This window comes from Phyllostomus discolor, chromosome 14 (genome assembly GCF_004126475.2).
Source record: "Phyllostomus discolor isolate MPI-MPIP mPhyDis1 chromosome 14, mPhyDis1.pri.v3, whole genome shotgun sequence".
Taxonomy (NCBI): domain Eukaryota; kingdom Metazoa; phylum Chordata; class Mammalia; order Chiroptera; family Phyllostomidae; genus Phyllostomus; species Phyllostomus discolor.
In genome coordinates this window covers 2158475-2445825 of record NC_040916.2, presented here as the reverse complement: position 1 = coordinate 2445825, position 287351 = coordinate 2158475, and the positions used below count along the sequence as shown (strand labels likewise).

Below are 287351 nucleotides of genomic sequence, written 5' to 3'. Positions count from 1 at the left end.
TTAAATAATTTTTGTTAACTTTTTTTATTTTAATCTTTGTTCAAGTACAGTTTTCTCCCTTTTACTCCAATTCCAGCCCACCCACCCAACCCTCCCCACTTCCCTCCCATTACCACCCTCCCCCTAGTTTTTGTCCATGTGTCCTTTAAATTTGTTCCTGTAAACCCTACCCATTCTCCCCTGAAATTCCCTCTTCTCTCCCCTCTGGTCACTGTCAGCTTGTCCTCTATTTCAGTGACTTTGGTTATATTTTGCTTGTTTCTTTGTTTTGTTGTTTAGGTTCTTGTTAAAGGTGAGATTATATGGTATTTTTCTTTCACTGCCTGGCTTATTTCCCTTAGCATAATGCTTTCCAGCTCTATCCGTGCTGTTGCAAAGGGCAGGAGCTCCTTCTTTCTTTCTGCTGCAAAGAATCCCATTGTGTAAATGTACCATAGTTTTTTGATGCATTCATTTACTGATGGGCATCTTGGTTGCTTCCAGCACCTAGCTATTGTAAATTGTGCTGCTATGAACATTGGGGTGCAAAGGTTCTTTTGTATTGGTGTTTTAGTGTTCTTAGGATAGAGTCCCAGCAGTGGAATTGCCGGGTCAAAAGGCAGATCCATTTTTAGTTTTCTGAGGAAGTTCCATACTGCTTTCCATAATGATTGTACCAGTCTGCAGTCCCACCAACAGTGCACTAGGGTCCCCTTTTCTCCACAACCTCACCAATACTTGTAGTTTGTTGCTTTGTTTATGATGGCCATTCTGACTGGTGTGAAGTGGTATCTCATTGTGGTTTTAATTTGCATCTCTCTGATAGCTAGAAATATTGAACATTGTTTCATGTGTCTTTGGATCTTCTGTATGTCCTCCTTGGAGAAGTGTCTGTTCAAGTCCTTTGCCCATTTTCTAATTGGGTTGCTTGTCTTCTTAGAGTGGAGTCGTGTAAGTTCTTTATATATTTTGGATATTAAACCCTTGTCTGAGGTATCATTGGCAAATATGTTTTCCCATACAGTTGGTTCTCTTTTTACTTTGATACTGTTTTCTTTAACTGTGCAAAAGCTTTTTATTTTGATGAGATCCCATTTGTTTATTCTTTCCGTTACGTCCCTTGCTCTATGGGACATGTCAGTAAAAAAGTTTCTGCGTGAAATATCTGAGATTTCCCTACCTACGTTCTCTTCTAGGACTTTAATGGTGTCATGCTTTATATTTAAGTCTTTTAACCACCTTGAATTTATTTTTGTATAAGGTGTAAGTTGGTGCTCAAATTTCATTTTTTTGCATGTAGCTGTCCAGTTCTCCCAACACCATTTGTTGAAGAGGCTATTTTTATTCCATTTTATGTTGCTGCTTCCTTTGTCAAGTATTAATTGACTGTATAGACTTGGGTTTATTTCTGGGCTCTCTGTTCTGTTCCATTGGTCCATGTGCCTGTTTTTATGCCAGTACCAGGTTGTTTTGATTACAGTGGCCTTGTAGTATAGTTTAGTGTCAGGTATTGTGATCCCTCCTACTTTACTCTTCTTTCTCAATATTGCAGCAGCTATTCGGGTTCGTTTATGCTCCCATATAAATTTTTGAAGTGTTTGTTCTATGTCTGTGAAATAAGCCATTGGTACTTTAATAGGTATTGCACTGAATGTGTAAATTGCTTTGGGTAGTATGAACAAGTTGATGATATTAATTCTTCCAGTCCATGAACACGGTATATGTTTCCATTTGTTCGTGTCTTCCTTGATTTCTTTCCTCAGTGTTATGTAGTTTTCTGAATACAGGTCTTTTACCTCTTTGGTTAGGTTTATTCCAAGGTATTTTATTTTTCTTTTTGCTATTTCAAATGGGATTTTTTCCCTGATCTCTGCTTCTGCTGTTTCATTGTTGGTGTACAGAAATGCCTTTGATTTCTGGATATTGACTTTGTACCCCGCTGTTTTGCCAAATTCATTTATTAGGTCAAGCAGTTTTTTGGTGGAGTCTACAGGATTTTCTATGTACACTATCATGTCATCTGCCAACAGTGACAGTTTTGTTTCCTCCTTTCAGATCTGGGTGCCTTTTATTTCTTTTTCTTGTCTGATCACTGTGGCTAAAACTTCCAGTACTATATTGAATAGAAGTGGTGAAAGTGGACAGCCTTGTCTTGTTCCTGATCTTAGTGGAAAAGATTTTAGTTTTTGCCCATTGAGTATGATGTTGGCTGTAGGTCTCTCATATATGGCCCTTATTATGTTGAGGAATGCTCCCTCTATTCCCACTTTGCTGAGTGTTTTTATCATAAATGGGCACTGTACCTTATCAAATGCTTTTTCTGCATCTATTGATATGATCATGTGGTTTTTGTCTTTGCTTTTGTTTATGTGATGTATTACATTTACTGGTTTGCAAATATTGTACCATCCTTGCATCCCTGGGATGAATCCCACTCGGTCATGGTGTATGATCTTTCTAATGTATTGTTGGATGCGGTTTGCCAGTATTTTGTTGAGGATTTTAGCATCAATGTTCATCAGTGATGTTGGCCTGAAGTTTTCTTTCTTTGTTGTGTCTTTATCTGGTTTTGGAATTAGGATGATGTTGGCCTCATAAAAAGAGTTTGGGAATCTTCCATCTTTTTGGATTTTTTTAAATAGTCTGCGAAGGATAAGGGTTAGCTCTTTCTTAATTGCTTTGTAGAATTCTCCTGTGAAACCAGCTGGTCCAGGTCTTTTGTGTGTTGGGAGTATTTTGATTACTGCTTCAATTTCTTTTGCTGTTATTGGTTTGTTCAGGCTTGCTGCTTCTTTTTCATTGAGTTTTGGGAGATTATATTTTTTTAGAAATTTGTCCATTTCATCTAGGTTTTCAAATTTTTGGCATACAGTTCTTCATAGTAATTTCTTACAATGCTTTGTATTTCTGTGATAGCTGTTGTAATCTCTCCTCTTTCATTTCTGATTGTGTTTATTTGGGTTTTCTTACTTTTTTCTTGATGAGTCTGCTTAAAAACTTGTGGATTTTGTCCATCTTTTCAAAGAACCAGCTCTTGGATTCATTGATCCTTAGAATTGTGCTCTTAGTCTCTATGTCATTTAATTCTGCTCTGATCTTGGTTATTTCCTTCCTTCTACTTGCTCTGGGCTGTCTTTGTTGTTGTTCCTCGAGTTCTTGTAGATGTAGGGTTGGCTGTTTGTTTGAAATGTTTCTAACTTTTTTAGGTGGGTCTGTATCGCTATGAACTTCCCTCTCAGGACTGCCTGGGCTGTGTCCCATAAGTTTGGGGTTGTTGTGAGTTCGTTTTCATTTGTTTCCAGAAACCTTTTGATTTCTTCCCTAATATCATCTTGACGCATTCATTGTTTAATAGCATGCTATTTAATCTCCATGATTTTGAGTGTTTTCGGGTTTTTTCCTTGGGGTTGGTTTCTAGCTTCAGTCCCTTGTGATCCGAGAAAATGCTTGGTATGATTTCAATTTTTTTTAATTGTTGAGGCTTGTTTTGTGTCCTATCATGTGGTCTATCTTTGAAAATGTTCTGTGTACATTTGAAAAGAATGTGTATTTAGCTTCTTTGGGATGGAGGGCTCTGTATATATCAGTAAAGCCCGTTTCCTCAAGGGTATTGTTCAATGCCATAATATCTTTGTTGATATTTTGTTTAGAAGATCTGTCCATTTTTTATAGCGGGGTGTTAAAATCCCCCACAATAACTGTGCCACTGTCCATATCTTTCTTGAAGTCCTCTAAGATTTTCTTTATGTATTTGGGTGCTCCTATGTTGGGTGCATTTACAATATTTATGTCTTCTTGGTGGATGCTTCCCTTGAGTATTATGAAATGACCTTTTTTTATTTTTTTTAAAGACTTTATTTATTTTTATTTATTTTTAGAGAGGGAAGGGAGGGAGAGAGGGAGGGAGAGATAGAGAGAAAGAGAGAGAGAGAGAGAAACATCAATGTGCGGTTGCTGGGGGTTATGGCCTGCAACCCAGGAATGTACCCTGGCTGGGAATCGAACCTGGGACACTTTGGTTCCCAGCCTGCGCTCAATCCACTGAGCTATGCCAGCCAGGGCTTATGAAATGACCTTCTGGGTCTCTCTTTATGGCCCTTTTTTGGAAGTCTATTTTGTCTGATATGGGTATTGCTACCCTGGCTTTTTTTTTTTCCTGTCCATTTGCTTGGAAAATTTGTTTCCAGCCCTTCACTTTCAACCTGTGCAGATCTTTTATCCTGAGGTGGGTCTCTTGTAGGCAGCATATGTATGGGTCATGTTTTCTTATCCAATCAGCTATTCTATGTCTTTTGATTGGAGCATTTAATCCATTTACATTTAAGGTTATTATTGATAGGTACTTATTCATTGCCTTTTATGTATGTGTGTTCCTCTCTCTCTCTCTCTTTTCCTTTCTTTCCTTCAAGCAGTCTCTTTAGCATCTCTTGCAGAGCTGGTTTGGTGGAGGTATATTCTTTTAGACTTCTTTTGTCTGAGAAGCTTCTTATTTGGCCTTCTATCTTGATTGAGAGCCTTGCTGGGTAAAGTAGCCTTGGTTGCAGACCTCTGGTTCTCATTACTTGAAATATTTCTTGCCATTCTCTTCTGGCTTGGAGTGTTTCCATTGAGAAGTCAGCTGTTAGCCTTCTTGGGGCTCCCTTGTATGTTACTTCCTGTTTTTCCCTTGCTGTCTTTAATATTCTCTCTTTGTCTTCAAATTTTGCCATTTTAATTGTGATGTGTCTTGAGGTGGGCCTCTTTGGGTTCCTCTTGATTGGAAATCTCTGTGTTTCCTGGATTTGTGTGACTTTTTCTCTCATCAAATTAGGGAAGTTTTCCATCATTACTTTTTCAAATAGGGTTTCTATCCCTTGCTCTTTTTCTTCTCCTTCTGGTATCCCTATTATATGGATATTATTACGTTTCATATTGTCTTGCATTTCTCTTAATCCCTCTTCATTCTTTCTGAGCCTCTTTTCCTTTCTTGCTCTTTCTGGGTGTTTTCCTCTACTTTGTCCTCTAGGTCACTGATCCGATCTTCTGCTTCATTGATCCTGCTTTTCATTCCTTCTACTGTGTTCTTCAGTTCAGAAATTGTAATCTTCATTTTCTCCTGGCCCTTTTTGAGAGTTTCTATTTCCTTTTTCATGTTGATGTAGTTTTCAGTGAGTTCATTGTAGCTTCCCTGTAGTTTCTGGTAGCTCATTGTGAGCTCATTGAGCTTCCTAACGATCATTGTTTTGAATTCAATATCTGATAGTTGAATTGCCTCCATTTCATTTAGCATTCTTTCTGAGGCTTCCTCCTTTCCTTTCATTTGGGGATTGTTTCTTTGTCTTCCCATTTTTTGTGAGACTCTTCTTGTTTGCCTCAGTTTCTTAAATTGATCTGTTCTGGCTCCCTGGGTTTGTGGTGTGAACTTCTGTAGTAGAATAGCAGTGAGTTTCAGTGGTGCAGTTTCCATGATCTCCCAAGCTCACTGGTCTTGGGCTGTCATTTAAGTTGGCTTTGTGTTTGTCTTTGGGTTTGGATTGTTGTTGGGTCTTTCTTTGGTGGTTCCTTCCCACCAGCGGGTTAAATGAGGGTCACTCTGTCCACCACCTCCTGTATTTTGTTGTGCTGGTGAGGGCAGGTTGTGTTGAATCTGGTTCTTCTGTGTGTAAAAGGTTTTAAGGATTCTCTCTTGCTTTTGGTCAGTTGTTTGTATTGGGTACTGTCTCTACTGTTTAGTTGTATTTCCAGATAGGTCCTGGATTGAGGTTTGTGTGGTTACCACTCCCTCCTTCACCTTCTTCTGTTGTTATCTGTTAATGGTTCCTTTGTTGTTGGGTTTCCTCTTCCAGTGGGTATCCTGGTGGTCACAGCTTCCACCTACTCTTTTTTGTGATCAGTTGGAGGGGGAGGCAAAATGGTTTAAGACAGCAAGATAGTATTCTATGATATTTACAGTAGCAGCCAGTAGAGAAGAGACAGGAGCTCCTTTGACTATGTATAGTGTTAACTGTGATCTTCCACCCAGCTAGCTGATTTTTAGAAAGGATGGAAAGAAGATAAGACTCTTGTTGGGGAAGGAAGGATTGTGAGTTGGATCTAGAAAGCAGTGAGGTTGTGGGAGGTCAGATTCTAAGGTAGGGTGAGAGTAAAAGGTAGTAAATAGATGTAGTGTGTGAGAGAATATAGTTAACCACGACAGTAATAAAATTAAGGAAACTGTGAAGTGGGCTTAGTTCTGGGGGTGGGGGGGTGTTGTGAAGTAATTACAACTTCATGGAACAGCAATTATTTACAGTTATATTAGGTCAACAATCATATGACAGAATCTACGAGATCTAGGTAACAAGAATAGGGCGTACAGAACCTTGAGTAGTGTGCTAATGGGACACAGGTGAGTTAAAGAACAGTAGATTAGCAATACACTATGAAAGAGATATCAGGGGAAAGCTGTCAGGTCATATAATATAACCAGCCTAGCAAAGCAGACTATACAAAAAGAAGAGGGATACAAAAATACTATTTTAAAAAAAGATGTAAGAATACTGGCAAAAATAATAATAATACAAATATGCAATAACTTGCAGGTTCTCTGTAATAGCAGAGTGAAGTTTGTCTCAGTGTCCCAGCTGTTGTGATGCCCCTTCTTTGGGGTCAACTTTGGTCTTTTCACAGATCCAGGGTTTTGTCTCACTTGTAGGTATTTAAAAAAAAAATTTAAAAAGGCAGACAAAGGAAGGAAGAAGAGATAAAATTGGAGGAAAGAAATGAGGAAGGAATAAAACAAGAAAGCAGGAAAGAGAGGAAAAAGAAATTAAAAGAGAATAAAAATAATAAAAATTTAAAAATTAAGAATTGTTAAAAAAAAAATAGAATCAATTTAAAAAGTCTCTTGGTTTCAAAGTGGCCAAACCGGTTTTTCTGCTCTTGCTGGCTGCCGCAGACTGAGGGGTGATTGGTATGGCTTTTCTCCCTTGGTCAGTGGTGCGCACTGTCTGGGAAGCTAATGTGGCTCCTCAGCCCTGCGCCCTGGGTGTGGGAATCAGGCCTTTCCCCAGGGTTACTGCTGTGGACTGGGGTGCGGGGCTGCTCTCCCCATGTGCCCGTGCCTGTGTGCCCTTGGCTGGGTGGCAGGGAGGCTGGAGCAATTGATCACTTTAGGAGAATTCCCCAAACCGTGTCTGTCTATTCACTCCTTGCTCTTGAGAAATTCCTCCTGTTCAAGCCTGCTGCTCCACACAGTGACATGGCTTCTCCTGCAGCCAGACTTTCCAGCCAGACCAGTGACTGTGGGGATCAGGGCCCACTGTGTGACCCAGCCCCTCTGATGTCCACAGTCTCCAAAGGTGCTCACAGCCCTTGTGTGTTTGCTAGCACCTGGATTCCTCCCAGTGGCACTCAGACCCTGTTTGGTTGGGGAGGGAGCGGTTGTCCCAGCTCTCTCCCAAGGACTCTGTGGCAAACCCAGCAGTGGGCACTGGGCCTGGGGCTGCAGCCCCCGGACCACACGCTGGTCCCTGGGACCCTACCTTGTTGCAGTACTCTTCTTAGGGTCTGGCTTTTCAGATCGGCCACAATCCTTGGTCCCTTATTTTCACAAATGCTGAAGTATGTTGGTTTCTTGCTTCTCTACTCCATAGATTGGTCAGGATTTTCTCCCCTGAGGAGAGGGAAGCCGAATCTGCTCCTTCCTACTCTGATGCCATCTTAGATCCTCCTAAATTAAATAAATTTTTTTTTAAAAGAAAGTACTGTATATATTTTTCTCAACCCAAGACCTCATGAGAAAGGCACTTAGAAGCTTGTGGTCAAGATGGTAGCATAGGTAAATGCTGTACTTAGAACTTCCCACAACATGAAAATTACAACTAAACTACAAAACAGCCATCATTCAGAACCACCTGTAATCTGATTGAACCAAAGTCCTACAACTAAGGATACACGAAGAAGCCATGTGATGAATGGTAGAAGGGGCAAAGACACTGTACAAATGGGTTCCACACCCAGACCACACCAGAGAACCACCCTACCACCTCCACAAATGACATACCCAAAGGGCAGACTCAGCAGGGACCAGAGCCCTACTAAAGTGAATCCTGCTCCCTAGGGTTGGCTCCTGCACAATATTGTAGTCACAGCCAATCAACCTAATGGTCAATCCCTCCAAGTACATGCCAAGAACAGCGAAGGCTCAACTGCAATAGGAAGGCAAACACAACTCACACAAGAGATACACCTGGAGCTGCTGGTTCAGGTAACCAAAGAGACAGTGCCACTGGGCCCCACAGGATACCTACTACATAAGGCCACTCTACCAAGATTGGGAGAAATAGCAGATATACCTAATATATAGAAACAAACACAGAGACGCTGCCAGTGTGTGGAGACAATTAAACATGTCCCAAATGAAAGAACAGAATAACCACCCCCCAAAAAAGAACTAAAAAAATGGAGACAAGCAATCTACCAGATACAGAGTTCAAAACACTGGTTATAAGGATGTTAATGATCTCAGTGAGAACTTAAATAAAGAGATAGAACACATAAAAATGGAGATAGAAAATATAAAAAAGAACAGTTAGAAATGAAGCATACAGTCACCAAAATAAAGAATACATGAGATGGAATCAACAGTAGATTAGATGAAACAGAGAGTCAAATCAGGAGTTTGGAAAATAAGAAAGCAGAAAACACCAAATCAAAACAGCAATAAGAAAAAAGAATAAAAAAATGAGAATAGTTTAAGGGGCCTCTGGGACAGCATCAAGCATTCTAACATTTGCATCGCAAGGATACCAGAAACAGAAGAGGGAGGTCAAGGGATTGAAAACCTATTTGAAGAAATAATGAAGGAAAATTTCCCTAACCTGGTGAAGGAAATAGACATACAGGTCCAAGCAGTACAGAGAATCCCAAACAAGATGAACCTAAAGAGGCCCACACCAAGACACATGATCATTAAAATGCAAAATGTTAAAAGCAAAGACAGAATCTTAAAAGCAGCAAGGGGAAAGCAGTCAATTACCTACAAGGAAGCTTCCATTAAGGCTGTCAGGTGATTTCTCAACAAAAACTTTGCAGGCCAGAAGGGATTAGCATGAAATATTCAAAGTAATGAAAACCAAAGACTTACAACCAAAAGTACTCTACCCAGCAAAGTTATAATTTAGAATGGAAGAAGAGATAAAGAGCTTCCCAGACAAGAAAAAGCTAAAGGAGTTCATCACCACCAAATCAGTATTACAAGAATTGTTAAAGGGTCTTCTTTAAGAAGAAAAAAATTAAAAATATGAATAATAAAATGGCATTAAATACATAGCTATCAACAATTGCTTTAAATGCAAATGGATTAAATGCTCTAGTCAAAAGATATGCAGTGACTTAATGAATAAAACAAGATGTTTATAGATGTTGTCTACAAGTGATTTATGTTAGATAGAAAAACAGACAAAGTAAAGTGATGGAAAAAGCTACTTCATAAAAATGGAAACAAAACAAAACAAAAGTCTAGAGAAACAATACTTATACCAGACAAAATAGACTTTGAAATAAAGGCTGTAACAGGAGACAAAGAAGGATCCCCCTATGAAAAGAGCGAGAGAGAGAAAGAGAGAATGAGAGATCCCTGCAACTCCACCTCTGCATAATTATATTAAGAAACCCAAAACATTAAATTGAAAAAATATATACATCCATATGCTTATTGCAGCATTATTTACAATAGCCAAGATATGGAGCAATCTAAGTGTACATCAATAAATGAGTGGGTTAAGAATAAGTGGTACACATATACATTGAAATATGATTCAGCCATAAAAATGAATAAAGTCTTGCCATCTGCAACAACATGGATGGACCTAGAGGGTTGTTATGCTGAGTGAAATAAGTCAGAGAAAGAGAAATGCCAGATGATTTCACTTATATGTAGAATCTAAAAAACAAATGAAGCAGGACAGAAACAGATTCATGATAAAGAGAACATTTTGATGGTTGCCAGATGGGAGAGGGGTTGGGGGTCTGGGTGAGAAAGGTGAAGGGATTTAGAAGTACAAATTGATAGTTACAGATAGTCACAAGGATGTAAAGTACAACATAGGGAGTAATATATGCTGTCAGATGGCTACTGGATTTATGGGGGTGATCACTTTGCAAGTTATATAAATGTTTAATCATGGGGCTATACACCTGAAAGTAATATAGTATATGTCAATTTTAATTGAAAAATTAAAATGTGGAAACCACCTGGAACAAACAACTGAGCAACAGCCAGAGACAAGCATATAACTTCAGGCATACAGAACCAGCTTCAGCACAACTGGTCTGGTAAGAAATGCAGTGGAAACTTGAGAGGGCTGACTGGGCACCCATGGGCAGCATTGTGGGGATGGATAATTAAGCAGCTGGTTGGATCCCCTGAAGAAGATTGGGGTCTAAACCCTAAGCTAGGAGTCCCATCCTAGAACACCAGAGCCCAAGAAGTACACAGATAACAATCAGTGGGAAAAGCAGCAGGGTTGCTCTCTGCCAGAGACAGATGGTTGGAGATGCAAGGGCTGTTTAAAGGGCCAACACACAAATTTTCATTTGTAGCCACTTACCTGGGACTCAGACAAAGGCAAGGACAGAATGGTTTGGAGACACCTGAGGAGAGACTGGGGACAGAAGCCTTGGGGAGAGAACTGAGAGAGTAGCCGCAGGGATCCTGGTGCCGGGTCATCCTCTAGATGGCAGCAGCCTTTGTGCTCAGGCAGACCACTCACCTCTGAGCAGCAGTAGCCTGAGGGGAAGCAATAATCCTGACCCCAGGAGGGTTTCTGCCCTGGCCCTTTGGTGCTTAAGCCTGACTGCTGAGTCCTAGTGACCAGTTAAACAACCAAAGAAGACAGCCAGACACTAGATCACTGGCAAAGGAGGGGCAGAGTGGATTAGTAGTCTTCAAGAGAGACTTGAAGAGAGAGGCTTTGAGAGAGGCCTTGACAGAGGCTTTGGAGAGAGAACTGAGAAAGTAGCTGCCTGGATCCGAAGCTGAGCCAATCCCCATATGCAGCAATCATCCTGCTCAGGCAGACCCTTGTCAAGGGTCACTCCCCTCCAAGCAGCAGCTACCTGAGGTGAAACAATAGCCCCTACCACAAGAGGGATTCAGCCCCTCCCTACAGTGTTTAAACCTGACTATTGAGTGCAGAGGAACCCTATTAACAATTGAAAGAGACAGCCAGTGATAGCATATCATTGGAAGTATCAAACAGGCTACCTAAGATCAGATGAGGTCAACATCTGACATCGCCAGAGGCAGATCCAGAAAGAAAAAAAACAGTGGTAAATACAAGAGACTACCAATACAAAAGCCACTGAGGTCTTCATGATTTGCAATATTTCCTTTCCTGTGTATAACATTCATTTCTTGTCCAGAGAATTTGTATATAATGAGTCACTAGATTTTATACTATAGTGTATTTCAATCCACATATTTTGCCCCTCCCTTCTCTTAGCCCATCTTACCTTCCCCTTTCCTTGCAATACTCTCATTTCAAATTTGGTTTTCTCTCTAGCTACAACTTGTTTCCATCCCATACTCTGACTATTTCTCCCTTGTCCAGACTCTCAAAATGAATTCTCTTGTCAAGGGTCATTTCACATCCTTTTGCCCAGCTATTAAAATAGCCATGTTCTCTCTACAGCTGTAATAAACTTTGCTAGTTGATTGTGGATAAGGTAGTTATTGTTGCATTTTTTTCAATATTACTTCTAGAGCTTCACTAATTCTGTATTTCAACTAACAAATTTTACTGGACCCCCTCTTACTCTTTTTTTTTTTTGGACTCAAATTTTAATTAAGCCTTCTTAGCCTATTTCTTCTTTCTTTTTCTTTTTTGTCTTTTTTTTATTTCTCTCTCATCCTGCCCTTTTATTTTTTTATTCATTTACATCCTAAATTTTCATTTTTCCCTCACTTAGTCTAGTTTTTGTTCCCCACTCTTAGTATTTTCTCTCTCTCTACCATTACAAAATAACTTCCCATTCCTCTAAACATCTCTTAGACTTTTCTTTGTTTCTTTTTTCCCTCTTATCCCGATACCACCTATATTAATTTTAGCTCATTTGTTGTTGATAGTACTCTGGTGGATCTTTCTCTCAAATTTGGCTCCTATATTTTTATTAATATTTAATATTTTAAGTATTTTTATTGTTTATGCTATTACAGTTTTCCCAATTTTCCCCCTTTATCCACCCTCTGCCCTGCCCCCCAGCCCTCTAGCATTCCCCATTCTTAGTTCATGTCCATGGGTCATAAATATAAGTTCTTTGGCTTCTTCATTTCCTATACTGTTCTTAACCTCCCCTGGTCTATTTTCTACCTACCATTTGCTACTTATTCCCTGTAACTTTCCTCCTTCTCTCCCCCTCTTACTCCCCCACTGAAAATCTACCATGTGATCTCCATTTCTGTTATTTTTTTCCTGTTCTAGTTGTTTTCTTAGTTTATTTTTGTTTTTTAGGTTCAGTTGTTGATAGGTGTGAGTTTGTTGTTATTTTATTTTTCATAGTTTTGATCGTCTTTTTCTTAGATAAGTCCCTTCAACATTTCATAAAATAATGACTTGGTGATGATGAACTCCTTTAACTTGACCTTATCTGGGAAGCACTTTATCTGCCCTTCCATTCTAAATGAAAGCTTTGCTGGATAGAGTAATCTTGGATGTAGGTCCTTGCTTTTCATGACTTTGAATACTTCTTTCCAGCCCCTTCTTACTTTTAAGGTTGCTTTTGAGAAATCAGTTAATAGCCTTATGGCTACCCCTTTATAGGTAACTCTCTCCTTTCCTCTTGCTTCTTTTAGGATTCTCTCTTTATATTTAATCTTGGGTAACTTAATGATAATGTGCCTTGGTGTGTTCCTCTTTGGGTCCAATTTCTTTGGGACTCTCTGGGCTTCTGGGACTTCCTGGAAGTCTATTTCCTTTGCCAGATTGAGGAAGTTTTCCTGCATTATGTTTTCAAATAAGTTTTTAATTTTTTGCTGTTGTTCTTCTCCTTCTGGCACCCCTGTAATTCAGACATTAGAAAATTTCAGGTTGTCCCAGAGGTTTGTAAGACTCTTCAATTTTTTGAATTCTTGTTTCTCATTTTGTTCCAGTTGGATGTTTATTTTTTCCTTTTGTTCCAAATCATTGCTTTGACTCTTAGTCTCCTTCCTGTCATTGTTGGTTCCCTGAATACTTTGCTTTATTTCAGTTTGAGTATCTTTCATTTGTTTTATCATTTTCCAACCAAGCTCAATCAGATCTATGAGCATTTTAATTACCAGGGCTTTAAATTCTCTATCAGATAGGTTGGCTATCTCCTCATCGCTTAGTTCTCTTTCTGAGGTTTTGCTCTGTTCTTTCATTTGGTCCATATTTCTTTGACTTGGCACACCTGATAAGTTGTAAGGGAACAGGGCCTTAGGTACCCACCAGGGCAGGACAACCCTCTTTGTTGTTCGGCCTGTGGGGGAGGGGCCAGAGAGGAAACAGAGCAACTTGCCTGCTTATCTCTAGCGCACGTGCCAATAGACTCTTATATGAGACTGGGAGTTTCTCCCACCACAGCAACTACCGTAGTCCACAGTCAGCTCTGAGTCTCAGTTTCACCTTCAGCCAAACCCGCCACCTTGCCATAGTTTTTCTGAGTCTGCCTGTGTGGTCCGCTGACTTACCGGTCTGATTGTTCTGGTTGATTTTTTTCTTTAATTCCTTGGTTGTCAGAGTTCCACGCAGTCTGATTTTCTGGTGCTTTTGGTTGTTTATTGATTTCAGATGGGTTGTTATCTTCCTTTTGGTTGTGCGAGGAAACAAAGGGTTTCTACCTACACCTACATCTTGGCCTGAACTCCTAATTATTTAATATTTTTCTTTCCTTTTTCTTTCTCTCTCTCGCTTTATTTTATTTTATACTATTTTAATTTCTGTTTAAACCTAATATTATATCCTTCCTTTCTCACACTCATTCTACACACTTCATTCCCTTTCTTTATTCATGAGGTAAACTTTACCATTTCTCCTTTCATTGTTCCAACTACCAACTCTTATCAGTGCTCCTCCATCTACCCTCTGAAAATCATTTCTCTTTCAGTAGGTCATCTCATATCCACTTTCTTTGCTTATAATAGTCTTAATCTCATTACACCCTTATTAATACTGGTTCATTGGCTATTGATAGTAGTTGTGGGGGGAGTTATATTTGCAGGTGTGGGTTTGCTTCTTGGGCTCTGTGGTTTTTGTTCAGGCAGTGCCTGAACAACAGCACAAAAGATGTGGTGGGCAAAGTGACCTTCAGTCAACCAGTGGCAGGGAAGGACCCAAAAAAAGAATGACCCCAAAACAACCACTACCCAATTACATCCAGAAAACCAGCATAACAGGCATAAAGGACATCCCAAGAACATCAAAGTCAGGTGATCAAGGAGACTGCACCACTGTATCTCACAGGCCTCCCACCATAGAAGTTCACACCACAAAGTCAGAAACTCAAAACAGATCAATTTAAGATACATAATGAAACAAGAAGAGTCCCACACACAATAGGAAGACAAAGAAACAAGCCCAAATCTAGAGGAAAGGAGGAACCCTCAGAAAGAATGCTAAATGAAATAGAAGCAATTCAACTATCAGATATTGAGTTCAAAACAATGGTTATAAGGAAGCTCAAGGAACTCAATGTGAACTACCAAAAATTATAAGGAAATTATGAGGAACTTAATGCAAACTATATCAGCATAAAAAAAGGACACGGAAACAATCAACAAGGGCCAAGAAGAAATGAAGAATACAATTTCTGAATTAAAGAACACAGTAGAAGGAATCAAAAGCAGACTCAATGAAGCAGAGGATAAAATCAGTGAGCTGGAGGACAAAGTAGAAAAAACCTCCCAAAAAGATCAAGGAAAAGAAAAAAGACTGAAAAAGAATGAAGAGGGGTTAAGGGAAATGCAGTATAACATGAGACAGAAAAATATCCATACAATAGGTATACCAGAAGGAGAAGAAGAGGAGCAGGGGATAGAAAACCTGTTTGAAAAATTAATGATGAAAAACTTCCCTAATTTGATGAGAAAAGAAGCCACACAAGTCCAGGAAGCAGAGAGAGTCCCAATCAAGAGGAATCCAAAGAGGCCCAGTGCAAGACCCATCATAATTAAAATGGAGAAATTTAAAGACAAAGAGACAATATTCAAGGCAGCAAGGGAAAAACAGGAAGTAACATACAAGGGAACCCCAATAAGACTATCAACTGACTTCTCAGTGGAAATGCTCCAAGTGAGAAGGAAATGGCAAGAAATATTCCAAGTAATGAAAAACAAAGTCCTGCAACCAACACTACTCTATCCAGCAAAGCACTCATTTAAAGTAGAAGACCAAATAAGGAGCTTCCCAGACAAAAGAAGCCTCAAAGAATACACCTCCACCAAACCAGCACTGCAAGATATGCTAAAGGGGCTGCTTTAAGAAGAGGAAGAAAAACAGTGAGAGAGAAAGGAACAATGGTACGAAAGGAGTAATCTTAAATGTAAATGGATTAAATGCTCCAATAAAAAGAGATACGGTTGCTGAATGGATAAGAAAACATGACCCACACATATGCTGCCTACAAGAGACCCACCTCAGAACAAAAGTCCTACACAGACTGAAAGTGAAGGGTCAAAAAGAAATATTCCAAGCAAACAGACAAGAAAAAAAAAAGCTGTGGTAGCAATACTTATATCTGAAAAAATAGACTTCGAAACAAATTCCATAAAAAGAGACCCAGAAGGACACTTCATAATACTCAAGGGAAGAATCCATCAAAAAGACATAAATATTATAAATATATATGCACCCAAAATAGGAGCACCCAAATACATAAGGAAAATTTTGGAAGACTTCAAGAAGGATGTAGACAGCCACAGTTACACTAGAGGATTTTAACACACCACTGTCAACAATGGATAGATCTTCCAAACAAAATGTCAACAAGGACAATGCATCATTGAACAATGCCCCAGATGCAATGGACTTAGCTGATATATATTTTGAAACTTTCATCCCAAAGAAGCAAAATACACATTATTTTCAAATGCACATGGAACATTTTCAAAGGTAGACCACATGGTAGGGTGCAAAACAAGCCTCAAAAATTCAAAAAAATTACAATCATAGAAAGAATCTTCTCAGACCAAAAGGGCCTGAAACCTGAAATCAACCCGATGGGAAAAGAAACTCAAAAACAGTCAAATTTGTGAGATTGAACAGCACGCTATTAAACAATGAATGGGTTAATAATGACATCAAAAAAGAAATCAAAAAGTTTCTGGAAACAAATGATAATGAACTCACAACAGTCCAAAACTTATGGGACACAGTGAAGGCAGTCCTGAGAGGGAAGTTCATAGCCACACAGGCCTACCTAAAAAAGATAGAAACATTTCAAATAAACAACCTAACCCTACATCTTCAAGAACTAGAGGAACAACAACAAAGACAGCCCAGAACAAGTAGAAGGAAGGAAATAACAAGGACCAGAGCAGAATTAAGCAACATTGAGACTAAAGAAACAATTCTAAAGATCAATAAATCCAGGAGCTGGTTCTTTGAAAAGATGGACAAAATCGACAAGTCTTTAAGCAGAATCATCAAGAAAAAAAGAAGCTCTGGCTGGCATAGCTCAGTGGATTGAGCGCGGGCTGGGAACCAAAGTGTCCCAGGTTCAATTCCCAGTCAGGGTACATGCCTGGGTTGCAGGCCATGACCCCTCAGCAACTGCACATTGATGTTTCTCTCTCTCTTTCTCCCTCCCTTACCTCTCTGAAAATGAATAAATAAATAAATAAAATCTTTTAAATAAAAAAAGAAAGAAAAAAAGAGAGCACAAATAAACATAATCAGAAACAAAAGAGGAGAAATGACAATAGACACCAGAGAAATACAAAGAACTATAAGAAAGTACTATGAAGAACTATACACCAAGAAATCTGAAAACCTGGGATAAAGAGACACATTTCTAGAAAAATATAATCTTTTAAAACTCAGTGAAGAAGCAGAAAGCCTGAACAGACCAATAACAGCTGACAAACTTGAAGCAGTAATCAAAAAACTCTGAGCACACAAAAGTCCTAGACTGGATAGTTTCACAGGAGAATTTACAAAACATTTAAAGAAGAGCTAACCCCTATCCTTCACAGATTATTCCAAAACAATCCAAGAGGGAAGACTCCCAAACTCTTTTTATGAAGCCAGTATCATCCTAATCCCAAAACCAAATAAAGACACAACAAAGAAAGAAAACTACAGGCCAATATCATTGATGAACATAGACACTAAAATCCTCAACAAATATTGGCAAACTGCATCCAACAACACATTGAAAAGATCATACACCATGATCAAGTGGGATTCATCCTAGGGATGCAAGGATGGTACAATATTCACAAACCAATAAATGTAATACATCACATAAACAAAAGGAATTACAAAAATCACATGATCATATAAATAGATGTGGAAAAAGCATTTGATAAAATACAGTACCCATTTATGATAAAAACACTTTGCAGAGGGAGCATTCTCAACATAATAAAGACCCTATATGAGAGACCTACAGCCAGCATCATACTCAATGGGCAAAAACTTAGAGCTTTTGCTCTAAGATCAGGAACAATACAAGGATGTCCACTTTCACCACTATTATTAAACATAGTATTGGAAGTCCTACCCACAGTAATTAGACAACAAAAACAACTAAAAGGCATCCAAATTGGAAAGAAGAAAGCAAAACTGTCATTGTTTTCAAATGATATGATAGTGCACATAAAAACCCTACAGACTCCACCAAAAAACTACTCAATCTAATAAGTGAATTGGGCAAAACAGCAGGATACAAAGTCAATATGCATAAATTAAAGGCATTTTTGTTCACCAACAATGAAATATCAGAAACAGAAATCAGGAGAAAAAAAAACCCATTTTATATAGCAATGAGAAAAGTAAAATACCTTGTAATAAACCTAACCAAGGAGGTAAAAGAACAGCACTCAGAAAACTACACAACACTGAAGAAAGAAATTAAGGAAGACACAAAAATAAATGGAAGCATATACCATGTTCATGGACTGGAAGAATTAACATCAAAATGTCTATAGTACCCAAAGCAACTTATAGATTCAATGCAAACCCTATTAAAATACCAATGACATATTTAACAGATATAGAATACTTCAAAAATTTATATGGGATCACAAACGATGCTGAACAGCTGCAGCAATTTTGAGAAAGAACAAAGTAGGTGGGATTGCCATAACTGACATCCAACTATATTACAAGGCCACGGTAATCAAAACAGCCTGGTACTGGCATAAGAACAGACACATAGATAAATAGAACAGAATGGAGAGCCCAGAAATAAGCCCAAGTCTCTATGGTCGATTAATATTCAACGAAAGGGTCAGAAACATAACATGGACTCCAAATAACCTCTTCAACAAATGGTGTTGGGAGATCTGGACAGCTACATGCAAGAAAACAAAACTCGCACCAACTTATACCATGCACAAAAATAAACTCAAGATGGATAAAAGACTTAAATATAAGTCATGACACCAAAAAAGTCCTAAAGGAGACGATAGGCAGGAAAAACTCAGATATTCCATGTAGCAATATTTTCACTGATATGTCCACTAGAGCAAGGGACATAAAGGAAAGAATAAAGAAATGGGACTTCATCATAATAAAAAATCTTCTGCATGGCTAAAGAAAACATTAGCAAAATGCAAAGGGAACCAACTGTATGGGAAAATATATTTGCCAATGATACCTTAGACAAGGGTTTAATCTCCAAAATATATAAAGAACTTACACAACTCCACTCTAAGAAGACAAGCAATCCAATTAAAAAATGGGCAAAGGACTTAAACAGACACTTCTCCAAGGAGGACATACAGAGGATCCAGAGACACATGAAAAGATGCTCAGCATCACTAGCCATCAGAGAGATGCAAATTAAAACCACAATGAAATACCACTTCACACAGGTAAGAATCATAACAAATCATAAGTGCTGGCAGGGTTGTGGAGCAAAGGGAACCCTAGTGCACTGTTGGTGGGAATGCAAACTGATGCAGTTTCTGTTAAAACAGTATGGAATTTCCTCCAGAAACTAGAAATGGAATTGCTTTTTGACCCAGCAATTCCACTGCTGGGTTTATACCCTAAGAATCCTGAAACACTAATTCAAAATAACCTATGCACCCCAATGTTCATAGAAACACAATTTACAATAGTCAAGTGCTGGAAGTAGCCTGGGTGTCCATCGGTAAATGAGTGGATCAATAAACCATGGTACATTTACACAATGGAATTCTATGCAGCAGAAAGAATGAAGGAGCTCTTACTCTTTGTAATAACATGGGTGGAACTGGAAGGTATTATGCTAAGTGAAGTAAGCCAAGCAGTGAAAGACAAATACCATGTGATCGCACATATAAGTGGAACCTAATTAACAAAACTGGCAAGCAAAATATAGCCAGAAACATTAAAATTGACAACAAAATGACAGTAACCAAAGGGTAAGGGAGAGGGAAATAATGTGGGAAGGAAGGGAAAGGGATGTAAATGAACGTGAATGAGGGACCCATGGACACAGCCAAGGTGGGGTAGGATTGAGGATGGAAGGTGGGCATGGGTAGTATGGGGGAAAGTGGTGGTGGGAAAAATAGAGACAACTGTATTAGAACATCAATTTTTAAAAAGTAATAAAAGAGAAAAAGAAAAATGTATTAAAAATAAATTAAAATTTTTAAAAAGAAAAGAAAAAGGACTTTGCACCTCAGTTGCACTGGTCAAAATTCACATTGAGCCATTGTTACTCACAAAGACCAACTCCAATGTTTAACTTTGAGTGAAGATTATGGTACAGTTACTGACATAGAAGCCTCTGAAGAAGATTCTTCTTTGTTAAATCCTTATTTGAGCCCAGGATAGTGATTTGAAGCTGAAATTGAGGTATCGCCTGATTATCATTTGACACATGTCAAATTACTGAGCTTAGAATAACATTTTGCAAGTGATAGGAAATGTGGCAAATCTCAATGACTGTTGTCCTCTATCAGTCCACTTCAGGGACCCCATACAGCCTACACTATTATGTTGGCCTTATCATTAGCTTGCAGTGAATGAGGAGCCACAATAATAGGTGAGGTTATTATTCATTATTTTTTTTAAATAAACACCAATCCTCCAGCCCTCTTGTCTGTGACACACTGCTCCTATGTGAAGTTTATGACTAAATTTTTATGTGGTGGAACTATTGAGGTCCCAAGGAACACCTCACCCTTTTGGTTAAGAGGAAAGTCTTTCCTGAATGGAAGGTCATGCTCTGGTAAAGGAAGTGAAAAGTTGTGAATTTATTATTGTGCCATATTGGCCTAATGAAAGATACCCATGGATGAGGCAAATAGGGAACAGGGATGCAAGTGGGACAGCTGGTACCTGTGGTCAGGCTTCACAGCTCATGTAGGGAGTCTATGTTGATAAACTTGTTGTTTTTTTTTTATTGAGTGAGTCAGCAAATTGTTTTACAACCAAATGCAAAAAATGTATGTTGTTGATTAAATAAGAAAATGTTTTGAAAGTTTTTAAGTGCTAGTCAATTTGCAAAAAATGTATGTTGTTGATTAAATAAGAAAATGTTTTGAAAGTTTTTAAATGCTAGTCAATTTGCTTGAATAGTTGCATAATGTAATATGTGGATCTTTCAGCAAAGCTAACACCACCATACAGAATCATACAATTAATTTTTAAATATACCAAATGAATAAAAATTATAAAGAATAATAATAAACCTCAATGTAATCAGCACCTAGTTTAACAAATAAAAATTACCTTCCTTAAAATTTGTAGAGTATACTTGCTGACTTCAACAAAATATAGCCAAAGTTCCTGTGACCACTCTTTGACAGTTTTCCCTACACCCAGATGTAACAACTACCCTGAATTTGGTGCTTACCATTCCAATGCATTCTTTTTATACTTTTACTGTGATTGATTGTGATGCATGTTTTTAAATTTTAAAGTAGTATGTTATACATATTCCCTCATAACTTTCTTTTGCACAATATTATGTTTAAAAATTCACCATGTTTGTTCATGGTGCTTTAGTTTGTTTTCTTTTGGCAGCTGGAGGGAATACAAACTTTACTGAGTTTATCCCCAGGGTGAAAATAATGTCTACAAAATCAAATGTTTATTACTGTAACTTTTGCATCACAATTAAAACCCAAACAGGTTTTTAAAAACAGTGAACTCAATCAAAACCTATTACTTCAGAATCAATAGCTTCTTTGAAGCCACAGTAACACTAACATATGGCTGACTCAAATGCAGAAATTTGGTTAGTTGGAAAGCTAATTAAACTTTCAACTTGATCAAGCAGAGTTAGAAAAAGACAAAATTGTGTTTTTCACAGAGATATACTCCACTGGAATCACCAACACTGGACAGCTGTTAGAGTATTTAGAGGCCTGCGATAATAAGAAATCCTGGCATCCTTTGGAAAGTTTTCTGTTGTTCTTTCTTCCAAGAGATTTGTGGATGTGTGGAATGACACCACCACCACCAGCAATTGAAGCCTTGATGAGAGATTCCAATTCTTCATCTCCACAAAAAGCAAGTAGCAAATGAGGACAGGTAATACACTTTACCTTTAAGTCTTTTGATGTATGTCATGCCAATTAAAGTACCTCTATGATGACGCACTCTAGAATGGCTGCTCTGTAAACAGCAGCGGTGGCGCCTACGTGTCCCTGACTGGTCGTCCTAGATTTCAGGTGCTGATGAATACGGCCCACCAGAAAATGCAAATCAACTCTCTGGGAGTGGGGAAACCACCTTTGTCTTAGCCCTTCCAGAGTCTTTCTCAGACTTACCACCAGCATTTCAAATTCTGTGGAGGCTCAAACAAGCAAGGCAGAGAAAGGACTAGTCAGTTACACACCCAGCAAAATCCCACTGTCTATTCTGATGCACCATGATGCAAACTGCCTCTAATTTGTTTTCACTGCTGTATAATATCTCTCTATATGAATAAACTACAATTGTGGATATTTGAGTTTTTTCCTTTGTTTTGCTTTCTTTATATAAAAAAAGGCTGAAATGCATGTCTCCTTGAGCACATATCCAAAGAGATTTTTAGTCCCTCTGCCTAAAAGCAGAATTACACCGTTGTCAAGTGAAGGCTTCATCAAGGGTACCAGATATTATGAAATAATTTTCCAACTGATTTAAGTAATTGTCACTACTGTTGCCTCACCAGCCAGCACCAGATAGTGTCAGACTTCCACTTTTGCCAATCTACTTCATGAGAAATTAGCTCTTACTGTGGTTTTAATTTGTATTTCTCTGATTTTTTATTAGTTTACTGGGAATTTGGTTTTCCTTTCCTGTGAATTACCTGTCAACTCTTCGACCCAGTTTTTAATTGAGTTATTTGTCTTTTCAATTTTAATTTATGGAAGATCTACATATATTTACTCTTTATTATAATACAAGTATATATTACAAATATCTTCTCCCAATCTATGATGAAACTTTACTTTTTTCAGGGAATTTTTTAGATAAACAAAAAATATTTTACTTTAATGTAGTTAAATTTACCAATATTATCCTTTACAGTTTGTCTTTTTTGTGTCTTCAAACAAGGTGGAAAGTGGTGTAGCTACAGTATACTATCATTTGTGTGAAAGGTAGTTGGGGAAGAAGATAAATTATATTTTGTATACATATGAAGAAAATTTGAAAGAATGTAAAGAAACTATTAACTATAGCTATTTGGGGTAGAGGGTAGTGGTGCAGGGTTTGTGCAGGGGCAGAACTAAGTGGACAACCTAGGAACAAATAAATAAATCTAGTTACAACCTAGTAACTAGATTACAATTTAGGAACAAATAAATGAAGTCAGAAGCAAAACTTTCTTTTCAACAAATGGGCAGGGTGAGTACTGTCCTGCTAGAAATTTCTCTCACCAGTTGTTGCAAAATGATATTTACTTGGAGCAAGTCTGGAAAGTTTTGGGATTTTTTTTAGATTTTATTTATTTATTTTTAGAGCGAAAATGGAGGGAGGGAGAGAGAGAGAGAGAAACATCATTGTGCGGTTGCTGGGGGTCATGGCCTGCAACCCAGGTATGTACCCTGACTGGGAATTGAACCTGTGACACTTTGGTTCAGAGGCCGCACTCAATCCACTGAGCTACACCAGCCAGGAGTTTTTTGGATTTTATTGCCAGGATTAGAGTAAAAGTCCTGCCAGTTATTTTTGTGGTCTCAGGATACCATGAAAGGATTCCCTTACATTTCCAGTGGGTCTGAAATTCAAGGAAAATGTGGATTGGTTGTTGATCCCAATGTCTAAGGAAAAACAGAGATTAATAGCAATAAGCTGTTTAAATGGATAGGCTTGATATTTCTTTATTGTGATAGGCATGGTTCTAAAACAGGGGCTTTATTAATAGCTTGACTTCATTAGACCTGTTGACCCCAAGAAGGTCTCCTTGTGATTAATTGGGCCCATATTTATAGTCAGAGCCTAGCAAACATTGTTTACAGGAAGCCACTCACACAATCTGCATTTCAGGGGAAAGCCACAAACTGGGCTACTAAGCCTCCTGCATTGTGATCCTGCAGTTTGAACCAACCCTTATAAAAGAGCTCCTGGAATTATTATTTCTATCAATGGGCTGAGATGAGTCCCCTCTGACTAAAGCTGTGCAGCTATATCCACATTTGCATCTTTACTGACCAAAGTGACTCCATAATGACCACCAGGACATATGATTCCAACCAAGCAGGACAGTGCAATTTGGACATCAAACTGCAAATTTGAATTCTTCATTTGTATAAAAATGGACCAGTCAGAGACCAAGGCAAGTCCTTTCTCTTCATAAGTGAGCCTCTTCCATTGTCTTGAGGGAGCTTACATTTAGTTGCCACTGCAGGCTACATCTCCCTATTTTGCAAACTGTTCATCTGAATAAAGTCTCTCTTTTTATTACACCCCAGGTTAGGGATTTGTGTTGGTGGCAGCAACCTTTTATTGACAGACCCACCTATCCAGTCAGGCCTATGAATGTATTGCCCTTAACATCTTATAGTAATTTAACACATTATCCATCATATAGATGTTTCACCAATGCATAATCATTAGTGACCAGGCATCTCTTAGGACTACCCATTCATATTTCATGGGACAAGGATCCTAGCTTCCTGTTTGTTATAACACTCATGTTCATTAAAATTATGGAGAGAACATCTGGCCACTGTACTTTGGATAAATAAACTGGCACGACCCTTGGCCACTTTGATTTTTTTAAGTTCTATGTTGATGAGATAGATGCACTAAGATAATATAAAATAACACCATAATAGCCTCCAAGAATTATGAATGTAGGATCTGATTTTGGAGAAGAGCAGTGTTTGATAGAATCACCAGAGTAATAGTCAGTCGATAAAGAACCAAAACACCTGTGGATAATTGCCACAGCCATGGCTGTGTTATTAACCAAACTAACCATTTTTTAAACAACCATAACAGAAAGGAAGAAAAAACTTGAGAAATATTCATTTGTCCACAAGTGAGAAACTCCTGTTTTTACAATTAATAAAGTACCCAAAGCATGGCCACAGTCCATCTACAGTTAATTTTGAAATAAGTAATCACTCTAGTGAAGCAATGTATGCAACTTATGCAAAATACATGGAAACAATGAGACTCAGCTATCTCACCATGAGCATAGACCACGAAACCAGAGATGAATTTTCATTTCTCTCAGCTATCTCATTTTTACTTTTTTTTTAATTTCAAGGTAACTTTGCAAAGGAAAAATACACTTCTCCTGTGTGTTCCTCCTTTACTCTCACACTACTACCACATTCACAGTACTTCACTTCTGACACCAGACATGTGAGTTTTCCACAAGCCAAGCAAGTCTTCTTGATACCAGCTGGTGTCCTACAATTCAATTCAGCTTTGATACTACCTACCTAACGATTGCATCAGATCCCACAGATCAAAGTCTCAGTCCCACAAGACTGCCTTCACTTTAGACATCAATCACAAGTCCCCAGGTTGTCACCTGTACTTCTAACCAAATCGCTAAGAAATCACTATAAATTGGGGTTTCCTTGATCCTTTCTCGGGTTCAGTAATTTGCTAGAATAGCTCACAGAACTCATGGAAATACTTATGTTTGCCAGTTTATTATATAATAAAGGGTATCATAAAGGATACACATAAATAAACAGATGAAGAAGAACACAGGGTGAAGTCCAGGAGGATCTCAAGCACAGGAGCTTCTGTCCCAATGGAATTGGGGTGCTCTATCCTCCCCATATGTGGAGATATTCACCAACCCAGAAACTCTCTGAATCCAATGCTATTGGGATTTTTATGATCAATTACTAACTCCATTTCAAGGCTTTTCTGGAAAATAGCACAGGGAGGCTGAAAATGTCAAACTTCTAATCATGGCTTGGTCTTTTTGTGACCAGCCCCCCCATCTAGGAGCCCACCAAGAATTGCTTTATTAGAACAAAAGACTTTCCTATCACCCAGAAAGTTCCAAAGGATTTAGGAATCTTGTGTCACAAACCAGGGTTAAAGACCAAACATTAGTACAAAAGATGCAGCTAGTTGAAATTACAAAGTTTTCAGGAGTTCTGTGCCATCAACTGGGGAAGAAACTATACATATATCTTTCCAGATGGTATCCAGTCATGTTTCCATGTTTTTCATATTTCACATTTTTCATGTTTTTCATATTTGAAAAACAGAGACATTTATTGAAGAAGATACAAGATACAAGAAACACTGTACGTAGGGCAATGATGTCTCAGTCCCTTTCAAAGTAGGCTGGGGACCTCACACAGTTCTCCCAATCGCCATCAGCAGCTCTGTCATATTTTCCTGAATCTCATTGAAGATTTGAAATCTCTTCCCTTTCAAAGGTGATTTTACTTTTAGGGAAATCCAGAAGTCACATGATGCCAAGTCAGGGCTGTAGAAGGGCTGAGTCACCTGGGTGATTTGATGTTTCACCAAAAAACTCTGCATGAGACATGATGCATGAGCAGGTGCATTGTCATGATGAAGCTGCCAGCCACTAGTTGCCCATATCTGTGGCCTTCTGAATCATCCAGATAGTTTCCACCAAGGAATGTTTAAGCTTAACACAAAATTTGATGCAGACTCGTTGCTCTACTCACTCAGTCATTTTGAATGCAATGGCCACACAGTACACATCTCACTCAGTGGTGTCTACTGCCTCCACAGACTAGTACAGTGAAGTTATCATTGTTCATGCATGTGCATTCCAGTCTACTCTCCTTGGAAGCCAGGTTACATCAAAGTCATGCAAACCATTCTCATTATATTAACAATGGCTGAACTTTTTCCAGACAGGCCTCATATATTTCACAACTTCATTTTTTATTCTATTTTAATTTTTAAATCATTTTTTTATTTTCAATTACAGTTGACCTACATTATTACATTAATTTAAGGTGTACACCCCAGTGATTAGACATTACATAACTTAATAAGTGATCTCATATGGATGAGTATTGCACTCGTCTTACACCACACATAATCATTAGACTATTATTGACTATATTTCCTATGCTGACATTTACATCCCTAAGACTATCCTGTAATAGTCAATTTAAATTTCTTAATCCTTTCTCCTTTTCTTGCCCATTCCCCCAACCCCCATGCCATTTGACAATGGTCAAAACATCTATGATTCTGTTTCTGTTCTGCTTCTTTGTTTATTTTTGTTTTTATGTTCAATTGTTAATAGACATGCAATTATTCCACTTTATTGTTCATATTTTTACCATCTTCTCCTTAAAGAAGACCCTTCAACATTTCATATCATACTGCTTTAGCATTTTCTTGTCTGGGAAGCTCTTTATCAGTCCTTATATTCTAAACCATAGTTTTGCTGGGTAAAGTAATCTTGGTTTTCATCACTTTGAAGGTCCTTGTGTGGGACTTGAATCCCATACTCCTCAGGGGAGTCCTCTGAAGCTGATATATCACTCCTGATTTTTATCCACCACACATGAGTGTTAGACCACCCCATTTTGCACCTCTGCCCTTCCTACCAGTCTTGATGTGGTTTCTTATTTAATTCCCTAGTTGTAGGGCTTCCATTCAGCTCAGTTTCTTGTACTTCTGAATGATGGTTGTTCTGTAGTTTAGTTGTCATTTTGATGTGGTTGTAAGAGGAGATGAGTGCTGTGCCACCATCTTGACCAGAAGTACTTCACAACTTTAGTATGATAGTTATATTATTTGATAGCCAAACAATGTTTTAAGTGATATTTATTTAAACTTTTCATACTCTGACCTATAAAACGAATCTTATCAAGTATTTTATAAAAAACTACATTGACTGGACTTCTGGCCAAGATGGAGACATAGGTAGACACACTGTGCCCCCTCACACAACCAAAAGAAGGACCACAACAAATTTAAAAACAACAAACAACCAGAACGAACAGAAAATTGAACTGTATAGAAGTCCAACATCCAAGGAGTCAAAAAAGAAATATTCATCCATACTGGTAGGAGAGGCAGAGATAGGCAGCTAGGTGGCAAGGACTCTCAACAGGGCAGCAACTAACAGACCAGACAAAGTGGTGGCTGGTGGACTGGGCGATGCACATAAACCAAGAGGAACAATTGGGGAGTGAGATAAACTGCGCAACCCAGGGTTCCAGTATGCAGGAAAAAAACCTCAAAGCCTCTGACTGAAAATACATATGGAGGTTGAGGTGGTGGAAGAAACTCCCAGCCTCACAGGAGAGTTCGTTGGATAGACCCAAAGGGTCCTAGAATGTTCACAAACCCACCCACCCAGGAATCAGCACCAGAAGGGCCCAATTTGATTGTGGATAGCAGGGGAAGTGACTGAAAGACAGCAGAGAGTGGAGCAAGTGGCATTGTTCCCTCTCAGACCCCTCCTCCACATACAGCATCACAACACAGCAACATGGGTTGCCCTGCCCTAGTGAACACCTAAGACTCTGCTCCTTACTACATCACAGGCATGTCACAGACAAAAAAAAAGTAGCCCAAATGAAAGAACAAATCAAAGCTCCAAAAAAAAAAAAATACAGCTAAGTAATGAAGAGATAGCCAACCTATCAGATGCACAGTTCAAAACACTGGTAATCATGATGCTGAAAGAATTGGTTGAACATGTTCACCAATTAGAGGAAAAAAGTGAAAGCTATGCAAAGTGAAATAAAGGGAAATATACAGGGAACCAACAGTGACAGGAAGGAAACTGGGACTCAAATCAACAGTTTGGAGCAGAAGGAAGAAATAAACATTCAACCAGAACAAAATGAAGAAACAAGAATTCAAAAAAATGAGAAGCTTAGGAACCTCCAGGACAACTTTAAACATTCCAACATCCAAATCATAAGGGTGCCAGAAGAAGAAGAAGAGCAAGAAATTGAAAACTTATTTGAACAAATAATGAACTTCCCCAATCTGGCAAAGGAAATAGACTTCCAGGAAGTCCAGGAAGCTTAGAGAGTCCCAGAGAAGCTAGACCCAACAAGGAACACACCAAGACAGATCTTAATTACATTATCCAAGATTAAAGATAAGGAGAGAATCTTCAAAGCAGCAAGAGAAAAGGAGACAGTTACCTACAAAGGAGTTCCCATTAGACTGTCAGCTGATTTCTCAAAAGAAACTTTACAGGCAAGAAGGGGCTGGAAAGAAGTATTCCAAGTCATGAAAGGCAAGGACCTACATCCAAGATTGCTCTATCCAGCAAAGCTTTCATTTAGAATGGAAGGGCAGATAAAGTGCCTTCCAGATAAAGTCAAATTGAAGGAGTTCATCATCACCAAGTCATTATTATATGAAATGTTAAAGAGACTTATCTAAAAAAAGAAGAAGATCAAAAATATAAACAGTAAAATGACAACACACTCACAGCTATTAACAACATAATCTAAAAAAAATGCAAAAACAAAAAAAACTGAGAAAACAACTAGAACAGGAACAGAAGAATCACAGAAATTAAGTGTGGAGGATGGTGAAGGCTGGCATCATACAGACAGAACCCACAGCAGTTAAGAAGGAGGTAGTTAAATATTTAACCACAAGCTTCAGCTGAATATTGCTATAAATTTTTCAGAAGAAATATTTATCATTTAAATAGCCTAGGAATGGAGCAATTATGCCTGCAGTTTTTCCCTGAGTCTGTAAAATGTCCTTGAGCTTTATCTAACCAACCCTTATAAAATAAACTCGGAAACCATGTTCAGGGTCATTGTCTCTCCATCAGAGGACGATGTCCCACCTGGTCCCCACTTTTCCTTAAACCATCTGTGTCTGTGTCTTTCTTAATCTCCTGTTGCCCCCCATCAGGGACCTCCTTCCCACACAGGTCACAGCAATTAAGATTACATGGAGGGTTATCAGCAGGGGAGTGGGAGGGGGAGAGGAGGAAAGGGTACAGAGAATACATAGCATAAATGGTAGGTAGAAAACAGACAGGGGAGGTTAAGAATAGTATAGGACATGTAGAAGCCAAAGAACTTACATGTACGACCCATGGACATGCACTAAAGGGGGGGATTTGTGCAGGGCAGAGGGGAATAAATAGGGGGAAATGGGACAACTGCAATAGCATAATCGATAAAATATATTTTTAAAAAGAAAGAAAAAGAAAATACATTCATTGATTTTATTATCTTACTGTGAATGCTATGCAGAAGAAATATGCTAATATGTAGACAAGAATATAGAGGTTAAAAACACACATTTTAATTCATTTAAAAGTTGCCAAAGGTTTATTCACTAATGAATTCAATATTATATTACTCCAAAGGCAATTAAGAAACTTAGAAAATATATTTAATTAATATTCAGAGGCAATGCAATAACTTAATATTGAGAAATTACAAGAAAAAAAGTAACACCTTAAAACTTTACACAGATAGTATAAATGGATTAACTCTGCATGTCCACAAAATGCAATATTGCCTAAGGTTTACATAAAAGGAACAATTTATACAGCTACCACTCCTTAAAATTAAGACTCAATGTGGTTGCATATATCGATGTTTAGATTTATATGCTTTTAAATAATAGGTAGGTATTTGAACTACAAGATAAGTATAAAGCATTTAGAAAGTTCCATATAATCTACTTTTTAATAAAACATAAATACAATGTTTTGAATTAATTAATGTACCATGTTTGCATTTTTTTCAGGTTGTAACAAACATAAGAAAAAGAGGTAGCCATAACTTAACCCCAAATTCACAAAATAATTTTATTACAAAGTTCATTTTGTTGGAAGTGCAAATAAAATTGAATTTAAATTTAGTTTTCTTGTTTTTATTTTAATAAGTAATATAAAATTTTCAAAGGCTTGGTACAAAAGAATTTCTTCCAGGCTTTTAAAATTATAACTAATTTTTTTCATCATTTTTACCTTTTACAAAAGAATTTTATAAAAAGAATTAGGACAGAGTCTCTTGCATTTATTTGTAATCAAATTTAGATAGATTCCCCCCACCCCACCTTGGGAGTCTTTGAGATCCCTAGAGATTTGTATAAGCCAGTGACCATCTTGTGCTGGCCTCCTTTCTCCATTTGAAAAGCAGTTCCTGTCTTGCTTCTGGGAGCTGGTACCCACTGAATATCTGCCATGAGATGCCAAAATATCATGGAACTCAAACTGCAAATCAAAAACTGGGTGTTTATCTGAACCACAAAGTATAAAATTAAATGTTTTACATTAATTCATTATAAATCAGAAGTAAAATATACAAGCCTGGGCCTGAGCAGGTATGGAATGTACAAGTAAGTGGCCACCAAGCAGGTGTCATGGTACCTGCTCCAAATGCTCTTCCATCTCTTTACTTACTCCACATCTACAGCCTCATAGTGAGCTCCCCATGAACAATCACTGGAGAAAGAGAAGGTATTGGCCTCTATCTGCACACTATGCTAGCTCCAAACAGAAGAGAATCCCTTCTCTGCTACAGCTCCACTCAGTGGTAGCTTCAAAGTCAGAAAATCTCTCCAGTGGGCAAAATTTCAACCTGTATATCTAGGTATCCACTTTTTTTGGAAGGAGGTAGATTGAAGTGTGTGCCTACATGAATGAAGCAGCATCTCACAGTTTGGCCACCTGATCAGACACTTCAAAGAAAAACAATTTAAAGATGAGTAAAAAGGAAGTCTAGGAAAGCATATTGTGAAATTGTCAGAGTGTGGAGGTATTTGTGTTCCATGTAAATGTCCTTTAAAATACTGAAGTTCCCTAAGCTCAGGGTTCCTCAGCTGTGACACAAACCTACTGTATGCAGAGCATCCACCTGGGCTTCTCTGCATCATCCAATAAGACTTGGAGGAAAAAGGAATCAAGGCAAACATGAAGCTCTTGCTGGGCCATGAGTAACAAAGTTCTTTGTCTCTGAACCAGGAGTCTTGTGTCTTCTGTCAGCATCCATGAAACAGTGACAAGCAAACTTCTCAGCTTGTAATTGGGACAAAATCACAGATTCTTCACAGATGTTGACAGTTTTGGCAATAAGGATAAATGCTGACAGAAATATGGTCTCTGGAAGAGGAAAGGACAAGGGCCTTTTGTGGTCCAGATTGAGAGATATAGAGACTCCTTGGGATCCAGTAGTAAATGCTCTCATCCAAGTGATAGGCAAAAGCTACAGAATGAAGTTCCCCAATATTCTACTTGTAAATTGAAGCAAGCTGTCTAAATAGTGTTGTTTGTTATTCATTTTCCTGAGTGGAAGGAGGAAAGGATATTACTGTGCCAATGCAAAAACATCCCCACAGCACTATAGGAGACCATCCTGTGTGGCATGGGCCCAGACAGGACCCACTCCCACAGATCGGTTCTCCCATGGAGAATAAGGTCTGCATTGTACCTAGGCTGCTTTGAGACTTGCTTTTTGCTAAAACTCCCTCACCCTGAATTGAGGCAGCAAACATTTATTGCATATCTTTAAAGTAACTTCCTAAAATCCATGCTAAATCTTCCAAAGATGACTATAACCAGTTCAACCACGGTTTCCTTTGCATTTTCAAATATCCTTCTTCTGTGATGTGATTAGCAGCATCCTCTCCTTTGTTTTCTGTAAAATGTAACCACCTAAAGTGAACCTGAGCACAGTAAATGAAGACCATCATGTAATGTGCTCAGAAAATAAAAGCTTGTCAAGGCAAGGGTTGGGGTGCACTTCTCTTGAGAGAGTGGCTGAGGCACTCCAAGTCACTCTCTCCTTGAGAGAGTAACTGTGACATCCTTTTTCCTCCACAGTACTTGGTAGTCCATGTGAATCTGTCTTGTCTCATCCATAATGCCGCAGACCCCATGAGCCATCATAGCACCAGCAATAAGACATAAAGTAGTGGTCATTTAGTCGACATGTTCCCAATTCTAAAAGTAATGGTGTCAGTACTGAGGAAATATAGCTTTGGGTAGACTAAAACCAGAAGTTTGTTTACTTTAGATTGGGCAACCACCAGTCACATGATACTGAAAGCAAGTGCAAAGCCTTGTTTATTGGCACATAGACACACTCAAGATGCTGGTTAAGTCATTGCCTTCTGCTCCAGAGAGAAACACTGTCTTTATCTTCCAAGGTGATTCTAAGCTGAACTACTTTGTATTGGTTGTTTCTAGAAAATGTCTGTGAGGTAACATTAATCTAATATTTGAATGACAACAGCCTGATAACTGAAGATCAAGTGGCAAGCATTCCAGGCAGAGAACCAACACCTAATGCAAAGACCCTTCATTGAAAAGGAGCATGGCATGTCCCAGAAAAAGATAAAAGGACTGAATGTAGGGGTTAACAAAAATAAAGGAATCAAGATAATACCTGTTTTTTAGCAAGTAGGTGGATGGTGATACTATTTAATGAAACATGATCACCAGAAAAGAAGCAGATTTGGGCAGAGAATCAGTTCTGTTTGGCCACATTACATTTGAAATGTTTCATAGATGTCTTTGTGAAGACAGCAACCAGGCACCTAGATTTATGAATCTAGTTTTGGGAAGAAGTCAAGACAAGCAATAGAAATTTGAGAGTACTTGGCATATAACTAACATTTATTGGGTGTTTATTATGTGCCAGTGACCATCTAAACAGATTATGAATATTTTCTTATATTCTGAACATCCATATAGGATTGGCACTGTGTTATCTTCATTTTAAAGATAAAGAAACAGAGAAAATGTCTCCAAGGGTCACTTAGCTACTGGAGGTAAAGCCAGAAGAAAAACCCTGACATCCTGACTTCAGAGCTCAAGCTCATTACCACTATGCTATGCTAGCTGGTAAATGATATTATTTTAAAAAGGCCATGGGACAAGATGAAATCATCCAGGGACAGTGCATAAAGAGAAAAGGGCACTGGAGTATTGCAGCATTTACTAATGTCCCTTCAGAATTTATAATTCTGTCTCGTTCTGTACTAACAAGACAAAATACTAATTTATTGATTTGTTTGTTTTTAGGGTTTTTTTATTTTATTTATTTCTTTTCAGAGAGAGGGGAGGGAGGGAGAAAAGGGGAGAAACATTGATGTGTGAGAGAACATCAATCAGTTTCCTCTTGCATTCCCCACAACTGGGAACCTGTCCAGCAACCCAGACATGTGCCCTGACAGGGAATCAAACCAGTGACTTTCTGGTTCACAGGCCAGTGCTCAATTCACTGAGCCACACCAGCCAGTGATTAATTTATTAATTTGATCTGCCTCATCAGGAATGGGCCTGTACAAATGCCAAAACCAAGTTCCCAAACTAGATCTACCAGTTGTTATACATTAATAAAGAAGCATTCTTATTTATAATTGCTCTCTTATCTGTATGGCTGGTTTGAGTCCATCCCCAAACATTATTTCCCTTTGATTAATTAATAAAAATAGAATGTCCAGATCAGTAGTGACCTTCCAAGTAGTTAACACTCTGTGGATCCTACCTGAAGTACCCAGCTGGCTTTCCTGGGCATCTCTTTAGACACAGTATATGTCATACCAGGAATTCTGGAATGAAGGTTTTCCATGTGGTTTGCTGAAAAATCAAGGATAAATAATATTCCAAACTGAAAATGCTTAACTCAGAATTTTCCTCAAACAGTACATACTGTTTCAGCAGCTATTGCTATAAGTTTTGGCAAAGCAAAGACTCTGCTCTCAAGAAAAACCATGGCAGCTAAGGAGTTATGTGTACCAGATATGGGCTCTGTGGTCTAAACATGAGGGAGTTCCACAAAGCACCCCCTTTTTCAGTTTTGAATAGTAGGTGTATATATCAGCACATTACATGCTCCACTTCTTCTCCTTCTCTCTTTTTATTTTTATTTTTTTAATTTTTTACATTACTTTACTTTTGTTCAATTACAGTTGTCTGCATTTCCCCACCACTACTCCCCCCACCCCAGCCAAACCCACCTCCCTCCCTTGCTTCTACCCTCCCCCTTGGTTTTGTCCCGGTGTTCTTTATAGTAGTTCCTGAAAACCCTTCTCCCCACTGTCCCCTAAGCACCCCGCCCCCACCTCTGGCTATTGTTAGATTGTTCTTAATTTCAATGTCTCTAGTTATATTTTGTTTGCTTTTTTCTTTTGTTGATTATGTTCCAGTTAAAGGTGAGATCATATGGTATTTGTTCCTCACTGCCTGGTTTATTTCACTTAGCACAGTGCTCTCCAGTTCCATCCCTGATGTCACAAAAGGTGGAAGCTTCTTCTCTCTCTGTGCTGTGTAGAATTCCATTGTGTAAATATACCATACTTTTTGATCTACTCATTTACTGATGGACACTTAGGTTGCTTCCAGCACTTGGCTATTGTAAATTGTGCTGCTATGAACATTGGGATGCATAGGGTTTTTTGGATTGGTGTTTCAGGGTTCTTAGGGTATAATACCAGCAGTGGCATTGCTTGGTCAAAGGGCAGTTCCATTTTTAGTTTTCTGAGGAAATTCCATGCTGTTTTCCACAGCAGCTGCACCAGTTTGCATTCCCACCAACAGTGCACTAGGGTTCCCTTTTCTCCACACCCTCTCCAACACTTGTTTGTTCATTTGTTTGTTCAATCAGATGACCATTCTGATTGGTGTGAAGTGATATTTCATTGCGGTTTTAATTTGCATTTTTCTGACAGCCAGTGTTACTGAGCATCTTTTCCTATGCCTCTTGAGCCTCTGTATGTCCTTCTTGGAGAAGTTTCTGTTCAAGTCTTTTGCCCATTTTTTAATTGTTTTATTTTGTCTTCCTGGAGTGGAGTTGTGAATTCTTTATATATTTTGGAGATCAAACCCTTGTCCGAAGTATCATTGGCAAATATGTTTTCCCATACAGTTGGTTCTCTTTTCATTTTAATGCTGTTTTTTTTATCCAGGCAGAAGCTTTTTAATTTGATGAGGTCCCATTTGTTTATTCTTTCCTTTATGTCCCTTGCTTTAGGGGACATATCCGTGAAGATGTTGCTGCATGGAATGTCTGAGATTTTCCTGCCAATGTTTTCCGCTAGGACTTTTATGGTGTCATGCTTATATTTAAAACTTTTATCTATCTTGAGTTTATTTGGGGGCATGGTATAAATTGGCATGAGTTTTATTTTTTTGCATGTAGCTGTCCAGATCTCCCAACACCATTTGTTGAGGAGGCTATTTTTACTCCATCTTATGTTTCTTCCCCCTTTGTCAAATATTCATTGACCATAGAGACTTGGGTTTATTTCTGGGCTCTCTGTTCTGTTTCATTTGTCTAGGTGTCTGTTCCTATACCAGTACCAGGCTGTTTTGATTACAGTGGCCTTACACTACAGTTTTATATCAAATATTGTGATCTCTCCTGCTTTGTTCTTCTTTCTCAAAATTGGTGTTTGTTCTATATCTGTGAAATATGTCATTGGCACTTTAATAGGGATTGCATTGAATCTATAAACCATTTTGGGTAGTATGGCCATTCTGATTATGTTAATTCTTCCAGTCCTTGAGCATGGTATATGCTTCCATTTGTTTGTGTGTTCCTTAATTTCTTTTTTCAGTGTTGTATAGTTTTCTGAGTACAGGTCTTTTACCTCCTTTGTTAGGTTTATTCCTAGGTACTTTATTTTTATTGTTACTATATCAAGTGGAATTTTTTCCTGATTTCTGCTTCTGATATTTCATTGTTGATATACAAAAATGCCTTTGATTTCTGAGTATCCCACTATTGTATCCCACTATTTTTCCAAATTCATGTTATTAGGTTATGCATGTTATTAGGTTGAGTTTTTCCAAATTCATGTTAGTAGTAGTTTTTTGGTGGAGTCTATAAGATTTTCTATGTACACTATCATGTTATTTGCAATGACAGTTTACTTTCACCTTTCCAATTTGGATGCCTTTCATTTCTTTTTCTCGTCTGATTGCTGTGATGGGACTTCCAGTACTATGTTGAATAGGAGTGGTGAAAGTGGGCATCCTTGTCTTGTTCCTGATCTTAGTGGGAAAGCTCTAAGTTTTTGTCCATTGAGTGTGATGTTGGTTGCAGGTCTCTCATATAGGGCCTCTATTATGTTGAGGAATTCTTCCTCTATTCCCACTTTGCTAAATGTTTTTATCATAAATGGGTGCTGTACCTTATCAAATGCTTTTTCTGCACATATTGATATGATCATGTGATTTTTGTCTTTTGTTTTGTTTATGTTGTATATTATGTTTATTGACTTGCAAATATTGTACCATCATTGCATCCCTGGGATGAATCCAACTTGATCATGGTGTATGATCTTTTCAATGTGTTGCTGGATGCGGTTTGCCAATATTTTGTTGAGTATTTTAGCTTCTATATTCATCAGTGATATTGACCTGAAGTTTTCTTTCTTTGTTGTCTTTATCTGGTTTTGGGATTAGGATGATGCTGGCTTCATAAAAAGAGTTTGGGAGTCTTCCATCTTCTTGAATTTTTTGTAATAATCTATGAAGGACAGGGGTTCCTTAAATTTTTTGTAAAATTCTCCTGTGAAACTGCATGGTCCAGGGCTTTTGTGTGTCAGAAGCTTTTTGATTACTGTTTCAATTTCATCAGGTGTTATTGGTTTGTTCAGACTTTCTGCTTCTTCTTCATTCAGTTTTGGAAAATTATATTTTTCTAGAAATTTGTCCATTTCTTTTTTTTTAAGATTTTATTTATTTATTTGTTATTTATTTATTTACTTCCTTCCTTATTTATTTTTAGAGAAAGAGGAAGAGAAGGAGAGAGGAAGAGAAACATCAATGTGCGGTTGCCTCTCGTGTGCCCCCGCCAGGGACCTGGCCTGCAACCCAGGCATGTGCCCTGACTGGGAATCGAACCAGTGACCCTCTGCTTCTTAGTCCGGTGCTCAATCCACTTAGCTGTACCAGCAAGGGCAGAAATTTGTCCATTTCACCTAGGTTTTCAAATTGCTTGGCATATAGTTCTTCATAGTAATTTCTTACAATCCTTTGTACTTTTGTGGTATCAGTTGTAACTCTCTTCTTTCATTTCCGGTTGTGTTTATTTGGGTCCTCTCTCTCTTTTTCTTGATGAGTCTGCTTAAATTATCAATTTTCTTCATCTTTTCAAAGAAGCAGCTCCTGGATTCATTGATCCTTAAATTGTGCTTTTAGTCTCTATGTCATTTAGTTCTACTCTGATCTTGGTTATTTCCTTCCTTCTACTTGCTCTGGATTGTTTTTATTGTTGTTCCTCAAGTTATTTTAGGTGCAGGGTTAGATGGTTTATTTGAAATGTTTCTATCTTTTTTAAGTAGGCCGGTATCCCTATGAACTTCCCTCTCAGGACTACCTTTGCTGAGTCCCATAAATTGTGGATTGTTGTGAGTTCATTTTCACTTGTTTCCAAAAACTTCTTTATTTCTTCCCTAATCTCATTCTTGACTCATTCATTGTTTAATAACATGCTATTCGATCTTCATTAGTTTGAGTGTTTTGAGTTTTTTTTTCCTTGAGGTCAGTTTCTAGTTTCAGTCCCTTGTGGTCAGAGAAAATACTTGATATAATTTCAATTTTCTTGAATTTGTTGAGACTTGTTTTGTGTCCTATCATGTGGTCTATTTTTGAAACTGTTCCATGTGCATTTGAAAAGAATGTGTATTTTGCTTCTTTTGAATGGAGAGCTTTATATATCTCAGTTATATAGTCCATTTCATCTAAAGCATTGTTCAATGTCCACAATATCTTTGTTGATATTTTATTTGGAAGATCTGTCCATTTTTGACAGTGGGGTGTTAAAATCTCCTACTGTAATTGTGTTGCTGTCAATATCTTTCTTAAAGTCCTCCAAGATTTTCTTTATGTATTTGGGTGCTCCTATGTTGGGGGCATATATATTTACTAGATTTGTGTCTTTTTGATGGATTCTTCCCTTGAGTATTATTAAGTGACCTTCTGGGACTCTTTTTATGGATCTTTTTTTGTCCAATATGAGTATTGCTACTCTGGTTCTTTTTTTCCTGTCCATTTGTTTGGAATATTTGTTTCCAGTCCTTCATTTTCAGTCTGTGTAGGTATTTTGTTCTGAGGTGGGTCTCTTGTAGGCAGCATATGTGTGGGTCATGTTTTCTTATCCATTCGCTATTCTGTGTCTTTGGATTGGGGCATTTAATTCATGTATGTTTAAGGTTATTATTGATAGGTATTTATTCATTGCCATTTTTCATACCTGTGTTCCTCTCTTTTTCACTGTTTTTCTTCCTCTTCTTAAAGCAAGCCCTCTAACATCTCTTGCAGTGCTGGTTTGGAGCAGGTATATTCTTTAAGGTTTCTTTTGTCTGGAAAGCTTCTTATTTGGCCTTCTACTTTAATTGAGTGCCTTGCTGGATAGAGTAGTCTCAGTTGCAGAACTTTGTTTTTCCTGCAAAGGAAAACAAAGTCCTTTGTTTTTCATTACTTGGAATATTTCTTGCCATTCCCTTCTGATTCGGAGTGTATCCATTGAGAAGTCAGCTGATAGTCTTATTGGGGCTCCCTTGTATGTTACTTTCTGTTTTTCCCTTGCTGCCTTTAAGGTTCTCTCTTTGTGTTGGAGTTTTGACATTTTAATTATGATGGGTCTTGTGGTGGGCCTCTTTGAATTCCTCTTGATTGGGACTCTCTGTGTTTTCTGGATTTGTGTGACTTTTTCTCCCATCATATTAGGGAAGTTTTCCATCATTACTTTTTCAAACTGGTTTTCTAACCCTTGCTCTTCTTCTTCTCCTTCTTATCCCTATTGTACAGATATTATTATGTTTCATGTTGTCCTGCATTTCCCTTAACCCTTCTTCATTATTTCTGAGTCTCTTTTCCTTTTCTTGCTCATTCTGGGTGTTTTTTCTACCTTGTCCTCCAGCTTGCTGTTCTGATCCTCTGCTTCATTGAACCTGCTTTTGATTCCTTCTCCTATGTTCCCCAGTTCAGAAATTGTATTCTTTATTTCCTCTTGGCTCTTGTTGACAGTTTCCTTCTATTTCCTTTTTCATGTTGATATAGCTTTCAGTGAGTTTATTTTACTTTCCCTGAAAGTTTCCCTGTAGTTTTTGGTAATTCTCTGTGAGCTAATTGAGCTTCCTTATTGCTTTGAACTCAATATCTGATAGTTGGCTTGCTTCTATTTCATTTAGCATTCTTTCTGAGGCTTCCTCCTTTCCTTTCATTTGGGGATTGTTTCTTTGTCTTCCCATTGTTTTTGAGACTCTTCTTATTAGCCTCTGCTTCTTCAATTGATCTGTTCTGACTCCTGCATTTATGGTGTGAACTTTGATGGTAGACCTGTGAGATTCAGTGATACAGTCTCCTTGATCTGAGTTTGCTGGTCTTGGGCTGTCATTTACGTTGCCTCTCTGTATGTCTTTGGGTTTTGATTGCTTGTTGGGTCTTTCTTTGGCGGGTCCTTCCCTCCAACTGGTTAACTGAGGGTCACTCTGTCCACCACCTCTTGTATTCTGTTGTGCAGGTGTTGGCAGGTTGTGTTGAAGCTGGTTCTTATATGTGTACAAGGTTTTGAATATTCTTTCTTGCTCTTGTTCAGCTGTTTGTTCTGGGTAATTTCCCCGCTATTTAGTTGTATTTCCAGATAGGTCCTAGGTTGAGTTAGTGTGGCTTCCACTCCCTCCTTCACCTTCTTCTGTTGTTATCTGTTGATGGTTCCTTTGTTGGTGGGTTTCCTTTTCCAGTGGGTATCCTAGTGGTCACAGCTTCCACCTACTCTTTTTTGTGATCAGTTGGAGGGGGAAGGAAAAATGGTTTAAGACAGTGGGAGTGTATTCTATGATATTTAAAGTGCCAACCCATAGAGAAGAGATAGGAGATCCTTTGGATATGTATAGTGTTAACCTTGATATTTCACCCAACTTGACACTTTTTAGAAAGGGTGGAAAGAAGATAGGACTCTTGTTGGGGAGGGAAAGATTGTGAGTTGGATCTAGAAAGCAATGAGCTTATGGGAGGTCAGATTATGATGTAAAGTGAGAATAAAGGATGGAAAATAGGTGTAGTGTATGAGAGAATAGAGTGAGCCACAAAAGTAATAAAGTTCAGGAAACAGTGAAGTGGGCTAAGGTATGGGAGGGGTGCTGTGTAGTATTTACAATTGTATGGAATGGCAATTATTTACAATAATAATGGAGCAACAACCATATGACAGAATTTATGTGATCCGGATAACAAGAATAGGAAGTACAGGACCTAAAGTAGTGTGCTAATGGAACACAAGTGAAGTGAAAGATGGTAAATTAAAAATACACAACAAAAGAGAGAACAAGGGAAACCAGTCAAACCATGCAATTTAACAAGCCAAGTGAAGAAGACTAAACAGAGAGAAGAGAAATACAAAAATAATAATAAAGGAAAAGATGTAAGAATGATGAAAAATAACAATACAAATATACAATAATTTGCAAGTTCTCTGGAGTACCAAAGTGAGATTTGTCTCATTGTCTCAGTTATTGGGATGACCCCTCTTTGGGTCCAGCTCTGGTCTTTTCACAGCTCCAGGTTTTATTGTCTCACTTGTGGGAATTAAAAAAGAAGAAGGAGGAGGAGGAGAAGGAGAAGAGGAGGAGGAGGAAGGGGAGGGGAGGAGAAGAAAAAGAGGAAGAAAGGAAGGAAGGAGAGATAAAAAGGGAAAGAAAGGAAGAAAGAAGGAATAGAAAAAGAAGGAAAGAAAGGAAGGAGTTAAAAGAAAAAAAATTACTTAAAAAAAAAGCCTCCTGCTGGCTTCAAACCGGCCAAGCCAGTTCTGCTGGTCTTCCTGTCTGCATCAAGCTGAGGGAGAATTGGTTTCATTTTTCTCCCTTCCTGAGTTGCACTCCCCTCGCCTCTAGCCCAGTTCCTCAGTTTGCTGCCAGGCCCCCAGTGCCCTTCTGTACCCAGCCTAGGCCTTCAGTCCACCAGTTGTGCTGTCCTTGAGGTGCACCATTTAGGGGCAATTCAAACACCACCTTCTCGTTCTTTGCTGTCCTAGATGCTAGGGACTCTCACAGTCCCTTCAGGCCAGTTCAACACCCCCATTGAGTTAAATCTTTCTGGGGATTGCTGACTCCCTGAGCCCTGCAGTTCTCCTCTGCAGGGACGTCTCCACCTTCTTCTTAGAGAGCCAGTGGTCCTGCAGGGCACAGGTGCTGCTGCACCTCCTCTGCTGCTTGCCCTGGGGCACAGGGGTGGGTGTGTGGTGCCTCTGGGTGGAAATGTTGGGTGCACTCCCTCCCGGTGCTGCAGGCATGAGCACTCAGCCTCCGATACTGGGGCAGGATGGGCAGCTGCCAGTCCTGCAGGTTCAGGTGTACACCCTCCCAGGGCTTTGAGTGTGAGTGCAGGGCTTTCAGTGCCACCATTGGAGCACCATGCACTGGGCAGGGGTAGGCACACAGGAACCCAGGGTGGCTGCTGCAGGATAATTCCCCAAACAGCCACTGACTGAATGCCTCTTTTTTCACTTTTTCTTTTTGAAAAATTCCTCCTGTTCAAGTCTGCCATATAAAGGCCTGGCTTTTCACACAGCCCAACTCTCCAACCATACAGGGAACTATCTGGGTCAGGGTCTGTCACAGCCCGACTCTCAACTCTCCCCAACCGGTATCCAGTCTCAATGGGTGCACACAGCCCCTGTATGTTTCCCACTTCGTCCTTATTCCCCACCCTGCAACTTCAAGCACCCAGGTCTCTCCCAGTGCTGCTCAAACCTTGTTTGGCAGGAGAGGGAGCCGTTGACCCAGCTCTCTCTCAAAACCCTGCAGCAGACCCAGGGAGCACTGGGCCTGGGGCTGTGGCCACCCTGGTCCCCGGGCTGGACCCAGTCCCCATGCTAATGAGGACCCAAGGACCTTATTGTCCTGAAGCACTCTACTTACCGTCTGATTTTTCAGTGTCCTCTACAATTTCGGGTCTCCAATCTTCATATATGCTGGAATACTGTTGTCTGTTCACTCTGTTCCCCAGAAGATCGGTTACGCATTTCATCCACGTGCGGCGGGAAGTGGACTCTGCTCCCACCTATCTCGCCGCCATCTTCAATCCTCTGATCTTTTAAAAATTTTTTGACAAACCTATTTTTTAAGATTATTTATTTATTTCTAGAGAGGGGGGAAGCAAGGGAGAAAGAGAGGGAGAGAAACATTAACATGTGGTTGCCCTTCACACACTCCCTACTGAGGACCTGGCCCAGGCATGTGCCCTGACTGGGAATCAAAGCGGTGACACTTTGGTTTGCAGGCCAGCACTCAATCCACTGAGCCATGCCAGCCAGGGCTCTCTTTTTATTTTAAAAACAAGGTATTTATTTATAACTTTTATTTTAGTTGCCATCACTGCGCCTTAATCAAATAACACTCTCTCAGTTCTCCAGGAAACCTATTGACAAATTCCTAAGGTCCAATGATTGTGACACTCACTTCTTTTTTTGATATGTTGGATTTTATTTTAAAAAGTTGTACAAATGACATATGTGCATGAGTTAAAAAACACAAAGAAAATGTAGGATGTTTAAAAAGAAACGCAAAAGAAATGTGAGGCATAAAACAAAACAATTGCATTCTGTGAATCCAAGTCAAAAGATATTTTGCTTACTAAAAAAGTGTTATCCAAGTTTGTCAAGAAGTCTTTTGATTAGGAATACAGCACAAGACTTTTCTGAAACTATTCATTAACAGATCAAACTCAGTCACTGAATACAGGCTGGATCATTACATTATCTTACCAGCTACAAGCAGGTTATTAAATGTATGTGAATATGATGCAGTGTCTGTGAAGTATTACAATAAATACATTCTTTATTAGTCATTTAATCAAGTTAGCAGTGGATATTAACATTTCAACTTTCCATAGAGAAACCCCATCTCCATTACTTTTTGCCCTAGTGATTTTCAATGAAGGTTTTTTAACATTTAGAAGAGAGAACACAAAAATATTTGAAATGTTGTGTTAAAACACTAAATGCTGCATTTTGCTTTATGTTTTTACTAGAAAAGTCTGTATACCAAGGATGGGCTGTGTTACAGACACTTAAAGGACAATGGGTGTGGTCACATAAGAATTTATTTTACAGAGTTTTTGAAAAGGATCAAATCTTCACATGCCCACATTTTTTCTTTTGTTTCAAGCACTGTTCTGGAAAGAAGGAACCAAAGAGTGTTGGGTGCCACTGATGAAGGTACAGGGCCCTTATTCACTAGGAGTCTGGCGGCCTCTGGCGGCCTCTGACCACATGTCTGCCTCTATGCTGGCTTTCCAACAATGCCAAATTTAATACTTTTCCCTTTTTTTAATTTTATTGTTTTTATTGAGGTATAATTAACATTTAATATTATATTAGTTTCAGATTTACAACATAATGATTCAAAATTTGTATATATTACAAAATGATCACCACCATAAGTCTAGTTACCATCCATTACCATTCAGCTACAAAACTGCTTTTCTTGTGATGAGAGCTTTTAAGATCTACTCTTTTCCCTCTTATGTTTAAATAATTAAGCAGAGTTACAGCTAAAACAATTTACTTTGTTTACTTTCTTGTATTTCTGAGGTTGAAATGTTTCCTTTGATGCTTTTGAAGGGATTTGACAACATGGTTCATCTTGAGGCACATCAAGAGCTACTGCTTTGACTAGCTTACATCTTTCATCTCAGAAGCTCCAAAAACTTAATGAGACATTCTTGTGCAGGGTCAGAGAGAATACTATAGCAGATGGGCGGGGCTGAGTCCTGGCTCTCCATTCACTAGCTGTGCAACCTTGAGCAAATTACTCCCCCAACCTAAGTCTCATCTGCCTCAGATGTAAATTGAGACAATAACAATATCACATCTCATAGGACTACTACCCTCACAACACACAGGGACATTCTGGCTAAGTAAACAAAAATTAATTCATTCTTATTTAGAAATTTGGGGCTGTGAGGTATTTTTCATACTTCACAAGTATATGCCCATACATAAAAGTTTTGAAATTTTTCAGAAATAAAATGTAACTGATAAACTCATGTAAACAGGACAAACCTAGCAACATATTCACACATGCAGTTTGAATTTTACTTGAATCCACTCAAAGAAATGCTCCCTATTTCAGTCCTTTGTTATTACACTTTCATTTTCAAAGATTTGCTTTAACAAAAGTAGTACTCATAGTTCTAAAAGTGGTTTTTTCACTGTCCTGCTTTTCTTCAGCTTCTTCAGATCCTGCTTCTGATTCAGGAGGAGAGTAAAACTGGCCATCAGAAAGATCACCAGGTATAAATGCCACTCTCTCTGAAGCATCCTAAACTATCAGGAGTCTTTTTTCTGCCTCTTAAGGTAACACTTGGAAATCCAGGAACCACGTCTGGATCCAGACAAGGATGAAATGAATAGCAAAATCCCCGAGAGGATCACTTTTGCCAATAGAAAGGTACTGGTTACTGCTGTCGTCTACCCTATTGCCCACCAATGGTGCAGTCTGTCTACAGCACTAACAAGTATTAACACTTTGAATCAAAAAACTGTATGTGTATATGTATATGATGTATATGTATATGTATACGTGTATGTGAAGACATCATACTGCACCACCTCCTTCTCTAATGTATTCTCAATGCCTCCAGAGTTAAATGTAGATAACATTTAACTCTGTTATCCACAGAATGTTACCAATAAGAGGTCAACTGTGATAAACAGAAAGTCCTTCTGACATCAGATATACTTTTTCCCCCTTCCTTCATGGGATTCAATTCTAGCCATAAATTGTGTAGGGTTGATGGAATGGATGTCATGCAAAGAAGCCTGAGAGCTCTGGCTCCCTATGAAAGCGCTCTCCAAGTCTTGTGGCAGTGAGTTCATTTTGGAGGGGAGTCAAAGTAGCCTTTCTCCAACTTCACCATCTCTAGAGAAGAGATTTCATTGCATTGTTCTGGGCAACTGCTCCAGTCTGGCCCAGGAATAGCAACTCCATGGTCACACCCGGGGGATCCTCAGGGGCCCTCCCTTGCAGAGGAGCAGCCTTGGCAGGGGGCACCCAAGGATGGATCCCTGCAGGCAATGCACCATCCACCACCTTGGCACACTTCTAGCAATTATGAAGAGCTTTCTGATCAAAATGAAAACCTTGAGGTTTTGTGCCTCATCCTTTCAAGCAGTTTTTCCATGGAGCTAAAATGACATTTTTTTAAGGAAACCTTCCTTGATGGCCCCTCTCAGTTAGGTTCATATTATAAGGTTCCCATAGCCCCCATACTCCTTCATTACATTCATCACATTTGAAATTATGTGATCAGTATCTGTGAGCAAAAACTGCATCTGTATTATTCATTGCCTTATTACCATATTTCTATCGTAGTTTCTGGCACATAGAAGGTGCTCGATAAATATTTGTTGAATCATTAAATGGGTGGAAAACACTAGACACAGATAAGGCAGATTCCAGAAACATCAACTACATGATACTGAACATGATTATGATGCTGAACAACGTATCATATGATAATGATATGACAACTTTGGCAAAGAACTTGAGGTGGTATTTCTAAATTATTGATACATAATAATTTACTTTTGTTCTATACCCATAGCAAATAAAGTAAGTATTGAAGTAGAGCAAGCCACCTCTGAAACTCTATAAACTTAGTAAAACCTCTGAATTTCTTCTGTTCTATTGATCATGTAGGCAATTTATGGCCAATAATAATTTTTATTGGGATGGGATTCCTTTAATTTCTGTGGCCTTTAGTAATAAAGTCTCGCTAGCTTGGCCCTTACTTAGTACCATTAAAATGTCTTATTGGATCACTTAAGAGGCCCACTGATGTACTTTTGCAACTCTTACATAAGGCCATCTCACAACATATTTGAGTTTCGTAAATGACAAATTGATACAGATGGTGCAATCCTGTAACATGAGCAACTATGAATTTACCAAGCTATTTACTACATTCATGAAATTTAGATCTTTTAACAGTTTTCTCTCTTAGATCAAGTATCTTATAAGTAAGGCATGTTTGGGCCTCTCAAACTGTCTTAGGAAAGCAAAACTCCTTGCAGGGCCTTACTACTCAGAGAACAGAAGCAGCAGCAGCACCTGGTGCTGTGCACTGAATGTGTCCCCCCAAAACTCTTATGTTAAAGTTCTAACTCCCAGTGTGATGATTTTGGAATGGGGTCTTGAGAGGTAATTAGGTTTAGATGAGGTCATGAGTGTGGAGACCTCTTATGAGCAGAAAAAAAGAGACCAGAACTCTTGCTCCCTCTGCTATGTGATGATACAAGAAGAAGACTGTTGTCTGCAAGACAGGAAGAGGATTCTCACAGGAACCCAACCTGCTAGCACCCTGATCTCAAGACTTTCAGCCTTAACAACTGTGAGAAAATGAATTTCTGTTATTTAAGCCACAAGTCTGTGGTATGTTGAATCAAAACCTGCATTTTTATAAGATCTTCAAGTGATTTTCATACTTGCTATATGGCACAATTAAGGTTTGGGAAGCCCTATTTTGAGGACCTATGTCAAAATAGAATAGAAACTACCTAAACACTCAATCCCAGAACACAGGTTCCCTGGTGTCAAGTTCCTCAGCACACTCACAACCGGAAGTACTGCACTGCTGACCAGTCCTTAAAAATGAAACCTTCAGGGTCAGCTTTCCCTGCTTCCTTGTTAACAAGATTTCATCCTTGAGGCTAGAAGTACCATGTTAAGATGTAATAAGTAAACAGGCAGAAGACAAGCAATCCTTTGACAACAGGTAAGTGCTTTTTCCAGCTTTATTGAGGTATAACTGACCAACAAAATGTTATATATTTAAAGTACACAACATAAAGACTTGACACATGTGTACTTTGTGATATGATTAGCGCGATCAGGTTTACAGATCTATCACCTCACATAGTTACCTTTGTGTGCATTTGATGAACACACTCAAGGGCTACAATCTTAGCAAATTTCAAGTAGACAACAGTATTTTAACCAGTCACCATGCTTATTCATCTCATAATGGAAAGCTTATATCCTTCAATAACAGTTCTTTATTGTAAAAACTATCCCCATCATTCACATATCAGAAAGAAGCTTTAAGAAGAACCGAAAAGGGATGAAAATCACAACTAAGTTAAACCATGTATCTCTTGACACAGTGAAGTCCACTCATGCAAATTTCCAGCTGTCAGTGTTGATGGGCCACCAGACCCTCCTCTTCCTCTTCAGTGGGCTTTAACATATTTCCAAGCTCATCAGTGACACACTTTTAAAGGACCCAGGAAAAAGAGCATACAATTTCACTTTTGTTTTCTGAATCACAAGTGCCTATGCTATCACTTTTATTACTAGAACTATATCTAGAACTAAGTAAGGTTATGCTTGGTTTTAGTTTAGTTTTGCTTTTTAGTTGACTTTTCTTTCAGTTTTATTGAGAGACCTTTGCCATAGAGCACTGTATAACTTTAAGGTATACAGCATAATGAACTGATCTACATATATTGTGAAATGTTGCCACAATAAGTTCATTTAATATACATCATCTCATACAAGGAAAAAAGAGAAAAATGTATTTTTTCTGTGATAAGAATTTTTTGGATCTATTCTCAGCAATTTTCAAATATCTTATACAGCAGTGTTAACTACAATAATCAGTGTGTACATTACACCCCCAGTACTTACCTAACTGAAAGTTTGTACCTTTTAACTAGACTTCATTTTTTAAGAGCAGCTTTGGGTTCACAGCAAGATTGAGCAGAAGACAGTTTCACATGCATTTTGCTGCGCTCACACACATACAACCACCCATATTATAAACACCCCCCACCAGAGTGGTATATTTCTTACAATTGATGAACCTACATTGACATGTCATTATCACCCAAAGGCCATACCTCACATTAGGTTGTACATTAGGTATATTATTTGTGTCTGGACAAATTTATAATAACATGATCTGCAATAATAGTATCATAGGGAATAGTTTTGCTACCCTAAAAATCCCCCCAAAATTCGTACTTTCACTTTTAACTGCCTATTTACCCTGGGTAAAGCAGCAGCGTGGGCTAACTGTTCCCAAAAGCAAGCAGAAGGGACAGTATGCAAATGAAGATCTCATACTCTTAACTTTTTTCAACCAAAGTGGTCCAGTGTCCCTTATGTGATATCAGAGAATACAGATGTCTCTTTTTGAGTGGAGACATCAAATAGTTTGCCTACCAACCTCAATGCAGCCGCCAAGTGCTGGCTTAAGTCTGTCTCTTGCCAATGGTGCTTACCACCTCTAGAAAATAGTTTACCCACTTGGGTTGCTTACAACAGGTAACAAAATAGTAACATTTTCCAGTTTTACTAGTCAAAATCCCATGAAGGGTCTTCTAGGACTTATTTTACATATCTTTTTATCCAAATGCATAGCACACAATTTCTAGATTAAATGAGAGAAGCCAATGCCTTGTCCAGGTTTCACAACTATAACCAGTACCTTATCCCACTTTTCCATACTTAGCCTTTGTTATGAGCTGCTAAACTACGTCTGCCTTGCCCTTTCTAACAGGAAATGGACCCTATTCTCAGCCTACAGAGAAACCAGAAAGTTGGACAGGGATGGTGGCTCCTCAAGATCTTTCCATTCTATGGCTAGTTGTGTAGCATCTTCCAGGACCATTTGTGCACTAATGCTGTGATGTTTTTCAAAAGACTGACTTCCTTCTACCCTAGCCTTCCCAGCAATTGGGAAAGTATTTCCATCACTTGCTTAAACTAACAGATCAAAAGCCAGGGGCTACTTTAAGCAGCTAGTTTTCAGTTCTTTAGAAACCATGAAACTTACTTAACAAAATTTTAGTAAGGATTCTCTAAGAATTGGGTCTAAAGGTTCTATCTCCTCACTCATACCCTCAAATTTGAGCTCCCCCTTGGCAGCTTTTCAAAGGCAAAGACTAGAAATTACACAGGGGTAGCAATGTAAGTCAGTCCCAGACAATCCACCAAGCTGAGTACCTATCTTCAATGCTATGTGTAGTATTTCCATGGAAAACCCTTCCTTCAGCTAAAAGTTACAAATATCTTTTGTTACGTGGCAAGTGGCTACGATTATCTTTTTCTTTCAGCAAACCCTGAGAAGAAATATGATCCCATAAATCAAGTATTGAAATCTGGCCTTAAATCTGTTCATTCCTGGGCCCAGCATGAGAGGAAGAGATCTGTGAGGTTAAAACAGACCCCTCAAAAGTCCACAAAGGTTGACTCAGTGAGGGCAAGAACATATACCACCCAAAGCACTTTAATGCCAGAAACGTCCTAGGCACTGAATAAAGAAAGACTCACTACTCTAAAAAGAGTTATTATATTTGTCCATTAAGAGAAAGATCATTTGAGAGTCATGCTAGAAATTTGGTCACAATAACTCAAAGGTTGGCTTGTAGTGAAATTATAAAGAGCCATGGAAATGGGGGCTATAGTTTCAAGGGAAGTTTTTTGTTTTCATATGAGAAAGATTTGAATGCAATTTTAAAGCAAGAAGTATATGATCCCTTTTACATGTCCCTATTTATATTGTTAGGTTTTTTAAAATTCATTATTCATTCAAAAAAATGTTTACTGAGCACCAACTGTATGTAAGGAACTGGTATAGATGCTAGGAATACTTAGGTAAACAAAGCAAATAAATCCTCTCCTCTCAAGGAAATTGTGTTATTCCCTCTTGATTCTTAACTTCCACAAATTTCTTGAAGGCACCCTGAGGTCCTTATAATCCAGCTAGAGCTCCTCTGTGTTCCACCTGTGAACATGCCACACAGGCTTACATTAGGTTATTTGGTCTGTCACCTCTTATAGGCTGGATCTTACTCCAGGACAAGGACCTTGTCTCTTGTCCTTATATCCTCAAAGCCTGGCAAAGCATGAGGTGGGAAGAGGAAGACTGAATCTAGTAAATAGGTCAACTCTCCACAGGAAAGTTTACATTTGCTTGTTTGTTTTAACCTTAGAAGGCTGTTTATGTGCTAAGCATTTTGCTCAAAGTCACAGAGAAGCTTGGGTCTGGGTAGAGCTGAAAGAAGGGCCCTCCACACTTGATCATTTTAATGCTTTATTACAAGTACAATGCCAACTTAATATTTTCATTTTAAATAAGTGACTACTGTGAGACCTTCTTTTGTGCAGTGCCTGAAAGACTGGAGAGGTAATGGTAGAAATAAGATGTTATGAAATTAGACATATACTTCAGGTAACTTTTTTAAAGATTTTATTTACTTACTTTTAGAGAGGAAGGGAGTGAGAGAGGGAGAGAAACATCAAAGTGCAGTTACCTCTCATGCACACCCCTACCAGGGACCTGGCCTGCAACCCACCAGCCAGAGCTACACCAGCCAGAGCTACTTCAGGTAATTTTCTTAATGAAATGTGATGAGCTGTCACTACTGACTAAAATCAATTAAGTTTCTGAAATTCTTATGAATCTTTCTTTTCTCCTTATACTGATAATCCCCTACCCCCACACCCCAAGGCTAAGTGAATCCTCAGTTCCCACATTTGTCTCCTCTCAGAATAATTTCTTGTTCCTACATCTAAGGGACAATGGAGCAATGATGCACTCACACTGCCCCCTCCTGGCCCACCTACTCACTATCAAGGAGCACATATAACCACTCTTGCAAGATCCTCTGCTCCCACTTCTGCAAAAAAAGAAAAACAAGAAAATGGCCCCACAAAAGTCAAATGTCTTTATTTTATATAAAAAGAAAGTTTGTACAGTTTTAGTTCCTATGTTTAAGAAAAAAATCCCTAAAATTGCCATAATGTTTAGATTCACTGCAAACTATAAAAACAAGCTTTTTATATATTAAAAAAAATTTACATTTTACAATTTTCTACATGCATGCACAAGGTCTCAGTTCTGTAAACCACCCCCCTCCCAAAAAAAAAAGAGAAAAGAAAAATGTCTAAATCCAACAGTAGAAAATTCTACATTTACAATCTCACTTGGAAGGGACTCAAAAAGCCCACTTCCTTTTGCACACAGAGAACAAATCACAACAAACACACACCAGGACCAAGTCCATCAGCAGATGCTGCCCGTGGAGAGGACAGAAAAATGAGAAGACAGACTGACAGACACTACAGAGGGCTGGAGAATTCATCTGGGCCTAACAGAGAAGCACAAACTATGGGAAATGGATGTTTGATATGAGTAGGTCAGGGATCCCAATGTCTCCTCACAGGGTTTACAACAGGAATAATGAGGTGGGGGTGGGGAAGTGAGAAATTAAGGGCTGAAATGGGGGGAGTGGAATATGAGAGACAAAAGGGAAATAAGCAAGAATAAACATAACACAAAGAATAGATTACAGAAAGGACCAATGGGGATAGCCACAGAGTGGCGAGGTAGGTATAGGACTGAGACACAGCGTCCTGGTAAAAAGCAACGGAGGACAAGTGTTCCAAAGTGATGAAAAGAAAAGGCTAGTGGGGCTGCACTAGGGTGCCACACAGTCAGAGAGACAGAGAACGCTGGAAAGACCTGGCCACACAGCCACAGTATCCCCTACAGTGACAAGGGAAAAGGGTAAGGGCAGGGGACTATGGCAACAGGTGGGCACCCCCACAGGGAAGAATGAGAATCTGGAGAATGATGGAACAGGGAAAGTGAAGGACACTGCTCAGAGAGACTGTCAGCTGCATGTCCCACAGCAGTTCACAGCATGAAGACACCTTCCATACAGGAGAAGCAAAGGACAAACACAGCCATACACTTGACAATTCATCCCAATATTTTAAAAAATAATAATAATAAAGAAGACAGAGATACCACAGTTCTGATGCAAAGGACCAAAAGACTCCATTCTTAGTCACGGCCCTTAGTGCTTCGAGTTGGTGGGAGAAGGGCAGGGTAGGGAGGGGGGATTCTTTTTGTTTTAGGAAAAAGGAACAAAAACATCACAGTGATTAAAAACATGGCAGGTTCTCAAAATAAATACTCCTGTGCCCCTAACCTAGGGCAGCAACAAAGATTCCCAAATAGTACCCCTCTCCAATTCAGTCCTCAAACCACACCATATCCCATTCCTGCCCACAAAGGCAATGACCCCAATCACCATCCAGGCCCCATTTTCCAGGATAGTGAGGTATTTAGAAATGTGACCCAGAGGGGCTTCTCCAAAACCAGGTCTCTAAAGAAAAGATACCTTCCCAGTACCTCCAGGAGAGGATGTATTTCTCTCAGGTCTATCCAAAACCCACAGCCCCAGGCTGAGGTGGACCTCCAGGCCCTGCATAAGTCAGCCCCCAAAACCAACCCTCTGGGAATAAGGTAAGCACTGGCTGAAGAGCCCTTCTCTAGTAAGTGGCGGGTGGACAAATGTGCTTTTTCAGAAAGAATAGCAGAAGAAATGCCAATCACTAGGCTCCACCAAGCCCAGGACTGCCACAACACAGAGAGGAAGCCTCCCAGCTGAGACATCAATGGGGATCTTAATCTAGGGTACACTCTACAAGGCAACAACCAATGAGCTTTCCAGGGAAAAGATGGACCTACAGGGAGCATCATGAGTTATTTAGAGGACAGACCCTGGGTACACACCAGCCCAGTCACTAGAATGGTCTACTACATGGATCCTGGATGGAGGTATTTGGATACTTCCTAGTTCTATTCCCCTTGGCTAAAACTACATGATTTAAAGGCTCAGATTTACACTAAATACATGTATTAAGAGGGCCAGCTAATTGTGCTCAAAATGAGATGGAAATTCTCGAGAATTCAGATTGAGTGAAAAGACTATTAAAGGTAAATGGAGTAAAGGGCTAAGTACCCACAAAAGGCAGCAATCCTGGTCCTTCACCTCAACACAGAGGGAGACCAGAGCCCAGAGAACCAGGCAGAGAGAGGAGGGGACCCTGGCAGCCAAGGAAAAGAGACCCCTGAGACAAAGAGGTGGACTTAAGGCAGGGGATGAAGAGGAACTGCTGCCTCCCCCTAAAAAAGAGATGAGGCATCAGGTCTCTGGAGCTGAACAAAGAGACAGCAAGACTGAGGGTAGCTGTGAGAGAAAGAAAAATGTTTGCCTAAGACCATTGGTGTTGGGTTGGGGTCCACAAAACACTAATTCTGTACAGGAGTCTACATGCCATCCTTCCCTGGAAAGAGGAACCTGCCCCACTAAGGTGGGAATGAAGGTGAGAGCAGGTTCAGAGGGCAAGGATCAGTGATGTTCCCAGGGGCAGGGTCTCTCCTGCCCTTCCCTCAAGGGCTGCCTAGGAAAGAGCCATAGGAAGAAAGGACTCAGGAAAGGAGGTCACAGACGGTTTCTGCCTCAGTTTACCCATGGTCACACATGACCATACAAGTCTAAAACAGAAGGTGGAGATTTCAGAGTAAAGAAGGGATATCCCCCTGCTCTGAATATGAGTGGCTGGGTGTGGGAGGCTCTAACAACTGGAAGCAAATAACCCTGACAAGGGACTCCTAACTCTGGGGCTGTGTGGGAAGACACAGGCATATCCTTGACTCAAGAACTCAGGGTCTGTTACAGGTGGAGTGAGTAGCAGAAGGCGTAAATCACCTGCCATCTGGAGGTTTCAGGAAACTGCTGCCCTGAAGGAATTTGGCACTGTGGTTCTCTGGAGACATGTCTGTGTCCTCCAGAGACACCCTGTCAGGAGCCACTAGAGAGAAGGGCCACAAGAACCTGGGTTTGAGAGTGGGGGCTCAGGAAAGCCCTGTGCACTTTCAAAAAAAGACCATCATCCAGGGAGAGGAGAGGGAGAGAGGCAATGGATCCTACAGGGCCTAGAAAGATACAAAAGAGAGGAGGGCAGAGGAGATAGAATTTCCCAGGTACTGCTGGTAGCAGGATGGTCTCTCCAGGTTCCCATGAGGTGAATGAGGAAGAGACAGGGTACAGGTAAGTTAATTCAAGTAAAAAAAAAAGGGGGGGCAAGAGGGATAAGGGCTGCGGGAAGGAAGCTGAGCCTGAGCACCAAGCCCTCCCCACCACCCTATGAGCTCCCCCACCACCCAGCCTCCCACTGCTGTTACATAGTCACACCGAGGTCTCAGACTGCAGCCTCATAACAAACTTGTGCGACTTCGGGTCCACGAACTCCTCGGAGAGTTTAAAGAAGGGAACCTTCCTGGTGCTGACCACCAGGCTGAAGTCCTGGCGCTTTAAAAGGAAAATAATGCCATCCTTAAGCCCATTGGTCACCGGCTCCTCGCTCACTAGTGTCCACTGTTTGGCCAGCCAGCGTTCCTTGTGGTACTGGATGGTGGGTCCGGCCTCCAGGTACCGCTCTAGGAAGGCCTGCCGAGGGGAGAAGGAGCTGTTTTAGAAGCTCTCCCACCCACCCTCCATCCTGCATCCCCTGGAGGCACAGCTTCCAAAGCTAAACAACATGCCCCCAGCTCACTCTGCACATGATCTTAGAATGTCAGAGCAGGAAGAAGCCTGAGATCATCTGCTTCAGACCCTTGCTTTATAAATGAGGAGGTAGGAACCCACAGAAGTGATATGGCTCAACAGGGTCAGGAGTGGAACTCGGCTCTCCTGACTTCCTCATCCTCAGCTCTTTCCCCTGTACCATGCGATGACCTGGGCAAACCCTCCCACATTCCCCCTTCCTCTCCATCCAGGTGGCATGGTTAATGACAAGCAGGTGTGCACCAACAGAAAGTTGGAAGTGTCATGATTAAAATGCAACATCTTTAGTCATTCATTCACCAAGGATGGCTCAGGAGAAACAAGTCCAGGAAGTGGACAGTAGAGTTGAGGGATGAGTAATGGCTCAAAGAGAACAAAAAAGGTCTGGTGGAGGTAAAGGGGTGAATGGGATTTTGGATCTGGAAATTCCAGAGCTCTTCTGCAGATGGGAAATAGTTCTCAGCCATTCTCAAAATGGTCCCAAAGCTCCCCCTTCTCCTCACTGCTAAGAACTTTACCCCACGCAGAGATGGAGTGGATGGAGTAGAAATGAGAGAAAAGACTATAAGGAGGTAGAGATGAGAGAGACTGAAAGAGAGAGAGAAAGATGGAGAGTAAGGAAAGAAGTGAGAGAATATGGGAAAAGAGAAGTGGAAAAAAAGAGGGCCAGAATTAGAGAAAGAGGAACAATGCTAAAGGTGGCGCAGCCCTACCTTAGGCGTCATGTCGTGTGTAATGCAAAACTCCAGGTGCTGCAGGATGCTCTCCATGGTATGGTAAGGCTGCTGCTTGGTGGTCCGGAGGTACTTCTGCATGGCACGGGCCATGGATGCAAAGATGGCCTGGGCTGCCTCCCGGGGGTCCATCACCTCCCTGGGGTTCTTCTGCTCCTCTTCCTGCAGCCGCTTAATGTGAGTGAAGGCCTCCTCCACTGCCACCACAAGCCTGGGGGACAGGAGGGGTCTGGACCAGACACATACCTCTCATCTTTCCCTCCCCCCAAGCTCCAGCCCTCCAGTAGCAAGAACAAGGTCAGGCCTTTGTGCTCTTGAGGAAGTATTAGGAGAGGATAGGAGCATTTCCTGCAGTGGGGACAGAAAACAGCTGTAGAGCTCAGTGAACCAGCCCAGCCCAGGGACTCAAAGAGGACAGTCTAGTGTCAAACCCAGAGAGACAACTAGGAACTGTGCTATGGAAAAGACCAGCAAACCCTAAGAAAAGCCTTCTTAAATAAGTCACTCAAAACACACTTCATCGGGGCAGGGGAAATGAATAGATACAACCACATCAAAATGACAGATTTCCATTCAACCACAACAGCATGGGCAGCATTAATGAACATCTGTTGGGGCTGGGGCAGAATGCAAGGAATTTGCTAGAAATCAAGAAGAAAAAAAGGAAAAACACTACAGAAAAATGGGCAAAAGAGATGAACAAACAATTCACAAGAGACCAAAAAGGCTAAAAAATATATGAATAAGTCACTTACTAGTAATTTGAAAGATATTTAAAATGTTAATAAGATACTACTTATCTAGTAAAATGGAAAAAATCAGGAATATGACTATAATCCAAACATTGGTTAAGATTTATAAATAGTCCATGAACTACTCTGCAGAGACAGGATGCAAAAAGCTGGATGTGTAGGCAACATCAGTGAATCTCAGAAACACAGTGTTAAGAGGGAAAGAAGAGAAATAAGCTAATTTACATCAAAAGCATAAAGACACACAAACCAACACCAGTATTCACAAGCCTTTCAAGTAGCTTAGAAAGGGATTCTGGCCTATGTGAATGTGTGCATCTGTGTACATCAATAGTTTCCCTGTTTATTCTTTTGCTTCACCTAACCTTCTTGGTCAAGTTTTTTTTCAAATGATCCTATTGTCTCAGGTGAACCAAGGGAAAAAAGTTTTCTTCTGCTTATAACCCAGGTAATAGGAAGGAAAGGGTCCCTATAGACCAAGAATGGTGGTGGTCATGGAGAAGATCTGAAGACCTTAGGCAGGGCAGAAAGTAAGAGAGCAGGGGACATCTTTGGTTTCCTTCCCAGGGGAGCCACTTCTAAGACAATTGGAAACATGCTGGAATGTTGCAGATGAGGTTGGTGATCTTTGATCTGCTGAACACACCAGGCTTGTGGAAGGACAGGCTAAGGGCTACCCTCTTCCTTTGGGACCTGGATATCCACATGAGATAAGGGACCTGAGATCTTCTGCTCCTCCCCTTGGAAATCCTGACAGACTCATGTGGGACCAGCAGCAGTAGACACCAAGGAAGGTTATGCAGGCTCTACTTAAATTTGCATAATAATGTGAATAGGAAAAAGGGAGCAGTGAGGACAGCCTTTAAGAGTTTACCAAGATATGGCGCTGGACCTTCTTTTTTTGCAGGTAAAAATGTACCATCTGCCGAGCAAGATTTCAAGATCTGCTGGTAGGTCTCATCAGCTTCAGTCCCTGCTGCTGCAGGGGAGACTCCTCCTTTCATTGGGTCCCTGGCCCACTGTGGTAGGCAAAATTCAAAGACGCCCCCATCCACCCCTGCCAGGTTCTCACTCCCTGATGATTCAATAACCATGGCACACTTTCAGGATATAATTAAAGTACCAAATCAGTTGACTTTAAAATACGGAATTGTCATGGTGGGCCTGATCTTACTATGTGAGCCCTCTCAAAGCAGTTTTCCCCAGCTGATGGCAGAAGTCAGAGACCTGTTCCTGATGGCCTCAAGAAAAAAGTGAACCGCACGTTGTGAATTGCCTACAGGGCCAGGTGATGAGGTTCTGCCAGCAACCAGTGAGCCTAGAAAACAACCCAGGCTCAAATTTCAGCCCCTATGACCTGAATGGAGGTCTAGTAAACCCCAGCTGACACAGGGACTGTGACTTGTTTTGGCAGCAACAGAACATGAATACATTTGCCCACCCTTAACACTGATTGCTCATCCGTCTATTTCCAACAGTTACAAAAGCCAGATTGTCTTCCTCTCCTGAGCCTATGCACACCCACCACTCTCCAGGAACCCACCTGGCCCTCCGCTTGCGCACCCTCCGCTCATGCTCTGCCTCCTCATAGTAGTACTCATTGTGGCTGTTGTCCCGCCTCCGGGCCGCTGCAGCAATCACAGCCCGGGACTGGCCTGTGGAGTTGCTGGTGCTGTTTTCTGCACAGGAGCAGGAGAGAGAGGGGATGGGCACTTTGGAGCATGGCCTTGGTTCTCACTCCAGGAAGTCTGGAGACAGCAATCTGACACGTCCTGAGGAAGTTGTGCCCACCCCCAGCAATACCTCCTGTTCCCAACCCTCACGACCACGGCTGGGAGAGACCCACAAAAAACAGTAAGGTGACACTGGAGGGCAGAAGCTCTGCACATGTTTCTCGCCAGTACAGGAAGTTCTGGAGCTCAGAGAGCCAAGGGCTTAGGACCAGGGCTGATGAGCAGATGGAGAGGAGCCAGACTGGGAGGATACACCATGGAATAACGGGACAGCAGGTAGGATCAGCACCTAAGACCAACCACCTGGAGTCAAGGGAAAGGACAGGACAGAAGATGCTGGAACAAGGGCTGAGGAAAGGAGAAAGCAAGGGTAGGAGTGTGCGAGAAAAACAAGGAGGAGGTAATTTGGAATCCTGCTTGGGAAGAGACCAGGAGGGCTGAGGAGCAGGGCCGCTCACCCTCTCCGAGGGAATACACCTTGAAGCCAGACACTTTCTTGGCCAGGACGGACTTGGGCAGGTTGAGAAGGGCGGGGTTGTAGACAGGGAAGTCATGGTAATACTTCTCCAGGATCCACACTGCCACTCGCTGGATGCTGTGGGGGAGACACCGAAGGGGGAGGGAGGAAGGACAGACAAGGAGCACAGGGAAAGGGATACATCAGGGCAGGTTGGCAGGGCAGGGAAGGACACAGGACAAGGACAAGCTGCTTCCAAGAAGCCTGGCTCAAAGCCTGGGGTTACTTACCAGGCTCCCAAGCCTTTCCCAGGGCTGGGCCTCCTAGTCCTTCCCTGCCATGCCATAGCCCAGTGGATAAAGGGCACTGGACCTGGGTCCCCAGCCAAGGGTTACTAATCCCTTTCAAGATTCCCCCCAGGATTCCCTATAGGAGTAGAAAGTGCTACTGATACTCTGTATGGTATGTATGATATGGGAGCATCCTGCCCACAAGTCTGGGTGTGGGGATAGGGCTGAAGAGCTCCCCCCATCATTTTTTGCTCTGGGGGTCCCCCCTCTGGCCAGCCTGTCTCAGTGACCACTCACCCTGTGCTCAAAAGAGGCTGTGCCTCCAAGAAAGAAATAGAAAAGTGATTCCCAAAAGCCTGTTTGTGCCACAACTTGCGCCTCTTTAGCCAATCCCCCTCTAAGATCTCTAACTGTTCATTTGCTCACTACCACCACATCATGCCGATCCAGATCCTGGGCATCAAGCAGCAAACACTGCTGGGTACTCCTTCCCACACAGCCCTCCTTGCCCATCATTTCAAGCCCCACCATTGCACCCCCGGCCCTGTGGTACCCCAGCCTCCTTCCCATGCCTGTTTGTCTGTCCCAGGTGGTCATACCTGAGATGGCCCACATTGTAGAAGCGGCTGGCCCCATCAGTGGAGCGCACAACCTTGAGTGTGAACTGAGGCTGCAGTTGGCGCAACTCCAGCAGGACCACTGCCAGGTAGTGTACAAAGAGCAGAGCATCCACCAGCGACACGGCAAACTGCACCACACCCTGGTAGCTGCGTTCCCGGGCATCCAGGATGCGCACACCGTAGAAGAGCCAGTAGGAGACGACAAGCAGGAAGACGAGCACCATGAGCAGGGCACGCAGCACGAAGACACGGGGCAGTGAGGCCTTGGGACGGCGGAAGAACAGGGCCCAGCTGCCCAGCAGCAAGATAAGAAGCTTGAAGGCCACAGAGATGAAGAGGCCCTCGCAGGCTGTCCCGCAGGGCTCCAACTCCTCCCGCCACAGCAGAGGGGGCAGCAGCAAGAAAGCCAGTGGTGTGAGGAAGGAGAGCAGCGCCAGCGTAGTACCAGCAGCCACCCCCAGGTGACGGGAGCAGTCCAGGGGGACACTGTCCTCCATGTCCTTGGTGATTCGCGTGAGGTCATCGTGGGAGATGCTGTGTTCTGAAGTACCTGTTACCACAGTGGTCGTTTCCCCCCAGTTGTCATCCTACAGCAATGAGAGTGAGGAGAACAGGAGAAAGGACAAGGGGAGGAAGACACAGAGGAAAGCATGAGAGAGGAGAACAAGAAAGACACAAGGATAATCAGCCAGTATGAAGCCATCAATGAACAGCCTGAGCTCCAGGCTGGCTTCTGTAGGAACAGGACATCTGACATTGAGGAGCTTTATGCCGGTGAGAATAACCCACAAAACCTGCACATACACAGATGACCCTCAGAGCAGAGGGTACAAGACAGATGCTGAGGGAGATGCTCGGGCAGTGACTGGTACTTAAGTTAACACTCATCAGGCAAAGCAAGTAGGAGACCTGCAATACCAGAGTAAGCAAGAAATACCTATTCTCCAGGCACTGAGAGCCACTGGAGGTTTCTGACAAAGGGAGTAATGTGACAAAAGCAGCACAGTGAAGAGAAAGGGACACCAAGGGGAACAGAGCAGGGAAGGTGAGTGATTATTGCAGAGTGTAGGAGATGTGTGGGAGACGTTGTGCAGACTAGTACCACTCTGATTCTGTGGTCTGCCCAGCCAGCTCTGCTGGGCCATCTACATGCCCACAGCACAGGCAAGGCTGTAGGCAAGGAGTGGACAGGCTGATGTGCCCAGATGCCCTTCTGAATGTGGTCCTCTCAGGCTATTTCTCTAAAGAGGCTAGATACCATCCCACAGAGGAGCCACAAGACCACCAATGGCCATCAGCATCCATACTCTTCACTCCTGGACAACCTGGGGATATGCAGTCATATTCTATACCCAGGGGATTCAGGTTACAGGACTGAGACATGGGATGAGGCATGTTGGAGACTTCCTGGCAGAGTCTATAAGTAGGAGGTTGAGGAAGCTCCTCTCCCAAACACAAGAGTCTGACCTGAAGACAGAAAGTGGAGGCACTGACCAGTTTCAGCTCAAAGAACAGGGTCTACTCTTCAGATTAGTGTGACCCCAAACATATCGCCTACCCTTTCTAATGATCAAGGCTTGGCCATGCCTCCCAACAGAAAGTGAGCCTATCACATCTCGGGGTCACTTTAAGAACTCAGGAGGCCAAGTTGCAGGGAGAAGATAGGATTGTGAAAGAGGAAAAATGAACACTTCCCTCGGGTACTGATCTGTCCCTACGACCAGGAATTCCCAACATTAGTCACAAAGGGTTCTTGTGAGGAAAAAAGAGCTGGGAGTCTCCAGCCCCCTAAGATGCACCCTGAGAAGAAAGAGGAGGGACGAGACATAGGGTCAACCTAGGGTCAACCTTAGCTCTGCCCTATTTTTAGCACTGTGTTCTGCCTACCAACCTCCCTACTAGGCGAGCACAGCGGGCAACAGAGGTTAAAGCAGGTGCATTCTTGCCCTGGAGAACTCTCTTCCAGCCCCATCTCCATCTCCCAGCCTCACTTCTCCTCCCTCCCCTTTCTCCACTGACTCCTCCCACACATATTTACCCATTTACCCAACAGCCAAGCAATGCTATTCTATAGGCTGACACCAGAGGGTGCCACAGTGCCCTTGCCTTACAGCAAGGGCCACAATGCTTACGGCTTCAAGAAAAATCAGGGCTGCCCATATCCCCAGGCCTCACATAGCACCTGCCCTCCTAATCTAGCTTCCCAGGAGCCTGGCTGACCAGCATTGGTCAGAGGAACCAGGGAATTCCCACTACACAGCCTAGATCATCCCCACCTCTCTGAAGATGAGGATGAAAGAGGCTGTTGCTCCCAAAGAGATTTCAATTAAAATTCCCTGAATTCTCTTGAAGTAGGGTCTGACCCTAGGACAGATACAACAGGTCCTTTCAGATCTGGACCAGCCTCCCAGGCCATTCCCCTCTCTGCACCTCATCCCCCTGATGCTCACCCGCTCATCCCCTCGAGTGGACTCATTGTCCAGCAGGGGCTCCCCTGGAGCCTGGATTGTCACCGATTTATCCCCACGATTCCCATCTCGGCTCTTAGAGCGGTGTCGGTCCCGTCGGTCCCTGCAGCAGGAGGCGAGGGGAACAGGCAGAGAAGGTCAACAGGAGAACCTGGGTCTTCTCAGAAGACACACCCACCCACTTCCCCCACATGTACCCACCTCTGGAGCACTCCCAACCTCCCTCTGCCACCTGTGTCACCTGTGCTTTCGGGAGCTGCGGGAGTGGCCCGATTTGTAGGAATAGCCCGAGTACTGGGATTCAGTGTCCATGGCGTCTGAACGCCGTGCCTTGTAGCGCTCCAGGGCCACAGGCTGGGGCCTTTGCGGGGGCCCCACAGCCACCTCCTTCAGCACCGGCTTCTTCAGGCCGAGGGGCACCTTTAGGAAATCAACCGTCACCCTGAGGGACTCTATTTTGCTGGACAGGTGGGCTTCTCTCAGAGAAAATCAAGCGACGCCCCTAGGGAGAGAAAGCAGCTGGTTAGGGGTAGCTGAGTTCCTGGGGAGGATGGGGGGGGGTGGAGTCAGTAGAAAGGAAAATCATCCCCAAATGGAAGCTTCAGCAAGCTGAGGGGAGTCCAGCCACTGCCTGAGACTATAACACCCAGGTTCCTTCTCTATCCAAGGGGCCCAGTTCCTCCTGCCCTGCATCCTGGAAAGGGACCCCGAGACTGTGCCAAGAGCTCAGTGTGGAAGGATGACAGCAAAGGCTTCCCAGAGTGACACGACTGGAGGAGAGAACCAGGGCAATGCTTTCTTTCCTATTCTCAGCCAGGGAAACTGAGGCTCAGGGAGTGCAGTGCTGGCCAGGTTGACAGTCTGGACAAATGGAGACCCAGACAGCAGGAAGCCATCCCAGGCCTCACCTTCACCCTACAGTCATGTCCCACTCCCACCCCACAGCTTCTGAGTGTGTCTACAGGGGGGGCTGCCTGTAACTGTTCTCTTGGCACCATCTCCCCAACATCTACGCCAAACATATCCATAGTTACTAGCCAGGTAGGTCAGCTGTTCCCCTGGAGGTTGAGTGTGTGTGTTTGTGCATGTATGTATTAGGGGGTGGGGTGAGGGATGGCAAATAGTGGGGACTGCGTGAGAAGGAAAGTAGAACCCATTGTTCAAATGCCTAACATCCTGAAATAAGCAAGATGGTGAGTTTATCTGGATATTTGTGTGCTGAGGGGCAGCATCTTTCATCTACACTTTTACCTTCTAATTCTACAGAGGAAATGACCTCTCCCTCCCCCCTCCTCCCCAACTGTCACCCAAATTCTGCTCATTCTTCAGAGCTGACTCTCAGCCCTTCTCAGAAGTCCACCCCGCAGGGTAGACTTCTAGCATCCAATAGTCTACTCTAGCATCCAATAGTCTATCTTCCCCTCTGACCCTAACCCCACCAATCATCATCATGCACTGAGTATTTATGTTTGATCTTTACTCACTGAGTCATCAACTGTTCCTTGGGCACCCACTATGAACTGTGTGCCCTGGGTATCCACTAGGGAAACAGGCTCTGAATTCATAGTCTAGTAGGGCAGCTGTACTCTGAGCAAGTAAACAGATGAGCATAACTAACCATACAATTGATGAAAGGCGAAGACCAGGAAACTATCAGAGACAACGCCAGGGACTGGGGCTACTTTAAACTGGGTGGCTCTGGAAAAGTCCTTCTGAGAAAATGACACCTTACAGCTTAAAGGAGATCAGGAGTTAACTATGCAAAGTGGAAGGGAAGCCCAAGGAGCAGAGAGACTCACACATGGGAAGGCCAAAGGCAGGGACGAGCTCAGTGTATTTTAAGAACCTTAAAGTGGAACTGAGGAAGGGAGAGGACAGTAGAAGTGGGAGCTAAAGAAGCCAGGTTATCTATCACAGGATCCGTGGGCCCAGGAGAAAGCTTGGGTTTTATTTTAAGCAATACAAAGGCTACAAAGGGCTTTAGCTATGGAGACGTGGACTGGAAAGAGGGAAAAGTAGAAATAGGGATACCAGTAAGGAAGCTACTGCAGTCGTGCAGTCCTGAATGGGGCAGAGCAGCAAAGGAGGTAAGAAAGTCATATTTGAGACATATGTTGGTGGTAGGATCCACAGGACCTAAGGAGGACTGGTTGCAAGGAAGCAGAGGGCCCAGACCTCTGGCATGAGCGAATGAGTTGATGGCAGTGCCATTAGAAAGCAGGGAAGACTGTGGAGGAAGCAAGTTTGGCAGGAAAGATGATGATTTCCATTTCCAGCATGCTGAGTTCATAACCTTAGAGGCATTTGAGTAGGCAACTGGTGTCAGAGGAGCTGGACTCAGTAGCTGGAGATGCAAGGTCATGAGAATGAATGGAATCACCAAGGGAATTAAATAAGAGGTCCTTGAGAACCCCGGTGTCCAGAGCAAAAGGAGCAGGCAAAGGACTGAGAAGGTGAGGTCAGAGGAGTAGGCTCTCATGCAGTCAAGGGCTCAGAGCTTTTCAAAGTAGGAATGAAATCTGCCAGGTCAAGTGCTGCTGAGAGGTTGATTACCTTAAAAACTAAAATGAGTTTGCTTTGTTTAGTTGTAACTTTTTCCCAATGAAACTAACCCATCTAATAAGGAGTATAACAGTATCCACCACTCACCTGCCCATGGGCACAGAGCAAGGAACTGACACCCATGCAGTAAACAAATAAATAGGCTTCTGACTCTCAGGGAAACGGCAATGAATGCAGGGAGATGGGAATCGATACTAAATCCATTTATTTATCCTCCTAACCAAATTCTCTGGAGGTGCTTCATGATCTAGTGATGTTTGTCATATCCCCATGTCACAGCAAATGTGTGACAGAGACATAACACCGTAACCCAACCACAGCCCTCTCTGAAAACCTCTGCCACAAGTAGGGCCCTTGCTGGTCACTCTGTGTGCAGTTTCCATCTTGGGAACCTGCCTCCTAAGAACCCATTCTACTGGCTTAGTCTTCAATATACAGGGTGGGGCAAAAATGGGATTATGGTTGTGAGTACGTGAAACAGAGTTTATTCTCATATAATTATTTAATAATGATTGTATTTTTTCCATACAAACAACTGTAAACCTACTTTTGCCCCACCGCGTAGTTCAGACATCTCCCTTGCATCTCTCTTCCTGTGGCTCAGACTGTTCTTTCTAGTCCTCCTCCTAAAAATTGAATTTCACCAGGAGGTTCAAAGAGAGCAAGTGGATGACAGACCAATAGCAGTGGGAACATTAAGGGGGAAAAGACTGCCATTGGACTGGGAGAGACACCAGAACCCAGACTCTCCATCTCCTCAGCCACATCCAAGTTCTCACATCTGACAGAGCCATCGGCAATAAGAAACTGGGATCTGCACGCAAGGATCTGTATTCAAAACCTAGCTCTCCCACTGACTAGCTCTGTGACCACGGGCAAATTACTTCTCTGTGCTTTGTAGTTCAGTAGTATCATCAGCAAAACCGGGGAAATAATGAGACACACTTGATGGAGTTGCTATGAGGATCCTGGGGGTGAAAGAAGCGCTTTCAGAAACTGCTCAGCTAGTAATTAGCTAAGCAATTAATATGCTCCGGCTCCAGGATCCCTCATACTCCAATCCCCACACACTTCCTCTGAGACTTAGAAAAGAGGTAGTATAAATAAATCCTGGTGTTAGTGTGACTAAATAAAGAAGTCATACATACACAGACACACACATACACACACACCTCTTACCAAAACCACCACTTCAAACACACCCAGAGGGAAGCTTAGGCCATTGTGTTTCCCCTACAGATAAATTTCAAACCAGACAAAGGTGCCAGTACCCCCCCAACCCCCACCCCCCACCCCCCACCTCCCGCCAGCCCTTTGTTCGGAGCTGCTCAGCCTAGGGCCCTACCTTTCTCCCAGCTACTTTAATTAAAGAGTCAACCAAAACCCTGCTCCCCAGGCCTGCTTCTCCCACCACTACTAACCCAACTCAGGATACCCAAAAAGCACCAAAGCATGCTCCTCCTTCCCCTGCCAAACAGGAGGCCAAATAATAACCCAATTTCAGAGACCAATTTCTGTCCCCTCAAGTACCCCTGGAAACTAATCCCAGGACTGGAGAGGCTGGGAGGAGGGATGGTGGGTGAGCAAACAAAAGGGCAGAAGTTCCCCTGGTATAATCAGTTTTAGGAATGAGAGGTTTGGAGGGTCTCCAGGGTGGGCAGCGTTCCCAGGAAAGAGAGTGGGGGCAGGGATCACTGGATGAGATCAACAAGTGGAAATGAAGGGAAGCGAGACTTGGTGTAGGGCAGGGAGGGCCTTGGTTGGGGCCAGGGAAGGGGGCGTTGGCAGGCTGTGAAAGGGAATGTGTCCCATTACTTTTCACCTTGCTCCTAGCCCCAAGGCACACAAACACCCTCACTCAGTCCTATGCTCAAACCAACCATGGATTATCTGGGGTTAAAAGGAGACCATAGAGGAGGGAGGGAGCGAGTCTGTCACAAAAAGGAGACCCTTCTCCCCTCCAAAGGCCTTTCAGAAATAAAATTAAAGGCATGTGTCTCAGTATCATCCCAAGGGGCTTGGGGGGAGGGATGGGGGGGATGTGGGGGCTTTTGTCCTGGTTACCCTGCTTCTCCCACATTGATCGCCATGGCAACCAAAGCCCCCTGTTGCCTAGGTGATGGCAGCCAGGTCCAAGAACCCAGACCCAGTATCCAAAGCAAGGAAGGTTATGGAGATGGGGTGGGAAGGGGGGGGTGTTAGGGACAACGCATGAGAGAATGGGGTTTCTCCTCTGGCGGCCCCAGCTTTTGTCTGAGCTCTGGGATCAGGTTTCTTCAGGAAACAATTGGAGGCCTCTGGAAAAAATATACTCAGAACCTGGCAACAGGCAGAAGAATCAAGGCCCTAGGAGGAGGGGGTGCGGGGGTGTTAGCCAAAATGCAGACCAAGGCTAGACCCTTCCCCATTGCCCCACTTGGAGGAGCAGTTCAGATGAACAAGGGCTTGGACACAGATGCTGCCACCCCAATGTGGGGCACGTGCTGAGGACTGATGCCCAGGAGGCAGGCAGCTAGCTGTGTTTACCACCCCACTGCCCAGGCCCAGCTTCTTCAGGTCTGGAGTGGGAAAAGGAGGCAGGACAGAGGTGAGGATGGGGCTGGGGAAGGCACTGTAGGAGCCAGACAAGAAGAGATGAGGAGAGGAGGGGACAGGACACAAACATGTACCTAAAAAGGGTGTTGACTGTTTCTCATCTACACTGAGCACAGGGCTGCACTGCAGCAGAGGTGTTTGAGTTGGTTTGAGAGTAGACTTCCAGCTGGAGGGGGAAAGAGGATGAAAAAGAGGATAAGAAGCCACAAGTATTCTTCTGACAGTGCCAGTCTCTGACAGGATCACTTTATTTTTTTAATATTTTATTTATTTATTTTTAGAGAAAGGCGAAGGAATGGAGAAAGAGAGGGAGAGAAACATCAATGTGTGGTTACCTCTCACACACCCCCTACTGGGGGCCTGGCCGACAACACCGGCATGTGCCCTGACTGGGAATCCATCCAGCAGCCTTTTGGTTCCCAAGCCAGCACTCAACCCACTGAGCCACACCAGCCAGGGCAAGAGGACCACTTTCAATAAGCAGCCTTCCTCTCCTCAGGTGGGTACAACAGGAGGGTGATCCTGCATGGATGCAGAAGGATGGCTGTAACCACCTCTTCAGACCCCTCCTGGAGTAATGAGATCTTACCCAGTAAAGGTCTCTGCCTCCACACAACAGCCTAGGTCTTTATATGTGCCCTGCACCCCCTTCTTCACTGCAACCCGTGGGTGGTGTGGACATGTGGGCACCCCACCCCCAGGGCACCCTAAACTTCCCCCACCATAGCCCCAATGTCCAAGGACATCAATATGAGCTACACCCCATGTACTGGATGACCACCCTCCCAGGTGGCACCAGGAGCCCCACCTGCCAGCCAGCGTCCCAGGAGATAGATGTCTGTCCAGAGAGAAAACACCTTGCCAAGTCATCAGTCCAGAGTGAGGCAGAGCAGAGACTCCAAGCCATACCTATCCCTCTTCAGACCCCTGGTTTTTTCTCTTTCCCACGTTTCTGAGTCTCATTGGTGTGCTCAATCCAGGCCACCCTGTCAGACACCAGCAGGGGTAGAAATGTACAATGTGGGGAAGGGGGATGAAGGCGGGGGGAGCAGCCCCTAAAATGGCTCCCACGGAAGACAAAGAGGCTCCAAAACCTGACTATTTCCATGTCATTCCACAGCTACCCCTTCGATCCCTTCCTGTAGGAGAAGGTAGTAGACTGACCCACCCAGTTCTCAGCAGGTTCCAGCACTAAGCTAGTACAACCCTGGGTTTTACAGAGCAAAAGCTGGGGACCAGAGAAAGAAGGTGGCGAGACCATGGTCAGGACATCTGAGCTGTCCTCCTTTGGCTTCCATTGTTAGAAAGCCCTCACGGACACTGTGACTTTGAGCTGTGCCAGAGTGAGACCCATTTCTTTCACAAGACTCCCTCTGGTTCTGGACTAGCCCAGACTGTAAGGCAAGGAAGGATAGAGGAGAATTCACTAATTCCTACCCCACCCCCTCTCCTCACCAGTAACAAAGGGACAGAGAGACTAGACAGGGCAAAGCTAAGACAACTGAGATCAAAGAACTCCTTCTCCTCAAAGAGGTGGTCTTTGCCCCTACCGTCCACTACTCCTGACTAAGGGTCCTGATGTCCCTTCATTCATTCCCATCCAGCCTCAGGCCATGGACAAGCCATCCATCCCACGAGGCCCCTGCTGGGTTTTCTCTACCACAAGAACTCAGGCACAGAGTGGGCCAGAACCAGCCCCAGATCCTCAGTCCTGTACCCTGAAAAAGGCCCCAGTGTCCCTGGGTGACGGTGCTGTCCAAGAGACCAGAGAGAACAGCTAGATCTCAGTGGGCTGCAGGGGAGGAAATAGCTGGACCAGGATGCTGAGGAGCTGGCACCAAGTGCTCTGCCCCAGCCCTGCTCACCAGGCACTCTCACAGGACCGCCCCAGACATGAGCTCACCATCCTTACAGCCCCAGGGCAGAGGGCAGAAACCTCACAGGGCTGAGTAGCAAGGCAGAGGCTATGCTTGTGTCACCCAGGTGTCTCTGCTTCCACAGCAGCTGTTTACCACCAGACCCCAGTGCAAGGAGCAACAGAGGCCCACAGACTGGGCTCCTGGCCAGGATACCTGAGATTGCATTCTAACTGAACAGGAGTTGGGGAATCCAGAGCCAAGGCCTCTCCACCTTAAGGAATTTCCTTATTCTCCCTCTGTCTAAGGCAAGGGTAAGAATGGGGCCCCTCCAATTCCACAGACACACTTTAACACAGACACACAGGTATGCCCACAGGAGTATTCCCCCTCTGAAACCTCAAAGGGCTCCTGCCTGCCCCACCCAGCTCCATCTACCCTGACCGGATAGGTTCTGTAGAGACCTGCTCTGCTTTCTCTGGCACCTCCACCCCAACCCCAATTCTCAAAAGTTTCTGCCCCCTAGAACACCACACACAAGCACACACAAGTATGTGCATACTCACACACACCTGAGCCCTCCACTCCCTAGCCTTCCCAGTCAGTCTGGAAGGAACATGGGCAGGGAGAGGAGTGTGAAGTAGAAAGGGTGAGTAATCCCTCTGGCATATGTCCCAGGTGGAGGCTAAGCTAGTGAGAAGGTAACCAGGGCTTCTAGATACCTGGAAGTCCTGTTTAATTTTCACCAATGGGCAGGTCTCACAATTCCCACACACCAGGCTCCAAACTGCTTCCTCCCTCAGCTGGGGTACAAAGAACTGGCCTGTACCTGCCCACTAGGTAAGCTATGGAAGAGCCAAGAAGGAAAATAGGTTAACTCCAAGTTGTCTACAGGAACAGAAGATAGACAATGGAAGGTTTAAGTGTCTGGATTTGGAGGGTACCCATCCTTACCCCTGCCTTAGACAGAGGGAGATTAGGCCAACCTCCTGTGCAGATTATGCTCATCCTCAGAGAAAACAAAAACGCCTCTCTCTTTTTATAAGACACTTGGTAGGCCCCAGTTGTCACTAACCCCAAGAGGCCCTGCCTCACAGCAGAAGGAGGTAAAAGATGCTATTTGTGAGAGGCAGTCAGCCACCCTTAGGCTTGCATATGGATGGAGACAGCAGTGATGTGAGGCTGCTGTGATGTGGGGCCACTGGCGATGAAGGCAGTTTTATATGGGAAGAGCAGGAAGGTGGGCCCACAGATGTGAGACAGTGTGACTGGGGGTACAGGTGGCACACCTGAGCTTCCCCATTCTGAAAACCTTCTCCTCCCACCTTAGCCAGTTCTTATCTAAGAAAACCAAGCCAGGTGAAAGGCCCCAAAACCAAGCAACCTCCACCATCTTGACAAAGCCATCACCTGAGGTCTTTCACTCTTTCTAAAGAGTCCAACGTCTCCCACCCCTTGCATGTGCTACCTCCATTCTTGGGTAAAGCAGGTGATTAAAAAGAAGACAAAACCAAGTGTCTCTGTTCACACTTGGTTGTTTTTTAGGTTAATGGATTCATACCTCAGGTCAGCACCTATTCCTGTCGAACTCCCACTTACCCTGAAATGCCAGAGTCCCCCTCCCCATACTCATGCACAAATTCATCATCTGTCTTCTGACCAGGGTGGAGGAACCAGGAGCTCTCTGATGAAAGCAACAGTCTAAAGGACATCATTAGGAGGTTGCTGAGAAACTCTATAGGCAATGAGGGCCAGGCCCCTCCTGATCACAAACAATGCCCATGGGCTATGGTGGCTGGAGGCTCCATGTGTGCAGTGGCCCAGCAGAGAGCAGGAGGAGGCCAGCCCCAGGAGATGTTCTGCCCAGGTGGCAGCCATGTGACGACCTTGTTCCTCCAGGACACTCCAAGTCAGGGATAGACTTCTCTACTCCTCAGGCTGGTGACTGGACTCAAGTGTGCTTTACAGGAGACAGGGGAATTACTCAAGTTCAAGATTCAAGTCAATAATGAGCAAAGTCAGACCTAAATGGAATGAGAGTAATGAAAAATGGAAAGAGCACTTTTGGAAACAGAAAAGCAATGAAGTTAGATAGACCTCACACAGCTTCTTAGGAGTTATGTAATCTTAAATGAGTTGCTCACCTTCTCTAAACTTCAGTTTTCACATCTGTAAAATGGGGATAATAGTGTTTACTTTAGAAGGTTAAGAGTTTTCAACAAAATTATGTATAAAGAATATCACAGAATCAGGCACATAATAGATGCTCAATAAAATGTTGGTTCTGTCCTTTAGAGGATGAACAGCCAATCCCCTCACCTTCCTGTTCCCATATCCTCATTGTGAGAAGAAAAAACCCACCCAGAATTTGAGGAATCACCTTTGGCTACAGTGTTTGCCCCAGCCCCCAAATGACAGCCTCTCTCTGAGACTAATCCAGGCACTGCCTAAGAGGGCAGCCAAAACCTGTCGGCTTCTCTCTGCCTCTTTTCCCAGGGGGTCCTGGGTCCCCAGCCTCTCTCTTCCCCTCCCTCCTAGCACTTACAGTGAGTCAGGACCTGTGCTTCAAACACCTCCCACTCTCCTACAGGCACGAAGCCCAACTCTGTGTGGAATTACAGGGGAAGGGCCTGCCCCACCCCAGCCCCCAGTTTCTTCCCACTCTCGTCTCTCACTGCCCCTTCCTGATTACCAGGATATCCTCAGCTATGCTGATTTCAAGCCTGCTTCTCCCAAACCCATTCCCGACAGTCACATCTGTAATTAACCTTGCCGGGGGCACTGGACAAGCACAGCAGCACCTGACTTCCAAAGACCACCTGTCCCCAAGGTAGGCCTCTGTTTCCTACTCTGTACTATGCAGGGTAGAGGAAAGGGATGGAAAGATTCTCCCTGATGCACCTCATTTCTCTCCAGATCAAAAAAAAATAAGATGACAGGGGAAAAAATAAGATGACAGAACACTAGAACACTACCCAAGTCAGGTCACCAAGTCAGAATTTTAGAAGGGGCGTGTGCTGCTGGGGAGCAGGCATGGGTGGCATTTATTCCCAGGCCTCTCACATCTACCCCCCAGCAGCACAAGGTTACACATGTGGAGAAGGTAAGAAGTTTCAGGTCAATTCAGAGAGAAGGGAAGTTGACACCTAGTAAAACAGGAAGATGGTAAACCAAAGGGATGAGGGTTGATGCATACAGGAGGGAGCTGCCCGAGAAAGAGGAAAGAATGAGTTTAAAAGTCCTGTCCCAGCCCTGGCTGGCATAGCTCAGTGGATTGAGCGCGGGCTGCGAAGCAAAGTGTCGCAGGTTCGATTCCCAGTCAGGGCACATGCCTGGGTTGCAGGCCATGACCCCCAGCAATCGCACATTGATGTTTCTCTCTCTCTCTCTTTTTCCCTCCCTTCCCTCTCTAAAAATAAATAAATAAAATCTTAAAAAAAAAAGTCCCATCCCATCCAGACCCTGAGAAGAGGCAGTAACATCCCAGCCTCTCCTCTTCCTATTTCCACCATCCCTACCAACCACATAGGACTTAGTTATAGGCATACTTCAGGATCCAATAATATCAAGCTGTGTACAGTCCACCAACACCCCTGACCTGGCTCAGCCTCTCCTTGCAGTGCTCTCCTTGGTCTCCTCACTGTCTGCCTAACTCGTCCTTTAAATGCAGCTGAGGGCAATCCATACTGTGGAATACGATTCTGCCATTAAAAGGAATGAAATCTGATACCTGCTAAATGAACCTTGAAAATACTACAGTTAGTAAGGGAAGCCAGACACAAAAGGTCACACACTGGATAATTCCATTTATATGAAATATCCAGAATAGGTAAATCCATAGAGACAGAATGCAGATCGAAGGTGGAAAACAGGGAGGAACTGCTCAATGAGCACTGGTTTCCTTTAGAGGTAGGAAAACGATTTTAGACAGAGGCCATAGCTGCACAATACTGAATATAGTAAACCCTACTGTTCACCTTTAAATAGTTAATTTTATGTTATGTAAATTTCATCTCAACTTAAAAAAAAAAGCCAGCTCAGAAAACATCTCCTCTATGTACCTTCCCGGACACCCACCCCAGGACCAGCATTCTTGCTCTATGCTCCGGTGGCTTCCGGAACCCACCTCCACACAGCATTCACTAGGCTAAGTAAGGCAACATGTTTACACATGTCTCCGCTGTGAAAGCGTGCTTCATTCACCCCTCCATTCCTTGTGCTTCACATAACACCTGGCAGATAGTGCCCAACAAACCAAAGCCTAGCTCTCCTCCCCAGCCCAGAACTCTCTCCACAGCAATCCTCAAGCAGAACCCAAGCCACAGCTGCTACCATTTACTACTGAGTGCTTCCCATGTGCCAGGCACTGTGTGATGCACTCTCTACTTATGACTTCATTGAGTACTCATAAACCTAAGAGGCAGGGCCTATTTTTAACTACATTATACAGGGGAGGCTTCCAAAGTTATCTATTTTTCTCTGAGGTCACAGAACTAGGAAGTCACAAAAACAGAATATAAGAGCAGCTGAAACCCAGGGAAGGAGGCCACTGGAGGGACCTGAAATTCCTCGAGAAAGGCCCTATCTGCGGTTGGAGGATGGCATCTTAAGACACCTAAGAAGCTGAGAAACGAGGTTCTTAAACCTGAACGTCACACCACTATTAAGTCCTAAGTCCAGCCAACTGTTAGACTCTTCCCTTTGACCTCACAGTGTGGGGAGCTGTTGAAGGAGGAATGAGCTAGGGAGATAACTGGAGTCCCTAAAACTCAGAGGAAATGAGGGGAGTTCTAGAGTTCTTCCCTCCAAAGCTTCTGTTAACCAAGTTCACACCCCTTCTAACTGGAAGGACCTCTTTGAAACCAGATGAGCAGATAAGTCTGTCTTGCTCTCCATCCAGGGAAGGGGGCACTTCCTCAGACCTCCAAGGAACAGAAGGCATAGACAGGCGGCACAATAGAGGCTTGCCCCTGAAGAATTAGAGGAAACAGAAGCAGGAGCAAGACAATGGGGAAGGAGGGGCCCGTGTGGCCACTGGGTCCAGTCTGGAAGTACTTGTAGAGATGGCACTTCCTATGTCTGGCCATAATTCCTCCTCCTTGGAAGAGTACCCCACCAGTATGCACACATGCAGTGAGAATGCACAGAGCAAGCAAGGTGCCAAACATCCAGAGCACACTGTCCTAGATGCAACCACACACTGGCCTCCGGAGTCCTACCCACCTGACAGGTGTCAGATTTGACAGAATAATGCATTTTTTAAATCCTGTCTTTTCCTATTCTGTCCCTACTCCCAAACCCAACATTTTCTAATTGCCACCGTTCTTATCCCGGGGTCTTAGGAAATGGTGGGGAGCCTGAGGACTAAAGAGGGAACATTCCAATTACCTGTGTCCATTAGGGACTCTAACATTCCAATCCTATTCCCCAGAGACCCTAATGGCCAATCACAGTCTCAGCTCCTAAAACTGGGTGTGTCGACCTGACTTCTAGGAGCAAGAGGAAAATGACTGAGAGAGTGAGATGGGCAAACAAGGCGAGCATTTGAAAGGAGAAGGCCACCCCCTTCCCTTCACTCCAAAATAGAAAAGACAAGAGAGAGAAGGGAAAGCAGGTGGCTGCTGCTTCTTTTGGAAGAGATACATTCACTTCCCAGGCAATATGACTTCCCATTGTGCTATCATGGTGATGGGACATGGGTACCTGCCCCTTCCCCAACTTGGGCATCTGCCCTCTTGCAGTTCAACCCTTATTCCTCACCCTCAGACCTTGCCCCAGACCACAGATCCCCATCCAATCATGCTTCTTGCCAGTGAAACAGGAAACTGTATGACAAACCACACACACACTTTCATAAACTCCTGAAGACCACCCATCCCTGGCTTCCCCAGAGCTCCCAAGATACCTTCTCAACCCCATGGAGGGAAACCCAAGTTGTTCAGCACCAGGTCTCATCCCTCAGCATGTATGCTCCTTCCTCTTGCCTCCATCCATTCCAAACTCCAAGACTCCTCAGGAACTGTCATATCCTGGAGGCAAGCAGTGTTAGTGGGTTCTGAAGCAGAAACTTCAAGATGGCTTTCCAAAAGAACTACAGCCTGCATCGGTGGGGATGGGAGGTAGCGCATATTTGGGCTAGAAAGCCAAGAATGTAGCCTCTGCAAGCACAAGAACCCAACCTATGATTCGGGGGAGGGGGATGATCCCTCTTATTCTTCTTCTGGACTCCTCCAATCCCTGATTTCCCTAGGGCTACAACCAACACCCCTTTTCCCTATTCCTCCCAACATTCATCCTTTTCTAGAAAAACCCACTGCCCAAAACAGGCCTCTCATAAGACAGCCCACTTACTCTCACCTATATAAGCCTGAGATACTTAAGGCAGTACCCTTGAACCCAAGCAGGGACATCCAAGAAGCCTCAGAATCTTCCAGACAGCCCTCCCTTTAGGCTTTCTGCCAGGAAAATCTGCCTGCAGAAGCAAGAGATAAGTACCCCCAACACACACACCACCTAAGGCAGACACATACTAGTACTTATCCGTCCACAAAGGTTACATACAAGAGAGCAGACTCACTCATATTGCTTCCCAGTACACAGGTGCACACACACCTATTTGGGTATACCCCATTCTGCTCTTACACACCCACATTCCTCAGTCCTATACACTTCTTTCCCTCCTTCACACACAAACACACGTGTTTTCCCTAGAGTGTACATGTAAATCCATGTCCAAACACACAGCAGATCCGTGGTCAGTGGTTCCCTGGGTGCACACACACTCAGGCACAGAAAAACACACCTCCAAACCCACCTGCAGGACACAGAAAACAAAGAATAGTGCACACTGGTCCTCCACCAATCCTTTAAAACTCTCTATTGCAGAGCCCACAGCTTCCCAAACAGATAAACAGGAATGGGGAAAGGGATGATGGGGCTTGTCCCCTGGGCCTGCATACCCAGTGCCCTGGTCTCCAGCCCGCTAGCCCCATCCTCGAGCTGCACACACACACCCCCTCTACTCTCCTCGGCAGGCTCCCCAGACTCCACTTTACACCGTAAACCATCCCTGCCCCAGCCCTCCCCACACTCTAGAGATGTGAATGCACCCTGAGCACCTTCACTTCCAATACCTGCAGACCCCATCCTTAACACTGCCTCTCCCCCCACCTCCAACACACACTCCCATTCTCTGGCTTTAACAGGCTCCCCCCGGATCATTAAAGCCCCCGCCCGACCCTGGGACCTGGAAAGTCCCGGGCTTTCCACGCACGGCTCCACCCCTCCCCACGCGCCCCTTCCCCTCCCAAAGTTGCAGTGGGGGAGCGGACCGGAAGGGGGTTGCCCCGTGTTCCCCTTCCCCCCTAAACCGCCCCGGTCGCTCGGAACCGGGCACCCCCTGGCTCCTTGCATGATTGTCCTCCTTTTCTTTTTTCTTTCTTTCTTTCTTTTTTTTTTTTTTTTTTTTTGCGAACTTTGCCCGCCCCCCACCCCGCGACCCAGAACTCACCCGCCGCTGTGACCTGCCCAGTGGACTCGGCGGGCGCCCTGGTCGGCTCCGCGCCTTTGTATCCGCAGCGCCCCGGGTCGCTCCGAACTCCGCGTTCCCAGCCCGACAGTGCGGACAGACGGGTGTGGAGGGGGCTCCGGAGCCTGGTCACCCCCTCTTCGTCCCAGGCCGCTGCCTCTGCCCCCTCAAGGCCCGGGGGCAGGGGGGCCGGGGGCAATGGGGGACGCTCAGGCACCCATGGCGGAACCATGTATCTAGGAATCGGGGATTAGGAATCAGATCGAGAGCCGGCGGCAGAGGGGGAGGGGACAAGGCGTGGGATGCAGGGGGCGGGGAGCTCGCTCCCGGTGCCGCCTCCCGGCTGTTCCTGCCGTCGCCGCCCTCCCGCCGCCGTGTCCATTGTCTGCGGCCCAGCTCTTCCCGGAGTCACCGCTCCTCCAACCTCTGCCTCCAGAAGCCTGCGGCCTTCAACGTCCCGACTCCGAGGCGGGACAGCGACCCCGGCCCCTAACGAAGGCCTGAGGATTCCTTGACTCCTGGCCATGGCTCAGCCCAGAGCCCCTCCTGCAGCTGCTTTCCTCGACCCACTGCCGGAGATCGAGCCCCGAAATCCCTAGGGATGGCCGTGTTCAATTTTTCAGGGCCACGGATCCGGCTACACTAAATTCAATGGAATCTGGGACGTGGAAAGCCACCCCGGGCCTCGAGAAGGGAGAGTCATCCCTGATGTTAATTAGTGGCGAGAGACAGTCCCCCTTTCCCAAGCATACGGGGATTTCCCTGACACCAACTCCACCATATTCCCCCAGCTTCCAAAAATAATTTAATTACACTGTTTTCTAGCTGCGAGCGGCGACCGCCCAGTCAGTCCGCTCCCTCATTAACGCTATTTCCTCCCTTCTGGTTTGAGCACTGGGATTAATTACAAAGGGAACCCTGCCTTGGGCGATGCGGGGTGGGGAGAAGACGATTGCGCCTGGAATTTGGTTGGCGGAGGTGAAGGGCTCTTCTCCCAGGAAACCTCCAGGAGTAAAAATGTTTTGGCCTGTTGGGTCTCTAACCCTAAGCAGGTAGGGCTCTCAGCCCCAGGGGTGTCAGATACCTTCGAGTTAGGTGAATGTACGACACAGAGATTACAGAGTATGTAAAAATATCCGCCATAATTGGGGCATTTCTGCCTCCAAGAAACCTGTTGGGGTTTGTGAAGTGGTGCAGATAGACTGAACCCATCAAGAGTTGCCCCCACCATAAAAGTTTAGGCTGTGGGAATCCGTGTTTCCCTTGGAGGAAATGGAAGCAAAGTATGATTATTGTTATCATAGTATTATTGCTGTGCAACCTGGCACTTACCTAGGAATAGTGATACTTTAAAAGGACCTCCACACACTTCTTCCTGGGCAGAGCAAGGCCGTCTCAACACCTCAGCATCCTCCAGCTCCCAATCCTTATATCTTTTCTCCCACCCCTGAGATTAAGAAGTCCCAGGGAAGGAAGACCAGCCTGTGTTCCTCGCTGGTTTGAGGAATTTCTTTTTGGCTCCTTCCTGATGATTTTGGGTGTTTCCTGAAGTCCAATCTAGTCCTTTCCTGCTTCCATTCTAACCTGACTATAGATGAGGACAGAGCCATCTTCATCTGCATTGTGACCTTTCAAAGATGGAGAACCTTTAGAACGCGTCCCTTCTCCTTTGTCTGAACCCTTGCCTCTCCTCATCCCTCCTTCCCACATCCTGGGTCGGGAACCGCAGTCTGCATGGAATATATGCAGAATCATTTCAGGTACCCAGGTTCCTGCCTGTATCCAGGCTTGTTTGCTTGGTGTCTATTACTGCACCGGGAACTGGGCTGTACTGGGGATCCTGGCAATGACCACAACCAGGAGTATGAGAGACAATGATTAGGAGAGCTGGGGAAGAGTAAAGGAAGATGATAAGGAGGCCTTTGGGTGTTCCTAGCCCTGTCCCAGTGCTGGGCAGCAAGTATGTAATTTGATGCAGTGTTAGGCTGCCATGGCCCTGACTGACAATCCAGGAGGTTAGCGTGCACAATGTTCACACAATGCTAGCCTATGTCACAGACCTCAACAAGACCCAAAGAATTGTAAACAGAGTTTCTGACGCCAGAATTACATAATTCTGTAGATTTGTCCCACATAAAGCTCAAAAACTAAGTCAAGATGTCAAAAGATATCAAGCATCAAGCTGGAATAACCTGGTCTCTCCTTTTTCTTCTCTGAAGTTGAGATTGGAAACATTCAACTATATCTCCATAAACAAAAACACTGGATTACAAAAGAGAGGTCTAAAATGAATCTGATTGGTGTGGTGTGTTCCATGCAGCAATTCTCTGGATTGCTTTCTACCCTCAATACCAGGATGCAAACCCACCTGTACCTTATACATTCTTAATTCACAGGGTGGGAAAATAGAGACTCAAAGCAGAGGCTCTTATGTCCCAGGGCCCAAGGGACCTAGCCTAATTCTTCAGAAAGGAGGTAGGCACTGAGGTGACTTCTAACCAGGATTTTCTCAAGGGGGCCTGCCTACAGTTGACAGAGGGAAGTTAGGAGCTTGAAAAACAACAGAGTAGAACAGATTGAACTTTGAATGTATAGCTCCTAGCTTTGAGGATGTGTGCCATTTTCTTAATTCCTTCAAGCCTTAATTCCTGTATATAAAATGAAACTAATAAGGTAACAGAAGGAAATCCCTCCACGTAGCCATGGTACCCCAGTCAATTCCCACTGAAACTTTCCCTCTCTGTTCCATGTCTAGGGGATTCCTAGTGCTTTCAGGAATTTTACTCAAGGAAGGAGGCTCCTAGCCAATAATCAGTACCTGTAGTAAAAGGTTTTCCAACTCCCTACCAACTCATGGGCCTGACTCCTCAGAGATGGAACAGGCAGACCAGAGGCTGCCCTGAAAGGCTGTCTCCTGGGAAAGATGCAAAGGGCTCAAAGAGCGGCAATGGACACTCTCCAGAGGAAGGTCTTAGCTACAGAGAAGTGCCTGCTCCCTGTGTAGATTAAGCTGTTCCTAGAAGTCAGGCCGAAAACATACAGCAAAAGTTAGGTCTTCTACTCTGGTGAAAACCACTGCTGAGAAAGGGGAATCCTTATTGCCTTGCTCAAGCATAGACAGTTTTCACCCTAGCAGAACGGCCATCAAAGTTTTTCATTGTGAGTCACTAGGAATTTCAACCACTCCCATGTACAAGTAATGCCGGTAATGTACCCACATCCCAGGCCAGAACCACCATCTTCTGGCAGCCTGAAGATAAAACCAGGGACAGTTCCATCTCTCATGATAATTAGAGCTCTTTCCCTAGCACCCACTTTCTTAGAAAGACTACTTTCAATACTTATAAATCCAGTTTGTACTTTGGAACAACTGGATTTTGTTTCACTTTTAATAAAAAGAAATAAAATAACAAAACAAACAAACAAAAAAACCCCTAACTGGTTATGAACTCTACGATGTCATCAGGTTGTTGTGAGGTGTTTCTCACATAAGCTCCTAATATCTTGAGAAGGGGACCAAGTCTCATTCATTTCTACATCACTGGCCCATGCAAGTCACTAAGTATTTATTTACTTCCCTTTTAACTTCCTTGTCTTTCTCCATCCCTCCCCTATCCCAAAACGTTACCACTCCCTATTCATCTAAACGTTATCAAGTATGAGCTTCCTCAAATGACATCCCATTATCATCAATCTAAAAAGATACCTACAAGTAAAGTAAACCAGTGGTTCCCCATCCTGACTGCACATTCTAATCATCTGGGAAGCTCTGAAAATGTACCCATGCCCAGGACACATCCCAAACTAATTAAACAGAAATTTCCGAGGTCCGGCCCAGCTATCGGCATTTTTCTTTAAGTTACCTTAGTGATTCTAGTGTGAGAACCAGTAAGTCAAACTATTTCTGATTTCTTTCCCTTTTTCTTGGCAAAATAAGTGTCCCCCCAACTCCCTTGCCTCCAGGTTTGCATTAACTACTATCTTTCCCCACTTCCATTATTGTCCCTAATCTCTCCTATATCTAACTTTGACCTCTTCACCCCTTTCACCTAGCAGGTGTAATAAAATACCTCTATCCAGTATGCAGCTTCCTCTTGCTTCAAACCTCTCTTTCCTTTTCTTCTCATTCAACCTTCTTAAAAGAGTAGATTCCTCACCACCATCCTTCACTTCTCAACTCCTTCCAACCTAGCTATCCCCTCAATATCATTTCTCCTCCTAACTTCAAATATTGATATTTCTCGGAATTCAGCCTTTGGCCCCTTTGCTCCTCATCCTACATGGTCTCCCAAAGTAATGTCATTCTCTCCCATGGCTTTATTCAGTACTTATTTATTAATGCTCCTAAATTTAGATCTCTCTTCTGAGCATCAGACTCATATTTCCAACTTCTTACTGGACATTTTAACTTGGCTATTCTCTGGGTACTCCAAATGTAATAGGTTCAAAGGGAATGTATTATCTTCCCTTCACCTCCACTCAATCCCCTTAGCTTACTCAGACCTTTTTCACTTCCAAACTTGCATCATTCCCTTCCAATCTATCTTCCTTTTCTGAAGGAAAAATCACTATCACTCCCTTGCCTGAAACAATTCAATGCTCCCCTCTGTCTGCTAAATGAAGCCAAAACTTCTTGACATTGGGTGAAAGGACAGTCAGTAGCTGACTACTTTCCCCCTTCAGCCTCATCTCCTGTTTCTATCAGTGCATTCAAAGTCCAAACATTCAATGCACATCCATTCAAATTATGCTCATTCAAACTATGCTCGTCTACTGCTTGTTCTGCCAATTTGGAGTTCTATTACTGCCTCTGCTTTCACCTGGTATTTCCTTTGCCTAAAATGTCATCCTCTTCCTTCTCTGCCTAGAAAGTTCTGTTCATCCTTTAAGATTCAGTTGTGGTCTCCTCTTTGATCCCCTAACTTTTTCAAGCTAAGTTAGATGCCCTCTTCTATGGAGAGCCTTTTTCGTGCTCCCAGAGCTCTGCATTTTTAATAATATTGTATGGTAATTTCCTATTTACATCTCTGCCTGCCCAGTTGGTCTGTGAGCTTCTGAAATGGAAGGAACAGTAGTTTATTTATATTTCTACAGCCAGAACTTAGCTAAGTGAATGGCATGCAAAGTAAATGTTTGTCTAGTGAAACAGAAGAGAGGAGAAGAGACTGAGAGGAGATGCACTGTGGAATATCTGATATTAAAGGAATCTGCTTGTAAATAATAAAACAGTAACATTTTGAGACTGGAAGAGATCTTTCTCTACATTACAGATGAGAAAACAAGTGTAGAGCAGGTAGGTAGTGCATTGCCCAAAAACCATACAGCTAAAAACCAGCGGCAGCACCCAAACTAGAACCTAGGTCTCCTGACTTCATGTTCAGTAGTTTATCGGCTGCACCATGTTAATGGAGCACTTACTGTTCCACTTAAATTAAAAGTATAGAGCAGTGGCCCTTAGCTTTTGGTGGACTATTGCTTTCTTTGAGACTCTGATGAAAACTATAGGCTCCCTCCATAAAAATGCATATGAGAATTTCACAGCCATTTTCAGCGGTCACAGGATGCTGGTGACTGAGTGAGGGATGAAGACTCTAGAAATGGAGAGTCTAGTAAGAAAGCTGATGCAAAAGTTGAGAGAGAGAGAGAGAGAGAGAGAACATGTAGGACCTAAGACAAGGGGGATAAGAAAGAAAGTTCAAATTCAAAAGGTGACCTGCAGATGGTAGAGGTGAGAAACAAGGAGGTATATAAGATGACTCAAAGTCTTCTGGCATAGATCTTAAGGAGTGTGGTGATGCCACATGTAGAATTACAGCTACTGAAGAAGAGTAAGTTTGAAGGGTAAATCATGGGTTTGAATAGACAGGTGTCTTCGATGTCTGCAGGCCATCAGGGTAAAGATGTTTACAGAAAACTGGCAATATCACAAGCACCTTCCACATTTTCTCCTGCCACTCTTCCTCAGATCATCTTGACAATTTAGTCCTTGCTCCAAACGCATATTTCCTGCCTTCATCTCCTTTGTTCATTCCACTCCCTCTGTAAAATGTACATTCCATTCACCATCATCCTTACTGAAAATATTCCAAGGTCCCAGTCAAATCATATTTTCTCTGATAAGCCATTCCTAGCACTACCTATTGCCCTAATCTCTCCCTTCTCTGAAATCTCAATTTTTTCTCAGAACCTCTCTTACCATATTTTACATTTTCAATTTCAGTTATGTTATTTTTTTAAAGGCATAAAGAGAGGGGAAGAAATCAAGATAGATGGTACAAATAGATACCAAATAGCAAGATGGAAATTTTAAACCTGACTATATCAAAAATCACATTGAATGTAACTGGTCTAAACACCCCAATTAAAAGGCAGAGTTTGTCAAATTGCAGTATAAAAGCAGTATATAACTATACAAGAAATGCCTTTAAATATAAAGACATGAATTTAACCTATTCATGGTTATATTTAACTATATATTTATAAAAAGAAAGGGGAAAATATGTATCATGCTAACACCGATCAAAATACAGTAGAAATGGCTATATTGATACTAACTGAAGTAAATTTCAACTGCTAATAAAGTAATTGGAGTAATACTTTAAGAGTATTACCAGGAATAAAGAAGCTCATTTTATAATGGCAAAGAAGTCAATTCATCAAAAAGACATATCAGAGATTAAAAGTACAAAATCAGCCCTGACTCACCGATTGGGCATTGGCTCGGTTCACAAATGCAGAGTTCGCCAGTTTGATTCCCAGTCAGAGTACACGCCATGTTGAGGGGTTGGTCCCTGGTTGGGGCATGTGCAAGAGGCAACCAATTGATATTCCTCTCACACATCAATGTTTTTCTCCCTCTCTTTCTGCCTCTCTTCCCCTCTCTCTAAAAATAAATAAATAAAATACTTTTATTTTTAACGTACATGAATCAAAAACTAAAAGAGATGTGAGTAGAAATTGACAAACCACAATTATAATCAGAAATGTCAATCCCTTCCTCTCAGTAATTGATAGAACAAGTAGACAAAAAATCGGTAAAAATAAAAAGGACTAGACCAAAGCTATGAACTAGCTTGATTTAATTGACATTTGTAGAACATGCCACTCAGCAGCAGAATGCACATTCTTTTCAAGTGCCCATGGAATATTTACCAAGATAGGCCATATCTTGGACCATAAAAGAAATCTAGATAAATTTAAAAGAAGTCAGATCATACACAATATATTCTCTGACCAAAATGCTATTAAATTATATGTCAATAATAGAAAGATATCTGGGAAATCCCCAAACAATTGGAAACTAAGTAACACAATTCTAAATAATTCATGGGTAAAGAAAGAAATCAAAGGAAAAATTTAAATTTTTGAACTGAGTGAAAATAGAAACACAACATGATAAAATTAGGGGGATGTAGCTAAAGCAGTACTGAAAGGGAAACTTGTGGCTCTAACAGCTTACATTAGAAAAGGGAGAAAGTCTCGAGTTGATGACATTATCTTCTACCTTTCAAAATTAGAGAAAAACATAAATGAAATCCAAAGTCAGATGAAGAAAGGAAATAAAGATCAAGCAGAAATCAATAAAATAGAAAACAGAAAATCAACAGAAAAAATCAGTTAAACCAAAAGCTGGTTCTCTGAAACAATAGGTAAAAATAGATAAATCTAGCCAGACTGATAGAAAGAAAGAAAGAAAGAAAAAAAGAAAGAAAGAAAGAAAGAAAGAAAGAAAGAAAGAAAGAAAGGGAGAAAGAAAACACCAATGACTAGTATCAGGAATGGGAGAGGCAACATCACTACAGATTCTACAGATATCAAAAAGATAATAAAAGAATATTATGAAAGGCTTTATGCCAATAAATTTGACACATTAGATGAGTGTAAAAATCCCTTGAAAGTAACAAAGTATCAAACTCATTCAAAAATAAATAGATCTTTTGAATCCCTCTACAGCTATTAAAGAAATTGAACTGTAGTTAAAAACCCTCCCACAAAGAAAATACTAGGTCTGAATGTCTTTATTGGTGAATTTTACCAAACATTTGCAAAAGAACTAATGCCAGTTTTACACAAAGTCTTCCAGAAAACTGAAGCATTGGGAATACTTCCCAATTCATTATATGAACCCTACATTACTCTGACACCAGAGTGAAACAAAGACATCACAAGAAAACTACAGACCAATATCCCAAATGAACATAGATGCAAAAATCCTTAACAAAAATCTTACTAAATCAAATATTAACATTATATAAAAAGGATAATACATCATGACCAAAAATGCAAGGTGGTTTTACTATTTAAAACACTGAAAGCATTTTAGAAGATTTTTAAAAAACAAAAATAAACAACATATGATTATCCTACTATCAAAAACATTTAACAAAAATCCAATACTGGTTTCTGATTAAAAAACAAAACAAAACACCTCTCAACACATTTGAAATAGGAGGGAACTTCCTCAACCTGATAAAATGCATCTACAAAAAATTATGGAAAACATCATGTGTAATAGTGAAAGGTTGAATACTTTCCTCTTAAGATCAGGAACGAGGCACGGATATCTGCTCTCACAACTTTATTCAACATTATAATAGAGGTTTTACCCAGTGCAATATAAAGCAAGAAAATGAAATAATGGCATCCAGATTAGAAGAAAAAGAAATAATATCGTCTTTATTCAGACATTATCTACATAGAATATTCAATGAAATCTATGAAAAAGTTACTAGAACTAAAAACTGAGTTTATCAAGGTTTCAGAATACAGGATCAATGTGCAAAAAATAACTATACTTTTACATACTCACTGCATTCGTTCCCTAGTTCTGCTGTAACAAACTATCACAAACTGGAGTGACTTAAATCAGCAGAAATTGATTCCCTCATAATTCTGGAGACTAGAAGTTGATAGTAAGGTATGTGCAGGGCCATGTTTTCTTGTAAGGATATAGAGAGGAACCCTTCGTTGCTTCTTTCAGTTTATGGTGTTTCCTGCCAATCTGTGACTGCCTTGGCTTATAAATGCATCACTTCAATCTCTACCTCCATTGTCAAATGGCAGTCTTTTTCCCCTCATTATCTTTCCTGTCTGTTTGCCTGTGTCCAAATTTCCTTCTTCTAACAAGGACACCAATCATAGATTTAGGGCCCATCCTACCACAGTATAAACTCATCTTAACTAAATCTTAACTAATTATATCTACAGAGACCCAATTTTAAATAAGATCACATTCACAGGTACTGTGGGTTGGGACTTCAAAATATCTTTTTTAAAAATATATATTTCATTGATTATGCTATTACAGTTGTCCCATTTCCCCCCCTTTATTCTCCTCTTCACTGCACACCCCCTCCCACCCACATTCCCCCCCTTTAGTTCACGTCCATGTGTCATACATATAAGTTCTTTGGCTTCTACATTTCCCATACTATTCTTATCCTCCCCTGTCTATTTTCTACCTACCATTTATGCTTCTTATTCCCCGTACCTTTTCTCCCATTGTTCCGATAACCCTCCATGTGATCTCCATTTCTGTGGTTCTGGTCCTGTTCTAGTTGTTTGTGTAGTTTGCTTTTGTTTTTGTTTTAGGTGTGGTTGTTAATAACTGTGAGTGCTGTCATTTTACTGTTCATATTTTTTATCTTCTTTTTCTTAGATAAATCCCTTTAACATTTCATATAATAAGGGCTTGGTGATGGTGAATTCCTTTAACTTGACCTTATTGAGAGGCATTTTATCTGCCCTTCCATTCCAAATGAAAGCTTTGCTGGATAGAGCAATCTTGGATGTAGGTCCTTCCCTTTCATGACTTGGAATACTTCTTTCCAGTCCCTTCTTGCCTGCAAGGTCTCTTTTGAAAAATCAGCTGACAGTCTGATGGGAACTCCTTTGTAAGTAACTGTCTTCTTTTCTCTTGCTGCTTCTAAGATTCTCTCCTTATTTTTAATCTTGGCTAATGTAATTATGATGTGCCTTTGTGTGTTCCTCCTTGGGTCCAACTTCTCTGGGACTCTCTGAGCTTCCTGAACTTCCTGGAAGTCTATTTCCTTTGCCAGATTGGGAAAGTTCTCCTTCATTATGTTTTCAAATAAGTTTTCAATTTCTTTGTCTTCCTCTTCTCTTTCTGGTACCCCTATGATTCGAATTTTGGAACATTTAAAGATGTCCCGGAGGTTTCTAAGCCTGTCCTCACTTTTTTGAATTCTTATTTCTTCATTCTGTTCTGGTTAAATGTTTCCTTCTTCCTTCTGATCTACACCATTGATTTGAGACCCAGTTTCCTTCCTGTCACTGTTGGTTCCCTGTAGATTTTTCTTTATTTTACATAATGCAATTTTCATTGCTGCCTGGGTCTTTTTTTGTGCTGTTGAAGTACCCAGTGAATTCCTGGAGCACCCTGATAACCAGTGTTTCGAACTGTGTATCTGATAGGTTGGCTAGCTCTTTGTCACTTAGTTGTATTTTTTCTGGAGCTTTGAACTTTTCTTTCCTTTGGGCCTTTTTTCTTTTTGTCGTGGCATGACCGCTATGTAGTAAGGGGCGGAGTCTTAGGTGTTCACCAGGGCGGGCAACCCGTGTTGCTGTGTTGTGATGCTATATGTGGGGGAGGGATCCGAGAAAGGACAGTGCTGCTTGCTCCAGTCTCAGCTGGTTTTCAGTCACTTACCCCTGCTATCCACCAGCAAATTGGACCCTTCTGGTGCTGATTCCTAGGTGGGTGGGTTTGTGTACATTCTAGGACCCTGTGGGTCTCTCCAACAAACTCTCCTGTGAGGCTGAAGTTTCTCCCACTGCTGCCTCAACCCCCACAGGTGTTCTCAGTCAGAGGTTTTGAGACTTTATTTCCCTGTGCTGAAACCCTGGGTTGTGGGCTCTATCTTGCTCCCCAGTTGTTCCTCCTGGTTTATCTGCATGTATATGTGGGACTGCCCAGTCCACAAGGCATGCTGGGAGTCCTTTCTACCTGGCCTCCCGTCTCCACCCCTCCTACCAGTCTGGATGAATGTTTCTTCTTTAACTCCCTGGTTGTCAGGCTTCCATACAGTTTGATTTTCTGTCAGTTCTGGGTCTGTTTGTTTGTTTTTAATTTGTTGTTGTCCTTGTTTTAGTTGTGTGAGGAGGCACAGTGTATCTACCTACACTTCCATCTTGGCTGGCATTTTTTATTTTTAAATTTTTTGTTGTCCTTCTTTTGGTTGTATGAGAATGCAAAGTGTAACAACCTATGCCTCCATCTTGGCCAGAGTCAAATGATTTTTAACAAATGTGCTAGGGCAATGTGGTAGACACAAGATAGTCTTTTTAATATAGGACAATTAGATACCTATGTGCCAAAATAACAAGAAGAATATCATTCTATGCTTTGCATCAAACATAGAAATTAACTCTTAATTGATCATAAAACTAAATGTAAATCATGAAACTTCCAGAACAAAACAAAGGAGAACATTTTTGTGACCTTTGAGTTAGATGAAGATTTTCTTAGCTCTGACACTAAAAACATGATCCATAAAAGATATATAATCTTAATTGGACTTTACCAAAATTAATAATTTCTGATTTCAAAAAATACTTTAAAGAGGTAAAATGACAAGTCATACTCTCGGGGGAAATGCTTACAAATAACATATTTGATAAAGAACTTGTACCCGTGTTATATAAATAGCTCTCAAAACTAAAAAATAGAAACAAGAAAGAAAGGAAAAGAAAAGGAAAGGAAAATAAATAATATGTAAACATATTGCAAATGAAGAAATAAGAGTGTTATTTCAATAAATAAAAGACAGATTGTTCATACATGGTATTGGGATAATTGGGTAACCACTTGAAAAAAAGTAAAACTAAGTTTCTATCTCATTTTTTTATCAAATGACATGCAAATAGATAAAAGTCCAAAGGTAAACAATAAGAACAACAAAATAATAATAAGTATTGCAGTGTAATAATAAGAAAGTAATGTAGTGTTTTGTTCTGTTTTGTTTTGGTTTGGTTTTTTCATTTGTGAACTTGGAGCAGGGAAAGCCAAGGCCTAAAGACCAGAAGCCATAGAAAAAAATTATAAATTTGAGGAAATAGAAATGTTCTGCATAGCAAAAGAGTTATTGTCCATATATTGTGGACGCTACAATCTTGTAATTTTAGAGATCCTACAATCAATTGCAAAATTCCCAACCATCAAAGAAAATAGGAAAAGAATGCCTATGACTTTACACCTACCTGAACAGCAAAATTTAAAAATTAGATAATATTAAGTGCTAGTGAGGTGGTAGGAAATAGAGATCTTCATGAGTAGCTGGGATGGGTATAAATTGATGTTTTGTAGGGCAATTTAGATGTTCTTAGTAAAACAGAATATGTGTATTATAGACTATAATCCACTTGCCTTTTTAGGAATACATTGCAAAAATAACCTTGAAAATGATACATAAAATGACATATTCAAGGATACTCATCATAGCAAAGAACTGCAGAAAATCTTACATGACATATACATGGTGAAATGAAGATATGGTATATATGTAGATAAAACTGAACTAGTTCACCACATACTGTGTTTTAAATTCAACCTCATATATTAAAACAGAATAGAATCTTAAAACACAATGTTTAGTAAGAAAAAAAGAAAAAGAAACATAGTGAGATGTATATCACAATATTGTCCTGAAATGTAAAACACGCAAAATAATGTCAATCATTGTTACATATATGTGTAAATAAATAAATGAAAGAGAGATTCAAAGATGTACACTAACTAAATGAGTAAATGCCTCTGGGAGGGGTGGCAAAGAAATCAAGGTCAGGGATGGGAAAAGAAAAAGCAACAAAAGGGAAGTATGGACCAATTATTTAATGTGCCACATTAAATAATTTAATTAATCACAGCAGCTGAATTTTGTGAAGAACAAAAACATTTTTGTTTTAATTAAAATAAACTACATTTTTAAAAAGAAAAATTACTGCATAAAGTTAAAAAAATAAATAAATAAAACAATAGGCCAAAGATGTGAATAGGTAATTTACAGAAGAAATACAAACATCTAGTAACTGTATATTATTATCAACTTAAAATATAAGAAAAATTCTTATTAAAGAAAAATCTGTTATTTCTTTTACCCATCAAATTAGAGAAAATTTTAAAAGAATGCTGATACTTATTGCTATAAGTATCAGAAGGGTGTATAGAAATGTGTAGCTGGAAATAGTGTATATTGATAAAGAGTTTTTCGAGGGCAATTTGGAAGTGCCTATCAAAATTTAAAATGTACATTCTCTTTAATCCAAAAATTGTTTAATGAATTTATCTTCCAAAAATGCTCACATAGTATACAGATATGTATGCATAAAATTGCGTGCACTGTTAGTAACAAAAGATTGGAATTTATTTTTTATTTTTTAAAATTATATTTTACTGATTATGCTATTATAGTTGTCCTGATTTTTCCCCCTCTGCCTGCTCCATCCAGGAGCTCCCACCCCCTCAGGCAATCCATCCACATTTGTTCATGTCCATGGGTCATGCATGTAAGTTCTTTGGCTACTCCATTTCCTATACTGTACTTTAGATCACCATGGCTATTCTGTAACTACATATTTGTACTTCTTAATCCCTTCACCCATTCTCCCATAACCCCCCTCCCATCTGGCAACCATCCAAATGCTCCCTGTATCCATGATTCTGACCCTGTTCTTCTTGTTTGCTTAGTTTGTTTTTTAGATTTAATTGTTGTTAGATATGTATTTATTGGCATTTTATTGTTCATAGTTTTGATCTCGTTTTTCTTAAATAAGGCCCTTTAACATTTCATACAATAATGGTTTGGTGATGATGAACTCCTTTAGTTTTTTCTTGTCTTAGAAGCTCTTTATCTGCCCTTTGATCCTGAATGATAGCTTTGCTGAGTGCAGCAATCTTGGCTGTAGGTCCCTCCCTGCTTTTCATGACTTTGAATATTTCTTGCCAATCTGTTCTAGCCTGCAAAGTTTCTCTTGAGAAATCAGCTGACAGTCTTATGGAAACTCCCCTGTAGGTAACTAACTTTTTTTCTCTTGCTGCTTTTAAGATTCTCTCTTTATCTTTAATCTTTGGCTTTTTATTTATGACATGTCTTGGTGTGGGCCTCTTTGCAATGTCTTGTTTGGGACTCTTTGTACTTCCTGGGCTTGCATATCTATTTCCTTCACCAAATTAGGGAAGTTTTCTTTCATTATTTTTTTTCAAATAGATTTCCAATTTCTTGCTCTTATTCTTCTCTTTCTGGCACCCCTATGATGCAAATGTTGAACTGCTTGAGTTTGTCCCAAAGGCTGCTTATATTATCCTCATTTGGGGGGATTCTTTTTTCTTCTTGTTGTTATGATTGGTTGTTTTTTGCTTCCTTATGTTCCAAGTCATTGATTTGATTCTTGGCTTCATCCATTCTACTGTTGTTTTCCTGTAAATTGTTCTTTATTTCAATTAGTGTATCCTTCATCTCTGACTGGATCTTTTTTAGGCTGTTGAGGTCCTCACTAAGTTTCTTCAGCATCCTTATAACCATTGTTTTGAGCTCTGCATCTGATAGATTGCTTATCTCCATTTCATTTAGCTCTTTTTCTGGAGTTTTGACCTGTTCTTTCATTTGGACCATGTTTCTTTGTCTCCTCATTTTTACAGCCTACTTTGTTTCTGATATTACGTAGAGCTGCTTTTGACTCTGTCTTGGTAGTGTGGCCTAATGTAGCAGGTGTCCTTGAGGGTCCAGTGGCATAGCATCCCTTATCACTCAAGCCGGGTACTCAAGGTGTACCATTTATGTGAATTGAGTACACTCTCCTCTTGTAGTTGAGGCTTGATCACTATTGGCAGGTCAATGGGAGAGATTTACCCAGGCCAATCAGCTGCAAAAATTGGCTGTGACCAATGACCACCAATCTTTTCCCTCCGTGGAGTATCAGCTGTGCAGGGGCAAGGTGGTAGTGCTCTGACATGGTCTGTAGCTGCCTACTGGGTATGCAGGCTCTGAGATTTCCCCAGATGGGGAAGGGAAAGGTCAGTCCCCCACCTGTTTTGCCTGGGGACACCCTGACTGAGCTATAAAGCAATCGGAAATGGCTGCTACTTGTGCTGGGCTTGGAGATTCGCAGGCAAAGCCAAGCTGTGAATCTAAGCTGGCTGCTGTTAGTGCTGGGCCTGGGTGTCACTGAAGCCAGCTGTTGCTTGTTTGAGATGATTTAGGAAGGTGTGAAGCATGAGCCAACACCAGCCATTCATACAGAAAAGCAGCTTGGGTGGGTTCGTAAGTTGGGTGGGTGGGAATCTCTGGGGATCTCCAATGCAGGTCAAACAATGTTAGCCAGGTTGGGAGTTTTAGATATGGCACCAGCTTACCAGCTCTGTGGCTCTGTGGCTCTGTAGAGGAAGGTTCAGAAAAGGGCAATGGCCTCTGCTCACCTTGATGCCAGACACTTCAGTTTCTCCCTGTATAGCACTGGTGCCTTTCAAGCTGCTACCCCATTGCTGGAGCTCAGAGGGAGTGCTTCTGTATAGGGGAGTCTGTGTGTGGGTTCTTTAGGAGGAACTGCTTGGGGCTCCAGAAGTTTCTTCCACCTACTCTATCCCCACTTGGTTTTGCAGACAGAAGTTGTGGGGACTTATCTTCCTGGCCCTGTAACCCTGGGCTAGGGGGCCTGGTGTGGCGCTTGTGCTCCTTGCTCCTAAGATAACCCTCTTGAATTTTAATCCACCACATTCTGCATCTGCATCCTTCTTACCAGTGTGGATGGATGTGGTTTCTTTAATTCCATATTTGACAGACTTCATTCAACTTGATTTCTGACAGTTCTAAGGGACAGTTATTCTATATTTTAATTGTACTTTTGATGTGGTTGTGCAGGAAGCGATCCATGACTGCCTATGCCACCATCTTGACTAGAAGTCAAGATTGGAATTAATTTAAATGTCCATCAGCAGGAGAGTGGTTATACATAGGTCCTATGCAGAAGTTTAAAAAGTGAAGTTAGTCCACATGTAAAGATATAAAAAGATGTTTATAGTGTATTGTTAAAGGAGTATTACATGTAAGGTAAAAAAAAGTCTAATAGTAAATATGCAATATAATTTTAATTTTAAATGCATGCACCTATATATTTGTATAGATTTATAAAACCTAAAGTCTGGAAGGATATAGACCAAGTGGTTAATATGGATTTCTTTTGGGGAAGAATGTGTAATTCATACTTACACAATTGGTATGTAGGGGTCATACATTTACTTTTATGTTTATGTACTGTAGTATTATTTGAATTTGTTACAATAGGCATATATTACTTTGGTAATTTTTTAAACTTTTTAAAAATTAGTATCTTATGGCTCACAGTGAAGTGAAAAGATAAGACACAGCTTTACAGGAGAGATAATGTATGAGAACCCCACCTGAAATGTCAAATGGATTGGAATATATGAACAAATCTGTATTCTCAAGGTGAATAGTAAAAGGTAGATGTTGGGACAACTCAACAAATTGAAGTGGAAAGTAATAAAAGCAGTAATGATCCTCTAATAATCACCATTTACTGAGCTTTGTTATATGCTAGCATTGGACTAGTGTATTGGACTAGTATTGGACTAGTGGGCCTTACATGTTGTCTTTGATGAGGACACAGATGTTCAGAGATTTTAGTAACTCACCCCAGGTCACACTGAAATTCATTAATGATTTCAGTACAATTCATCAGGAGGAGGGCAATCATAGAGATATGCATAGAAAGTTAAGGGGGCCAGGAGGAGCCAAGTTTAGGGGCATAGGAGGGCATACAAAGTCAGGAGGTGTCCTGGAGGAGAGGATATCTGCATTGTCTTGAAGGATGAGTAGGACTTATCTAGGTGAAGTAAGAGGAGGAATTCCAAGAGCACAGGCACAGAAATAGGGGACAATGGGGACTGTGCATGAGAGTTGAATTCTGTTGAATGTTAAAGCACAGTTTGGCAAAGGATGGAAGGTGGGGCTGGACAGACTGGCAGGAGTTGCCTTGTAAAGGAAATTTCATGCCATATTGAAGAATTTGGATTTTATTCTGGAAAAAACAGGGGGCCAATAAAAGGACTTCAGTATGGAACTGTCCTGATTGGTTGTACATTTTGGGTGGGTCACTCTGATGGCAGTCTAGATGGTGGATTTAAGGGAAGTTAGCCAGAAGGCAGGGAGATCAGATCAGGACTGCAATAGTGACAGTGAAGGAATGCAGGAGTGTTACAGGTAGAAATATAGAAACCGTTCCAAGTCACATTTAGAACACGAAATAAATAGATGTTGATGATGGACTGGAGGTAAGAGTGAGGGAAAGAAAAGTGTGATATCGTCAGGGCAATTTTATGCTGACAATGCCATGTATTCATTTGAGGAACACCAAGGGAAAAAGTAGGGTTGAGGGAGGAGGAAATGAGGAGTGCAGCTTAGGGTATGTGGAAATTCCTGGGAAAGTCCTAGTAGAGAGGTCCTGTCCTATCTACAAACCCAGGAAGCCAACTTCCTTCTGGAGACCTCCACGAGAAAGAACAGTTCTCATTCAATTTATCCTCATTACGTCACCACTACTGCCACCAGCTATAATTTCGCACAAAGTTTCTCCTATATGGCCTCTTTTGGAATGTGGCCCCACTGTTTATTCAGGCCCTTAAGTCAGAAACCTGAGAGTTCTTTTCTAGCACGCCACATTTAATTATCAAACCTTATTGAATCTACCATTTAAACAGCCTTCCTAAATCTGTCCTTTTTCTCTATTCCCACTGCCACTGCCTAAATACAGACACTTATCCTCTCTCCCATGACCTTGCAATGACTTCCTAAAACTTTCTCCTATGCAGATCTTCACTTGTCTATCTTCAGAATTGCCCTTAAAATGATTTTTCTCACATGTGAATCTGATCTACCCTACTGAAGAACATCTACTTGTTTCCTATCACTATGTGGCAAAGTACAAGCCTCCCAGCATAACATACACTTCCTCTCCTGACCTGGCCCATGCTTACTTTTCCAGGCCATTCTCCATCACTTTCCTGTCCCACCAGCCCCTTGCATTTTATGTCCTAACAGTATCAAACTGCTTATAGTGTGCTCTTGTTCACCATGTCTCTTAAGGCCTCCATGCCTTCATCCCTATAGTGCCTTCTACCTGGAATGTCACACTCTTAGGTAGGGTTCCCTGGGAAACAGATTCTTGAACTCTGAGGTTATATGCAGGAGAATGCTCTTAGGCATGCTCCTGGGAACACCTGTTAAGTGTGTGGAAGCTGGATTAAACACAGAGAGAAGCTGAAATGCAGTGCAATTACAGCAGAGGACTCTGGTAATCTCAAAGGGGATCTCAAGCTGAGATGGTCCACTGTGAGCCCACAGCTGCAGCTGAGGAAGTGAGTGTTCCAGTCCAGTGAAGGAGCAAATTTGTGAAGGGGGCTCTTGACAGCACACCACAGAATTCTCCACAAGCACCTTTGCAGACCTGGAAAACCCCTATTGATCTTCAAAGCACAACTTGGGTTTTATCTGCTCCCTCCCTCATCAACATCCCCTCTAAGTTAATCTTTCTGTCCTTGAATCACTTCTATTCCATGTGTGTGCTATTCACTGTCAAAAACTTAATGTGTTTACATGCCTGTGTCCCCACTCTACCTCCCCAGAAGATGATCAGAAGAGCCTGGATCTGTATCTCAGAACCTAGAACAGTGCCTGGCACACACTGGCTATTCAATGAATGTGTAGGAAATTGAATAAAATGGGATTGACTAATGAAGGAGACAGCTACAAGGCTATGATAAAAGGGATGATGGAAGCAAAGAGGCTCTGATCTCAGGGCCCTCCATTTCCTCTCACTTCACTTGGGTACCAAGGTCCTTCTGGGGAGGTCTAAAAGTCCCAGGTGAGAGCAAAGCAAGGCTCTGAGCTTAGAATATCCAACGTGGGGCAGAAGCCAACAAAAGACTGTCACGTATAAATAGCCCTGTGGCTGATGGAGCCAGAAGACAGAAGTAAAACCTAGAGAAAAGGAAAGGGCTTCTAGGGGAAGAAGAAATGAAACAGGGTCCAGCCTGACAGCTGTCACTCAGATTCCTATGTAAAAAAGGGCACACACTCTGGCCAAGTGGCTCAGGTGGTTGGAGCATTGTCCCATGCAACAAAAGTTTATAGGTTTGATCCTGGCCAGGGCACATACCTAGTTTGCGGATTCGATCCCTGGTTGGCTGTGTATGGGAGGCAACCAATCTATGTTTCTCTCTCACATAGATATCTCTCTTTCTCTTTCTCTCTCTCTAACCCCCTTCCTCTCTCTCTCTAAAATTAATAAAAACATATCCTCATTTGATTTTTTTAAAAGGACACAAAAACAACACATTGATGTACACATACACAGAAACCATAGAAGCAGGCAAACACCTCCAGAGACAGAATACACATACTATACACACATACACACAAAACAAATTAAATGAATAAAGGCAGGGGGAAAATCAATCTGAAAATTATAGACCATTAATATATGTAAATGAACACCTATGAATTCTGGTCTCTATTTATCCCTAGTCAGTAATCAACTCTCATTCACCTTAAAGAATTTTGGATGGCAGGTTCCCCCACATCTTTTTCATTCTGTGTACCCTGTCTGGTCTGTTTTCAGATTCTTAGCAGCTCCCAGCCAAAAAGAGGGGAAGAGTGAGAAAGTCTCTGAGTGTGGCCAGTAGGTGGCAGTGTTCAACAAGCATTACTCAGACCAGGCTTAGGGGAGGGAATGGAGGAGGAGTGAGGATCAGAGGTCAATAAACCAACACAATTTTCTGATCACATCCCTGACCCAGCTCTCCCTCTTTTTCTGTTTTTTTTTTTCATCACACCTCTTCTCAGTTGCAGTGTGTCTCCTCAGCTGCAGTGTGTCTGTCTTCAGTTTAGCAAATTTCATAGTTTGGTTTTTTCTAACTTTCTAGAGAACACTGAACTAAGGTATCTTCCTCTCTGATGTTCCCATAGTCTCTTGTCTCCTATTCTATCTTGGTTTCCAAGGTGGTTGGGACCTATAACTTTTCTGTTGGACTTGTGACTGATGCTCAGCACTCCACATAAGGGATCTGATTCCAGGGCCACCACCTCTCAGGGGTTGCATACATCCTCACTGGCACACAACTGGTATGATGGAGCAGAGGCTGGATGTCAGGCCCCTTCACTGCCCTGGCTTAGCTACTTTGTACAGTGCACAAGCTGTACAACAGTAGAGGTTGGCCCCACTACTTACTGCCCCTGAACTAGCGCGTGGTGAACACTTACTACACTGAGCACCACGAGGGTGAAATCATTTAATCCTCTTAACACCCTGTGAAACAGGTCTTATTATTTTCCTCAGTTTACAGATGAGGAAGCTGAGTCCTAGGAAGGCATGTGGTTTGCTCATTTTGGCACAAAGAGGAAAGGTGAATATGGAGCCTAGATGCACACAGGTACTTTGGCTGCCAGGTATGCACTCTCTCATCCCTTTAGCCCAATATTGCTGTTGTGGCTGCTGCTGCTGCTGCCCACGCTGCTGGCCACCAGCCACACTGACTCCCTTCTCCACATTCCCTCTATGCTTGTATTCTTCTCTCCCAAAACCAGCAGTCAAGGACTGTGACCCTTCTATCAGCTTCTTTCTCCAGCTCACAATCTTCACACAGTAGGATTTCAAGAGCTCAGAAAAGGACACAGGAAAGAGGCAGAAAGATGAAGGAAGGGATCATAAAAGAGGCCTTCCACATAAAGAGAAGGCAAAGAAGGCAGACACTGGACTGGGGATAGAGAAGAAAGGAGGCTGGGCAAACCGAGGAAGAGGGCACTGGTAAGGCCTCCATTGTGTGGGCACAAAGGGGCCATCTGCCTGGCAGCCTACACAAAGTGTGTGTGTGGGTGGGGAGGAGTGGCTAAGAGTCCTTCCTCCCCCTCCTTATCAAACCCCAGGGGCCCTGCTGTCTGTTCTGACACTGGGGGGTGGGGTTTGCTGAGAAAGAGGGCAGAGGGGAGCAATTATGACAGACAGGACTGGAGGGTTAGGGCCTATGGTAACTAGGGATGGAATAGGACATGGACAGCTGGAAGTGGTATGGCCTGATGAGAAGAGATTGGAGGAAGAAGGGGAGGGTGAGGTGCCAGAGCCCCCATGGTCTGGGGCCCCAAACTGCCCCTCTCTCACTCACCCTACTGGCACACTTGCTGGGTTTTGGAGGATATGAAATGAGGATCCCAAGATGGCATGCTCTTCTAGCCTTCCCTTCCTCCCTCCTCTGTGTCTGTTAGCCCTGGAGTTCTCACTTTCCCTTCATCCCTCAGCCTCAGGACTCCATCTCCCCAACAGTCTCCACTCCCAGTGTCCTGTCCCTTCCTCCTCTCACTCCCACCTCCTTCCTTGCCTGTCTTTCGGAGCCCAGTAATAGCGAGGCCAATTGATTATCTGAAGAAATTTGGAGCTAGCAGTAGAACAGCTGCAGCTGTCCCTTGAAACCACCCCCAGGTCATCAGGGATCCCTGAAGAGGTTGCCCAGTAACCCCTTCTGCCTTCCAGCCTGGCAAAGTGAAAAGTGAGGGGGGCAGGGAGCTTGAGGCTGTGGCTGCTGTGCAGGGGAAGCAAAAGCACTCAGGGCCAGAAGTGGAAGACCCAGGTTCTAGTCCCATTCCACCATCATGTGTGAGACAGCAGCATTGTGGACAGTAATAACCTGCCTTTAAAACAAAGGTGTCAGATTCATTGCTTTCTGTGCTCCCTTCCCACTCTTGCCCCTTGTAGTCCTCTACAAGAACTGAACTGGCCTCAGTTCAGCCCTTCCTCTTGTAGTGTTCTGGGCAGAGCACGTTTCACTCTAACTCAGTGGGGGAAGGGAAGATATCAACTCTCCTCCTTAAGTCTAACTCAAACCTCTTGCTGCTGATGTCATTCATTCTGTGCTCATTGCAGATGAAAATGGCATCTTTCAGAAACTGTATTTCCCTCCCACTGTCTGCCTACAGCCTTCTCAGATGACCTCAAGTTTGAAAAGGATCTTAAAGACCACCTAAGCTGGAATGTGCTCAGAGGTACCAGTGCCTGTCTACTTGGACCCCTCCTCCTTGAGGCTGGCCCTTCCATTGTGGGACAGGTCCAAGGCTTGAAAAGTTTTTGTTGCACTAAAAATCTGTTTCCTATAACTTCTACCTACTAGTTCTGGTTCCGACTCCCAGGAACCCACAGAATGTTGGTTTTTGTTTCTTCTTTCAGTATTTAAAGATGGGTAGCACATTGCCCCTAAATCTACTATTATAAAAACACATATCCTCACTTTTTCAACTATTCCTTCTGTGAAGTAGTCACGGGCCTTTCACCTTCTTGGCCACACAATTCTGAATACTCTAGTTTATCAATGTTCCATTAAAATAAGGAGTTTATAGGGTGCCACCTGTTAGGCCATCATTTCAGGGAGGCAGAGGGGCCTTGGCAGTATAGAAGTTAAAGGACCTGAACTTGAATTTTATCTCTGCCCACAACTACCTGTGTGACCTTGGGCAAAGCCTTCCTCCTCTCTGGGCTTTAGTTTCCTCATCTATAAATTGACTGTAAGTGCCTTTTAGGATTCCTTTGATATTCCTTCAGAACTCCTTTTTGTCCCTTTCCTTATTATATTCTCTTAGTCCTAGGTCCTCTATTGTGTTCTCCCTAGTATCCTAATGTTGGGGATCACAAAATGAGTCAAGAACTGGGACTGCAAGGAATTTTGATCCTGCTTAGGGACAATAATGGGGAAGGCAATGGTTCATGCCATGGCTTTTCCTAGGAACATGGACTCACAGACACATGTTTAACTTATGGTAGGTTCTGCTGGGACACTCAGCTCCTTCTTAGGCCCATATACAGCAGCAGCAGAGCACATCAGAGAGATCAGAAGGTGTCAAGATGGGGGTACAAGGTACTTTAGGTGGGAAGGTCTGGGACCTGTGTGTTACACCTTCCTCTGTACCTCTCTACTCTGTGACCCCTTCTGCTTTCTGTCTTCATTTACTGACCAGACTGAGCTCTCATGATCCAATGAGAAGAGCCATCAAGGCCTAGAACCCTTAGTGCCCTCCCTACCATAACCTGCAGGCCACCTTCACAACCTAATCAAATGATCCAAGCCATACCTGATGCTACAATGAGGTCACTTTAATTTTTCTTTTTGTATGAAATCGGAAATGCAACAGGAGGGAATCATACAGAGGAAATTGGACATAGACCCCTAAGGCCCACTCTTGGGGGGTACTAGGAAGGAGGGTCATGGGGGAGGGCTGGAGAGAGAACAGAGGCAGGTGGGACAGGGTGGGATTGTCTGGGAATGGAGGGAGGGAGGAAGGATCCAGGATCCCTGGAGCTGGGAGAGGGGCACCATCCCAGAGGACTAGGATATCAGGACAAATGGATCTGAGGAAGGGACATGAGTGTTGTCAGCAAAGGGGATCCCTACACACACCTGGAGTTGCAGAAGGACAAAAGGGAAAGCAGTAATCAGGGAGGAAGCAAGAGGGACTGGCTAGGGCCCCCCTTGCCCTACCCCAAAGTGCACAACTGGGCAATAAATAGTAATATTTATAAATAAATAAATAAATAAATAAATAAATAAATAAATATAATTGTAGAGCTAGGAGTTTGGTATGAGGGAGGAGCATATAAGTGTAGTGAGCTCCTTTCTTCTACACAGGTCTCAGGGCCCTTGCTCTACTACTGACCCTAGGCTCTAGTGAGCAGGTTGGGGCTCAGCTACATGGGTGGTGAGGGCAGAAAGCCTGGAGGTTGGGTAGGTGGAGTCTCTTCCATTGCTGAAGGCAGCTTAAAGAAGGAAAGAAAAGTAATAAAGACCCTATGGCCAGGAGAGCTGCACATTCCCAGAGGGCAATGATGGGGCACCCCCTGCATCTAAGGGAGGAACTGGTGTGGGTTTGCACATTTCCATGGTGGGCTTGGATGGAGAAAGCAGGTGTGAGATCTGGCCCACCCATTCCCTGGGATGGGAATGGGTGACATCATCCCCTACTGCAAGATCTAGGTTTCCTTTTCTCTAGCTCTACACCCAGGGAGAAAATTGGGACTGTAGAAGCAGGAGGGCACACAGAGGGGGCCAAATAGCACAGAGAGGGCAAGGCACTCACTACCAAGTAAGATCCAAGGTCTGCATCCTCAGAAACAAGACAGAAAACAAGATAGGAAGCCTTATTCCTTAATTTTAGCTACTGAGACTCACCTCACAGGTATTAGCTCCCCAGGCCCTTCTGCCAAACTAGACTGAGATCTTTGAGGAAGAAGCTCACTCCACTCTAAGCCCAGCCTACCCCCTTCCTGTTCTGATGCCCCTGCCCTAAAAGGGGCAGAAGCTGGAACAGGGTGGAAAGAAGATGGCTGTGTGTGTCTGGATCTCTGATAATTGGATGTGGGGTAGAAGAGGCAGTAGCCCATGAGAGAGCCAGTGGAGACCCATGTGTGGTGGGCTTAGTAAATCCAGCAAGGACTGTATACTGGCCTCCCAAGCAGACACTTCTAACAGTGGGGGCCCAACCACAAACTGCAGAAGGTGTCCATAACAGCCTTGGGATGCCTGGGTTGGTAATAGAAAGTTGCCTTCATGACCAGCTGGTGATGGGGCACTGTTCCTGGGCCCGGTGCCTGGGGGGCTCCATGTCAGGGTATAGGGCTCAGGGAAGAGGTGGCTGTTGTAGCCAGTTGGTGATGAGAAGGGACCTAGTCAGGCCCGGCAGGGGGTCACATCCAGGCTGCCTTCAGACATCCAGCACGTGGTTCAGGTAGGAAATGTAGCAGATGGCCAGACGCAGGATCTCAATTTTGGAGAGCTTCTTGTCGGGGGGCAGTGTGGGTAGCAGCTTGCGCAGCTCAGCGAAGGCTAGGTTGAAGGCCTCCACACGGATTCTCTCCCGCGTGGCATGGGCTGTACGGTATTTGGCTGTGGCCCGGCGCCTGCGCCGCCGTTCCTCCCGGCTCAAGTGCTGCAGGTCTTTCCTGCCAGGCTCTCCTGGCTCCAGGCCCCGGGTCTGGCCCCCTTCTAGACCCTTGGGCCCAGCCTGGTCAGGGCCCGCCATGCCCCCACAGTCGCTGAAGCCTGACTCTGGCTCTGAGTGGGTGGGGGGCAGATCCAGCTCCATCGTGTCTGAGTTGAGCATCATGATGGATGCTCCCTGCTCTGTGAGATCAGGATTCCCTCCCCACCTCTTCCCTCTGGGAGCCTGAAAACTGGTTGTGGGAAAGGCAGGAAGGGCCTGGGGTGGTAGGGTCTGCCACTGAGCTGAAGAAGTCAGAACCACTTCAGGGTTCCATGGTCAGGGTTCCAGTTGGGAGCCTGAAAGAGAGAAGAGGAAACTGATAGGGAGGAAGGAAGGACACAACAACTCAGAGATGAGGAGCGCATAAGGAAGGTTTGAGACAGACTTGGAGGAAGGAGGTATTATAAGTATAGGGGAAGAAGGACAGAAACAAGGGCAGGAAGTGGGGGGAGTAGCAGGATAGTTAGGCAGATGGGCACATTGTGAAGGAGTAATAGAAAAGATGGTAAGAAGGAAGAGAATACAGAAAGTGAGGTACAGGAAAGGAGGAGAAGTAATGAAGAGGACATGGCACAGGATAAACCATGCAAGAGGATTAAAGACCTAAAACTATATAGCTCCTAGAAGAAAACATGGAGGGAAGTTTCATGACATTGGATTTTGCAATTATTTCTTAGATATGACACCAAAAGCACACGTAACAAAAATAAAAATAGATAAGGACTACATCAAAATTAAAAACTTCTGTGTATCAAAGGCCACAGTCAACAGAATAACAAGGCAACCTACAGAATGGAGGAAAATATTTGCAAATCATCTATTTGATAAGGGCTTAAAATCCAGAATAATATAAAGAACTGTACCTCGGCCTTGGCTGGCATAGCTCAGTGGATTGAGCGTGGGCTGCGAACCAAAGCGTCGCAGGTTCGATTCCCAGGCAGGGTACATGCCTGGGTTGCAGGCCATAACCCCCAGCAACTGCACATTGATGTTTCTCTCCCTCTCTCTCTCTCTCTCTCTCTCTCTCTCTCTCTATCTCCCTCCCTTCCCTCTCTAAAAATAAATAAAATCTTAAAAAAAAAAGAACTGTACCTCAACAACAAAAGATCAAGTAACTTGATTAAAACATAGGCAAAGGACTTAAATAAACATTTCTCCAAAGACAATATATAAACAGCCAACAAATATATGAAAAGAAGATTAACATGATCACTCATTAGAGAAATGCAAATCAAAACCATGAGATATCACCTCACACCAATTAGGGTGTATGCTATCAAAAATACAGAAAATAACAAGTGTGAAGATGTAGAGAAATTGGGACACTTGTACCCCGTTAATGGGATTGTAAAATGGTGTGACCACTATTAAAAACAGTTTGGGTTGTTACCACATCCAAAAAACTGAAATCAGAAATCAGGATCTTGAAAAGGGAGGTATCTGCTAATGTAATGTTCATTCACAATTACGAAGATATGGTAACAACCCAAATATCCATTTGCAGGTGAATGGATAAGAAACCACATAAATGAACCTTGAGGACATTATGCTAAATGAAATAAGCCAGTCACAAAAAGACATATTGTATGATCTCACTCATATAAGGTATCTAAGCAGTCAATTTCACTACAACAGAAACTAGAATGGTGTGTCAGGAGCTGGGGGAGGCAGAAAGGGGAGGTACTGTCTCATGTGTGCAAGGTGAAAAATTATGGAGATCTGTTTCACTGCAATGTGAATATACTTAACATTATTGAACTGCACACTTAAAATGGTAAATTTTATGTTGTATTTTTTACCCCAATAAATTTGTTAAAGAAATGATAACAGAAAAAGAAAAAGAATTGAGCAACACGAAGCCACAGCTCTAAGAGAGATTGGCTGTGACTCTAAACTTTTACTAGTGATGGGGAGAACTGCAAGCCTTGGCCCTGTGATCCCCTCCCTCCCATGGCCCTTTTCCATCCTTGTGTGCATGGGGTGGGGGTGGGGAGGAGGCAGGAATAAATACACAGATTGCCCATTGTAGAGGGGACTGGGACATATGGAGCTCTGCCCAGCTGCCCCAGCTCAGTGACTACCAGCCCACACCTCACTCCCAAACGTGACCACCGCAGACACCAGATCCCACCAGCTTGTCTACTAGAGTCAGGGGAAGGTATCTCCTCTGGCTGTGATTCCCCTGCTCAGGACCAGCTCTTTCCTCTAGCTCTGAAGTCAATAACCTCAGACTTTCCTCTGGCCCTTCCTCTGCAAGGAAGGTTGGAGAAGGGGAATATAAGCAGCTTCGCACTTAGCACCCTCCCACAGCCTGAGGTCAGTTCATATGCAGCCTACAGAGGAGAATGTGGAAAACTTCTTGGGGCCACCATTATGGAGCTCACCTAAGGTTTGCTTGTCCATGGGACCAAAAGATGTCAGGGCAAGGCAGCAGGAACATGGCCTGGGAAGGCTAAGGAAAGGGCTCTGCTTATAGGGAGTGTTTAGCAGGAATTCACTGTGAGCTCAGCTGGACTTAACAGCCAGAAGCAGAAGCACTGAGGCTCCCTCACAGTCACCATCACCCCTTCCTAACCAACCTTGGTTCTTCTGCCTGACAGACACCCTCACAGGCATCAGGAACCCCCAAGCTTGCCCCACCCTACTGCATAGCAGACAGACTCAATTGCAGTGGACAAATAGTAACTATGCTCTGGGGGCAGGGGGCATCAATATTTGACTGGCAGGTACAATACAACCATAACACAAAACAGAAGGTGGTTAGTCCTGAAATTTAGAACACAGTCCATAGTCTGGGGTCCAGAGGAACAAGAGGGGATGGCAATAGTGTGGGAGGCGCCACAATCCACACCTTCTGGTACATGTTCAGTTCCCCAACTTCCCACCTCCATGCTTCAGGAGTCCAGCTGTGGAGTTCTAAAGACATCTCTCATCTAGCCTAATTCTCCCTCTGGCCAGTCCCCATGTCCCTGCATCCCTGATCACTTTGCCATGCCCTCTCTTCCCCTCTGTCAGCTCCCAACCTGACCCCTTCCCCATCTCCACCTGGCCCCACTGTCCTTCCCAGCTTCAGTCCTGGCAGCAGCTTCTGTTTACCCATCAAGTCCTCACTCCAAATCCACTTCTGGTCTCAAAGTTCCAGGCTCCAAGGATCAAAGAGAGCAGCAATTCCAAGCATCCAGGACATGACTTCCTGTCCCACTTCTGCCATCCCCAACCCGAATGAAGAGAGGTAGGCACAGGGAGAAGTAGGTAAGAGGGTGGGGCAGGGCAGAGAGACACAACACACTAGAGGGAGAAGTAAAGGGAGGCTCTGGGAGGGGACTTTAGCCAGAATGGGAGGGACATGCCCACCCCTCCCTAACCCGTGGTTCCCCTTTTACCTAGGAGGACCCTGTGAGGGGATCCAAGCTGGCAGGACAGGGGCAGCGCTGATAGCCCCAGTCTCTTCTGGCTGCTCAGAGCTCATCCATCTGCAAAGTTAGTGACCAGCTTTCTATAGCTCTCAGGGTCAGCATGGCGTGGCTGTACAGGCTCCAGGGCAGATGAGAGGGGTACACATGGTGGGAATATAGGACCCAGGCGGAAGGGGTGGGCTTGGTCAGGTACTGGGTCACCAGTACTCACACACAGGCAAACACACTCACAGACACATACACACCTGGGCTGGTTCAGCCCTATGTGTATATATATGGAGACACACACACACCCCTAGCTCTCCATTGGCTGGCCCAGGCTCCCCCCTCATCAATATTAAACAGGCAGGCCAGGCAGTCATTGGCAGAGGGACCTTGGAACCCCCCACTCCAGGAGCTGGGGGCGGGGGCTGGCCCTGGGGGGCGGGCAGGCAGTAGGGGAGCAGGGACATCTGTTCTCCATGCATATTTCATAAGAAAGAAATAGAGAGCTGGGGAAGGGGTGGGGCTGGGGCGAGAGCCAGGGCAGGATCACAGATGAACCCCTCAGTCTCCCACAACAGAGGCAGCAGGGACACAGACCCCCAGCAAGCTCAATTTTAGTGCCATGGTCCCATTCTAAGTCCCAGCATGACTTTGACAACTCCTTCCCATGTCTCCTTCTCCCTGGGAAGAAGGTTCTCCAAGGCACTAACAGGGAAATGTAGAAAGCACAAGTAGATGGTACAAAGATGCAGAAGAGGACCCGTGAGCCCTTGCCCTGGGGACAAGTCTCATCATCGTGGGACTCAATCACCCACACCTTCTTATTCCAGCCCCCATTCTCCCACCTACTCTATCACCTGGGGAAGCAGGATCAGATTCCTGACACAGATCCCATAAGGAGTTTTTCTATGCTGCCCAGCCCAACCTGATCCGCTGGGAACTAGGGGCTCCTAGGAGGAGTCAAGGCCAAAGGAACAAAGTGGAAGAGAAAGGAAAACCAGCATATGATGTACACTGGGGTAGGAGGGCAGGGCGGCCCCGGCAGGCTTCACATATGCTGGAGCATCTAATGAGCAATTAGAAAACTAGATACGAAATTATATGCAGCTTTGGCTGGTGTGGCTCAGTGGGTTGAGTGCCGGCCTGCGAAACAAAGGGTCACTGGTTCAATTCCCAGTCAGGGCACACGCCTGGGTTTCAGACCAGGGCCCCAGTTGGGGCTGCGTGAGAGGCGACCACACATTGATGTTTCTCTCCCTCTTTTTCTCCTTCCTTTCTCCCCTAAAAAAAATCTTTTTAAAAATTATATGCAAATGGGCATTAAGTTCATATCAATAGTTCAGCTGCTTCCAGTCTGTGTGTGCATGAGTATGAGTGTTTACATGCATGTATGTGTTGCAGGGTGGCAGGAGCAGGGACCAAGGGAAGCACAAACAACAGGCTAGGTGTCAGTACCTGTAGTTCTCTCCCCCATTCAGCTGTTGAAGGTTTTCATTGAACCTTTCCAAGTATCTAGAACAAACTATGGCTAGGAGGACTCCAGAGACAATGTGCTACAGTGAAGAAAGCCCTGTTGGCTGTGTGACCTCTGACAAACAACATAACATCTTGAGCCTCAACTGTTCTTTTCTGTAAAAATGAGGTTAACTCTCGCTGCTTCTTAAGTTGCCATGGAAATTAAGTGAGATAATGCAAGTGACAGGCCTAGACCTTAGTAGGACCAACCACATCTCCTGTTTAGGCTGTAGGAGGCATTTGCCATTTCCCTTGCTGATCAACCCTTTCTGGTTGAGACATTCCCTAAGGAAGTCCTGCAATTCCTCCCCAAGGTCCCCCACCCGTTCCCACTGCCAGGTCTGGGAGATGAGGTGCCAACTCCCACCTGGGCAGGCCCAGACAGGTGCCCAGGCACCAACAGATGGGCTGAGCTAGAGGGGAAAGGAGGCTTGAGGAGGGGGGTTGAGAGGGCAGGGGATCAGGTGGCATCTCAGTTCTTGCATCATCATTTCCATGGTGCTGATTAAAAACCAATCTCCACCTAATGAGCCCCCAGCAACAACAATTTTAGCTCCCCCACCCTCCTGCCCTTTCTGCCATCCAAAAAACTGGGAAACCGAGAGATATAAGCGAGTGTGCTATGAGGGAGAGGAGAGATACTGACAAATGGGAGATGGAAAGGAAGCAGACGAAATGAAGGGGGAGCTGTGGGGAGAGTGGGAGAGTGGGAAAGGGTGGGGGTGGGAAGGGCGGGGGGAGAAAGACAGAGAGACAGAGAGGTGACCAAACAGAATCATAAGAATCACTGAGTAACAAGCATGGAGAAGAATCGTCACAGGGAGATGGAGACATAGGGGAGATGTAGATAAAAAAGAGGGGAAGGGAACAGAATTCTCCCAGGTTGCCTAGGCTTTGCGGGAGACTCAGAGTTGCAAGATGTGAGTGGGGCAGGGACATAGGATGAAACCTGAAAAGAGGAGAGCATTAAAGAGACACAGACCTGGGAGAAATACAAACGTGGAGAAACACAGATGTTCAGGGATGGGCAGATACTGATCCTGGAACAGAGTCCCGAGGACAGGGTAGAGACATACAGACATGGGAAAGACAGAGCCCAGACAGTTGTAAGACCCCAAAAAATACCCCAGATGAGAAACAGGTGGGGAGACACAATAAACAGAACTAAAGAGATGAGGGACTCTTACTGATCCCAAAGGATAAGACAGTGAGGGAAACAAAAGCAGAGACTACAGAGACCTTAGAAGCAGGACGGAAATATGGTGGGGGTGGGGAGGGGATGTGGAGAAAGAAAGAACCAAATCCCTGTACCTAGTCTCCCTTCTTCAGGCCCTTCAGCTCAGATTTTTGATCCTCCAGACTTGAAGCATCCAGCCCACGCTCTCCCCAGTGCAAATTGAGGTTTGATAGTAAAGGGGGGGGGGGGTGTCTGAGAGTGCTCTGGAACCACCTCCTTGTCCTCTGCATCTGTCATCTCAGGATCCTGAACTCTGGGGCCCCAGTCAGTCATCATTCAGGGATTCAGTTTTTGCTCTTTAGGGGAGTAATGAGAACGTAAGTGTGTGACAAAACGGAGCTAAAAGCCTAGAATGGTAGAAAGAACCACTAATTGTACTGAACCTGGGGCCAGTAGGCTTGGATCTAAGGCCTGGTGACCCTGAACAAGTCACTTAAGCTTGACTGAGTCTGTTTTTGTCATCTGTGAAGTAGGGACAATGGTGCTTTCCACACAGGGCTTTTGTCATACAATGCATGGCAAAGTGTCTAATAAATTGTGAAGTGCTGACCCCAACCTTTACATCTGTGCACAGTGATCTAAAGGTGGCAAGAAGTCTCCTACACATGTATATGGGGCATTATGATTGAGGGAGGTTGGAGGGCTCAGGCTGCCCTCCAGCCCCTCTCAAGAGTTGTGTGGGGTCTTTGCTTAAGGGAAATAGGAGGAACAGAGCCACATGATGAGGGGATGCTGATGGTTCTATAGTTTTATTTTGTATTTTATAGGTGTTCTCTTTTTTAGCTTTGTACAATCTTTTCATCTCCACACAGCCTGCGAGGTAGACTGCTGGAAAAGGAGGTTGGAGTATAGGGAAGACCCTGGGGCCTATGCCTAGTCCTTGAGGGTGGGGGGAGGGCCTGAGGAGCTTGGAAGCAGTGGGTTTGGCAGGAGAGAGGGTGACATATGTGGGGAGCCCTAGGGACCCAACCAGGCGAGTGGCTGGCAAGGAGAGCTGACAGTATTAACCCTTGCTGTGCCACATGGCCTGACCCTTCCTGGAGTAGCCCATGACAGGGTGCTGTGTTCTGGGTCACAGGAACAAGGCAAGCAGGAGGACTTATTTTCCTGGGGAGCAGCTACAAGTTTTGGATCTTCTTCCATATTTGAGGTTCTCTCCTTGCCTGCTCCACGCATCTCTGTCTGTTTCCACCTCTGTGTCTCTAGAAGGTGACAGCGGGTCTCCACTCTGGCTAACTACACAATCTGTTACCCTCTGCTGCCAGCCTGGCTGGAAGCCCCCCTTTTCAGTGCCTGAGCCCCTGAGCCCTCTCTTGCTTCTGGCTCCCTACCCTTGCAGCCTTTGTCTCCTAAGGCAGCCTCCCCTTTCTTCCTTCCTCTCCACTCACCTCTCCTCAGCTCAGAGCCCATCTCCGATCTTATTAAGACCTCCTATCATTGCATCCCCTCCCCCAGCTGCTTCTCTTCCCTCCCCCATCCATCTGTCTTCCCTGAAGCTCTCTTCTTTGTGTCCACCCATCTGTCACCAGCAGCTCAGGGCCCACTCCCCTCCCTGCCACGCCCACCTGGCCTTTCTCCCCTCAGGCTCAGTTCTCTCCAGCACTCCCAGGCTTCCTTTCCTCCTTTAGCCCTACTAGGTCTCCCTACTTCCTATATCCCATTACTTCTTTGTCCACCCTCCTCCCCACCACCACCACCACTGCCCCACCCCATACCCTCTTTCATCTGTTTTCCTTCTTTTCCTCCAATTTCTCCAACTACTCCTCAGTTGATGGGGAAGGGGGGAGAGTGGGGACTCTAGGGTCCTAGCCCCCAGCCCCTGAGCAGCTAGTCAGCCTGGACCAGAGGCTGGTAACATTTACTCACAGTTGCATCACCATCTTAGGCCTCCTGAGATACTTGCTGCACTCCTGCTCAGTTTTTCCTGGCTAGGAACAGAGGCTATAGCTTCCCTTCTCCACAAAAGGAGTGTGGAAGCTCTTCTACTGAGTGAAGATTCAGAAAGGAATTTGACCCGAGGCCCATTCAGACCCTGACCTTCCAAGGGTCTCTGCTTCCCAAGGTCAACTTTCAGCAATTCCTGCCAACCTTTCTTTGCAGATGGGATTGAGGGCCAGGCCTCTTTTCTATGGCATATGCCACAATTTCCCCAAATTCCTACTATCTCTGGGTTAGAGGATAAGTGCCTCTTAGGCCCCCCTCTCTATATTGACCCCAAGACCTAGAAAGTTCATGAATTATCAACCTTTCAAATCAGCCCTGCCCTAAGGAGTTTAAGATGAGGAAAAAGGAAGGCCACACAACCAGATGTCAGTGCCAACACAGGGACCTCAGAGAGTACCCAACTTCACATTTTGTGAATGAGAACACTGGGCCCCAAAGAAGGGGTGTGCCCTTTCCAAAGTCACACAGATCATCAGGGCATACCGGAAAATCTGGTCCTGAGCTCTTCCCACAACAGGTAGCTACCCTTTATTGGCCCCACCCAAAGCAAACCCTCCATCCTCTGGTTTCACGTAGAACCTGTTTACAGCACTGGTTTGGTTTTACAAGGAGCACATGCTGCCACGCCTGGTTGTTTTATATTGTATCACGTCCCATCCTGCCATCTAGACTTTGGGTCGTCAGTCTCTGAGGGAAGGCAGCCTTATCCCAAACTCATTTATGATGCTGGGATAATGCCTTGCCCATAGGCATGTTCAATAAATGTTTATTACTGCTACAGCTGTCAGTGCAGATATAAGAAATGTTCTAGTCTCAGCTCCTATTTGCTGTGTGACCTTGGGCAAGCCACATCATTCCTCTTGGTTACTGTTTTCCCTCATCTATCAAATACGTTAGACCATGCACATAATTTCTAAGTTCTTAATTATATGGTCCCTAGAAGAAACAAAGTACTACTAATTAAGGTGGAATCTCAGTCCAGAACACCAGACTCTTTGACAAATCTCCTCAGAGGATAGGATTTTTGGAGCAGTGGACAAGATGTGGGAAACAGAAGAGGAGCTGGGGAGAGAGGTCTTGGGGAAGGGATGTCTGTTACCCAACTTTCAGCATGGAGTGAAGAAAAGGTGCAGTGTGAGATACCCATGGATAGAAGTAGGGAGGGAGGGAAGCCCTGTGAGAAAGGGAGGGGCTGAGAAGTAAATTTCAGAGAGCACAGGGATGAGCAAGGCCTACAGCAAGTGAAAGGGAGGCTAAGGAATTAAACTCTGTGGCCCTAAGGTGCTGCCAGTCAGTCCCATGTGATCTCCAGGGCACAGGAGGTACCTGATGAGGAGTCAGATCAGTCTCAGAAAGGCAGCCCCAGTAGTTCGTCTGGGGGCCTGTGCCCCTCCCACAAAGCCTGGCCTCCCAAAAGCCACAGAAAGATCTAGTTTTTTCTGGTTCTGTATTTTTGGGGCAGGATGGTAGGGGTTGTGAAGTGGGATAGCATGAAAGGCAGAGAAGCAGCTTGAGGATTCTTCCCGAGGCAGGAGACTGAATATTGAATGCAATACATTTTGTACTCTTTTTTTCTTGCGCACCCTATTCCCTCGATTCTTCCCATCCCTCTGCTTCCCTGTTCAGCCCCCTCACTGATAACCTAGCCACTTCCTTGCTTCCTGAAGCCACCAGCAGAATGAGGGAGTAATGCTCTGTCTGCTGGGAAATGTGTTGGCCAAGGGAGGTGTGGAGTCAGCCCAGATGATGGTGGCAGCTGTGCTCAGCTCCCGCCAGCACAGCATACAGCTCTGTAGCTCAGACTGGAGGGGTGCAGTGAGGGGGGAGCAGCAGTGTGTATTTCCATTTCCCAGAACCCCAAACATTCCCCTGAGGGAACTTGGAAAGGAACCTGGAGAAAAACTACTTCCTCTCAGCAGGATTCAAAAAAGTAACCAGCCCAATCAGGAAACTAGGAGAAGGGTTTAGGACTTTGAAAATGGCCAGTTCTTTTCCATCTCTGCTGTCCCCAGGCACATGGGAAACAGCTTCCTGGCCACAGTGTGGGGAGACGGCTGGCTTCAGTGCCACTCCTGTCAGTTCTTTCCCCCTCAGCTGACTGAGCCTCTGCCCCTAATTTAACAGTGCTGCTACATTCCAGAATTTCGCCTCCATTAAGATCCAGGGCATCAGAGTGTCTCCAAAAGTCCCAAACCATTCCTTGCTTTGGTCTACAAAATGTCCACAATCAACAGAAAGCACACCACCCAAGGGCGCCTTTGTGACCTAGCCCCAGCCTCTCCTGCTGATCCTTATGGCTTGAACACACTGAACAACTCAACGTTTCCAAACACGACTGGTGTTTTCTCTTGGCTCTGTGCTTCCGCATCTGGTGAATCTAAATCACACCTCAAATGCCTCCTCCTCTGTGTAGCCTTCCTAAATGCCACCACATTGCCCCAAGTCCCACTATGTGCTACCATGGCACTCTGGATATTCTGTAATTATTCCATTTATCACACTGGATCACGCCCATTTGGGAGTGTATCTGTCTCTCCCCTCATCCCAACTTGGAGCTACTCAAGGGGTGTATTCCCTTCATCTCTGTACCCTTACCAGTATCTCAAAGTGAATAAAGAAATGTCTGTCAAACACAAAGGTGGGAAGAAACTGCTAACACTGTTCTTATGAAACAGAGACCAAGGGCTCCAGGATTCCAGCTGGTTCTGACAGAGCCTTACTCCTTGGGCCTCAGAAGACCCAGAAGAGAGCATGAGGTAACAACTTTGTGACTCCCAGTCTAGGTCGCTGAGCAAAAGAGCCCGGGACGCGTAATAGGTCATGTGGGATAATCTATTTTAATGAAACCCATTATTTATATATTTATACACAAACAAACAAAAAAAGGAAAACAACAAAAATAGATATTACAGCTTATTACAAATGACAACTCAGCACTGTGGGCTGGAGGTGGGATACCCACCCAGCAGCATGCCCATCCTGATGTGCCATCTAAAGGCGTGGAGACAGGAAGGCAGGAGGGAGACAGCAGGCTTGGCTCCCAGACTGCCCCATCCTCCTCCTCCTCAGGGTTCCTTGTAGTTGGTTCCTGGCATTCAACCCTTCATGTCATTCTTCCTGGTCAGGAAGGTGGATGGGTACAGGAGGTGAAGTGGGGAGTAGAGGAAGGTATGGGGCAGGATGGAAAGAGTAGTAGAGGAAGTATGAGGAAGGGTAAGTTATGGTGGGTGGCTAGGAGTTAAACAGGAGCTAGAAGCTTCTGTTTGTTATCCTAGAATCTGGCAGAGGGGAGAAAGAAGAAATGGGAAAGGGGAGACTGGAAGGGGGAGCTGGGAGGGAAGGAGACTTGTTTATCTCTCACTGTCTCTGTTGGGCAGTTCCTCTTCTTTATGTTAATCCCAGTCTGAGCCAGGACCAGAAAGGTTCCAGTGACAAACTAGTGGTTTCTGTCCTAGTGGGACAAATGATCTAGGGAATGAACCACAGAGCTGCAGGAAAAGCTGGGGTTCTCCTCAGAAAGACACAGCACCCGGCTCCCGAGGAGCAATGAAAAGGACATCGGCTTTGGCATTGATGCAGTAGGTGATGATGAGAGAGAAGACGAGGACGCCAAACCCCACCGTCAGGGTGATGAACTGCAGGGGGGAGACAGGTGCTCTGATTATTCGCTCAGTGCAGTCTGGGGTAACTGCTTGGGGCTGGGAGCCAGGACATCGGAATTCTGGAGCTGGCTCCAAGCACCAAATACTGACCAATCATAGGCAACATCTCCCCAGTCTGGAGACTTACAGTCTCCGCATTTAAAAAGAAAAGCAAAGTACCTCTGTTCTTGCTTGTCTTGTATTACTTAGATTTTAAGCATCTTGAAGGCAGGACCCACGACTTTGACTCTCCCATGGCAATTACATTACTGACTTACTTGTGATAGGTACTTGATAAATACTGGACTGACCCATCCCAACTATGCCAGGTGGGAATGCTGGTGGGAGTGGAGCTGTGGAAGGACTACCTGGGGACTACAGGGCTAGCAGTGTCTCCTTAGGTCTTTTTGAGAACATATCTCCAGAATGAATACAGAATCGAATTATCAATGAAGATAAGCTTCCTAATGGGATATACTAGCTGACAAGGGACAGATTTGCAGTAGGTTTTTGTGGCAAATCTGGGGCTAATGGGAAACAAACAGATATGAGACAAGAGGCAACAGAGTCAAAGAGATCTCTGCCACCACCTGTCTCCCACCTTACCTCAAGCTCTTTGCTGGCTATCAGAAATATCCGGGCACGGATGTCTTTCCAGCGGCTCTCAGTCCATGTAGAATACTCAGTAGAGCCCCACTGCCCAAGTTCAAAGGCAGGGGACAAGGCCCTGGCCAGTCGTGCCGTGGAACGCACACACCGGGGGAGCCGGTCCGTCTCGTTGGAATTTAGAGGGCCCTGAACCCAGGTGTACTCATACAGCTGCACAGGAAGACATGCCAGAGCATGGGCTGAGGTGACCCCCTCTCACCCACTCCCTTTACCCTTTAGACAGTCCTTTTTCACTCAGGCTACTGCCTGTTCAAAACTCAAGTTCAAAGAGCTGCATCCCTCCACCTCTCCATCCCCAGCCTTGGGTCCATTTGGGCCCAGGAAATCCTCTAGTTTTCCCAAGGGAAAGGGACCCTCAGGGCACCTCCAACACCCACTACCACTCACATCCTTGTTTTCATTGGGGACTTTACTTGGATCCTGGCACTGCTCTCGGGTAAGGTCAGTCACCTTGCCGGTTAAATTTGCCAAGGCACACTGTACAACATAAGTGGCGTTGGTGGGGCTGGAGACAGCGATGTAATGCTGAAGAGGCCCGTCACCTGATTGGAAACCACAGGGAAGGGAAGGATTTTGTGGATAGATGGTGCAGTGCAGATGGGCAGAGACAGAGAAAAAAAGAGAAAGAGAAAGAAAGGGAAACCGGGGGGCAGGGGGGCGAGTACAAAGGAAAAAGAAAAAAAGTAAAGATTAAAGCAAAATGAAGATTTTTCCTACCCTTTTCCTTGGCCAAGGGTCCCATTCCCACATCAGGTGCTTACCCAAGTAGGACCTCAGGTCCTGCCTGAGGATAGACTGGAACCATGAGTTGTTGGCTCTAACCAGGAAGCCATAGAGCAGGCGGGTGACCTAGGATTGGGATAGTGAGAAGAGAGAGCTTTGTGATTTGGATCCCAGGGACAGAGTGATTAGTGGAGGTCCAGTCATGGAGTGGAAACCACACTGACCAGATAGACTCTGGGGTTAGGGAGACAGTGGCTGACTCGTGAGAGTACAGATGAGGCCCAGCCAAGGGCTCCCTGGGGTGTCAGGTATCCTCACAGGCACGTACAGGCATAGTGAATTCCAAGGTGTGGGAGACCAGGCAAGGGACATAAAGGCTGAGGCAGCCTGTGGTGTAAATGGACAGAAAGGAGTCAGGGCCATTTGTTCTTACTGTTTGGGGATCAGCCAGAATAGTGTCACTGTAGTTGGTTCCTCCTGCAAGCTGGTACAGTGCACGTCCCAGCACCGTGGCCACATCTGCAAGAGCCTGTGGTAGGTGAGGAGAGGGACTGAATGGCCCACCTCTCTTAATCCCAAACAGTAACATTCTAACCAACTTTTCTGTGTTCCCCACTACTCCCACCCAGCCCAGGCCAGTGCTACCTTGGCAGTGTCTGTCACAAAGTTCAAGTCCTCTTCAGGGCTCTGCCATTCAGGGTAGCTCACATTAATGTTCTCAGCAGTGTCATAAATGCTCTGGTAATAGCTGCCAGGAAAGCCAACATGAGCCTTGGCTACACTCATCAAGGGCCCTGCCCCTTCCCTCCCTCAAATGCCCCTTACACGGCAACTCAGTATTCATTTTTCATCATCCAGGACAGGCAGAGAGATTAGTATCCCATACTGAAGAAGGTGTGGAGAAAGGGGAGGTAGGAGTGAGGATAGCAGCGATTAGTTAAATACAAAGACTTTTCCAACAGACAAGGTAGAGTAGGTGAATGAAAATAAAATGCAGGAATCTCCCTCCAGGAGACCTTTAAACATAAGAGACACTTTTGTTATTTGGGCTGGAGATATAGGAGGGTGGCGAAAATGACTTTCAGTGAAGCTGACACACATTACCAGAGCAATTGTGTGACTGTTCTAGTGAACACTTCTATTAAGGGTGGCTGAAAGTAGAGGGAGATTAGCACATCTATTCACAGATATATACTACTACACTGCATCAAACTACCCCAACACTCCTTGGGGAACCCCAAGGAGACAGACCTTAGAGGTAGGACTAAGAAAAGAGAGCTCCCAGTTTTTACCATCTATAAATGCTCCCATACAGAATCAAGTCAGCCACGTAAGTCCAAATGTGTTCAAATGGTGAATCACCCCTTATCCTGAAGTGGTATGGTTGACAAACTGGGAGAAGAGAATTGACCTTATGCACCAGAACTGTTGCTGCCCAAAATAAATGAGAAGTTGCTATTTGGCTGTACTTGGAAAACCAGAACCTATGCACTGTCACTCAGAAATTTCTCTGACCTGTTGCAAGAGCAAGGGAGGCTTGGGGCTTAGCAGTCCAGCCTGAGTAAGAACTAGCCTTTTAGTCCAGGGCTCAAGTTAGAGGCAGTTTAGAGGTGCCTACGACCAGGAAAGAGGTGACCAAAAGGCCTCACCCCTTATTTCTGGAGCTACCTCAACTGTAGTGGACACGATACCCTCACATTGAACCACATGCACTTACCACATGGCAACATGTGACATTTCAGAGTATGGTTTGCAGCACCCTTGGTGGGCCCCAGACAAGGACAACACTCTGTTCTATACCTTAAGAACCCTATTATCATTCCAGCGCCCGTGTTTGAGATGATACCCTCTACCGGCAGCCCTAGGGAATTCAAGTCCCCAGACAGCTTGGGAGTGGTAGAAGCACAGGCAAGGACTATGCAGGAAAGGGTCAAGGTGAGAACTGTTTTCTAAGTTGAACATCAAATCATATGATGGGGCCAGGTTAGATATGAATATAGCACTGAACAAAGAACGCAAACTGACCTGAAGTTTTAGAGAGGGTGGTGTGGGGAGAATGGACAGTAGTGATCTTTGTTGACACAGAAGTCATCTCTCTGTGGACCCTTGACTGCAGAACAGACTCTCTCCAACAAGTAAGAGGATGTAGGCCAGGTAACTCTTACCGGTTATGGAAGCTAGTAGCGTGGTCAGCAAGAACAACACCAGAGATGTTTCGAGCTCGAAGAAATCGCTGCAGAGAAGATGGTGGGAGAGGCTGGGACTGGTTCACCCTCCTGAGGACAACAGCAGGTACACCAGCACCACTCTTCTCCAATGTGGTCCGGAGATGCTCCACCTGAGAGGGTGAGGGAGATTAACTCATGAGAGGATGGGAAATGGCAAGTGGGAGGTCTCTTTTAGGACTAAACTGCTTTCTACTTCAAATCCCTTGCTTGGAAAGTTGCCCCACACCCTCCTAGATCTAAATGCCTCAAGCATTTTTGAATCAAGACCCTCTAATTTTTGCAGCTCCTACCATCCTTTTAAATTACAGCATAGGCACACTCTCCCTCCCTGAAGAATGCCCAAGCTTTTCTTTCCTCTCAGGGGTACATCTTTACTTTTCTCTCCTAAACTCTAAGGGTCCCCAGGAGACTTGCAACTAGGGGAGCAGTGGGAGGCAGCTCATCCTGGGCCAATCCCCTGAATCTATTTCCAAGTCCCCCCTTTCTCTGACTTCTCAGTGGGCTGACAGCAGCCCCACCTTGGCTCATTTTGACTTTTACTTCTTGGTGAGCCAATAGCAGCCCCATCTAGGTTCATTTGTTTCCTATAGCATGACTAGAGAGCCAAAGCAGCCTCGCCTAGACTCTCCTTTTGCTTCTTCTATCCTACGTCCTTCCTTGTTTCACTGTCCCTGGCTTTAATAAATATACCCTTAAAGTAAAAAAAAAAAAAAATTATGGCATAAAGAAGGAAGAGGCCTGCGCTTTTTGTATTTATAGGTAAATACACTGTCCTCAGAACTCTGCCTTATCCTCAGTAGATGCTTCAGTTGTTATTTGTTGTGCAAAACTGGAGAAACAAATGATAATACAAAATAGGTAACCCAGTTGGCAAGGGCTGTAGGAGCCCAGAGCAGGGATGACACTGAAGCTGCAGTGGCAGGAAGAGACCTCTTAGAAAAAAGCAGGCCTAAAGCTGGACATTGAGGAGATGCAGGAGCTTGAACAAGTAGTGAGGAGAGTGAGGGACATTTGGGGTCAGGAGTCTGGCATGCCAGGAATGGGGCAGCACAGCCTGGATGATCAGAACCATGGGGCAGCAGGGAGAGCAGGGAGAGATGGGAGCCAGTCACCACACTGTCCTAATGGCCAGCAACAGTTTGCTAGGCACCAAATGATCAAAGAACTATCCATCCCATGGAACCAGTGGTTCTTGCTGGGCAGCTGTAACAGTCATGATGTTCACCCTTTAGCCAATACCCGACCTAAGGTCCTGTCTCGCAGGCCTTGGGGGCAAGGGCCAGGGTAAGGGGATGCCTGTATCTTTCTGAGCTGTTGAAAATAGAAGTGAGGGGGAAAGATGTTCAGATTACCTTGTTCCATACTGACTCATTTTTCTGAGACACAGGATCTGTGTGCATCCAAAGCTCTAGGGAATTTCTTAAGGCCACCTGGGGGAAGGATGAAGAAGCAACACTTATACTCAGTCTGCTGAGAGAAAGGAGTGGGTTCAAAAGAGAAGTCAAGGAAAGAAGTGATGGTACCTGCAGGGAGGACAACAGAACAAAAGAAGAGGAAACTTTAGGAAGGAAGGGGGCAGGGACACATGCTACACACCTGTCTCAGCTCCACAAATGAGTCAATGTTTTCTAACTGCACAGGAAACTTGCCCTTCTCCATATCATAGACCATTCTTGAGCTGCCAATGTAGTCAAAAGTTTCCTGAAAGGTAGAGATGGGTGAGAAAGGGAACAGAGATTCCAAAGGGTTAGGGCAACTTTGGTTCCTTGAGGCTAGATCAAAGCTCTCAGCATAAAGGCTGCTGTCCTACGGCATCTCAAGTGCTGGTTAGCTTTTAGAATCATGTGACTGTATCCTCTTCCCTACCTTGCCTCCCAGCTATGACTATCCCTCACATGTATATAGCACATGATCTTTTGAGCCTAAAAATGGGTAGAACAGCCTGAGGCAAACATCAGCTGCTCTGTGCCTGCTTCCTGCCACTCTCATACCTCTACTGACTCATCCATGACTGCTGTTCCCTTATTCCAGGGCCAGGCTGTGGGGACAGGGAGAAAGTCAGGAGCCTCAAGGCTCCTGAGTGGAGGTGAGTGTAAAGAGCTCCAGGGAAAAAAGTAAAAGAATGCCTTAAGTAGATAGCATAAGTGGGGAAGAGAGGGGTGGGCAGTATACCACTTCAAGGGCAGAGTGCAGAGCCTTCCTAAAATGGAGGACTCTGAAGGAGATACATGTAGACATATCCAGAAGCTCTCTGTTGAATAACAACTTAGATCAAATATTGAGATCTTCCCCAGAAGATGGCCACTCCCACCTACACCCCCCAACTCCTATTCCTGGCCATTCCACTCAAGCCAGAGAGCCCTTACCCCTTGGAAGAAGACAAACATGACGTTGTGGGGTAGGGTCGTCACATCGGGAGCCTTGTGCAAAGCTTCAGCTGCAGCCAGCTGGGTGACGAAGGAGGCAACAGCACTCTCAGCCCCTGGGGCCACATTCCAGAAAAAGGAACGACTGTCCAGCTGGGTCCACCAGAAAAGGCAGGGAGGTACAGTTTGAAAATGGAAATTAGGACCAGGCCCCAGGCCCCTTCTCCTCTTTCAGTCAAGAGAATACCCATGTCCTGAAGTCCAGAGTCCCACAGCCCAGATCCCTCTCCATTTGAGGGTCCCACTATGGTAACTATGAAACCTGGTACGTGCAACAGAGGCCTGCCTGCCCCTCCCCCCTTTTAAAAATTTTATTTATCTTCAGAGAAGGGGGAAACGTGGGAGAGAAACAACAATGTGTGAGAAAAAACATTGATTGGTTACCTCTTGAATGTGCCCCAACCAGGGACCAGCCTGCAACCCAGGCATGTGTCCTGACCTGGAATTGAACCAGCGACCTTTCGCTTTGCTCAAGGATGCCCAACCAGCTGAGCCATACCAGTCAGGGCTGCCTGCCCTTTCTGTACCAGCCCTACCCACCCTGATCAGAGGCCAACACTTACCTGGGTGGCAGCAACCACAACCTTCTCATCCGGTTCTAATGTCCCAGATGTATTTATAGGCTTAAGCATGCTCCATACGTTGTAGTCAGACAGGGGATCACAAACAATTTCTAAGCAGGACACAAACAGCAAGACATGAACAATGTCAAGAAGAAAGTAGCTAAAAAGAAGGTGTGAAAGTCCTCTCTGACCAGTGCCCCATGGATTCTCTGAGTCACATTCTCTGTCTCTACTGCCATCATCCACTTCAGTGACAAGATGCAACTGCTGAGAACTATTTCCACTTCTCCCGCCAGTGCTCTCTGCCTGTGCCCACTCCTTCCCTACAGGTCTCCCATTATTCCTTGGCCTGGTCCCCTTATCCCCACCCTGCACACCCAGCATGTCTCAGATTTGCCCTACCTGGGTTGATGCTAAAGGTGCTCTGGATAGAGCTGCGTCTCATGCAGGTGACAGTGCTGATGACAGCATGCATGTGTGAGAAGAGCTGCATGGCGCACAGTGGGAAGGCTGGTGCTGAACCATTCTGACTCAGGTTGTGATCTCGATAGCACTAGAAGGGGAGATGGACCCCACTGAGGCAGCTAGCTGGAGAGTCCCTCCCATACTTCCCAAAAAGAGGAGGGCCCAGCTCTATTCTAAAGCCACTCCTATATCTGTCCCAGAGCTGTAGCTATCTGGCACAACCATGAGATCAATAAGGTCAGAGAGAAAAACTCCTCAAGAGGTATGAAATGACTTAATTGGGGCAGAAGAAATCAACCTGTATTAAATGACCTGGCCCAATTTGGAGTTTCAGCCACTGTTCCTAATGTGGTTTGATGCAAACAGCACTGAACTAGAGATCAAAAATCAGATTCAAGACAGGTTGGACATCAACTCACCATGTAACTTTGGATAAATCTCGTAACTGCTCTGTGTGTTAAAATGAAGACGTTAGACTAGAACTGGAGAATATTAGAGCTGAAAAGAACTTCAGAAATTACTGAACTGAATCTCTCAATTCTTAGTTCAATGTTCTTTTTACCATTAATAGGGGTTCTTAACCACGACTCCCTATACCTTGTTTCATATTAAATATCCTTTACATTTCCTTCCAGTCTAAAAACCTTTAATGCTGTAAAGACAGAAGAGAAATGGGAGTGGGGAATGTGAGAAAAATTAATTTCTTGGCTCTTCTTGAAGCAACTGTCTTTCAGAGGGTATACTAATAGAATGAGATTCCTTCCAAACAAGAGGAGAGCCTACAAAATAATTCTTCCTAACTGGAATTGCTAGGAGCTGGCAGAGTCATTACCTGTTTGATGACATTGGTTTCATTTTCATCTTCAAGAAGAAAGATGGGAAAACTAAAGTCTTCATAAGCCAAGCCATCACCCAGGTAGTTCCACTGTATTTCCCTGCAGTGCGCAAACTCTGGCCCATAGGAGTTGGAGTACACACCTAAAGAAAAGGAGGGGGCTAGAATGTTGGGACACCAACCATTTGTGGACCCGGTGGGGAAAGCTAAGATATTATAGAGTCAAAACAAAGAGTTCCAAAGAAAGAGGACTCAAAGAAGCAAGCATCAACCTGTCATCACCCACAGTAAAATAGACACTGGTATCTGGGAGCCATAGCTGTCCAATTAGGGATCTGAGCACGTGACAAAAGTGAAGATGGAAGGTTAGTGAAGAAGAGGAAGCAGGAGAGGGAAGGGAAGAATGGCAAAGACAAGAGACACTATCTTCTTTTGGGGAGTCAGCTGCTCACACAACATATAAACATAGACACAGAGACAGATACCATTCCCCCGCCCCCTACACACATACACAAAGACATGAGACTGATGCAACAATAAATTCTGGGTGACAGTAGTCTCCATCGATCCTTTAGGGCTCTTACCAAACCCATCATTGGGACACTGCACACTAGGAGAGAAGCCTGAGGCAGGGCTGGGTTTGGCCAAGGACACTGCAAGACCAGCAATTCGACCAGTGCTACCCTTCAGCTTCTCCATCACCTTCCTAGAACAGGGAGGGAACAACATGAAGGAAGATAGAAAGGTTATCAGGCAGCCCAGTATCCTGCCCCTAAGGATAAACACAAATGGGGAATTAGGAGAATCAAACTGTTGACTCATTTATTGCCTTTTCAGTCTCTACCTTCTAAGAGGACTATTACCCAATCTGAGCTGGGGCTTAATCTCATCTACTCGGTACCTGAGTGACCCTGTGCACTCCTCCTCCCTCCCAGGCATCTTCACTCATTAGAGCTTTACTTACAAGGTCACTGAGATAATTCCTTTTGATGGTGCCTCTTTCCTTCTGAGGAGCACCCCACCCCCTGTCCTGATCAGAGTAGGGAGCCAAGGGAAATTTTCACTCACAAGTGAGGACTGTTCACTGAATTTTTCCACTCTCTGAATGCAGTTTCCAGCAGATATACCCAGTTTTTACCTGGTAAAGAGCGTGCCCTCCAGCAGAACCACATAAGGGGGGTTGGGGCCATCAATCAACACCCATTGCAGGTCCTCTTCTTTCTCCACTACATGAATAACCCCTGTGTCCCCACTAATGGAAGCTGCCAGGAGAGAACAGGTCAAATTAAAAAACCCACAGTTGGCAATTCTGACTTTGCCTCACTAACTCTGCAGATCATCTATCCCCAAACATGTCACAAAATATCTGGATTAATATTGTCATGTCTAGACTTGAACTAAAGAGCTGAAAGGCCCTCATTCCATGTGAGGACAAGGAGGGAATGGAGGATGAAATCGCCCAAGAAGTCTACTCAGGAGGCTTTGTTCATTAAAGGTCAGAAAGGCTGTGTAATCTTCACTTTCCTCCCCTCTTCCTTCAGTCTCATTTAGCCAAATGTACAAGATTCCAGGACAGCACACACAAAGCGTTCAAACCTGTATTTTCTCTAGAAAATGGCAGGCTCTAAATCTCTAGCTTGTGGTTCTACCATTGAATCTTCCTTTGTGAAAATGTATGTGCAGATTCCATTGGACTCAGTAGCCTCCCTAGACCTCCATTCCTTTGCCCTACTTGTGAATAGCTTTACTTGCTTTTGGTCAGTTTTAGGTAAAGTTCATCAAGAACTCCGAGGTCTCTAGAACAGTTTCCCAACTGAGGGGCCTTAAATGGATTAGAGATGTGCCGATATTGATTCCCCTCATTTCTGGGGAACTAGGGTTTCCAAAGACCATAGGCTGCTCACTTCCAGTCAGGAAGAGACTCACCCATTACCCCAGGATGCCCTACAAATATCCATTACTATATGAGCCAGAATCCCATTTTCTATGTGTCTCTTGACATGACAAAAATTGGGATGCACTGTACTACAGGATGCATGACCCATAGTCTGGAATACCTTGAGTTCTATATAGTAGTACTCAGGTCCCTAGTGATCCATGTAGAGACATCATAGGGTCCCTGCATGAGTCTCCTCCTCACTGAAATTTGGATGAGTTATTCACAAATTGTTTTAAAACAGTAGTTGTCGACCCTAGCTGTGTATCAGAATCACTTTGGAGTTTTAAAACACAGATCTACTAAATTAAAATCTCTAAAGGTGAGGCTTAGGTATGTGTATTTTCTTTTTTTCAAGATTTTATTTATTTATTTTTAGAGAGGGAAGGGAGGGAGAAAGAGAGAGAGAAACATCAATGTGCGGTTGCTGGGGGCTGTGGCCTGCAACCCAGGCATGTGCCCTGACTGGGAATTGAACCTGTGACACTTTGATTCGCAGCCCGCACTCAATCCACTGTGCTACTCCAGCCAGGGCGGTATGTGTATTTTCAAAAAACACCACATGTGGTTCTTTAATATACACAGCCAGGAATAAGAATTATGGCTATAGGTCAATGCACTAAAATACTTGTAATCTGCATGAAACAGAAACCATAAGCATTATCACACTGCCAGCCAGGTAGTATTTTTCTTCCATGGGATCTGGTAAAATCTAGACATGACAGCAAGTCCCCAAAATTCAACTATGTCTTATATACAGTAAATACTTAAGTTCATGTTGACAGTAATAAAATACTTAAGTATGTTGACAATAATAAAATATAAAGGAATATCATACTCTGGAATAACTTTAGTAATGATCTACCTACCAATAACAGTTTTAAATAAAACTAAAGACAAAAGTCCTTGCCAGAGCATTTAAAACATGGGCAAAGGAATAACTTATATTCTTCCTGAAAGAGGACAGGAAGAAAACAAGCTATGACATTGAACTTAAAAAACCTGGGCTCTGCCCTGGCTGGTGTGGCTCAGTGGATTGTGCACTGGCTGACAAACCAAAGGGTCACTGGTTAGGGCTGATTCCCAATCAGGCCTGGGTTGTGGGCCAGGTTCCCAGTAGGGGGTGTGCAAGAGGCAACCACACATTGATGTTTCTCTCCCTCTCTTTCTCCCTCCTTTCCCTTTGTCTAAAAATAAATAAAAAAATACACACACACACACACACACACACACACATACATAAAATCTTTAAAAAAATAAAAAAGCCTGGATTCTGATTTGGGTCCCAGTGAGTGACTATGCGGTCTTAAGTAACTTGCTTACTTTCTCTGGACCTTCAATGAAGAGTTTTTCCAACCCTATTTATCTTATATTGTGGGAATATATTAATAAAGGAAAGAAAGGAAGGAACTAAAAGAAACCTACATAAGCTCTTTGAGCAATTTAAAAGGGTCCAATAGACACGGAACATTATAATCATAAAATTAAACCTGGGTCTCTTTCTCCTTTAATGCTAGCAACCCTAATTAAAGAGGGTATAGCTTGCTCAGGACAGAAAGATATGACAAAGAAAGTCTTATAAATGAGTAGGCTGAAAAGGAAATAAGATCTTAATTAGGAAGTGGCCAGAGTCCAGCCCCTCCCCGCTTGCTTCTGTGTACTGGCACTTGGCTACTGCTCTGCTTCCCACAGGTTTGCTCTAAGAACATGCAGCAGAATGACTCATTCCCAAAGGTGGTATCTTGGAGACCAGATCCAGGAGGCTGGGGTTCTAGCCTTTCACACTTGAGTGGAATTCAAGCAAGACCTGCAATTGGATCTCAGCCTACAATGGGCCTGGCTCAATTCTACCCACAAACCCAGTTTAAGAACTAAGACCAACAAAAATTTTATTTGGAACTCTTTGGAACCAGTAATCTACTCCCAGCACCTCCTGTAGCAGAGACATGGGATGATGAACACAGAGTATAGCTCAGGGAAGGATGGGTAAGAAAGTACCAACTGTCACCTTGAGCAAGTCCTTTACTTCTCAGTGTTCCAGTCTTCTCCTACCAAACTGGAAGGTTTCAGGAAATCACACAGTACTGCTGAGAGCACACTACTTACTCAGCATCATCAACAAACATCTGCTCAAGGCAGTCTTTCAGCTTTGTGCAGGTATATACTGTTTTCATTAAGAGTAAAATGAAATTCAGAGGTGACCAATTTGATGATAGAGCCAAGATCTGATTCTATTTCCTGCTTACCAGCAAAATTATACTCTGACAGAGCTACTTACTATCCACAGAACAAAATCTGAAATTAGCAGGTTAAGCAGAAGACGAAGTGAGACTCAGCCTTTAGATCACAACCCTTTCTCCCTTTCATAGTTTTATAATCATGTCATAGTACCCTGTTTTGAAACACATTTACAAAGCATGAACACAAATGCAAAGGTTCTACTAACTCCTCTTGCAATCATAAGGCTTTCTCAATGCCTTCTCTTCAAATAATTCACTGCCTTTAAAAAGACCATTTTGGTTCTAAAGAGATCAGAGTGCAGGTGATGACTGGACTCCTTACAGCACAGGTGGCAAACACAAGGACCAAGGGTCAAATCTGGTCCTCCCCCTTGTTTTATCCGGCCTGGCACCTTTTTCTACCTGGTGGCAGCACTGAGCTCCTTGCCCCTAGTTAAGGAGTCGTTACGTTTACACAGTCCTAAAATTACATTCAGCCCTTTGAAGGCAACTGTGAGGCTGATGTGCCCCCCCCGCCCCCCCACCCCCGGTGAAAATGAGTTTGACACCCCTGCCTTAGAATATGAACCTACTTCCTCCATAGGGAATAGCATAGTTTTCTAAACCTTCTGGGTGGTTAAGAGTTCTTGCTTAGAGCCTGGACCACCAGGACTCAAATCCTGGCTTCAACACTTAATAGCTGGATGATATTGGAAGAGTTACTCAACTTAGCTCTAAGTCTCAATTTCATCATTTGTAAAATGACATAATAATAGCAACTACATCATGAGGATTAAATGAGATGTATGTTTAAGAACCTTAGTATGCAGCATTTACTAAATGTTAGATCTTCCTTATTATCTTGCCTGGTTTTACAAAATGGTTCTCTACCAGCTTCCACCCACATAACTTAATTTGTGTGCTGAGACTCTCAAGCAGGACTTGGATCTTTATATCTAGGGCACAGACTGAAATATCAACAGCCATGAACATAAATCCAAACCTGAACTCACAATGGCAGCCAATCTGATGAGTGGCATTGAGCAGACGGACACAGGGAGCTGTTCTATTTAAGGGGATGTAGATCTTCCTCTCCACTGAGTTTCCCCCACACAAATCTGATCAGAAAATAAAAAGTGTTAGAAAAAATTGATAGTACTAACCTCCACTTTGTCATTAGCTCACTGTATGGCTTGGGCATGTCATACTTTCTGATATGGGACTAATGTCTATTCTTCTCACTTTTTGGGCACATTATTGGAACACATAATGCACCTAAGCTATGTGCCTCAGAGGATTATTACAAATTTTACATTGAGCAACTGACAGTAAAGCCAATAGAAAACTTCATGTGTCAAAGGAAAGGCATTTAACCTCAGATGTACCAGCTTTTGGTTGCAAGGGTGACCACACTTCTGCTTTTCTAGCCTATGTGCATATTACTAATTAGCTAATAGAATGGGTTCCAGTCTAAGAATATAGGTTGCAACTTAAAAATTCTTTGAGACATTTTTCCAGGAGTCAAAACAGAATTGGGAGAAAACTTATGCCACACACCTTCTGTTACTCTATTGCCAGTAGCTCATTTGTGTGTGCTCACAGTGTGGGCCAGCTCTAGTTTCTCCTCTGGAGATTCTTGAAACCAGTGTGAATTGGGGGGAAGGCATGGTCATGGTCATATAGTGGCATGTTTGCATTTTAAGACTCGACAAACTAGAAGGCCATATACCATTATAAATGCCTCAAGCGCCTTGAATTACTGTTTCACGGTCTAAACAGTTAAGAATTCCCATATACTACTTTTGTTTCACTTTGCTGATGAAACAAACAGGCAAAGCACAGGGGCGCGGGTTTACGGTGGAATCAACAAAGAAATGAGGCATCTACTTTCTTAACAAACGCTGCACTGCCCCAACAGAACGAGGCTGCTTTCATCTTGAAATGTCTAAACAAGTAGAGAAGGAAGCTAAACTGACAAATGTCCTTTTTGATTGTGGGTGGGGTGCCTGTGGCTCTGGGGAAAAGGAAGCATCCGGATAAAGTGGGAGAGTCCAGCAGCCTGGAGGAGGAAGTGGGGCGATCCGACGTGCCACTGGGGAGAAGGGACCTTTAGATCCAGGTATAGGGGGAACTTCTATCATGGGAACGTAAGAGAACAAGGATTTAAAGGATAGGGGGACAAGGGGGCAACGGGAACCAGAAGGAGACGGCGGCGCCCGCGGCTGGGCCGATCAGGAGAGTGCTCCTTAGAGTGAAACTCACGGGTAGGGGAAGCCTCACCTGCCAGAAGGACGCAGAAAGACAGAAGGCGAAGAAGAACCCGACTTTCCAGGCCAGCCACAAAGCCACCCCCAGCTGTAGCCATCTTGCCTCTCCGCGGAACCGAAGCCTCGGTTCCCCTCCCGCCCGGCGTGGCCTCTCTAGGCTCGCTCTGGCGCTGTCTCGGTTGCCCGGAGCTCCAGGGACCGGAAGTTCTTGCGGGAGGAGCTTCCGGGAACCGTGGCTGAGGGCTGCTGACGTGGAGGCAACTGGAGGGCGTAAGCGAGTGGCTGGGGCTCGGATTAGAACCTCGGAGCTGCAGGCCTGAAGGATGCTAACCAAATTCGAGACTAAGAGCGCACGAGTCAAAGGTAGTGCAGTACAAGAGGGGGAGCACAGGACACGGGGGCTGGATGTCAGGGGCGGCGCTGTCACGGGGGAAGAAAGAGGGTAGAAGTATGGGCCGAATCGGCCCCGGTACGAACCCCGAGGAAGGTGGGCGGGAGAGAGGTTGGACCCTGGCAGAGTGTTCTCTAGCCGACTCTTCTTTAGCATGTTCTCGCTGTTTGATATACCTGTAGTGGTTCTCACACCTCAGGAAATCCTTTAGGCCCGTTCTCTATTCTTTCCGTTCCCCTTCTCACCTATGCTGTGTGTTCAGCTCCCAAGGCCCTGTGTTGTCTTTTGATGAACGTGTTGTAGGGAGTGTTCCAGGGGACTGAGTCTCAACCTCTGCCATTTCTTACCCAAGTCAGTAGCTTTTTCGGTGATGAGCAGTGGCTGCCTCACTTAAGGAGTTCCTGGCTGCACCAGATCAACGTTGAGTGCCTCCAATGGCCTTTATTTCCTACCTGGAAATGGGACATAGAGGCCTGTAACCCCAGTCAAGTCTGAGCCTGATAAGGTTGCTTGGACGCCTAGTTGTATTTGAATTTCAGATAAACAGTGAGTAATTTTTTTGGTATTGCTGGTGGTTTACCTGAAATTCAAATTTAACTGGGCATCTTTATTTCCTAAATATGGCAGCCTCAGAGCTTGAGTATCAGTGGTTGTGGTGGAGAGCAGATGGCTGAAACTGTAGCATTAGTGTCTTAGAATGTTACAGTGGAAAAGGCAGAAGAGTAGGGTATTCTGAAATTGGGAAAGATATGTATCTTTAATATTTAGTAAGATGCAACATTGCAAGATGGTTAGGAACTTGGCCTTTGGAGTCAGTGGGCTTGCTTTGGAATGCCAGAGACTCCATTACCAAGGAGTATGACCTTGGGCCACTTAACATTTCTAAGTCTCTATTTCATCATCTGTAAAACGTCTATAATTAACACTCTATTAAAGTGAGAAAGTATGTGAGAAATACTTATTACAGTGCCTGGCACAAACTCAGGCTCAGAAACCAGAGGCCGTTTTTTAATGCGAGAATAGATTCTGAACAGTTTCTAACTCTTTTGGGAATGTGATCATGATGAGTACCATTAAGAATTCTTGGATGGTTGAAATGGATCTTTATAATCCTTGTATTTTCTTTTCTGCCCATAATTTTTTTATTGGACAGTAGGGAAGGCAAGTGAGGGAAAAAAGATTTTAGAATATTTGAGAGTTAATATCCATTAATAAGTGCTCCTCTGTATCATAAAGGCAAAAAGGGAACAAGCTAATGGAAAAATACACAACTTAAAACAAGAAATGTTCAATAAATATGTGAAAATATTATATACCTTGCTGTATACCTGCAACTAATACGGAATAATTTTGAATGTAAACTAATTTTAAAAACAGAGAGAAAATTAAATCTTGATGAAGTTTAAAAAAATAAACAAAAATATTATACACGTCACTAGTAATGAAAGAAATGTAAAAGCAAAAAAGAAAGTGAGAATGCCTTTATTTTTTTGGCCTTAGATTAGTCAAACAAACAAAACAAGTAACTGATTATATCCCATGTTGGCCAACATGTGCAAAATTGGTACCTTTACAAAATGTCTGTATATTTATACACTTATTTTACAGTCAGATAGTATTTGCCAAAACATTAAATGCACATACCCTGTTCTGAGCAGCCCCACTTCCAAATCTTTAGCCTAAGGCAGTAATAATGCAAATAGGTCGTGTATGTAGAAGTATCTCAATTTTGCACTGTTTTCTGATAGACAAGAGTTAGAGGGAAGAGCTTTAATGCCCATCGTTAGAATAATTTTAAGATGGTGCATTTGTACGTTGTAGTTGCTAAAAAAGTGAGGTTTTGTTCATATGTAGTACTTAGATGTAGTAAGATCCATGATATATAGTTAAATAATAAAATAAATTCACAGGAAAACATTGTCATCTCCATTTTCATAAAGTGATATGATCTACATGAAAAATTTGAAAGGACACACTCCAAACTGTTAGCAGTTGTTACCATGTTTTGTCATGTATAATGTGCTTCTGTGTGTAATGCACACCCACGTTTTTGGCCCAACCTTTGAGGAAAAACATCTTGTTTTACTTTTTTTAATTCAATTTTTTTATTTCTCTATATTTTAAGACTTGTTTTTTATATTATAAAGGAATTTTAGCATTTATTTTTGAACATATGGTACAAGAAATTTTATGTAACAAATAATATGACCGATTACTGTATTCCAGGGTATTATTTTGCATATGGATAGCGTTACTGCTTTCTAGAGTTACACTTTTAATGCATACGCATAAGCGAAAGAATTAAAAACATTTATATAGATACAGAATCAGTTCTACCCATGTATAATGTGCATCTTTATCTTTCTATTAAAAACTTGGGCAAAAAAGTGTGCATTATATGCAGCAAGTATGGTACTTCCTTCAACTTCCATTTCCAGTCATGATGGAGTAATAGAGACCAGATTTATCTTCCCACCTTAAACAGCTGCACAACTGAATAAAATGTATAAAACAAAGGATTTCAGACATTGAATGACAGTCACTGCAGAAAAGTCATTCTTGAGAGAAGGGAAATAAACAAGATGAGTCCTATGATTGTTTTTAGCTTACTACCTGGAGAGAGTTTTCAGGCTGCAGTAGAGGGAGGGGAGTAGAGCTTTGGGATCTCACTGAGGAGGATAGAGTTTAGAGTTCAGGGAAGCCAAGACAGCTAGAATTGGCTGGGCAGAATACCAGAGAAGAGGGAGGTGCTCAGAGAAAGCCAGAGTTCTGCAGGGAATCCTGTCAGGCCTTTGAGTACTAATTCATGTGAGGAAAGGACCCAAAGACTGGAATGGAACTGCTGGAGAAAAGAGGGCATACTACTTCCTGAAGCTCATACAGGGCTGGGAATAGTGTTCCTGCTAGCCAGGATGGAAAAACCTCCTTAATATGTGGCATCATACAGAGTACCTCAGAAGGGTATTGCCTCGACACTAATGCCAAATTAGACCTACACTAAAGGCTGCTGTGGACCCACCCTAACAAAGCTTAAAAGCTAGACTCAAAAGGATCAACTGATTCCAAGTAACTTAACTGCATCCTAAAACAGCCCAACAATATTTAAAGGAATATAACAAAAATCCAGCACCTCAAAACATAAATTCACAAAGTCTAGCATCCAGCAAATGAATAAATGAACCTAGAATTAACCTAGGCTGTTCTTTCTTACCAGAATTGTCAGAAGGTAATATTGTGGGGCTTACTTAGCTCACTGGATGATTCTCTGTCCCCTAACCCCACAGGGCTCAGTTTTCACCCCAAAAGACCCTGGATCCTGACCAGTTTACATAATGGGGTCATCCAGTTATGGGACTATCGGATGTGCACCCTTATTGACAAGTTTGATGAACATGATGGTAAGATAATAGTTTCTAGAAGGAAATTAAAGATGTAAGTATATGTTTTATTCTGGAATAGCTTAAGCCTTGTTTGACATTAATTCCTTTAGGATTAAAAAATGTGGAGGGGATAGAACTGAAAAGTCCTGAATAAGAATCACCTTGGAGATTAGGAAATGTAGCTCTTTTTGACATATGTTGCCTGCCTTCTTTTTCAGGTCCAGTCCGAGGCATTGACTTCCATAAGCAGCAGCCATTGTTTGTCTCTGGAGGAGATGACTATAAGATTAAGGTACAGAGAGTCTGTCATTACTGGGAGTAAAGGATAGAGAATGTGGGGTTTGGGAATTGTGGAAGGGACTAAAAAAGCAGTAGTACATTTTACTCATATAGAGCTCATGCTTTTGACAATGATATACAGAGCACTTATTCAGCAACATTTATTGAATGCTTACTGTGTACCATACATTGTTTTATTTTTGGGGAATTCAAAAATAAATAAGAAATGATCTCTGGTCTTAAGGAGCTTTTATTCTAATAGAAGCAATAAATATATACCCAAATAATAGCTGTACAGTTTAGTGAGTAATACAATAGAGAGAGAACAAAAGTGAAATATGGAAGGGCAATTCATGTACAAAGACAAAAAAGTCATGACATAGTTGGATACATTTGAGAAACTTATAAGTAGTTTTGTGTGGATAAAATCTGGAGAAAAGGTGAGAGAAAGGAGTGATTTTAGCACTTTAATGTGAAGTGATCATGGAGTTTGCAGCACTCAGCAGTTTGGATGTTATACAGATAACAAGGAGCCATTAAAAGTGCTTAAATAGAGGAATGATACATTTTTTTAAAAAGATTATTTGGTGATAGTATAAAGAAAATATTGGGTAAATTGGGTAAGACTGGAAGCAGAGATACTAGTTAGGAGTCTGTGTGAGAGGTGAACAAAGCCTGGGCTTAGGCAGTAACGTTCCAAATGGAGAAAAGATCAATGTAAACACTCAGTAAGGAAATTAATCAGTAAGTCCGTTACATGGATCTTGGAGGGATGTAAGGGAAACTAAATGAGATTACTCTATTTATCTCAGGCTTCTGTTTGGGTCATTGGGTAAAAAGGGTACCATTAACTAGAAAAGGAAAAATAAGAGAAAGGACACTTTTCTGAAGTGGAAGAGGATGGTATCTCAGTCTGTTTGAGCCACTATCACAAAGTACCACACACTGGGTAGCTTATAAACAGCAGAAATTCATTTCTCAAAGTTCTGGATGCTGGAGGTTTAAGATCAGGATGTCAGCATGGTTGGGGTCTGAAAGGTCCTCATCTGGGTAGCAGATGGCTAACTTCTCATCGTGTACTCCCATGGTGGAAGAAGAGGACACAGATGTGTAATAAATACTATCTTGGCTCTGATGTGTTTGAGGTACCTAAAGGACAGTGTAGTGGAGATATGTCTGCACTGGAGATGTTTTGGGGAGTTGTCATCATGAAAGAGGGAACCAAAACAGAAATAGTTAGAACGCACCACTCAGGGATTATATTGAATGAGAAAACAAACACATTTAAAAGATAGAGGAAGTAAAGTTAGTATAGAATGATTTGAGAGGTTGGAGATGATTTAAGAGGGAGAAGCAGAGCACTCTTGGATACCAAGGAAGGGCAGAATTTTTTTGAAGGAGAAAGTGGTCAGAATAAGGTAAAGACCAAGTAACCTTTGGATTGCTTATTTAGCAGGGCACATACGTGATCTTAGTAGCACTTAGAAGCAGTATTCTTCTAAGTCTTCTAAGTCTTCTTCTAAGTCTTTTCTGCTTCTAAGCAGAGAAGAATACAGGCAATTCTTTGAAGAAGGTTGGCTGATAAAAAGGCATGAGCTGGAGCCAGAGACTTTGAACCTTTTTTTTTTTTTTTTAAGCAAAATTTGCTCTGGTTACTTCCACAAAAAGTTTTTCCAAAACAATATTTTTTTAAAAGGAGTTATCTTCCACTTATGTGATATGTCCAAAATAGGCAAACTTATAAAACAGAAAGTAGATTAGTGGTTGTCTATGGTTAGTGGGGGTATTGGTTAGGGAAAAAATGGGGAGTGACTGCTAATGAGTATAGTGTTTTTTGGTGGAGGCGGGGCTAGACTGTTCTTAACATTGATTGTGGTGATGGTGCATAATTATGAATGTAGTAAAAACTGTTTAATTCTGTACTTTAAATGGATGGATCATATGGGATTGGAATTATGTCTCAAAACTGTTATGAAATGAATTTATCTTAGCCTAGCTAGTAGGTATATAGTGCTATCATACTGTAGCTTTAATTTATATTTCTCTGATAAAAGGGGGATTATCTAAAAAAGTCATGTTTTTGGATCACTATATTGTTTGCTGTGTCCAGATTTACAAAGAGTAAGATAGAAGCCCAGCAAATGGTCAGAGCCTACATACCCTATAGGTCTTTAAGGATTCAGAGTTCTGGAGTTTGATAAAGAGCTATAAAGGAACTAAGGCAGTTTGAAGCTAAAAATATGAAAGTTTAAAACACTGAACTCTGTAATGGAAAAAAGTCTAGTTACAGAATAGTATTTGTGGTATGACAATATTTAGGTATGACCTAAATATTTGTGTGAAACTCCAACTCTGCTGTATATATACATAGATGAAGGTGAAGGTCTTGGGATACTTTCACTTTTCATGTTACTTATCTTTTCTCAGTTCTACACATTGAGCACCTAGTAAGTATTAGCTATTGTTTTATGTGCTTGAAGTATAGTGTTGAGCATGATGGACAAGGACCCTGCCTTTAGGGACTGTATATTCTTGTTAGCACAATCTTACTTTTGGGTTGTTTGAATTTTGTAATAAAAACCATTTTTTTTTAAGAAAGAATAGTCACAAGCTGGCCAAGAAGAGATTATAAATAAGTATTAAATGTTAAAAAAGAAAAAGCATCTGACCTCTCATTTTTGTACTTTTTGGGGGGCTTCTATGTGGGCAGCATGAGCTATTTTACAGCTATTGTCCTGATTTTAGTATCTTCTTCCCTTGTGCCCATTGATGCTTGGTACTTTGGTAGTAAAGTCAACTTTATATCTGAATATGATGTTTCTCTGCTTTGCTTAGCCTAACTGAGCAATGTGCTATTTTCTGAAGGAATAAGTTAGTCTGTTTGCATGGTAGATGAATATAGATCATGAATGTTTTGGTATCATTTGCCACCAAGTTAAGAGTCTAAGAGAAGATGATGCCATATGTTACATTATTGTTTCCTTTGGAGTTATAGTGTTTGTCCTACTTTTCTTTTTACCCTGAGCTAAAATGATTAGTAAAGCACTTAAGGGATCTGTATTAAAGCTGAGAACAATTATACAGTAGAAAGCAGAGCTTCAAGTTAAGCTTCAATAAGCATCTTGTCTCAAGTTATTAGAGATGGTTTCTCCCCAAAGAAAGGAAAAACCTTTCCATAGTTTTAGCTTTCCATTTTCCCTAGCCCTGCCTTTTTTTCTTCCCCACAGGTTATTTGGTCTTTTCCCCTCCAACTTTAAACAAGACTCCCTGTCAGTGTTACCACCTACTTAGAAATGCTCAAATATAAATCCAAACTTAGAGGCTCAAAACTCTCAGGTCCTATTCCTTAGCTGTATTTCTCTCTTTGCAGGTTTGGAATTACAAGCTTCGGCGCTGTCTCTTCACATTACTAGGGCACTTAGACTACATACGTACCACATTTTTTCATCATGTGAGTAGTCACAGTGTCTCTGATTATAGAGCATTCTTCAGTTTCCCTGTAGGAATCATCTTCTTGTTCCTCAAGAAACCATACATTGATTACAGAATTATGTTATTGGAGTGACTTTTCTAGGATCCCTGTGGTGTTAACCTTCCTGTTTTGTTTCATTGTATAAAAGAAAGCACTGAGAGTTATATTGAATTAAATCAGAAGAAGCATTCCATTTGTTAATATAGCTGAGATGTTAGACAATGGAATTTTCCCTCCAAAGAGAGAAGTGGTTACAGGAGCCTGAAAGAACACATTTGTTTAGTGTTCAAACCCTTTATTTGGAATATTTTTCAGGAATATCCTTGGATTCTGAGTGCCTCAGATGATCAGACCATCCGAGTGTGGAACTGGCAGTCTAGAACCTGTGTCTGGTAAAACAAGAAACTGAGGGCTCAAAAAGTGTCTTCATTCTTCCTTATAATCAACTTCTCTTCAGAATAATCATCTCTCTCCCTTAATGGACAGTGTCTGATGATTAATTATTGATTGTATTTGTAAGATGATTTTACATACAAAATGATAATATAGAAGTAATCTTATAAGTAACATATGAATCTGGATTTTCTGATTTATCAGAGAAGGGAGGTCATATAGTTAGGCTTTTAGAACAAAACTTTTAGCTAGTTTTTGGTTCTGTGAAACCTGAGTCAGGGTCTAGACCTTTGTCTTGCTTTGTTTTTGGCCTTGAGCTTTCCATGAAGATGTAAGGACTGTTTAAAATGATGCCCCTTAAGAGGGATATTCCATTAAAATTTAAAAGAGAGTTTTCAGTAAGAATTACTAAGATTCCATTTATTTTGATAGTTTAAGGTGTCTTTTAAGAAGAGAGCTGTGCCATCTCAGTTCTCCTGAAATCAATAATATTAAGTACTAGAGCATTAGAGGTAAGGAGAGCTGTTGTTAAAACAGATGACCTTGTTTATTATTAGTTTCAAATTGTTAGGATGACTTGTCTTTATCTCAAAAAAAGGATGATTGGATTTCCATCTGTTGACTATGGAGAGGTGTTTAGTGTGTAGTAGTCTGGTGATTCCTGCCTCTAATTTGGCATTGTCTTTTTTTTTTTCTTCTGCAGTGTTTTAACAGGGCACAACCATTATGTAATGTGTGCTCAGTTCCACCCCTCCGAAGACCTGGTTGTATCAGCCAGCCTGGACCAGACTGTGCGAGTTTGGGACATTTCTGGTGAGCTGCCCAAGTTCAGGGGAAAACCTAGTTATGTATGGCACAAAACTGCAATTGCTTAAAATAGTGAAGGTAGTTAGCTTGAAACAGGAAAATTTAGAATATTCTCCTCTCATATAGTAGCATCTTTTTTTCTGAGGATATTAAATCTCCTTTGATGGTTCTTCATGTTAGAGGTATTTCCTAAGAAAAGTGGTTGCTCTAGGAAATTAATTTGGAGAAAGTTGAACTTTTTAGTTAGATCAGTTTTAGTTAAAATCTATATACCATTGGCAGAATCTGATTAAGAATCAAGCTTTACACTAAAATTTTTTTAAAAATCTATGACAGAATCAAATTTGGGGAATAAATTACTACAGGGAAGCAGAACTCTTGGATCCTGTGACTTTATTCAGAAATAAGGAAAGTCTTTTGTATTTCTTCTAGTGTAAGGAGTGTGGGAAGGTGGAATAGGGGGTGCTATGTCCAGAATGCCTTTTAATATTAGAACAGGCTTCTAGGACCAGAAGTTAAAATAACGTATAGATTTTGGATAGTTGGGATAATCCCTCCTTTCATAGTTTGTGTATCTTGATTTTGTGACAGTATTTAAATGTTTAGTGCTGTATGGAGAAGACATGACAAGTTGCTAACTAGAAAATTTAAATTCAGAGAAAGGACTGTAGCTATGAGATCCATATCATGGAGAAATGGAAGTGCTTTGCTGGAAGTCAGTATACGGAAATGAAACTCTAAATGCTGTGGTTCTCTGCCCAGTTCAATTTACTTATCGTTTTCTGTATTATCTCTATTTGTTTGTTGCCTTAGAAATTCTTGGAAATCAGGTTCTCTGAAAGGTCCACAGTTAGACTACAAAACAGTGTTTTCATTCTGTAAAAGGAAGGCCCCCTCATAGGTCTTACTTGGTTCTTTTTTGGTAACAAAGGAGTCACCCTTCTATATTGTATAGCCGAGGTGTTAACTTTTCTCAACTATTTTGTGGCTTGGTGGGTTGGACAATATGGCAGTTGCTGTTCCAACAAGCCAATTTAAACAGCAAGTTGAAAATTTGAATTCCTGAGTGCAGCATTTGGAATGTTGTGATAGGTATTTTTTAAGATTCATGTAGCACAGAAAGCCCAAGGGAAGATAAGGACAGTTGGAGAGTAGACCTCTAGATCATGGGTTCCAAATTAGAAGGGAGTGGTATAAACAAGATTGTACTGGAGATAGCTGGACCCTCTTCAGCTAGGACATTTGCCATTGCACTTTTTCATCAGGCTGGTAGGTGTTTTGCAGTACACTCAGATGTTGACCGGCCATGCCAGCAGGAGGAGTTAGGCACAGGCACTGCAAGCCTGTGCCCTTTCTTTACTGCTAGTACTAGGGAGCTTATTTTTCACTCTCCCAGGACCTAGCTGTGGCTTTTCATGGATTTTCACTACGTGCACATTCAAAACACCCTCTCTGTCTCAGGGCATAGATCCTGGCATATGCTGTTCCATCTGGTCAGGGGTAGTTACAATATTTAAAATAGCCTTTCCCATCTGGGGTTCTGTGAGAGAATTAAAGTTACAGAAATGCTTTGAGTGACTATTTTCTTAGTTCTTCTAAGAACAATGTTCAACTAATGTCATTCTAGATCATAAAGAAGTTAATTTGTTATGTGCATAAATTGATGTTTTGGCCATCAGGGCTTAATTCTTTGCTAGTGCACTGGGTTGAGAAGGGCCTTACAGTGCTCTAACTCTCAAGAGTTTATGCTCCCTCTTACTAGCACAGCAGTTTCCCTGTGGCTTAACTAATGCACTGGGGCAGCTAGGTAGATGGATTCTCATTAGTGATCGGGAAATGCTCAAGGCAAGAAATTCTTTTCTCTTTTGTAGGCAGGAGAACATTTTTGCATCAGTATTAAGGTCCTTATTAGAGAAGAGAAGAAAGTGTGTGACCTCAGTTGGGGTTTATATTTGCTCTTGAAGGTGTGAAGTGCATGGATTACTATGTAATAACATAGTAGTCTGATATTGAAAAATTTGTGCTAACTGCTGTACTGATATTAATGCTCTCTTTACCATTTCTAAGTGTTTTTCTGTACTCAAAACTGTCCTGATTTCCAAAATCCCTGACCCAGAGTAGAAGGAGATGCTTTGGTATTAACCAGATGGAAGGAGCTTTTGGGTTAGACTTTTATATTTTCCTTTCCTTTTCTAGAAATAAAATACTTTTTTTAGCAGTTATTTTTGCCTGAGTTCCAGTAAGTCTGACCACAGGAAGAGGAATTAGCTTTCAGGTCTATGAGGCACCAGAGCTAATATTTCCAGGAGAGGAAACATTGGTTCTGAGTCAGAAAATGAATACCTTCACTTTTAGAGAATTGTTCAAAATTCTGATTTTTTTGAGTGTCTGAGAGGGAACACTCTGAACCAGATAAGCAATAAGAAAACAGATCTTTAGCCCTGACTTGTGTAGCTCAGTGGATTGAGCACAGGACTGTGAACCAAAGGGCACATGCCCAGTCAGGGCACATGCCTGGGTTGTGGGCCAGTTCCCAGTGGGGGATGTACAAGAGGCAACCATACATTGATATTTCGCTCCCTCCCTCCTTCTCTTGCCCTCTAAAGATTAGAACAAAACAAAACAAAACAGATCTTTAAAGGGAACCCTGTCTTGTTGATACCTCTCCCATGAGAATTGAACCCCATGGGGCTTAGCTTAACCTGAATCTTTTTTGTTAGCCTGGCAAAAAAATATTTACAATCTAGACATAGATATATAGAAGATAGGTTTTTTTTTTTTATCTTCTAAGTAAACTGAACTTAATATGCTGACACCTTTGCATGTCAAACCCATGCAATTCAGGTTTAATCTTTGCAATGACTACTAAAAAAGTATTAATTTGCTGCCAGCTTCTGTTCTCATCCCTCTCTTCTTACTAGTTCACCTGGTCCCTACTTAGAGGTATGCATCAAATAGGTCCATTCTGAGAGTATCTTCTTCTCCATGTGGATTTGAGTAGCTGCTATAGAAATTTTCCATCTGTCATTCAGTCCTAGTGAGTGACTTATTGAAGGCTCAATTATTTCTTCTCTGAGTATCTTTTCACTGCCTGCCACTTCATCTGTTTGTATTTGCCCTTTCTCTTTTCTGGATCATTATGAGCAAGTGCAACAAAGGCTTCCATTCTGTCCTACAGCTTTCCCTTTTAATGTGTTTGTTTGAAGCTTATTGGAGGTGTAGTTCTTCACAGCTGTATTTTTCTTTGGATCTGCCTCATACCCCAGATTCAGAAAATGTTGACAGATCCAATTAAAGGGACATTGAAATAAGTGGGAGGAGGCACCCCTGTGATAATGTATTTATGAAGTTTTCAGCAAGTGTTTTGTTTTGTTTTTTAAAGTGTTGGCTTTATTTCTCTCTATTAGCTAAATCAAGATAATTAAAACTGTTGTGTCCTTTTAAGCATTTACTTCTCTAATGCTGATATTTACGTGCCACTATAATAGAAGAGAGATTATGATTCTAATGCAATGAAAATAAATGTTATTTTTAAACTCAAATGTTAGTATTTCCTACAGAAGCTAAAATTTAGGCTTAAAACTATTTAAGTTATATTTCCAATGATAGCTTATATTTTTCCCTCATTATAGATACTTGATTTTTATTTAACAAATACCAGATAGTTCATTTTTCTCTTCGTCCCACCCCCCAAATTACATCAAAAGATGGGAATTGAGTCCCATTCTATTACCATATTCATAAACTGGTATAATTATGCTTGCTTGCCTGTCTCAAAAGGTTATTATCAGGATCAAATCACAGAACATATGTTAGACTGCTTTGAAAACCACAAAATTTTTTTCAAATGTAAGGTAGTAATGTTATTTTAGTTCTGAATATAGAGCACAAATAGCAAGCTTTTAAGGTAAGTGTAATTTTTGCCATAAATTTGGGTCCTATACAAATAACCTTTTTCTTTTTAATAATGTTTTCCACTTTTCAATTACAGTTTCAGGTGTACAACCCAGTCATTAAGACACATAACTTACTAAGTGATCATCCCAGTAAATCTAGTACCTATCTGAGGCCATACATAGTTACTACAATGTTATTAACTGTATTTTCTGTGCTGTGCTTTGCATCCTCATGACCATTTTTTCATAAACTTTTTGTTTTAAAAATGTTTATTTATTTGTTTATTTTGGGGGAGAGGGAAGGGAGGGAGAAAGAGAGGGAGAGAAACATCAATGTGTGGTTGCCTCTTGACTACTGCCCCTTGGGGACCTTGCCCACAACTTAGGCATGTGCCCTGACTGGGAATTGAAACCATGACCCTTTGGTTGCAGGCTGGCATGCAGTCCCCTGAGCCACACCAGCCAGGGCCCTATAACCATTTTGTAGCTACAAATTTGTACCTCTAACTCCTTTCACCTTTTCCATCCACTCTCTTAAACCCCCTCCCATTTTGGCAACCATCAAAATGTCCTGTGAGTCTGTTTCTGTTATGCGTTCATTTATTTTGTTTCTCAGATTTCACATTTAAGTGAAATCACACAGCATTTGCCTTGCCTTTTTCTGTCTGAGTTATTTCAATCAGTACAATACCCTCTAGGTCCATCCATGTTGTTGAAGATGGCATGATTTCATTCTTTTTTATTGCTGCAAATAAGACTGTTCTTACCATGGTGTCTTTTTTCCATTGTTTTCAAATTATGGGCTAATTCCTCCCAATGAAACTAGCCTCCAGAAGTTTTAATGACAACGTACATGTATTCAAATCTATTACCAGTCTTTTAAGCAAGAGCTTAATGGGACATGACAGATTGAATTATTTTGTCCCCTGCCCAAGAGTCAAGTAGAAGACAGTACACTTTTTGCATAGTTTATAGTTTATAGTATCTTTCTCCATATAGCTCTTTTATATTTAATAGGCCTAGTTTCCTTAACTCTTTTGGAACTTCCTTATGAGTTGCCTAAAAGCTCCCAGTTTGAGAAACACTGAGCTGTGGTCTCCTTGAATACCTTTTCTTTGAAAATTCTTTGAGATGATGAAACAAAATTTGCTATAGATTTCATGAAGTTGAAAGTTGTAAAGTAGAAGTTGAATATTTACCTCTTGAGGTGAGATTTGTTGAAGAAGTTAGTTGTGTTAGAAGCTCGGCCCTTGTCTCCCAAGGAGAAATCTCAGTAGTGGGCCTGGTAAGTGTTAAGGGAGTAGAAGAAAATGTAGTGAATGGACCCATTCTTCAATATTTTGAACATTTCTAGAAAGAAATAGATAGGAGTCTCTAAATTTCTTTCACCCTTTTCTTTAACATTAGTCTATCACTGTACCTTTCTGTGCTTCTGTTATGGTGCTCTTTTTGGTAACATGTTTATATCTTTCATCCCACTCCTTACCCCCTCAAAGGTCTAAGGAAAAAAAACTTGTCCCCTGGTGCAGTGGAGTCGGATGTGAGAGGAATAACTGGGGTTGATCTGTTTGGAACTACGGATGCAGTGGTGAAGCATGTACTAGAGGTACTTGTCTTTAGAGCCATCAGCTGATTATGAGCTCCAGGAAAACAGTGACAGTATGTCATTGAAGTGTTTATTCTTTCAATAATTATTTATGCAGTTCTTAATTAAGTGCTAGGCACTGTTTTGAGGCACTGGAAATAGAATTGTGGGTGAGCCCCCTGAAATGAAACTTACATGCTACCTAAGGGAGAATCATGGTATCTTACAGAAATAGTGAGAAGAGAAGGAGTAAGCTGTCATAAGCTCCATCACCATCCCAAAGCAGAGCCCATTCTCAAGCCTATTGTAAGGGAGAATGGGATTGAGGGGGAGAAGGGGGATTTAATCAAAGTTATTGGGAACCAACCATAAATAAGTAATTTGCAAGCACAGTAGAAAAGTACAAAAGCATTTCAATCTTAATAGAAAATAGATTTTTAAAAAATATCTAATTTGATCTTCATAGTTATCCATTGAAAGAGACATTGTTAGCCTCATTTTGCTGAAATGAGATTAAAAAATTGAGATTTAGAAAAATTAAGCAGTTTACCAAAGTCCACATGTATCTAGTAAATAGATTTCAACTTGGATTACTCCAAAACCCATGTGCTTTTCACCACATATCTCTCAGAAATAATGCTAATTTGAAACTGCCTTATCTATGATTATGTCACAATACAGAATACAACTATATAAATAGGGTACAATATATCTTAAAAAATTATCAGTACTTAAACTTTGTGGTCTGAACCTCTTTATATTCTTAAAACTTATTGTCCTCAAAGGGTTTTTGTTAATGTGAGTTATGGCTGTCAGTTTTTACCATATTTGAAATGTTTTAAAGCTAATAACTTTTAAAATATAAAATATATAAGTACACATTCCATTAGCCATCAAAGCAATGACATCATATGTCATGTAACCTGTAGGAAACTGTATACTTATGAGAAAGTAAAATGAAGAAGCAAATAATGTCTTAGAGTTATTATGAAAATAGTTTTGACCTTGATTTCCTAAGAGAATCTCGATGATCAGTCAAGTATATTCTAACTACACTTTGAGCACTTCTTCATTAAGTTATAAAATTGGCCTTTTTTTTTTTCTTTTTAAGATTTTATTTACTCATTTTTAGGGATAGAGGAAAGGAGGGAGAAAGGGAAAGAAACATTGATTGGCCACCTCTTGCACATGATCCAAATGGGGACCTGGCCCACAACCCAGACATACGCCTGACTGGAATTGAACCAGTGACACTTTAGTCTGTGGGACAACACCCAACCAATGGAGCCATATTGGTCGGGCTGGTTGTTATTCTTGAGATGTTATAGTTAGTTGGAGAAATTTATAAATGGACAAGTAACAAAACCAGGCAGTATATCACAAATGCAAATGAAGCTGAATTTGGGGATAATATTGGATAGATTGACATAGTAACTCTATTTCAAATCTCATAGCAGCATCGTCTTACTATATGAAGGTACAAATCAGAGACACTTTAACTGCCAGCATGGTTCATCGGCTTTCTTTGAGTAATGGACATAAAGACATTTTAGAAGAACCGCTTCTTTTTTTATGCAGGGTCATGATCGTGGAGTAAACTGGGCTGCCTTCCATCCCACTATGCCCCTTATTGTATCTGGGGCAGATGACCGTCAAGTGAAGATCTGGCGCATGAATGGTAAGTGAACAGTGATGGTATCACCATGATTAAAAAATTGACTGCTGGCCAGCAAGGTGATGTAGCCAGGTTTTCTGGATTTAGTGACCCAATTTCTTACCTTAGGTGTTTATGCTAACCCCCAGGGGCATAAAAATTCCCTCATTCCCTGTTTTCTCACAATGGCATCCTGATTTTGAGGAGTATGAACACAGTGAAGAGTAAGAATTTATTCATTTCAACAAATGTTTATTTTTATTTATTTTTATTAAATTTATTGGGGTGACATTGATTAATAGGATTATATAGGCTTCAAGTGTAGAATCTGTGATGCATGATCTGTATATTGCATTGTGTGCCTACCACCCAAAGTCAAATCACCTTCTATCACCATATATTTGGCTTCCTAATCCTTTACTATTCCCCAACCCCTCTTCCTTCTAGTAGCCCCCATACACTTGTCTGTTTGAGTTTCAATTTTATATCCCACATATGAATGAAATCATATGCTTCTTAGCTTTTTCTGACTGACTTACTTCATTTAGCATAATATTCTCAAGATCTGTCTGTTGTTGTTGCAAATAGCAATATTTCATCTTTTCTTGTGGCTGAGTAGTATTCCATAGTATATACATATCTTCTCTATTCAGTCATCTATTGAAGGACACTTTATTTATTTCCATGTCTTGGCCATTGTGAATAGTGCTGCATTGAATATTGGGGTGTAGATATCTTTGTGAATAAATATTTTCAAGTTTTTCAGGTAGATACCCAGAAGAGAGGTTGCTGGGTCATGTGGTAACTGTATTCTTAATTTTTTGAGGAACAGCCATACTGTTTTCCATAGTGGCTGTACCAGTTTATATCTCCACTTGCAGTAAATAGGAGTTTCTTTTCCTCCACAACCTCTTCAGCACTTAGTATTACTTGTCTTGTTGATAATGGCCATTCTAACAGGTGTGAGGTGGTATTTTATTGTAGTTTTGATTTGCGTTTTCCTAATAGCTAGTGAAGTTGAGCGTTTTTTCATATATTCTTGGCCATTTATATGGCTTATTGGGAGAAATGTCTGTTCAGGTCCTCTGCCCATTTTTTTAACTGGACTGTTTGTTTGGCGTTGAGTTCTATTAGTTCTTAATATATTTTGAATGTTAACTATGTCAGAGCTGTTGTGTACAAATATCATCTCATATTTGGTTGGTTGCCTTTTTGTTTTGTTGGCTTTTTTCTTTTCTGTGCAGAAGCTTGTTAGTTTGATATAGTCCCATTCATTTATTTTTGACTTTACTTCCCTTGCCTTTGGGGTCAAATTAATAAAATCTTCTGTAAGACCAAGGTCCATAAGTTCAGTATCTGTGTCTTCTCTTATGTAATTTATTGTTTCAGTTCTTACCGTTAAGTCTTAGATGCATTTGGAATTAATTTTTGTACATGGAAACAAACTGTAGTCTAATTTCATACCATGCAGCTTTCTAGTTTTTCCAGAACCATTTATTGAAAGCTGTTCTTTTTCTCATTATGTGTTTTTGGCTCGTTTGTCAAAAATTATTTGCTCATATACATGGGTGTTTATTTCTGGGCTCTCAGTTCTGTCCCATTGGTCTGTGTGTTTCTGTTTTTCTGACAGTACCATGCTGTTTTGATTATTGTTGCTCTGTAGTATAATTTGAAGCTAGGTGGTATGATACCTCCAGCTTCATTCTTTTTTCTCAGGATTGCTTTGGCTATTTGGGGTATTTTGTGGTTCCATGCAGATCTGATTATTTTTTTGTTCTATTTCTTTAAAAAATGACATTGGGATTTTGGTGGGGATTGCATTAAATCTGTGAATTGCTTTGGATAATATGGACATTTTAACTATGTTGATTCTTCCAATCCATGACCACAGAACATCTTTCCATTTCATTTTGTCTTTTTCGATCTCTCTTAATAATTGTTTGTAGTTTTCAGTACAAAGGTACTTCACATCCTCAGTTAAATTTATTCCTAGGTATTTATTCTTTTGTTGCAATTCCAAAGGAATAGTTATTGTTGTTGTTTTCATTTCTTTTTCTGAGATGTCATTGTTATTACATAGGAATGTGGTGGATTTTTGCACATTGATTTTGTATCCTGCAAATTTACTGTATTTGTTTATTGTTCCTAATAGTTTTTGGTGAGGTCTTTAGGGTTTTCTATATATAGAATTATGTTATCTGCAAAAAGTGACACTTTTACTTCTTTCTTCCCAGTTTAGATGCCTTTTATTTCTCTTGTCCAGTTGTTCTGGCTAGGACTTAACAGAACTATGTTGAGTGAGAGTAGCAGATTGGACATCCTTATCTTGTTCCTGATTCTGGAGGAAAAGCTTTCAGTTTTTCACCATTAAGTATATTAGCTGAGAGTTTGTCATATATAGCCTCTGTTATGTTGAGGTATTTTCCTTCTGTACCCATTTTATTGAGTATTTTTTAAAGATTTTATTTGTTTATTTTTAGACAGAAGGGATGGGAGGGAGAAAGAGGGAGAGAAACATCAGTGTGTGGTTGCCTCTCACGTGGCCCCCACTAGGGATCTTGCAACCCAGGCATGTGCCCTGACTGGGAATCAAACCAGCGAGCCTTTGGTTTGAAGCCCGCACTCAATCCACTGAGCTACACCAGCCAGGGCCCATTTTATTGAGTATTTTAATCATAAATGTATATATCAAATGCTTTTTCTGCATCTTGATAAAATCACATTTCTATCCTTTATTTTATTAATGTGCTATATTACATTGATTGATTTGCATATGTTGAATCATCCTTGTGCCCCTGGAATGAATACCGTTTGATTGTGATGTATTGTTTTTTGATGTATTTTAAAAAGATTTAAATTATTTTTAGAGAGAGAAAGGGAGAGACTAAGAAAGGGAAAGAATCATTGGTCTGTTGTACTCCCAAACCTCCAGCTGGGGACCTGGCCAGCAACCCAGGCATGTGCCCTGACCAGGAATTGAACTGGCGATCTTTATGTTTGCAGGCCAGTGCTCAATCCACTAAGCCACACCAGTCAGGGCTATTTTTTGATATGTTGTTGTATTCAATTTGCTAGTATTTTTTAAAATTTTATTTATTTATTTATTTTTAGAGAGAGGGGAAGGGAAGGAGGGAGGGAGAAAGAGAGGGAGAGAAACATCAATGTGCCAGAGATACATCAGTGGGTTGCCTCACACATGCCCCCAACTGGGGAACTGGTCTGCAGCCCAGGCATGTTCTGTGATTGGGAATTGAACCAGTGACCTTTAAGTTCACAGGCTGGCACTCAATCCACTGAGCCACACTAACCAGGGCAATTTGCTAGTATTTTGTTTAGGATTTTTGTATCTGCATATATCAGAGATAGTGATCTGTAGTTTTCTTTTTTGTGTTATTGCCAGGTTTTTTTTTAATGTATTTTATTGATTGTGCTATTACAGTTGTCCCATTTCCCACCTTCTCTCCCCTCTACCCTGTACCCCCTCTCCTACCCACATTCCCCCCCTTTAGTTCATGCCCATGTGTCATACTTATGAGTTCTTTAGCTTCTATATTTCCCGTACTATTCTTGCCCTCCCCCTATCTATTTTCAACCTACATTCTATGCTACTTATTCTCTATACCTTTTCCCCCTCTCTCCTCCTCCCAACCCCCTACTGCTAGCTCTCCATGTGCCCTCCATTTCTGTGGTTCTGTTCCTGTTCTGATTGTTTACTTAGTTTCTTTTGGTTTTGCTTTAGGTGTGGTTGTTAATTGTGAGTTTGCTGTCCTTTTACTATACATGTTTTTTGTTTTTAATCTTCCTTTCTTAGATAAGTCCCTTTAGCATTTCATAAGATAAGGGCTTGGTGATGATGAACTCCTTTAACTTGACCTTATCTGAAAAGCACTTTATCTTCCCTTCCATTCTAAATGAGAGCTTTGCTGGATAGAGCAATCTGGGATGTAGGTCCTTGCCTTTCATGACTTGGAATACTTCTTTCCAGCTCCTTCTTGCCTGTAAGGTCTCTTTTGAGAAATCAGCTGACAGTCTGATGGGAACTCCTTTGTAGGTTACTGTCCCCTTATCTCTTGCTGCTTCTAGGATTCTCTCCTTTGTTTTTACCTTGGCTAATGTAATTATGTTGTGCCTTGGTGTGTTTCTTCTTGGGTCCAACCTCTTTGGGGCTCTCTGAGCATCTTGGATTTCTTGGAAGACTGTTCTTTTTGCCAGATTGGGGAAGTTCTCCTTTATTATTTGTTCAAATATGTGCTCAATCTGTTGCTTTTCTCCTTCCCATTCTGGTACCCCTATAATTCGGATGTTGGAACGTTTAAAGGTGTCCTGGATGCTCTTAAGCTTTTCCTCGATTTTTTGAATTCTTATTTCATCATGCTTTCCTGCTTGGTTGATTCTATCTTCCTTCTGGTCCACTGTATTGTTTTGAGACTCAGATTCCTTCCTTTCACTATTGGCTCTCCTCCGTGTATCGTCCTGCATCTCTTTTATGGTAACCTGCATCCTTTCATCTAAATTGTGCCCAAAACCAATCAGTTCTGTGAGCTTTCTGATCACCAGTGTTTTGAACTGTGCATCTGATAGATTGGCTATTTCTTGGTCACTCAAAAGGATGAGTCCTGGGGGACTGATCTGTTCTGTTGGAAACATGTCTTATATCCTTCCCTGTGTCTCCTCCTTTTTTTTTTTCTGGTCTGGTCGCTCTTGTTATGGTAGGGGGCGGAGCCTTAGGTGTTCACCGGGGCTGGGCACTCTGGTCTCTAGATTGTGACATTATATGTGGGGGCGGGGGCAGGAGTGGGTGGGGGGGGGGAATAATGGTGGTAGTTCTGTTCTCCTGGGCTCAGACCCTTCTCTGGGCTCCCGGGCTGCGAGCTCTGCCCTGGTCCACAATCGCTGCCCCACTGGGTCCGCCAGTTGTAGCTTGCATACTCAGGGATCACCGTTCTTACGCCCCGGATGGCTGTCGCGCCGATTTTGCGCCAAATTTTCCCTGACCTCTGTGCACCGCCGACCCGCGCCAGCCCCATGACCGCCCGGCTCGTCGTCTCCTACCAGTTTGGATGTACGGGTCCACTTCAGCTTCTTGGCTGTCTGACTTCCATTCAGACAAATCCTCTGTCAGTTCTGAGTGATATTCTGTCTGTAAATCTTTGTTGTTCTAATCTTGGTTGTGCGAGGAGGCACAGTGCGTCCACCTATGCCTCCATCTTGCCGGAAGTCCGCCAGGTTTTGATATCATGGTTATGTTGGCCTCATAAAATGTTTTAGGAAGTATTGCCTCTTCTTTAGTTTTTTGGAAGAGTTTGAGAAAGACAGGTATCAAAGTTTTTTTTTAGTGTTTGCTAGAATTCACTGGCGAAGCCATCTGATCCTGGACTTTTATTTTGTGGGAGGATTTTGATAGTTGTTTCAACCTCATCACTATTGATTGATCTATTTTAGATTTTCCAGTTCTTCATGATTCAGTCTAAGAAGGTTATATTGTTCTACGAACTTACCTCTTTCTTCTAGGTTATTGAATTTATATACAGGGTCTGTCCAGAAAGTATCCAGACATGTAATATGAAAAATAGAGACATGTATTGAAGAAGATGCAAGAAAAATTGTGCATAGGTCAATGACACCTCAGTTCACTTCAAAGTAGGCACCTTGGGACTTCACACAGTTCTCCCAGTGGCCATCAGCTGCCTTGTCATATTTTCCTGAATCTTACTGACAGTCTGAAATCTCTTCCCCTTCAAAGGTGATTTTAGTTTTGGGAAACTAAAGGGTACCAAATCTGGGCTGTAGTGGGGCTGAGTCACCTGCGTGATTTTATGTTTCACAAAAAATCTCTGCATCAGATGTGATGCATGGGCATGTACATTGTCATGATGAGGCTGCCAATCGCCAGTTGTTCATAGTTGCAGCCTACTAAATCCAAATAGTTTCCATGGAGGAATGTTCAGGCTTAAAGCAAAATTTGATGCAGACTTGTTGCTGTACTCAGTCATTTTAAATGCAGTGACAACACAGTACACATGCTCACTCAATGGCATCTACCACCCCCACTGACTAGTACAGTGAAGTTGTTATTGTTCATGCATGTGCATTCCAGTCCACTCTCCTTGGCTGCCAGGTTACAGTGATGTTGTGCTAACCGTTCTCATTACATTAACAATGACTGGACTTTTTCTAGATAGGCCTTGTAGTCTTAGTATTCTAACATGATCCTTTGTATACCTATGATGTCTGTGGGAGCTTCTCCTCTTTCATTTCTTATTTTGTTTATGAGGTTTTTTTTTTGCTTGGTGAATCTAGCCAGGGATTTGTCAATTTTATTAAACTTTTCAAAGGACAAGTCTGTGTTGTATTTATTTTATGTACACTCTTTCTGTTCTCTGTTTTTTCAATTCTGTGTTAATTTTTATTATTTTCTTTCTTTTTTGTAAAATATATTTTCTTGATTATGCTATTACAGTTGTCCCATTTTTCTCTCCCCTTAATTCCCCTCTGCTGTGCAACCCCCTTCCCACCAGCACTCCCCCTCCCTTAGTTCATGTCCGTAGGTCATACATATAAGTTCTTTGGCTTCTCCAAATCCTATACTATTCTTAACCTCTCCCTGTCTATTTTGTATCTATCATTTTTGCTTCTTATTCCCTGTACCTTTTTCCTCATTCTCTCCCCTCCCACTCCCTGCTGATAACCCTCCATGTGATCTCCATTTCTGTGATTCTGTTCCTGTTCTAGTTGTCTGATTAGTTTTAGTTTTGTTTTTTTCTAGGTTCAGTTGTTGATAGATGTGAGTTTGTTGTCATTTTACTGTTCTTATTTTTCATCATCTTTTTCTTAGATATACCCCTTTAACATTTCATATAGTAAGAGCTTAGTGATGATGAACTCCTTCAACTTGACCTTATTTGGAAAGCACTTTATCTGCCCTTCCATTCTAAGTGATAGCTTTGCTGGATAGAGCAATCTTGGATGTAGGTCCTTGCCTTTCATGACTTGGAATACTTCTTTCCAGCCCCGTCTCGCCTGCAAGGTTTCTTTGGAAAAATCAGCTGATAGTCTAATGGGAACTTCTTTGTTGGTAATTGCCTCCTTTTCTCTTGCTGCTTTTAAGATTCTCTCCTCCTCTTTCATCTTGGGTAATGTAATTATGATGTGCCCTGGTATGTGCTTCCTTGGGCCCAACTTCTTTGGGACTCTGAGCCTCTTGGACTTCCCAGAAGTCTATTTCCTTCACCAGATTGGGGAAGTTCTCCTTCATCATTTTTTCACATAAGTTTTCAACGTCTTGCTCTTTGTCTGCTCTTTCTGGCACCCCTATGATTCAGATGTTGAAATGTTTATAATTGTCCCAGAGGTTTCTAAGCCTTTCCTTGGGTTTTGAATTCTTGTTTCTTCATTCTGTTCTGGTTGAATATCTATTTCTTCTGCTCCAAACAATTTATTTGAGTCCCAGTTTCCTTTTCTTCACTGTTGGTCCCCTGCGCATTTTCCTTTATTTCACTTTTTATAGCCTTCATTTTTTCCACTATTTTGCAACTATACTCAACGAATTCTGGGAGCATCCTGATTACCAGTGTTTTGAACTCTGCATCTGATAGGTTGTCTATCTCTTTATCACTTGGTTGTATTTTTTCTGGAGCTTTTGATCTGTTCTTTCATTTGGACCATTTTTTTTTATCTCAAGATGCCTGTTATGTAGTAAGGGGCAGAGCCTTAGGTATTGACCAGGGCAAGGCAACCCAGGTTGCTGCAGTTGGCACTATGTGAGGGAGGTGTCAGAGAAGGAACAGTGCCTTGCTTGGCTCTGGGCTGGCTTTCAGTCACTTCCCCTGCTACCTACAAGCAAATTGGGCCCTTCTGGTGCTGATTCCAACGTGCATGTGTTTGTGTACATTTTAGGACCCTGTGGGTGATTCTAATGGATTCTCCTATGAGGCATGGGAGTTGCTGCCGCAACCCCCACACGTTTTTAAATTTGTTGCTCTCCTTGTCTTGGTTGTGTAAGGAGGCAAAGTGTATCTACCTATGCCTCCATCTTGGCCAGAAGTTCTAATTTTTATTATTTTCTTTCTCCTGACTTTGGGTTGCTTTGTTCTTCCTCTTTTAGTTTTTTAAGATATAATGTTAGGTTGTTTACTTGGGATTTCCCTTGTTTTTTTTGAGATAGGCCTATAATGATATAAACTCTCTTATTACTATTTTCACTGCACTCCTGAAATTTTGATATGTCATATTGTCATTCTCATTTGTCTCTACATGTGTTTTGCTCTCACCTTTTTTTTCTTTGACTAATTTTTTAGTAGTATGTTCTTTTATCTGCACATATTTATAGGTTTCTTTACTTCCTTTTGCAGTTGATTTCTAATTTCAAGTCATTGTGGTCAGAGAACATGCTTGATATGATTTCAGCATTCTTAAATTTATTGAGACTTGTTTTGTGACCCAACATATGGTCTGTCCTTGAGAATGTTCCATGTGCACTGGAAAAGAATGTATAATCTGATGTTCTGGGGTGAAAGGCTCTATAAATATCAGTTAAGTCCATTCATTCTAATGTGTCATTTAAGGCTGATTTTTTCTTAATTGATTTTTTTGTTTGGGTAACCTATCTAGAGCTGTCAATGGAGTATTTAGGTCTCCTACTATGATTGTGTTTTTCTCAGTTTCTCCCTTTAATTCTGTTACTATTTGCTTTATGTATTTTGGTGTTTCCTGATTGGGTACATATGTATTGAGAAGTGTTATGTCTTCTTGGTGTAGGATTCCCTTTATCACTATAAAATGTTCTCTTTGTCTCTTGTTATCTTGAAATCTATTTTGTCATATATAAGTATGGCTGCATCTGCTTTTCCGTGGATGCTATTTGCTTGGAGAGTTATTTTTCACCCTTTCACTTTGAGCCTGTCTTTGTCTTTGCAACTTGATATGTCCCTGAAGGCAGGATGTGGTTTTGTGATCCAGTCTGCTACTATGTACCTTTTTATTGATGAATTTAGTCCATTTACATTTAGGGTGATGTTAATTTTAAAGATTTTATTTATATTTTTGTAGAGAGGAGAAGGGAGGGAGAAAGAGAGGGAGAGAAACATCACACTCTCACACACTCCCAGATGGGGACCTGACCTGCAACCGAGGCATGTGCTAGACTGGGAATCGAACTGGTGACCCTTTGGTTCGCAGGTTTGCAGGCCGGCACTGAGCAACTGAACTACACCAGCCAGGGCTAGGGTGATTATTGGTGTATGAGGATACCCTGTGACCGTTTAATCTTTTGTTTTCTGGTAGCTCTTTGCCTTTATTGGTTCTTTTCCTTTGTGTTTCTGTTTCTTTGGTAGCTCTTTGCCTTTACTGGTTCTTTTCCTTTGTGTTTCTGTTTCTTTGGTTTGGTGGCATTTCATCATTTTTTCTGTTTCCTCCTTTTTTAAATTATGTGTCTCAGTTTTGGGTTTTTTCCTGTGCAGTTACCATTAGATTTATGAAACAGGAAGTTTTATATGTACACTATTCCTTTTTCTTTTGAATGCATCTGATATCCATCCTCCTTTGTAAATCCAGACCTTTATTCTCCCCTTTTATGTTTTTGATTCTCACAAATTATGCCTGTTTATGCTTTAAGTTTGTTGGGGATCTTACTTGTAGTTTTGTGACCTTTTGTTCTTTGTTGCATATGGAATAACCCCCTTGACTATTTTCTGAAACCGAGGTTTTCTGTGATTAATTCCCTTAGTTTCTTTATGTCTGGAAAAGTCTTTATTTCTTCTTCATGGCTAAATGATAACTTTGCTGGATATATATGTTCTTGGCTGGTAATTTCTCTCAGTAGTTTGGATATTTGGTTCCACTCTCTTCTGGCTTGTAGTGTCTGTTGAGAAGTCCTATGATAAACTAATAGGCTTTCCTTTATAGGTTATTTCTTTTTTTCCCCTTGGCTGCCTTGAGAATTCTTTCTTTGTCAATTTTTTTGACAAAAAATGACAATTGCCTTTGACAATTTTAATACACCATGCCTTGGAGAAGACCTTTTTGGACTGAGGTGATTAGGTATTCTGTTTGCTTCTTGGATCTGAGGATCTAATTTTCATAGGTTTAGAAAGTTCTTGTCGTCTTTTCGTCCAACATCTTCTCAGGTAGCAGTGAGATCTGGTGCTCCTAGAGTTTCAGAACGCCTCCGAAAGATGACAAGAAGAAGAAAAATGCTGGGAAGTCTGCCAAGAAAGACAAAGACCCAGTGAACAAATCTAGGGGCAAGGCTAAAAAGAACAAGTGGTCCAAAGGCAAAGTTCGGGACAAGCTCAATAACCTAGTCTTATTTGACAAAGCAACATATGATAAACTCTGTAAGGAAGTTCCCAGCTACAAGCTTATAACCCCAGCTGTTGTCTCTGAGCGACTGAAGATCTGTCGTTCCTTGGCTAGGACAGCTCCTTAGTAAAGGACTTATTAAACTAGTTAAAAGCACAGAGCTCAAGTAATTTATACCAGAAACACCAAAGGTGGGGATGCCCCAGCTGTTGGTGAAGATGAATGAAACAACAGGTCCCACCAGCTGTACATTTTGAAAAATAAAATTTTATTAAACCAAAAAAAGTTCTTGTCAACTATTTGTTTGAATAGGCTATCTATTACCTTCTACTTATTTTCTTCTTTTGCTTCTCCTGATGGAGTCGGATAGTTCTCATAGAGTTCTTTCTTTCTTTCTTTCTTTTTTAATGCTCAAGTCTCTGTCTTCTTCCCTCCCTATCATTTCTAGATTTCTGTTTTTGATATCACTTATTCTTTTCTTCACCTGGTGAGCTCTATTTCTTATGCTTGCTAGTTAATTCTTGATTTATTTTATTGAGTTCCTCATCTCCAGAATTTCTGTTTCGTTCTTTTTTAACGTTTTAAAGTTTTAGTCTCTTTGGCAATGTGCTCATTTTGTTTATTAATTTTTTTAAACTCATTAAATTGCCTATTTGTGTTTCCTTGAATCTCATTGAGTTTTTTCAGAATTGCAATCTTGAAAGCTCTGTCATTTAAGTCACATACTTCCATGTCTTTAAGTTTGTTTTCTGGAGATTTTTCATTTTCTTTCTGAGTTGCCTCGTTACCTTGGTTATTCATGGTATTTGATGGATTTCTTCTTGGTCTAGGCATCTATGTATGAGAGGCACTTCTTTAACAGATTGGTGAAAAGAATTTTCTCTGTTGTTTTCCAGTAGGTGGCACTGAATCACAAACTTTTTAGCTCTCTTGTATGTCTCTGGCTTTTCAGATTTCCACAGGGTGGTAGAAAATGGCCTGTGCTTCCTGAGAAGCTGGGTTATCTCCCCTGTAATTTGGTCATCCTGGTCTAAGGGGACCAACCCCATAGGGGAATGCTGCTGGTAATATGACTCCACGTCTGTGAAATCCCAGTGCTATCCTCCACAACCACATGCTGGCAGTGCAGCGGTGATGTGTAGGGATGAGTGAGCTGGGGGAAATGGCCGCCTCTTTTGTTGCTTTTCCTTCCAGGTAATGGTGACCAGTGAGGCTTTCCCCCAGCACCTTCACCCAAACCTGGGCTTAGTCACAAAGTGCCCGTGTCACTCAGGGAAACAGTGATTCTGTGGTACCAGTTCTTGGATTTGCAGATAATGTGCCCTACAACCCAACATGTGGGGTGAAGGGAGGTGCCTTCTGAGAGGTTAAGAAGAGGCCAGGCTTCTCCCGGGGAGCGGGGGAAATGGAGATAACTGTACTTGAACAACAATAATAAATGAATAAATGAACAAATGAACAAATAAATAAGGAAGCCAGACTTTGTGGCTTTGTTTCTCTGTCTGAAATGACAGTTTCCAGACAACCAAGGCCATACCTCGTGCTTCAAACCTGCCCAGGTCACCAGACTGAACCAAAATTCATACTGCTCACCCCTGCAGGAATGTTCACTAACTCTCTTTGCTGCTCCAGGCTAAAAAGAGTGCCAGCCACAGCCTGATTTTTTCTCTCTAGGCTGAGCTCTGCCATAAGCTCTTGGCTGTAGGGCTGCCTCTGCCACCGGCTTTTTTCCCTTTCCGTCTCCCTGGTTCACACCCACTTTCCCACCTTTAGATGTTTCAATATGTGGATCTGTCAGATGTGCTTGTGTGTTGAGCAGGAAATTCTTTGTTAAATTATGGCTCAAATTGTTGAAACTTTTAGGGGAGAGATGAGAGGATCTCTTATTCTGTCATTCCTCTGACATCACTTCAACAAATGTTTATTGTTACCTACTTTGTATTAACCATTTTTCAAAGCTCTGGAGATAAAACAGTGACTAAAACACATAAAACTTTTGTCATATGAAGTTTATATTCTCTAATGTCAGCTAGTGACAAGTAAAATAGGGTAAGGATGATGAAGAAGAGGTGCTGTAATTGATAGGAAGGTCAAAATGGAAGAACAAAGAAATACGTAAAAATTCAGAGGCTCATAGAAAATTTCCCTATTAGAAAGAAGTTGCTAATTTTGCACTTTGTAGTATATCTTATATTTGGTTAGAGGATCTCATAATTCCAAATCCCAAACTTAGAGGAGTTGGGAGTTGTGATGACCTAATTCTTTTTTGTCCTTCAGAATCAAAGGCATGGGAGGTTGATACCTGCCGGGGCCATTACAACAATGTATCTTGTGCTGTCTTCCACCCTCGCCAAGAGTTGATCCTCAGCAATTCAGAGGACAAAAGTATCCGAGTCTGGGATATGTCTAAGCGGTAAGGGGATTATGATGCTGTGGGATAAAACTCAGGGGAAGGCCATTTCTTTCTCTTACCCTCTCTTTTTAAAAATTAAATTAGAATACTTATATTTGTTTCTCATTGTTTTCAGCATGTAGAGATACAGGCATACCTTGGAGATATTGTGGGTTCAGTTCCAGGCTACTGTAATAAAGTAAATATGGCAATAGAGCAAGTCACACAAATGTTTTGGTTTCCCAGCACATTTAAAGGTTATGTTAACCATCATTAGAGCTTGTTATAAAAATGGTGCCAATAGACTTGCTAGATGCTGGGTTGGCACAAACCTTCATTTTGTTAAAAACACAGTGTTTGCAAAGCACAATACAGTGAAACTGAATGGAATGCCGTATGCCTGTATTATGAAAACTTGAAAGGACCTAAAGATCAGCTAACAGTTATAAGTTTTCCATCAAATGAAGATCTCCATGTGTGTTCTTTTTCTCCTGTAAATTTAAACATGTTCTTTTGTAGTTAGAGAAATAAATATGAAGTGAAAGCAGTGTAGTAGAAAATTATGATGAATATGGAGAAATTGAAATATGAAAATAAAAGGGTCAGTTTATTTTTTTTATGTAGAAATAATTTTATTCACTTTTCTAGGTTTTTTTTTTTTTTTTTTTTAAGATTTCATCCATCTATTTTTAGAGAGGGAAGGGAGGGACAAAGAGAGAGAGAGAGAAACATCAATGTGCGGTTGCTGGGGGCTGTGGCCTGCAACCTAGGCATGTGCCCTGACTGGGAATCAAACCTGCAATGCTTTGATTCACAGCCCACGCTCAGTCCACTGAGCTATGCCAGCCAGGGCCAAAAGGGTCAGTTTAGAGTTTCCTCTTTCTGTTTTGTAGTAGAATTTATCATGACTACCGTTACTTAGGATATGAAGTATAGTATTCCTGATTTATATCAGCATGCTGGCTTACCACTCAGTATTCTTATATATGATGGGCTGAAGATTTCTTGAAATTAATATTTTTGTTTGTACACCTTTTATTTTCTAGAACTGGAGTTCAGACCTTCCGCAGGGACCATGATCGTTTCTGGGTCCTAGCTGCCCACCCCAACCTTAACCTCTTTGCAGCCGGTAAGGGCCATATCTTCTCTTTTTCCTTGTTTCTGTTCAAAGTTTATAAGATGAGAGTGATTCTCCATTAGCTTTGTTTCCAGTCAATGTAGAGTAGGATGACAAGGGGAAATATAATTCTCACAGCCATGTGTTGAGGCTTTTTTCCTTTTTTCCCCTCTTACCTTCTTGGAGTAGTATTCTTTCAGTATTCTTTCTTCACCAAGAGCCATTTAACAATAAAGCCCATTAGTTCCTAGGAGGCTTTGGAGGCTAATACTGAACACTTGAAATTCTCAGACTGAGGAGCTATAAGCTGAGTTTTACCCACTCACTTAGCAAATATATACTGAATGTCGGGCCCTAGTCTGAGTGCTAATGTTATAGCATAAAACAATGTTCCTGATTTGATGGAACTTTTTTTTTTGCATTGTGGGAAGATAGACCATAAAACAATAAATATATAAAACAATGTATAGTGAAAAATGCTTTCAAGAAAAGTTAAACAAACATAAAGGAGAAGGAGAGGGATGAGTGTGGGGACTGACAAAGACTGTGATATAAAGGATGCTGAGCATGTTTGAAGAACATGCCAGTAGGAGCATATTGAGTAAGGAGCTAAGTATAGGAGGTAAGACAAGGCCATATTGTACATGGTACTCTGAATGGAAAGCCATTGGAAGTGTCATGATCTAGCTTATGTGTGGAGAGGGGACTGGAGGGCAAAACTCAAGGTTTCTCTAAAAGATGGATAATGCCAGTAGGAAAAAAGCAAAACATTTGTTTAAAACAGAAGCACAAAGACTTAAAAGTAGCATCTGTTTGTTCAGCAAATATGTTTATGTTCTTCTTATTATTATAAGCTAGGCACAGGGGAGAGATGGAAATTACTGTAATTTCTGCCTTCAGGGAGCTCATGGCATCATGGTGATGATAGAACTACACAATTACAGTATAGGATAAGTGCTATAATAGAAGTTTGTACAAAATGTTAGGAGAACACAGAGGACAGTGTCTAAATGTAGCAGTGTGATAGAGTGCAGCAGGTCTTCAAATAACATCATTTTGTTTATTATTTTGTTATAATGTTAAGATGCTAAAGGCACTTAGCCTTTGTTTATATCAATTAGCTATGGTAAAATTGGTTTCATTGTATACATGGTTTTGCTTAAAGTTGCAAAACCTAGCAACCATGTAAGTGTGGACTTAATGTATTAAGAAAGGATTCACAAAAATTTGTTTGAAGAAAGATTCCAAAAATCATGATAATTTAGGCAAACAAAGGATGCATACATATGTAATCCTTATCTTTGTATACCTTCTGTTTTCAGCTTTGTTTCTTGCCTAAAGCTAATTTCTTCTTTTCTCCCTGTGCCCCAGGCCATGATGGTGGAATGATTGTGTTTAAACTGGAAAGGGAAAGGCCAGCCTATGCTGTTCATGGCAATACGCTACATTATGTCAAGGACCGATTCTTACGTCAGCTGGATTTCAACAGCTCTAAAGATGTAGCTGTGATGCAGTTGCGGAGGTAAATCAGACTTCCCTTCAAACCCTCTCATCTGTCACCATGGTATGATACCCACAAACCAAAGTCTGTTATTTAGCAACATTTTGGATCTCATCTCCTGTCACAAATGGAACCCCTATTGGCTGAGGCTACTCAGTTTAAATCCCAGGAGTACGGTGAGCAAGGAGGTAGCCATGAAGGAAATGGTTTCTTTACTGAGAATGCTAGTGACCCTGTGGACAGGGAATCATACTATCATTTTTTGCCAGCTCTTGCAAACTGGAGAAAGATTCTGGTAGAGAGTAGCCCAATTTGATGACAGGCCTTTTTGTCTTTGTTTGGCATTTCTCTAACTCTTCTTTGCTTTCTGGCAAAATATATGCAGCTCTAAACCAGAAATATGTCTCTGGAAGCTCTTTAACTCTGAAGCTGTAATAACCTCTGGGATGCCTAGCAGAAGGAACTGTCCTCTTAGAAAGCTATTATCATGCTGAAACATTCATGGTGGCAAACTTCATCATGAGGGCTTGATAATGACCCTCTAGTATGACTACAATAAAAAGATGTGTTTATGTGAACAGGGAAAATTAACCAGAAAAAAATCACCTCATTAATTCTGTGGCATCCACACAATTATGTGTAGGAATTTGTACCCAAGGAGAACCAATCCCACTTACTACAGCAGTGCTAACCCTACCTTCTGTTGAATAATTTCACTTGTAGTAGGGTTTGCTTTTTAAAAAAACTGTTTGTTCAAAGCTGGGAAAAGGAAGTTCCCAGGCCTTAAGGGAGGGAAGAGAATAGATGCACTATTTATTTACTTTTATTCCTAATTGTAAAGGTGATTAGCATATGTGTAAAGGTTATACAAGTAAGAAGTGTAGGAATAATTCCTTCCTTTTATTCTTATGCCTCTTTCCTATTTTCTTTCTTTTTTTAATATATATTTCTAGTGGTTCCAAGTTTCCAGTGTTCAATATGTCATACAATCCAGCAGAAAATGCAGTCCTACTGTGTACAGTAAGTAATTATTGAATGCTCCTAGGACCTCCCCATTTCTCATAGGTCTCTTTCTTGTGCCATAGAAATCGCTGATGTATTATTTAATGGTCACTTTGAGAGAACTAACATGAAACGGAGGCTCAAATCAAGTAGGCTTCAGTTGTTACAAGCATCTTAAGGGCTGGGAACATATCTTTCATAAGGCTAACACCTTTTGAACTTAATGAAGCATCAAAATGAGTGACCGAAATCATTAAAAGTAATTTCAGATAATGGTTAGGGCTATATCTTAGGGAAAAGAGATGCTTATCTTGATCCTTTCATTTGAGTGAAAATAGTGGAGCTGATTTTGAGAGGAGTTCCTTTTAGTGCAGTAGTCTTCAGGGTCATTAAGTAGAAATCATCCTTATTTCTTGCCATACAATTCAAAAAGGAAATGAAGTTCTAATTTTAGAGCCCTGGTTACCAAGTTAAAAAGAATGAAAACCTGTCTTTCCCCATATGACTTCCAGTGTCTAATCCCAGTTCTTTTTCAATATCTAACAGATCCATATTTTCCTCTTGGCAATTTTCCTTAATGTCTTTTTTGTGTGTGTGATGTCTATTTCCCCCTTCAAGCAGACTTTTAAGTTGATGAGTATATTCAAGTGGGGCACTGGACTATTGGGGTCTTACTCTGTTAATTTGTGGAATATAGAGTGATCCTTGCTTTCATTCCATTAATATCTGCATCTTTGGAGGATGAAAAAAATGAAATGACAGGAATGCTGAGTTCTTTGGCAATAAACCTTATAAGTTTTAGCCATTGAGACATTCAAATGCCATCTGAGTGAAGGGTTAGAAATGTATAGTTTCATGTTGTGGTCTGTATAATCATAACTGTTTTCTCTGTCAGAATAAACTTGTATCTTGGGTACCTCTGACAGTTTAATTTTTTCCTTCTACAGAGAGCCAGCAATTTAGAGAATAGTACCTATGATCTGTACACCATCCCCAAGGATGCTGACTCTCAGAATCCTGATGGTATGTGTCCTGTTTATCTACCCAACTCTATTTCCAGCTCTCCTCTCCCACATCATCACTCCTTTTTGAATTTTTCACATTCCATCCTCAAGCTGTGACCACATCATTCACTGCTGTGGCAGATGGCACTGACAATTGCATCACAGACGACCATGGTGTGAAATATTCATGTTCCTCCTCCATTATATTACTCCAGCTAGATATATATATTTTATAATTTGGTTATTAGAAACTCCATTTTCTCTTTCAGCACAGCATGTTATCCTAGTTTATTGTCAGCTGATATGACTTTCACCCTGGTAATTTCATTTATTTAAAAATGTGGTTCCAATCTTGCAGTGTCTCATTCTGGGACTAGGAATTTATGCTCCCCCATCCACATCCAGATCTGCTTTGCTTCCTTTTGCATGTCAAAAAGATGAAGCTGCTAAAAGCCCCACATTCCACTGGGGAACCCAGGATCCAGCTGAGACCCCTGCCTACCTCTTCCATCACCACAATATCTTGTTGATGTCTTTAATATTAGAACTTGCTGACAGATATTATCAGAATAGATTCGAGTCTTGCTAATGCTCTTTTCAGTGCATTTCCTCCAGTTGGTTTATAGGTCAGGTTTATTCCTCAAGTCCTCACTCTTACTAACATACTTTCATAATAGTTTAGACCACATTAACAAACTCTGAGAAATACTGGGTTGGCTAAAAAGTTCTTTTTTTCTATAAGATGTCTGTAGTAGAGCTTAGCTGTCTTTAACTTCATTTGAAACAATTTTGTTAGATTTTATTGTGACAGCTGTCATAATAGCGTGCATTTAAAAAAAGACATCAAAATTGGTGAATTTTTGTGTAGCTATTTTCATACTAAGGTGAAAGAAAATACGCAACATTTTGCTTTATTATTTCAAGAAAGGTAAAAATGCAACTAAAACGCAAAAAAAGATTTGTGCAGTATATGGAGAAGGTTGAGCAAATGTGTCAGAAGTGGATTGTGAAGTTTCATGCTGGAGGTTTTTCACTGGATAATGCTCCAAAGTTGGGTAGACCGGCTGAAGTTGATAGTGATCAAATCAAGACATTAATTGAAAACAATGAATGTTTTGCCGCGTGGGAGAGAGCTGACATACTCAAAATATCTAGATCAATAAAATTGTTGGTGAAAAGGAAAAATGTGTCTTTTATTTTACAGAAAAAAACCATATAGACTTTTTGGCTAACCCAATATTTTGCTAGTTCTGTCCCTGTTGTGGGTGCCACTGTGTCATTATTGTTGCTAATATGATTCATTCTCAAGTGTCATTATGGCAAAAAAAGAGAAAACATGTGTCTTTGGTATCCATAAATCAAAGTCTCTCCTATAAATCAGTTGAGCCATTTCTGACTAGATTTTGTGATTTGGTCCCTTCCTACCCACCCCCTTGCTTTTTTTCTCCGTGTGTTTACAGTGATTAGAGTTTAAAATACCTTAGTTTTGTCTTCTTTGCTGCTTTTATTGTCTCTTCATCTTTTGGGGGAGATGATAATTAGTAAAGGAGTAAAGATGCATTACAATGGTAAGCAGCAGAGAGGAAGAAGAGCAAAAGCCTGAAGAGTGAGGCCCCTCAGCCTCTAGAAAGTGAGTGTTTTTCCTAAGAATTAGTTTTGTAACTGGCCTATCACTCCTAGGTGCCAGAAATGTACAAAGCAGCTGGCCAGCACATTCTGTCCAGTCCCCCCACCCCCACCCATACTAATAGGTAAAAGAATATTGGAGGACACCCTTTGGTGTATCTTTCTTGAGGTTTTCCAGAGTGGAGTGCCCATACTGAATTCTAATCAGCCAGTGAAATGTTTGGGAACTAAGGAACATTTTGTAACTTTCTTCAGGGTAATGAGAACAATTTGTTGATATTTATGGAGCAACAGCTTGGTGTTAAACACTGCCCAGCGTAGATTTTGGGAGTGCTCTGTCCTACCGTCCTCTATTAGGAGGTCTGTATTTACATGTTAAAAGTAGCAGAGCAGCTGCATTCTGGGGAGGAGGCTCTGTCTGTACTGCAGCTTGTTGAGATAGGAGGTCCAATGACACTGACAGGCTGCTTGCAATGTGCCACAACTTGGCCAGCGAGGCCCTGCTCGTTAGCTTGATGGAGTGTGCTGTCTCCCAAGATGGGCAGTCCTTCTGCCAGTACATAGTGTTGGCTGAAATGCAGTCACTTGGCCTAGAGAAGAAGGCTTGGCAGGGGTGGAGGTTGGAGTTTGGAGGGGACTGGTGGGAAAAAAGTCACTGACAATAGCCCCCAGTTACAGCTGAATTAGTTATGAAGCAGCTGAACTGGCAAAGCCAACATGGCAGCCAGCAAGACTGGCAGTTCCATGGCACCTGACTCTGTCACCTGCCAGTTGCTCACCACATGCTCCCGCCCTTTGGTTTTGTTCTTCTCAGCTCCTGAAGGGAAACGATCCTCGGGCCTCACAGCCGTTTGGGTTGCTCGAAATCGGTTTGCTGTCCTAGATCGGATGCACTCGGTGAGTTAAGACTAAAGGTGGAAACTAATTTGGGGACTGTGGTAGCAGTGGCCTCTGTATGGCAGAATAAAGAAGGGTTTTTTTTCTGTTACTCACCTCTGGGCAGCTCTGATGCTTGTGTGTCAGCTCTACTTCTATCCTTAGCCTTACCCCAGTCCCCCTGTGGAAAAATGGCCTTAGAATTGATTTCATTGGATTACTGTGGCCCTGGGCTTAGGAACCAAGTTAAGTCACTCTTGAAAACATAGGAGACAATATCAAGTTTGAGAAAGGTAGGCTGAGTGTGGAGTTGACCCTCCTCCTTATCTTACTACTCCATTGGTGTTTAAATTTTAATATGTCCTAAACAAGATAAATAAAGTTCTCTCACGAAAACATTTCACAAATTTAAGCCCAGAAGCACTTTTCTCGCTCTTCAGATGTTTGAGGAATTAAGACTTTAGTTGGATTTCTCAGGATATTTCAATTAAAAAAAAAAGAGCCATCAGGGCCCTTGGAGAGAATCTTAGAGTCTTTTTATACCACTGATTAACCTGGACAGGAAAATAAAAAATAAGTTTGTTTATTGAAGCTAAGGAACAGTGGCTGAGGGACGTTGTCAGCTCTTGTCATCTTATATACACATGCTTCTCTTAAGCTCTCCTCTAATACTCATTTCAGCTTCTGATCAAGAATCTGAAGAATGAGATCACCAAAAAAGTTCAGGTGCCCAACTGTGATGAAATCTTTTATGCTGGCACAGGCAACCTCTTGCTTCGAGATGCAGAATCCATCACACTCTTTGATGTACAGCAGAAACGGTATCGTGTCAAGTGCCCTTGAGACAGGCGTGTAGTGGGGGACAGGAGACGTTTTTAGTGGGAACTTTTTTCTCCCAAATGAGTTTGCCTCTTGGCTTGATCACTTCTTGTGCTATAACTCCAAGCCATGTTTTTCCCTCTCTGATCACTCTCCATCCTTTATGTACACATTAACATTACAACAAGGGGCTTATTTGTTTTTAGAGCACTAATATAATCAAAGAATTCTCTTGGGATTTAGAATATTAGGAACACAGGGAAGAAACACAGTTTCTGTACTTAAAGGAATGTATAGTCCAGTGGTGAAAACATACATACAAAACTTTCTAATAATACATAGAATAAAACCATGTCTTATTATATTAATAAAGAAGTTGAGGAAAGGGGAAGTGCCCATTGTGAGCCAGAATGTTTAAGTCACTGAGCTACAATGCAGAGAATGTTTATTTGGTACTATTTTAAGAAATTAGGGTTCCCATTTATTTGGAGATGAGAAGTTAGGCCATAACCTGGGACAAAAAAATCAGGTCTACTTATTTTTGTCCTCTTTCTGTCCCAGAACTCTGGCATCTGTAAAGATTTCCAAGGTGAAATATGTTATCTGGTCAGCAGACATGTCCCATGTAGCACTACTGGCCAAACATGGTAAGTCTTCATCATATCCTCCCTGATTTGGAGACCAATCCCACCCTTCCTATCCTTGCAAGTCTCCTTCACTCACCCTATCCAACAGAGCACTCATGCCCTTTGCCTCTTACAGCCATTGTGATCTGTAACCGCAAATTGGAGGCTCTGTGTAACATTCATGAGAACATTCGTGTCAAGAGTGGGGCCTGGGATGAAAGTGGGGTATTTATCTACACCACAAGCAACCACATCAAATATGCTGTCACCACTGGGTAAGTTAATTATCTATTGTAAGATACAGAGTGGGAGAAGTTGGCTTCTTGAAATCACTGTTGTATCTCAAGAGATGTAACTGAACTCCTTCCTGAACTTTCTTTGTGGAAAAGCTTTATGTAGCATATATGTACTAGACATATATGCGCTAGGGGCATCAGAACATTCTTTTTTTAACTCTTTTAAAATTGTGAAATAAGGTACAAATATACAAAATTATGTAGATTTTATATATGTATATAATAGCAAATAATTATGTAAACATCTGTACAAGTGTCACCCAAGTCAAGAAATAGAACATTTCTGAAACCCCAGAAGCCCTTTGCCATGTGGTCATTATTGGTCGAGACCCCCTCCAAAAATAACATTATTCTGACTTTTTTTAAAAAAGATTTCATTTATTTATTTTTAGAGAGGGGGAAGGGAAGGAAAAAGAAAGGGAAAGAAATATTGATATGTGAGAGAAACATTGATTGCCCTCACATGCCCCCAACTGGGGACCTGGCCTACAACTCTGGCACGTTTTCTGGCCAGGAATCAACTGTCAACAGGCAACCTTTTGGTTCATGGGATGGCACCCAACCCACTGAGCTACACCAGTCAGGGCTATTCTGACTTTTATGGTAATTTTTTCCTTGCTTCTCTTTGCAATTTTGCCACTCAGTGAGTGTCTTAAAATATGATTTTATTTGTCTTGTTTTGAACACCATATGAATGAAATCATACTGAATATATGATTTCATGTTTTTCTTACTTTGTTCAATATTTTGTTTAAGATTCATCTATGACGTAGGTCTAATTTATTTATTTTCAGTGTTGTATAATGTTCTATTATATGAGTATACCAGTTTATCATTTCTACTTTTGAGGGATATATGAATGATTTCTATTTTTGGCTATTGTGAACAATGTTCTTTTAAATATTCTTTTATAACAACAGAACACATATTTTTCAGGAGCACATGGGACATTCATCGAGATAGATCATATCCTAGGTCATAAAAATACTTCAAATTGAAAGAATAAAAACTTAGATCTATTATTATAAACTGACAGCTATGGGAAAAACCAGCTCCTTACCCCAAGAACACACCACTTAAGGATGATGGTGTGAATACAGTGGTAAAATTAAAACTGGAAAAATTAAGACCTAAAAGAAAATAATTAAATGGCAAAAGTATACATATGTTCTGTGAGTCATTCAACTTTCCTAAAGTCCATCAATGGGATAATGTTTTTACACAGTATATATGTGGATTTAATAAAGATTTATTAACATACTGATAAAAATGTAAGGATTCTTTTGCATGTATTCTGGTGCAAATGCACACGTATTTCTCTTGGGTGTCTACCCAGAGCAGACACTGCTGGGTCATAAAGTATGCATGTCTTTACATTCATAAGATAATGTGAAACTGCTCTCCGAAGTGGTTGCACTATTTTGCATGCTCATCAGCATTGTATAAAAGTTTTTTTTGCTTGTCACCTGGGCTCATTATTGCCTCTTTCAAACTGATTTTTGTCTGTCTGGTGGATGTGTAACAGTATCTCGTAATTTTACTTTGCTAGTCTCTGATTCCCAATGAGATTAAGCAACTTTTCATTTGCCTGTCCATCAGGATTTCCTCTTCTATGAATTCTATTCAAGTCTTTTCTCTTTTATTTTTATTAATTTGTAGGAGTAGGTATAGTTAACCTTAGAACAAGGCTGTGGTTAGGGGCACCACACCCCTCCCACACTCTACCTCATCCTCCACGAAGTTGAGATTCCTTCTTTAACTTTCGACCCTCCAAAAACTTAACCACTAATACCTTACTGTTGACCAGAAGCCTTACTGATAATGTAAATAGTTGATTAACACATATTTTGTATGTTACATGTACTATATACTGTATTCTTACAATGAAGTAAATTAAAGAAAAATGTTAAGAAAATCATAAGCAGGAGAAAATACATTTATAGTATTTATTGAAGAAAATCTGTGTATAAGTAGACCTGTACAGTTCAAACCCACGTTGTCCAAGGGTCAACTATATTTGAATATCAGTACTTCATCAGGGATATGTGTTGTAGATATTAGTATCTCCTATCATTCCATGGCATGTCTTTTGATTCTCTTTATGATACCTTTTGATGAACAGAAGTTCCTAATTTTAATGTAGTTGAATCTATGAATCTTATCATTTATGGATGTTGAATTTTGTATCCTGCTTAAGAAATCTTTATTGACTTCAAGATCGTAAAGGCATTCTTTTTTATTGTCTTGTAGAAACTTTATAGTTTTGCCTTTTATATCTAGGTCTATCTCTCTGAAGGTGAGTTTTGTGTATGGTTTGAGGTATAAGGGACTCAGTTTTCACCGTTTTCCATAAGGACACCCATCCATTCCATTTATTGTCATTTACTGAAATTATTGAAAAGACCAGCTTTTCCTTATAGTTTTGCAATACCATCTTTGTCATATATAAATCATGTTTACACAAATATAAGGATCTGTTTTCTATGGTCTGTTTGTCTATCTCGGATCTAATTCTATACTTCAAGTATTATAGGTTTATGAGCCTTCTGATCTGGTAAAGCAGGTTCTTCCAATCTTTCCCACTTTGTGTGTATGTGTTTTTTTAAAGTTATTCAGCTATTTTCAAATTAATTTTGCCTTAAAAAGGCATAGTTTTCAGAATTTTTTGCCTTGAAAATATATAAGTTTTAGAATCAGTTTGTGAAATTGCACACAGAAAAAAAGCAAAAAAAAAAACCTGATTTTTAGTAGGGATTATATTGAATTTGTATTTCATTTTGGGCATAATTGTCATCTTTACAATATTAAATTTTCTTCTTTTTAAAAATTTAATATTTTTATTGTTGCTCTCTTAAAGTTGTCCCAAATTTTCCCCTTTTGCTTTCCTCCACTCAACCCATTTACCCTCCACCCCCACACCTGCACTTAATCCTCACCCTGTTGTCCATGTCCATGAGTTAAATTTTCTAATCTGTGAACATGGTATAGTACTGCTTTTTTACTTAGGTCTTCTGAAACATCTTTCAGTAAAGTTTTATAATTTTCTTGGTAGAGATTTTGCATTTCTTTCATTAGATTTATTCTTAGGCACTTGATATATTTTACTGCTACTTTTAAATATATAGTATCCATTTAAAATTTTATTGTCTAATTTTTGCTGATATTTAGAAGTATAATTAAATTTTTTAATTAATTTTTTTACAGATTTTATTTATTTCTTTTTAGAGAGAGGAGAAAGGAAAGAGAAAGAGAAAAACATCAATATGTGGTTGCCTCTCGTTCGCCCCCAGAGGGGACCTGATCTGCTACCCTGCTACCCAGGCATGTGCCCTAACTGAGAATCGAACAGAAAACCCTTTAGTTCACAGGCCAGTGCTCAATCCACTGAGCCACACCAGCCAGGGCAAATTTTTAAATTGATTTTATTTCAGAGACTGCTAGACTTACTAATTCTAGTAATTGTTTTTTTTTTCTTTAGGATTTTCTTTACAGATAATCATAGCATCTTTGTGAGGGTAATGATAATGGTAGTTTTATTTCTTGTTTTTCAGTACTTATACTTTTTTAAAGTAACTTTTTATTTTTCATTTACAGTTGAGATACAATATTATATTAGTTTCAGATATACAACATAGTGATTACACATTTATATAACTTAAGTGATCACCCTAATAGTTTAGTACCATATATAATTTTTACAATATTATTGACTGTATTCCCCATGCTGTACCTTACATCCTCATTGGCTGTTTTTATAACTGGCAATTTGCACATCTTAATCCTTTGCCCTTTATCACCCCCTGCCCGTGCCCCTCCCACCCCCCCCCGCCATGCCCCCCCCCCTTCCCCCGCCTGCCAACACTCCTCGCATCTGGTAACCATCAAAATGTTCTCTGTATTTATGAGTTTGTTTCTGGTTTCCTTGTTCATTTATATTATATTTTTAGATTTGACATCTAGGTGAAATCATATAGTATTTGTCTTTCTCTGACGTATTGTACTTACTATAATACCCTGTAGGTCCATCCATGGTTTTGCAAATGGCAAGACTTCACTCTTTTATGTGACTGAGTAACATTCTTTTGTATTCAGGTACCACATCTTTTTTATCCATTCATCCATGACAGACACTTAGGTTGCTTCTGTATCTTGGCTATTGTAAATAATGTGGCAGTGAGCATAGGGATGCATATGTCTTTTTGAATTAGTATTTTGAGTTTCGTTAAATACCCAGAAGTGGAATTGCTGGGTCCTTCTATTTTTTTTTAATGTATTTTATTGATTATGCTATTACATTTGTCCCAATTTTCCCCCCTTTGCCCCCCTCTACCCAGGACCCCCCATTTCTCCATCCAGCCATCCCCCCCTTATTTCATGTCCATAGGTTACACATATAAGTTCTTTGGCTACTCCATTTCCTGTACTCATCTCTCTGTCTATTCTGTATCTACCAATTTGTACTTACTAATCCCTGTAACTTTTCCCCATTCTCTCCCTTCCCCCTCCCAACTGGTAACTATCCAAATGATCTCCATAGGCTTGATTCTATTCTGCTAGTTTGCTTAGTTTGCGTTTCAGATTCAGTTGTTGATAGTTGTGAATTTATGCCATTTTAATGTTCATAGTTTTGATCTTCTTTGTCTTAAATAAGTCTCTTAATATTTCATATAATAATGACTTGGTAATGATGAACTCCTTTAGCTTTACCTTATCTAGGAAGCACTTTATCTGCCCTTTGATTCTAAATGATATCTTTTCTGGATAGGATAATCTAGGTTGTAGGTCCTTGCTTTTCATCAGTTTGAATACTTCTTGCCTGTCCCTTCTAGCCTACAAAGTTTCATTTTAAAAATCAGTGGACAGTCTTATGGGAACTTCTTTGTAGGCAACTCTCTGCTTTTCCGTTGCTGCTTTTAAGATTCTCTTATATCTTTAACCTTTGGCATTTTAATTATGATATGTCCTAGTGTGGTCCTCTTTGTGTCTAGCTTGTTTGGGACTCTTTGTGCTTCCTGGACTTGTATGTCTGTTTCCTTTGCCAAATTAGGGAAGTTTTGTTTTCATTATTTTTTCAATTAGTATTAATTGAATTAGTATTAGTATTAATATTTTACTGCTACTTTTAAATATATAGTATCCATTTAAAATTTTATTGTCTAATTTTTGCTGATATTTAGAAGTATAATTAAAATTTTTTAAATTGGCATTTTAATTATGATATGTCCTAATGTGGTCCTCTTTGTGTCTAGCTTGTTCCTCTTCAACTTCTGGCACCTCTATGATTCGAATGTTTGTACATCTGAAGTGGTCCCAGAGACTCCTTAACCTGTCCTCATTTTTTTTGGATTTTTTTCCTTGTTGCTGTTCTGATTGAATGTTTTTTTCTTCCTTATGTTCTAAATCATTGATTTGATTCTCAGCTTCATCCACTCCACTGTTGGTTCCCTATAAATTTTTCTTTATTTCACTTAGTGTAGTGTAACCTTCATTTCTTTGTGGGTCTTTTCCATGCTGTTGAAGAATCCAATGAGTTCCTTGAGCATCCTAATAGCCAGTGCTTTGTACTCTGCATCTTATAGATTGCTTATCTCCATTTTGTTTAGTTCTTTTTCTGGAGTTTTGTTCAGTTCTTTTGTTTGAGCCATATTTCTTTGTCTCCTCGTTTTGGCAGCCTTCCTGTGTTTGTTTCTATGTATTAGGCAGAGCTGCTTTGACTCCCTGACTTAATAGTGTAGCCTATTGTAGAAAAGCGCACCAGTAGTTGGATGGGGTAGAGCCTTAGGTAATCAGCAGGGTGTGGAAGCCCATGTGAACCTGGTTTACAGTCTCTCCAATATGGTATCACTGCTCTATGGCTCTCTGTGGGGGAGGGCTCAGAAAGGGGAGAGTGCTGCTGCCTGGCCCTTGGACTTGTGTCCTGGAGGAAGCTTTCCTCTGGCTCTCACTCTGGTGCCAGGCACTTCAGTTTCTTCTCATATGCTACTGGTGCCCTTCCTGCTGCTGCCCCAGTGCTGGATACCAGAGGGAGTGAGTCTGCGAAAGTCCTAAGTTCATTGCAGGCCCTTTAAGAGGAGATATCTAAGAATCCTGCAGTGTCTTCTGTCACCCCAACCCCACTGGTTTTTACAGCCAGAAGTTATAGGGACTTATCTTCCTGGCACTGGAACTCCTGGCTGGGTGGTCTGGTGTGGGGCTGGGGATCTCTCACTCCCGTGGTAACCCTACCAATTTTTATCTACCATATGTGGGTTTGGAACCGCCCATTTTGCATCTCCTCATCTTTGCTTCTCCTGCCTGTCTAGATGAATGTGACTTCTTTAATTCCTGGGTGTCGTACTTGCATATAGCTCTATTTTCTGACAATTCAGGGTGATAGTTGTTTTATAATTTAGTTGTAATTTTTATTGTGGTTGTGCAAGGAGATGAGCCATGTTTAACTATTCCTCCATCTTGACCGGAAGTCATTGAGTCCTTCTTTGTCTCTTGTTGCAGACTTTGCTTTAAAATCTATTTTATCTGAATAAGTATTGTTACACCAGCTTCTTTTTTTCATTTTCATAAAGTATCTTTTTCCATCCCTTTCAGTTTGTGTGTGTCTTGACCTGAAGTGAGTCTCTTGGAGGCAGCCCATATAAAGGTCTTGTTTTCTTATCTATTCAGCCATCCCTATGTCTTTTGATTGGAGCATTTAATCCATTTACAGTTAAAGTAACTGAAGATAGATATGTAGTTATTGCCAGTTATAAGAGAAAATTTATTTAGAAAATGACAGAGGTAGAAAAGAGGAGCCAGCTAGACTGTGTGAGCTCAGGAAATAAGTTACAGAGACAAAAGAAGGGCCCTTCGAGCTTAGGAGAGAGTAAGGGAAAGGTAATGCACCTGGGGGCAAAAAAAGAGGGGGAAGAGAAAAATATGGGCACGAGAGAGAGAGAGAGAGAGAGAGAGAGAGAGAGAGAGAGGGAGAGAGAGAACGAGAACGTGAGTGCCCCAGGGAAAGAAAGTGGGGAGGCACAGTTGTGCTTCAGAGGAGAACACACCTATTGCCATTTTATTATTCATATCTTTGATCTTTTTTCCTTATTCTTAAAGAAGTTTCTTTAACATTTCTTGTAATACTGGTTTGGTGGTGATGAACACCTTTAGCTTTTTCTTGGCTGGGAAGCTCTTTATTTCTTCTTTGATTCTGATAGCATTGCTGGGTAGAGTAATCTTGGTTGTTAGGTCCTTGCTTTTTATCACTTTGAATATTTTGTGCCACCCCCTTCTCGCCTGCAAAATGTTTCTGTTGAGAAATCAGCTGACAGTTTTATGGGCATTCCCTTGTAGGTAATTTACTGCTTTTTTCTCTTGCTGCTTTCAAGATTCTCTCTTTTTAACATTTGGCATTTTAATTATGTGTATTCGTATGGGCCTCTTTGGGTTCATCTTGTCTGAGATTCTCTCTGTTTCTTGGACTTGTAGGTCTATTTCCTTTGCCAGGTCAGTGGAGTTTTCCATCATTATTTCTTCAAACAGGTTTTTAATCCTTTGTTCTCTGTCTTTTACTTCTGGCGCTCATGATGTGAATGTCAGTGTGCTTGATGTGGTCCTGGATGCACCTCAAGTTATCTTATTTTTTGGATTTTTTTCTTCTCTGATTTGGTGTTTTTTGATTTGATTCTCTGCTTCATCTAATCTGCTGTTGATTTCTTATAATGTATTCTTTGTTTTTAGTTACTGTACTCTTCTAACGTATTCTTCATTTTAGTTATTGTATTCTTCATTTCTGACATTTTAAAAATCTTTTTTATCTCCATTTTATTTCTTTATCTCTTTGTTAAAGTTCTTACTGAGTTCATCTAATCTTCCCCTAAGATCATTGAGCAGCCTTATAACCAGTGCCTTGAACTCTGCATCTGGTAGGTTGCTTGTCTCCATTTTTAGTTTAGTTCCTGTTATGGAGTTTTGTTCTGTTCATTTGTGATGTGTTTCTTTGTTTCTTCATTTTGACTGACTTCCTATGCTTGTTTCTATGTATTAGGTAGATCTTCTCTGACTCCCAGTCTTGGTAGAATGGCATTACATACTAGGTGTACTGTGAAGCTCAGTGGAACAGTCTCCCTGTTCACCTGAGCAAGGTGTTCCAGGGGTGTTTCTTGTGTGGGTTGTGCATGTTCTCCTATAGTTGAGCTTTGATTATTGTTGGCATATCAATAGGAGGGATTGACCCTCAGGCTGACTGGCTTTGGGGAATGGCCATGACTACAATGGAAGAACTGTTGTAAGGATCAGACCCCACAGAGGGTGATTTCCTTTTAGGTAGGCTCTGGTACTTGAATTTGTGGAGGTAGTTGGGTGGTGCTCTAGTATGGTTTGAAGCTGGCCACTGGAATGTGTTTGTTTCTGGGGCCTTTTTGGAGGTGCTCTGGTACCAGCCAAGGTCAGCTGCTGCCTGTGCCTGACCTGCTACCACCTGTATGAGCTACAGAGTGATCTACAGATGGTTGTCACTTAAACTGCATTTGGAGGCAACTTGGTCAGGCTAACCTTCAAACTGATGCTGGCTGCCAGTAGTGCCAGGCTTTGGGTTGCTAGCAAGAGATACGGGGCACACCAAGACCAGATATTTGTCTGGGGTTTGTGCACTTGAGAGATTTAGAAAAGCTCCACTATGCCTGCCAAGACAGACCATTTGTTTGGATAGCCACTGGAAGAGTCTTGGGCTGGTCTACAATTTGGGTGGGGCAGGGTCTCAGAGAATCACCAGGATGGGGCAAAACTGTTAGCCAGGTTCATGGAGACTTCATACGTGGCGCCTGCCTGTTCCTGCAGGCTGGGTAGGGGAGTGTTCAACAAAGAAACAATGGTGTCTGCCAGCACTTGTGTCTGGAAAAAAGCTGTCTCTGCAGACCTCACCCTGAAGCCAGAAAACTGTTTCTCCCCATTTGACCCTGGTGCTCTCAGAATGGCTGCCCCAGCACTGCAGCTCAGAGCAAATGAATTAGTCACTGAGTGAATCCATGTGTGGGCCCTGTAAGAGGAATGCCTGGGGCTCCAAAAGGCCTTCCTCTCACTCAGCCATACTCCCTGCTGGTTTTCCCAGCCAGAAGTTATGGTGACTTCTATTTCCAGCACTGGAACCTCAGGCTGGGGAGCCAGGTGTGGAACTGGGATCCCTCACTCCTCAGGGTGGGACCTCTGCAGCCAAGATATCTCTCCTGATACTTAACCCCCTCATGTGGGTGTGAGACCAACCTATTCTGTGCCTTTGCTCCTCCTACCATTCTCCACGTGGCTTCTTCTGTATATCCTTAGTTATAAGACTTCTCTTCAGCTAGATTTCAGGTAGTTCTTAATGACTGTTTGTTTTCTGTTCACTCTAATTTTGATGTGGTCTTGAGAGGAGGTGAAAATAGTACTTATACTTTTATATATTTTTCTTTTTTTTTTTTTAATTTATTGATTGGAGACTTCTGGCCAAGATGTAGGCATAAGTAGATATACCTTGCCTCCTCACACAACCAAAAGGACAACAACAAATAAAAAAAAAAAAGCAAAAAGAACTGCTGGAAAATTGAACTGTCTGGAAGTCCATCAACCAAAGAGATAAAGAAAAAACAAGAAACATTTGTCCAGACTTGTATGAGGGGAAGAGAGAAGCAGCTGTGGTGGAGAGGACTCCTAGAAAGGCAGTGGCAGGAGAACCAGACAAGGCGGCAGCTGGCAGAGGGAACGGTCCCACATTTGTGTGAGAATATACTGGGAGGAACAACTAGGGAGCAACACAGACAACAGAAACCAGGGCTCCACCACAGGGAAATAAAGCCTCAAAACCTGTGACTGAAAAAACCTGTCGGGGTTATGGTGGTGAGAGAAACTCCCAACCTCATAGGAAAGTTGGTTGAAGAAAGCCACAGGGTCCTAGAATGTACACAAACACACCCACCAAGGACTCAGTGCAAGAAGTGCCCAATTCGCTTGTGGGTAGGGGGGACTGTAAGCCAGCCCAGAGCTGAGCAAGAGGCATTTCTCCCTTTTGGACACATGCCCCTCACCTGATGAATACCTAAGGGTCTGTCCCTTACAATGTAATAGGCAAGCCAAGACAAAAAATATATGGCCCAAATGAAACAATAGATCAAAACCCCAGAAAAAATACAACTAAGTGATGAAGAGATAGCCAACCTATCAGATGCAGAGTTCAAAACACTGGTAATCAGGATAATCACAGAAATGGTTGAGTATGTTCACAAAATAGAGGGAAAAGTAAAGGCTATAAAAAGTGAAATAAAGTAAATGTACAGGGAACTAACAGTGAAGGGAAGGAAACCAGGACCTCAAATCAAAGATTTGGAGCAGAAGGGAAAAATAAACATTCAGCCAGAACAGAATGAAGAAACAAGAATTCAAAACCCAAGGAGAGGCTTTGTAACCTCCGGGACACTTTTAACCATCCCAACATCTGAATCATAGGGGTGCCAGAAAGAGAAGACAAAGAGCAAGACGTTGAAACTTATTTCAAAATTATAATGAAGGAGATCTTCCTTAGTCTGGCAAAGGAAATAGACTCACGGGAAATCCCAGAAGCCCAGAGAGTCCCAAAGAAGCTGGACCCAAGGGAGCACACACTAAGACACATCATAATTACATTAGCCAAGATTAAAGAGAAGGAGAAAATCTTAAAAGCAGCAAGAGAAAAGGAGGCAGTTACCTACAAAGGAGTTCCCATTACACTATCAGCTGATTTTCCCAAAGAAACCTTGCAGGCAAGAAGGGGCTAGGAAAAAGTATTCCAGTCATGAAAGGCAAGGACCTACTACATCCAAGATGACTCTATCCAGCAAAGCTATCATTATAGAATGGAAGGGTATATAAAGTACTTTCCAGATAAGATGAAGTTAAGGGAGTTCATCATCACCAAGTCCTTATTATATGAAATAATAATAAGTTAAAGGGACTTAACTCAGAAAAATAAGATAAAAAAATATGAAGAGAGTTTTTACAACAAAATCACAACTATCAGCAACCAAACCTAAAAACAAAAAGCTAAGCAAACAACTAGAACAGGAAGAGAACCACAGAAACAGAGATCACATGGAGTGTTATCAGTGGGGAGGGAAGTGGGAGAATGGGGAAAAGGGTACAGAGAATAAGAAGCATAAATGATAGATACAAAATAGACAGGGGGAGGTTAAGAATAGTATGGGAAATGGAGAAGCCAAAGAACTTATATGTATGACCCATGGACATGAACTAAGAGGGGAAATGAAGGTGGGTGGTGGGTACAGAGCGTATGGGAATAAAGGGGAGAAAAAATGGGATGATTATAATAGCACAACCAATAAAATATTTTTTTAAAATTATTGATTGATTTTGGAGAGGGGGAGAGACATCAATTTGTTGTTCTACTCATTTATGCATTAATTGATTCTTTTTTTAAAATATATTTTATTGATTATGCTATTACAGTTGTCCCATTTCCCCCCCTTCACTTTCCTCCATCCTGTATACCCTCTCCCACCCACTTCCCCCCCTTTAGTTCATGCCCATGTGTCATACTTATAAGTTCTTTAGCTTCTACAGTTCTCATACTATTCTTACCCTCTCCCTGTCTATTATCTACCTACCATCTATGCTATTTATTCTCTGTACCTTTTCCCCCTCTCTCCTCCTCACACTCCCCTGTTGCTAATCCTCCATGTGATCTCCATTTCTGTGGTTCTGTTCCTGTTCTAGATGTTTGCTTAGTTTCTTTTGGTTTTGCTTTAGGTGTGGTTGTTAGTAATTGTGCGTTTGCTGTCCTTTTACTATACATGTTTTTTGTTTTTAATCTTCTTTTCTTAGATAAGTCCCTTTAACACTTCATAAAATAAAGGCTTGGTGATGATGAACTCCTTTAACTTGACCTTATCTGAGAAGCACTTTACCTGCCCTTCCATTCTAAATGAGAGCTTTGCTGGATAGAGTAATCTGGGATATAGGTCCTTGTCTTTCATGACTTGGAATACTTCTTTCCAGCCCCTTCTTGCCTGTAAGGTCTCTTTTGAGAAATCAGCTGACAGTCTGATTGGAACTCCTTTGTGGGTTACTGTCCCCTTATCTCCTGCTGCTTCTAAGAGTCTCTTCTTCATTTTTACCTTGAGTAATGTAATTATGATGTACCTTTGTGTGTTTCTTCTTGGGTCCAACTTCTTTGGGACTCGCTGAGCTTCCTGGACTTCCTGGAAGTCTATTTCCTTTGCCAGAATGGGGAAGTTCTCCTTTATTATTTGTTCAAATACATTTTCAATCTGTTGTTCTACCTCTTCCCCTTCTGGTACCCCTATAATTCAGATGTTGGAATGTTTAAAGATGTCCTGGAGGTTCCTAAGCTTGTTCTTGGTTTTTTGTTTGTTTGTTGTTTGTTTGTTGTTGTTTGAATTCTTATTTCTCCTTTCTTTTCTGTTTGGTTGTTTCTTTCTTCCTTCTGGTCCACTCTATTGTTTTGAGTCCCAGTTTCCTTCTCATCACTTTTGGATCCCTGTGCATTTTCCTTCATTTCTTTTATGGTCACCTGCATTTGTTCATCTAACTTGTGACCCAAATCAATCAATTCTGTGAGCTTCCTGATCACCAGTGTTTTGAACTGTGCATCTGATAGGTTGGCTATCTCTCGGTCGCTTAGAAGGATGAGTTCTAGGGCATTGATTTGTTCTTCTGTTGAGCCATCTCTCTCTCTCTTTTTTTTTTTTTTTTTTTTTTTGGTTGACTGATCGCTCCCTGTTACGGTGCAGAGCCTTAGGTGTTTCAACCAGTGCTGGGCACCCCAGTCCCTAGATTGTGATGTTTACATAGGGGCGGGGGGATCGAGAGAAGAATGGCGGCTGCTCCGTTCTCCATGGAACCTCAGTCCCTTCTCTGGGATCCTGGGTTGCGTGCTCTGCCCTGCTCCACGATTGCTGCCTCACTGAGTCTGCCAGCTGCTGCTTGTGTACTCAGGGTCCACCCACTGCAATCTTGCGCGCCCCAGATGCCTTAGGTGCTCCCGGTTGTCTTATGCGCCCAATTCTCCTGTTCTCAGCGCTGCGACCCGAGCCTGGCTGCTCGTCTCCGCCCCTCCTACTGGTCTGGATGAATGGGGTCTATTTCAAATTCTTGGCTGTCTGGCTTCCATTTCAGATAAATTTTCTGTCAGTTCTGGGTGTTATTCTGCCTCTAAAATTGTTGTTCCAATCTTGGTTGTGCGTGGAGGTATGAGGGGTCTACCTATGCCTCCATCTTGGCTGGAAGTCTGATTTATTCTTGTATGTGTGAATGTAGATCAATTTTAGAGAGAAAGGAAGGGGGAGAGTGAGTGTTGGGAAGGGAGAGGAGGGTGGAGGGAAGAGGAGGGAGGAGAAGAGGGGTCAAGGGAGTGAAGGGAGGTTCGGGGAGGGAGAGAGAGAAAGAAACATTGGTTTGTTCTTCCACTTATTTATGCATTCTTGGTTGTTCTTGCATGTTCCCTGACTAAGCATTGAATCCACAACCTTGGCATATCAGGACAGGGCTCTAACCAACTGAACTATCTGGCCAAGGCTGTATTTTCCTTGTTTTACTGCACTGACCAAGATCTCCATCACAATGTTGAATAAACATGGTTGTTGCAAACTTCATTGTGTTGTTCCCAATTTAAAGGATGAACTTTCAGTGTATTAGCCTTATGCCAACTCAATGTAGATTTTTATAGGTACCCTTTACCTATTGAATTTCCTTCCTATATTTTGAATGAATATTGGATTTTATTAGACACCTTTCTGCACCTAAAATTTTTCTCTTTCATAAATCTAACTTGCCTCATGATGTTTTACACTTTTCAAATACTGGTAGTTTTAGTTTACTAATATTTTGTTTAGGATTTTTCCGTGTGTGTGTGTGTGTGTGTGAGATTGGCGCTGATTTCTTCCCTTATTTTCTCCTGTCATCTGGGTTTGGTGTTGAAGTGGTGCTTATTTCAAAAAAAGAAGCAGAATAATATGCCTTCTTCTCTTCTCTTAGTTTGTATAAGATTGGAATTTATTTTTTCTTGAATGTTGGGTAAAATTTGCAAATGAAGTCATCCGGGCCTGGGGCTTATGTATTTGAAGGTATTTTTTTTATATCTGAGTCAGTGTATTTGTTAACAATTATAGGACTTGTAGGGGTCTTCTATTACTTTTCGTCAATTTTGGTAAATTATATTTTTATCAGAATTAGATTGTAGGATCTGTAGTGATAGATACCCTTTTCATCCTATTATTGCCTTTTCTCTTATACTCTCATAAAAGGTTTATTAATTTTTTAATATATTTTATTGATTACACTATTACAGTTGTCCCATTTCCCACCTTCACTCCCCTGTGCACCCTATCCCACCTGCATTCTCCCCCCCTTTAGTTCATGTCCATGTGTCTTAAGTTCTTTAGCTTCTACATTTCCCATACTATTCTTGCTCTCCCCCTGTCTATTTTCTACCTACCATCTATGCTACTTATTCTTTGTACCTTTTCCCCCTCTTTCCCCATCCCAATCCCCTGTTGCTAACCCTCCCTGTGATCTCCATTTCTGTGGTTCTGTCCTGTTCTAGTTGATTGCTTAGTTTGTTTTTGTTTTGGTTTTAGATGTGGTCGTTCATAATTGTGAGTTTGCTGTCATTTAACTACACATGTGTTTTACCTTCTTTTTCTTAGCTAAGTCCCTTTAACATTTCATAAAATAAGGGCTTGGTGATGATGATCTCCTTTAACTTAACCTTATCTGGGAAGCACTTTATCTGCTCTTCCATTCTAAATGAAAGCTTTGCTGGATAGAGCAATCTTGGATGTAGGTCCTTGCCTTTCATGACTTGGGGTACTTCTTTCCAACCCCTACTTGCCTGCAAGGTCTCTTTTGAAAAATCAGCTGACAGTCTGATGGGAACTCCTTTGTAGGTTACTGTCCCTTTATCTCTTGCTGCTTCTATGATTCTCTCCTTAGTTTTAATCTTGACTCATGTAATTATGATGTGCCTTAGTGTGTTTCTTCTTGGGTCCAACTTCTTTGGGACTCTCTGAGGTTCCTGGGCTTTCTGGAAGTCTATTTCCTTTGCCAGATTGGGGAAGTTCTCCTTTATCATTTGTTCAAATAAGTTTTCCACTTGTTGCTCTTCCTCTTCTCCTTCTGGTACCCCTATAATTCAGATGTTGGAACGTTTAAAGATGTCCTGGAGGTTCCTAAGCCTCTCCTCATTTTTTGAATTCTTATTTCTCCATTCTTTTCTGTTTGGTTGTTTCTTTCTTCCTTCTGGTCCACTCCATTGATTTGAGCCCCAGTTTCCTTCTCATCACTTTTGGTTCCCTGTGCATTTTCCTTCATTTCTCTTATGGTAGCCTTTGTTTTTTCATCTAATTTGTGACCAAATTCAACCAATTATGTCAGCATCCTGATCACCAGTGCTTTGAACTGTGCATCTGATAGGTTGGCTCTCTCTTGGTTGTTTAAAAGTATTGGCTCTGGAGCTTCTGTTTGAGCCAATTTGTTTTATTTATTTGGTCTGGTTGCGCCTGTTACTTATAAGGGTGGAACCTTAGCTGTTCTCCAGGGCGGGGCAGCCCAGTCTCTAGGTTGTGATGTTGTAAGTGGGGGCAGAGTCTGAGAGGAAACAATGGCGCTTACTCCTCTCTCTGTTGGATTTCAGTCCCTTCCACCACTTCCCCCAAGCAAACTGGGCCTTTCTGGTGCTGATTCCCATGTGGGTGGGCTTGTATGTGTTCTAGTACCCTCTCGGTCTCTCCAATGCACTCTCCTGTGGGGCTGGGAGTCTCTCCCTGCGGCGCCTCAACCCCCACAGGTGTTTTCAATCAGTGTCCTGAGGTTCTGTTTCTGGCGCTGGGAACCTGGGTTGCTTGGTCTGTCTCACTGTCCAATTTTGCCTGGTTTATTTGCATGCGAATGTGGCCCGGACATGCAGGTGTCTTGTGTGCAGTGCCTTGCTTCACAGTTGCTGCCTCGCTTCATAGTTGCTGCCTCACTGGGTCTGCCAGCCATGCTCCCAGGGTCCACCCGCTGGGGTCTTGTGCTTGGGATGCCTTACGCACCCGGAATGTGTTATGTGTCTGGTGTCACTGCTTTTTGTGCCGCAACTCCACTCTGCCTGACTGCCCAACTCCTCCCCTCCTAGTGGTCTGGATGAATGTGTATATTTTAACTCCTTGGTTGTCTGACTTCCATAAAGTTCAATTTTCTGTCAGATCTGGTTTTTATCTTGTTTCTAAGTTGTTGCTGACCTTATTTTGGTTGTGCGAGGAGGCACAGTATGTCTACCTATGTCTCTATCTTGGCTGGACGTCTCTCAGGTTTATTGATTTTATTCACCTTTTGCCTTTATTGAATTTCTCTATTGTATTTTTGTTTTATTTTATTGTTTTGTATTATTTCTCTTACCATTTATCCCCCTTATACCGACTTCCACCTTCACCCATTCCTCTCCTTCCCACAATCACCACACTGTTGTCCATGTCCTTTTTCTTTTTTGTTTGATTCCTCCACCTCTTCACCCCAACCCAGACTGTCAGCCTGCTATCTATGTCTGTCTCTATTTTGCTGATAGTTCAGTTTTTTCATTAGATTCTACATATAAGTGAAATCATATGCTATTTGTTTTTCTCTGACTAGTTCATTTCACTTAGTATAATATTCTCCAGGTCCACCCATACTATCTCCAAGGGTAAAATTTTCTTCTTATTTTATGGCCAAGTAGTATTTCATTGTGTAAATGTGCCATAGTTGTATCCACTCATTTACTGATGGACATTTGGGCCGCTTCTAAATCTTGGCTATTGTAAACAACACTGCAATGAATATAGGGGTACTTACTTTCTTTTGAATTAGTGTTTTAGGTTTCTTTGGATAAATCCAGAAGTGGAATCACAGAGTTATAAAGCCAGTCCTTTTTTAGTTTTTTAAGATAACACCATACTACTTTCCACAGTGACTGCACCAATCTGCATTCCCACCAACACAGCAAAAGGGTTCCCCTTTCTCCACATCTATGCAGCACTTGTTGTTTATGGATTTATTCATGATAGTCATTCTAACCAGTGTGAGGTGATATCTTATTGTGGTTTTAATTTGCATTTTTCTGATGATACAAGATGTTGAACATCTTTTCATATGTCTATTTGCCATGTGTATGTCCTCTTTGGAGAAGTGTTTATTCAGGTCCTTTGTCCATTTTTATGTTGGATTGTTTTTTGTTTTGGTGTTGAGTTTTATAAGTTCTTTATAAATTTTGTTTTTTGAAAAAGACTTTATTTATTTTTAGAGAGGAGAAGGGAGGGAAAAAGAGAAGGAGAGAGACATCGATGTGTGGTTGCCTCTCACGCATCATCCAACAGGGACCTGGCCCACAATTCAGGCATGTGCCCTGGACTGGGAACCAAAGCAGCACCCCCTCAGATCACAGGCCGGCACTCAATCCACTGAGCCATACCAGCCAGGGCTAAATTTTGGATACTAGCCCCTCATCAGATGTATCAGCAAATATGTTCTCCCATTCAGTGGGTTGTCTTTTTATTTTGTTGATGGTTTTCTTTTCTGTGCAAACAGTTTTTAGTTTGATATAGTCCCATTTGTTTATTTTTTATTTTCTTTCTCTTGCCGTAGAAGATATGTCAGAAAAAAATATTGCTATAAGCAGTGTCTGAGCTTTTACTGCCTATGTTTTCTTCCCGGACTTTTAAGGTTCAAGTCTAACATTTAAGTCTTTAATCCACTTTGAATTTATTCTTGTGTGTGATGTATGAAGGTGGTCTACTTTCATTTTTCTTCAGGTATCTCTCCAATTCTCCCAACACCATTTATTAAATAAACTATCTTTTGCTCATTGTATGTGCTTGCTTCCTTTGTCAAATATTGAGTATAAAGGCATGGGCTTATTTCTGGGCTCCCTATTCTGTTCTCTTGAGCTATCATGCTGTTTTGATTACTGTGGCATTATAGTTTGATATTAGGTAGCACGATCCCTCCAACTTTGTTCTTCTTTTTATTATCAATATATTTTATTGACTTCTGGCTAAGATAGAAACCTAGACACACACACTGTGCCTCCTCGCACAGCCAAAAGGAGGCCAACAACAAATTTAAAAACAAAAAACAACCAAAAGTGACAGAACATCGAACTGTATGGAAGTCTGACAACCAAGGAATTAAAGGAGAAACATTCATCCAGACTGGTAGGAGGGGTGGAGACGGGCAGCCAGGCAGAAAGGACTTGCAGCATGCCTTGCGGACTGGGCAGTCCCACATATACATGCAGATAAACCAGGAGGAACAACTGGGGAGCAAGATAGAGCACACAACCCAGGGTTTCAGCACAGGGAAATAAAGCCTCAAAACCTGTGCCTGAAAAAACCTGTGGCCGTTGAGGTGGCAGTGAGAGAAACTCCCAGCCTCACAGGAGAGTTTGTTGGAGAGACCCACAGGGTCCTAGAATGTACACAAACCCACCTACCTAGGAATCAGCACCAGAAGGGTCCAGTTTGCTGGTGGATAGCAGGGGGAAGTGACTGAAAGCTGGCAGGGAGTGGAGCAAGCACCACTGTTCCCTCTTGGACCCCTTCCCCACATACCCAGTGTCATGGGTTGCCCCACCTGGAGAATACCTAAGGCTCAGCTCCTTACAATGTAACAAGCACTTTGAGGCAAAACAAAAGAAAACAAAAATATGACCCAGATGAAAGGACAGCTCATGCTCCAGAAAAAATACAACTAAGTGACAAAGTGATAGCCAACCAATCAGATGCACAGTTCAAAACACTGGTAATCAGGATAATCACAGAAACCGTTGAGTATGGTTGCAAAATAGAGAAAAAAGTGAAGGCTATGAAAAGTGAAATTAAGGAAAATATATAGGGAACCAACAGTGAAGGGAAGGAAACTGGGACTCAGATCAGTGGTTTGGACCAGAAGAAAGAAACAGTCAACCAGAACAGAATAAAGAAACAAGAATTCAGAAAATGAGGAGATGCTTAGGAACCTCTGTGACAACTTTAAATGTTCCAATATTAGAATCATAGGGATGCCAGAAGGAGAAGAGGAAAAGCAAGAAATGGAAAACTTATTTGAACAAATAATGAAGGAGAACTTCCCCAGTCTGACAAAGGAAATAGACTTCCAAGAAGTCTAGCAAGCTCAGACAGTCCCCAAAGCTTTGGACCCAGGGAAGCACATACCAAGGCACATCATAATTACGTTAGCCAAGATTAAAGAGAAGGAGAGAATCTTGAAAGCAGCAAAAGAAAAGGAGGCAGTTATCTACAAAGGAGTTCCCATTACACTATCAACTGGTTTCTCAAAGGAGACTTTGCAGGCAAGAAGGGGCTGGAAAGAAGTATTCCAAGTCATGAAAGACAAGGACCTACATTTAAGATTACGCCATCCAGCAAAGCTATTATTATAGAGTGGAAGGGCATATAAAGTGCTTTCCAGCTAAGGTGAAGTTAAAGGAGTTCATCATCATCAAGCTCTTACTATATAAAATGTTAAAGGGCCTTATCTAAGAAAAGAAGATTAAAAATATGAACAGTAAAATTACAACAAACTCACAACTGTTAACAACTGAACCTAAAAAGAACAAAAAGAAACTAAGCAAACAACTAGAACAGGAACAGAATCACAGAAATGGAGATCATATGGAGGGTTATCAGTGGGGAGGGGGAGGGGGAGGAAGAGGGAAAAAGTACAGGTATACTTTTTAAAAATGTATTTTAAAAAATATATAGGAAATAAAGTCAAACTGAACAATTATCTGGTAGGTTACAGTTTTTCCCTCAGTTCTTTCTGTTCACTGAAATCAATAAATTGTGGGTTATGTGAAATATCTATGTATATGTATTTTATATATATTATTTTCTATTACAGTTCCATATTTTCTTCCCTTTATTCCTCTCCACCCTGCACGCCCCCTGCATCCACATTCCTTCCCCCTTTGTTCATGTCCATGGGTCATACATATAAGTTCTTTGGCTTCTCCATTTCCTATACTATTCTTAACCTCCCCCTGTCTGTTTTGTATCTGTCATTTATGCTTCTTATTCTCTGTACCTTTTCCCCCATTCTCCCACTTCCCTCCCCACTGATAACACTCCATGTGATCTCTGTTTCTGTGGTTCTCTTCCTGTTCTAGTTGTTTGCTTAGTTTGTTTTTTTCTAGGTTCAGCTGTTGATAGTTGTGAGTTTGTTATAAAAACACTGTTCATAGTTTTGATCTTGTTTTTCTTAGGTAAGTCCCTTAAACACTTCATATAATGAGGACTTGGTGATGATGAACTCCTTTAACTTCACCTTATCTGGATAGCACTTTATATGCCCTTCCATTCTAAATGATAGCTTTGCTGGATAGAGTCATCTTAGATGTAGTAGGTCCTTGCCTTTCATGACTTGGAATACTTTTTCCTAGCCCCTTCTTGCCTGCAAGGTTTCTTTGGGAAAATCAGCTGATAGTGTAATGGGAACTCCTTTGTAGGTAACTGCCTCCTTTTCTCTTGCTGCTTTTAAGATTCTCTCCTTCTCTTTAATCTTGGCTAATGTAATTATGATGTGTCTTAGTGTGTGCTCCCTTGGGTCCAGCTTCTTTGGGACTCTCTGGGCTTCTGGGATTTCCCGTGAGTCTATTTCCTTTGCCAGACTAAGGAAGATCTCCTTCATTATATTTTGAAATAAGTTTTCAACGTCTTGCTCTTTGTCTCTTCTTTCTGGCACCCCTATGATTCAGATGTTGGGATGGTTAAAAGTGTCCCGGAGGTTACAAAGCCTCTCCTTGGGTTTTGAATTCTTGTTTCTTCATTCTGTTCTGGCTGAATGTTTATTTTTCCCTTCTGCTCCAAATCTTTGATTTGAGTCCTGGTTTCCTTCCCTTCACTGTTAGTTCCCTGTACATTTTACTTTATTTCACTTTTTATAGCCTTTACTTTTCCCTCTATTTTGTGAACATACTCAACCATTTCTGTGATTATCCTGATTACCAGTGTTTTGAACTCTGCATCTGATAGGTTGGCTATCTCTTCATCACTTAGTTGTATTTTTTCTGGGGTTTTGATCTATTGTTTCATTTGGGCCATATATTTTTTGTCTTGGCTTGCCTGTTACATTGTAAGGGGCAGACCCTTAGGTATTCTCCAGGTGGCGTAATCCATGATACTGGCTTGTGGTGCTATATGTGGGAGAGGGGTCTAAGAGGGAACAACGCTTGTTGTTCAGCTCTTGGCTGGCTGTCAGCCACTTCCCCCTGCTACGCACCAGTAAATTGGGCCCTTCTCGCACTTATTACCCCATGGATGGGTTTGTGTACGTTGTGTGACCCTGTGGGTCTCTGCAACAAACTGTCCTGTGAGGCTGGGTGTTTCTCCCACCACTGCAACCCCCCTTGGTTTTATAGCCAGAGGTTTTGAGGCTTTATTTCCCTGTGCTGGCACTCTGGGTTACTCAGTTCTTCCCTCTCTCTAGTTGTCCCTCCTGACTTATGTGCATGCAAATGTGGGACTGCCTGGTCTTCCAGTTACTGCCTCACCCGTGCTGGTCAACCAGCCCCTGCCTTGCTGTACCTCCTCTCCACCCTAACTTCCCATCTTTGCCCATCCTACTATTCTGTATGAAAGTTTCTTCTTTAATTCTTTGGTTGTTTGACTTCCATACAGTTTAGTTTTCTGGCAGTTCTGATTGGTTTTTGTTTTTAAATTTGTTGTTGTCCTTCTTTTGGTTGTGTGAGGAGGTAAGGTGTATCTGCCTACACCTCCATCTTGGCTGGAAGTCCCGGTAGTGTGGACATTTTTATGATGTTAATTCTTTCTATCCATGAATATGGTATGTGCTTCCACTTATTTGTATCTTCTTCAGTGTCTTACAATTTTCCGAGAACAGGTCTTTTACATCTTTGGTTGGATTTATTTCTAGGTATTTTATTGTTTTCTGTTTCTTAGTTTCTACTCTTGGCTTTATTATTTTCTTCTAAATACATTATTGGTAACTTTAAAAAGAACAATAAAAATTTTGAGATGGTGCTTATTAATTTTTGGTCTTTCTCCTAATATATGCATTAGAGCTCATTAGTTTTCAGTATTTCTTCTAATACAGTATATGCATTTAACACTATAAATCACAGGTCGCAAACACAAGACCTGTGGGGCTGAATCCGGCTCTCCACCTTGTTTTATCCAGTCCGGCACCTTGTTTCTACCTGGCGGCGGCACCAGCTCTCGCTTAACTGTTAAGGAGTAATTACATTTTTACAGTCCTAAAAGTATATTTGGCCCTTTGAAGGCAACCTCGAGGCTGATGTGGCCCCTGGTGAAAATGAGTTTGATACCCCTGCTAAGTTACCCATCAAGCATTATGTTAGCTATACCTATAAGTTTTAATTTGTGAACTTTTTATTTTCATTTCTCTTAAATTTCTTTGTGTGTCAGAACTCTTTACATCTATCTCTGTTCTGCTTTCTCCTATACTTTATAAGAAGGAGTTAACTATCTACAGTGGGCTATTGATTATATATCAGAACTTGAGTTAACTTCTATGTCTGAATCCTATAGCCATGTCTGTTAGCTCCTAAATTAATGGCTTATGAAGAAAGATTATACTATTTACCCTTATCTTTCCCTGTCACACAAGATAATAAAATAAGTAAATATGGCTTTAATCCTGCTCTTTTTTGAATCATTTCCCATCTATACCTTTGTTCAAGTGGTACTTGACAAAAGGGTAACAAGGAGATAAAAGGCTTGTCCTAGGCTTGTTCCATTTTTTTACAGGCTGGATTTTCTCCCTCACTCCCTGAAAATTGTGTTCTCTTACTCCTCTTAGGGACTATGGGATCATTCGAACTCTGGATTTACCCATCTATGTCACAAGAGTGAAAGGCAATAATGTATATTGCCTAGATAGGGAGTGTCGTCCTCGTGTGCTCACCATTGATCCTACTGAGTTCAAGTTCAAGTTGGCCCTTATCAACAGGAAATATGATGAGGTATGAAAGAAGAAAACAAGCAGGGAGTATTGAGAGGGACAAAAGTCCATTTTTCCTATAAGTAATCTCTATTTCCTGCCTTACCCCATCCCAAATGTCTAGGTACTACACATGGTAAGAAATGCCAAACTAGTAGGCCAGTCTATCATTGCTTATCTCCAGAAGAAGGGGTATCCTGAAGTGGCACTGCATTTTGTCAAGGATGAGAAAACTCGCTTTAGTCTGGCACTAGAGTGTGGAAACATTGAGGTGAGAAAAATGTGGTTATAAGTTCCATATCAGTGTGGAGAAGGTAAGAGGATTAGGGTAGCATTGGGAAGGCATTATTCTAGGCTTGCTTCTTTAGTCAATATAAGAGAGTTTGGGATATTTTTAGTTGTTAGATAGAGCCATCTTTCTGTTGCTGTTTACCCATCTCTACTTTTTCCTATCTGCCTCTGCCACAGCATTTCTACTGTTGTCATACTCAGTCTGAATCCAATAACTTCTACAATAAGAGCAAGATAGCATGGAATTAGAAAAATCTCATTACTTCCTAAGTAGCCTAAATGGCTACTTAGATGAAAGACTGCTTATTCAATGTTGGGGTCTAGGGGCTATAGGCATTATTTTTCAATAGGGAGAGGGTATAGGAACATTAATTTTTCGGTTTGGAACTTCTTCTTTTATTACTTCTTCTGTCTTTCCTAAAGCCCCTTCAGACTTGACAAGTGGGAAATAAGATATTTAAGAAAGAATTGGTCCTGTGGAAACAGCAACTGCTAGGAGATAATTTTGTAAAAAATAAATTTCTGAGAAGGATAAAGTGATGTAATTCTTCTTTCGTTGGCTCCAAATGGATCATATTTGTTGATGGGATTTTCATTAGAATTAGACTGAAAACTAGGTGTGATTGAATGTATAGAGGGTTCCTTGGGAGACTTATGTAGGGGCAAACACTTTGACTGTATTCCTGGTTTGGAAGTACAGTACGCATCCTGTTAACTCTGACCCTGGGGATTCTTTAGATTGCCCTGGAAGCGGCCAAAGCACTGGATGACAAAAACTGCTGGGAAAAGCTGGGAGAAGTGGCATTGCTACAGGGGAACCACCAGATTGTGGAAATGTGTTATCAGCGTACCAAAAACTTTGACAAACTTTCCTTTCTGTACCTTATCACTGGCAACTTAGAGAAACTTCGCAAGATGATGAAGATTGGTGAGGCCCCAGAAATAGGGCTGAAAGAGGGGCCCTGGGGGAAGGAGGAAGGTAAATAGAGGAGAGAGAGAATTTAAGAGAGAAGACCTAATTTGGTGTCTCTAATTGACTTGGTGCAGCTGAGATTCGAAAGGACATGAGTGGCCATTATCAGAATGCCCTGTACCTGGGTGATGTGTCAGAACGGGTGCGGATCCTGAAGAACTGTGGACAGAGTAAGTATGTAACCAAACCTGCCAGCTCCTTTGGGGGCTTAGAAAGTATTTTCTCTTCATGGTGAGTTGTCCATGTATAGTGGTGAAGGATTTGCCTTCATTGTGTAGGTTTTCAGAAGAGACAGTATGCTCTTCCCGTGCTTAGAAGACTTTTTTCAAAGCCAAATGGAGGCAAAGCCAGAGTACCTCAGTCTGGCCAAGCACTGTTAGGAAAATATTTCATAGTAATGGGGGAGTTAGAAGGTGTTAAAAGATCCTGGAGCAGGCAGGCTAGCTAATGCAGTTAGTTAGATGCCATTAGAATTTTATTCTTGCAGTTCAAGTCTGGAGATTTTGCTCATTTGTTTATATATTCAAGGGATTTTTTTTTTTGAAGATGTTACTATATACTGAGCATTATATTAGCATGTGAGATACCTTAGGGAACAAGAAAGAAAAGATGTAGTTTGGACCAAGGTACTAGCAGTGAAGGGGTGAGCAGTGTTCAGATTTGGCATATAAAGGTAGAATCAACATGATTTATTAAAGGACTGCATATGGGATGTTTAAAAGAGGAGCCTGCAGTGATTCCCAGATTCTCATGAACGTTGGTGATAGATCTTAAGGATAAGCCACTGTATTAGTAATTAACTGTTAATAAGTAGCACCCAAATTTAGTACTTTAAGACAATAATCATTGACTATTTCAGTATGCAGCATGGCGTAGCTGGGTGCCTCTGTCTCATTGTATCTCCTGAGGCTGCAATCAAAGTGTTGGCCAAGGTTGCAGACATCTCAAGGCTCAAGTGGAGGAGGATCCACTCCCATGCTCACTAAATGTCTGTGGGCAGTCCTTAGGTTCCCATAGGCTGTCATTTATATTCTGTCATTACTTCTGCCATGTTCTGTTCATTAGAAGCAAGTCAACAAGTCCAGCCCACACTTAAGGGGAGGGGATTATACAAGGACTTGAATACCAGGAGGCAGGGATCACTGGGGAGACATCTTTGAGTCTGCCTACCCACTGCAGCATTCACTTGGAAATGTACCTGTACCACAAAGTCTGTTTTCTTTACAGAGTCACTGGCCTATCTCACAGCTGCTACCCATGGCTTAGATGAAGAAGCTGAGAGCCTGAAGGAGTCATTTGATCCAGAGAAGGAGAGAGTGAGTCTATTTACATGTCTGTCTCTGATTACAAGATTATCTCTGAGATCTTGAGACATTTTAAACCTACAGATATCACTGTCCTACCTGAGGCTCTATTACCTTCCCTACATAATTCCTGGGAACTGTTTGCTTTTAACCTTTTTTTACCTTTCAGATTCCAGACATTGACCTTAATGCCAAGTTGCTCCAGCCACCTGCACCTATCATGCCATTGGATACCAATTGGCCCTTATTGACTGTGTCCAAAGGGTTCTTTGAAGGCTCCATTGCCAGCAAGGGTAACTGCCCACTTTTTTGATAGCATTTTTGTTGTTTGTTTTGTAAAGAACTGTCCTAGAGCCCTGGTCAGGTAGTTCCGTTGTTTAGAGCGTTGTCCTGATACACCTAGGTTGCAGGGGTCAATCTCCTGTTGAGGCACATGCAAGAATCAACCAATGACTACATAAATAAATGGAACAATAAATCAGTGTTTCTGTCTCTTTTTCTCAAAAAAAAATCAACTTTAAAAAAGATTGATAAAAAGCTACATTAAAAAAAAGAACTGCCCTAAAGAGCATCATCTGCTCCCCTGTCCTTTTCATCTATCTTTTTTTTTTCTGTATGAAGTACTGAGAGTACTTCATGGAGTACCTCATGGAGTACTGAGATGCCAAACAGAGTCATAGTATACAATCTTTTTAAATCCAAATAAAAGTATTATGAGATCTCCTTGACATTTAAAAATAGGTGGGAAAAAAGAGAGAGCTTCTGATAACCACTGCTAAGAAGATTTTGGTGTATTTCCTTAGTTTTACCATGTATGTAGTAATGCTCTTTAGTATTTTATCACTTGTGATGAACAATGATAAAGGTGCAAATTCAGCTACCTCAAATTCTGTTATATTGGCATATGCAGATGTATGCCACTACACCCACCCTTAGCCCTCCTCCATTTTCTCAGATATGTCTACTAAGTCATTTGTCTTGACTTAGAGCCTAAATAGATCCTTGGGCATTTTGTGCCCAACTCTGCTCTGTCCTCCATCTCCTCTAATTGAGTCTGTGTCCTCATGCCCTGTGTACACTGTACTGATAACTTAGCATAAGATCAGCAAGAAATTTGAAAGTTGACTGTAGTCCCTGGTTTGGAACCACAGAAGCCAAAGGTTGGCAAGTAAAAAATCATTTAAGAGGCAGTTTTGGTAGCAGGAAGGCCAGTTGTTTCTCTCTCTTTTCTGTTCCCTCTGTGAAACCTACTGAAAGTTAGCATAGTTTATATATTACAAAAGTAAATAATAAAAACAGTAAATGGACAGAACCTTGTCACCTTTTGTAAGCATGCAACTTGTCTGCAGAGGAGGCCATATCGTAGACTTGCCTGACTATAACCAGCTTATTTTTTGTCCTTTCCCTCTATAGGGAAGGGAGGAGCACTGGCTGCTGACATTGACATCGACACGGTTGGTACTGAGGGCTGGGGAGAAGATGCAGAGCTGCAGCTGGATGAAGGTAAAAATACTGTGCTAGGACTGGTCTGGGCAGATGGCCCCTCTGGTTTAGGAGTGGTCTGTGGGCAGTTGTGCAGGGTTCCAAACCATGGGATTAACAAGGATCTCAAGGATGTTTGGCTAAGAATCTGTCACTACAAGGATCTATTCTGAGCCTGGATTTTCCTTACAGATGGGTTTGTGGAGGCTCCAGAAGGTTTGGGGGATGATGCTCTCGGGAAGGGACAGGAAGAAGGTGGTGGCTGGGATGTAGAAGAAGATCTGGAGCTCCCTCCTGAGTTGGTATGTGGAATTCTTACCCCTGTAAGGTCTTTTCTTCTCTCTGTGGAAGCCAGAGGCCTTATCGTCCCCTGCCACTACCACCCCAGTCCCAAGGACCCCAAAAGGAAAAGGGTCTAGACCCTCCTAATCTGCTGCTTTATCTCCCATTTCAAAGAAAGAAGAATAAGGTAATCAGGGTTGTGCCAGTAGCAGCTTCAGAAAAGGCAGCAAGCTTTTTGTCAGCAAGCTTTTGATATATTATTTTATTATTGGTGAAGCTGTTCCTATTTTGAGGGTCTTTTCCGACAACCACCATCCCTCCCTCCCAACAGAGGCTGGGAACAAGGAAAAAAGGGCTCTGTTTAGAGACATCAGGACAGATTGCTTAAATGGCTTTTAAAAAATGACATACTTTTTGTTTTTCCCCTAGGATGTATCCCCTGGGGCAGCTGGTGGGACTGAGGGTGGTTTCTTTGTGCCCCCCACCAAGGGAATCAGCCCAACTCAGGTAAGCAGGGAAACATAGCCCTGTGGAGATGAGTATTTCTGAGCTGGCTATAACTGATTGATGTTTAAAAAGTATTGATACTTTTCTACTGTACATACAGTGTAGGAGAGTTTGGGAAGGGTAAGAACAAGATCTCACTTGGCTCGTGTTTTCTGTTTCTTGTTAGATCTGGTGCAATAACTCTCAGCTTCCAGTTGATCACATCCTTGCAGGCTCTTTTGAAACCGCCATGCGGGTAAGTCTTAAAGTAACTTCAGCTTTTGTTGAGTATATCTCAACCAGGGTCCTAGGGAGATGGTTAACTCACTTTAACCAAACAGAAACTATCCCACCCACAAGGGGACAGGCTTGTATTTATCATTGAAATCGTTGATCTTGACTGAGGAAACTTGTGTCATAAGGCCTTCCTTTTACCTGCTTTGCATTTGGCGTAGTAATCTCCTAGGGTAGATCCATCCAGCCATCTTCCACTCATTTTATAGCCTGTTTTCTGGCTTACATCAGTGAAGTAAGAAGCATCCCTTCATGAACAGGTATATGTTTTGAACACTAAGCGATGTGCTATAATAGCAATAATAACCACCACCACAACTTCAGCAACTAACATCTTTTCACTATTGACTGTGTGCCAGGCACTATCTTAAATGCTTTATAGGTATTATTGACTGAGGTAGGTCCTATAACTAAGTATAATCTGATGAGGAAACAAGTACAGAGAAGTTAAGTACCTTAGTTTTTAAGTGGTAGGGCCAAAATCCTTATGTCTCTTTCTTCCTATATTCCAGCTCCTTCATGACCAGGTAGGGGTAACCCAGTTTGGCCCCTATAAGCAACTGTTCCTACAGACCTATGCCCGAGGCCGTACCACCTATCAGGCTCTGCCCTGTCTGCCCTCCATGTATGGCTACCCTAATCGCAATTGGTAAGACCCCTTGCTCCTGGTTTTTATCTGTTCCAACCTGGCGTAGACATTTCAGGTTGTAGCTTCAGGGATGGTCACATTTGCCCCAAAACTGAGGTTTCCTAGTAGGAAAAGATCTTTGTCTTGCCACTCTATCAGATTTGGTTTACACCTTCAGCATCCTATTCCCCAGCTATTTTAGTAGGGTAATTGTGATTATATTGCCGGGAAAAGAAGTTGAGTCCTAGTGGACTCCTAATTATTGTCTGTTGTCTTCCTACTTTTCCCTTTCTAGGAAGGATGCAGGGCTGAAGAATGGTATACCAGCTGTGGGCCTGAAGCTTAACGACCTCATCCAGCGGTTGCAGCTGTGCTACCAGCTCACCACAGTTGGCAAGTTTGAGGAGGCTGTGGAAAAATTCCGTTCCATTTTACTCAGTGTACCACTCCTTGTTGTGGACAATAAACAGGAGATTTCAGAGGTTAGGTGGGGTCTAGCTCCGTGTCCTAGTCATGGGCACCTCCACATTTTGCCTCTGTACCATGACCTTCTTTTGCCCCTCCCTCCAGGCTCAACAGCTCATCACCATTTGCCGTGAGTACATTGTGGGTTTGTCCATGGAGATAGAAAGGAAGAAGCTGCCCAAAGAGACTCTGGAACAGCAGAAGCGCATCTGTGAGGTAAGACCTCTGGCCCTCTGAGCAGTAAAGAGGTGTCCTTCCCTTCACCCTTCATTAGGTCTGAATTCCATACCTAGATCTCAACCTGGGGAATAAGAAATTTGGTCCCTTTTCTGGCAGGAGTGAATGTATTTCTCCACCTTCCTTATCCCATCAGTCTTCCATACCTAGGAAGCAGAACACTTGTCTGCTTTATAGCCAGTCCTGTGTTTAATATTTGTATTTTTTACGTATTTATTTCTTAATGCATGTGTATGTAGCACCTATGAATGACCTGTCTCTGCTGTAGCATCAGTCTGGCATGTATTCCTCTTTCTTTCCACCAGATGGCAGCCTATTTCACCCACTCCAACCTGCAGCCTGTGCACATGATCCTGGTGCTCCGGACAGCCCTCAATCTCTTCTTCAAGCTTAAGAACTTTAAAACAGCTGCCACCTTTGCTCGGCGCCTGTTGGAACTAGGGCCCAAGCCGGAAGTGGCTCAGCAGGTAGATAGGAACCCCTTCAGTGAGCATAAGGGAACCAGATCTGCTCTTACATGGAGGGAGTAGAAGACCAAGGCCTCGGCTCTGAAACAAAGCACTGAATAATATGCAACAAAAAGAGTGAGAGTGACTGGCAACCTAGAATAGCTCCATCATATCTGAAAATAACCCTCTGCTTGTCCTTAAGCTCCAGATCTCCCATTACCACCACCAGTAACCTCTACATACATGTCCCATTGTGTTCTCCAAAAGCATTCTTGAGCAGTGAAGCCAGTTCTCACTCTTTCAGGCCTGACCCTGATAATTCTCAGACTTGGTAGAGGAGTATGGGTCTAGATCCATGAAGCCTCTTTGATATTGAGAAGGGGAAAGCTTGATACCACAGGAATGGTAGCTGTTACCCTTTCATAAATTGTCCTGTATAGAGGATGTATTCTGTATTCATTTAGTACAATTTCATCCTGCATCAAAGAAACTACTCACCCTTGAAGATGAAATCATTAGAGTTGTGTTCAGCTTTCATTCCTCTTAAAATAAAATATTACTCCCCTCTCTTAGACCCGCAAAATCCTGGCTGCCTGTGAGAAGAACCCCACAGATGCCTACCAACTTAATTATGACATGCACAACCCTTTTGACATCTGTGCTGCATCTTATCGGCCTATCTACCGTGGAAAGCCAGTGGAGAAATGTCCACTCAGTGGGGCCTGCTATTCCCCTGAATTCAAGGGTCAAATCTGCAGGGTCACCACAGTAAGTACTGTCCTCAAGAAATGCATGTAGCCCTGGCCAGGTTGGAGCACTTAGTTGGAGCATTGTCCCATACACCAAAATGATGCAGTTTCAGCTTCACTTCCCAGTCAGAGAATATACCTGGGTTGTGGGTTCAATTCTCGGTCAGGGTGTGTACAAGAGAGATGTTTCTTTGTCATGTCAATGTTTCCTTCTCTCTCTCTCTCCCCTCTCTCTCTCTCTCTCTCTCTCTATCTCTTTCCTCCTCTCTAAAAATCTATAAACATATCCTTGAGTGAAGGTTTAAAAAAAAGAATTCTTCTAGCCTTGAGGCAAGGGGACCAACTTAAAAAAAAAGAAGAAAATGCATCTAGGATATTGAGGGAAAGGAAAAGAAAAAAAAAGCACATTGGTCCATTTTCTCCTGTCTTTGCCCCCACCTCTTTGAGACAGTGATACTTGATAAAGCTAGAGCTTCTCACTGTTCTTTATCAATCACTACTAATAACAATGCCCTCTACTGTGCTCATTGAAGAGTGGAGGGAGTAAGCTTTCTAGGCTTCTCATCCTCACAAATCCCTAACTTTTTTCTGTTTCCTCTTCCACAGGTGACAGAGGTTGGCAAAGATGTGATTGGTTTAAGGATCAGTCCTCTACAGTTTCGCTAAGGCCCCCTTTGTATGTATAGGGTCAGTCACCATGTTCCCCCCAACCTAAGAATTAATCTGTATCCTTCTAACTTGCTGTTCCTTAACTACCTTTCAAATTGACATTTAGCTTTTCCTGCCCTGAAGTCAAGTGTCCTTTCTTGTACTGTGGCTAATGAAATGTTTAAGCTTGACTTTTTTTTTTTTTTTTTTTTTGGCCTCTGAAGACCTTTCATTCTCTCAAGGACATTACAGTTGTAGTCACAGTGGGACTTATCTTCCAAGCTTAGCTCTTTCAAGGAACAAATGAAAACTCAGTGGTGGACATTTGTTTAGTAAATTTCTTCAATATCCTTTTTCCCCTGTGTAATCTTTTGCTAGAAGGAGCAGGATGTAATAAATAAGATAGCATCTTTTATTCAGTCACAGCAAACTCTTAGCCATACAGCATTTTAAATTTCTAGGCAGATACCCTCTGTGTGCCCAGAAACTTAAAGTATGAAAAGAGACTATTTGGTTTTCCAAAAATGCATATCAATTTTTATTGATTTGTTCTTTATAATCATTGTTCTTATTTTTTGTTTCTCACACTAAATAAAGTAAATTTCTGTAAGAGTTTCATGGCTTGTCATTTGTTTCCTGGATACTCTCATGTTCCTACTTACTCCATGCAGCTGCCCCACCAAAGCAGATCTTTCCTTTGATAATTATTTTTAATTACAAAAGTAGTAAATACCCATTGTTTAAAACAAAGCACACATCTTTCATAGGATATATTAAACTGCTGTGAGAATGGTAGAAAGCAAATATCCCCCCTATTCCATTACTGACTGCAGTCTTCCATCTGTTGCTAATTACAGCCTGTACTTACTGAGCACCTATCATGTCTGTTACTGTACTAGATGTTTTATGTGTAATATACATATATAAGATTAATTAGAAATAAAAAATTATAATGATTACATTGCCAATACGGTATTTTGCTTGCTATGTGCTAAGACTGAGTAGAGGGACATGCTGTGCCTTTGATTAAAAATTATGTTTTCAAGCCCTGGCTGGTGTAGCTCAGTGGATTGAGCGCGGGCTGGGAACCAAAGTGTCCCAGGTTCGATTCCCAGCTAGGGTACATTCCTGGGTTGCAGGCCATAACCCCCAGCAACCGCACATTGATATCTCTCTCTCTCTCTCTCTCTCTCTCTCTCTCCCTCTCTCCCATTCCCTTCCTTCCCTCCCTAAAAATAAATAAATAAAATATTTTAAAAAAAAAGAAACTTTAAAAAAAAAACTATGTTTTCAGCCCTGGCTGGTATGGCTCAGTGGATCGAGCGCCGACCTGCAAACCAAAGGGTCACTGGTTCGATTCCCAGTCAGGGCACCTGCCTGGGTTGGAGGCCAGGTCCCCAGGGGGTGTGTGAGAGGCAGCCAGTCAATGTATCTCTTGCACATTGATGTTTCTCTCCCTTTCTCTCTCCCTCCCCCTCTTTCTTCAAGTAAAAATTTTTGTAACAAATTATGTTTTCAATAAAAAGTATACTCATATAATTCAAAAATCAATAAGCTGTTCTGTGGCATCTTCTTCCCATCCCTTTCCTCAGCCACTGAGTTCCTACCACCTTCCCCAAAACAAGTAAACGCTGTTGTTAGCTTCCTTATCTTTCCAGAGATTTTTATGTATATACAAGTAGGTGTGATGATTTTCTTTGCTATCCTCTTGTTATACATAAATGGAAACATACTATTTAATGATTTTGCACCTTGTTATTTCATTTAACATATTTTAGAGACTTTTTTATATCAGCATTTTAAAGAGCTTCACTTTTTTTACTTCTCTGCATAGTGTACCATGTATGATTTACCATAATTTATGTAAGTTGCTTTCTTGATGTATATTTGGGTTATTTCTAGTCTTTGGCTATTATAAACAGTGGTGCAGTCAATAACTTGAACATACAAGTTATTGTATGTTTAAGTGGGGGAAGTGTGTTTGTAGGATAAACTAGAAATGGAATCCCTGTGTCAAAAGAGCAGAGGCCTTTATATTTTTTTTAGCTTTAAGAGTTGTTTTCTCAAGTATAGTATCTGCAAACCAAGCCTGCCTTACTTTGATAACACATTCTCAAGTTATTAACATTCTTTCTGTAAATACATGCAAATTGGTGATAAAGTTTGGCAAAAAAAATCTTTTGTAAGTTTAAAAATTAAATTACAGTTAACTTTGCATACAAACATAAACATTATTCTGAACTCAGAGATGTGAAAAAAGTGGGTAACCCATGCCTCTTGAAGCTTATGGAATTGGGGAAACAAAATGGATATATGTGAAATAATTGTGAATACCAGGCAAGAATGTAATAAGCAGTGGAGAGCCATTATGTCTTTAAATGAGGTTGATATAAAGAAAATGCTGTAAATTACTGTTTTGCAACACCATTCACAATACATTAGAAAGGCAGGAGGTGAGTAAATACTGAGATGATGAAATGAAGCGTTAGGAGCATCAGCAATAAAGACAAAAGCAGAAGCAAGTTTAAGAAATAATGCAAAAGAAAAAAAAGAACCATGCTTGTTTTCAATTCCGTCTTCATTTTCTCCATTACTATCTAGTGTTTTCCTTACTGACATGCTTGTATTACCACATTAATGAAAAGCAAACAAATGCCTGTTTCATTTTTAAACATATGCTTGGTATAATTATAGTCATGTTAGAGATACACGTGAGCAGTTTGGAGTTGAATGAGAAAGTTAGCTTGTGATAGATTGTTAACAGGTGTTGGGTACAAAGCAGCCAGGGGATTCGATTATAGGTTAGAATTGAAAAGGACCCTAGGGTTCCAACTTTATTGTTATGTATTTGTAATCTGAGACCTAGAGTGGTGAAGAGTTTTGACCAAATAATGTAGTGAGAGTTGGGACTAGAATTTACAAGTGTATTCCCTGTCTGTAAAGGAACAAAAATGTACCAAATCTGGTGCTTGAAACAGTATTCAGGCATGAAAGCCAGGAAGCAACATTTTCCATTTTTACGTGATTTTTTCTTTTTAAACTTTATAGCACTTTACTCCTACCTCTTTTAGGACCATGTGCCATTCTTACTATATATGTCTAGTCCCTACCTCCAGCCTACTTTACAGCTGGTCCCAATTCATCTGACCTCCACTGTGTGGGGTCTTAAACAAAAGTAGATGCCCTCTAAGTGCTAAAATAGATTTGTGTCTGAGGCAGTTTCTGTATTCTGACAGTTCTGAATAGGAGAACAATCCCAGATGAGGAAGATTCTTGAATTCTTTGTGTGTGATCCTTCCTAAATTCACTGCATTGGAGGTTGGGTTCTGTACAAAGAAAAGGAGATGGATCAGGGAAGGAAGGTCTATTACTACTACATTCATTGCCCTCTTGCTTAGTTCAAGGTCCCAGAGTCACTTTTTTCTGCCTGAATTGATTCAACCAACGTTGAATTCCCAGGTCCTGGCCCTGTATCCTTTGATTGAACAGTCTAATTGAGAACAGGAAACTGCTGTCCGTTATATTCCGCAGAGAAATGTGCTTCATAAGGGTGCGGGGAGAGCCAACCGAACTTCCTTAGGGCCTAGGCCTTAGCCTAGGAGCTGAGAATACAGCAGTGAAGACAACAGGACGAAGATCCTTGCCTCATAGTGCTAAAATTCTATTGGGAGATGGACCGGTGAAGAGGGAAAGTAAGACAATAAACCATATAAATAAGCAAAATATATAGTATGGCAGAAAGTGTTAAGTGTTGAGAAAAATAATGGAAGAGCTATTTCTCTGGAAAATGCGGGAAGTTGACAGAAAGGCTAGGCCAATAAGAAACCTAGCAAAAGATAACGGGGAGGCCTCTTCTGTTCCGGTTCTCACAAAAAATGGGGAGAAAAAAAAAAAAATCCCCAAAGCTCCCTGTCCCTTTAAAAACGACGGCTCCGCACTGACCCACGTTGCTGTTGGTCGCAGAAGCGGAAGAGGCGGGGAACGCAGCACCAAGGAGTCTCGCCTCCTACGGTGCGACAGAGGGAACAAGATGGCTGCCGCACAGGAGGACTGTGGGGTCGGGGCTGACGCGGATCAGGAATTGGAAGAGCTTTTGGAAAGTAGGAACCCGTCATGGAAATACCCGAGGAGGGCGGGTGTGAGGACCCGTTCAAGGCGTTAAGTGAATTTTAGATATTTGGGGCGGAGTGGGGGAGGCTGCCCAAAGATTGGACGGGGGCTGAGGGTCTGACTGCGACTTCGAAGAACATCTCACAGTCCCCTTCTCCTTCCTCCGCAATGGGAGCTGGGGAGTTCGCCTTGAGCCCGTGAGGGCCCAGACTGTTGATCTCCCTGCCAGAGGAGAGACAGTAACACAGCTGATGATGTTTCAAGATCAGGCTCCAAAGCCCACTTGCTTTAGATTAGTAAGTTCTCGAAGTCGAACTTCCTTCACGCCAGCAGAAGCATTCGGTCCTCTGTCGGCTGTGAAGCGGACACCTACAAATTGCTTATATAAACTCTTAGCCACCATTCTGTGCAGTGTCCTATCCCCTTTAACACAGAAGACACGTCCTTCCTTCTCCCAGGCTTTTCACCTTTACCTCACCAGGCCCCTTTCCAGTTTTTTCCTCATGTCAGAGCCGAAGCTGACTCCCTTTCTATTATTTTGAAAAACTGGAAATGAGAAAATATCAGGGAAGACAATTCACCCTCCTGAATGAGGGTGAATATTCTTTTTTCCTTAGCCATGTCCTCCCTCCATTCCTCTTGGTGAGTTGCCCAGAGTGGGGCTAATGCTCTCCTCTTAGGCCTGGCGAGCAGAATGGTAGTGAGGACACAGGCTTTTCAGGGCAAAGGTAAATATTTTTTTCTCATGCCCAGTCACAGAGATATGGGCAGGCGGAAGAATGAACAGAAACAGTCATGAGTGCCAAGTGTGAATTGGTACACAGCCATCTGTAGAAATAGGGCCAGAGGGACCTCTCGGAGCTTTGCCAAAGGAGAGCTAAATTGGAAAATAAGAGAGTTTAATAGCCTTCCATAGAGTGCTGTTTGGTGTCCCTCAGTTTGCATTAGTACCAGGACCCCATGGGAAGTTGGGTGGGACACCTTGTGGCTTTTGCTTTCTTGACAAAGATTATTCCCTCTGGGGCTTCAGTGTGAGGTGGGGGTGGGGGGTGCATAAGGACAGTCGGTGTTCTCTGCTCCTGTTGGATCTATTAGTGTGACAAGGAAGGCACACCATGTAGATAGGTTTCTGCAGAATTTCTTTTAACTTACTTCCTGGCTCTGAGAGAGATGCCTGTTCCACCTTAAGGTGTTTTCCCTCCTTTGACTACAATAAATCAGGTAATGTGGAGGGAATTGGGAGGCTTACTGAGGAGTGGGCCATAATAGGGAGACTCAAAAAAAGGAAAAAAATTGAGGAAAGTTGGCAGCTTGAAAGATTGTTCTCTCAGTGCTTTGTCCAGAACCCCACCCCCAGCCTTTCATTCTCATTCATCCCCAACACACATGCCATGTATCTTGTCTCTGAAGGTGCTCTTGATGATTTCGATAAAGCCAGACCCTCCCCAGCACCCCCTCCTACCACCACGGCCCCTGATGCTTCAGGGCCCCAGAAGAGATCGCCAGGAGACACTGCCAAAGTATAAATTCCACCTTCTTAAGGGAGGGGGATGGGATGGCATGCAGCTTTGAATAGAGGAGGTGGGGGCAGGCCTCTGGACCAGAGGGGAGTGGGAGGAGGGTGCCTTGAGGTCACATTGCTGAGTGCTCTTGCAAGCCTCAATCCCTGTAAAACAGGGAGTTGAGGTGGAGTGGTATCAAGGAAGTTCCTTGAGAAAAGAGCAAGTTTAAATGATTGGTTTGGGAATGCCACTCTATACCCTTCCCTCAGAGGCCAGATACTTTTCTTGCTGTCCTCATAAGGGAGGTAATTAGAATTTCCAGTGGAGGTAGGTAGGAGGAAGGCACGGTATTTCCCAGAGCCTCTGACTGTGGCATCTGTCAGAGGCAAGGTGCGGTGCAGTGCCAAGAGATACATTTTGGCCACTCTTCCCCTGTAGGATGCCCTCTTCGCCTCCCAAGAGAAGTTTTTCCAGGAACTGTTTGATAGTGAGCTGGCTTCCCAAGCCACTGCAGAGTTCGAGAATGCAATGAAGGAGTTGGCTGAGGAAGAGCCCCACCTGGTGGAGCAGTTTCAAAAGCTCTCAGAGGCTGCTGGAAGAGTGGGTGAGAGGGGGCCCAGACAACTGGAAATATCTGAACAAATACCTTAAATCATCCTTGCTTGAGACCACCAAAATTCTTAGTAAAATTGATAGCAATCATGATACCACTGCCATAGGGTGAAGGAGGAGATGACAGAGGGATGGGAACCCTGCTGATGAAAGGAATGAGATAGGTGGAATGTAATTGGAAGTATTATTGAAAACTGATCCTTTTTTAAAGGTTGCAGTGTTATCATGGGTTCATCATGGAGCACAGACTAACACACAGTCCATGTAGATTTGTAAAATGACTGAAAAATAACCATAGAGCATTAAAAAATTTGGAGTGCTAGTGACTTACTAGTAAATATTCCATTTCCAAGCTGGTGACGGGTCAGTCTAGATAAGCAAATAGTTAAAAATTACAATGACCTTGGCTCTTTGATTCACCTAGGTAGTGATGCGACTTCCCAACAGAATTCACTTCTTGCCTAAAGGAGACACTAAGTGGACTAGCCAAAAATGCCACTGACCTGCAGGTGAGGGGGAAGAGGTGGGGAACCACTAGGAGCCCATTCTCAGATACTTCACTAGCAGAGTCTCAAAGACAGACTCTCTTGGGTGTTATTATCCCAAGTCTGTCCCTTCCTTGCTGTTTTGCTACAGGCAAATTTAAATAGTCTTTTTTCCCACCTCAAAGGGTAGTAAGCATCCCAAGAAGGTGATATACTTGCTTACCTCTCTCCTATCCTTCCTAGAACTCAGGCATGTCAGAAGAGGAGCTAACCAAGGCCATAGAAGGGCTGGGCATGGATGAAGGGGATGGAGAAGGAAACATCCTCCCTATCATGCAGAGTATCATGCAGAACCTACTGTCCAAGGATGTGCTGTACCCATCACTGAAGGAGATCACAGAAAAGGTTTGTGAGCTCCTATTTCTGCTTTTTTTTTTCCATTGTATCAACTTATGTGGGCTACTTTGTCTGCTTAGAACCTACAGAGATAGAGAAACTCCAGTACATAAGTCCATTTGTTTTTCTTTCTCTCATGTTTATTTATGCAGATTGGCGAGAGTTGGAGAGAAGTTGGGTCTCTAAGAGAATAAAGCACTACCACACTGAGGATAGTTAGATGGAAGGGGAAATCCTTCGGTCTTAGTTTGTTGTACACTAGTTTAATATTCTTTTGTTGTCTGATCAAACCCCTTGCATTTCTAACTTCATTCATTTCTCCAACAAGCTTTCACTGAGGATGTACTGGCTTTTTGCTCTGAAAAACTTAAAAGTAATTTAAATGATGGTCCCGCCATGAAAGACCTTATAGTTTTTTTAAGTAGATGAAATACTGGAATAGAAGCTTTTCAGTGATACAGGGCAACATGTGATCAAGTGTGAAATGAACAGTATATCAAGGAGTCAGCAGACAAGGATCTGGGTGGACCAAATCTAATTCTTACATTTTTAAAGGTTGTAAAATTGAAGAAAAAGAGAGAAAAAAGAAAATATGTGACAGAGACCATATGTGGCCCTTAAAGCCTAAAATATTTACTGCCTGGCCTTTCATGGAGGAAGTTTGCCATTGTCTCGTGATCATAAATGCCAGGTGGTTGGTTGGGGTCAGTGCTACTTCTCATGCTGAACTAGCTTATATACCTTTTCCATCTCTTCTGTTCCCCTCCTCTTGGTACTTTGTTGTTCTTCATATTTTATTGCCCTTCCTATCCATTGTTGACTCAATTCTTCTCCACCCATTTCTCTTTCCTTAGTATCCAGAATGGTTACAGAGTCACCGGGAATCTCTACTCCACAACAATTTGAAAAATATCAAGAACAACACAGTGTCATGGGCAAGATATGTAGCAGTTTGAGGCAGAGACCCCCACAGACAATGAGGCCACCCAGAAAGCTCGTTTTGAGGTGGTGCTGGATCTAATGCAGCAGGTAAGGAAGGCAATTCTACCAACTGCCCACTGTTGAGTGTTTGGTGGAGGATGCGTCTGGGAAGGAGACCACATTGCCAAACCCAGGTGAAACAGGGAGCACAAGAGAGGCTACATAGCATGGTCCTCAGGAGAAAGCAGAGATCATAGCTCAGATTCTTTTTTTTTAGCTGCCATATTGTCCTTGGGATTTTTCTGTCTCATGTTTCTCTTTCTTTATTTTCCAGCTACAAGATTGGGCCATCCTCCAAAAGAACTGGCTGGGGAGATGGTGAGTATATCTTCTAGATTTTAATCTTAGCCCAGGGTTCTAGAATTCTTTAAACCTTATCATTGCACCTCAAGTGATAATTGTGGCTACTGGGGGACAGACCTTCGGGTGCTCTGACCTAAATGTGAGCAGTTATTCTGAGGTCCTTCATCTCTCTCCAGCCTCCTGGCCTTCAACTTTGACCTGGATGCCCTCAATCTATCAGGCCCCACCAGGTGCCAGTGGCGAACAGTGTCTGATCATGTGAAACACAACCGTTTCCTCCCTGATTCCCAGCCATGGGGAATGTCTGGAGTCAGCAGAACCACTGGGAGCTGAGGCAGGAATTGTTTGCCTGTGGGAGTGGTCTGCCCGCTGCCCTGTCATCCCATCCCAAGATGGTGCCAATACCAACTGATGTTTTTTCCCTGTCCTTTCTAGGAATAAGACCTGTTCTGCGGGGCCATTTCTGTGAGCCCTTTTGATTGTGGTTTCTGCTGCTAGCAAAGGCACAGATACCTACCTACCAAGTGAAGGAAGGCTTCCCTTTTAGGAAGCGTGCATCTTCTTCCTCCTCCCAAAATAAGGTTACATTTGCCCACATTGATGTTCACCTTTGTACCCAGGGTCTTCGTGCCTTGTCTCCACTCCCTTCTCTGGGGCCTGAGGAGCAGGGACAGAGTCTTGGGACTCTATTCCTGTAGTCTCTTGGACAGGTCATTTGGAAATGAATGGGGAGTAACCTTGCCTCGGCTGGAGCTATAGGTCTGTCACCATACCCTCTTGCCTTCAGACAGACCTTTTTGAATTCTCTAAGGGGAAAGGCAGTGCAGGCTTTTGCATCTAATGACAGTAGGGTTGAAAGACAAGTCCTGGGATTCTCCTCTCCCGAAGTGCTGAGTCCTCAACTTCCTGTTGCAGCCTGAGAACTCAAGTTGCTGCCCTGGTTCTTTCCATAATGCTATGTGATCTGGATGAATCCAGCCCTTGACCTTCCTTTGCCTTTCTTATCTCCCCTCACTCAAAAATACTGATTTATTTTGACCTTTCTCCAAGCCCAAACTGACAAAGAAGGGCCGATCCTGTTTCCTCTCATCTAGTCCATCTACTGTTTTCACTGGCCCCTTCTCTCCCTGGTAAACGCAATATAATTATAATGTCAGATATAGGAAGTGAGTGACTGTTCTTCCCCAGATACATTTGGGCTTATTTGAAACAACTACTTTGAATCCTGTCCTTGATTCAGGGAGGTGGTTTGGGAAAGCGTGGGGTGTGGCTTAGGTCCTTTTTCCAGACTAATAAATATTTTGAGTGAGGAGTGTGGCCTGTTTTTCATCCAGGTCTTTTTCTGATCTTCCTCAACTTCTGTCAGCTGAATAAAATTATTCAGCTGCTGAATAATTTTAGCAGACTAGTCCTGCATAACATTGCACTGATGTGCTCCACCACCACCCCTCTTCCCCAGCTCAATTTGTACTTCATTTGGCAAAGGAGACTGATGACCTTTCCTCATTTCCTCTGAGTACTTCAATCTGGGAAGCCCTTTCATTTGTATTGATTTTAATATTTCACATTTTTATTAATGTTAATAATATTTTGTTGATACGTTTTCTAAATTATTTGAGCTGATCTTGTCCTTCTCTATGAGAGCTAGTGGATTTGTGGGCCTTGGCTGCCATATGTTGATGGATACTGTGTCAGACCAGCTGGCTGTCCTGGTTCAGCACTCAGAAAATAACTACTAAAGCAAATTCACTTTCAGCTCCTGACATGTCACTTTCCCCTGGGGTAAGCCTTTTCAGCCCATAAGATCTCACATGTTCTGTGGTATTGGCAAGGGAGGTAGTATTCCTGAGGCCCCAGGCTTTTGGGGATAGTCTAGCTTCTGTTCCTTATCAGAGTATGGAAGAGCCCAGGTCCGAATCTGAGACTCCTACTCTGTAAGAGAAGGGGAAAGGGTAGACAGACTTGTGATGATGGTTATTGACCTAAATGGCCAGAATACTCCCTTTTTTAGCTCCTGCCAAAAACCAGATAAGGATGGAGAGGGAGGAGAGAAGACCACAGGGCCCTGCCCCTTGAACTGTGTACCTACTGTACTGCCAATTTTCTTTATAAATTCTCACCTTTTGCTGGATTGGCCAGGGCTTACTCCAGGAATCTAAACAGATGCTGTAGTCCAGTGGTCCCCAACCTTTTTGGCACCAGGGACCAATTTTGTGGAAGACTATTTTTCCATGGACTGGGGTGGAGAGAATAGTTTTGAGATGATTCAAGTGTATTACATTCCAGATCACCTCCTGCTATGTGGCCTGCTTCCTAACAGGGTCCATGGCCCAGGGGTTGGGGACCCCTGCCCTAGTCTACTTTAGTTTTGTTCCCAAGCCACTTAATTTTAATTTTGATTGAATGTGAACAAACTAACTTTGTGTTCTAAAAACACTACTTGAATTATTCTAAGACTTGTAGAAGGATAGTGCAGTCTTTCTCAGACTGGTAAAGGACCAGGTTTTTTGTTTTATAAATATCCAGTGCTTTGTACCACTAATATGTGTTCCTGTTGCCTGTGACGAGTGTGCAGTTCACACTGAATGCTCCCACCACGCAAATTGGACAGTAGTCAAACTGATCAGGATAAGTCCATTGATCATGCACTTTAATATCATGACTGTCAAAATGCTGGAAAGTTTCTGAACACCCCAAATATATGGTAAAAAAAAAAATGTTCACAGGCCAGTGTAAGTCTTCAAACCACCTTTGAGTAGCACTACTCTGGGGAGCACTACTCTGGGGAGGCCCAGTCTCTCAGTAGCTCTACCAGTCAAACTGATACATTTCTATATTTACCAGTCTTGCCTAGGTAAGGGTTGCCTCTAGTAAACTTTCTTCAACAATCAGTCACTATAAGGATATCTCTAGTGTTTTTCTAGGCTACCTTTTCTGACACTTAAAAATGATCATCACAAAGCTTGGGTTTCAGCTACATATGAAGTGTTTATGCTGCTCTCAAACTTTAAAGGAGGTGCTTTATTCCAAAGTTCTCTATGTTAGAAATTTGGTTGTTTGCATGGTTTCAGAATTAAGAATCAAATTTATACAGAATTTGTGATCATATGGACACTTTCTTATGGCTGTGAATCATCCTGGCAAGGTCCCTGTGAGGTACTTATAATAGGCTTTTGGGAGCTTGGGAAAAATGATGGCCCATAGTAAATGAAGTTGAGGTGACAGACCATATGAGATATAATCAAAAGCCTTAGAGAAAGTGGGTATATAGGATTGAATATCTGTTATACTGGAAACCCTACTAGCTGACTGTTCCTCATGAAGGCCTGGAAAAAAATTTTTTATAAAGGAAAGGCACTATTAGAGGGGTAACTAGCATCTTTGTGAAGTTTAGAAGTGGGTGTCTCTATGTTGATGGAGGCTGATGGAAGGAGATGTTTAAGATCTGATTTTCCTCAAAGTAGTGGGGATGACATGACTTTGGCAGGGTGGGCAAATTCTGTTTTGGCAGCATGGTTCAACAAATATGGCCAACAGAACATGGGTGATTCTACAGACCAGAGAGATGGGCAGCTCAGGAGGATATTGATTTATATATAATTTAAATAGAGACCAAGAATGGGTGAATAGGATGCTGAGATCAGTAACTTCAATGAAAAGTTACAATTCCTTGCCCAGCTTCCAGGCTGCATTTAACAACATCGATAGGTTCTGTGAATTAAGTGAAACATATAATGAAACCAATTTTACCATAGGCTAATTAATACAAACAAGACTTAAGTTCCTGCAGCATCTCATCATTATAAGGAAACAACATTATTCAAGGACCTGCTGTACTCTGGATTCCTTGGTGAGACACGCAGTCTGGTGGGTGGGAGATAAAAACCTGCAAAAGTGCAGGGCCCTGCCACATTAAATTTTTGAGTCCAACATTCTGAAACATCCTCTCCAAAGTAAAAGGTAAGTTATTGGATCTTGTATCTTTTACCCCCAAGAAAGAAGTACAGTGCCTCAGAAAATTCCATGGCACTGGTGGTATCTGTGGAATGAAAATATGCTTTGTGGATTCTCTGGCAAGCCACAGTAGGAGATGCCCAATATAGACCTTTAAGGTTCTGAAGTAAGGTAATGTCATCTCTACTAAAGTTTCACCATTTGAAAAGTGTCTTCTGGCATACTGTTAGTTTCTGATAGAGACTCGGTGCCTAACCACCTATGTAATCAGCTGGTTCTTGTCAGACCTGCCAGGCTATAAGATTGGGTGGATACTATAGCAATCTATCTTACAGTGGAAATTACACATTTGAGAAGAAGCCCAGGTAAACTTGGTGGGCACAAGTAAGTTAAATTGAACAAGGAGCCCGAGACCTCCATATTACTTATGTGTGTTGCACTGATACCTTTCTCTTAGTTCATACGTAAGGTAGCGTAAGAATTCTTTAACCATTTGATAGAGGAGGAAACATCCAGGTCTGGTTCATGGATGGGTTGGCATGATATGTTAGGGAAGGCCAACTATGGACCACTACTTCTCAACAGCCCCATCCAGAGTAATCCTGAAAGACAATGGTGAGGGGAAATTCAATGAGTAGGGCCTTAGACAATGTACCTAATCATCCATGTCTGGAGAGAGAAGTGGCCTGAGGCAAAGATATATAGCCCACGGTCAGTAGGCTTGGGTCAGGGACCCAAGTGGAGCAAAATAGGGAAATGGTGGGAAACAAGGTCTGATGTGGAGCATTTGGGGTGATCTATGAGAGTGGGCCTGTAAAAGTGCTCACCAGAAAAGTACTAAATAACCAAATGGATGGGATGATTTCAAGACTGCCTTACCTATCCCAGGTCACCACCGTGGCATAGAGGTAGAAGGTATTTATTGGCCCATTAGCATGGACTTCTTTCTCACCTAGCTAGTGCTGTTTCTAAATGTCCAACCTGCACCAACAAAGCAATGCTAATCCCCTAGATCAGTACCACTGCTCTAAAAGAACAAGCAGCCACTTGGTGACAAGTTGATTATATTGAACCTTTTCCATTCTGAAAAAGGCAACAATTCTCATTAGGACTGATACATATTTTGCTTTGCCTATCCTACCTAAAGTGCCTCAACCAGTACTGCCATCCAAGGACTCAGATATTTGATTTACTGTCATGGGGTTCTATATAATTATACCTTGAAACAAGGGACCCACTTAATGGCAAAACAGGTGCAGCAATGGGCACATAACAATGTGATCCGCTGTTCCTACCAAATACTTTTCCATCTAGAAGCTTCTGACCTGGTAGAGTAGTAGAATGGCCTTTTGAAGGTATTTTTGTGACACCAGCAAGAATAGGGTGCTTTATCCCCCGTAGGTAGATATATCATAGGCTCTAGAATCAAGGAGTAAAAATAATAGGGACGCTATTCAGCATTATTCCCACTCATCCACCAGAGGATTTGTGCTTCCTATCCCTGCAGCTTATTTCTGTGGGTCTAGAGGTCTTGGTTCCCAGAAGGGGGAATGCTTCTGTAAGGCACTACATAAGACTCTCGGTAAATTTAAAGATAGGGCTGTCATCTGGTCACTTTGGGCTGCTAATGCCAGCAAACTATCTGGCAAAGAAAGAAGCTACTGTACTGTTTGGGATAATTGACTGTTATGTGGAGGTAGGACTGCTGCTACATTATGGATGCAAGAGGAAAGTGTTTGATGCACATGTGATCCCTAGGCTATTTCTTGATCCTTTGATATTGTTTTATGTGAGTAAGTAAACAATTATGGCCTGATGACAGCATGATCTCCAGGGCTCAGAATCTCCTCTTCTAGGTCTTCCCAGAAATTGGGACCAGAATACTGGAGAATCTGCCTGGATAGAGTGACCTTAATGTACAAAGCAAATGAATCTGAGCAGTGCTAGAGTTTGACTATAATAAACATTGTTGGTATTGTGTCTAGATCCCCTTTACTGGGAAGTATGAATATTAGCTGCTAATAGCTCATAGCTACATCCCTTGAGAACTGCTCTTTGTGCCAACAGGGGCCACTACTGGAAACTTCTGGAAGGTTATACCCTCCCAGGGACAGCACCACGGCCAATGGCATGATGTCAATTTCTGCAAAGAAGTCAGCTGGCATTTTGATAGAAATTACATTATCAGCAATACTATGCAATAAGTGTTATTTGCAAATGATATGAGGGTACAAAATTCCTCAAGCTGGGATAAATGTGCCAGAAGTTCCCAGTGGAAGCTAATCAGCTGAACCCATATTTTTCCCTGTCTTGTCTTGCTTCTCTCACTACTAAACATGTAGTTAACCACTTGCATAGAATCATTTTCTCAGGCTAGTTCCAGGGAATGCAACCAAAGACAGAACAGTGGTGTCAACTAAGACATAAGAATAGGAGCAGTTTGAGTTTGACAGAAGGTAGAGCAAAGGTTGTTCAGTTTGGTAATGTTAAAGTGCCATTGGTGGGAATAGGAAGGAACATCCTCAATTTGATAAAGTGCATGGTACGAAAAACCTATGGCTAACATAATTAATAGTGGAAGTCTAGATGCTGAGATCAGGAACAACAAACAAGAATATCAGCTCTTGCCACTTCTAGTCAATGTGCTGGAGGTTCTAGCCTGGAATTAGGGAAGAAAAGGAAATAAAAAGCATTGAGATTGGAAAGGAAGAAATAAAATTATATTTGCAGATGGCATGATCTTGTATGTAGGAAATCCTAAGGAATCCCTTACAAAACTGTAAGAATTAAATGAGCTCAACAGGGTTTCAGAACATAAGGTCAATATACAAAAATCAATTGTATTTCTATACATTTGCAGTGAACAATCAAAACAATGAAATTAGGAAAGCAGTGCCATTCACAACAGCATCAAAAAGAATACTTAAGGAAAGAATAGTTAGAAATAAATTTAACAAAACATACAAAATTTAATGTGTGAAAACTGCAAAACTATTGAAAGAAGGAAAACCTAAAATGGAAAAACATCTCATGTTCATGAAGCAGAAGAGACTTAACATGTAAAATAGCAACATTCCCTAAACAATTTCTAGATTTAGTGCAATCCCTGCCAGAATCCCAGCTGACTTTGTGGAAACTGGTTAGCTAGTTCTAAAATTCCTATGGAGTCACATGGACTCAGAAAACAATCGTGAAAAAGAAAAATAGATGAAGTTCACACTTTCCAATTTCAAAACTTACTACACAACAATGGCAATCAAAACTGTGGTACTGGCACAAGAATAGACATAGATAACAATGGAATACAATTAAGGGCCCAGAAATAAACTCATGCATACATGATGAGGTCATTTTATAAGGGTGAGAAACCATCCAATGGGGGAAAGAATGGTTTTGGGACAACGGGTAGCCACATGCAAAAGATTGAGTTCAGTCCTTCCCTTGCACATATACAAAAACTCAGAATAGATAAAGACTAAAGGTAACAAAACTATAAAGCTCTTAAAGAAACCACAGGGGTAAAAACTTAATAACTTGGGATTTCATTAAGGGTTCTTAAAAAGGACATCAAAAACAAGCAACAAACCCTGGCTGGTGTGGCTCAGTGGACTGAGTGCCAGCCTGTGGACCAAATGGTCACCAGTTCGATTCCCAGTTGGCAGATGCCTGGGTTGTAGTGCAAGGTCCCAGGTACTTGGTTGTGGGTGTGCCAAAGGCAACTGGTTGGTGTATCCCTCACACATCAATGTTTCTCTGCCTCTTTCTTCCTCCTTCCCTATCTAAAAAATTAAAATCTTTAAAGAAAGAAAAAAAAAAAAAAAAACCAGGGACTTCCGGCTACAATGGAGGCATAGGTAGACACACTGTGCCTCCTTGCACAACCAAAAGGACAACAATTTAAAAACAAAAAACAACCAGTACTGACAGAAGATTGAACTGTATGGAAGTCCAACAACCAAGGAGTTAAAGTAGACACATTCATGCAGACTAGTAGGAGGGGTGGAGTCAGGCAGCCAGGACTGAGAGGGCTTGCAGTTAAGTGGTGGCTGGTAGACCAGGTGGTCCCACATGCACGTGCAGATAAACCAGGCAAAACTTGGGAGTGAGACAGACCACACAACCCAGGGTCCCAGCATGGGGGAATAAAGCCTCAAATACTGATTGAAAAAAACCTGTTGGGGTTGAGGTGCGAGGAGAAACTCCCAGCCTCACAGGAGAATTAGTTGGAGAGACCCACAGGGTCCCAGAATGTACACAAACCCACACACCTGGGAATCAGCACCAGAAGGGCCCAATTTGCTTGTGTGAAGTGGGGGAAGTATCTGAAAACTAGCAGAGAGCAGAGCAACCTCTATTGTTCCTTCTTGGACCCCTGCCCCACATACAGCATCACAATACAGTGACTGGGTTGCTCCCCCCGACCCCCGCCTGGGGTGAACACCTAAGTCCACCGCTCACAACGTAGTACTAGGTGAGTCAAGACAAAAAAAAATGGCCCAAATGAAAGAACAGAGCAAAGCTCCAGAAAAAAATACAATGAGTGATGAAGAGATAGCCAGCCTATCAGATGCACAGTTCAAAACACTGGTAATCAGGATGCTCACGAATTGGTTGAATTTATTCACAAATTAGATGAAAAAAATTGAGGCTACACTAAGTGAAATAAAGGAAAATGTACAGGGAACCAATAGTAATGGGAAGGAAACTGGGACTCAAAATTGAGTGGACCAGAAGGAAGAAAGAAACACCCAATCAGAAAAGAATGAAAAGAATTCAAAAATGAGAGGCTTAGGAACCTCCAGGACATCTTTAAACATTCCGACATCCAAATTATAGGGGTGCCAGAAAGAAGAGGAAGAGCAACTAGTGGAAAACTTACTTGAACAAGTAATGAAAGAGAACTTCCCCAGTCTGGCAAAGAAATAGACTTCTAGGAAGTCCAGGAAACTCAAGAGAGTTCCAAAGAAGTTGGACCCAAGGAAGCACACACCAAGGCACATCATAATTACATTACCCAAGATGAAAGATAAGGACAGAACCTTAAAAGCAGCAAGACAAAAGGAGAGAGTTACCTGCAAAGGAGTTCCCATCAGACTATCAGCTAATTTCTCAAAAGAGACCTTACAGGCAAGAAGGGGCTAGGAAGAAGTATTCCAAGTCATGAAAGGCAAGGACCTACATCCAAGATTATCCAGCAAAGCTTTCATTTAGAATGGAAGGGCAGATAAAGTGCTTCTCAGATAAGGTCAAGTCACAGGATTCATCATCACTAACCTCTTATTATATGAAATGTTAAAGGGACTTATCTAAGAAAAAAAGAAAAAACGTACAGTAAAATGACAGCAAATACAATTATTAACAACCATGCCTAACACAAAACAAAACTAAGCAAACAACTAGAACAAGAACAGAATCACAGAAATGGAGATCACATGGAGGGTTATCAGTGGGTAAGGGGAGGGGGAAAGGGGTAAAAGGTACAGAGAATAAGTAGCATAGATGGTAGGTAGAAAATAGACAGGGGGAGGGTAAGAATAGTATGGGAAATGTAGAAGCCAAAGAACTTATGACATATGGACATGAGCTAAAGGTGGGGGGAATGTGGGTGGGATGGTGCGTACAGGGTGGAGGAGAGTGAATGGAGGAAAATGGGACAACTGTAACAGCATAATCAATAAAATATATTAAAAGAAAAATGAGCAACAGAAAAAAGGTAAGCTGGACCCCATCAAAATTAAAAATTTTGTCCTTGCCCTGGCTGGCATAGCTCAGTGGATTGAGTGCGGGCTGGGAACCAAAGTGTCCCAGGTTCGATTCCCAGCCAGGGTACATTCCTGGGTTGCAGGCCAGAACCGCCAGCAACCACACATTGATGTCTCTCTCACTCTCTCTCTCTCCCTTCCTCACCTTCCCTCTCTAAAAATAAATAAATAAAATCTTAAAAAAAAAATTTGTCCTAAAGGACGCCATCAAAAAAGTGAAAAAACAACCCACAGAATGGGAGAAAACACTTGCAAATCATATGTGAAAAGGGTCTGTATCTAGAATACATAAAAAGTTTACAACCCAATAATAAAAAAGACAAATAGCCCAACATAAAAAAGGTCAAACTATCTGATAGGCATTTCTCCAAAGAAGACAAAAGTGTTCAATAAGTGCATGAAAAGAAGCTTGACATCACTAGTCATCAGGGAAGTGCAAATCAAAAGCACAATGAAGTAACCACTTCAGATCCACTAGGATGTCTAGAACAAAACAGTCAGATATCAAGTATTAGCAAGGATAATTGGTGCCCTCAAACATCGCTGGTGTGAAATGTGAAATGATAAAACAGCTCTGAAAAACAGACTGTTGATTCCCCAAATGATTAAATAGAGAGTTAATCATAAGCCAGCAATTCCATTGCTGGGTATATATGCAAGAAAAATGAAATAAAACATATGTTCACACAGAAACCTATACATGAATGTTTATACCAGCATTCATAAGACCGAAAAGGTAAGAAACAATCCAAATGTCTGTCAACAGACAAATGGACAAACAAAATGTGGTTTATCCATACAATGGAATATTTGGTGATAAAAAAGAATGAAGTTACTGACACGTGGTACAACATGGATGAACCTTGAAAACATGCTACGTGAAAGCAGCCTGTCACAAAAGGCTATATTCCATATGATTCCCTATCTTGTCCATGATTCCATTCATATTAAAGTCCAGAATAGGGAAATCTATAGAAACAAAGTAGATTAAAGATATCTTAGGAAGATAGGGGGGTGGTAGCTAACGTGTACTGGGTTTCTTTTCAAGGTGATGAAAATAGTTGAAAATTAACTGTGGTGATGGTTGCACATATCTGAATGTACTAAAACCCCTTCAGTTCTACACTTTAAATGGGTGAATTGTATGGTATGTGAATTTCATCTCAATAAACCTATTTTTTTTTAATGTGCCATGGGTTATCTAGTATGTGAGTCTAAAGCTTGAAGGAAAAGCCTCAGTTGGAAATACTTAGGGATCATTATATGGATGGTAGTTTAAACTGTGGGAATGGATAAGATCAGTTTGGGAGACCATGTAGAATGAAGCTCATTAAATAAGTGGACAGAGAAATAGAACTATGGAATGCTGTGTTACAGAAATCAGTGGGATTGAATACATAGAAGATGTTACCACTTTGGGAAGAGGTGGAGATGGTGGTAAAGGCAATGAACACTTCCGAACAGCTTGAGGTGCAATAGGAAAGCCCAAAATGAAGAGATGTGGTGGTAATAGCAATTTGGCTATAGTAGCAGTGGTGTCCATCAAAACAGCACAGAAAACACATCACTGAAGTAGAGACTCTTTCCATAGGTCCACTAAAATCACTCTTGTCAAGGTCTTAACCTCCATGCTCTGAATCCAATTGTCAATTTTCAGTCATTTTCAACCTCAAACTCTTTAAAGAGGAATGATAGGTGATAGTGCCCTTTTTGAAACGTTTTAAGGGTTTGTTTCACAAGACCTCTTGCTCTCTTGATTCTTCCCGTTTCTTTCCCGCTTGCTCCTTTTATTTTTTAAATTATATTTTATTGATTATGCTATTACAGTTGTCTCAATTTTTCCCCGTTTATCTCCTCCACCCAGTACCCCCCCCCTTTCCTCAGGCAACCCCCCCCCCACCATTGTTCATGTCCATGGGTCATGCATATAAGTTCTTTGGCTACTTCATTTCCTATACTGTACTTCACATCCCCATGGCTATTCTGTAACTACCTGTTTGTACTTCTTAATCCCCTCACCTCTTCACCTATACCCCCACTACCCTCTTCCACCTAGCAACCATCAAAACTCTCCATATTCATGATTCTGTCTCTGTTCTTGTTTGCTTAGTTTTTTAGATTCAATTGTGGATAGATACGTTTTCTTTTTGCCATTTTATTGTTGATTTTATAGTTTTGGTCTTTTTCACAAATAAGTCCCTTAAACATTTCATACAATAATGGTTTTTTAATGTATTTTATAGATTATGCTATAGAGTTGTCCCCCCATTTATTCCCCTCCACCTTGCACAATCCCTCCCACCCGAATTCCCCCACACCTTGGTTCATGTCCATGGGTCATACATATAAGTTCTTGGGCTTTGCCATTTCCCATACTGTTCTTAACCTCCCCCTGTCTATTTTCTACCTACCATTTATGCTACTTATTCTCTGTACCTTTCCCCCTTCCTGTCCTCCCCTTCTCCGCTGGCAACCCTCCATGTGATCTCCATTTCTGTGATTCTGTTCCTGTTCTAGTTGTTTGCTTAGTTTTTTGTTTTTGTTTTTTAGGTTCAGTTGTTGATAGTTGTGAGCTTGTTGTAATTTTAGTGTTCGTATTTTTTTTAAGATTTTATTTGTTTTAGAGAGGAAAGGGAGGGAGAAAGAGAGAGAGAGAGAGAAACATCAATGTGCAGTTGCTGGGGGTCATGGCCTGCAACCCAGGCATGTACCCTGACTGGGAATTGAACCTGTGACGTATTTTTAATCTTTTTCATAGATAATTCCCTTTAACATTTCTTATAATAAGGGCTTTGTGATGATGAACTCCTGTAACTTGACCTTATCTGGGAAGCACTTTATATGCCCTTCCATTCTAAATGATAGCTTTGCTGAATAGAGCAATCTTGGATGTAGGTCCTTGCATTTCATGACTTGGAATACTTTTTTCTAGCCTCTTCTTACTTGCTTGCTTTTGAGAAATCAGCTGATTGTCTGATGGGAATTCCTTTGCAGGTAACTATCACCTTTTCCCTTCCTGCTTTTAAGATTCTGTCCTTATCTTTCATCTTGGGTATTGTAATTATGATGTGCCTTAGTGTGTGCTTCCTTGGGTCCAACTTCTTTGGGACTCTCTTGAGTTTCCTGGACTTTTTCAAGTCTATTTCCTTTGCCAGAATGGGGAAGTTCTCCTTCATTATTTGTTCAAATAAGTTTTCCACTTGTTGCTCTTCCTCTTCTCCTTATGGCACCCCTATGATTTGCATGTTAGAACCAGAGGTTTAAACTTGTCCCAGAAGTTCCTAAGCCTCTCATTTTTTTTTTTTTTGAATTCTTGTTTCCTCATTCTATTCTGGTTGAATGTTTATTTCTTCCTTCTGTCCCAGACCATTGATTTGAGTCCCAGTTTCCTTCACTGTTGGTTCGCTGTACATTTTAGTTTGTTTCACTTTTCATAGCCTTCACTTTTTCCTGTGTTTTGTGAACATACTCAACCAAATCTGTGAGCATCCTGATTACCAGTGTTTTGAACTGTGCATCTGATAGGTTGGCTATCTCTTCCTCGCTTAGCTGCATTTTTTCTGGAGCTTTGATTTATTCTTTCATTCGAGCCATATTTTCTTTGTCTTGGCATGCCTGTTATGTAGTAAGGGGCAGGGCCTTAGGTATTTGCCAGGCTGGGGCAACCCTCATGGCTGTGTTGTGGTGCTGTATATTGGGGAGGGGTCCAAAAGGGAACAATGCTGCTTACTGGGCTTTCTCAGCTGGCTCTCAGTCACTTCCCTAAGTTACCCACAAGCCAGTTGGGCCCTTCTGGTGCTGATTCGCAGGTGGGTGGGTTTGTGTATGTTCTAGGACCTCATGGGTCTCTCTTACGAACTCTCTGGTGAATCTGGGAGTTTCTCCCCCCACCACAACCTGCATGGGTGTTTTCAGTCAGAGGTTCTGAGGCTTTATTTCACTGCACTGGAACCCTGGGTTGCACGGTCTGTCTTGCTACCCAGTTGTTCCTCCCGATTTATCCCCACATGAATGTGGGACCACCCACTCCACCAGCCACCACCTCACCTGTGCCAGTCCACCAGCCACTGCCTTGCCATGAGTCCTCTCCATCCTGGCTGCCCTTAACGGCCCCTCCTACTGGTATGGATGAATGTTTAATTCCTTGGTTGTCTTCCATACAGTTCAATTTTCTGTCAGTGCTGGTTGCTTTTTGTTTTTAAATTTGTTGTCCTTTTGGTTGTGGGAGGAGGCACAGTGTATTTACCTATGCCTCCATCTTGGCCGGAAGTCCCTGGTTGCTCCTTTTAAATAAATTTTTCTGGATATTCCTTTTCTCGACCTCTACTACTTGGAGAGCAGGATTAGAGGGCTCAGTCTATAGATTGTTTTTTTTTTCCCCTCAACATTAAGTGAACACTCCCCTTCCCATGGCTATCTATGCCAATTATACCTTAATGACTCTCTGGATGGTACCTCCAATTGTCCCTTCTCCTGTAAATGTCAGATTTGTATTTCAGTTGTTTACTCAGTAGTGTCATTTGGAAATTTAATAGGCATCTCCAACTTAATATGTCTAAAATAGAATGACCCCCAAAACCTGCTTCTGTCCTTCCACCCCCAGGAGTTCTATCTCAGTAAATGGAATTACTGTTTATTGTATCACTCATGTAAACAAAAAAAAGATACCTTGCTCCCCATATTCAATCTATTAGCTAGTCACCTCTACCACCTTCAAAATATATCCAGAATCCAACCATTTCCTACCACTTAAACTGTAACTCTAGTCTTCTAGGTCTGCAGTAGCTTCCTAACTAGTCTTTCAGCTTCTATTTTGCCTTTCTACAGGCAGTTCTCAAAGAAGTGACCAAAGTAAATTTCTTCATTGATAAATCAGATTGTATCATTCTTATACAAAATCCTCCCTGGCTTCCTAGCACTGTTAGGGTAAAAAAATCCAAAATCCTCTCCTGGTCTATTATAAGTCATCTGGCTCCCATTTTGTTTCTCCAAACTAATTTCCTACCTTGCTGTTCTTTGAATACACCAAGTACACTTAAGTTTCCAGTTATTTAACTTTGCTCTTCACTTTGCCTGGAAGGTTATTTCTCCAGGGCACATGGCTTAATCCAGATCTCTATTCAGATATCACCTCAGCAGAGTGGCCTTCCCTGGATACCCTGTTCAAAAGAGCACATCCTTTCTTTTTCTTTATAGTACTCTTCATAACTTACTACTATATGTGTGTTCCTCTCCTCCCCTGCATTAATAATAGGTTCCATGAATGCAGGAATGTTGGTTTATTTTACCCACTGATGCAGTTCCAGCATCTAGAACAGGACCTCACAGGTAGTAGGAATTCAACAGTTGTTGACGGAATAAATTAATGAATATGGTAGGGAATTCGATAGCTACTCTGTGCTCTGGCAGTCTTCTAGTTGTTGGAGTTACAAAGATGAAAAAAAGACCCTGCCCTCACAGTTTTATTCTAATAATATTTTAGGTTAAAATGTATATAATTATAGGCTAAATGTTACAGATAAAAATATTATGGGAAATAAAACAATGCAGAGTAAAAGGAGTGAGGAGGGTGATGGTATAAAGTACCTGGTACCATTTTACTTGAGTTACTGGTTGCTAAGAGCTGCCTCTGAGGAAGTATCATTTGAGTAGAGGTCTGATTAAATGGAGAGCTCAAATCTAATAAAGATCTGCTGTGAGATTATAAACGAGTGCAATCTATGGAAAACAGTGTGGAAATTCCCTTAAAAAAATTAAAAATAGCCCTGGCTGGCGTAGCTCAGTGGATTGAGCTCGGGCTGCGAACCAAAGCATTGCAGGTTCGATGCCCAGTCAGGGCACATGCCTGGGTTGCAGGCCACGGCCCCCAGCAACCGCACATCGATGTTTCCCTCTCTCTTTCTCCCTCCCTTCCCTCTCTAAAAATAAATAAATAAAATCTTTTAAAAAACCCAAATGTGATTAAAAAAATAATAGAGACTCCATATGACCCAGAATTTCACTTCTGGGTATTTATCCAAAAAAACCAAACTAATTTGAAAAGATATATGCACCCCTGTGTTCATTGCATAACCGTTTATAATATGGAGATAACCTAGGTTGTCCATTGGTAGATGAATAGCTAAAAAAAGATGTGTTATACACAATGCAATATTACTCAGCAATAAAAAGAATGAAATTTTGCCATTTACAACAACATGGATGGACCTAGGGGGTATTGTGCTAAGTGAAATGTCAGAGAAAGACAATTACCATATGATTTCAATTGTATGCGGAATCTAAAAGGACACGAAATGAATAAACCACCCAAAACAGAAACAGACCATAGACATAGAGAACAAGCTGATGGTTGCCAAGGGGGTGGTAATTGTGGGGCATGGGGGTGGTAATGGGTTCTGGGCGGGAAGTCTGGTTTGGACCGTAAATAAATACAATGAAACCAGTGTTCTTAATCATACTGTAATTGTATATGTAGAGACCCAAAGGAATCTACAGAACTATTAGAATTAGTAAGTTTAGCATGGTCACTGGATACAAAAAACAAAATCACTTGCATTTCTAACATCAGAAGAGCTGTTAAATGAACATTCCAAGAAAAGAAAGTAAGTGCAAAAGCCCTGGGGCTGGAACATCTTTTGGTGGGAGTGAGGAGGAAAAGCCGGTAAGGCTAGAGCAGAGCTAGGCAGTGTGAGAAACAGGTATCAAATCTTGTAGGGCCTGCATCGAAGGCTGTTGTGAAAATCTTTATTTTTATTGTGTGCCATGGGAAGCTTTCGGAAGTTTTGAGCATGGCAATAACGTGACCTGACTTACACTTTAAAAGGGCAATCTAGCTGCCTTATGTTTAACTGAGACAATAATGAAAGTAGACAAACCCGCTAGGTGTCTATTGCAACAGTCTAATATAAAAATCATATGAGGGTAGCGGTAGAAAAGGCGAGGTCAGATTCTTGCACCTTGGGCTTCTGATCAAAAATATTAACGTGGTAGCCGACAGTTAACCTCTTCAAGGATCTTCTACAGGCTTCCTTTAGGGCTCAGAAGGAAGCGGAGTGTACATTATTGGGTCCATTCTTGGCAACCTTCAATATCCCACTCCACTTTAGGAAAAAAGACTTTTCAATAGCTGAGCTGAAAATCAAGGCTCTGAATCCCTTCTCTAAAAATTAGTAAATAGAGGCTCTCGGGAAGATGTGTGCCTCGAAGACACAGAAACCACTTCAGAAAATGGCCCTCAAAGGAAATAGGGTTTTCACAAATCGGGTGAGAATTGCTTGTTGTCAGTAGTCAGAAACAGGGCAGTAATGGGGGTCGCTCAGAAAGTTGATGCCAATCTATTTGAAACGAATTTTACTTCCACCATAACTAAGGAAGGCCACTAACTCGCATTTGTTTTGAATATCACAAGAGATGAGCGAGGCCCTTCAAAGAAACTCGACAGAAACAACTTTGCCTCCTCGGTAATGCGCACGCGCCCCTCGCCCTGTTTTCCGTTGGCTTTAGGCCCCGCCCATTATGCATCCCTCAAGGAGGATTGGAAGCCGAGATCTCGCACGACCACTCTTCCCTCTGTCTTCACAACACGTCGTCGTCGCAAAAGAGGCCGGAAAGCGTGGCAGCGCAGGCGCAAGCTTAGAGAGGGGAGACGGCAGCGGCGGTGGCAGCCGCTGACCAGTGTAAGATGGCGGCGGCGTTGGTGGCGGCAGTGGACAGGATGGCTGGGCCTGGAACAGCTGGAGCAACTGCTAGCAGAAGGATGACCCCAGACAGGAAGCGGGCTGCTGAGCCTCACCGGCTCCCGTGCTTGTAACTGTCCCAGCCGGACACCCCCCCCCCTTTGACCTACCCGGTCCGTGTCTCCTTACGGCTTGGCCTGCCGCGCTCCCCTGTCCCGTTTACCTTCATGATAGGTTTGACTTGTTTTCAAGCTCATGTCTCAGGTCTTCTCCTTCCCCTTAACCCAAGTCTTTACCGGAAGGACTGCTGCCCGTCCCTCTGCTCAGCCCAGGAATTGCCCCGAAGAGCCTGACACACAACCCACTGGGACGTCTTGCCTCGTTGGGTGACGACCCATTTGTGTGCAGCCCCCCGCCCCCCTTAGATTGGGGTATGCGGCTCCAGTTCTCAGGTCCAGCACCTTGTACGGAAGGCCAAGGTCCAAGAACCCCAGAGTCAGTTGTTGCCGGCTGGTCTATAATGTAATTCTCTTAGTTTACCTCCCCTTACCCCCCAGATCTTCCAGGACACCGTAGAACGGTCCTCTTTGGTTCGTGTTGGTTGGAAAGGATCTGGTGGCTTGAATTTCTGACTCACAATTGTTGCTGGAGTCTGTAAACAAACCGACACTAGCGCTATCACTTCTCTCCAGGATCCACCCCACAACCCCCATCCCAATCCCGTACTGTGGCTTCTTGTTGAGAGGTTTGGTTATGGGTTAGGGTTGAAAGGATTCAGGTTTTCCTTTTAAGTTTTACGTTAATGGAGCTGGGAGAATACTTGCTTGGTTCTTTTTACTTTTGTAATTGTGCTTGTAGGCTATTTACTGAGTGGTCAGATTAGATAAATTTTTCTGGTTTTGAATAGTTCTGAGGAGGTCTAAAAATATTCATGTGTATTTATAAATATTTTATTATGTTCAGTAGAAGAAACACCTTTGCCATTTAAACTTTTAATTTTTCTCAATCCTTCAGTGAATCTACAGGCCTATTTTCTCAGGAGCTCAGCCTGGCCCTACTTCAGTGATAAAGGAGGAAAGGTGAGTAGAAATTGAGAGTATTTAAATTCCTGAGTCCAAGACTGACCCTGCCCTGAAGGTCAAGTGCTGACCCCTAAAGCCATAAAATTCCTACCTATCCCAAAGAGCTGGGGTATTTTTTGACTGTTCTAGCTCTGATTAAATTACTTTTATGAGTTTTATGATCTGTGAGCATCTTGAGTTTCTGTCATAAACTATTGCTGTGTGTCTTCAAAACTCCAGTTAAACCTCAAAGTGAATTTTTCTTCTTCATTTGCATTGTGGTTTTGCCTTTGTGTGGATCATGTTTCTTACTTTGTTAACTGGGAATTAGTTTGAGTTGTCATTTCTTGGTATTCAGAGACCATTTAGTCTCTTATCACTAAAATCTGGGAAGTGATGAGTGATGCTGCCTTTAGTCAGCATCTGAGTTCAATCCACCTCAATTGCAAGTTTTCAGGACATAAGTGGTAAATTTTGGGTTAACAAAATAGTGGCTGTTTTCTTGTTTGTTTTTTATAGCTGTCCCGAAGAATTTTTGGTCAGTAGAGGAATCAGTCTTGTGCAGCCAGCAGCATGGGCCAGTGCAGAAGAGGGAGTCAGATCATACTTGTAATTTTTTGTCAGGCTCTTGGGTTTCTGGTAGCAGAGGATAGTGCTGTAGTTGGGGTTTATGGGATGAGTCAGAGAAGCTCAGTGTCTCTGGGAAGGAGACCTGGCTGATTCTTAATATATTTATGATTTGTAATAAAAGAGGTTGAGTATAACACTGATGAGCTTTATTTCACACAGAGTTATAATTAGAAACTACTCATTGTGAACTGAAATAAGATTATTATTGGTGGTACATATGTGTATCAGTAAGATACAAAGGGAAAAGTACAGTCTTTAGAGCTGGACAGACATGGGTTTAAATAATGTACTAAGATTTAGACCTTGGACAAGTTATTTAAACTTCTCTTTTCATTTATACATCTCTAAAAGTGGGATGAATACAATTTATGTCCTAGGGTCATTGTTAGTATTGTATGAGGGAACCTATTATAAAGCTCTAAAAATTATGGTTAGCACATGACAGACACAAAATTTTTTTCTATTTTCTATTTTTTTAAAGATTTTATGTTAATTTTCTTTTTGACAATGGGGAAGGGAGAAAGAAAGGGAGAGAAACATCAATGTGTGGATACTTCTCATGGTCCCCCAACAGGGCACCTGGCCTGCAACCCAGGCATGTGCCCTGACTGGGAATAGAACCAGTGAGCCTTTGGTTTGCAGGCTGGCGCTCAGTCCACTGAGCCACACCAGCCAGGGCCTTTTTCAGTTTTCTTTACACATCATTAATATGGGTTAGAATAAGTTATATATTAGTTTATATCTCTTTGCATTTTTGCTTTGAACATGTTTTCCTGGTTATCTTTTCAGTTCATTTTTAATCGGTCAACTTAGATGTTTGCATTGTAGGGATAGAGGAATATCGGATACAGTTGTATGTACCATGGGGACCCAAAAAAACTAGAATTATCTTGTGGAGGGCCCCTTGTAGTACCGGTTTCCCCCACTAGGTGAGTGTTCTGGGAACTGGTATACATCTGTGTACTAGCTGGCATTGTAAAAGGCTGCATTTGACTTTAGGGAATTGTTTTTTGAAGACTCACTGCGTTTGCCCATTTCATGATGGGTGATTTGCAAGTGTACCTCCCCACACCATGCTGAGTGTCCAGTTTTAGACCCAAAATGGCATGACTCCCATGCTCCACCTTTCCTATTCACCTGATCTCGCCCCAAGCAATTTTTTTTTGTTTTGTTTTGTTTGTTTTGTTTTTTGTTTCCCGGATGAGAAAAAGTCCTCAAAGGGAAGCATTTTGCCAATGTGGAACAAGTAAAACAAAAAACAGCAGGAGCACTAAAAGGCATCAAAATCAACACATTCAAACACTTTTGAGTAGTGGAAAAAATGTCATGATAAGTGTTACATCAAATGCAGAGTACTTTGAAGGTTACTGAAGTTTGAACATACAGAATAAGTACATAATTTTTATAAATGAATTCCAGGGTTTTTTTGTGTCCCCCCTTGTATATCTCTAAATACATTCTTAAACTAAACATCAGTAAGTTCCTTTGTTCATTGCTTCCTTTCTCTTTGTCCTCTCCATTGGTATACCTGATCAGAGGTGACACAAATATTGTGTAGGCATACCTCAAGATGTTGGTTGGGTTCTAGACTACACAACAAGCCAGTGTAGCAATAAAGCAAGTTGTAATCTTTTTGCTGGTGGAGGGTCTTTCAATTTGTAAAAAACATGACATCTGTGAAGCGCCATAATGGGAAGCACAGAAAAGAGGTATGCCAGTAATTCTTAACTTCCCTGCTTCAGTGTTGTTTACCACCTCTGCTCTAGACACTCCTTACGCCTTTTCCTTTTTGCTGTATAAGAATACATCTTTTTTTTCTCCAAGTATTGGGCTCTGCAGTGATCTTCATCAATAGATTATCCAAGAACTAGACCATGAAAGATCTCATTCCTTTCTGAAGTGAATTTGGGCTAGGGAGTTAGGAATACAGAGGGTTTTTTGATTGTTTATTTTTATTTTTAACTTTTTAAAAGATTTTATTTTTAGAGAGAGGGGAAAGGGAGGGAGAAAGAGAGGGAGAGAAACATCAGTGTGTGGTTGCCTCTTGCGTGCCCCCTACTGGGGACCTGCCTGCAAGCCCAGCCCTGACTGGGAATTGAACCAGTGACTCTTTGGTCTGCAGGCCAGCACTCAATTCACTGAGCCACACCAGCCAGGGCTGGGAATTTTTTTTCTTAAGCAGATTATCACTGAGGCAAGATGATCTGTATTTGCTCTTACGCATTTGAAACCCAGGTAACTGAAAGAACTGAATCAGGGATAGGCATGCAGATAGTGACTTGTATCTTAATTTCAGAATCAAATGTCAATTATTATAGATTATTGAAAACTTTGTCTTTCATTTCTGCTAATATACACAAGGATCTTCATTGCATCCTGGTTGAGTAGCTCAGTTGGTTAGAGCATTGTCCCGATATGCCAAGGTTGTGGGTTTGATCTACGGTCAGGATACATACAAGAAGCAACCGATGAATGCATAAATAAGGGGACCGACAAATCTGATTTTCTTTTTCCCTCTCTCTAAAATCAATACGTAAAAGAAATTATTAAAAAAATTTTTCATTGCTGTTAAAATTGGTCAGGAAAGAGATTGCCTGTTCTTATTTACTGATTAGTTATTCAGACTAATTAGCTAGAAGACTTCTTTATAGCAGTCTTTATCACTACCTCTATAGGCCATAGTTTCTGGGCCAGAAGCCCAATTTACCAAGTACTACCTTAACCCCAGAAATTGTATGCTAGACATGAATGAATTTAATCTGTCCCCAGTTTGTGAGTAGGGCATGGGACATGATTATATGACAGATGTATCTGATTAATGAAATGTGCTTTGTCTAATGGATTGGGTGTATTGCAAAAATTGTCATCATCATATCTGAGAAGCTAGGTATTTGTTCTTATTATGTGAGGATACTGTTTAAGGGAGTCTTGCTGCCCAGCTTTCATGTGAATCATCCATGTTTGCCTCACGTCATTTTTTTGTTCTTGGTTTTTCTTTTTCTTTTTCTTTTTTTTAATATATAATTTTCATTATATTTTTTCCTTGGTTTTCTTAGCCATCTGGAAAGCTATTGTGATTTACCTGTAGTGGTAGCCAAGAGGATATAGTTCCCTAGTGCACTTTAAGCAGTGCCACATTTCAGGTATGTTTAACCTTACTTAACTCTTCCCTCTGAGTTCAGGTAGGAAGGAACTTTTTCACATTTTTAGCCTCTTTTTCTTTGTTTCATTGTAAATCTACCTTTAGAGTATCACCCTTTTGTCTCTAGTGTTCTTCTAGCAACTTAAAAAAAAATTGAAATGTGAATGGCAAAGCTGATAATGGAGATTGGATTCTGATGTAATCATGTTTATAGTGAAAACACATGGAATTTCCTTAGAAATGAATTTTCTTAGAATCATTTAAATTGAGATAGTGGGCTTAACCATTATTATAAAAAGTTCTTTAGCTCTATAGGTGGAGACAGCACTGACAGGTTAGAATACATTCCTAATGTACTGAAATACTGTTATTGAAACCAAAACCAGTAAACTAAACATGGGGCATTTGGTACTGCCAATAAGAAGAGAAGACATCCGAAGGAGGAACAAATTTCCTTGTTCATAGGATAGTTGATGCAGAACTTCCTTATCTTCCTCCTCATCATCTGTGGTGGTTGCTTTGAAGTTCTTATCTTGGCTGTCTTCTGAACCTTCAGGAGGGAGAATAGCTTAAAGAGAAGGAGGCTTGTACTGTGGGTTCTTGGGTATATTGCTTTATTGTAGTTCATAGAACATGTATGTGCTCAAAAGATGTTAACAGAGCTCTCTGAATTCTTTAAAAAGCCCATGAGAGCAGGTAAGCAGATATCATGGATTTGAAAGTGTGTCCTAGGTTTTATATGTTTGTAGGATCATTGCTGAATAGCAAACAATCACACGCTTCTCTAGGAAATGCAGTCTGGAACTAGAGAGGAGAAGCTAGAAAGATACTGTAAATGCTACCAAGTACAGACAGCCTCTTTGCAAAACATTGTCTTTAATCCTTTAAAATCCAGTTTCCTGCAGGGTAGTGGCATTATCCCATCTTACAAAAAAGAAACAAACTCAGAAGTAGGTGGGTAGAATTCAAAACTAGGTCTAACTGACACTATATGCTGTCTTTAAAAAACTGGACTCTTCAATGCCAGTCATGAAGCAAGAGCTGAAAGGTAGAATTCAGCATTTTTTTTATAAAAGTAAAGCAGTAAACAAAAGTAGGTTTACAGTTGAGAGTATGTGAAAGTTATTTTTGTTAGGATTTATTAATTATTTATTATTTTCCATACAACTATTAACCTATTTTGCCCACCACTGTATATAAACTATAAAAAAGTCTGTCCAAAGGACAATATGAATAAAACGTTTTTAATTATTTAAACGTGTGTCTTAAATATGATTAGTGAATTTTGTAAGAAAATAATTTTAATGGAATTAACTAAACTGAAGGGATAGTTGAATCCTTTTATTTTATGATTCTCAAATAGAGAGAAAACCAGGATTCTCACTCAGTGAGGCAATTTTGTAGAAAAATTGTTCTGACGCTTATAGCCTTTTATTAGTATACATCTGTCTGTACTTCTCTGTGGCATTTGAACTATGGACCGTCCCACCTTCTTGAAACTTTATCTCTTGACCTCCAAGGCATTTAACACTCTCATTATTCTTTCTACTTCCTTGAGCATTTCTCTGTCTCCCTCTCATTTCTCTGTCTCCCTCTCCTTCCTTTTTCCTAGGGGTAGGTTTTCCCCAAGATTGTATCTTTGGACTTTCTCTCAGAACTTTTCTTGGGTACTTACTTTGTTTTTTAAGTGAGGGATAATTTACAAGGTATTTGATTTTGAAATTTTACTATACAAGTAATTTCCAAGTTTATATCTCCAGACCTAAATTATTTCTCAAGTTTCAAACCTATATTGTTTGCCCCTGTACGTCTAACATGTCAGCTTAGCTTTTAAAACACAATTAAAATAAAATTCACCTGTTCTCCCACATCCATCTTCTCATTTATGGCAATTAATTTCTTCTAGCCACCCAGACTCAGATTTGTCTTACTGATTTTTTGAGCTTCATGACAGCTATTAAGTCAAATACTATTCTACCTCTCCAGTGTTTTTTACATTGATCTTTTAATTTCCTCTGTTATTAACCTATAAGGCAGGTTCTCATAGCTTCTTACCTTGGCAACCATCTCCTGCCTTCTGACCATTTCAGTCCATCTTACGGTCCTTGACAAAATAATCTTCCTGGTGCCAACACACACACACACACACACACACACACACCCCTTCTATACTTCTTAACTAATCAGCTATACTCTACCATCTAACCAACTAGACTATCCATCTATTTTCTTAAACATACCCCCCCCACCACTTTCCACGTCTTTTCTCATTCTGATCCTGGTGGAATGGTGGAATGTCCTCTCATCTCTATCCATTAAAATCCCATCCTTCCTTGAAAGCCCAACTTAAATGCTAATTTCTCCATGGAAGCTTTTTCTTCTTTCCTGAGATAAAATATAATTCTTTCCTCTGATCAACTACAACTGCCTACAATAAGTATATGTGTATGTGTATACATATGTATACACACACATTCATTCATTCATTCATTCATTTAATGATACTGGCACTTGTATCTCTTGTATCATAGTTTTATGCTCATTTTTCCTAATTGGCTATTGACCACAAAAGGGATGGTGATTGCCTTGTTCATATTTATAACTCCTGTGTTTGCCTTGTACATTCTTGCATTACTAGCATATCTGTATATAGATGGGCCACTGGGTGGTGCCAGATGCCTATAGTTTGGATAAACAAGGGAGGCTGGATGTATAATTGGGTTGCCTGTGTTGTCAGATCTTCTGCACAATAGGAATAGAGATTAATTTTCCTGATCCAGAAACATTCATAGTCTCTTTCTGCTTTTACTTCCAGTTTACTAGAAAGACAATATAGTACATTCAACTCCTCCAAGGACTTAATAGAAAGTGGCTCAGAACTAAAGTTCTGCCTCCCTATAAACATGTTTTATGTAGTATGAGTTTCAGCTTCTTGGGAGCCATCCCTTTGAATTTCAGTGACTAAGGGTCTCTGTCCAGTTAATAAACACCATATTATTAGGGTGGCTGGGTGCCCAGAGGAAATCAAGTGCCATAAATGAGAAGCTGGTGAGTTGCTGGTGGCAGAAGTCAGGAAAGTTGGCTTGGAGAAGTGTTTATCATGAAGTAAAAAAATAGGAAGGTTAGGAGAATGAATTTAAAATGAGCCATTTCAGCTTGAAAACAAAAATTTGGGATGGGAAGGTAGGACTGGTTGATTCCATATGGATTGTGGGACTTAAGACTGAAAAGCAACTTTGTACTTTGGATGGAGATCAGCCCTGACCGCTGTTCAGTTATGAGTGGTATGGGACATCTGTCTTCTCAAGAAGAATCAAGGATTGTGTGGCTCTCAGATGTGTCTCACTAATAATTGAAGCATTTTCTAACATTACCTTTTAGTTTCAGAGGAAATTCTAAAACTTTGTGTCATGTAAATAATGGGTGTCTATATAGGGGAGTTGGGCACTTGAATAGCAAAACGAAGGCATGCACAAGACTGCCAGACTAGCCTGCGAGAGTGCTGGGATTATGTAACTCATAGGAACTTACTGTGAGTTCAGATCTTAGTGAAGGGATCAAGAACTAATATTTACATGAAATTTCCATTGGTATGAGGCAAGGTAGAGTTATCAGTTTTTATAGCTTCTAGACTCCAAAGCAGTTAAGGTGAACTTGAGAAAAATTTAAAAAATGAAAATGAAAAGCATAAGTATACAGATTAATAGTCCAACCCACTAGAATTACTTTGAAGTACTTTAAGCTCCTGATACTCTTTTTTTTTTTAAGATTTTATTTATTTTTAGAAAGAAGTAAAGGGAGGGAAAAAGAGAGGGAGAGGAACATCAATGTGTGGTTGCCTCTCATGTGTCTCCTATTGGGGACCTGGCCTGCAACCCAGGCTTGTGCCCTAACTGGGAATTGAACCAGCAACCATTTGGTTCACAGGCCTATGTTCAGTCCACTGAGCTACACTAGCCAGGGCTCTCCCAATATTCTTAGTTGTTAAAAGGTAATAAATAGGACTGGAGACTTTAGGATTCACCTTACCTCAAATGTGATTGCGGCAAAAATTCCTCTGCACTTTCATTTTGAGCCACATGATCTGATCTGACATTTTGCTCTTTTACTGTACCATATTCACTACTTTAGCTAATTTCTATTAAATAATCACAGCCTTGAAAATTAGTATTTTTAATTGTTGGGTTTTATCTGTTGTTTAACACTTTGCATAATTTCTCACCCCTCCTCCACCTTTCTCATTCTCTCTTTTTTTTTTTTTTTTTCGGCCAGATTTATTGAGGTATGATTTACATAGAGTAAAATTTGCCCATTTTTTATTGTCCCATTCTATGGATTCTGACAAATGCAGTTAGTCAACATTTCTGTGACAGAATCATAGAACATATTCATCATTCCGAAGAGTTTTCTCATGCCAGTTTACAGTCGTTCTCTTCTCTACCTCCCAGTCCTAAGAACCACTGATCTTCTTTCTGTCCCTATAGTCTTTTCCAGATTATCCTGTAAATGGAGTCATATTATGTAGCTATTTGAATCTTGCTTTTTTCACTTAGCATAACATATTTGAAGTCTATCCGTGTTGCTCTGTGTATCAGTAGTTCATTTCTTTTATTATTTAGTGTGGTACTCCATTGTGTGGATGGATCACAGCTTGTTCTATTTTTTTTTTTTTAAGATTTTATTCATATATTTTTAGAGAAGGGGAAGGGAGGGAGAGAAACATCAATGTGTGGGTGCCTCTCCCATGCTCCCCACTGGGAACCTGGCCCATAGCCCAAGCATGTACCCTAAGTGGGAATTGAACCAGCAACCCTTTGGTTCGCAGGTCGGCACTCAGTCCACTGAGCCACACCAGCCAGGGCCACAGTTTGTTTAACCATGACCTAGCTGAAGAACATTTGATTGGTTCCAGTGTTTGATGACTCTAAATAAAGCCACTGAAACATTTACCTATAGGTTTTGGGGTTGGACATATATTTTCATTTCTTTTGAGTAGATACCTGAATGGGATTCTTGGCTTGTGAGGTAAGTGTGTTTAACTTTATAAGAAACTGCTAAACTGTTTTTCTAAAGTGATTACCATTTTGAGTATCTACCATCAGTATATGAGTTCTGGTTGCTCTATACCTTTTTAGTACCTGATAAAGAAAACTTTTGTTATTATTTCTAAAATTTTAAACATTCTAATATGTATATAGAGGATTCTCATTGTGGTTTTAATTTGTATTTCTCTAATAATACTAAGGATCTTTTCAAGTGATTCTTACTTAGTTGTGAGAGGTTTTAAATATATTCTGGTTTCTGTCCTTAATTAAATATGTTTTTTGCAGATATTTTCTTTTTTTTTTTAATGTATTTCTCATTTACATTAGCCACTTTTTTTTTAAAGATTTTATTTATTTATTTTTAGAGAGGGAAGGGAGGGAGGGAGAGAGAGAGAGAGAAACATCAATGTGCGGTTGCTGGCGGTTCTGGCCTACAACCCAGGAATGTACCCTGGCTGGGAATCGAACCTGAGACACTTTGGTTCCCAGCCCATGCTCAATCCACTGAGCTACGCCAGCCAGGGCTCGATATTTTCTTTTAATATGTACCTTGTCTTTTCATCTTAACAGTGTCTCTTGAAGAGTAGTTTTTTAATTTTGGTATGTCCAGTTAATTTTTTCTTTTATGGTTTGTGCTCTTTGAGTCCTACCCTAAGAAATACTTGCCTAATCCATTGTCACAAAGATTATCTCCATTGTTTTATTCTGGAAGTTGTATTATTTTGGTGTGTGATCCATTTTCAGTTAGTTTTTGTGTATTGTACAAATGTAGGAGTCAAGTTTCTTCATCTATATGTAGTTTGCATTTGGATATGTTATTGTCCTAGTATACATGGTCTCTTGTACAAATCTTTCATTAACATTAGGAAAAGGAAGCAGCCTCAGTAGTTTTAAACAGGAGACACTTGATACCTCTTCCACAAGTACTCTTACATAATGTATTAACTTTCCCTCTGCTTGGTTTTTACTTAATATTTTGCCATATATTTGGTTAAAATTTAAGACCTGTTTCTTATAAAGAAAAATCTAGGTCACTGGAATTTCTTATGTAGAAATTAAAATGACATCTAAGTCTTTTTTTGTCCATCCCTCAATAGTTTATTCCTGAACCTTCAGTTTGGCAGGGATTATGGTTATTTTTAGAGTACAGGCAGTAGAGCTAATCTAATTAAACTTTCCGATATACCTGGGGCAGTGAGCTCATCAGCTCTTCAAAGCTCATATGGTTTGTTCTGGACTAGATTTTACATGGAAATTGTTCAAGGTAAAACTGGATTTGTTGGCAAGGTGTAGTGCATTCAAGAATGAAGAAGGTAGTTTAAGTTTGGGTCAGGTATGGTCCCTAACCTCAGATTATGAAATAAGATTGTATTTCTTGGTGATGAAAGAGATTCCAGAGTGGCTCCCTCCCATACTTGAGACCTAGGGCACAGTCATAAATAATATCATAACCTGCTTTAATTTGGGCACTTACTCCTAATTCCCGCACTAGAGTAGGGATTGTTTTAAATTTTTCATCTTGACTGAGGTTTATGTGGTAAGAGTAACAGCTCATACCCAAAATAATTGTATTTTATTATTATCATAACTTCTTGGCTTTCTAGAGAAGTGGCCCCCCAAAGTGGAATGCATGTACCCCAAGGGATATGGGAAATGATTTAGTGGTGTACAGGAAAAGAATGTTGAAATTTCTACTTTTTCTGAGAAAAGCTTAATGTTTGACATTTATTGTGAATTGATGAAATGTGTGTGTACATACACTCATATCAAAGGTTCATGCTCAAAGTTTTCACTGATACAGTTTATTATCAGTTTTGAGACCACTGCTCTAGAGCATCCTTCTGCAGAAATTTTAACATGTAATGTACTTACCTGTTAAAGGTAACAACTCTGGGTTACTAATGTTATTTTACAAAGAAAGAAAATGAAGCCAGAAAAAATTAAGCAGCTCACCCAAGTTCACAAAATATGCTAATGGCTTAGCTGATACTAGAATCTTGGAATTGAATTTTCAGTCTAGAACTAATTTTGATAAACTCTGTGTCCCCTAAAATGTGACCTATCTACCTGAATCAACTTAGCGATTAGAGTTGACAGCAACATTCACAGGGTTTTCTCTGTGTCTGAATTTAGCAGTAAATTCTGTCTGTTTATTTCCTTAAAGAGAGAGAAGATTCCTTCTTGCAAGAACCTTAAACTAATTTCCCCAAAAGATGAGGTCTGTAGTCTCTTGGTATGGTTTGAACCTCATGACTCTCCTTTGCCCACTTCTCAGCTAGGTGGGCACTAGGCTTAGCTCCTTCTGGTCCTATGGGTTGGGAAAGCAAATGTATTGTCTACAGCTGTTATTAGTCTAAAGTTCAGGCAGTCTCATCTTCTGTAGAAGTTGATGAGATTCAGTTTTGAGAAAGGTTCTCTGGAGCTACTTTATTCTTCTCTGGGAGTGGATAATAGTGGGGTGGGAAGTATGGTATGGTTGACAGTTTGATTTTGGAGATGAGAAAATATCAAATCTGTTCTTAATTGACCATAAAGTATACTTATGACCTTGGTTTTTTAATCTTAAAAAAGTAGTGCAATTATTTCCCTCACTCCATAGGACTTTTACAATTAATGTAATTAATATAAACCTTAGGTGGGGAAGAAGGTACTGCTGAGACACTAAAGAATATAAACAGGGACTGCTTTGAAGGAAAGAAAGTGCCGCATGAGGAATGCTGTACAAAAATTTATCATTGAAGTATATAGGAAGAGGAAAACAGCCTGCTTTGCAAACAGCTCTTTACTGTTTTTCTTTATGTGGCTTCACAAATCTGTTTTTCATTGGCCTTTCTCCTTCCTTCAGATTCAGCCTCAGTCCTGCTCTTGCATTATTTTCACTCCTCCACTCTGGCCTACTATGAGCAGCTTGAGCAGCTGTCTATTAGTAGAGAACACGCGTTGTAGCAACTTGAATTTCTGTAGAGGAGAGTATAGGGGGTAAGGTTAGGATGCGGCTGCTTCTGGGATCATTGTTAGGACAGTGAAAGGGCTGTTGAAAGATTAGAGGCCAGTGTGCCTCTGTACAAGGACTGGAGTCATAATCATACTCTGTCTTTTACCAGTGCCTTTTGTCCAAGGCACTGAAAGGGCTTAACAGAATTCTGGTCTGAATAATGTTTTTCTTTGCTCTTTGGAATTTGCTCAAGTTGGGAGTGAGGGCCCTGAAAAAATAATGACTGTGTTACAGTGGTATACGAGGAAAAAGCTAGATATCCTGATTCTTAATTATAGCTTTTCCAAAAAGAAATCTGGCAAAAGTGGGAGGAATTGTGAAATAATGTTTGTAATTTAATGAAATGAACTGAGATGGTTTAATAGAAGTGTTGCCCTTTTCTTACACAGCTTTGCATTTGGCGACTGACTAGTATTAGTTGTAAGAGGGGAAAAAGCCCTGTTACATTCTTTCTTAGAGGTACTGGGCTCCCAAGTTCTAATACATCTTTGCTTCATAAAGTAGTTAATATCTGCACCTGTAAGTGTAAAGCTGGGCATCTGAGTGAATATAAAAGCCCAAGCTCTTACCCTGAGAGTTTGATTCCTTTCATCTTTTTTGGTCTGTGTGTAAAATGATACAGTCTGACCCACCTCTTCATGTTGTGAAGACAGTATGATATAGAGTTTATGGATACTTAAAACTAATATTTACAACAGATTTTTGCCGTGAGGGCAATGCTGAAGCTTGCTCTTTGTATTGAGTTAAGGCTCTCTGTTTATAGTATACATTTAATATATGCCTGCTGTTTCAGGTTTATTTCAGTTTCTTCTTTCTCATTTGAAAAAGCACTGCCAGTTGCTCAGTGAGTAAAGAGATTACAGTTGACTTCCCAAATGTATGTTTTTTAGAAATTTTGACATGGGGGATAAATCTAGTGTGATTTTCAGCAGCTGAGAAACTCTTGAGCCCACACACAAAAATTATTTTTATAAAAATGACAAAGGCTGTACATTGTTAAATCTCCTTGTCCCTTTTGTCATCTTTCCCAGGTTGTTTTCTAAATTGTTATTTTCTTCCCCTTCCAAATCCAGGCTGGCTACAATAAACATCAGTCAAGATGTCCAGCAAAGGGAGTAGCACAGATGGCAAAACAGACTTAGCTAATGGTAAGCAGCCAAAATGAAAGTAAAGCTATTTTTGCTATCAACTGTTCTTTTCCCCCAAAGAGAGTGGAAACATGGATTTTAGTGGAGGGAAGGAAATCTTTTCTAAGAGTGAACCCTTAAGTTGTTTTGAGTACAGGAAACTACACAGGAAACACCTCAGACTGTGTGGTACTTTTGCCTCTTCAACTTTTGTCTGATTGTTTTCAGAACATCAGTAATAAGAGTTATGCTTCTAAGAGCACTTCTTTCACCTCTAAGAGGTCAGGTGGTTTGGGATTCTGAAAGGTTTTACTGGTAGATAAAACCTAGGAGATGCTGTTAATAAAGGAGAAAAAGAAGATACAGTTGGTGGTGGGAACAAAAGAGTTGTTGGGAAAGTGAGGTTCCCTGGTAATAATGAGAAGTCTCTTTCCATGGTAGAACATAGTTTGATGGGGATATTAGGTAAGAGATGAAGTTATAACCTAATCCAGCTGGAATTAGATGTTTTCTCCCTTCCTGTCCCACTTTTCTTTTGCCAGTGCTGCCAGGTGTTAAGTCACTGTGCCTAGTGCAGATTTGAAGGCAGGATTTCAAGACTGTGGCAGCTTTAGCTACTACCTGGTTTATTCAACCAGTGTTTCAGCTCTGAGCCAACTTCTAAACTAGAGAAACATCCTGCAAATGGATATAGTTGGGCAGCAACATTCCTCAGCACCTTGCAGGTCAGGATTATAAGCTAAATTCTAGTTGATGTGATTGGCAAAATGATAAAATTGAGGAGGGAAAGTGAGATTTTTCAACATGCTGTTTTATTGCCCCTTTATTCTTTTTGTACCACTGCCATTTATCTTCTGTAAAGGAAAGTGGTTCCAGTTTTTCACTGGGCTTAGTTGTAAGACACAGTATTCTAGAGGGATTTGAGGTACACATTTGATTTGGAGTTTGGCCATTAGCTACATCAGGTATTGACAAACTATGGCCTGCAGGTCAAGTCCAGGCTGCCTGCTTTTGTAAAGTTTATTGGAATACAGTCATGCCCTGTTCATTTACATAGTATTTATCCTTGCTTTTGTGCTATAGCAGTGGAGTGGAGTAGTTGCAACAGAGATCCATATGGCCTGTGAGGCCTCAAATTTCTGCTTTCTGGCCCTTGGCAGAAGAAAAATTTGCCAGCCCCTGAGCTACATCTTGGTCATTGACTATAAGGATTCTCTACTGAGCTTGTGGTATGCTCTGGCCTTTATGTTAATGTGATAGGGCCCTCAAGTTGTAATTTTTCATCACGATTTTAACAATGAATGCTAGAAGTTCTGGCCTTTTATTTTTCCTTCTTTACAGAAGTAATAGGTGTAATATTTTATCTCTCCTCACCATTCCAAATCTTAAACCCAGTTGCATTTCAAAAACCATACTATTAATCTTCCTTAGCTATACAGCAGTACCATCAATTGTAATTTGTAGGATCAAATTGCTGTACTATTCCCCTTTGTCTTCCAGTTTCTAGCCTAGTTGTTTTCACACTGTGCTCTTAGAGGTGCTTTTTTGAAAAGAGCTGCTTATATGTCCCCCAACCTTCTGTCACTACTTGAATCAAAACAATTATATTATCTGTTTTATGTATTGGATTTTGTCTAAGAGTTCATTGGAAAAAGGCTTTCATTGCTGGGAAGATTTTCAGAAATTACTGTTTTAATCTAGATGAATAAGCAGTAAGGTACTCCAATCCTTTGGATTTTTAAACATTAATGTAGTACTGGAATTGAATAACTCATACCAGAATCAACCATAGCTGGTCTACCTTTCCTAACAGCATTTACTTCTGGCAAGATAAAATTTGTGGTCATCTAAGAAAAGAACGCCATTCCTCTTCCTTCACATCCTTGACCTTAGGTTGGAAGTTGTGGCTCTTAGAACATTGCCAAGTGCTTATTGGAGTTTGATTTGGCTGTTTTTTGATAGGAGAATGCAGTATTTTAATTGTAGGTGATTAGATTATTCAATATGATCTAATTAGATTGAATTATATGCAATAGTCCTGGTTATTTTATAACTACCAACATGGTGAGCTTAGAAGATGGTGAACTTTCTTCTCAGGTACCACTGTAATACCCCTTTTTATCATTTTTACATATACTTCCTGATGGAACTTTGTCTCAGTTTGTATAACTAAAAATAGTATTAAAATTACTAACTTAATGGGAATAAGTCAGAATACATAAATTAGCAAAAAGTGAACCAGAACTTACTCAAATGACTATAATTTCCATTTGTCTCTTTTACTTACTTCTGGATTCTTAGCAGACTTTTAAGGTGTTGGGGAAAGAAACTTTAAAATTTAGGAGTCAGGAGGTAACAGTGCTTTCTTGAAGTGGGGAAAAAAGTCCAACTCTCATCTGTACTGTCAGAGTGATTTTAATCGGTTATTTTCCTCTCCTTTTCTAAGAAGATGGCTGTGCCAATTCTTGTAGGGATGGCTATTCTTTTTCTTATATTTAGTTTAATTATTTACTGTAACTAATGGATGCCCATCCAGCAGAACAGAGCCTAAGGTAGTTGTATCAAAAAGTCTGTCAGTACTTTGCCTCTTGAGAATTTTTATACTCTTAGTTTCTACATTTCTTCCATTCTGTTGAAGTACCTTTATTTGTGAGTGGCTTTGATCTTAATCTTTTCAGTTTCTTCTCCAAGATTCCCCTTCAGAAGTTACTTTTTATAAGCATTTGTAACGAAAACACTTTGACCAAAGTTAGTTTCTGGGACTTTCTATGTGATGATTTCTTAGACTAAAATGGGGAAATGTTTCTGATCACTAACCTGTCCTTCTTTTTCCCCCCTCACCTACCCATTTCTCACTTACATGCAGGAAGTATGTCTAGCAGTCCAGAGGAGATGTCTGGAGCTGAAGAGGGGAGGGAGACATCCTCAGGCATTGAAGTAGAGGCCTCAGACCTGAGCTTGAGTTTGACAGGGGATGATGGTGGCCCCAATCGCACCAGCACAGAAAGTCGAGGCACAGATACAGAGAGCTCAGGTGAAGACAAGGACTCTGACAGCATGGAAGACACGGGCCATTACTCTATCAATGACGAAAACCAAGTCCACGATCGCTCAGAGGAAGAGGAGGAGGAAGAAGAAGAGGAAGAAGAACATCCTCGGCGTCGTGTACAGCGCAAGCGGGCCAATCGTGACCAGGACTCATCAGATGATGAGCAGGCCCTGGAGGACTGGGTGTCCTCGGAAACATCAGCCCTTCCCCGACCTCGATGGCAAGCTCTTCCTGCCCTTCGGGAGCGGGAACTGGGTTCAAGTTCCCGTTTTGTATATGAAGCTTGTGGGGCAAGAGTCTTTGTGCAGCGTTTCCGCCTGCAGCATGGGCTTGAGGGCCATACTGGTTGTGTCAATACTCTGCACTTTAATCAGCGTGGAACTTGGCTGGCCAGTGGCAGTGATGACCTAAAAGTGGTGGTTTGGGACTGGGTGCGGCGGCAGCCGGTACTGGACTTTGAGAGTGGCCACAAAAGCAATGTCTTCCAGGTGAGGCAAGGAAGCAAAATAGCAATTGAGAAAATCAGACATGAGTTAGACAAATCTGAGCTGTTGCCTGTGGTGGGAGCTGGTAGTGAGTTGCAGGAATTAGATATCAAAGTCAGTCCTGTGTTGGCTCTCATAATGCCTTGAAGAAGTTATATACACTGCAAGATGTATGGCAAGCTTTTCTTTCCTTGAGCATAAACACTGTTGAAAGTCTCATTACAAGTGCATGCTTAGAAATAATCAGGAAAGCACTATATGTGCCCTGATAGGAGGCATACAGTGTAAGAGCAGAGTCCATTAGGCCAGACTGGGTTCAAATCCTAGCCCTTTATTAGCTGTGATAGAGGGCAAGTTATTTAACCTCTTTGTTCAGTTTATTTATCTATAATATGGGAATATTAACATAAAAGGGTATGAGGATTAAATAACAATAGGAGCTGAGCAGTTAGAATCATACCTGGTACTTAGTGAACATTAAACATTTGATAAAAGTTAGTACTGTTGTTATTCTGGGGATTTTACTCATCAGTGCAATATATCATATTGGTACTGGCTGTTTATTCCTAAGCATGTTCCCTCTTTCCCCAACATCCCCTCTAGTTTCCTTTTTCTTTGTACAATAGCAAATTAATATTTACTTAATGAATCAAGATAGTTTTCTCCTTTTTTCTCTTACTTTTGTCCCTTGGTAGGTCAGAGTCCTAGTTCACCTGAGTGCTTACCCTGTATTAGTTCAGCCTTCCAGAATCAAATGAAATGCTCTCTTATACCAGAGAAGTTTTTTCTCTCCCTCTCCTTTAACTCTTGGAAGAAATTAGACTTTAACCAGTTGGAGTCAGTGAGCTAAGTTTTCAGCTGTTGTGAAACAAAAGGGTGAGTTGAGGTTGTCGTCATATTTTTTGCTCTCAAATTCACCTCCTCAATTTCTCTTGTGTGTCCCTTTCTTTGTTGTTAACACCCCAGGCAAAGTTCCTTCCTAACAGTGGTGATTCGACCCTGGCCATGTGTGCCCGTGATGGGCAGGTGCGAGTAGCAGAGTTGTCTGCCACACAGTGCTGCAAGAATACAAAGCGTGTGGCCCAGCATAAGGGAGCATCCCATAAAGTAAGTGAGTCTTTGCCCCAAAGAATATGCAATCTGGCTCTTCTGTGGATCTCACAAAAGCCCTCTTGTGTCTGTTTATATTTTTTTCTAAGTTTTTTAACCTGTTGATTTTAGAGTGAGAGAGAAAAAACTTCAGTTTGTTGTTCACTTAAAATTATGCATTCATTGGTTGCTTCTTGTATGTGCCCTGACTGGGGATCAAACCTACAACCTTGATATATCCAAACAATGCTGTAATCAACCAAATTATCCAGCCAAGGCATATCTCTGTTTATTGTAGTCACCTGCCTCCCTTTTTTTTAGTCATAAGATTTGTACATAAGAGGAAAGAGCAGCCACCATCCTAAACTTCTCGGAAGGCAGGTATTTGAGAGATCTGTAGATCTTGCACATGCAGTATTTATTTAGTTGATTATACTTAATTCCTAAGATGAACCAGAGTTAATTTAGAGATTCTTGAGGTCTCCTGTGCCTTCCAGACCTTTAAACTTTACTCTGATCATCTTTAGAACATCTTATTAACAGTTCTAAGGTACTAGTTGTTAGCTCCTCGTATTAGACTGGGGAATATAAGCCAAATAGTCATAGTGGCAGCCAGTGAGAAGCTGCCTAGTCTTAGAGTATGTACCATGTCTTTCCATGCCATGGAAGGAAGATGGTCCTCTCATTAAAAGCATAAACAAATATGTAGGTGGACCCGGGTATCCATTTCTAAATGGCTTGGGCAGTGTGAAAATTATTTATTTCTTTGAATCTTAAGTGTACTTCCAACCCACTAGATAACTAATTTTAAGAACTAAGATGTAGGGAAATGAACATTGGGCACCATTTCTCTCCCCACCTGAGGGTGTAGGATTGATTTTCTTGATAATGAGCCCTAATGACTGATGTTTTCCTTTGGTATCACTGTTAAATCCCTTGGGAACTTAGTTGAAATAGCAAATCATCTGTCCTTTATACTTGTGTAGAGTAAACTAGCTGTAAGTAATTTGCACAGAACAAGAGAGGTTGGGCTTACTAAATTATCTCCTTCCCTAGAATTTTACAATAAAAGGTAGACATTTCTCCTACCAAGGTATTTTAAATGTAGCCATTTCTAAACATAAAGGAATGAACTAGATAAACTTTAATTCTAATCTTTAGAAATCTCATCCTGTCCCCTTTTTCTCCTCCAGTTGGCCCTGGAACCAGACTCCCCCTGTACATTTCTATCTGCAGGTGAAGATGCAGTTGTCTTCACCATTGACCTCAGACAGGACCGTCCAGCTTCGTAAGTATAGCAATAGTACTTTTACAGAACTGAATCTCTTGGCCTGGAAAATATTCCGTGTGGCCTAGGTAATGCTCAAGTCTTTGATCCATCAGAATGATCCCCTTGTGCCTGTGAGAAGCAGGTTAGGGTTTAGGGGAATTTCTTACTTGTTTGTTGTTACTCGTTTGTCAGCAGTGAAGTACCTTTCAGCCTAGCTTTATTTCTAAAGCAAGGTTCAGTTATCTTATTATATGTGGGCTTTAATAACTCTTCCATTTACTTGAGTGCCACTCAACCACAAGAAACATATTACTCTACAAAGCAGCTTAGAGGTATGTTCCTAAGTAGTTTTCAGTTCAGTTACATATCAAAACATATAAACAATTAAATGATGATTTTTGAACAAAAATATTGGTAGCTATAGAATTCTGATGTCATACCTCATTTTTATATCAGTTTGAGACTCAAGGATAAACTATATCCTTTTTCAGCTGTGTGATATCATAGCATCTTGTTTGGATCTAGGCATTCTGGGGGAGGGGTGCGGGGGAGCTTTGTCTGCCGAGCCTCCTGTCCGCCACATACGAGAATAAGTCTACCAAGACATGATCTTCTTGGAGAGGAAAGGTGACTGATCTCTCACAGGAGAAGGACCAAGAGCCTTTTCCTCAATGGCTTTTATTGGGTTGTTTACACAGGAATTCAGGTAAAGCTCATTACTCATTGCCAAGAAGTAAGGATAAAACAATAGACAGCATAGAAGTCTGAGGGCTTATTTTGAGTCAGTGTTAAATAGCTTAAGAGCTGTAAAACTTGGAGGAACAAACTTACTTCTTGCTTGGACCCTTATCAGTTAATTGAGAGCATTCTAAACAAAGCAGGTTTCACAGGATTTTACATATTCTTTCTTAGGCCTGATCATCTGGGGAACCCGCCCTTTCTAGCACAGGGCTGCACCACCCTCTGTCATTGTTTCAGGTTTAGGTGGAGCAAGGGAAGTAAGGCAGCCAAGAGATTAGGAGATTTTCTTGCAGACAATGAGGACTCAGGCTTTGTCAAAGCTGAGGGGCAAGGGTCCATCACCCCCTTTTGCTGTAGCCCCCAAAGTCCTTCCTTGGGGGCCTCCCACATGGTCGTGCCTGTCTTAGGTCATTCCCCCCTTGGGGAATCTTATCCATCATTGGCTAACCGACCAAGCATTGGGGGCCAGGCAGGGTGAAGTAAAAGGAGCAGAAGTAGTGCTTCTGCCAGGGAGATAAGCTTTTGTCTCCTTGGTGTCTTATGGTCCAAGGCCATTCCCTCAGCCTTAGCTTTGGCGGGGGTTACAGCTTCTGATACCAGGCAGGCGGTTCCCAACAGAGAGGGGTGTGTGTGTGTCTTCCTCTGTCTCTCATACACAGACATGTGCACACAGAGGATACTCATACAATAAAGGGTATGGATAAAATATAAATGCTCTCTTATGTACACCTCCCCTGCCCCCACTTTTCTGGCTATTGGTAATCATTGTCAAAAATTCTGAATATCTTTCCAATCCTTTTTGTACACCTTTATGTATCTTAATATATACATATACACTTTTCCATTAATGGGATTACTTATATGTGTATATAAACATACATGTAGACAGAGACATATCTATTTCCACATTTGCTTTTTTCATGTTATAGTGTATTTTGGAGATCTTTCTCTATCAGACCACAAAGACCTACCTTATTTTTAACCATGACATATACGTTACAACATTGGCATACCACAGTTTATTTAACCGTGATTCTGTTGATGGATAATCTAATTATTTTCTTATTAGTCTTAAAAATTATTATAACAGATATTGCATGTCAGTGCCAACATTGAGTAAGGGATGTCACTGATTTACAAGGTATATAAGTAAAATAGTATAGGGAATATAGTATCAAGACTGATTATTTTTAGACATAAATATAGAAAAAGTCGTCTAGATTGTGGAAGAATTTTAAAAACTGCTTAAGTGATAGAAATGGTTTGGACTTGCAGAAAGGATATACTAATTACTTCTATTAACCTTCAAGAGGATAAGGGAGATACTGGCTTTATACTGGGAAGGGAACAGGTCTTGGGCGACAAGGGATCTGCCTTCTAGTACTAGTCAGAAGTTATTTAACTTTGAGAAAATCATTTAATCTCTTGAAATGAATGATGTTTGTTGTATTCAATTCTAAAGTTCTGTGGTTCTATGATGATAGTGGAACATTAGCAAGTTTTCAAGAGCAGAGGGAAGGGCAAGGATGCAAAAATGATGAGCTTGTTCAGTCTGTTTTGGTAGAGAATGGTGAAGCAGAATGGGATCTGTCCTGTGGATCAGAGTGAGAGGAAAACTACTGTTAGGCTAAAAGGAATTGGGAATCTGGTTCTAGTAATGAGCAGAGTACATAACTTTGGTAGATTATTAAATCTGTAATGAAACGATAGCTGAAAATCTGTCTGAGAGATGACCAATGGCTCTAGGTGATAGATGGGATAGAAACTAAAAGGAATAACCCAGGAGAAGGCCCAAAATCTGGATTTAGGGAATAAGAGAGAGTGAGCCTTCAAAAAGATTTTGTGTTAGGGGTTGAAGAAGTAGAAGTCTGGAATGAAGTGCAGGGCTGAATGTGAAGGTCATGGCCAGGCATTGTTATGTGAAGTTGGCATCGGGGAATTTTTCTCTTATTAGTATATGATAGTCTTTGGAAGCTGGTGAAATTAGCTAAAATCTTAGGAAAAGAGTTTGATTTGGAGCTTGTGGATCGGTATTCCTTAAGCCAGTAGAAGCCAGTTTGAGGTATTCTTCAAAGGAATTTTTTGGTCTGATCTGGAATTATTTTTCCATTTTTGCTGGAACATACCTGATCATTACAAAAACTGCAAATTTTACCTTGGCTGGGTGGCTTGGTTAGAGCATTGTCCCACATGTCAAAAGGTGGTGGGTTCGATTCCTCAGTCAGGGTGCATACCGGAGACAACTGATTGAAGTTACTCTCTCTCACATTGATACCTCCCTCCAATCAATTCAAAACAAAACAAAACATATTCTCATGTGAGGATTTTAAAAAAAAAACCTGCAAATACTGAGACAAAATTTGGTGGATCTGTTTCATGTGGTTTTGTATGCTGCCTCTTTCTGCCACGATTAATTATTTTTATAGCACTACTGAATGCATGTTTGTCAGAGAGCTTAAGGTACTTGTGCATTTATCCATTAGGAGAGAGTATTGTTTGTTTTAGCTAAATAAACTGCAGCATCAAAAGATTGAGCTCTTTGTCAGAATTCCATGACAGTGGAGCCAGTACTTCATAATCAATCCCCAAAGTTTCTTCATATGAAGAAACTTACATATGGTAACTTTTATATTTGTCTGACCCTCTCCTGAAAATCCAAATTCCCAAATAGTCCTATGAAAAGGAGCAGCTTCTGCTCCTACTACTTTTCCCTGTCAGAAGTCCAGTTAAAACGGTCTCATCTCCATTACTGGTGTATTCCTAAAACTCTTTTGATGTGTTTTTTTGCCTACTGTTTTTGAGGGTATGAGTTTTCCCTAATGACATTCCTTTTTTATGATCTCTTTACACTATTCTTTTAGTGGAAGGCTGCAGTTTTATTTTTTTTAATTGATTTTAGAGAGTGAGAGACAGTGATTTGTTTGTGCCTTCATTAGTTGACTCTTGTATGTGCCCTAACTGGGGATTGAACCCACAACCTAGGTGTATTAGGGCAATGCTCTAACCAACTGAACTACCTGGCCAGGGCTAATAAAACTGCAGAGATTTGTAAATCAAATAAAATCTTCCCCCTTTGCCTAGAGCAGTTCTAGGCTAGAGTTACTGGCCATGTGTAGAAGAGATGCTAAAATCATTTTTGTTTTTTACAAGAAACTTGTCATGATTGTATTTCTTTCAGTTTTCATAGCAACAGAAATGAGCAAAAGTTTAGATTAAAAATGAAAAGTAAAGTGCAGTTCTTTCCTTTAATGTCTTTTCTTTTTTTGTAGTTACTGATATTTATGATGTGCCATATTTGTCATCATATGTGATACATTTGACTGGTTGGACACCTAGATCTGGGAAGAGTATTCATATTCCTAGGACTACCTTTAAGCTAGGAAAATTATGGCTAAAATCAGAATTTTCTGGCTGAAACTCTGAACTTTCGTAGCATTTCTTCAGGGTCCCATGCCCTCCTAAGGAGTCCCATTTTTTGGTGATATAACCAGAAGAATAATTTAGAAATTATTTTTCAGCCTTAGAAACAGCTATCTTCAGGGTGATCACTTCATAAGTTATATAAATATCTAATCACAGGGTTGTACACCTGAAACCAGTGTAATACTGTATGTTAACTCTAATTTAAAGGTAAAAATACATTAAAAAATAAACATCTACATAAGAACCTCCTCTCCTAATTTGCTTCAGATAAGGGAAGGAGAATGCTGTTTCCTTTTGGATTGCCCCTGTGCTAGAAACTGTGACTTGTCATCCTGCTGTGTGTATTAAAGAGAATTTTTTTTTGTTGATAGTAGAGAGAGAAACATCACTTTGTTCTACCTATTTGTGCATTCATTGGTTGTTTCTTATATATGCCCTGACTATAGATTGAACCTGAAACCTTGGCATATCAGGATGTCGCTCCAGCCAACTTAGTTACACAGCCAGGGCCTTCTGTGTGCATTTTTAACACTGGATTTTAAGTGGCACTTCTTTGGAATCTAGGAGATAGACTCTGACTTTAAGGTCTTTTCTGTCCACTATTTTATGATTCATTCTCCCCTCACTTTCTGCTCCATGATGATTAGGAACATGTATTTGTGAATGAAGGGCGGGAAGACGTGGGCATTATTGTCTGGTTAATGATTGGTTATCATGTTGGATTCCATGTAAAAGAACTACCTGAGAAGCAATACTTTCATGTATCTTTAATTTATGCTTCTTGAGGAATACCAGAAAAATGACTTCACTATGTGTTTTTTTCATACCCAAAGTAGCACTTAGTAAATATATGTGAAGGTGGTTTTGTCTTCTTATGTGCAAAACAAACATTACTGTCTGTGCTCTCATTTGCCATGACCATCTGTATCTGTGGGAAAATATAACTTTTATGCTTTTCTACTCTTAAATAGGAAGCTGGTGGTGACAAAAGAGAAGGAGAAGAAAGTGGGGCTGTATACAATCTATGTGAATCCTGCCAATACCCACCAGTTTGCAGTGGGTGGACGAGATCAGTTTGTAAGGTGAGTATGAAGGCTCTTCTGTGTCTTTGACAGTTTGAGACACTGATGCATTGTATACTACCAGGTTTCCCTGTGGAAATGTATGAATTGCCTGGGAATCCATTAACCACTATCTTGAGTTTTTACCCTCTTCCAAAAGTGTTTAGCCCCTTGTGGGGTATTCTTCCTAATGTAGTAATTTCTGAGGGATGGCTTAATGTAGGGATTATCAGGTTTAAAGAACTTTGATGAATTGACCAAGGTCCCCACATAGTAGCTAAGGCATAAACCCAAGTTTACTAGCAAGTGTTATATTAGTAAATATCTTCTACCATTTTGTATATATAAATTAACATGCCTAGAAGTTTTGAATGCTGGCTTCAGATACAGAAATGATTTGACTTGGGAGTACTTGGTATGAACTCCGTATTTTGGGCTCCCGTTGTCTTGAACCACTTCTCTTTGTAGTGGTATTTTCATTACTGGTGAATATCTGTTGTAACACTGGCTATAGATGTATATCCGAAGAAAACAATGCATGGACTCAGTCCCCACGTGTACCACCACTTAGTTTCCTTCTGGCCCTTAGCCACAGACTATATCCCATCCTGATCTAGTTGGCCTATTTTAACTATATATATTTTTGTTGTTGCTGAGGGATTATCAGTTTGAAAAGGAAGAGGGAGAGGATCACTAGAAGAAAGAGTGACTTTTTCTTTTCCTGATGATGGGTGAAAAGCATTATCTTCCTTTAAATGAGAGCACATTTTTATAACTATATTCTGAAATTAATTTTATTTACAAGAAAGGGGAGGAAAGGTAAGGATTTCCCCAAAAGAAGAAGGACAGAGAGCATTAGATACTGAGCAACACAGAATAGTCATGCCAAAATGTTACATATTTTAAATATTTTTTACTAATTTGCTGACTTCTTGAAGTTTATGATAGCTTTAGTGATGTTTGAGAGCTGTGATTTAGACTTCATTTGAAAGGAAAAAATTTTATTTTCAGCTAATATGTATTTGGTGAAGAGTCTATTCCTCTTAAAAATTTTTTTTTAATTTACTGATTTGAAAGAGAGAGGAAGAGAGAGCAAGAGAAACATCAATTTGTTGTTCTACTTATTTATGCATTCACTGGTGAACTCTTGCATGTGCCCTGAACGGGGGTTGAACCTGCAACCTTGTCAGATTGGAACAACATTCTAACCAACTGAATTACCCGGCCAGGACCCTATTCCTTTTTTCTTTCTCTGGTTCATTTAGCAACATTGCCTGAATATTCTTTTTTTTTTTTTTAAGTATTTTTTATTGATCATGCTATGACAGTTTTCCCAATTTTTCGCCCTTTAGCCCCCCTCCACCCTGTCCCCCCAACCCTCCAGCATTCCCCTCCTTAGTTCATGTCCATGGGTTCTACATATAAGTTCTTTATCTGTTTCCTATTCCATTTCTTATCTCTCCCCATCTGTTTAACGCCTACTAATTATGCTGCTTCTTCCCTGTACCTTTCCCCCCACATTCCTTCCTTCTGCCTCTCCACTGAAAACCCTCCATGTGATGTCCTTTTCGTTAGTTCTATTCCTGTTCTAGTTGTTTGCTTAGTTTTTGTTTTCATTGTTTTTCTTTTTTCTTTTTAGATTCATTTGTTGATAGTTGTGAGTTTGTTGTCTTTGATTGTTCATATTTTTAATCTTCTTTTTTTTTTTTTAGATAAGTCCCTTTAACATTTCATGTAATGATGGTTTGGTGATGATGTACTCCTTTAACTCGACCTTATCTGGGAAGCACTTTATCTGTCCTTCCATTCTAAATGAAAGTTTTGCTGGATAGAATAGTCTTGGATGTAGGTCCTTGCTTTTCATGAGTTCAAATACTTCTTTCCAGCCCCTTCTTGCCTGCAAGGTTTCTTTTGAGAATTCAGCTGATAGCCTTATGGGCGCTTCTTTGTAGGTGACTCTCTCCTTTATTCTTGCTTCTTTTAGGATTCTCTCTTTATATTTAATCTTGGGTAACTTAATGATGATGTGCCTTGGTTGCATTCCTCTTTGGGTTCAACTTCTTTGGGACTCTCTGGGCTTCCTGGACTTCTTGGAAGTCTATTTCCTTTGCCAGATTGGGGAAGTTTTCCTTCATTATGTTTTCAAATAAGTTTTCAATTTCTTGTGTTGTTCTTCTCCTTCTGGCACCCCTATAATTTGGATATTGGAGTGTTTCAGGTTGTCCCAGAGGTTTGTAAGTCTCTCTTTGCTTTTTTTGAATTCTTGTTTCTTGATTCTGTTCCGGTTGGATGTTTATTTTTCCCTTTTGTTCCAAATCGTTGCTTTGCATCCTGGTTTCCTTCCTGAATATTTTGCTTTATTTCACTTTGGGTATCTTTCATTTGTTTTTTTCATTTTTCAACCAAGCTGTATCAATTCTGTGAGCATTTGATTACCAGGGCTTTAAATTCTCCATCAGATAGGTTGGCTATCTCCTCATTGCTTAGGTCTTTTTCTGAAGTTTTGATCTGTTCTTTCATTTGGTCCATATTTTTTTGTCTTGGTGCATCCGTCTGGTTGTTCTGGTTGACTTTTTCTTTAATTCCTTGGTTGTCAGAGTTCCGTGCAGTTTGATTTTCTGGCGCTTCTGGTTGTTTATTGATTTTAGATTGGTTGTTATCCTTATTTTGGTTGTGTAAGGAAGTGAAGGGTTTCTACCTATGTCTCCATCTTGGCCAGAACCTGAATATTCTCTTTATGCAGGATATTAAGCAATGGATTGTGGAGAATACAGACATATATTGATTCATTTATTTATCTAGCATTTACTGAGCATCTGCTATGTGCTAGGTGCACACCTAGCTAAAAGAGGCTCTGGAGAAGTATATGTAAGGATTGCAAATATTAAGTAACATACCCAGTATTACTTACCTAGTAAGTGGCAGAGTTAGTACCTGAACTCAGATCAGACACTTTAAGTATAGTAGAAACCATTTCACTATTCTGATCTTCCTTACAGAGGGAGTATGAAAGACAAATGGGAAACTAGTATTTTAGGTAGAGCATACAGTATGTTCAGAAGTGAAATAACAAGATGTGATATGTTCAAAGAAGCATAGTTTTTATTCGTTGTTTTGCTTTTTGCATAACGTGTGGGATCTTTGAGAAGTGGTAGTAGGCAGCCATACCAAGGAGTTTAGACTTTTTAGTAGAAAGTATAAAATTGCTAAAGAGACTTAAGCAGGAAACTTATATAAAATTTTGCATTTTGGACATAATTCTAGTGACACTATAAGTAAGGAAATTGGTTTAAAAGGATATTATATATCATCTGAGTGAAAATTAATTCAGGGTGGAAAAAGCAGATATAGTCAAGAAATATACCCAGGGAGGGAGTCTGACAGGAAAGAAGTTATTAGCTCTACAGGAAAGAAAGGGCCTGATTTCTTGGTTGGCCACCTACATTTAGGATAATGCCATTAACAGAGATTCAAGAGAAAGGGTGAGTTGAGAATGAGTTTAATTTTAGAAGAAAGAGAATGAGTTTACTTTTAGGCATCTCATTATACTACTCAACTGGCACATACATAGAAATCTGGAGCTCAGAATAAGTTTGAGCTGGGGACACAGACTTATGAGACATATGCCCGCATATAGGTGGTAGTTAAAGCATTGATAATGGAATTTGGTCACTAATAAAAAGTGTTGATTAAATTCTCTCTTCCACCTCCCTTTGAGTCTCTGGCCTCTTTGAGAATATAAGGAAACCTATGATTCCTTCTCCCCAGAAAATGCACATTAGCACAGTTTCTGTATGTTCACATACTACTTAGATGCTAACTTAAAATTTTTTTATATAGACTCAAGAGAACTTAGGACCAGACTTCTACAGAGAAAATCCCATGAACACCATTAAGGAGTAGCTGGATAGATATCAAGGAAAGAGTTTCAAGGGAAGGAATAATGAACCATGTCAGAACAATAGAGAAAGGCCTGAAAGTGTCTTGTTGGCATTGACAGTTAGGTTACTGATGACTTTAGTGAGGGAAGTTCAGGGGTGAGTTTGAAGGCCAAAGTTAGATGGGAATGGATTGCGAAGTGAGTAGGAAGTGAAAATATTAAATGTAGATTACTCTTTTCATAATTTGCAAGGAAAAGGACAGAAATAGCAGTAATGGGAAAGGACAGTCAGTAGAAGGAGGATTTTTAGAAAATGAGTAGACAGTGATGAGGAAGAGGTAGAAGATGGGCTAATGAATCAAAGTCTTTGAAAGGATGAGATAAAAGCAGCTGTGGAGGCTCTGAGATTGGAGGAGAATGACGGGTGAGGACAGAGATTGGGTCCACGCCTTCATTGTATTTCTAGCACCTAGCATAATACTTGGTACATAATTTATATCATAAAAATTTGAATAAATTTAAAGTTTGGATTAGAGAGATGAGGGAAGGTGAAGATTGTTTGATGCTTGGTGGGAATGAAGGAAGGAGAAAGTCTTGAGATACAGGTGGTGGTTTGTAATAGTTCTGTAGTATAAGAGGGAGAATTGAGCCTGCTGGGGTAGTTCAGTGGATTGAGCTCAGGCTGCAAACCAAAGTGTCGCAGGTTTGATTCCCAGTCAGGCCACATACCTAGGTTGCAGGCCATGGCCCCAGCAACCTCACATTGATGTTTCTCTCTCTCTCTCTTCTCCATCCTCCCTTCCCTCTCTAAAAATAAACAAATTAAAAAAGAGAGAGAGAAATGTTTCTTTAAAACAGAAAAAGGGAGAATTGGCCACATATTTCAAGAAGGATATTGAAAGATACACTGTCCTTTTTTTTTTTTTTTTTTTTTTGGATTTTATTTAGTTTTAGAGAAGGGAAGGGAGGAGAAAGAGAGGAGAGAAACACCAATGTGTGGTTACTTCTCATTGCACCCCCTTACTGGGGACCTGGCCTGCAGCTCAGACATGTGCCCTGACTGGGAGTTGACCAGTGACCCTTTGGTTTCACAGGCCCACTCAATCCACTGAGCCACACCAGCCAGGACTGAAGATCTACTGACTTATATAAGGTATGGTCTCTGCCTGTGAGTACAAACCAGTTGGGGAGGTAGCATACACACAAAAAGCATTATGATAATATTATTTCTATTGAAATCAACAGTAAGTGATATAAAAAACCTGAGAATAGAGATAGGGTCACTTCAAACTGATACAGCTGAGGATTACCACTTGAAATGGCTGAATAAGAGAGTTAGGGTTTGGCCCAGGCTGGTGTGGCTCAGTGGATTGAGTGGGCCTGTGAACCAAAGGATTGCTGGTTCGAATCCTAGGCAGGGCACTTGCCTGGGTTTGTGGGCCAGGTCCCCAGTAGGGGACATGTGAGAGCAACCACACATTGATCTTTCTCTCTCTCCTTTTTCTCCCTCCCTTCCTTCTGTCTAAAAATAAATAAATAAAATTTAAAAAAAGAGTGGAAGAGGGGAAGACCTTCAAGCTTGGTTAGGTAGTGTCCTTCATCTGTCCTGACACCCCATTTGACTTACTGTTCCTGCACTATATCGAGTTGCATTTAATTGAAGGGATCAGTTTGTAAGTTTCTGACATTTTCATTGCTTCTCTGCCACCCACAGGGATTTATGACCAGAGAAAAATTGATGAGAATGAGAACAATGGAGTACTCAAGAATTCTGGTTTCCTCATCACCTGGTAAGATTCATGGACAAGCAATAGCTCTAGGCTTCTCTGACTTTACCCCAAGGCTACCCCCAAACTTGCTGGTATGGTGAGAGAAACTTGAACTTTTGAGTCAGGACACCTGAATTTGAATCCTGGCTCCACCACTTATGAGCTTTATGATATTGGGCAGTCATTTTCACCTCTCTTGGCCACAATTTGCTTATTGGGCTAAATAGAGATAAATGCCTTATAACATGATGGTTAAGGCCTATGATATAATGTATATGTAAAATGGCTGGCACATAAAAAACAGCCAGTAGAAGGCCCCAGAGAGGACATGTTTCATTGGTTGTGATCCTCTCTCTCTCTCTCAATCTCTGGGAGAAAGTATAGGGGAGTTTGAAGGAAAATCTGTTTCCTGAGGATGGTATAACAAATGGGGGGTGGGGTGGGGCATCAGTCAGTATCTGCTCCTTATTGCAGGTGAACAGTGAGTCCAAAGCAAACATCACCTGTCTTGTGTACAGCCACGACGGCACAGGTACGTGAGCAGGGCACAGGTACGTGAGCAGGGCCCAGCTCCTTGGCTGGCATGCCCCCTCTGTCTAGGGAGCTGCTGAACAGTGAGGCCTGTGCCCTGCAGTGCTCACCACTGTGCTATAGCTCCAAGTGGAGCAGCTGGGGAGTAGTTGCTGATGGTGAGCACGCAGTGGGAAGATACGGCAGATGACCCCTGGAGATGCCAGGTACCACTTGCAGAATGCTACAGATGATATTTGGCAGGGCCTGTCCTGAAGTCCAGACTACATGCCTGAGCTGGTTCTTAAGTCTCTGACTCATTCCTAAGTTAATGGGTGTGATCTTCTTGAGCATTCTGCTACCCCTGGGTTGGCAGCGTGTTCCTAGTCTACTTGAGGCACCTGACTTCCCTGCTGTTCCAGCTAAGTAAGATGGGTGTTATATACCTGGGTAATTAGGAGGGGGCACTACTGGCAAGAAGCCTCACCCCAACCCCCAGCTCCTAATCTCAGCTTTTTTCAGCCTTTGCCTTCACTGCTGTGTGCTTGTTCTTGGCAGAGCTCCTGGCCAGTTACAATGATGAAGACATTTATCTCTTCAACTCTGCTCACAGTGATGGGGCCCAGTATGTTAAGAGATACAAGGGCCACAGAAATAATGCCACAGGTGAGACTGTCTTTCTAGGTTTTTGTTCCCAAGTCTGTTAGCTTGGAGCACTACAGCATCTCGTTGAGGGTGTGCAGATAGGAACTACCTAGTGGGATAGTAGACTGCCTGCCAGGCGAGGCAGTGGGAGGGGATCCCTAATTGGGCTGTAGTTGTGGTGGGCCTACTGTGCCAGAGGAGAGAGAGCTTGGGGGCATCTCTCATCACTGCAGTGATACTATTTAGTTTGAGCAAAAGGAGACTGGACTATTTTTCTTAACGATTTCAGGTCATTTAGGATTGAAGGGCTTGTTAGGGAGTACAGGAAAGCCTCCTTAGTCAGTAGTACTGAATTGCCTACAAGAAGGTGAACTTGTACCTCTAAGGAGGAGGGGGAGCAGGGGAAGGGATTCTTTTGAATGAGGGAGAGGAGGAGGAATAGTGTAGTACCTTGTATGGCCTTTTTTGTTCTGTCTGTTCTCTGTTGCATAGTGGAGTCACCTGAATTCTTGTAAAAATACTGGTGCCTAGCTCCCATCCCCAGGCATTCTGATTTAATTGGTATGGGTTGTGACCTGATTGGGATGTTAAAAGCATCCTACAGATTCTAATGTACCAAAAACATGGGGAATCACTGCTCTTTGTAGGTGTTATCACTCCTAACAGATATGTGTTATAATTTTGACTTGGAGAGAGCAGTTATTTTCCCTTTTTTCTCTTGAGCTGAGAAGAGAGGGGAAAAAAACTGTACTTGGATCTTAGTCAATGGACAGAGAAAAGAAGGAGCGCCAGTCTCATGTGGTAAAGAACTAGACATCGTAGTAGGGACTCCTTGCTTCTCTCACTAATTTCAGAGAATACTGCTCTGTTGTGCAAGAGTCTTGGTAACAAGCACTGTTCAGATGCTTCTATAGGCTATGGTGATATGTCAGCTAATGACCCACGAAGTGTTGGCAAGGTACCAGTCAAGTACACATCCCAAGGATAATCCTAGGGCACATAGGACAAGTGCTGTCAGGAGTAGACAGAGCTGGGGCGATTTCAGTTTGGGACAGTAAGGTCTTAGTGAGGCTCGTGGTTGCCTGATAAGGTACAGAAAGTTAGGCTATTACTGAGGGACTGCCAACTCCTCAACCCTTAGAGCTCTTTGAGAGAACAGAAATAGTCACAGGGACTGGTATGATTTTTGTTATGACTATTAATACATACATATTCCCTTCATTGTTTTTGTGAAAATGAAAGGAATCCTTTGGCTCTTAACTGTTTTAGAGTTTGTGAATAACTAAATTTCCTATGAGGTAAATACATGTAGGCCTGATGCCAACTGTCATGTGGTTTATTCTCTCATTTATCATTTCAGTAAAAGGTGTTAACTTCTATGGCCCAAGAGTGAGTTGTAGTGAGCGGTAGTGACTGTGGGCACATCTTCCTCTGGGAGAATCATCCTGCCAGATCATTCAGTTCATGGAGGGGGACAAGGGAGGTGTGGTGAGTATGATATGCTGGGCTGGCTGGCTCCCTACTCTCTCCAGTCATTAAGGTAGGTTTTTGGCAGGGCCTCTGAATTCTCACTGCAATAACATAATACCATGTCTTAGAGGACTAGCAAGCTAAAAGGTAGTCTGGGAGTGCTGAGGTTCCATTGGGATATTTTCTTTTCTTTTCCCATCTTCTGCTGCTTAAGACGTTTACTGAAAAGAGAAATAGATCTTAGGGAAGAACCTCTGGCCTGAGTGAGATATCTCTAGGCATGGACCTTTTCTAAAAGAAGAGCATTAGAGTTGAAAGGACACCATCCTACATAATGCCAAAGATGTCTCCATGTCTCATCTTTTATGAGTAGCTAAGTAGTGATCTTAACTAGACTCTGGATCAGTGGATATAGTTGGAAGGAACGTTTTTCAGATAATTGGGAAAATCCGGAAAAGTTCTGTGTATTAGATAATGTAGCATTCAGTTTATTTGATATGATACCATTTTATTTATGTAGAATACCCTTGTACTTAGGAGATACATATTAACTATTTAAGAGTGAAGTGTCATGTTTACATTCAAATGGGAACAAGCCCATGCCATAATGTGTATAAATAAATAGGGAGAGAGCAAATATGGCAAACAAAATTTTTTTTCTTAAGAATGATTGAGCAGCTTGCTGTACAAACCATGATCACATCACAGTTTTCCTGTCCTTTGAATTCTCCAGACAACCTCCATAGAGATAGGGCACAAAGGAAGCATGAGGATTCTGAGTTGGGGAGTGAAGCATGGTGAGCTCTTAAGATGTACCTAGCTAACCATATGTATATATTTTTTTAAGATTTATACTCAGCAAAGGAGTTGCATAATTTCTTTCTTTTTTATTTTTATTTTTTGAGAAAGTTTATTTTCCATCAACCTTACTTCCATTCTATTAAGAGTTTGTGGAAAAACAGCTTAAGACCACTCAGTGATTGTTCTACCCATTCAGTGAGGGCTGCAGATCTTGTAAGGTGTTTGGACTACAGAAGATGTGAGACAGTTGGGGAGACTACATTTTACTGATTATGCAAGATAGTCTGATTAAGAGCATCTAACGAATATCTGAGACAGCTTACTCTTTCTTCATTTTCATCCTTTTAAGCGTGTGGGGACTGTAAAGAGCCCAGCCATCTCTTGATAAGGTTTAATCCAGAGAGTGGTGTTAGAATTTAGAATAGTTTCTTGCAACTGGGACCTCATTCCTTCTGTGGTTTCTTCCTGTTGTAAGGCTATTTGAGATTTTCTTCTGGTTCCTTGGAATTTTGGGACCTGGAACCAGGTATAAATCCAAGGCTTCTATAGCCCTGGTGTAAGTGGAGAGGAATCTAGACACTTTGAAGGTTGTCTCACTAAGGCCTCCTTCATTTTTCTACTCTTAAGTCCTTGTCTATCATCTGCAATGAAACAAACCCAGATAATGGTGTGTAATGAGAATTCTATAATAGGCATGTAGTCAAAAGGAAGCCAAAAGGTGCTAGTGAATCCTTTCTCGACCATAAACTATTGTGTTTGCATTCCTGTTCCAGAAAGATGCAGAAACTATGCTTGCCCAGTCTCCAAAATCACTATACAGACCAGTTTGCTTTCAGCTCAGCCAATATTAGGGTTTGAGGATTAATCCTGGTCCTCAGGTGGAGAGGGCAATTGCTTGATTTGGTGGGCCCTAGGCCTGACTGTTTAGTGGTCATAAGAGTGAAGGGACTAGACCAAGAGGTATAGAGACTGCACCCTAAAGTGAGTTTCCTGGTTTCTTATTGCCTCTATAAGCTGAATGATCCATGTGGTCCTCACTTGGCTCCCTTTGTTTTTTGTTTTGTTTTTTTGTCCTAACCTCCCAGTAGTTAGCACCAGCCTCAGTGCAGATTGATAGCGGTCCTGTATCATAAAGTAGAACATTAGGACCTGAAGGATCTTAAAAATTGTCATCCACATTTGCCTAGGTCTCTTGATTTCATTTTTGGTTCAAAATGTAGTCCTTTCTTTGTTCCCATTCAGGGTCAAGGGTGGGAGATTGATGTCAAAGGACAATCCTGTTTCCAAAAGGCATTTTGCTGCTTCATCCCATTCCTACACCCTCCAGCCAAGTCATCTAAGGACCAGAGCTCTTTTCTTCTGCTCAGGCATTATTGACAGGAAAAGTCTTGGCATTTGGACAGGTCTGTTGAAGTGACCAGTTACCCGGCCCAGAAGCTCTCTGTCCGCCTCACTCGGCAGGCTCCAGCCTAGGTACCATATGTAAATTACTCCCTTGTTCCTTTTGCCATTGGCTTTGTCCTCATTAAGTTCCAAGGAATTTCTCCACTGTGCTTTTTTAAAATTTACTCACTTGTTCAGAGTTAGGGTCAGAATAGAGGGCTAGGGGTCAGAATAGAGGGCTAGGGACTTACCAGGAGGTCAATGACTGAATTCAGGTTTGTATGTATAAGTTGTCACCCATCTATTGGTAACATTCCTGGGCAGTAGAGCTTTTATTTAGTGCCTCCTCGTGTTCTAGATGCTAGAACCTCTTACACACTGCCTGAAGGAGCCCAAATATGAACTTGCTAGTGAGCTGATAATATGTGGAGAAAAGGAGAACAGAAATGGAATTTCTACTTTACTATCTTTTCTGAGCATTTTATTTATAAAATAGAAGAAAAAGAAGATTTGAAATCTGTAGGTCAACTTTATTTTCCATGCTGGCCACAACGTCCCCTCGGCTGCTCTGCAAGGTCAGGTGAGGCAGAGAAGGTTGATCCAGAGAGAACTGAGAGGGGCTTTTTGCCAGCAGTTTTCTTCTTGGATTGTAGGGCAGCTACAAGGCTGGGTGGGGCAAGATGAGGCGTGGCTAGGACCACATCTTTTTCATTCTGGGTGTCTTTCCTATCTATTCTTCATCTGACTAAAAGGCTAAAGATGTTTTAGCAGCTAGATCTGGACCAGTACTTCGGTGGGGATGGTAGCTGCCCTGCCCTGCCCTGCCCAGCCCTGCCCTGTTAGGAAAGCTGAAGTTTCCAAGTCTGACAACAGGGCATGGGGGCCTTTGGACCAGAGGAAGCTGCCTAAGGCCTGCCCGCCCTAGTTCATCTCTTCTTAGTAAATACACCCAAAGGGTTGCTGAGATTGAGGCTGTGGGTGCCCCAAGAAACTGCCCTGATAATACTCTGCCACCCTATAGCTAAGCCTACTATGGTTTCAGGGCAGGTATCAGGATGCTGTTCCCTAAGATGCACAGGGTTCCCAAGCAGACATGAATGAATGTGCCTCCACTACCCTACAACTCCCCACCTCAGCCTCTTCCCAGCCTGTGCCTTCCTCCAGTTCAAGTAAACAGTGCCAAGTGAATGTAATTGTCCTCTGATCCTTCTTCTGGAGCTCAGCAGCAGCTGCTGCTTTTCTGCATTTTTAAAAAATATATTTGCCACTTGGTGACAGCAACCTGAGATGGGTTTTTCCAGCTTTGGGCAAGTTGGAGCTATGGAATCTGTAGTGAATGAAGTCATCTGAACCTCGTTACCTTTTCTGAAGCCAGCAGTAAGCTTGGCCAGTCACTTGCCCACCACTAGGGCTATGTGTGGGGATGAGGCCCACCCCACCTATACATAGGAAATGAGAAATGGGGCCTGGTCTTATACCCAGCCTGCGTCCAGGGTTTCTTCCATCTCCACGGCTCTTTGGCTTAGCCTCATAATGAGTGAGCCCTGCCTTTGTAGTAGCTGCCTCAGCCTGATTGAGGATAGTTGTTTGGCTCAAAGGTGAGTAGGTGGCTTTTAAACACCCTATTCCCACATACCCCTGAGCCTGCTTCCCTTTCCTCTTGACCAGGTAAACTGTCTTGAGCCCCACCCTCATCTGCCCCGTGCTGGCAACCAGTGGCCTAGACCATGATGTCAAGATCTGGGCACCCACAGCTGAAGCTTCCACAGAACTTATAGGGTTAAAGGACGTAAGTAGCTTGACTGCACATGTTCTTTCTTCTTGCTACTTATCTGCGTACTCTTAGGAGCTTTCTTCGTCATAGGAAGGAATAACTTGCTGCCCATTGTGTCAAAGGTACTGCTCTAAACACACTTCCCTCCCACACACATTCCTGTTCCTGCCCATCTAGGAACAGTCCCATTCCAGCAGAGAGCTTCGAAGTCCTTCTAGTTCATGCTAGATTGGGGATAGGGGACATTTTTAGGAAGAATCATTCTATTTAAAGAGTCCCACCTTCTTAATGGATGGACCTGGGGCACTCTCTCCTAGTCTAACTTAGCTCCACTTCAGCTTAACAGTTCCTAAGGGAAGTCTTTATTGGGACAGAACACAGTCTTTTCTCATCAGGTCCAGGGTCCCTATTCATGACGTACCCCGCATGTCCCCAACCCTTCTTGGTTCCAGGTGATTAAGAAGAATAAGCGGGAGCGGGATGAAGATAGTTTTGCACCACACTGACCTGTTTGATAGCCACATGCTCTGGTTCCTCATGCATCACCTGAGACAGAGACGCCATCACCGGGTAAGCTGGAGTGGGAAGTGAGCTCCCAAGTTCCAGTGCACACTTCCTCACTGCATTAAAGAGGAATCAGGTGGTCTTGGTTGGGTTTCCTAGTCATTGTCCCCCGTTCCCATCAGAGCTCTGAGGTAGCCTCAGAAGAGCCAACAGCAGAGATGGGTGGTATCTGCTTTTTTTCTCCATCACCACACATGCACAGTGCTGTCTTCATAAAGGCAAAGTCATGAGTGGGGAAAGGAGTTGAAAAGGAGTAAGTCTTAGGGTAACCCTTCTGTTTTTCCTCTCATGCCAGAAGAGGCCTAGGGTAGGGATTTAGCAAACTATGGCATTTGGCTCGCTGCCTATTTTTGTAAATAAAGTTTTGTTGGAACACGGCCACACCCATTCATTTAGTTATTGTCTATGACTGCTTTCACACTACAACAGCAGAATTGCATAGTTAGGACACATGGCCCATGAGTCTAAAATACAGGGTCCGGCAGAAATAATGCCATTGAGTGTGGTTGGTAAGGTACATGAATATCTCTTATGAGATGGACTGCAGTTTGATCGTTTCACCTAAAATGTCATACGGTGTTCTTGAGTGTGATATTATGTTACAGAATTATATGATTATGATTTTGTAATAAAAGATTTGGTATAGATAACCAGCTTATAAAAAAGGTGCGTTATTTGTGCCAGACCCTGTATCTATTGTCTCTTCCTTTAAGAAAAATTCTGCTGACCCCCGGCCTAGATCATCTGAATTATATAGCTAAGACCAAACAGATTTGTCATTCCAGGACAGTTACTAACAAGCATTTCCCATTCTACAGCGCTGGCGAGATCCTGGGGTCGGGGCTACAGATGCAGACTCTGATGAGTTTCCCAGCTCCTCAGACACTTCGGACGAGGAGGAGGCCCGGACCGGGTGCAGTGCATGCCATCCTGAGGCCTCGTACCCAGGAGGGGCAGGCTGGGCTTGCCGACCTGATTCTGCCTGGGAGCCCTTTCTTGTCCTAGGCCTTTACATTCAGCAGAAATGCACTTTGGACTTTTTTGCTTTAGATAAAAGAAAGATATCCCAGGAGAAGGATAAAGCCAGAGAAGAGTGAACCTACAGAGAGTACCTAGGAGTGGGGTTGAGCCTGGAATTGGGTTCCATGGAAAGGTGCATAGGACTCCGTAGAAATGGCTCTCCCAAAGCCTGTTGATGGGGGAGAGGGAACCTGTTTTGTTAACTGGTTTGGGATAGGGAATGGCATTTCCTTTTCTTTAATCTTCCTTGTTTCTTGGGTGGGGGGTTGGGGATATAACTGGCTGTTCAGTACCAAGGAGCCAGAGTAGTGGTGGTAGTAGAAGTGCCACTCTCTCTTTGGTTTAGGTTTTCTACCCCCCCCCCTTTATTTTCAAAAAAATCTATGACAGTTACGTTATCCCCACCCCCCCACCCCACCCCAGGATCCTGTTTTTCTGGGAAGTCCTTAGAGCCCCTAACCATCCCGCACTTCACTTTCCTTTCCACCCATTCGTACTCCGTACTTATCACAGTGTCTTGCACTTGATTATGTATCCTTTACTGTCTTCTCTTCATCTCATCACCCCCTAAATAGGTCTGGTGAGGGAGGTTGGTGGGAGGTGGGAGGAGGGGCAGAAGTGGAGGAAGAATAGGAAGGGTGTTACCTCTTCTGTTACTTTAAAAAAAGGTTTGGTGGCAGCAATCTCCCTGTCCCTATCACTGTTAGAGGCCTAATTTTATACCTATAAATATATTAAAAAAGCAAGTCAAACTTGGATGTATATGTTAAAATTATTGTTAAAAAGTTTAAATACCTACATACATATTCTCTATGACTGCAATAAAGGGGCTTACGGGAGAGAGTGACACAGAGTAATGATATAGGGGTGGTACCAGGAGTCAGCCTACCCTCTATGTATATAGCCGTGGGAGATTAGGACTTGCTTACCCCTTGGTAAGAAAGAGGCTCATGAATGGAAGGATCCTCAATTTTCCCTTTCCCTGCCCTCTTGTCATAGTTTTGGGGTTGGAGGAACAAATTGCTATCAGCTCTTTGCCTCAGATCTCCTACCTCTTTTAAGTCTGGGGTGGGGGGTGGTTCACAGGATGGCTCTTCTCACTGAAGACTGGCCCATCCTTAAAACTTGACTGAACTTTGACTTCAGGAATGGTCCTGCCACTGCAGACTGTCTCTGCTAGTACCGCGCGTGACAGAAGACACACTTAGCTTTAGTTTAGTTTTGTTTTTTGAGTTGCCTTGATTCTTTATACCATCCAACCCCACAACAACTATCTTCCAAATGGAAGAATAAATATAGGAAAAGACCTCCTGGGTTTGACTTTATTCCTTATCCACATCTTGTGATTGAGGGACAAGTCATTATCTAAGGATTACCAATTAATGTGGATGGGTCCTTGGAGACCTGTCTTATCACTGGTCACTGAATATGGAAGTCCCAGTTGAATTCTTACTCTTAAGTGCTTTTGCTGCTATTTCTTTGCACCCCCAACCAGGAATCTGTATCCTGAGATAGTCATATTCTACTAAACAGGCTAGAAAGGAAGAGAAGAGTGAAAGGATGGAATTCCCAGACACTCCTCCCTCTTGCCCCCTTTCCCTAGCAGTTCATACCACATGTTAGCTTCTGCACTTCCTTCCTGAGTTAGGGAATGTGTGGTGACTGAGTGATCTGTGGTCCTGTTGCAAATGGGGTGGGTGATGGAGTGGGCTAAAAACCATGCACTCTGGAATCTGTTGTATATTTTCACTTAGTAAAGCTTTACCCCCACCCCTGACTGCTGCTCTGTGTGATATGTGGGCCATTCGTTTCTGTTGGGCTATTTTTGCTCCTTCCAGTGTAGGTGGCTGGCCCTGCCCTTATTGCAGTTTGGGGAAGTCCAGTCTGGGATATCTGCCATTTCCAGTGCTTGGGCTCGAACTGGAGACTGTTTTAAGTGGAATAGGTCTCGTAGCTCAGTGATACATAGGAGATGGGGGAGGAGAGATCTTTCAAGAGTGTTTTCTTGGCCTCTGTTCCAGGCTGCAGTGACGGATTGCCCCCGCTCCCTTCCCAGTCATTCCAAGTCTTCAAAATCCTGATTATATAAATTCTAGAATCAGATACAGTTATGGTCAGTCACCTTTATTCCAGGGTTAGAACAAGGCCGTGCACACTACACACAGAGGAGCACAGGACGGAGCAATCTCACAGCAGTACAGAGGGTGGGAGGGCAGATTAGTCTTTTAAGGTTATTTTGCCTTACAGAGAAATTAGACTGCTGAAAATGACCATGTCTTCTCCCCATCTCATCCTCTCCTCTCTTAACAGAAAATCTCCTTATTCATTCTCATTCATATTCATTCTCTCGCTCCTTTGCTCTCATATAAACTGTCTTGACCGGAAGGACAATTCATGCTCATTTACGCCTCCCAATTCTACAATTATCCCTCTAGAGGGAGAAGCCAGACAAGCCTGGGGGAACTTGGGAAGGTCCTTTAAGGCAAAACTGTGGAGTACTCGAGGTGTATGTGTTAAGGCAGGTGTCTGCAGCAGTGGCCAGAGGGGACAGGAAGGCTGGGCTGGGCTAGGAGTAGAAGGTACTCTCCAACCAGTCTGGCTTCCTCCCTCTTCCAACAGCTAGCCCTCCCCTCCCATTAAGAGTTTTGCTCTCACATCCAAAAAGCTCCTAACTTAAACTCTCTGTAAATAGTCTCTTGAGATTACATGTGAATTTAAAGTTAAAAAAAGTTTTGTTTTGACTATGTAGCTATTTGACTTTGCAACTCCCTTCATTTGGCATTCCCTTCCCACCCCCACTCTGGCCTAGACAATAAGTTAATGCTAGACACCACAAAAAAGGGCAGACATGGCAGTGTGGGTTTAATATACATATATGTAGAATATATGTACACACAGTTAGCACGGTCAGGGGGTCATCTTGGACAGGCAGGAGGCTGGGGGCACTGTATTGTAGTGATTCGGCTAGGAGGCATTCACAAGCCCACAGTGTGGGGATATGGAGGGAGTGGGGTTATCAAGTTCCTTCCTGGATTGAATTTGGGATCAGTGCAAAGAAAAACACTGTAATTAACTTCTTCCCTTCTTTTGGGCTTGGGGTATTCTAGACCAGGTAAAGAGGGAAAGTCTTCTACAATAACCATCCTGGGACCCTGTAGGCAGGGGCAGAATTGGAGTTAAAACCTAAGGATCTCATTCCCCAACCTCCCAAGGTTCAGGGTCAATATGTGCAACAGTCTTGAGTAGGAATGAAGGAGTGGAAAAGGACCCTCTTTCTGCCCTTTAGCTCCATTTCAGGCTCAGTGGGGCATTTTCCCAGCACAGTTTCACTAGAGCAGAGGTCGGGGGTGGGGCTGTATCTAATGCTGAGTGCTCTGTTGGGTTAGAGTTTTGGGGCCAGAAAAGGATCCAGTGGTCCTCTGTCATTAGATCCCTGGCTCATACCCATCCTGGGCACATAAGAGGGGAGCAAAAAGGGACCTGCTGGTGCCTAGACCCTTCAACCTGAGGAATAGCTGGAAACAACTCTGTAGCCTGTCCAGCATCAGGAACTAACACTAAACTCTGGCTTTTCTGTGCCCTTCCCAGGTGGGGGATGGGCAGCTCCTTCACCTTCTTTCCCACTGCTTTTTATTAGATCATCTCATCTCGCCCCCACCTCTGCTTCTCTATGCAGGAAAATTCAAGTCCTTTCTGCTCTCACCCTTGACAGACATGGGAGAAGAGTGGAGGAAGGGGATGTAGAAGGAATGTGCCCGTTTCTATATTCATAGTTTCCCTAGAGTGGGAAAAGAGTGTTCTCTACCCCAGCCTCTGACCCCCAGCCCCTCATAAGGAAGAGGAGCTAGATGAGCTAGACACGTAGACAGACAGCCAGAGCGTGCGCACACGCACACACACGCGCACAGTAAGGGGGTTAGGACCAGGTTAGTAAGTGGGTAGATTTGGGGGGGTGCCCTTTGCCCCCTCCCCTGGAGACTGGGGGAAGGGAGTGGTCCTCTGAAGGTCCAACCTTCCTCCTCTTCCTCCCCTTGCTCAGGCTTTCTTCGGTGGAGGAGCCAATTTGATGATCTCTTCCTCAGAGGGCTGTCGAATAATGTCTGGGGGCAAAAAGGGACATGTCCAGGGACAGAAGTTGTGGGAGACATTAGGCCCACAGAGCATCAGCCTTTGTGCTCCCAAAATCCAAGCACTCCAAGAATCATTCATGGGAGGGGCAGAAGTGCACAATGAAGGCACAGCTTCTTACCTTTGTACTTCTTGGCACTGGGGATACGGGTTAGCTTGGTGTCCAGCTCATCCTCCTCAGAGATCTTTAGAACACGTGTTCTATAGTCGACCACCATAGTGAGTAGGTCAGGACGGCGAGAGATCTCAAAGATATGCTCAATGTAGGAGAGGTTGTCTAGAACAGGGCAGGAAACTGAGCATCAGAGCTAAGCCTTAGAGGTCAGCTTCCCATATTCTACCAGACTAGGCTTCTGGAACCAAGGCTCAGTTGCTCACATTAGTTATTGGAGGGGACAATAGAAGAAGAGCTACTAAGCCAAGGAAAGAAAGCTAAGGCACCAAAGAGCAGTACAGATGACTTCCTAAGAAGGGCAGATGGTTGATCAGTGAAGTTTCTAGATTATGAATTAGAATGAAGGATTTAGGTTAAATACCACATCTGACTTTGGGGGGAAGGCAGAATAGAAAAATTAACTGGCCTTCCAAGTACTCCCACACATACCCTGTCCCTCTTCCACTTTTCTTCAAACTAAGCTTCAGAAAAAAATTCCTGATAGCACAGGTGGGACTGGAGGAGTGGATCTCTAGACAACCAGGGCAGCTTCTGGGCCTAGTGAGAAAAGCAACTATGAATGAGAGAAGGCACAGCCATGACCAGAGGATGATTTCATGACTTGGCCAGTTCTAGAAGATTGCAGGCACCATTAGACCTTTTCCCTTGTTCCTCCCCTCTAACGACTACAGTAGTCTAATATCCTCCTCAGCCTCCCTCCCAGCTACCCAAGCTTTCCTCAGATTCAGGTTACTCACCTCACCTATCAAATACCCTGTCTCCCAAGACCCCTCATGGCATAGCCTTAACTTACCTTTCCAGCCACTTCTAAACAGAACCTATGTCCCAATACAGGTTATGCATAGCAGTACCTCTTGCTTTTTCAAGACCTGACTTTGAAATCGCATTTGCCTTTCAAGGTCATCTTTACATACCAATTCCTCTGTAGAGCCCCTCCCAGAGAAGTAGTCTCCAAAAGTGGATAAAATCTTAAGAAGTTGTGGTTTTAAATTTTATCACTTTCAACTTCTATTTTAATGTTCCACTGTATACAGTAATAGCACAATTATGTTTGAATGTTTTTTACTGACAAGGGACAGATCGACGAATGTAAAGACCATGGCCCTAGCTGTTAGAGCATCTCAATTTTGCCCTGCCTTGTCAGAGAGGAGTGCACAGTTGTGTACAGGAGCTTGAAGCTCATTTCTATTTGCTGAATGAACTGAGCCCCAGGAAAGCTGCTGGCAGGATGCCTGTGTCCCCTCCCCCACCTTTGTCCAGCTTGTTGTGGCTCTCCAAGAAGCTAAACCAGGCGCTGCCTGTTGTGATCTCTTCACTCTTCTCACTGGGGATGTCCTCCTTGCAGGCTGATTTGAGCTGCTCCAGATCTTCAAGAGTGATGTTGTTGGTCAAGTCCTGGAGGAGGGTCCCGTACTCAGCCATGACTGGGGTTGAGAGGAACAAAGGGAGAGGTGGCTCAGCTTGAAGTGTGAAATCTGGTTCACTCACTGACGCTTCCCACTCCCTCCTCTACCCTACCAGGCAAGTGCCTAGAACACAGAGGTTAGGGAGGGCCAGAGCTGGAAGGCGAAAAAAAACAGAAACCAGGAGGGAGCAGAGGGCAAAGATGTTCAGAAGCTAGGTACCAGGCTGGAACCTGGAGTGACAAGTTACACACCTTCCCCCAACCATCTTTATTTCTTCCTTTTACCCCTTTAACAGTAACCCTGGCAACAGCTCCCCAGACTGAGGAGGCGGTTACCATAGCAACCTGCTCCTGAGTTTCTCACCAGCTGCCTCCAAGTCCCCCCTCCTCCACCACACCAGAATCACCTCACCCACCTGCAACAAACCCCATCAAAACAAAACAAAACAAAACAAAAAACCTCCAAAACAATGACCACAGGCAGGGATAAACTTACTGTGGCAGTAAGAAGCTAAAAAAGGGGCTGGACGTGGTTGGCTGAATCTTGTGTTCTACCTTCCATTTTTCCCTAGAAGCAGAGGGGTCCCTCACTCAACTCCCCACCATCCCACACATAACTCATTTCAGTTGGATACCTAGTTGCTTGGTCTAATGGTCCTCTGGCTCCTCTGCTCTGCCCTGTATTCAGTCATTGGGGTTCAAGATGTGGGGGTGGGGAGGGAGAGAGCAATGGGCCCACACTCACCTTTGTTGGAGCCCATTTTCTCCCTTGATTGCTGCTGGATTTCCATACAGCCCTCTCCTAGCCTTTGTGCTGTCTTTGGCCCCAGAGCCCATGAATACCAAGCAGATGGTTCTGGACCCCTGCCCAGTTCCCAGGCTGGCTGGGTGGCAAGGGGAAGGGGTTTATTCAGATGCAACATTGGGAGAGTGTGGCAGGAAGGGGGCTACCACACCTGCTTGCATCAACATCTGGCTGGTACTACCTTCAGCAAGACTCCAAAGGCAGCTGGGCAAGGCTAGATCTCACCTAGGCATTTACCCGACCCTTTTCATGAAGATCTGTAGGTCAAAGATACACAGCATTCAAGGCTGTCCATCCACTCACTAAGATAGGAACTGTGGCTAAGACAGAAAGAAAGGTCAGACCTTAGAATGAACTTTCCGGATTTGATAAAATGCGAAACTCTAGTGAGTTTATAAAGGGGGTCCCCCCACACAATGAGTATATATTTTATAATCAGAAAAATAAAGCCATTTTAAGAGTAAATTATGTAATAAACACTCTGTGACTAGACCAAGGAGTGAGACAAGGAGCTAAATGATCTTGTACTTGACTGAAACTACCCACAAATCATAGCAACAATGGGCTGGGAATGTGGCAGATAGAAGGGGGCTGGTTGACAACCCTATTTTTCTTATTGCTGGCCTATATGCAGGAAAACAGGCAGAAAGGCATGGCATAGCAAGAGGCATAGAACCAGAAGTCCCTATACCCAGCCCCTTCTTGCACCAGAACAAACAAGCCTCCCTTGGTGGCAGGCAGTGTGACACAAATACACAATGAGCCAGGCAGCAGGGCCAGCATGACCCCCACAAGAAACAGGCACTTATAGGCATGCTCACTTACACTACCAAGTGCAACCAGACAGAAGGACCCAGCAATGGCCCTGCCAGGCTGAGTCAGGAACAATGCTCTCTGACTGTCAGCACCAGGAACCAGTCTCTGCCTTGAAATCTAGGTCACAGCAGCAGGCTCTGGAGCCCAGCTGCCCCCTCCACTGATAATCTGAGGCCAGAAAAGGGGTTTGAGGGCAAAAGGGATGGCAGAGGAGGTCCAGAGATGAGAACCCCTAACAGAGGCAGGTGTGTGAGAACTGAAAAGGGAGGGGCAGCAAGGGAAGGAAGCAGGATGCCCCCAAGACCTGTCCTAGTGAAGGAGACACTAGGACCAAATACTCAGCTGGAAAATGGGACAGAATTTAGGGTCATCCTGCCCTGCTTTCACATGGAAGAAGAATTTGTAAATAGATCTGGTGGGAGGAGAGAATGAGTATATGAGAGTGTGTGTGTGTGTATGTGTGTGTGTGAATCTCCTGGGAGGAGTTAAGATTTAGGGTTCTGAATCTAAAACAGATTTACAGGGAGGTGGGATTAATGTGTGTGATACCCACATCAGCTGGGGGTAGGCAGTGGGTAGGAGTTTTCTAAGTGAAACAGATACAAGGAGCAATGGGGTGGGCATGTTAGAGTGACAGGGGAAAGTATGTGCGCCAGGGTTCCACTATGGATGCTCACTCCAGGTATGGGAACAGGCATGGGAGGAGGCAGTGGCCAGTTAAATGTGTATATGGATGTGTCTGAACTACCTGGGAGTATATGTAAGAAGGTGGGTAACCACAGACTCACATCCAGAGAAAAGATGAAGGGTGAGGGTATCCTACAGAATGGAGGAAGAGAGCTGGGTTTGGGAGAGGGAAAGAGAACAGGCTCAAATGAGGAATCCTGGGGGCAGGGGAATGGAGAGCATATCCAGGAGGAAAAGGCTGCTGCCTCAGCTCAGTGGTTACCATGGCAACCTCTGCTCTCGGTGCCCCCACCTCAGTCGTCAGGACAATGACACCCCTTGATGGGAGGGTGTGTGGGGAGTTGTAAGACCCACTGGGCACAAAGCAGGAGTAAGGCCCCTTGAGAGAGCAGGGAAAGGCAGCCAGGTTGCCTCCTTCCCTGGAGAGATCCTATTGAGACAAGAGCAGGATAGTCTGGGGGAAAATTTGGGGGTGCAAGGAGGTAGAATCTCCTTACATTGCTCTCACATCTCACTGATCATTGTACCTGTGGGTACAGGCTATGTGTGGAGTGGGGGCAGCGCATGGCCATGCCAGGTCTTGGCAGAAGGTTGGCTTCTTCACTCTCCATGTCACTTTCCTCACCAAGATTTAGAATCCTTAAGGGGCCTATAGCAAAGTCTCCCGGCCTTCTAGCTCTGAGGAGTCCTCCAGATCTCTAGGGAGGGCAGAGGCTGCCCAGGGAACACCACGCAACCTGGCTGAGGCCATTCTTGGGACAGGATACCAGGGCAGGAACCAGGAACCGGAGCCGAAGCTGCCAGGAAGTCAGCCCCTTCCCTCCCAGATCATTCTGTGCTCTGCTCATGGCTTCCTCACACCTTCCTTCCTTCCTCTCCTTCCAAGCCACCCCCAGGTGGAGCCCTGTCAAAGATCCTACCAACTTTAGGACGCTGAAATGGGGAAGGGGGCGGAGGGTAAGAATCATTATATACTGAACTTTTAAGGAAGGAGTTGGGAGCATGACAGGTAGGTACTCCATGGGCACTGGGGAAGAAGAAGCAGGCCTGGGAACAGTTTGAGAAGCCTAGCAAAATGGGATAACCACCTGTGGAGAAGGTGGCAGCACCAAAATCATTTCTGTGCATTCTGACATTAATTCATGATTATTCCCTCTCCCTAGGATTTACTTGCAAATCCTAAATAAATTTAAGAAGACTAAGGATTAGGAGCTGCTGCGCTCCCTTCCTCACTCACATCTGTGGCAGCTGTCTAAGTCTGAGGGGAGGAGCCATCCCACATAGATGCAAGGACCTGGAGGTCACTGAAGTGGGTGGAAGGGGGCTTATAGGCACTTAAGTCAGTCAGTCTTATGCGGGGAACGAGAGGGGAGGAAGGTTTGTTATCAAGGAGAAGCAGAGAAGTAGCGAGATCGCAGGATTCCTATTTTAAATTTTATCTAGCCCTCAAATTCAAGTATTCCTTTAGTTCATCCCTAAGTATTCCATTAACATCATATTCAAGTGACTTTTCCCTTCTATTCAGCGTTTGTGTATGTTTGTTGGTGGGGGAAGGGTGATATCTTTATTCCTGTTATGAAGAAGACTATGACACCTGGGTCTGTGAATGTTCAGTTCAGTCCAAGAAGCAAAATGGGTCACCCTTGGACACAGGGGCAGTGTGAAGCCCTTGGTCCTTAGTCTAAGAGAAGAAAGACAGAGATGAGGGTACCAGAAAATACTTGGCATTGGATCAGGCAGGGCAGAGGAGGGCCACCTGATAGTGGGGAAGGGGTGGGGCCTGTGCCACACCCCCCTCATCTGGTTGTGTTCCTATTGTTTCTGCTTTGTCTCTTCCTTATCCATTTCCTCTCTCCATGGTCTCTCAGCCTCTGCTTCCTTTCCTCTCTGTGGGCTTTCATTCTATCCCATTTGGTGGGAGCCATGAACACTTAGGACTCCTGGGATCTGTGACTCAGTGTCCCGAACTAAATACTCAGAGCTACCATTCTATTAGGAAGGAGTAGCTTCCCTGCTGTAAAAAGACAGAGTAAGTCTGGTGCAGAGGAGCCGGGGTTGGTTGGCTCCATGCACGTTGGTGATGTCCCCTGTAGCACTGTGCATGAGGATCTGTGTGAGAGAGTGAGAGGCTGGCATGGCAGGGCATGACTCTGTGGTTTTCTTCTTCATGCATGATAACACATGCATACACAATGGGCACAGGTGTCAGGAAAATGAGGAAGTAGGCAACCAGAGCATTCGGCAGCCTAGGGCATCTCTGGCAATTTCCCCAACTCAGTGTTTAACCACAAAGGGAAGAGCAAGTAAACCTAATTGCTCTGACAGCCTGGGGGACAGACGTGCAGTAGAGAAACAAAACACACAGATTCAGCATGTTTCCCCTAACTCCCTGTGGTCTCACATCTCACCACCATCCTGCTTTCCTCCTCTCTAATTTCTGAGCCTCTGTAGTCCACTCTCCAGCACTCATCCCACTCTTCTGACCATCTCTATCTCTCACTTCCTCCTTCTCCCAGTGTGCTGACTCTCTCTGTTCCTCTCACACACATTCCCCTCATTCTCTCTCTGACTTGGGCTCCATCCTTAGGCTGACTCATACTCATTCTTTTTCCCCCTCTCCCTTGCTTCCACCCCCTCCTCCATCCCTAGGCCACTCTGGTGCCCAGAAACCAGCCACTCCCAGCACCCTAGGCTCTAACTGGAACCAGCAGGAGTGGCCACCAGTAGCCTCTACTGTCCCTACTCACCCAGTTTCAGAGTTCCAGGCACACTCGCCCTCAGGTGCCTGTCTCCCTGTCCTGGAGTAAGACCAGGGTTCCCCCCCCTCATCTTTTCCCACTGTTTTAATAAGGGGCAATCTGAAGCCCAGGGCTGGGGGAAGATGCCCAGAAAAATAGAGTGGACTTGGGGACAGTGTCCCCACTCAGCTGTCCTGTTAGACTGCTGTTCTTCCAGGGGACTTGAAAGCGGGAGGTAGTGGGGTTAGGTGGGGGCTGGATGTGCGGTACAGGGACGTTTGCGATCTGTCGTGTACGAGATGTGTGTAGGAGTCACATGGGTGTGTGTCACCGTGTGTGTTGGCGTGTCTCTTGTAGGCGTGTGTCCCTGTCGGTTTTGACACGTATCATATGAAATTAATTAGGGGTTTTACGTTAGCTACTTCACTCCTCTACACCCCCAGATCCTTCCCTCCGGACAAGCTGTTGCCAAACCCACCTCTTCCCCAGGTGCAGAAGGCCGGGTGGGGAGCCCGAGGTACCGGCGGGGCTGCCGGGAAACCAAGGCGGGTTGGGCCGGGAGGCTGGCCGCCCCTGAGGGGAGTTTGCAGCCAAAAAAGGGGAGGGCATGGCCTCCGAGCCGGCTGGGCGGGAAGCAGGCCTGTACGAATACCGAGCCGCTAGTCCGCAGGCACTGCATGGCCCACGGGAGTGCGGGGCGCTGGTAGGGACTTGAGGCTCCCCGCCGGGACAGAGCAAGGGGGGAGGGTGCTGACCCAGCGGACCCGCCCCGGGCCCCACACCACCCTGCCTGCCCAGGCATCCGGATCCACGCCCCCCCAAGCCCAGACCCCAAATCAGCCCCCTCCACGCGACAGGTCCGCTCTGCGCCCTCTCACCGCTTCGGGGCTGAGTGCGCAGGGCGCGGGCACACCGGTGTCCCGGGTTCCTGAGCAGCGTCCGTCCGGAGCCTTCTCCTCGGCTCCCGCCGTGGCGCCGCTTCCGCCCGCAGAGCCCGAGCCCAGCACTGCCTTGCCCCACCCGGCTGACCGTGACGTCAGAGCCGGGGAGGAGCAGGGATCGGCGGGAGTTGGGGGTTGTTGGGATCGAGGGTCTGGGGATCTGGAAGACTCTTGGGAGAGACGCTAAGTCCTCTCGTAAACCTCAGCACCAGATTCCCAGATTTAATTCTTTTCCTCCGGGACACCCTCTTCCCCTGCTGACCTTACGATGAGTACAATGGCTGGGACCCTGGGAGGCACAGAGTACGTTAGAGTTGATGGGTTTGGAAGGCCTTTAGCCTCTAGGTTCTCTTAGCTGCCTGACTTTGGAAAAACCTGTACCCCAACCTTATGATCATAGGTAATGACCGCTCAGGCTATCCACGTTGCAGGGTGAGGGTGGGAGGTAGGGGTGGGGATCAGAAGCAATACTGGGGCCTCCTTCCCTGGACCTGGAGCCACAAATCTTTGTCTAAGATGAAGTCGGCCAGCCCCTTTGTGTTTTTGGTATGTATGTATGCATTTTACCTTTCCCAAACATACTACTCTACTGCCAACCCCCATCATGATGTCATTTTATTTTCCAGGGAGAAAAAGAACAGCAGTGAGCTCAGCATGCAAATATAGACAACTGGCAAAGCCACACTTAGCTCTGTCTCCTAGCTCTGCCCCTCTGCCTGGGCTCTGGGTGGAAGCTCTCACTTCCCTTCCACCCCAGGGACTTTCCTCCGACAGATTCTCAGCCAGACTGAGAAGGAAGGAAGAAGTGGGGAAGCATCTGTTTTCACCCCCATCTCCACCCTAAAGGGCCTGGCCTCAACTCTGGCAGAACCTGACCCAGGGAAGAGGTCCGAGCCCTGTCAGTGTCTGGACCACCTCTGAGACTGCATTGGCCCTGCCCACCCCAGTTTCAGCCTGGTAGAGAGCCCCCAGGAAGCCACAAGTGGGTCCTCCTTTCTCAGTCTATGCTGTCCCTGAAAGAGGCTCAGGTTCCTGCTGCTTTGGGTTTCAAAGTCCTTCTCTTTGCTCTTTTACCCTGTCCCCCAGTTTGCCCTGCCACTGCCCCTTTGACGGCAATACCCTCATAATTTGCCTTTGTTTGTATATCATTTGTTCTGTGTGGTAGAGCCAAAACTATTTCATTGGCCCATCTTTGAGACTCAAAGTAACTAAATGACTTATCTACATCAGTGGAAGTTCCAGGCCTTCCAGAAGCAATGAGGTACAAGGGACTTGGGCTTCATGCTGTCTACTCCTTTCCTTGGCAGGTTATGCTTCTGAATCTTGTTGGTATCATTGCTGGTAAGATGAGGACACTAATGCCATCTTACAGGGTTCTTCTGAAATTTAAAAATTGTCAGTCTGTAAGGACTAGCACAGATAGAAGCTTAAAACATGGGAGCTATTGTGTAATCCAGGCCTTGCACTGACCTATAGTAAACAGAAAGCTCCATGATATTAGTGTATTGGCCCAGTGCCCATACTATATATTAAACAGTTATTAAATTAGTACAAATTGGATGACTACATGGTTTCTACTCTACACTTCCGCCACTTTTTCCAGGAACACTTCCTGGATTAGCTGTGGAAGGTGAAAACTTTTCTAACCTTGGGTCTCATTCTTCCATACGTAGAAATCCTCTAAGTCTCCCAGCAACACCTGACCCATGAAAACTGTGTTAGTTACGGGCTTGTTAATTTACTTGGTTTCCTCACCACCACTCCTGACCCACCCTGGTCTGTGTTGGAGAGAATGTGAGTCCTTCCTGCCAGGAACTCTTGCAGGCCCAAGTCTGGGGAATCCCCAGTATACAACACTCAATGTCTCCTCTCCATTCCCATGGCCACTACTTGGGCCCATGTTCTCCCCACATGATCCCAATTATTATAACAGTCTCTGATCATAAGAGTTGGGCTCCCTGCCTCTGGTATCTCTATGATCTCCCCTCCTTAGATTCATCCTGCTCATCAGTGCCAGATTAAATTTTTTCTTTCCAGCTCACAGGATTAAATTCATATACCTCTACAATCTAGGCCCATCATGCCCACTCCATGTCACAGCCTCCACTTAAGCTTCTCTTTTTGTCTTCTAGTCTCTTCTGTGTCTCCAAAATGACACACATATGCTTCTGGTGCTTTAGACACTTCCGCTGGCTGAAATGTTCCCTCCCCAACTCCTTTGCCTCTTGTCAAAATCCCATTCTTTATTTAAGGCCTAGAAAACTATTCACTTCCTTCATGAAGCCATTAATGCCCACTCCAATCTCTCTCTTCTGAGCTGATTCTATTAATTTGTTCCTTCTTTTAGCCAACATTTATTAGGCACTCCTTTTTGTGTGCCAAGTCCTGTGGACACAGAGAAAAGGCCTGGGTTCCTGCCTTCAAGGAGCATGCAGTCTAGTGGGGCAGACAGACATGAAAATGAAGAGCTAGGATAGAATGTGCTGAATACTAGAACAGAGGTGTATAGAGAAGGTCCAGTGTAAACCCAGAGGAGGGAACTGCAGAAGGGGCCACCTCTGGAAAGACCTCACCAAGGAAGTATTATTTGGGCTCGGTTTTGACATTCAAATAAGAGCTGCAAGGAGGGTGCTATCAAGCAACACGTAATCACTTAATTACATACTGCTGTGTATTTTTCTTCAGTTGTTTAGTGTGCCTGTGTACTTCCCAGTGAGGCTGATCAGTTCAAGAGCAGGGACAGGCCCGGCACTCACTGTTCTCCTAGAGCTTAACAGCAGTGCTGGACAAGCACCATGTGTTCAGAAAAGGCTTGTTGACTTGCAGCAGATAAATAATCCAAGCTTCTCTGGGATAACTGCCTGAAGCCAGCCCCAACTCCCTACCTATTACCTATCGCAGTCCCTCACAAGGCACTCACACCTACCCCACCCCTATGGCTGATTCCCTCCTGCCATACAGGTGAGACCTCACTGACAAGACACTTGCTCAGCTGCCCCAGATCCTTTATTGAAGCCTTGGTTTGACCCAAATACATTAACAAGAGATTGCAGAGATATAGCCCCAAACACAGGGAGAGGGAGTCACAAGGATCTAGGATTTGAGAGAGTAGGGGAAGAGTGTATACAGGTTCAGGGAACAGAAAATAGATGGGGACCCAGAGATATGGCAAGAGGAAAACCACAAGAAAGGGTTTAGGAAGTAATGGAAGAAAAAAAATAATAGATACAGGAACATTGTGGGACAAGAAACAGAAGTCAGATGAAATAGCTGGGCTGGTGTATAGGGAAAGCAACTCCTTCCCCCATCAGGTGAGGGGGCCAGGGTCTCAGCCCTCAGCATATAGACCCCAAGGGACCCAGAGGCAGAAAATGACCTAGCGTCTCTGGAGGAGCTCAGGGAAGGCAGGAAGGAACCTGAGCTGGTGGGGCAGAGAGATGGTTGTCACAGCAACTAGTCGTCATCGTCGTCGTCGTCGTCATCATCATCATCATCATCCTCTGTGTTGATCTCACCCTCTAGCACATCCTGTAGCCAGTCCTCCAGCTCCTCAGCAGAAGGCAGGTCCTCCTCGTTATCCATCTCCATCCATATGCTGTCAGCCTAGGACACAGCACAGACGGAGGACTGCAGCTAAGCCTGACTTAGGTCTTTGGATCTGTTGTCCCAGTCAATGGACTCTGGATATTTTTCCCTATGTCCTTTATCCCATCCCTTCATCTGTCAGTTGCCAGAGAAGAAGATCTAGGTTAGAACGGTGACAGTGGGAGTAGAAAGAATGGTTGGATGGGGAACTAGGCCTTCTGCCTGCACTCTTTCTGGCATGCCCTTGTCTTTCTGAGCTTCCTAAAACAGACCTCTCTATCATGCCCTTGATGCGAAGACCACTGGTGGCTTTTCATGGCCTAAAGAATAAAGTCAGAAACTCTTCAGCATTCAAGGCTTTTTATAACCTGCTTTTCCAGCACCATCCTCAGAGATCTCTAAACTCTCAAGCCATAAAAAACTACTTGCCTTTTCCCAGTTTGAATATTCATTTTCCTACTTTTGACCTTTTGCACCAACTTTTCCATCAGTTTGGAAATGACTTCTCATAATTTTCACTTGTAGAACTCCCTTGACATTGTACAGTCTCTGCTTTGAAAGCCACTCCTTTTAAACCCTTCTCTGATTCTCTCAAGCAGAAATTACTTTAATTTCTGTGTCTTTCTAGCATTTTATTTATATCTTTATCATAGAGTTTATCAGATCTGGCCTGGTAGTTAATGGAATGCCTGCCTCCCTAGTTAGACTGAGGATTCTATGAAAACAAAGACTGAGGATTATTCAATTCAACTCAAACAATTTCAAAGTACCTGTCATGTGAATGAGATGATTTCTGCCCTGAAAAAGTTTAAAGTCTACTGGAAGAGACACACATGGTACATAAATAGCCATATGAAAGTCATCTTCTCAGTGCTAAATGGGGTCTGAGAGTGTGAATGAAAAAAATAATTCCAAGTGGGAGATCTGGAAAACCTTCATGGAGAAGAGGATATTTGAACTGGGCCTTGAAGGATGAGCAGCCAGTTCTAACAGGTGGAGATAGTTATGTTCAGGGTGTGAATCTCTCCCTCTATCCAGCCATTAGACTGAGCATGTCTGATTCTTCTGGGAAGGACTCAACTCTGCCTTAGCAGAACAGAGTAGAGCCAGCTACTCTGGGAAGCAGAGTTGGGGATCAATGGGGTGAGGGGTGAGGGAAGGAAACTTACATCAGTAACATTGACAACACCTATTTGTGGGGCTGACAGGTCGATATCAAACGTCTTCTCCCAGTATGGAACCAGCTGTGGAGAAACCACATGGGGCAACTTAATGAAGTTGAGGAACACATGACTCCAGGAGGGTGTGGAAGGTAGCATAGGGGTAGAGGACACTATGAACCCATGGTGGGTGTTGGGGGGATGGTTCAGTTGCAGGGCCTGAGGGAATAGGTAAAAAGCTAAGCAGTTAAAAGGTAGAAATCCCTAAGGGACAGTATCAGGAGGACCAGCTAGGCACATTGACTCCTCCTTTCCAAGAACTAGAGAGGAAATCCCTGTTCTGATTCTGGCTCTGCTACTGAGAGACCCTGTGGCTCTGGGCAAGTCACTCCTCCCTGACCCTCAGTTTCTACATCTCTAAACTAATGTAGTTACACCTGGTAATTGCCAATTTCCTTACATTTGTTTGTTCATTCAGTTTAGCCTTTCAACAATGAGTGCTGGGTGTTGGGAATTAAGCTGGGAATAAAGCCATCCCCTGAGATAGGGAATCTGTGCTTTGATTCTATGATTGTGTACATCCATGTGCAGGGTTAATGTGTCCATCTGCTCCTCAAAACTCTGGTTGTCTCTAGAAGTCAACCCTAAGCACAGTTCCCTGCCTTGCTTCTGCTCTGGGAGTCATGTAGGTGATGTCCCATGTGATTCACTTCCAATCCTGCTCCCCTTTCTTGGGCTTTTTCCATGCCTATGGTGCCTTTCAGCATGCAGCAGGCATGATTTCCTGGAGTCCCAGCTAGGAGATGGGATAGGAACTCTGAAACAAGCTCCCCTCAGAATGTGCCACAGTCTAGGCCCTACCTTAGAAGAGCTGTGCCTGAGTGGTGCCTCTTACCAGGGGGAAGTCATCGGGGTCAATCCAAATGATGCTAAGATCAGGGTTTTCAGTGTTATCTTGGGCCACAGCCTTGAGAGTCTCTAAGAACTCATAACCGTCTTGGAGGGAACACAAGTGAGAAGCGTGAGGTAGGGTGGAGAGAAAAGGGACACAGAGAACACAAAGTCCAGACCTCTTTCCTTGCCTCCCACAACTCTACATGTCTAGCCCTAGGCCACAAGCACTCTCCCAGGAATGCCTCCCAAATGAAGCCTATACTCTAAAAAACATCCTTGTCTTCCCCTTTCACCAATCCCCACATCCAATCCAGTATTCCTCCCTCACCAGGATCAGCTTCCTCTGCAAAGGCCACAATGTGGATTCCATTCATATCATCCTCCTGTTGTGGGAGAAAGAGGAGGGCCTTAGCTATACTCCTTGAAGTGAGAGAACCCAGAACAGATCCTAGATCTTCCTTGAATGTGAATTTTATGAAAATTCAGCTTCTGAGTTAGGTATAGTCTTGTGGTGGTGACCCTTTTCCAAGTGACACTGCCCTGTTCAGCTCCAGAGCCCCATACTTCCCCCAGCCCCAGAACTTGTGACTCCTCCCTTGTCATCTTTATTGACTTATAGTGACATGTTCTTCAGAACAAACACCCCAAACTTTCCTGGTCCATTGTCTTTCCTACAAGTGAGTCATGAGGAACAGCAGGGTGGGATGTTTCCAGGACTTGACCCTGTAACCTCCTATGCTCCCCCAGGGCCTGGCCCTGTCTAGGGTACTCACCCAGGTCTCATACATACTCTCAGGCTTCAGTTTCCTCAGGGTTGATCTAGAACAGACAAGAGTCATTCCTCAGTGTTTGAGAATGGCTCCTTCCCCCACAAGGGCCCCCACAGTAGAAGCTGCCTCTGGGTCATGCCTAGGGTACAGACAGTTTGTAGCTCAGAACAAAGCCATCTGGCAAAGTCTGAGCTCTGGGTACCAGACCCAGATCATTGCATGGTTTAAACAGGTGAGAGAATGGAGGGTGGTGGGCAAGGGGACTGCAAGAGAGGCATTTGGAACAAAAGTGAAAACCAGACATCTGAGTATTCATTTGTTTGTTCATTCATTTATGGGTGCATGCATGTATGTATTCACTCATTCATTCAACAAAATTGGGTGTCTGAGGTGTTCTAAGTCCTGTGCTAGCTGCTGTATAAAGTTAAACAAAGCAAACACATTCCTGCCTTGATGAAGGGGACCATGACCTAGAGGGAGAGAGGGGAGTGTGGTTTACACTGATGAAAGTATATTTCCAGTTGTGAAGTACTGTGAAAGAAGAGAACTATGTGTGAGTTTAGAGGAGGGTTTCTCAACCTCAGTGCTACTGACATTTGGAGCCAGGTAATCTTTTGTTTTGAGGGCTGTTCTGTCACTGTTAGATGTTTAGCAACATCCTTGGCCTCAACCCAATACCATCAGCCTTCCCCCTAACCAAAAAATCTCTCCAGACATTGCCAGATATCCCCTGGAGGACAAAATTCTTCCCCTACTTCACCAATCCTCCACTCTGTTGAGAACTACAGGTGTAGGGTAATGTATGAGAAAGATCACAGGCCAGATCTGGGTTGGAATCTAGTTCTGACACTTAGTGACTGTGGAACCTATTATTTATTTATGTATGTATTTATTTGTTTATTTATAGAGAGGGGAAGGAAGAAGGAAAGAGAGGGAAATATCAATGTGTGGTTGCCTCCTGAATGCCCCCTACTTGGGTCCTGGCCCAAAACCCAGGCATGTTCTCTGAATGGGAATTGAACTGGCAACCCTTTGGTTTGCAGGCCAGCACTCTATCCACTGAACCACAACAGCCAGGGTTACTTGAAGTTGTTAAAAGGATTAAATGCAATAACAGAGAAGGCACCTTTCCATTCCTGGCAGACCACAGACCCTCAACACTCATCACAATCCACAGTACACATTTATGAAGAACCTTCCACGTGTAAGGACTCAGCACTGGTTAGGGCACAAAATATTGTGGAAAGGGGGTCAGTGTATCATGAGCACTGGCATGTGGAAGTGGATTATCTCAAAGTGAGAGCAGCCTCCTGGTTGGCTGAGCTTTCCCCAGCCCATGTCACAGACAGGAGTTCTAGCTCTGCTCAGAGGTTTGCCCCTGCCCCTACCTCCTATGCTCCTCCACAAAGTTGACAATCTCCTCTTCGCTGTTGGGCTTGTCTGGAATGGTCACAGGTTCATCCATGAAGGCTTCATAGAAATCAATCTCGTTCAGCTTCAGGGTCAGCTTCTTTGCCACCTTTGTGGGTGGAGGTGGAATGGGGTATGTGGAATCATGGTGAGAAGTAGTATTATAGGGGAGCAGATATAAGGAAGGGAGTCAGGCTCATGGGGCTTCATTGCTGCAACTGTGACATTGGACAAGTGTCTTCACTTTTCTGGGCTTTGGTTGGACATGAGAGAAGTGGGTTAGATAATCTAAAATCTTTGGGGTAGGGGAAGCCTGAGGTGGAGGTGGGAAGTGTGGTATGTAGGGAGGGAACAGGTCTCTATAGATTCTGGGAGAGAGGTTGGAGAGCTGCTGAGGAGGGTGAGAAAGACACAATATGTTCTGGGGTGGAGAACCTTGCTGTCGAAGGTGGCGAAGAAGGGGATGTATGGATGGAACTCCGCTGCGGCGTCCTCGTAGGCCTTGTAATCTGAAGGGGGATGCAGGGTCAGTCTCTGGGATAGCAGGGTGTGCCAGGGAGCCCTCTCCCCTTTGTCTCCCCAGTTCTTTGGCAAGGTAAGGTTCATTCTGAGACTCACACCCTCTAGCCCTTTGAGAGTGATTAAAACATGGGGTGGAGACAGGTGGAATGCTGAAGGTGTCCCTCTGGGAACCCTCAGAGATCAGAGCAGTTGATGAAGCTGATTGTAGCAAAAGGAGTTAGGAAATAAGGAGGTCAAGAAGTGGATTAAGTGGAGGGAACCAAGAAGAGGAACCATGGAGTCTGAGGTTTACCCACGCTCTGAGTCTTTGTTCTTGAAGTAGCCAATGAGTTTGTTCTCATCCTCGATGTTCTCAAATGCCTGCAGCTCTCGTTCACCCTCAATGAATTCCACAGGGTCCTCTAGGACCTGGAAGAACAGCGACATTGAAGGAAGAGAGTTTCTGTTCTCACTGGTGGAAACAGGGAGAAGGATAAGGGAGAAGAGGGCTTGGAAATAGGAAGAAGGGGCTGTGGTGTGTGTGTGTGTGTGTGTGTGGTGTGTGGTTGGGGTTGGTTCAAGATGGGCATAAAGTCTTAAGAGAAGGCCATTGGGTCCAGGGTAATGAATCCTCACATCAAGCAAAAACTCCACCAGGGTGTCAGCAGAAAGCTCGCCATCATACTCAATGACTTCATCTCCCTTGAACACATAGATGCTGTCCTCTTCAGTTAGTCCTAGGGAGTGGGCCTGAGATGAGCCATGATCCCAACCTTCCCATAGAGCCATGGGTTTAAACCCAGGGCCATGGCCCCATTCTGTAATCCTACTGGATCCCACCCCCTCCCCTCTTCCCCAGCCTCGCTTGCCTCCACTGCCCTTTAGCCCTACACCACTGGTGTCTATCCCTTGACTTACTACAGGTAGCTAGCCTGGCCCAAGGGGCTCTCCAGGGAGAAGCTGGGATCAGGTTGGGGTGTAGGGGGGGATGTAGGAAGATACAGGCTCTAGCAAGATTTCTCCCTTTCTCTGTTTGCCATACTAGAGAGAGATATTCATATTATCTACTCTGAGGAATCCAGCAGCCAGTTGCCAGTTCAGCCTTTTAACCCTTTGTTAAAGGGTTACTGACCAGATGACTTATCACTGGCCATCCCACCCCAATCCATATCTCATGTCCAGTCTCAGGCTGTGTTGCCCCCTGGTGGCCAGTGTTGTAATACCTAGCCATGGTTCTGGAGAGGGCAGAGTGAGAAGAGGCATTTGCTGAGGCCTCTCCAGTTGCACCTGAGACCTGAGCTCCCTTGTCCCCCCAGCACTGAGCCCTGTCTTTAGTTATCTGAAAAACATTTAAAGAAGGCCATGTCCACCTCCTCCTGGGATTTGAACATGTGTCTGTATAAGGAATAAAAGAGGCCAGGACTCTCAGCCATATCCCTTTCAATTTCCGTAACTTCTCCTTTCAGAAGAGGCATGGTAGAGTTCCTAGCCTACACAAGGGCTGCTGGTCCAGTCTCACAAGCCACCTTCCCCTCCTTGTGTTCCCAACTCACCCTTACCTAGTTTCTTGGCTACAGCTGCATCCTTCTCAGAGTCCACCATCCCAAAGCCAACACCCTTGTCTTCGAGGACTTGGGCTGCTAACTGCAAGGAGGATTAGAGTCAAGTCAGTCCCTATAATTTTTAGCAACCCCTATTTCCCATCTCATGCTTCCAAGTTGGGTCATTTGGGGACGCAGGGAATTGAAGAGTTTACATTGATGCTGTGCAAGGATCCAGGATATTGACACTGTCCCCACAACCCCACCCCTTTTTTCTTTAACTCAGTTTTAATTTCTGAACATTTGCTGCTTGTTTGCAATGTGCCTGTTATGTTGAACTTTGAAACACTACGCATGATACTCATGTTTTCTTAGGAATGCTTAGGAGTCTGGCTTTAGAGAGACTGAAGCCTTTCCCTTGCTCAGGGCTGAGCCCATGCAATCGGTCTTTATCAAAGGCCATGCCCAGTATGGGGTGACATCCCTGGGATTCTCAAAAGTGACCCATAATGGGAAAAATTTTGGAGAGCAGGGGAGTAGTAGATGGGTGGGTGGGAGGATCTGGTCACCTTGCAGATAAGTGGGGAATGCCTGAAAGCTGAGAGTAGAGGTTTCTGTGGCCAGCACTTGTATCCCTCAGAGGAACAGATCCAGAGGCCAGAGAAGAAACGGGCCAACTCTCCACATCCAGGTGAATTTTCCCCTTCACTGCCTATGTCAGCCTGTTCTGAGGCTGCAGACAGGTACTCCCCAGGTACCTGCCCATCAGCCTGCCAGCTGGGTACTCAGTGCAGATGTGCTGTGCCTTTAGCATGGCTTGTGGCTTTAACCCCACCTAGCACAGGCTTGGCTCCTGGAGTCTCAGGAGTACTGGAAGGGAAGCAGTTGGCAGGTAGATGGCCATGGATGCTGAGCACTCAGGATAAAAATACTCAGCTTATTAGTCAGATAGTGGGCTCCAGCACCTGGGGGGGTGCACACAGAAGTGAGAGCCTGTGGTCCTGGTATCTTGCCCTGAAATACTCCAAGCTCTGGGTAAGCTGGGGCCTATCTGCATTGCCAAGATAGAAAACGGACTGCTGAAGCTTGGACAAGTTGCCACTGACACATGCTGGCTCTTGGAGGGGTGTTTGTGACTATACCAACCGATCATCCCCCCACACAGGTGCTTTTTCTTGTTATAATAGCTCCTCTCCCCTCTGGGCCTGAAGAATATTCTGACAAAGAGAAGCTGGGGAAGACATTCTGAAGCCTCCTCTAGCCACAAGAATTTTCTAATCAGAATATCCAGCTTGATTTAATAGGAGCAGATGGGGAGGAAGGAAGGGGAGGAAGAAAAAAGGACTAAGAGACCTACCTACAGGAGGCATGTGGTCTCTAGTAAACATTTAGCCATGACATGAATTATATCCAAGATGTTAATAACATTTAAACTTACACTCAGTTTAGATCTCTTTGGGGTGCTATTTCTAAAGTGTATAGAGTAGGGCATGTTCTGGCTAAGAAAGTGGATGAGGGATTCAGTCCTTAGCACTGCACTTCCCCCTTCCCCTGAAGAATCTGTCTTTTCCTTTTTTGTCCCCCTTCCAAAGATTGCCCAGTCCTAGCCAAACCTAGTATTACCAGCCTCCCATAGCATGGAGGAGACATTCCTTTCAGTCTCTTCTCTCCTAAAATTGCCTGACTATAGTGGTACTTTTGAGTCCTCAAGTCTCAGTTTCTCATTTGACTGAGGCCACATGCCACTTGGGTCCTGTTGGTCAAGATGAGAGCATCCTGCCGCAATGTCCCTGGCCCCAGCCCCACCCTCAAAGGCCTCTGTGGGGCTGCAGGATGGGGGAGTCACAGAGAGGGGCTGAGTGTACTCTGCAGGCCTGTAGATCCCAGCACTCACCTCCAGGATCAGCTCCTCCATCTCAAATTGTCTTTGTGAGGCCTTGTCATCCTCCGGAGGCTCATGGTAGAGAAGTGCCAGCACCTCATACTTCTTGAACACATTCTTGTAGTTCTTTGCGTTGACATTGACCACACGGTCCACACCATCGTACTCAGGGAAGTCCAGCCCATCCTCCCCCTGTACCCCTGACTCTGGAGTCCCTAACACCAGCAGTGACAGCAGCACCAGTCGCAGGCCCAGCACAGTTCTGCCCCACATCCTGTCTGCAGCACACATGGAGGTAGTGAGATCTGGGTTGTCTCTCCTGGTTCAGAAGAGGTTTGCTGGGGTAGGGAGAGCCCCCCAGATCCTGAATCTTGAGTGAGGGGCTCAATGGGGGGTGGGGTGGGAAATGGCCTAGGGCAGTGGACAGAGGACACTGCTGGGTCTTGGAGACACTGTCAACAGAGCCAAGAGAAAAAGGGTCAGGAGGAATAGGAGCAGGGGGCGGGGAGGCAACCTGAGCTGCCCCTGAGATTGGCACCCCTTGGCTCCACCTGATCCTGTCTAAATATGTTTCCAAAATTGGCAGGGGAGATGGGTAACCTTCTGAGGCCAGTACAACTCCATAAGACTGGAATCCTCCCACCTCCTGCACCTCTCCCCTAGGCTACCAGAGCCTTCTTCCCCTCCCTCCCCACAATGTCCAGGGCTCCTCAGCCCCTGTCCCCACACCAGCCTAAGAGCTCATCACCATATTAAGAAAGGAAAAAGCTGGAGCTAAAAATAAGACCAGATGAGTCGGAGGTAAATGAAACTGGGGCTGGTGAGGGGGAGTTGAGGTAATTAGGAGAAGTGAGGGCAAGGAGACTCAGAGAGAAGGAAATGGGGGTGTAAAGAGGGAGATATTCTGGGTTAGAGGTTAAATTCATAATCTAGGGGAAAAGGTACAAATGCACTATTAACTCTAAGTCCTAAAACCTTGTATGCTCTCTAGGTGAAGTATGTTTCTTTGATCCTGTAGAGAAAGAGCACAATTAAAATGCAACCCAGGCTGAAGCAAAGAGACCCACAACACTTCCATTTAAAGAACCCGGACCAAGGATGAGGTCATTCTCTGAATACAAGATGGAGCCATGTCCAGGACTGGAGACCTGGCTGAGCTCAAGCCAGTTTCCTTTGCTTCACTCAACACTCCTAACTTGGGGAGGCAGGGGAAGGGCGGGCATGGGTTGGGCAATGTTGGCCACATCCATCCCAGTGAGATGTACATTTGGGGTTTCTCTGCCTATGAAGAATGGGGAAAGCCCTTGGCTGCTGGCTCCTGCTTGTGTTCTCAACTCTGGTCCTATGGGACTCAGTTTTATGAGCACAGTGCAGAGGGAGGGTCTCCAGGCTGAATGGTCCCAAGGACAGCAATGAACAGCAGTCATTCATTCCTATGTCTCTGACAAGCAGAATCACGTAGAAACACTAGGGAGAAAAATTAAGTGAGAAATCATGAAGAGGTGGGCTGTGTGTCCTGAGCCAAATATGTAGATTAATTCCTGTGCACTTGAGAACCAACCAGAGTTGGAGAGGTGGGGCTCTAATTTTTTGGAGCCCTGCCTGGGGGTGAAGGCCAAGTGAATGAGTTCAACTCTGGACCTAGGAAAGAAGAAAGGGCCCTCTTATTGATTCTCCAGGGTTCTTATCATTTACAGGTAAACTGAGGCATGAGGGAGACCATGGAGAGGCTAGATCAAAGTCAGAAACCTCTCATCCCCACCCTGAGATAGGTCTGATTTTGGAGTGACAATGTTTATTTTGCACCTAGGTAGTGACATGAAATTCTGTTAGAGAAGTAAATTTTCTACAATCCCATGTGGCAGACCTTACATGGACTAAGGCAAGCAGACCATGGAAAACCTCAGGATTGTGGCAGGGGTGTGTTTAAGAGGGACAACTGTCACTGGAGTAGGAGAGGCCAGAGCTAGCCTAAGCAGGACACATTAGAGCTGAAGAGACCTCAGAACCCATCTCCTGGTCTCACAAGAGAGTGACTAATGTGCCCACAGCCCCACAACCAGAGCAGACAGCAGGACAGATGGGCAGATGCCCCCAGAATTAGATGACCCAGGTCACATCCAGCCCCAATTTCTCACATCTGCTGCACTTGCTGCACTCTGGAGAAGGGGAAACATTTGGACAGACACATTAGAACATTATATTGTCCATGATGAATCTGACCTTCTGTACCCTGATGGGTATGAAATGGGACCAAATGGTGGCCCAAGACCTGCTCCATTTCCTCATCTTCTCTTGCAGCTACCAGACTTCCATCCTGTTCTGTTCCCTCTCTTTGACCTTGGTTCTTCAGTTCCACAGTATACTTTCTAGTAGCTGCCCCATCCCATTCTTTTATGTCTGATGTCTTGCTTTCTGCTTTCTGCTCAGTCCCTTCCCTCTGGGATCTTGCTTTCAGGCCCTTGGACTTAGCAGGCTCAGCCACTGGTATCAAATGACTCTTAGTTGAGGCCTCTGTATTTTTAACCTACCAGACACCTGAAGCTCTTGCTCCTGAAACTTGAGGAGCTGGGCCCTCTGTACCTTACTCACATACACCCTGGCCCCTCCATCTTCCAGGGTCTGATTCAGCTGTGTCAGCAGCTGAGGGAAGGACCCCAAACTGGTATAGCTCTGTCCCTAAAATACTTTGCATTGGAGGAGGGAGGGGAGCATAGGTGGGGAAAATTCTGAGGGAAGGAGGGATGTAGGGGAAGAGTGACTGACTATACCTTATAAGGCCCTCCTTTTTTGCTAGCCCATGGCCTCCCAACCAGACTTGCCCATGGCCCTTCCTCCATCACTATGCTATTTTTTTTGTTTGCTTTATTGTATATTTTTAGCCCAGCCTTTTAATACTGGCCTGAAAAGTGGTGAAGGGCACAAGTTCTGGGATCA

At 42.3% G+C, this 287351-nt stretch overlaps 8 protein-coding genes, 1 long non-coding RNA gene and 3 pseudogenes across 14 annotated transcripts; 4 read left to right on the top strand and 8 right to left on the bottom strand.

Moving 5' to 3' along the window:
* Nucleotides 1–21388: 21388 nt before the first annotated feature.
* On the bottom strand, nt 21389–21899 carry LOC114512088 (annotated as a pseudogene).
* Nucleotides 21900–44240: 22341 nt separating this feature from the next.
* On the bottom strand, nt 44241–45387 carry LOC114512087 (annotated as a pseudogene).
* A 1859-nt stretch (nt 45388–47246) lies between these two features.
* Nucleotides 47247–76828, bottom strand: VANGL2 (VANGL planar cell polarity protein 2). Of its 4 annotated transcripts, none has more exons than XM_036015807.1 (9): nt 76467–76773; nt 62185–62445; nt 61926–62046; nt 59455–60062; nt 58567–58703; nt 57919–58054; nt 55603–55834; nt 54692–54772; nt 47247–51148 (listed from the first exon to the last, which is right to left on the bottom strand). In XM_036015807.1, exons 2-9 carry the CDS (start codon nt 62253–62255, stop codon nt 51092–51094), a joined length of 1443 nt encoding a protein of 480 aa, XP_035871700.1. In that variant the 5' UTR covers nt 62256–62445; nt 76467–76773; the 3' UTR covers nt 47247–51091. The 4 variants fall into 4 exon arrangements, with proteins under 4 accessions (XP_035871700.1, XP_028386384.1, XP_028386385.1 ...); XM_028530583.2 differs by lacking the exon at nt 47247–51148 and adding an exon at nt 74862–74985 and having other exon boundaries at nt 51184–54772; nt 76467–76772; XM_028530584.2 differs by lacking the exon at nt 47247–51148 and having other exon boundaries at nt 51184–54772; nt 76467–76828.
* Nucleotides 76829–100436: 23608 nt separating this feature from the next.
* NHLH1 (nescient helix-loop-helix 1) lies at nt 100437–105214 on the bottom strand. The gene is made up of 2 exons (XM_036015039.1): nt 104920–105214; nt 100437–101832 (listed from the first exon to the last, which is right to left on the bottom strand). The coding sequence occupies exon 2, from the start codon at nt 101657–101659 to the stop codon at nt 101258–101260; it is 402 nt and encodes a 133-aa protein (XP_035870932.1). The 5' UTR covers nt 101660–101832; nt 104920–105214; the 3' UTR covers nt 100437–101257.
* A 7237-nt stretch (nt 105215–112451) lies between these two features.
* On the bottom strand, nt 112452–127791 carry NCSTN (nicastrin). 2 transcript variants are annotated; one of them, XM_028530589.2, is made up of 17 exons: nt 127619–127791; nt 126352–126456; nt 122322–122445; nt 121768–121889; nt 121181–121326; nt 120286–120436; nt 119884–119993; nt 119261–119413; nt 118491–118595; nt 118247–118324; nt 116832–117004; nt 115312–115414; nt 115100–115195; nt 114705–114792; nt 114331–114485; nt 113881–114093; nt 112452–113268 (listed from the first exon to the last, which is right to left on the bottom strand). In XM_028530589.2, exons 1-17 carry the CDS (start codon nt 127701–127703, stop codon nt 113146–113148), a joined length of 2130 nt encoding a protein of 709 aa, XP_028386390.1. In that variant the 5' UTR covers nt 127704–127791; the 3' UTR covers nt 112452–113145. The 2 variants fall into 2 exon arrangements, with proteins under 2 accessions (XP_028386390.1, XP_035870931.1); XM_036015038.1 differs by lacking the exons at nt 121768–121889; nt 122322–122445 and having other exon boundaries at nt 127619–127742.
* COPA (COPI coat complex subunit alpha) lies at nt 127536–196879 on the top strand. The gene is made up of 33 exons (XM_028530587.2): nt 127536–127968; nt 131281–131394; nt 131595–131668; nt 135026–135106; nt 135443–135519; nt 136224–136333; nt 141720–141829; nt 143387–143486; nt 156039–156174; nt 157200–157282; nt 158642–158792; nt 159725–159791; nt 160721–160796; nt 163218–163300; nt 163961–164100; nt 164660–164745; nt 164861–164999; nt 187833–187995; nt 188098–188244; nt 189003–189192; nt 189312–189407; nt 190465–190553; nt 190711–190834; nt 191955–192044; nt 192216–192325; nt 192735–192812; nt 192979–193047; nt 193598–193734; nt 194009–194195; nt 194284–194394; nt 194721–194882; nt 195438–195632; nt 196220–196879. Exons 1-33 carry the CDS (start codon nt 127929–127931, stop codon nt 196277–196279), a joined length of 3675 nt encoding a protein of 1224 aa, XP_028386388.1. The 5' UTR covers nt 127536–127928; the 3' UTR covers nt 196280–196879.
* On the top strand, nt 153463–154046 carry LOC114511858 (annotated as a pseudogene).
* A 3346-nt stretch (nt 196880–200225) lies between the features above and the next one.
* PEX19 (peroxisomal biogenesis factor 19) lies at nt 200226–207367 on the top strand. The gene is given in 11 exon segments (XM_036015834.1): nt 200226–200361; nt 201782–201891; nt 202312–202477; nt 202910–202927; nt 202930–202994; nt 203214–203375; nt 204221–204254; nt 204257–204310; nt 204313–204395; nt 204622–204665; nt 204827–207367. Coding segments are annotated over 11 exon segments (963 nt in total). The 5' UTR covers nt 200226–200291; the 3' UTR covers nt 204984–207367.
* A 14597-nt stretch (nt 207368–221964) lies between these two features.
* DCAF8 (DDB1 and CUL4 associated factor 8) lies at nt 221965–262746 on the top strand. Its single transcript, XM_036015049.1, is given in 20 exon segments — nt 221965–222215; nt 223057–223121; nt 235989–236063; nt 238909–239579; nt 240543–240683; nt 241859–241953; nt 247071–247181; nt 252756–252810; nt 252813–252830; nt 253284–253341; nt 253878–253985; nt 255325–255358; nt 255360–255400; nt 255403–255452; nt 259287–259316; nt 259318–259407; nt 259845–259883; nt 259885–259962; nt 260775–260858; nt 260861–262746. Coding segments are annotated over 18 exon segments (1782 nt in total). The 5' UTR covers nt 221965–222215; nt 223057–223121; nt 235989–236014; the 3' UTR covers nt 260891–262746.
* Nucleotides 232699–245372, bottom strand: LOC118498081. Its single transcript, XR_004900611.1, has 3 exons — nt 245287–245372; nt 238623–238627; nt 232699–232709 (listed from the first exon to the last, which is right to left on the bottom strand). It is a non-coding gene; the product is annotated as an uncharacterized LOC118498081 (long non-coding RNA).
* Nucleotides 262747–263084: 338 nt separating the features above from the next.
* PEA15 (proliferation and apoptosis adaptor protein 15) lies at nt 263085–272766 on the bottom strand. 2 transcript variants are annotated; one of them, XM_028530640.2, is made up of 4 exons: nt 272609–272766; nt 266530–266703; nt 265226–265381; nt 263085–265076 (listed from the first exon to the last, which is right to left on the bottom strand). In XM_028530640.2, exons 2-4 carry the CDS (start codon nt 266699–266701, stop codon nt 265012–265014), a joined length of 393 nt encoding a protein of 130 aa, XP_028386441.1. In that variant the 5' UTR covers nt 266702–266703; nt 272609–272766; the 3' UTR covers nt 263085–265011. The 2 variants fall into 2 exon arrangements, with proteins under 2 accessions (XP_028386441.1, XP_035870943.1); XM_036015050.1 differs by having other exon boundaries at nt 266530–266838; nt 272609–272744.
* Nucleotides 272767–275659: 2893 nt separating this feature from the next.
* CASQ1 (calsequestrin 1) lies at nt 275660–284935 on the bottom strand. The gene is made up of 11 exons (XM_028530876.2): nt 284427–284935; nt 282551–282635; nt 281628–281728; nt 281309–281420; nt 280926–280999; nt 280469–280599; nt 279084–279129; nt 278639–278693; nt 278312–278412; nt 277426–277500; nt 275660–276274 (listed from the first exon to the last, which is right to left on the bottom strand). The coding sequence occupies exons 1-11, from the start codon at nt 284703–284705 to the stop codon at nt 276125–276127; spliced, it is 1209 nt and encodes a 402-aa protein (XP_028386677.1). The 5' UTR covers nt 284706–284935; the 3' UTR covers nt 275660–276124.
* Nucleotides 284936–287351: the final 2416 nt, after the last annotated feature.

Bases quoted from the DNA above. Each gene is read 5' to 3' on its own strand.
- VANGL2 (XM_028530584.2), bottom strand. From the start codon at position 62,255: ATGGACACTGAATCCCAGTACTCGGGCTATTCCTACAAATCGGGCCAC. The intron at 62,047-62,184 runs GTGACACAGGTG...CTCCTGCTGCAG, and splicing joins CGCAGCTCCCGAAAGCACAG to GGACCGACGGGACCGACACC. The intron at 55,835-57,918 runs GTGGGTTCCTGG...CCTGTCCCCCAG, and splicing joins GTGCGCAAGCGGAGGGCCAG to GCTTGTGGTGGCAGTGGAGG.
- NHLH1 (XM_036015039.1), bottom strand. From the start codon at position 101,659: ATGATGCTCAACTCAGACACGATGGAGCTGGATCTGCCCCCCACCCAC.
- NCSTN (XM_028530589.2), bottom strand. From the start codon at position 127,703: ATGGCTACAGCTGGGGGTGGCTTTGTGGCTGGCCTGGAAAGTCGGGTT. The intron at 119,994-120,285 runs GTAGGGCAAATC...TGTCCTGCTTAG, and splicing joins CACCTTTAGCATCAACCCAG to AAATTGTTTGTGATCCCCTG. The intron at 114,793-115,099 runs GTAAGAACAAAT...TCCCAATCCTAG, and splicing joins TTCTGGCTGATCCCCAAACA to GTCACCCGCCTGCTCTATGG.
- COPA (XM_028530587.2), top strand. From the start codon at position 127,929: ATGCTAACCAAATTCGAGACTAAGAGCGCACGAGTCAAAG. The intron at 131,395-131,594 runs GTAAGATAATAG...CTTCTTTTTCAG, and splicing joins CAAGTTTGATGAACATGATG to GTCCAGTCCGAGGCATTGAC. The intron at 164,101-164,659 runs GTATCGTGTCAA...TTTCTGTCCCAG, and splicing joins TTTGATGTACAGCAGAAACG to AACTCTGGCATCTGTAAAGA.
- PEA15 (XM_028530640.2), bottom strand. From the start codon at position 266,701: ATGGCTGAGTACGGGACCCTCCTCCAGGACTTGACCAACAACATCACT. The intron at 265,382-266,529 runs GTGGGGGAGGGG...GCCCTGTTCTAG, and splicing joins CCACAACAAGCTGGACAAAG to ACAACCTCTCCTACATTGAG. The intron at 265,077-265,225 runs GTAAGAAGCTGT...TTTTGCCCCCAG, and splicing joins CAGTGCCAAGAAGTACAAAG to ACATTATTCGACAGCCCTCT.
- CASQ1 (XM_028530876.2), bottom strand. From the start codon at position 284,705: ATGTGTGCTGCAGACAGGATGTGGGGCAGAACTGTGCTGGGCCTGCGA. The intron at 279,130-280,468 runs GTAGGGGCAGGG...TGTCTGTTCTAG, and splicing joins TTTGTGGAGGAGCATAGGAG to ATCAACCCTGAGGAAACTGA. The intron at 276,275-277,425 runs GTAAGTTTCCTT...GCTGTGTCCTAG, and splicing joins GTGTTGTCAATGTTACTGAT to GCTGACAGCATATGGATGGA.